This window comes from Lycorma delicatula, chromosome 5 (assembly GCF_047948215.1).
Source record: "Lycorma delicatula isolate Av1 chromosome 5, ASM4794821v1, whole genome shotgun sequence".
Taxonomy (NCBI): Eukaryota; Metazoa; Arthropoda; class Insecta; order Hemiptera; family Fulgoridae; genus Lycorma; species Lycorma delicatula.
In genome coordinates this window covers 83,837,522-84,125,879 of record NC_134459.1, presented here as the reverse complement: position 1 = coordinate 84,125,879, position 288,358 = coordinate 83,837,522, and the positions used below count along the sequence as shown (strand labels likewise).

The window sequence follows — 288,358 nt, the reverse complement described above, 5'->3', positions numbered from 1 at the left end:
AGTATTTAGTATAGGGTGTGCATTTCAATTAGTATAATGCTGCATTAATTTGAGTTTGTTCTGTGATTTCTTGTGAATTTCATTATGGCTTTGAACGCAACATTGTTTTATTTTGTTCTGAAAACAATGAGAATTTATGTTTGGTTGAATTAACTTATGAGAATAAACTTAACGACAGACAGTTCACAAATCAGCTAATTTTGAAGTCAAGAGTTCCAATGTTCAAATCCTAATAAAGGCAGTTATTTTTGTATGGATTTGAATACTAGGTTGTGGATACCAATGTTCTTTGTTGGTTGGGTTTCAGTTAACCACACAGCTCAGAAATGGTCGACCTGAGACTGTACAAGACTACACTTCATTTACATTCATACATATATACCTCATTCATCCTCTGAAGTAATACCTAACAATGATTCCTGGAGGCTAAACAAGAAAAAAAGTGTACACCCTGACTATAGAAATTATTTTAAAATTACCTTAGTCGTATAACACTGCTATGAAAAGGAAAAATTTATTTATAACCGTTGAATAACTTTGGAAATCTAGAGGAACTGGTTTATTAAACTTATATACATGAGCTATCTTACTTTATACCTATTTTCACAATACTAGTTTCTGACATTTGTTCGATTGTATTCAAGTATCTGTAAATGGATGCAACTTATCATCTAGCTTTGTTACCTTACATCAAACAATAGTGATATAACATGAGATGAGTAATTTTTTATACAAATAAATAATTAATCATAAAGCTAAATATATATAATATATATGTATATGTATAAAATTATTTAAAAGTTTTAATTAATTTATAACATCAGATAATAATTTTAAATTATTATTCTAGGCTGAGCAGCTTGTGAACAGCATTTTGATAATAAACAGGTATTGATTGTCAAATTTGATTTTAATTAATTTTTTTAATATAATTATTGTTAAATTTTTCTACACTGTGAATTAATTTTAATTATTAGATTAAGCTTTTATACTTACTTGAACATTCAGTCTTTGCCTTAAATTGATCATAACTTAATATATTTCCCGTAATTTCTTCAAAACACAAAATTTGTCTAGAAAGAGTAAGCTGAAAATTAGATGATTTATTTTCAGATAGACAAATTAGTTGTCTAAGATTATGACTGCAAACTAATGGGTTCTTGCTTATATCTAAATTTCTTAGATTCTTGAAATCATTTATCATTTCAGCAGTTATGATTGTTAATTTATTGAAAGAGATATTTAATGATTTAAGGTTCTTATTTTCATCAAATACTTGATTTTTCCATGTTGCTATGTTGTTGTTTGATAAATCAAGTAATTCTAGGCTTTTTAAAAAGTAAAATTGTTCTTTCTTTAATGTTTCTACCTTGTTTTCTCTTAGATCTAAAGTATGAAGCTCTTGTAAATGTAGTGCAAATGTGTCATCTAGGTCAATGTTAATTAGATAGAGCTCTTTCAGCAGGTTTAAATTCTGAATTATTTTTAAATGTTCTGCAAAAATTATAGGATCTACTTTCATACTGTTTACATACAACACTTGCAGATTAGATAGATCAATTAACATTTGGCTGAGATTGATGAAATTTTGATTGATGAATAAATGTGTGGTTTTTTTTGGTAAGAAATGATGAAAAATAAAGTGTGAACATGATAGATCAACATATAATGGATTTTGTACGTAATTTTTGAATGTGAAAGTTGCCTTTTTCAAAGAACCTAAAAGTGAACTATGTTGATAATTAAGACTAATATCTATAAATAATAAATTATTTAAATTGGAAAAGGCATACTGATCTAATAATAAGTTATTGTGACCAATTGAAAGTTTTTTAAGTTTGGGTATGTTTTCAAATATCCCTTCAGGTAAAAATTTTAAACCACAATTTCTCAAATCCAGTTCAAGGAGTTCTGGTAAATCTGGAAATATTGATAGATTTATTTTTTCTGTTTTAAAATTATTAGATGCAATGCTGAATTGTTTTTGAAAATTATTATTGCTTAGTGATAAATACTGCAAAGTTTTTGACACATAAGAAAGTCCTTCTGGTATTGCATCCAAGTTTGTTCCAGCCAATCCTAAAACTCTAATTGAACATTTACTGAGCAATTTTAAGAGGTCATTTGCAACATATTTTAGATTTTGTCCAAAATCAATCATTGTCAGTGTTTCTGGTATGCTGCTGTTTAAAAATGACAGTAACTCTGAAACATAATTATTAAAAACTTTATTACTGATTTTCAAATTTATATTGTATAAAATTTTATTATTGCTTGCTAATAAAAATATTACTTATGTCAAGACTACTTCATGAATTAAAAAATAATCATTTTTTTATGTAAATATATAGGGAGCCCACAGATGCAAATTTTGTCACATACCATTCTTTGGATAATACACTATTTGATTATTAATAGTTAATAAGTACATATTGGTTGTGTTATATTCAGGAAAAGGAACTAGTCACTAATATAACTTTCAGCACACACACGCATGTGCACACACACACACACACACACACACCAGTAATTTATTTAGTTCTCAAACTGCCATTTATATTGGTATAATTTACACCCAGCTGATTTATTTATTTGTTTTTATTTACAAACAAGATTAACCTATGTTTCACCAGAAACTAACTACTTAACACAGCTAAAACGGTATTTATATTATTATAAACAATTTTCCCAATGAATTATAGATACAATTCAGTTTAATGTGCACCAAATATAATCTTACCTAATTTAAACATTAGGGGTTTAAATTCATCTGTTTTAAAATATACATTTTTTTAGTCATTCTTGTCAGTTGTAAAATATTTTATTGCCAGTCATGACTGAATGAGAAATGAATTAAATTTTTATGATATTTTCATAGAATATTAGTTATATCATTATGGATTTAAAAAAAATTGTCTGCTACTACTAAACTTTCTTCTCATTATTTAAGTAATGATTTCACTAGTCAACACAAAATTTGTGTCTAACATATTGTACAACTTTACTCACTGTAATTTGGGTGCTGATTTCAAATATGGTATTGAAATTGTGTTACCATGTAAGGGTTTTATGTAAATTATAAATTTGTAATAATCTTTTATAATAAACTCAATTTTGAACTTCTGGTTATAATTAAGAATAGTTTCTGTATTTTTATTTTTACACAATATTCATAAATGTTTAATAAAATATATATATATATATACTCTATCATGAGAAGTAGACACATACAAATATGTGTATATGATAACATCATACAGACATCTGTTGTTGCCTACTACAGAGCTTTAAATCTTATTCAGTCTATCTACACTTGTCTATACTGTAAGTTGTATTTTTCACAGAGGTATTAGTGTTTTGTTATTGATTCTTTATAATACAAAAATAATTTTTTTCATTGTTATTTGCTACAACATGGTTTCTGTGGATGTTCAAATCATCCAGACAATTTTTGTTATGTCTGGTAAATTTACACCATAATCTCAAAGAAAGACTATTTCTGAATTGTTAAAAACAGCTTATAAATTTTGTTTTAGTTGTGTACTTGGGGATCAAGATAAAATCTGGATGTCTCATGATATTTACATATCATGCTCAATAACTCTAACTGAATGGTTGAAGGGGAAATGATGAGCCATGCCATTACCTGCACTGAGGTTTGGCGTGAATGTAAGGACCGCTTCACCAACTGCTACTTTTGTATGACAAATATATTTGGATTTTCATTAAAAAATAAAAAGTTCATAAAATATGCAGATGTATTCTCAGCTCTAAAGCCAGTACCACACAGAGATGAGTTACCTATACCTGCACCACCATCTAATCCGACATTGCTAAAAGAACAATCTGATAATGAAGCAGATGATGTATAGGTGATAAAGAATTTCCTTGTATCTGAAGAGAAATCTCCTCATTTAATTCAACAACATGAACTTAGCGATTTAGTTCACAATTTAAAGTTATCTAAGCAGCAACCTGAACTTCTGGGATCTAGACTGCAACAGTGGAATCTTTAAGTGGAAAAAACAAAAGTTACTACATTTAAATCATAAAATAAAACTCTTTCAACTTTACTATGAACTCTTTATTTTACTATGAAAATTCATTGTGCATTTGTTCTGATGTCAATGGCATGAAAGAGATTGGAGTTCAGCTTATTCCTGAAGAATGGCATCTTTTTATTTACTCTTCTAAAGTTAGCATGAAAGCAGTTTCATTGCATAATGGTAACAAACAGCCATCCATTCCATTAGCTCATGCAGTCAACATGAAACATATGAAACTATGGCATCAATATTGGAAGCAATGAAATACAAAGAGCATATGTGGCAAGTTTGCATTGATGTGAAAGTTATTGCGTTACTTTTTGGTTTACAAGGTGGGTTTATGAAATATTGTTGATTTCTTTGTATCTGGGATGGTCATGATACAAAAAGTAATTTCCAAGTAAAGAACTGGCCATTGCAGCAGAACTTTGTGGCCATGAAAAAATATAAAGCATATATCACTAATTGAGAGTGGTAAAATCATATTGCTGTCACTTCACATAAAACCCGGACTCATGAAAAATTTTGTAAAGGCATTAGACAAAGATGGATCGAGTTTTAATCATTTAAAAATAAGTTTTCCTAAATTGAGTGATGGTCAGCTCAAGGAGGGTATATTTATCGGTCTGCAAATGAAGAAACTGCTTAAGGACTCAACTTTTGATGATAATCTTAGCAAATGTGAACTAGCTGCATGAAAATCCTTCAAAGATATTGTTGGTGGTTTTCTAGGCAACAGAAAGATGAGAATTATTTTTTTTGGTTAATAAGCTGTTGGAAAACTATGAATGGTTAGGTTGTAGGATGTCATTAAAAAGTTCATTTCCTATACTCCCACCTGACTTTCTCCTGAAAATTTGGGCTCTGTCAGTGATGAGCAAGAAGAGTGTTTTCAATAGGATATTCTATAGCATTGTTACCAAGGAAGATGGGATCTTGAAATGATGGGCGACTATTGTTGATTTTTGTTAGAGAAACTGATCAAACATGGTACAAGCGAAAAAGTTTGTTAACATATTTAAAAAATTAAAGGTAAGAATTCCAATTATTTAAACTTTTAAAAACTGTTATTTTAAAATTTTATTAATGTATTTAAATTTATCTGTGCTTGAATAAATAAAAATTTAGTTGATTTAAACAAATAAATGAATAATTTTTTAAAATATTGATTTCACAGTGATTATGCATTTATTGGTAAGTAATTGTATGTATCTAAAAACATGATGTATTAGACAAATTCTGATAACAACTTTGAATTCAGCATCCCAAAATTGGTTAAAATCACCATGTACGATTCCAGATACACGAAACAATTTTTTTTTTGTAGGCTAGTGTTAGTATTGAATTTATAAATGCAGTGCTTTTTTAAATTAAAACTTTTTTAATTCATGAAATGTTTCTACAGTTTGTTAATTATTTTAATTTTAAATTTTGTCTTATTTTTAACAAGATTTTTTTTTACCATTGAAAATTGACCTATTTCTTTTTAAATTTTAATTTAAATAGTCTCTTAAAATAAATATTCTACTGGTTATTCTATACAATTTCTCAGTTGTCACTCTTAGTTTCTATATTCCCCTTTAAGAGGAATTTTTATTAATTATAGAATTATTCTGGGAAACTATTTTCATCCTGACAAGCTGTGCACAAGCATTTTACATACCATACATAAATAAATAGAGTAATATACAAACTTTGGGTATAATGTTTTTATTCATTATTATTTTAATTGGTAGCCATTCTTTACACATCCCAGAAGTCAGTCATTTATGGCAATTGTTGACTCATTCCTCATCCAGATGGTTATGCAAGAGTGATTTTACTCAGTAAAAGGAACTACATATTATTGATAGAGCAATATATGATTAGTTGGTCATAATTATCTAAACCAGGAATGAGCTATGAATTGGTGAGTTCATCATTATACATCATAATCTCACGTATAAGTGCAAATGGCTGGCTACATTCTGTATTCAATAATTATCAATATCAATCTAATCCAATAATTATCATTATCAATCTAATTCTATGTTCAATATTATTTAATATTTTTTTTTTGTGACAGTTGATATTTTTTACCAGTTTTGCCAGTGTCAATGTCATACTTTAACCAAAATTCTAATTTATTATGACATATTACGTATTTATCAGTTAACTCTTGCCATATTATTTATTTATTGTTATGTAGGCCTTTGTCTGATAAAATTTTAATTTCTCAATTAATTAATTAAATTATATATATATATATATATATATATTGGTAGAAAATTTGCATTAATGTACTTGATACTAAATCCACTTATACTTTTTTCATTGTCTGGAAACATTTTAAATTTCATTGTGAAAAACACCAAGTTCTGTTTTTAAGCTCTTGTTTCAATTCCCTAAATCCAGTATAATTATAGACAAAAAAGAAATTCTGTCTATTGATGTGTAGGATTTTAACCAATTTTTTATGAAACATGTTGTTCAAATATAGCTTGAATTTTCAATACAAAAATGTTTAATTGCTTCATATTTTCACTTATAAAACTTTATATACTCATAGAAGCATTCTTGTCTGACATTGCAAAAGTTAGTTATGTGTTGTTTAACTTTTTTTTACAGATTACTTAAAATCTCCATAAAAGTAAAACTTAAGTGCAAGTATGGAAGGTCTTATGTGGGCATAAATATGGTGAATTTTATAAAAAAAATTTGATCTCTTTTATTATTAAATAATTACAGGAATAGGAACATTAGAAAATGTGACTGATTTGGGTTTAGGATATTATGTGCTATCATTATGATGAGATGTAACCATTTGATAATTATTTGATTAAAATATTTATATAGTTTGAATTGAAATGTTTGGCCCTAAAAACTATGTATGAATTCTTTTTCTCTCCCTATTTTGTCAGCTAATTACATTTGGGTTTTTGAAATTAATTATAGTGAGCTCAATAAAGATTGAACCTGACTAGAGTTTTCAGTTTTACCTCAGATCAAGATTAATTTAAGGTATTATTTTGCTCATACTTACATTGCATTAGCTCTGATACATAATTGTTAATTGAACACCAGTAACCAAAGTAATTGAAACACCAGCTATAAAGTCTTACTGTAAGTTACCCACTAGTTAGATTTGAACTTGGAATTTAAACAACAGTTTTTTTTTAACTGCTGATTTGTAATGCCGCTGACAATAATTCAACCTGTAAGCTTGTGAAATAGGAAGATATGAAAAACGTGTTTTAATTGCTCTTGTAAATTAAATCTAATTTACTTGATCTTGAAAATTAGTGTGTCTGATAAAAAGTTAAAAATAAAGATAATGAAATTCTCAGCAGCTGCAGCAACAGAAAACATCCATTTTTTAATTTCATGAGTGGTATTATTGACAGGCACATTTATAATAATATCAACTTATAAAAGAATGTCGTTCTTTCCTGTGAAGGATTTTTTAACAAATTTAATCTAGTGTATTAATTAAACTATGAATCACATTTACCTGTATCAGAGAGAAAAAGTGAACGTGTGTTAAGTGCTTTGATTGAAGTATTTTTTATCCATTGAAAATGAGTGATACTATTGTTTGTGTAATTGCCTGAAAAAAAAAATAGTTTTACTTTTATTACTTATCCTTTTCTTTTATTTATGTCACTAATGTTTATTGTTCAAATTATTTTACTCCCTAATAAGAGGTAATCAATATGTAGCTACCGTTAATGTGGTTTATCCGATGCTTTGAAACAGTATTCTGAAAAATTGAAATCTCTTTTGTTGATCAATTTTTTTTTACTGTAATTAATCTTTTCCATGTATTAAAATCATTGGAATGAACATAAGTAATACTTTTTACAGTATTTGATTTGCAGTAAATAAAAATTAAAAAGAAATAAGGTAAGTTTAAAACAATTTTTTAATCTTTTATGACTATCTGACAAAATGATGTAGAGTGAAGATAAGAAGAAAAAAGCTTGTTTTTGCTTGGTTAGCATTCATAATTATTTTACTGAAATTAAACTTTTTAAGGTTCTTATTATTCCTCTGCACAGTTAAATTATATTTTTAATTCTATTAATATGAACCACTTATTTATTCTATAAATAAGAAAACTGATCAGGATACCATGGAATCTCAAGGATATTGGCTCTTCTGGGAAGAGAGTGATGAAAAATGTCCCACAGTTTGGAACAGGCTTTTTAGTTAGCATCAAAATAATAAACTCTAGACAAGAATTCAAGTCACAATCCCCAAGAATCTCAACACCCACCCTCAAAGCATCTAATAAAATCTACACTGTAATAAATGCCCATGCCCAATAATAAAAATAACCCTCGATAAGACTATAAAGAAACAGAGAAGTTCTGGGATCTACTTGACCTGACTATAAATAACATCCCCAAAAACCATGTTAAACAATTAATCGGAAACTTCAATGCTCAACTAGGCAGAGAAAGAAGATACTGCGACATCATCGGAAAATGGCTTGCCCAAACAAAAATAAACAGAGGCTCATCAATTTCTGCAGAAACCACAATCTAATCTTGAAATGCTTCTATTTCAAGAGGAAAACGCAAAAAGATAAGCGAGGAAGTACCCGTGACCCGTTAAAAGCTGGTCACGTAGTACTCCACCTCTTCATGCCACCGCTCTGTCCACGGTCTGACCAGAGGGATAAGCCTTGTGGTCCATCGTCCCCGACGATGCGAGAAACGCATCTCCTTTCGTGCGAGTCCGCCAAAAGAGCAATGGATATGACGCCGGCGACCACCAATACGGCATGCTCAGAAACTGTCCAGAACCAACTTGCAAGGCCGTGGTGCGTTGCACCTGCGCGAGCCGCTTTCGGTTTCTTTCGAATCCTAATGCCTAGGCCCACACTTCCGCCCCGTATAACGGGACGGAATGCACCGTGGACGTCAGAAGTCGCCGTCTGCTGGACTTCGGTCCGTCGACATTCGCCATGAACCGGCTGAAAGCGGTTATGGCTCTCGCAGCTTGGCGGCGGCTTTCCAAAGCTGAGTTTTCGGTCAGTCATCATACCAAGGTACTTTGCGGCCGGCTTGATCTAGACAATCTCGTCCCCGACCCACAGGGGGAGGACGGTGTCGACACGCTTCTTCGTTAGAACCACGACCTCCGTTTTGCTGAGGATTAAATAGATACTGTGGCCATGAGTTTTATGTTTGTCCCGGATACGAGGCTGAACGTACCAGAGTTTTAGGAAGCTTAAGAGAGTAAACTCCTTTGTTCATCTGCAGGTCAACTGGAAGGCCCGCAGAGAATGGACTATAGTGGCTGGCTTCCTCCGTTTCATCGCACTAAGCAGAACAGCTGAGGGGGTATAAGTAGTGTAGTATCCCGCGTGGCTAGGGATCGCTTGGACTGTTGATTGGCCGGAGATAGGCGTGTTGGCATCGAGCCACGGTTAGTCAGAGATTGTAATGGTGATTTGTAGCATATTTTCTGTCAGCGGAACGGCGACTACACTGCCGAGGGTATGGTTATCTATGCAGCCGAGAGGTGTAGCGCCATCTCGACGATAGTAGTTTTATGTGATAAGGTAAATGTCACGCGGGACTCTGCGACGGAACTGAATTATAAAGTTGAGTTCACTAAGGGAACTATGTTGTTGCGAACAACATTTCTTGTGGTATGTTTATTTACTGAATTTGCCTCGATATATATGCGAGATTTACCCACTAATAGCTTGATTAAAAGTAAAACTAGGCGCGGGATTCGTGCTTCCGCAAACTTGGTTAGCTAGTTCAGAGGGCAACGAAGTAGGACAGTTAAGATATCCGAAAGAAGCCTACAGCGAAGGTGGTGGATGAATCATAATTTACTGATGTAAATGTCTACCAAGGCATTTACATCGGTGGCATCCCAACTAGGCCTGGCTTATCACTGTGAGATGTAAAACGTTAGAGGGTCAAAAGCCGACCTCCGTTAAAGCCCATCAGGGTTTTGAGCGGGGTGGGGGTGTTGTGTTTTTTCTCACTACTCCCCTGGGTCGGACATACAATGAAGTAAAACTCAGCCCAGGGGAGTGTCCTTCAAACTCAAACGAGCCTCCAGTTCGGCTCGCTGGTTGGATCTTTCGTGACCAACGCCTGCCTCAAATCATCAGGGAGGGGTTAACCAGGCCTGAATACGTCGTTCCTGCCCCCACAAGACCTCGATCTGTACATTTTCTCGTCTGCCTCTAATTGCTAGAGAGGGGGAATCGGGCCTTATGTCGAAGAAAGAACGCACACAGCATCGTATGAAAGTGTCCTATAACCCGTAACAACTCCTAATAATGCTCTCTGGTGGACCCTCCGAACCCTGTCGAGATTTCGCTGGATGTTAATTATCCTGCCCCAGGCCGGCGCCGCATACAGAAGAACTGAGGCTACGGCGACAAGATTATTCTTTGTTTGGCCGAGCCAGGAGCAGCCCGCGAATATATAAGTCTACTTAAGGTGTACACTGATCTTTCCGCCTTACAGACTTTGTGATGTGTTCACCGAATTTGTATGCTCTATTATTACGCCAAGGTATTCGACTTTACCCTTCCTATGTAACAGCTGGTCACCAATTCTCAGTTCTATTGGCCCCATCTTGCGTCTCCCCGTTAGGGTTATGAACTCACATCTGTTAACCGCCAGTTTCAGCCCATATGTTTGCATCGACTCGTCAATTAAAGATAATGCAGAATTGCTCCTTGCCTCTATTTCCTCTTCCATCCTTCCGCTGACAAGGACCGCTAGGTCATTGGAGTGTGCAATGGTCTCCATCCGGTCTGGCAGACGGAGGTTCAACACACCGTCATAAACCACGTTCCAAAGCAGGGACCCCAGCACCTACCCCTGCGAAACACCAAATAGCTGAAACCGGTAGCCACCTTGTGTAACAGCTGTGGCCCACCTATTCTTTAGATAATCTTCGACCTACCTGCACAGGTAGGTCGAAGGCACAAACGCCTTTTTCTCTCAATGACTCCATAATGGATCCCCACAGATGGAACCGAATGCATTCTTTATTTCTAGCAAAATCATTGTCGGCATATTCCTCGTTCTCCAGGTGACCTCTCTTTCTCTTGCAGCCGAGTTTTTCACTCTTGAGATCGCCGGGGTGGTCGAATTCCCCTTACAGAAGCCACATTGGTTTGGGTGAATACCCGCCCCAGTTTCTAGTTCATCAATTATTCTTATTGCGGGCATCCTTTCCACCGCTTTAGCCGTGGTATTTAACAGGCAAATAGGATGATACTCCGCTGACCGACCAGCTGGTCCACCCGTGGGAAGGAAGACCACCCGTGCCTCCTTCCAGCAAACCGGGAAGGAGCCACTCTCCAGACCCCTATTAACCACTTCCGTGATCTCCCACGGGATCTGTCTCACAAGGCTTTTGAAAATCAGTGCAGGAATCACATCAGGTCCAGGACTCCTTTTGTCACCTAGTCTACCAATTGCCCAAGTCACTTCATTCATCGTGAATCTGCGTGCCTCAAAGTCCTGTGGTCTATCTATGTCTTTTTTACGACAGGGAAAGAGTTTCTCGACCTCTCTTGCTGCACTCTCCTCCGTAAGTACGGGCAGGTGTCTTCCTAGCTTCTTTGTTACTATACGATACCTGCCCCCAGGGATTGCCATCCAGGTCTGCACATAAGTCCAACCATTTCCTGCGTTTCTCTGTCTTGATTTCATAATTGAGTATCTTTCTGCTCTCTTTGTAACGGTGTATTGCAATGAGGCACTCTTCCTCCCCTGATCTTCTGAAGCGCTGCATAGTTCATCTGTAACGCTGCATATCCTGGTGAAACTGGGCAATCCGCGGGGTGCACCAATAGGTAGACCTGTAGTCTCCCCGTTCAACAGGGATCTTGCTTATTTCTTGTCTTATAGTGGCTTGCAGAGCTTCAGGATTAAAATGAATTCCATCGTTGACAGCTCTGGCCACGTTTGTGGATACTGTTTCGACTTGTCTGTAAGACAGCTTTGGGAGCAGTCCCTGATCTCTTCTTCTGAAGGATCCGTCTCTAATCTCCAACCAGGTTGCCAGATGATTACTGGCAATGTCGTCCCGAAGTACACACCAATCACACTGGTGCAGGGCCCATCTGACGTCCAGGATAGTCAAACGTAGGACTGAAGCGTGACCCCTAGTCTCGAACGTGAGGATGGTGTCATTTACACAATTTAAACCATTGAATACTATTAAGTACGTCAGTAAGTCAGCCTTACGATTAGTGTATCCACTACCTGCTGCCACTGATTTACAATTGAAGTCTTCTTCAATTCAGCAGTATTGTATTCTTAGTAGATTTGGTTATTACCTCATGGAGATCGTCTGTGAAGGCTTGATACTCGGTCAGCGCACAGTTCGGGGAGACATAGGCTCCAATTACCACCGCATTTACCAATTCCAACGACACAATGCCACCCCTTCTTTCCAGGAATTGCCAAGCGATCCATCCATTGATGTATCGGTTAGCTACATCACCTCTTGTGTCTGCACACCAGTCGCTTCCTGCGACAACGTACGGACTCAGTTGCCAACGACGAAATCAGCCCCACGCCTGCCCGCTATAACACCATAAGTCGTGAGATAGAGAACTTCTAATGGAATTCATTAACAGGATTCTAATCATATTTGTTGTATTTGCACTCCAAGCCTCCAGTGCGATGATTCAACAGCCCGCAATCCAGGCATTTCAAGCCTGGATCCTTACAAGCTGCTATTTTGTGGCTACTTCCCCCACAGTTAAAACAAAGGTCCGTCCTGTTTGGACCCCGACACTCTGATCTACGGTGCCTTGGATGCCAACAGCGGTGGCATCTATCTGCCTCCTCACAAATGGGCTCGGCACTGGTGGACCCATCCTATTTGGATCCTCTCCTCGATTAGCTTATTGGCTGCTCAAAGCGATGTGATTACTGTGACACTCTTCTCGTACGCTGGCCTTATTGAGGAGATCTTGAATTCTTCATCATTACCTAGGGCCTGTGCTTTTATCGCGTCTTTTATCTCTTGTTCTGTGGCATCTGATTCCACGTCTTTAATATGTACCACAGTACGTCTCCCACTTCTTGTTTTGAAATCATTCTGTAATTCAGCAGCCTTGTTACGCGTAACGTTGCTGTAAGATTTTCCGCATTCTGTGCACCCTGAACCCGAATGTACAATTCATCATTATTGCCTTTCTTAAGCGATAATACTTCTCCCGCCTCCTCTCAGAAAATTGTACACATCATGGTCTTGATTAAGGTCGGCGTAAGTTCTCCATGCCGCTCTCACAACTACGATCCTACTCTTGATCACAGGAAGAGTGGGCCTATTTACACTACCATCTTGTTGTGGCCTAACCACCTTCACCGGTTCCTCTAGTCCTCTGTGCAAGTATATTAACATCTTTCTAATGTAGGAACCGACTCCACCACCAGGCAAAATAAAAACCAAAGACTTGGAGCTACGCATGACTATCCTAACTGAATTCAGGAGTAACAAAAGAGAACTTTTTTCCACGTCCGCTGAATTATAATATACGCGATACTTGCACTTCTGTATATCCATTTTGTCCGTTCCCAGTGTAGTTGACACGTTACGTTCAATGTCAGCTGACTTGATCGACGGGTTCACACCCTGAGCCCGGGCCAGGTTTCAAAAGGAACATATATCACCAGTTTCTGCTGCCAAGTCATTTATCTCCTCGACCCGATTGATAATCTCATCCGGCCATCTCTGAGGGATGAGGTTCATCTTCAGTTACTTCCTCTTGTAGAATGTGGTTGACATTGATATTTTTTACCTCCTCTCTATGTGTAGCCTGTGTTATTGTCGTTATCGGAGGTGATGTTTCCGTTATGCTTTAAGCCCATTAAATATATTTGACAAGGCTTTCTCGTGCTGCCCTATAAACCTGGGCAAGCCAGACCCAAGATTCTGTTTTAACTCCAGCATTGGCTCCCCAAGCTGGTGGGTAATGCCTCGCAAACTGTCTGGGGCTGAGTCCTCCTACTTCGAGAACACCGACCTAACTCGTTTTTTGCCCTTGAAGTCGGGCCGCTTCTCCGTTTACTGAGATTGCGCACTTCCAGACATAGTAGTACCTTCTCCGACTGATTGCTCCAACGGAGTGAGCGTCTTCTCTGCATTATGCGATTACGGGCCAAATCCCGCCTTGAACGAGACCCCATTCGATGGGTTTCGGGGTGGGGTCGGGTTTTTTTTGGGGAGTGAGGTAAAATGTATTCCTCGAAAACCCGAAAATCGAATAAAAATTTCGGGGGGGTAAGGAAGATGTCTCCCAAAAATAAATAAAAATTTTTGGGGTCAAAATTTTGAAGGGAGTCAAAGGATAGGGATGGGCGAGATTCACCCAGAACCGGGAGGATTTTGAAATCAGGAGATGTAAAACGTTGGAGGGTCAAAAGACGACCTCCGTTAAAGCCCATCAGGTGTAGAAACGAGGGGGATGGTGTGGCGACCGGAATCGTCACAAGGCGAGTGTCTTCCCCTACTGGGGTTAGGTAAGGGCTAGAGACTACCCATGGTCGTCAGCCAGGCACTGACTCTGTGCATGGTTCGGCTGAGCTTCAGTTGGGCGTGTTCCACGTCGTGGTCTGCGACAAGTAGCGCAACGTCGTCAGTGTACCCAACCAAGGCCGATTCTTTAGGCATTTCTAGCTTCAGCAAGCCGTCATAGACGGGGTTCCAATAATAACAATAGATCACTTAGTACAGAATATTGGGATTAGACGTATCTTACCTTAATTTTATCATAAAAGTACTTTCATGGGATCCCACATCCTATGTAATGCAACAATCATTACAGTATGAACACAGTTTATTTTAGTATTTTTAATATGCACTTTAATTAAATATTTGAATCATGACTGAGGGTGCGGGATCCTGCGAAAGTAATTTCATGATAAAATTAAGGTAAGATATGTCATATCTCAATATATTTGTATTAGGTGGTTTTTATTAATAGAATTAAAAATATAAAGAAGAAAAAATCGTGAATTATTTTTATCATTGCTGATGCAGTAGATTATGTTATGAAAATGCTTTTTCACAATATCAAATTCTGGTCGGCATTGTAAAGGTAATATTTTTAATTGTTATTAATCAATTTATTTTCCTTTTAGGATGCATTATAGTAAAATATTTATTAATCATAAATATTTAAACAAGTCAAAACGTGATCTTTTTTGTTAACATTTATTTACTCTTAACAATTATGGTGATTGTTCAGTTATGGTTACTTCTTTTTTATGATGAAGATGCAAAATGAATCTTGTAGGGTTTTAAAAATGTCTATCCTTATCTAGATTCAAAATCAGAACCTTGTAAGGTGGAAGGTGTTTATTTCTCTGCTACAAATGCCAACAGAGAAGTAAATGTAGAGTAAAGCAATAAAATGCAAAGAAAATATTATTAATTCTTTCTTTCTTTTTCTGTTTAGCCACCGGAACCACTGTAAGGTATTACTTCAGAGGATGATATGTATGGATGTAAAAGAAGTGTAGCCTTGTACAGTCTCAGGTTGACCATTCCTGAGATGGGTGATTAATTGAAACCCAACTATCAAAGAACATCAATATGCACGATTTAATATTCAAATCCGTATATAAGTAACTGCCTTTACTAGGATTTGAACTTTAGAACTCTCGACTTCAAAATCAGCTGATTTGTGATGACGAGTTCACCACTAGACCAACCCAGTGGCTTATTAATTCTTTCTGTATTTTTCCAATGAATAATGCATTTCTGTCAAATTATTCCATCTAACTGAATTGTATTTATCAGTAATTGTAATAAAAAGTTAAGCCAGTATATCTTTATGAATTATAAGGTTTATTATCCCTTTTCTGTTAATTTAAATAAAATATTCTACTTATTATATACTTATTCCACTTATTGTCTACTTGTGAAGGTATAATAATGCTTACAATATTGGCCGCACTGTTTATTTACTGACATTACATTACTGACATTTACTGATATTATAGGAATGGAATGCAAAGTTGGCAGGAGTCTATTACTCCCTACTTTATCGCAGAACCTGGACAGAGTCCCTTGCTGCTGGATCATTCTAATCGGGCTTGTTTTTAAAAGGGTTATTTTTTTTTAATCTCGGATCTAATTTTTCAAGTTTTGTCTATTATTATTTTAGTGAATTTAAGACGGATTTAATTGCATTCCAATCCGTTGTTAAACCAGCGTTATCGAACCCATTTCATGGGCCGACCGCGGAAGGCTAGGCTTATAAAGCCTGTCCTCCCGACGTAATTCCCCTTCAGACCGTCCACTGAAGTCCTTTCGGTGCTAACTCTTTAATAGGCTAGCAGGAATACGCCACAACGGGGCACTAGCTATAAGGAGGGAGCAATGCGTCCCCTTTTCCGGAGGAGTCGCAATTGCTGGGATAATTTGTCTTACTGTAAGTTTTTTTTTAAATTTAGACCGCGTTTTTGTTTTATGCGCGACTTACCGTGTTTGACGTCTTCAAACTATATAACTCGCGAAAACTTTTCACTCGCGACCCCGGAAACGCGTCTGACGCACTATTCCGTTTATGGCTCATGCGATATGGAGGCCCCTAAGCCTGGTTTGTCGATTTTCGGCTACCGCACCGCACCATCACGGTGGTTCGTCCAGTACGGCGTGAGGCCGCTTCCTTACAACTGTCGGAGTTGGGTCCTCTCGGCAGATGTCCCGAAGATGACTGTGTTCGGACACAGCCGCTCTCCCGAACAGTCTGCGCGCCTGCGCCACCCCCACCTCGGACACGGATTGAAATCTCGCATCAGATCGGAGAGTGGCGTTCCTGACGAACCACGGAGCTCCAAAGATCGTCCGCAACGCGATGTTTTGGACGGCCTCGATCTTCTTTTGAAGCGAGGAGCTCAACACTGCCCCCCATGCCGGGTAAGCATATGTTAGAATCGGCAGTACGTATAGCCGAAAAATGAGGAGCTTAGTTGCCAGTGGGTACGGGCTGGCACTGTTCAGCACTGGGTATAGCGAGGCTCTGGCGGCCTTAGCCCTCCGGGTCGCATAATTTACATGTTCGCCGAAGGTAAGCCGCCTGTCCAACACCACCCCCAGGTACTTAACTGTTTTCTCAAAAGGGATTTTCTCCCCTGAGATTTCCAGCTCTCTGGTCGGTTTTCGTGTCTTGCATGTGAACATCACGGCCACCGATTTTTCACCGTTGACCCTGATTCTCCACATGTCGAGCCACGGTTCCACTAAGTCCAGCTGCCTTTGGAGCCTCCGGACCGCGTAATCCACATTTGCGGATTCGTAGAAATATGCCGTGTCGTCTGCGTAAAGGGCCGTTTTGACCCCTTCCGACAGCGGCATATCGTTCACGTACAAGGTGTACAAGAACGGGGAAAGTACTGCTCCTTGGGGAACCCCAGCGGCTATTTCTCTGGTAGAGGAAATCGTTTCCCCTACGCGCACGACAAAATGTCGGTCTAGCAGATATGACCGCATCAGTCTGACATAGCGGTACGGGATCGCCGATCCGCTAGCTTATAAAGCAGCCCGCTATGCCAAACTTTGTCAAAGGCCTTGGCCACATCCAGAAAAACGGCTGCAGTCACCCGTTTCCTGTTCAGGCCTCCGACAAGGTCGTCTATTATTTTTACCAGTTGGAGGGTGGTTGAGTGACCCTCCCTGAACCCAAATTGCTCGGGCCGCACTTCTCCCTCCATGTATCGCCTCAGTTTTTCGAGAAAAATCCTCTCGAACAACTTAGACAATACCGGTAACAGGGAGATTGGCCTATAATTCCGTGGGAAAAGTAAACTTTTCCCCGGTTTGGGTAAACATACGACTTTGGCCGTTTTCCAACAATTCGGGAAATATCCAACGTACAAAATGGACGTGAATATCACCGAAATTGCTGTAATCACGGAGGCCGGTATGTTCCGGAATGCACGGGCGCTGATCCCGTCGACACCCGGGGCCTTGTCGGGGCTTGTGGCCTTAATGGCTGCGGAAACTTCCGCTTCAGTGACTTGGCCTGATATTATAATTACATGGAAGAATTTGATAAAGCTTTATTAAGTTAAAATTTGTATTTCTTGAAACACATAATTTAAAAAAATTATTGTTTTTCAAGAAGTTATTGATGCTGAGGGATCTTTAAAAGTGTGTTATTTATTGGATAAAAGTACAGAATGAATCAGTAAGGTATGAATGTCTATCATCAATAATAAATGAAATAAAAATATGACTTGCTGCTTATTTTTTAAAACATTCTTCTACGTTAGTGTATTTATGGTGCGCACTGATTCATTAGATGTATTTAGAAACTCACCAGGTTGTCTAGTAACCCACTGGGTTGGTCTAGTGGTGAATGCGTCTTTCCAAAACAGCTGATTTGGAAGTTGAGAGTTTCAGTGTTCAAGTCCTAGTAAAGTCATTTATTTTTACACGGATTTGAATACTAGATCGTGGATGCTGGTGTTCTTTGGTGGTTGCCACACATCTCAGGAATGGTCGAACTGAGACTGTACAAGACTACGCTTCATTTACACTCATACATAGTTTTACTGAAAATAACAAATATCTGCTACATATCTATTGGATGAATTTATAATTAATTATTTGAATTTGCAGAATCCATTCATCATATTCAAATTTCATTTTCTCATTTATAATATTAATATTTGTTTTTAATTTATTATTACTTATTTAATATTTACTTGAATTAATATAATTACTTACTTAATATAATTAATTTACTTTAATTTAATTACTTATTTAATATTTTTATACCCTATAAGTTTGAAAGTGTATCTTTATTGTATTTTATGTGATCTGCATAGTTGGATTTTTGTTTATTATGTTTAAATGGTTGTGCTACTTTAAACTTTTTTTAAACGTTCTATATGTTATACCTGTAAAGAATATATTACAGTCTTTATTAGCACCATTAATTATATATACACCTGGTTTAAATTTCGCTTGGATTATAGCTAAGGTGAAAGGAGGTCGTATTGAAATTTTTAGGACATTAATTAAGCAACAGAATTAATGATTTCTTACTTTTTTAACCTGAAAAGTAGAATAAAATAGGTCCCAGAACCGTACTTTCCGATTAAAGACGGTCTGCTTCACTTGGAGTTCTGCAACTGGTGGAATACAAATTGATAATCCTAAAAGTAAATTTTGTTTACCGACGAGGCAAATTTCAGTCGAGATGGCGTCAACAACTAATGAAGTAGACAGTTGATAAAAAACCCTGTTTATATATTGATGTACAATAACCTTGTTAGAAGGGTAATAAACAGTTAAAATCTGTAGAGAATTTTATTCAGAACAAAATGGTATAAGATAAGTAAAATAAAACAAACAAAAGTAGAAATTTGAATTTCACAGTAACAGTACACTGGACCATGTATGTCATGGGCAGAAGTAAATCCTCACGAAATGGTGGAAGGAAATTTTCAACAACAATTTAGCATTATTGTATGGTGCGGCCGTTTTCATAATCAGCTGTTTGGAGGGCATATGTTCATATTACCTGGCTGCTTAAATGCTAAAGTATACTTGCACTTTCTTCAAGAAGAATTGCTGCAGCTGCTTGAAAATATTTCTCAAGCGCCAACATGCAAAGTATACTTCCAGCATGATGGTACGCCTCCACACTTCTCTTATACCGTTTCCACTCATTTAAATCATCATTTCCCTAAAAAAAAATTGTTCATGGAGGTTCACATTCCTGGCCACCAAGATTGCCTGATCTTTTTGTTTCTGAGGATGGATGAAAAATATTATATACAAAACAAAATTCTTGTGAGAAATTGTCTGCATTATGGATGCGGCTGAGCAACTTAAGGACAGTGCTGAACAACTAAAAAGAGCCACAAAAGCTTGCTAAAAAATGTTGGAAATGGCAAGCTCATTTTTGAATATTTATTATAAACTGGTATGTATAATGCACTTTGGTCCAGTATACTGTTTCTAAAGTACTGTTGAAATTTTTCTAACCTTTGTTTGTTTTATTCAACTTATACCATTTTGTTCAGAATTAAATTCTCTACAAGTTTTATTTAAAAGTTCTATGTGTTTATTACCTTTTACAAGGTTATTGTACGTCAACATACGAGGGTACGTCAAACCCTCATATAAACAGGGTTTTTTACTCCAATTTATAGGTTTTCACCCCAGATTTCTCAGACTACTGCAGATATGGTTCTGGAACATATTTTATTCGATTTTTCAGGTCAAAAATCATAAGGAATCACTAATTCTATTGCTTAATTAAAGTACTAAAAATTTCAATACAACCTCTTTTCACTGGGGTAGCTGAAATCCAAGCGAAATCTTTCACTAGCCTTACTCTTTCACTAGCCAAATGAAATTTTTCACTAAAATGAAGCATTATAGGACATATGTTTTTATGAACTTTTTCCATTATTTTCATTACTAGAATAGGTTTTGAAAGTCCCAGGAGAATTTCATGATCCACCTGTAAATGTTGTTTTAATTATGATTAGATGAACTAAGCAAAAATTCTGAAAAAATCTTCTGGAAACATACTTCCTTGTTTTTTTCAAAAGTAAATAATTTTATTTTTTTATGAAAGTATATTTTTAACTTTTAAAACTATTTTTCAGGAATTATTCTGTTAAGGAACCTTAAATGTGTATTTTTTAAATCGTCTTTTTAAATAATCTATTCAATGTGCACTTAAATAATTTCTAATGTTTTTGGTTTTTCAGTTAGGAATAATGCCACTTTTGATTTTATCTAACTGTTAAGTCTGCATTTAAATCTATTCAATTAAAACATATTGTTTGATAGCTTATTTTTGTAAGATGAAAATCTGTTCCACAACATTCCAGTTCACGAGCTTAAACATATCATTCAAACCCATTTCTTACCTCCTAGCACAGTTAGGTCAAACTCTTCCTCCAAAGTAATGTCTTGAGATCAGTCCTTGTTGGTTAAAAAGTTAGATGTATAGGAATCTTTTAAAAAAATAATTTGTAAGGATCTACACTGAAACTGAATGTTAAACATACTTTAAGTTTGTAAATTGTGGCAGTAATTATTATTATACTACTTGTTATTATTATAACAAATGTTATAAAAATGCTCTCAACCTTTTTTGTCTTTCTGTAATAAAAACTTGCTATTATATATCATGTTAGGAATTGTCTCAAGTTGTCTATTTAATTTTACAATTAATGCTGATTAATAATTAGAATAGTGGAGTGGTATTGATGATAATTTTGCAGTATTAACTTATGTCAGCCATTTGGTCAAAAGAAAACAAGGATCCTGTAAGTATCAGTAAACTGAATTCATTTATTACTCGAATTTCATGTATTACTGTATTCCAGTGCAATACCTGAAACATCTTGAACAATAAATAATGTTCTGGACGTTACTAAAATCTGAACTTAAGATAAAAATAGAAAAATGATTGAAATCTGTACTTGCCTGTTATTGTAATATACTTCAGCTTGTTAGATTTGCTTGGCTTAGGATGCTGACTTACTTTATCACTTACAACAGTTACAAGAGACAAAGAGATTAGATTTTTTGCATGTAAAACCACATTGACAATGTTGTCAGTGTTTATGTGTTCGTCTGGGTAGATTGTTATATTTATGACACTTTCAAGAATATTGCTAAACTTTTTTTCAATCACATCATCTAAAGCGTTATCTCCCAACCATATCTCTGTGATACTGGTCAAGATTGATGAGTTTATAGATGTACTGTACTCATTTGTGTCCTGATTCTCTGGAATTGATTTATTTAATATCCTTTCAACACACATTGTAAAGTTTTGGTGGTCTATACAGTACAAAGTACTATTACATAAGCATGCTTCTTCTAAAGGTAAACAATCACAGAGAAAGTTATAATTACCTGTAACAAAATATAACAACTAAAAACAATACATTTCTTCTTTTGTACTAAATACTTGCTAGTTTTTTAAAATTATAAAAATTTGTGAATTTTTCATTTTCAAATTAATGGAACAATTCTGCCAAGGTATTTTGGGTCTTAATAGCATCTTTCTCATTGGGATTTACAGAAGCACGTTGTGCTGGCAATCAGTCTCTATTAATTTGAAAGTTTATAATTTTTAAGTGTTAATGATTTATTTCAATAAATTATTTTTGTTTCATAAACAAAACACAAGGTTTTGTTAAAACAAAAGTAAAACATGCTTGCTAGTTATTAGTTAAAAATCTTTTCATTAAAATATTTTTCCACCAAACAACATGATTTGCCTATTATTTGGTCACCATTAATCAAACTGGAAAAGATAGAGATCCTATATTTTTTTATTAGTTTTTGGCTATGTTATTAAAACTTCTATGTTAATTAGAACTTTTGACAAGATTAAAAATTTGTATTTTCATTTCTGTACGAAATGTTATCTACAGTAACAGATGTTTTAAATGTTCTACGAGACAAACAAAATTTCTAAATTAAGAAAATGTATATTTTCTGTAAGAGATGATCTTAACCAGAAAAAGCCCAGCCAGTCTGTAGGCATGCATATGACCAAACTCCTATAAAATAAAGTGTTTAATTGGTTTTATCTGTTTAACATCATGTTATGATCATGCCTTTCAGTGAAAAAAATGAGTATGTAGCTACATTCTGTGCATTTGGAACGTGAACTGTGCATATCAGAAATGTGATGTAAATTCAAGATATGAAATTAACTTAACCCTAAATGGAATACTGGTTAAACTCAAATTAATTAGACTCGCTGGTAAATATGGTGGCACAGGGACTGAAAGACTATGTACTAGCATTTTGCTTGCATTGGCCTCTGTTACAAGCAAACTAAAAACATTACCATTTTCTATATGTCTTTTGTGTATGGTATTATATAAAAAAACAGGTTTCATAAACTTAACCCATCGGGTTGGTCTAGTGGTTAACACGTCTTCCCAAATCAGCTGATTTGGAAAGTCGAGAGTTACAGTGTTCAAGTCCTAGTAAAGCCAGTTATTTTTACACGGATTTGAATAGTAGATCGTGGATACCGGTGTTCTTTGGTGGTTGGGTTTCAATTAACCACACATCTCAGGAATGGTCGAACTGAAGAATGTACAAGACTACACTCATATATATCATCCTCATTCATCCTCTGAAGAATTATCTAAACAGTAGTTACCGGAGGCTAAACAGGAAAAAAGAGAGAGAGAGAGGTTTCATAAACTTGCTGTAGCGTATGTAATTGTTCAGTTTTATTCTAAATTATATATTGATGTTGTGGTAATCATTCATGAATCATGCATGACTAATGTGCTATTTATGAATTGCTGTAACACAACATGCAATTCTAAGAATTTCATTTACTTATTTTTAATCTATCTAATCATTGCGCTGTGAAGAATCATTTGTCACACATAGCTTGTAATTATGTTCTAGAAGTGGTTATTATAAACGCTACATTGTGGTTATTATAGGTTATATATGCTACATTCCAAGGTAAATAACCTGTTGATGTCAGAACGAAAGCAGGAGATTGAAGACTGAGGCCTTGCGTCTTGGCAGGTCAGTTGGGACAAATCCCCCACAGGTTGCTACATGCATGGTGTATTTCCTATAGTGTCTAATTTAGGTGTGATTAGATGCGTCTCCCCCAATCGGTACATCACACAGTTTCTCTCCAGGCATAGTGCCTTTCGGGCGAGTTTGGCTAGGTTTCGTTTGGTCGATTAGAGTTAATGCCCGGATTGCGGGACTGATGATACAGTGGACCGCGTCCTCTACGTCTGCCCCCGATTCGACATCGAACGTTCACGAGTTGTTAGGGAACTTGAGAGAATACATTCCTTTCTGGATCTCTGTACCAACTGGATGATCCGCGAGGAATGGTCTATAGTGGCTGGTTTTCTTCGCGCCCTTGCGATGTGTAAGTCTGCAGAGGGAGTTTGATCGAGGTACTTGATCGTGGTAGGATCCCGGGTGGCTAGGGTTCCGGCTTAGGCATTGGATTGGTTGGAGGTAGGCGCATTGGCATCGTGCCACGGTTATATTGGTATTGTTTGTGATTCGATTTAGGGCTCCCACTGTTGGGGGTGGCGCGCTGCTGGGGTATGGTAGCCCGTGCGACCGGGGGCGTGGCTTCCCTCCGCCTATGGCGGTCCTGATCGTAACTTGGTAATGGCATGCGAGACACCATGATGGGACCTAGTGCGGGTGCGGTGTTTTCCCAGGCTCCTGCGCGGATCGGAATGAGGTTGCGTTCCCCTTGTTAGGTGACCTAAACTGGTCGATTTATTTGGGTGTAGGTCTGATTTTCTATGTTGCATAAAACACAATTTTGATCGGTATGACTGTAGCACTGATTTAACTTTAAACTCGTTTGTTTTCTGAGGCATTCACAGTCACAAACGGTGTTGTCAAATCTGTACTAGGCGCGGGGTCCGCGGTTACGTTTAGTTATTTTGAGGGAATCATGTTAAGCTGGATGTGAAGATGTCCGTTTGAGGACTACGTGAAGGCAAAATTTGATATGTATTTACTGATGCAAATGTCTGCCGAGGCATTTACATCGGTGGCATCCCAACCGAGGCCCAGCTGATGACGGTGAGATGTAATCAGTTAGTTGGTCTATAGATGACCTCCGATAAAGCACCTCAGAGCCTGGAACGTAGGGGATGGTGTGGCGACCGGTAACGTCACAAGGTGGGTGTCTTCCCTCTACGGTTGTAATTATGTTCTAAAAGTGGTTATTATAGAAACTTTTATTGTGGTGTATATTTTACTTATTGAAGTTAATAACTGTTAATGATTATTTTTACTATTTGTTGTATTGTTTTCACTCAAGACTTTGTCATAAATTCATTCATGTAAATTTTTAATATTTCAATACAGTTATCTTCTTTTAAAATGCCGAAGTTAGAAGGAAAAGGTACAGTAGTTCATAGTCAGGAGAGGGAAACTGTTCTTTTTATAAAACAATACCGGAACCGGAATAGTGAGAAAAACTGAAGTGCTGATACGGTTGTTCAAGCGAAAAAAGTATCAAAACTAACGGTCCAAAGAATTATATCAGAAGGGAAATCAAATGAAACTGAGAAGCCATCCGTGTTTGTTTCGCCGAGATAACGTGAAAATCCAGTACTATGCAGTTTTGATTCATTTGACACAGATGCTTCGAGGCGTTTAATAAATAAATTTTATGTAACCGAAAAATGTGTTCCTAAAGAAGATTATGTAGAAGAAGATTATGTAGAAAGCCCGTGAAAGTGAAATTAATTTGAAAGGGAGTGACAGATCTTTAAGGAGAATATTATGTAAAATGGGATTTAGATGGGAAAAACAAAAGACAAGCGAAAAATACTGATAAAACGACATGCCATTAAAATGCAAAGAATGAGATTTCTATGACAAATTTACTTGTTTCGCGAAGAAGGAAGACCGATTGTATACACTGATGAAACCTACATTCACAGCAGTCATGCGACACCAAATCGTAGCTAGACATATCTTCATGAAGGACTGAAAACACCAGTTCCAAATGCTCTCTATTAATAATTGTTCATGCCGGCTGTAATAAAGGATTCATTAACAATGCTTTATTTATGTATGAGTCAAATAAGAAAGGAGATTATCACAAATCGATGGATTCCGTAAAGTACATGAAATGGTTACAAGAAAAGTGTTTTCCCAACTTGCCACTTCGGTCGATCATTGTACTAAATAACTCATCATATCACAACGTTCTGCTACAAAAGCAGCCAAATTCTAACTCTTTAAAAAGTGTTATGATAAAATGGTTAGCCGAACAACAAATTAACTGTTCTCCTGCTATGACAAAGACTGAATTATATAATATTATAAAATTACACAAAGAAAATCAAAAGAAATTTCTAATAGATGACATTTTCGAAAATTATGGTCACACCCTTCCACGGTTGCCACCTTATCACCATGACTTAAATGCCACTAAAATGATTTGGAATCAAGTGAAAAGGCAAGTAGCTAAAAGAAATACAACTTTTTACATGTCGGATTGTTCTTAAGTTAGCTGAAGAGGAATTTCATAAAGTCTCTGTAGCTGGTGGGAGCAATGTCTGCGAGCATGTTGTCAATGTTAAAAAAAAAAATACATTGAAGATGAAAAACTATATGATGTGGACATTGAGAATTTTGTGATAAATGTGAATTCAGAATCGAATACGAGCTCTTTAGAGTCTACTGACAGCGAATTCGGAATTTGCGAGCTACAGCAATAAAGCGAGTAGAAAAAATAATTATTTAAAGTACTTTATAATAATATTAATTGGGATATTAAACTAGTTTTAATTAAATAGCATCATAAGTATTTTTAGTTATAAATATTATCTATATTAAACTGGCAATGTTTTCAGTCGGTCTAGTTCTGTGCCAAATGTTTGCTGAATGCTAGTAGTTTTTTGCGCCAACTTACGTGCCGATAGTTATAATAATTTAGTTATTCATTCCTATTGTTTTCTACTTCAATAATTTCTTCTGGCATTTTAGTACTTGTTTTTCATCTTTCACATATTCTAGGGTATTTGTTTCAGAGATTTTTAATATTTACTCTTGGATAATGACTAATGGTGGCTCCCATATATGCACTGTGGAACTGCAGCATCCTCTATTTACAATTGTTATTATTGATCATTTGTATTATGAGTCCTTTTTTTCTTTATACTTGTACAATATATAATCCTTAAGCTTAATGTCAGTAGCCATCCCCCAGTTTATGAAAAAGATACAAAAATCTTTGTATGGAATTTTGCACTTCACAGTTCCAGTGGCATGGTGTTTGGTTGTTGTGCGCATGTGCACATAGGAAGCTGCACGTAAGGGAGAACGAGCACTGTCTCTCCCGCAGTGCCGACCCTGGTATTCTGGTGCAAGGTAATTTTTTTTTTTTACTTTGCGCGTGTATGGAGCATTCCTTGTTCGTTCCCTTTTCTAGTTCAGTCAGTGGAAGGAATATGAAAGTGGTTTAGTTGTTTTTTCAGTAGTTATCAGAAGATGGCAGAAAGAAAAGGCTCTTTGATTGCCAAATCTTCTGAAAAACAGGCTGGAAGGGTGAAAGAGAAGGTAATTAGTAAAAACTAATTATGTATTTGTTTCTGTGTGCATAGAAATTTAGATTAAGCATCATTGCACTATAGTGTTTTAAAGCAGACATTTTATTAAGTTATTATCTAATAATATATTATTAGATAATAATTTAATAAAAATATAATAAATAAACATAATAAAAATTATAAAAATATATATATATATATATATATAATAAATACAATATAATAAAAATATTATCTGTATTGACATTTTATTATTTATTCGGTTAAACTGAATATGATTTTTAAGCACAAATATGGTAAAACCATGTACCATATTCTTGAATGTGATAAAGTGTAGAATTAGATTATTATCCTGCTTCCAGCTATTCTATTTGATTTTTTTTTTTTCTTTTATTTTACAGAAAACTTTAACCATGGTCTTGAAAAGGCCCAGAAAAAAATTGTCTGGAGCAGCACCCCCACTAATTTTAGCTATAAGCTACCACTGATAATGACTATAAAAAATTTCACCAAACAGATAAGGAGAAAAGTATATATTATTTTTTTTTTTTTTTTTATTTTATGCAGAAGGTATATGAGAAATTCAGCATCATACAGAGAAAAATGAGTACAAATCTATGTCAATGCTTGAAGAGATTATTTGGAGACTATAAAATAAAATTTATAAATATCACTTTGTTTAGACTTTTACATAAGCATTTTAATGATGAAAGTAAAATTATTGGTGGACATACAACAAATTGCTGTTATAAACTTAACCTGAACAAATTGAATAAAAAACATGTAGCATGGAATCAAGAATGTAGAAATGTTTCACTTCATAAGAATCACTCAGGTTTATTCTGAATGAGAGCCTGAGTTTGATTTATCTAATAGCTTGAAAGGCAATTAGTGGGTTCCATAGTAAAAAGATAATACCTCTACTCTGGGCATGATTGTAGATTATTCTGATCCTATTGGTGAAAGACTACTGGATAAAGTTTCTTTTTAAATTCTAAACTAATGCTGAAACTAAAAAACAATTGTTCTAAATGAAGTGAAAGTAGCTTTAAAACACATTAAAGAGTTTCACAGATTCAAAATTTGCAAATGCCAATACCAATTTAGACTAGTTATTATAATTGTGTTATGGGTATAATCTAGGTACCTGTTAACCAAAAAAGTAATGAATTGTGTGGAGTTCCCATAAATCACTATTTTATATTATCTATTAAAAACATAAATACTCAGTAAGGAAACTAACTTATTTATTTAAAAATAAAAACTAATCCTACATTTGTAAATAGGAATATGGCTTCATACTTTAAAACCTCTTATTCTGGTTTACTGTAGAATAAAAAAAAAAAATAGAATCCAAAGATAATGCAATTGATTTTTGTAATCAGTCTTTGACGTATCCAATAATTATATCTTTACTTGGCTTTGAACCTGGTTTCTGCTATTTAATGATAAATGCTATAGCAGGTGATTATTAAGCAATGATGTCAATCACCAAACATGACTGGTGGATTATATAAATATATAGTTTATGTCATGCTACACAATAGTTAAAATAATAATTACTCAGAATATTTTTCTTTTAAAAAAGTAAAATAAATTCACTTTTGTATTTTATGTAATATATTTTAAGATTTTTTTTTTTTATATAAAATTTACTTTAACTAAAGAAATGGTTTATCTTGTTTAATATTAAACTAAAAAAGTTTATATACATCTTAATGAAACAAAGTGCTTATATGTGATGTAAATAGCATTTTACTCTTTAAGAGCCTCATTCATTTGACTGTCTTTAAATCTGTTTATAGTTAACTTAGCAAATAATGGAGAAGAACTGCTCAATAATAAGGAAAAAGGATGTGTACCCATAGGGATAATTTACTTCATACCCAGGACCATATGCTTATGTTACTAAATGTTATATTAAATATTGTACTTACACGCATTATACTCTGAAAATGTAAGATATCCTAAGTAACTTGCAATCCACTTCATTGTTGAAGAAGGTGATCCCAAAATGATAGTAAAATATTCCTCACTGTTTTTACTTGCAATTAATGGTAGAATTAATAAATATATGACTAACTGCAATGCTATATTGACTTCATTTCTATTCATTTCTTAAGTTCAGTTGGTTGTAAACAACCTATATGTTAGAGAAAATTTAATTTAATAACCTGTTTTTTTCTCTACTTATTTTTTGTAAAAAATATCTTAGAGGAAGAAATATATCTATTAGAATGACTGCTCTGAATGGGTTAGTTTGGATGCTGAAATTTAGATTAATTTCTATTTATGGTTTATATTGTAACAAGACCAGTGTAGTGGACCTGAGTAAGGATTCCTGCCAATTAAGAAGAAAGTAGTAAGTAGTCAAAAATATAATAATGAGAGGAATCCAGAAAGGGGCTAAAAGAAACCCTTTTAGTAAAGGTAACAGGTCCATTTAACAATCATCTTTTGTAATACTGCTCACTGACACGCAATAAACACATGTTTTTCCTTCAGAAGAGTTAGTTACTGGATCAAGGTTTGGAATGCATGGGAATGAAAGGGCTCAGTTGATCATTCTTATGATTCGAGTTGGATCTGGACCAGCAGGTAAAGAGGATAGGAGTATAAATACTCTGGGGAAGACTAGTTAAAAATCAGTTCCACGAGGAGAGTCTGCAAGATGAGAGTCTGCACATGTGAGTTGGCAAGATGAAGTCTGCAGTGATGTGAGTTCTGTAAATCAGTCCACTAGACATCAGTCAACAAGAGTATTCTGCGAGGAGGTCAGTGAAGAGCGAATTTCAAAGTGAACTAAGTCAGTGCAACTAAGGTAATGTCACAAGTTATGGTTCAGTGAGTTACTGTAAGACTATAAGTGAAAGAGATAATGTACTAAATTTCATTCATAAACTGTTAGGGTAGTTTTATTTGTGAACAACAAATGTATTTGCGTGAAAGAACTTTATACTTGTCTTATCTATTGTACTATTGTTTTTAATACAAGACTAGTGGTTAAAAGTGTTAAGACTAGCAATCATGTAATGTCTTTTGTCAATGGAACTGAATTCTGGTTCTTATTATTTATCTACCTGAGAATAAATCCTGACGATTACTTAATCCTGCTTTATATGTAATCTCTGTTTACTATTATTATTATTATTATTGAATTTATTATGATTATTTATGTTATTGACATTTAATCTTATTATTGTTTACTGTTGCCATTAGTGTAATTATTTAAATTATTATTGTGTATTTTTTTTATTGTCTGTTATTATTATTTTTATTATTATTATTCTGATTATTATTGTGGTTGTGATTACTATACTTTTTTTTACTAGTTTTATGATTGTTGTTTACTATTATTATTACTAATTTGTCTTGTTTTACTTATGTTTTTAAACCAATAAATTGTAATTATATAAAAATTTTCAATTGTCAGTCTCTCAATACCCTGATCGAGCCGCGAACATTTGAAAATATTAATGACATCAGAATTGTTATAAAAATATTATGAAATTTATGATCTTTTGTCTTCTAAATTACAGTTGATTATTGATGTTAAAATATCATTAGAAATTATTTTAATTATTGATTGTTGTAATCTACAAGTTAATCTTAATTTTTTTTTATTTTGATCTAGAAATAATGACATGTTATTATACTTAAAGAAATATCTAATTAACATACTCTCAGTAAAGCAATGTTTGGGATTCAATTATTAGTATAAGACTAGTCTTAATAGAGGTAATAATATTAAACATTTTCTATTTATGCTGATTCTAAATTTATCATTCTTAATATCCTTGAATTACATTGTTAATCAGACAAAGAGATTATGAAAATTTACAAAGAGAAACGTAAATATTGTAGAAACTAGGGATCTATTAAAACACTACATATTTCTCTTGCAAGAAGTAAATTATTAACCTTTTAAATGTTTAAAGACCTACTATATGTTGGTTGAGTTGTTAGTCTGAATATAAGTACTTGTTATTAAGCAGTTGCATGCTCCTCTGGACGAAACATAATTAAACTGTACAAACGTAATTCAGTCCACCATTGCATTCAAGGGCATTAACATTTCTACCAGCACATATGAAACTCTAAAACTTTAATATATTGTTACTGAAAGGCCCATATGATAATAATAACATTTAACAAGATAACAAGCATTTAACAAGAATGAGCTCTAACTGACTAACCAAGAGTTTTTTGGTAGAGCAGCCTGTGACTAACATCAGTTGATTCAAACAAATCAAAGATTATCTCAAAATTGCAGATATAAAACATACAGACATAGAGAACAGAAGCATATTCAGAAAGAAGATACAAGGTTATGAAGGAATCCACAAAAGAAAGTGAGAATGTAGTAATAAGAAACAGTCAGAAAAGAGAAAGAAACAATACAGTTTTGAAGGAGTTTGAAAGTATAGACCAACCAGAAAATAATTATTAAATGTGATCCTGTAGTGTGATCAGTGATAGTAAAAAAAAATTATACTATAATTAACTTTTAATTATATTTTATTTATTCTACACTTAACGTTAGTATTCATTATATAATTCATTATTATTTACATTGTCATATGTAAACAAAGCTGTAACAAGAAGACATAAAATTAAAAAATTTTAAAAACCCATGATCAAAAAACCATTAGGTAAAACAATATAAGTCATATGTGATTTAGACTAGTGCAAATTATTTAATAATTCGCACAATAATGTACCCTTGCTGGAGTTAGAAGGACTTAGAAACATTCAAAAGCTGTTTTGAAGAAACATATCTACTGCAGCACCCCTTGGCAGCTTATAACTGTAAAACTAATCTAATAACCTGCTCTGAGGTGATACTTATGTAATGCAAAAACTGAATCGAAATTGGGTTAGTAGTTCTAGAGAAAAATGGTGAACACACACAAACTCTTACTCCAAATGCATACAGTCTCTGTTCCGTTGTGGGTAAAAATTATTAAGCGATTGAAAAAATATTCAAAAAAACTTTCTTAAAACTAGTTAATATTTACAAATTATACCGTTATGAACTATTATGTTGATACTATCACTTGCATATCAAATTTATACATTCAAACGAAATAAAGTACCTCTAGAATTGATAAAAAATCCATTTTTGTAATCAGTGAAGTAAAGTTAATATAATGTTTTGTCTTTATGGACATTCGATATGAGTATGAATGTTTGGTTTTTAATATAAAAACTTTACCAGTATAAAGTCTTTGATAAAATATACAGAAAAAATTCAGTTTTTCATTTAAAAATGGAATTCTAGTTGCATCACTGCAAGTTTGTCTGTTTAGTCTGTGGTATAAATCAGCATTTGAGTGACTGAGCTGTATAAATTCCAATCAGTGACTGAGGTGTGTAAATAATATACAGCAGTTTAGAAAAAAATTAAAATAAAATCATTAAGTGTATGGCATTAATCTCAGACAATCCTATCTAACTAGATGGATTAGGTAATAAATTTAAATTCTTAAATATTACACCTTTGTTAAAATTGAATAAAGCATAATGCCTATGCAAAATAGCATCTGACAAAATTAAGTGTCTTAATTTATTTCACAATCTTATATTAAATAATAATCTAGCTTATAAAAAGTTATGAGCTAGTTGTTACTGTATATTAAGATTAAAGTTGCCTTTGCATACTCAAGTGTATGTTTGTTGAGTTTTGTGTGCACAACTTTAATTTATTGAAAGAAACACTTTATATAGATGAAGTAGTTTGTTGGTAGTAAATTAATAATCTATAAACAAGTCTTGAATCGTTTTTATATGCAGTTAAAAATTGTATAAAAAGTTTTATTAAAGACTTGAGTAAACAAGTCTTGAAAATTTTTTATTTACAATTAAAAATTGTGTCTGATTTTATCATCAAAACAGATTTTAATTTTTTAACATATGTTTATTTTATAAATCTGATATTTTAATTTTAATTAGAATATATACCTAATCTTTTCTAATATGTTATATTATTGATTTTGTTAAGGGCACAGACTGTAAAAAAAATAAATAAATAACTTTTTTGTGTTTATATGTTTTGTTTTTTTAAATTTATTACTAAAGTTCTGTGAACTGTAAACCTTGTTTATTTTGTACTTAATTTAACAAGTTTTATTCAACAACAAAATTGAATTAAAAAAGTGAAAATTAAAATAATGCTTTCTCTTTTGATCATAACAGAATGAAGAAGGTTTGCATAGCACAAAGTATAATCTTATTCCATTAAGAACATATGCATAGCTTTCCCCAGATACCAGACAATGACTGATGACTGTCAAGGACAGTCTTCCACTGTATCTTCTTTGTTTTTTTCCTAATTACATTATGTATAATTATATATATATATATTATTAAAAATAATAAAACCCCTTTAGTATCTGATTTAATAATATATTTGATCTGTGCTGTGTTTGTTAATTTAATATATTTTTATTACCATAATGAGTTTATAAATTTCACATTACAAAATTGAGTTAATTGCTTTCCAAAAAAATCTTTGTAAAAAATATTATCACTGTATGAAAATGTTACATAAAAACCACATTAACCCCTTCAGACAATATGAATTTGACAAATATAATAATTTAAAAAAAGTAAGATACTAAATGAAAACATATTAAAATATACATATATCATATACTATAGATCAAATATTATGATTTAGCTATACACTAAAGGGATTTGCCAACCACTTCAAAAGAGGCATCATCATTATTCTTTATTAAATACCACTATTGACAAAAATGCTGAATAAAAGCTCTGAAATATCTTCTGTTTTTTGTTTTTGTTTAATCTCTGGGACCGCCATTAGATATTGCTTCAAAGGATGAGATGAATGATTTGTAGCATGTGTGAAAATGCCATGCCTGACTGGGATTTGAACCCAGAACCTCTGGATGAAAGATCGAGATGCTACCACTTGCGCCATGTACACCGGCAAAATCTTCTGGAAGCATTATTAGCAACAAACTTTGGAAGTATTTTTAAAAGACTTAAAAATCCTCCTTTATTTTTAAGTCTTCCTTTGAAAGACTTAAAACAAAAAAATACAAATGCCCAAAAAATAAAAAGTAATTCTATTAAACTCTTTTTTAAGTTTCCACTTCTTGAAGTTGGTCCAAAATTAAGGATTTGTAATTGTATGGTAGTTTGAATTAAATTCTATGCTTTTAGAAGTTTTTTTGTAAAAACTTAAAATTTAACTTACATTTTGTACCTTTATTTTTATTTAAAATATCTAATTTGGACTTGGTGTTGAGCATTCTCAAAGTTCTTTAAGAATACTAACAATTTTAATTTAAAGTGTGGACTTAAAACTAGTAAGTATAAATGGGAACTCAAGGAGAGTGATTATATAAAATTTTGTAATAGATGTAATAATTTTTATGTGTTTTATATTGGTGAAATACAACGTAAATAAATAAATTTTCCTTTAGTAAATATTTTAAATTAAATGCTATGTGAACATATTTGCTATTATAACATACTTTTTATTGACTTGTCAATTGTTAAATTAATATTTATTCTAAATTTAGAAATTACTATTAATGTATTAAAATAATATTAAAACTTTTAATGAGTAAGATAAAAACTGTGAAATATGTAACAACTGAACAATTACATAACTGACTAAATAAATAATATTTAGGTAAAATATATTCATAAAATTTATGTTTCTGTAAATATATCTTTTTTTTAGTGTTACTTTATACAGTTGATTTTCTAATGCTTATGTTATTACATTCGAAGTAAGGTTCCTGTAATTTTTTTTTGTTTTCATCAGTTACATCATTAGCTGATTTAATGCAGTTAGTTATTAATTTCTTTTTAATGTGATAAAATATTTGTTTTAATGTTGCAGCTATATTACTGATCATGTAAATAAACAAATATGGTAAATAAAAATTGAATAAAGAAAAAGGAATAGAACACTATTATCAATTTATTTTGTACTAGTTCACTGAATGAAGACAAGTACTTTCAATACAATTTTTAATGAACATAATTTAATTGTTAATAGTAAAAAATTAAATTTAAAAATGAAAAAAAACTTTTACCTGAATTTGTCACAAGCTGTTATTAAGTATGTAGCTGGTTCAATTTAAATTCATATACTACAAGTACATATTTCCAATAAAGGTTAAAAACAATTATGATAATGATATAATGTGTTGTGCTTGATAATAACTATGAAATATTACCAATTCCAATGAAAATACACTCAAAATGCCTAAAACAGAGATAGTCATTATCTTAACAATTACATTTCTTCAAGCCAGGGCAGAGTTTTATCAGTTACAAAAAAAAAAATGACTACTACATAATTAATAATAGTCAATTGTGATACAAATTGATCTGAATCAAACAAGTTAATAATAATACTTCAAATCTTCTTACATTTGGACAAGAAATTTGTGTACTGGATTGTTAAAACCTAATTAATCGATGACATTAATTCAAATGCTTTTCAATTGTTTTTTTTATTATTCAATTTGATTATTTACTTTAAATTACAGTTTTATTATATCTTTTGTTATTTTTAATATTTACATAATTTTTAATCATTCTTTTGTTTATTTTTGAGATAAAAGTTCTTCTAAGAGTGAACTGCAGGAGATATGCAAATAACATAACAGAACATTTTTAACATATAGCACAAAAAGCCAGCTGTTGGAGGAGTCCAAGTTACACATGCCTTCCCATAGTCCCAATAATAAAGACAGTTATTATAATTATTATTACTGTTGGTTTTCACAGTCAATGATTTGAGTTGATGACTAGGCTTTAGTCACATTTTAGCAGGCATTCTGCAAGAAATCATGAAGGTAACTTTTGTACTTTTCAGTTGTGTTGTATGATCACTAATCACATACCTAATTATGTCAATCACATTATGATTGATACCCAGTTTTGTAAGGCAGTTCTTGAGATTTACAGAGATTTCTCCCATAGCACTTGTCACTATTTGTATCATGCTAACCTCATTCTGATGCCACATATCTTTTATCTCATCTGTGAACAACATATATCTCTATCTTCTTGCTTTCTTGTTTTGTGAGATTGCGTACCAGGATTTGTAAGGAGTGTGATTTTTTCTTCTTATCCATTTATGTAATATCTGGCTTATTATAACTAATGGTCCTATCCATTCTTAGTATTCTATTCCAGTAAAGTTTGATATTTTCAGTTTCAATTATCTTTTTTTTTTAGGGCAAGAAATGTTTTTGCATTATCATTGCCAAGAACAAACATAATAGAATATTACAAAAAAAAACATAATTATTAAATAGTCAAATACAGATGCACGGTTGTAAGAAACAACAAGATTCAATAACATCATTATATTATTTCCTAGAATATCTCAGATATTAGCTCCTAATTTAAATCTACGACACAATGTCAGTTTCAATTATCTGTTCCATCTTATATACATAGTATGGCTTCAACAGATTTATTGTTCTGTTATTATACAATAGTTATTGATGAATCACTCCTACTATACAATCATGCCACCATATATGTGCAGATGTGTGCAAATGGTCCTAACCATCCATCCATCCTGACTCCATAGGGGAAGACACCCTGCTTTGTGATGATCCTGGTACCCACACCATCCCCTCTGTTCCTAGTCTTGATGAGCTTTATATTTCAGATACATATTTCAGTCATCAGTTTGGCCTCTATCAGGATGACACCAATGCAAATGCCTTGAAAGAAATTTCCATCAATGTTGAAACCCATCAACTAACAAAAGATATTTTTCAAACTCATCTAAACTGTATCAAAAAAAAAACTGACAGCCAATAAAAATTTACAAACTGAGCTGTAACAAAATATTAATCTCATATCCTCAAAAATTATTTCCATTGTCTGGTTCGGGGAGATCCATGAAGCGACTTCCAATGCCCTTATGTCTGGAAAGAGACTGTCCGTGGTAAACGCATGGCCTCTTTCTCATGGTGGGATAGACGGCAGATGGGCAGTATGCCCATCATGACATTCCGATGCAAGGACATCAATTGATTTAACACCTGCGATAACTAGAACTGCCACAAGTGAAATAGTTCTACAGCCTTATCGTCACAGTAAGTAACAGGAGACGCTTAGTCCAGAACAGAATATCGTGGTAGCTTTTATACTTCATTCTGTTTGCCCAAACAGGTGCTGCGTAAAGCATAATCACCTCACATTCACTTTTATACAGACTTTTCATTGTTTTAAAATTTAGAACCCAATCGGGATGGACCACCCTATGAATAGCAGAGAAGGTACTCTGAAAGTGCTTATTGAATCTGAAATTCTCATCAAGGATTACACCTAAATACTGTTGCAACGAAACATAACAATAGGATGCCGGTCATTGAAACAAGGGCTCATCGCGTAACAACCAAATGGCCATTCAGCAGCATCATAGTGGTCTTCTCAGGACTAAGTACTATTTTGTGTTGATTGTTCCTCACCTGTAATACTCTACATGCTTGAGTTGCCCGGAATTTGACCTTTTTCTGCAAATCTCCTTTGGCCAGCAAAAGCTCTCATCGGCATAAGCGATGACACGACATCCACTGGGCATCCTCAACCACATGAGAGAGTAGAACTCCACAATTCAAAGCAGAGGGCCCAGCACATTGCCTTGGAGACACCCCTTCGACAGTATCTTACTCACCTCAGTGCCACTATCATGAAGCACTGCATATCAGTTACAGAAATAACTTTGTAGTACCCCAATCTCATCATGCGTACGTCTAAAAATATACCCAGGACATACACAGAGTCAGAGTAGTAATGATCTCAATCACTTCTAAAATTTCATCCTCTTTACCTTTCCCCGGTCGAAAACCATTCTGGTCCTCCATCAAGAGATTTTGTGAGAGGAAACTCTTCCATTAATCTGCAAATACAGCAACTTTAGAAGAAGGTAGTCACTACCTTTAAAAGAAGATTAATCACACCTCTTTTCCAACAAAGCGGAAAATAACCAGCAGAAAGTATTCTATTCAGAACCTTCGTTTCTGTACATATTCTTATGCCCAATGAGCGAACAAGGGGTTTCCACAGTGATAGAATCATTGTAATAAGGATAAAATCAAAACATAAGTCGACAACAATCGTTGTCGGCTTAGGATTGTTGTCGGATTGATGATGTCTATATGCCTATAAGTGCCCATGATGGATGAGGTAGAGTATGTTTATGAAGCAATTAAACACATAAAAGAGGATGAAAATTTAATAACAGTTGTAGATTGGAATGGAAGCATTAAAAAAGGCAAGGAAGGAAATATTCAAAGCAACTATTCCAGGATGCCTTAATATGTGGTCTATAAGTCTGTCTCTTCTTTTAACTTTATCTTTTCCAAACACTTCTTTCTTCATCAATTTGCCACAACACGTTTTCATTTGTCACTTTATCCACGCATCTGATTTTTAACATTCTCCTAGCACCATATTTCAAAAGCTTCTAATCTTTTCTTCTCTGGTACTCCGATCACCCAAGTTTCACTTCCGTATAAAGCTACGCTCCAAACATATACTTTCAAAAATGTTTTCCTGACAATTAAATAATTTTTTATGTAAGGAAATTATATTTCTGACTGAAAGTACATTTCACCTTGGCTGTGTGGCATTTTATATCTCTCCTGCTTTGTCCATCTTTAGTAATTCTACTTCCCAAATAATAAAATCTTTCTACCTCCATAATCTTTTCTCTTCCTAATTTTATATTCAGTGTTCCATTTACATTATTTCAACTATATTTAATTACTTTCATTTTGTTCTTGTTTATTTTCATGCTGTAGTTCTTGCACAGAAATTCATTCATGCCATTCATTCTTTCTTTTAAATCTTTTTTACTCTCACCTAGAATTACTATATCATTAGCAAATCGTAGCATCTTTTTCACCTTGCACTGTTACTCCGGATCTAAGTTGTTCTTTAACAACATTATCTGCTTGTTCTATGTAAAGTTTAAAAAGTAACGGGGACAGGGAACATCTTTGTCAGACTCCCTTTTTTATTATGGCTTCTTTCTTATGTTCTTCAATTATTACTGTTGCAGTTTGGTTTCTGTAAATGTTAGTAATTATTTCTTCTATCTCTATACTTGAACCCTAAATTTTTTTAAATGCTGAACATTTTATTCAAGTCTATGTTATCAAATGCCTTTTCTAAGTCTATAAATGCCATGTATGTTGGTTCGTTTTTCTTTAATCTTCCTTCTACTATAATCTGAGTTCTAAAATTGCTCCCCTTGTCCCTATACTTTTTCTGAAACCAAATTGGTCTTCTCCTAAACTTCTTCCACTCTCCTCTCAATTCTTCTGGACAGAATTCTAGTTAAAACTTTTGATGCATGAATATTTAAGCTAATTGTTCTGTGTTCTTCACATTTATTTATCTTGCTTTCTTTGGTATCATGACAATAACACTCTTCTTGAAGTCTGATGGAACTTCTCCTTTTATTGGATAGGGAGATGGGAAAAATTGTGCAGGCAGGCAACATTTGGAATATGTAGAACAAATTGTTAGGGTTGTAGGATGAAGGATATGCTGGAATGAAATGACGGCACTAGATAGAGAATCTTGGAGAGCTGCATTAAACCAGTCAAATGACTGAAGACAAAAAAAGATCTTTGGTGTAATTAATAAAAGTGATAAAGTGGAATGATTATTGCGTGGTGATCTTTTCATTCCTAAGATCTGCCAACTGACAACATAGAGTTCACGGTAAGTACGAATTTATATATATTTTTTCAGATTAATTAGTAGTGGTGATAGCATAATGAACGAGGTAACGAGAAATAACGTCAGAAAATAAAGATATGTCTCGTCATTGGAATTAGTGATTGTGTGATAAAATAATCAATAGAGCGAAAATTAAATGTAATAGTTCAGATTCTCTCATCAAACTTATTCATATTAGTAGTTAGTATTCGGTCTACTCAACTTCCAAATCCGACCGAGTGACGAATTAAAAGTAGTTGTAAAATTCACTAATCATTCATAAGATTATCCTACTTCAGTAGTATTCCAAGCGATAACATTATTCGAGTGATGCAGTTGGTAATTCGAGATATATCGAGATAATTCAATAATCGAACTGTTACTAGTTTTCACTGATCTCTATATAACTGGATAAGAGACTTAAGGGTGTAAAACACAATTTAGTGTTCAATATTGAAGCATACTTCAGCGTGCAGAATGAGTGGTTGAAAACTAAATAAAACCATTGTACGCTTGCTCGACTATAATCGTGATGGTAGGGATGTTTATTTTACTAAAGTCAGATAACCAAAAGAACGGTCATTTTCGCAACACAAGTAGAAATTTACGGACAGTTTGTGAAAATTTATATAGAGATCACTATTCGAAATACAAAATCAGAACACTTCTATGCATCGGTTTAAAAGTGCTTTTATTCTTACCTCTGCGCATGCGCAGTTTCATTTTATTTAGTTCTACCACTTATTTAAGTAGCGCTAGTTTATACTTCAAATTTTACGTATTCCAATATAGTTCCATATCCAGTTATATAGCGATCAGTGGAGAGATCCCATTACTAAGATTAATGTTGGCAACATGTAATTTGGCATCCATCATGTAGGAGCTCTTTGTGACTGTTTAAGAAGTAGTTATTAAGTTATTGCAATGGTTATGTCAGATTGTTTATTTGATGTTTTAAATGATAAAACTGATTTCTCAGTTTTTATAAAATGGATATTGGGTGATTTAAATGAGGTATTTTGTAATGCATTATTTTAGTACATCATACTAACGTAGATTGTAAACTTTGAAACATAACCACATGATTTTTGTTTGTGTTGACCTGTTTAATTATGATGTCTGAATATCTGGCTTGCCAATGTGGTTATGTATTACGCTTTATTTTAATTAGTTTTTATCAGGCTTCTTTTTATTTAGGAAACGTATTAAAACATTACGGATGGTGTTGCGACTTATTTTTGAGCAGTTTTCAAACTATGAAGACGCAGTATGCGGCAAATTCCCTATTTATTTTATTACTAGCCCAGCACCTAAGTTGTGCTAGTTTATAATATGTAGTCATTCAGAACGGTTTGTACAGTGCTGACGTGAAGGTCGTTCTAAGCTGCCTGATGCCGCGAAATTTTTTTTATTTATGTTTGTATTTTGTATCAAAAATATGTTTTGAAATAGTACATTTCTTGTCTAGAGGTAGATTATTTCTGCTGCCTCCCAGAAATATACCTCTTTTATATGTATAAATATAAAGTGTATTAATATAATAAGAATAAAATATTTATTTATTCAAAAATGAATGATTCCCCTGTGCATTGCTTCTTAATCTTTATAGCTGTTTGTTTTTAATTGTTATATTATTGTAATTATAATGTCATTTACGTAATAAGTGAATTATCACAGTTGTGCACCGAAACTGATAATGCTGTTGTAAATATTATTTTGACAATTGAAAATTACATATACAACTTTATTCAGCATATTTATCCTTGACGCAGCTAGCAAAATAAGCCTTTAGAACCAGCTGTGAGTTAATATCATAACTGGATAATTATTAAATAGAACTGTATTATTAAAAATACAAATTTAACTAAATTAGCATACATGATTTTGTAACATGATACATAAAAATAAAAAATAAAACTTAGAAATTAAGTTAAATAAAATAGATTTAAAAGAAAAAGTTCTTAGAACCAGAATGTAAAATTATCTAAATTGACGTTGAAATCAAATAAAATACAATAAATTCATGATCCAAAGAAAAAGAAAAAAATAATTTCATAATGAAGAAATAAAACTTAATGCATTATAAGATAATATAATAAGACAAAAGAAATATTCATAATATAAGACAACTGAATATTATGAATCTATACATCCTTAGCATTCACTTAAACAGCCACAGTTTTATATATGTACATTTTTTAATGTTAAGTAGTATATTAATTTATTTTGTTTTATGCTATTCATTACAATGATATGTTAATTTATTTTTGTTAGTGTGGTTTATTTTTGTATTTTAATTGGTAATTTAAAATATGTAATGTGTTTCACCCATTCATATGTTTCTTTGATTAGATTACTTATTATTATGTGGGTGATAAAATGATTGGAGACTTTGTTAGAAAAAAAAAAATATATATATATATATACTGGAGTAATACGAAAATTAACATTTGCAAACAGTTAAATTTAAAAAGAATGTGGTATAAGTATTTGTTACTGCTGATCGAGTATTGCATGTTGTATTTTTAAATTCAAAGTTGTATGTATTTATTTATGTGTAGTATTATTTTCTTGACATATGTTTGCCTCAAAGTAGGTACTTTAAATTCTTCAAATAAATGTGTACAGGGATATAACCTTGGCCTACCAAGAGCTACTCTAATTAAATATTTCAGGAGAATAAATGTTTTATTAAAATGGGTATCATACGTTCCTCCCATATCTCAACTCCATACTGAAAAAGTGAATGAGCGTAGATGAATTATTCCAAGATCTTTAATTTTGTTTATTCTGTGAAAAGTATGTATAAGATATTTTAGTCTTTATATTAAATACTGTACATGAGTAGGTAAGTAATTAAATCTTTGGTTGTGTTGGTTCATAATCTTTAGTGCATTTGTTCTTTTTAGTATTTTCTTAAATCCTATTTTCAAAATAGAAGTATATATGAAAATTTATACTTCTAGTTTAGAATGTTCATTGATCTAGGTAGGATTGTTGTTTTTGATTAGATGCTAAACTATCCTGATAGAGAAAGACCTCTCTGTTCATAATCCTCATATATCCTTCATTCTTTTTTTTCTTTGGTAGATTGGTTAGGAATCATACAAGCCACTGGCCTGGCTTTATTCATTACCATGCTGGCATCGAGTATCTGGTATGGCAGTTACATTTTTATTCAGAGAGTAGTGACTGCCTGTGGGATTCCAGAGATCTGTTTTCTATCTGGAGATTTCACAAAATGACAGAGTACTGGCTGTGGTGATTGTCTGGGAAAGCTAGACCTCCTACTTCCAAAATTAAAGAAATCTTAACCTCAGGTAGCATTGAAACAAAGATTAGTTTTTTGTTGCTATTTTAAGGAAGTTTTAGTCCTTTTTCTTTAAAAAAGTTTATTCATCTGTGTTATCAACATTGCAGATCAATTTGGCAGCAAGCTGTCTCATTAAATTCATTGCTTGTTCTGTCTATGCTGTAGGCAAAACGTAGAAAAAACAACCTTATGAAAAGTAATGTTAGTACCCCCAGATCGTTGTGTATTTGTAAATGTAGCAAATAGTATATTAGAAGGAAATCATTTATTAGTTATTTATATTACAATGTTTGTTCATTCTTCTTACTAGCACATGTATAATTGAAGTTTGAAGTTTTAAAATTCACCATAATTAATTTATTACTAGCCTTTGACATCTGCAGGGCATGTTATGGCCATCCTTGACCCTTTGGGGTTTGGGCTAACTTTTCCCAAATTCATTTTGTTTACTAATAAAACACTCTGAAGCAAAAACAACTGTCCAGCCCAGAATTTCCCTCATAAACTCATTACCAATCAACACAGTACAAAATATTCCATAAACTCATTAACAATCAACAATATACAAAATATTCCATAAACTCCAATCAACTAAATCACACATTTGCCACATTGAGGAAAGCTTCTGAATTTACCCCCCACTCGGACACACAGTACAGGTCCCTAACCCAGGTCTAAAACATTCCTTTCACCTTGCACAAAAACTGTGCTTATAAAAATAAAACTGCAAAAATCTAAATTTACGAATAATTGACATCTAGTTGATCAAGAGTATACTTGTTGATCTGAGAGTTAGCCTTCAACCAACTAACGCATTCCCTGTTTGAAATGTGAAAATCAGATGAATGGTTGTGGATCCACTTTATAATATATATTATAAGAGCACCCCATTGCATCCCCCAAAACAGTACCTAATGGCTGAAAACAATTTCATCTTGAATGACATCCTCATCCCTAACTACCACAAAAATTCAGATCTCAATTCTTGTCGACAAACTCAGGAATTTTAATATAAGGTGGATAAAATGAAATAATAGATTTCAATACTTTGGAAATATTAGTTTGACTTATGATATGAAATAAAATATTTTTATTAATTTTAAGCAAAAAAAAAAATTAATTACTGACAATACTTGTTATTGAGAAGATTATTTGTGATATTAATTTATAGGGTTGTTAATGGAAACAGGACTTTTCTTGATTGTAGTGTTGTTTGCTTTCTTGTTTTTCTAATTTTTAACTACAAAAATGTTATGGATTCAACTTGTGCAAATATATATTTTTTTATGTTGTGCACGCTTTTTTCCTATTAATTTGATTGAAGTAGATCTTGTTGCAGTAGATGCAGCTGCTTCTTGTGGTGGCAATATGGTGTTGAAAAAACTTTTTAGACACAATCAGTTGGTCTGAAAATTGACAAAAAATATTTTTCACCATCTGGCAGGTGGATCGGTGAAGGAATTCTGATATTCTATGTTTGCGCCACATTACATGATTTTATGTGGTCTTTTGTAGGTAATGTGAGTTTCTGCAGAAGATATGTAGTACTGTTAATAAAATTTAAAAAATCAAGATATCTTGTTTTGATCCTTTTAGACCCTATATTCATTATATATAATATAGCATCGGTAGGGACAGTGGGAATCTTTTAATTCCATGTGCATACATCACATTACATGACCTTTTTATGTTGGTTCCATTTTTAAAAAAAATGATTATTATTAATTTTGTTGATTGCTATACATTTTGTTAATGTAGTTCTTTTATAACCAAATTTATTAAAGAACTAATTTCTGATAAATTATATCTTTTATTTTATTTTTTCAGGATGCATTGTCAGGTATCAAACGAAGTGATTTTGCTTTGTATTTTCTTAATTATCTACAAGAACAGACATCTAGGTATAGTTTTTAAATTCTTTCTTTCTTTAATTACTGCTGTTATAATTGTTGTTATATATAACAGTAATATTTTATATTATATTAAGTTTATGGTAAAGATGTTTGTGTTCATTAAAAATTTAATGATGGCTTATGAAAATTTGAGTTTGTGGATGGTAAAAAAAATTTGCACAATATTATTACTCAAAAAATGTTTACAAAAACTTTACTTATTACAATTTACCGTTGTTTTGATTTTTCTTTACCAGAATCATTGATAAAGCAGGATTGTTGATTAAATAAGAGGTTGTAGTGAATAGCTAGATAAGAACATCAGTGAACAATGCACTTAGTCACTTTAACTTTTTTTCATTTATTGAAGATATGTGAAAGTGATTTTGATTTTAGGAAGTTAATTTTAGTAATAAAAAGGAGCGGCAAAGAGTTGCATAACTTTCTTGGCTTTGTTCTTGACAAATTTTTATTTTAAACAGCTGTAGGGTTTTTAAATATTAATCACTTAATTATGCAGTATTTAGAGTATAATTGAAGGGGTCAGTGCAGTAGTGGTCTATTCAACAAAAAGACAATTTTAAGAAAATTAGCCTCAAAAGCTTAATAACTTTAAAAAAAACAGAAGACATATCCTAAATACATAAGGTTAATTTTCTCCTTTTTACTAATGAATTTTATTTTTTACTTTATATATACATATAAAATGAACTTTTTGTATATATATAAAATAACATTCAAATAATAATAATACTTACAAAGTGTAACCATGGCTACACACACTTTCATAATCGAGTGTTATTTTTCTCATAACACCACTTAATAAAACCTACTAAATTAAAAAACACTGTTATTAAAAAATCTTATGTGAACACCACATGACTTCCTTGTATGCCTATTAAATTACATATGCAAATTTTTTTTAAACTGAAAAGTATATAAAATTTTATTGCATTAATAACTTTTGATATTTTTCTTTTTTTTTGTTATTGAATTATTATTCATCGTAAACATTTTTTTAAAATAGAGGTTAATAATTATTAATAAATCAATATATTTAAATTAAAAAAAAGGAGATGAAATCTGATTTGAACTGATGTGCCTTGCCCTAAGATCCAAATATTTCATTAATTAAAATTTTATTAGGCTATAACTCTGGAACCAATGAAAATAAGTACCACTTATGATATATCATTGAAAAGCTCTCAGCGAGGACTTATTACTGCAGTTAGAAAAAGTCCAAAATCCAAATTTTTATTTTTTAGATTTTGGGCTTTTTTGGACACTTTGTTTAGTCGATTGAAATCAAGAGGAGAGGTGCACTACTAGATGTAACAGTCCTAAATCCAAAATTTCAACATCCTATGGTTAATCGTTTTTGGATGCGAGATATGTACAGATGTCACGCCAAAACTAGTCAAAATGGATATTTCTGTTGAAATCAGTAAACCAAAATTTTTTACGATCACAATATTTCCTTTATTTTATACAAGGAATTAAAAATTAGTTTAAAAAATGTAATACTGCAGTTTGATATATATTTCCTATTTATGCTGACAGTTATATCTTTTTTATTATTTAATACTTTCTGTTTATGTAGTATCATTAGGCAATGGTTCATCAGTCTTCCTATTAATCCTAGTCCAAAATATCATCATCACTACTGTATTGATTGTCATCATTGGTTTTATTTTCACATGTTTTGAAGGACTTCATAAAATGTGTGATACACAAGAGGTACAAATTTTAGGAGGTCCTAGGTAATAGCTGAACCGATTTAGATGTATAACACTGTTGGAATCCTTATGTTCTGGGACGTATCATAGGCTGTATAAATATACTCGTATATATGTGTAAATAAATTTAAAATATTTGAAAAATAAATACTCTATACATAATTGTCATCTGCATGATCTTTAATTATCCTACTAGTAATTATACTATATTAAGAGCAATTTTTGTCAGCAACGTTTTTTTTTTTTTTTTTGGCAATTGTGTTTTTTAACATTTATATCTTGTTTTGTTAGAACCTCTAGCAAAAATGAAATGAACATGCAACAGTCTGCCCCTTTTTTCTTTTGAAACATCAACTTCTTTTCAAGCTTCTAATAAATTTTGGCTCCATTTAATTTTGTACAAAAGTGGATGATGTTTTGTAAACACCATAGTCATAATTTAACAAAAATCAGTTTTTATATTTGTGGTAGACAGAATTTTTTTTAGACTTTTATCTATAATTTTGCACTGAAACAAAATCATCACATTTCATTAAGTAGGCAATGAATTGTGATCTCTTTGCTTTAATACTACATCTACATATTACTCTGGAACAAAGTATTTTGCCTTTGTCCTTTTTCTTGTTCAATAAGAACAGTAATTTGTGTTGTACCATTTCTAACCTATTAGTATGAATCAAATAAAGCCAAAATATTACGACAGCAAGACTTTTATTCTGGCCACTACTAGAATCCTAATATATAACTAGGTGGCAAACATGTTAGTGGCATCTAAAGTAGATGTGCAGCAATGCTTTTCTTAGATGGATCTCTTTTTCAGAAAAATACCTATTTTTATTTCTTCAGTTGTAGAACTATTTATTTGAATTTCAAGTTGATCACAAACCTTGCAGGTGTCTTTTTTAGCTATACCAAATAACTAATTGAAGTCTATATTAAAAATTTGCCGATAAAACAATTCACTAACAGGTTTATGATTTGCCTGAACTTGTTCCATGTACCGAACATACATTCGTTTGATATTTAGTTCAGAAGACATATAGGACCGATTGGGATTACATGAATGAGAATAGTGACTAGTTTGACATAGAAAGCTTGAAGTATGTGATTTCATTAATTCTAAAATTAAATCATCGATTTTTTTTGGTTGGACTGTTTTGTGCCCTCTGATCTACTCCAGGATTGCTTTATTCTAATTTTTTTTCTAAAACTACTAAGTCCTCCATTAGAAATTGTATGCACTGAAATAAATGCATTTTGCATATTCTTGTATCAATTATATTACAATTACATAATAATTCATGCTGTTATCTCCTTCTAGGACCATCTTTTTTATAAATTCATTTGAATCTTTTCCATTAAGTGGCTGCATTTGCATTTTGTTGGGAATAGTGTAAACATGTCTTGGAATGGAACAACATCATAGTTGTATGACTCATCATTGCCTCTGCCATCACACCATAATTAATCTTTTTACAATATTTCATTCCTCAGAAATCATTCATGTGAGTTGAATTCTTCATTCATTGTTGTCATTGTTAAATAAAGTTAAAAATACGTATTTGTAAATAATATAATTTTAAAAAAATTAAAGAAAACAACAACATTATAATCAATTGAATACTGAATCGTTATTGCTCTGACAATAATCTTCCGCCGCTGAGGCATCAGCAGGCCAGTCACGTTTTACCGTCAGTGTGCAACAACATCATTCCAGGCCATTCTGAGGCGCATTTACACTACTCCTAACAAAAAAGCAAATGCTACCATTTAATGGAGAAGGCCAGTAGTCATTTAATTATATAAATTTTAACACTCCCTGCAATGTAAATGTTTTGAGTCAAGAAATCTTTCATTGCGCAGAAGGTTTAGGAATATTTTCTTAATATTATTTATCCCAATTAAATCAGAACAATGCAGTGAACATTGACATGGTGATCCAAATCATGATTTTCGAGTTTTTCCAGAAACAGAAATTTATTCTTAATTTAAACAGAAATTATTTCTTTTAATTTACGTTTTATTTCTACCCCATTCACACTGTTCTTAATTCTACATTACCTTTGGTTTTTAAAAATGTATCATCATTGTCAAAATCATTGTGGGTTTGTGGGTTAGGATTGTACTCTGTATTAATACTACTTAATATATTCCCAACATCAGAACCCATGACTATTTTGGTATTTTAATCACTTCAACATTTACAGAATGTAAATATTTATAAATATTAAAAATAAAAGTTGGAGAATATGAAATATAACCATCAAAAATAGCAACTCGGTGACAACACAACATACAGAACAACACCACCAAACTGTCAGAACTATTAACAGAAATGTGAACTAACATCCCTGGTAGTTAGCACTGTTGCACTAAACAGACGTTGAGTAGACCAGTTTTGCACTTCATTTGCGCTGGCCTGTGTGGTAGCGTCTCGGCCTTTCATCCAGAGTTGTCCTGGGTTCAAATCCTGGTCAGGAAGGTATGTCTGAGGACATGACAAGGACAAGGAGGACAAAGGACAGGAAATAAGTAATGAACAAATAAACATTCTGATGTAATGTTTAACAATTTAAAATTGTTAAAATGAAGAATCAGAAGGATTAGTTTTCAAGAAACTTTATAACTGTTTGAGCGGGAGGGGCAAAACAAAAGAGGCCTTGGGGAGTGGGAGGAGTTTAACATTGCCATTTATTCAACAATTGTAATACAGGAAGACTCAGTGCTAAAAGTAATGTTGAGAATGGAGGTAATCCGAAACTCATCAATTACGAATGTTAGAGTGACATTGCTAGGAAGGGCAGAAAATGAACACTCAAGTCAATCGTGTTTAGTACTTTCACAGAGATGTCCACTTTAGAATTTTCTTTTAATTGAAATTTAATTAAAAAGTAACTTGACATTAAAACTGTGGAGAGGTCTGCTTTTTAAATTGATCATAAATGTAAAAAATATATAAGTTAATTAATGTTTTTTATGCATATAAATGAAATGTAGGTAACATAATTATTGTTTATATTTATTCTTCATACTGAAGAATAAAACCCTCCTAATTTTAGCTTAAATCTTTATATATACTCGTACATACTTAATGTATATAGGTTTAATAATTTAAAAAAAAACGTCAAAAATTATGTTTGTTTTCTGCAATGTATACTATTACAATTAAAATTATGCTACTCAAGAAATTCATTAATATTATATATACATTTACTTGTTATAAAATGTTTTATGACTTCTGAACAGAATATAGTAGTTTATACTTTTTATATTTTCTAGTAATTTATTCCACATCTTGATTCCTATTGTGTTCCTATTCCTATTGATTCCTATTGAATGGAATAATAATTTTAAATATAGATAGAAAAAATGTAATCTCTTTACCAATAAACTTATGCCAAAAGTATTACATGCAGTTTAACCTATAGTAATTGAGATCATTTTTGCAGCACAAACACCCATTTAAATCGTTTCTTAGCACATCGCAAATCTATTCTATTATTCTTTATTTTGTCACCGAATGGCTGTGATGGCATGTGGAACCTCAAAACCGTGTGGTAGCCCTGAAAAGTACTGTTTGATGTTTTTGGTATGATGGTCATGAAAAGGGCCATTTACGTTTAGTGAGGTAGTCCTGTGCAGGGCTCTTTGGTCCAGAAGCTGGTCTCCAGTGATGTTGGCTCGGCTGTACTCGGGAAGTTGCGGCTCATCTGTTGCAATCAGACCAAGCTTTTGTTCAGCAACAGTTGGGTCCCCTTTACAGCGTGGCAGTGGTGGCCCCTAGAGCCCTGTAGTGTTGGGTCGGCCGTTGGTGGAACACAGTTCTCAATTGATTCCATGCTGGGGCGGCTCCTGCTGATGGGTTTGTTGCTTAGCTTGAAGCCTGGCAAGCTGGGGCAGAAAAGTGGTATCTGCACCCAACGACTCCCCAGTGGGCCGGCCAGGGCTGCTACTCTGGGGGATGCTGGACATTCACCACAGGGTGTTCCACATTGGGTTGGCCAAGAAACTTCTATATTATTCTGTGTTGTCAACACGGACCTGACCAATTGGGATTTATGAAATTAGGTATGAATTAGTTGTTAATAGAGTTATTAGAAAATACTGAATTTGCTGAAAATGCTTATCAAAAACCATTTTGTTTTTAGAGACCTTCAAATTTGCTGGAAAATGGCAAATTTTGATTTGTGGTAGTAGTCTTAGGTCAACATAACCTTGTTGTTATTTATTAAGGTAGAATGATTAACGTGGTCTCATTTTAAAGCTTATTTGATGCACTTTCATATGATATACAAGAACAAGTCTGTGTTTCCATAAATTTTGATTTGAAGATCTGTATGACCTTTGACCGTGAATTTCAGAAAAAACAGGTCTTCAGGTTTTTAATAAAAAACATATTATTATACATTATACTATTCATTAGTCATACTATGAAGCAGTTGAGAAAATTTGAAACTGGGACTGCTTTGGAATCGGGAGATAAAAAATAATATGTGTCAATGTTTTAGTAAAATTTACTTTTTTAAAAATTTCTGATTAGTTTTATAACAAAACTGCAATGAATATTAAGTCAAAATGAGGTTGAAAATCATTACACATTATTCTTAAAAGTGAAATTAAATGAATAATTTAAAGTAAAGCAATAAATCTCATACATTTTTAAATGATCCAAAAATCTTGAAGTTTAAAACATAATATGTATAAAATATAATTCTCAAGTCCCACTTCTAATACAAGAAGCTACAATAATATAAATAATAATTGTATGACTAATAATTAAAATATAATAGTGCATGTCTTTAAATAATTACATTTATGGCATTTATGATTTGGACATTTGACCGTCTTAAAAAATCTTACACAGTATATAAAAAGTAAGCAAGTCAATAAAAATTTCAAATTAAAGTTTTTTACATTCTTAATTAACTTTCATTCCAGTAGCTGTTACTTTAAATAAATATTTTAATTTGTATTCATTTTATCAATATTTTGATAAAATACATCAAGCAGCACTTATGTATTGATTAATGCTAATGTACTGATTAATTTTTCAAAGTAATGTTTCTTAATAAAAATTAATTTTTTATAATAATGATTTAATAAATGTAATCTGATATTTTCATTGGCTTTCAATTATTGATATTTAAAAATTATACCAATAACATTAGTAAAGTTAAATTTTAAAAGAGTGTTTACTTGCTTATTTGAAATACCTGATTATTTCATGGTCAGTTTTTCATTTGCCTGAGTAATTTCCTTTTCAGATAATATATATGTATGTCCAGTAGCAGTTTTCGGATTAACTTTTGTTAGTACTTACTGTTGAGCTAGTATTAGAACATCACTGTGTGCTAGAAAAACATAAGAAGGAGATGGACCTTGAGGATGTAGAAAATTTACTTCCACTTCTGTTGATTCATTTGTACACTAGCCAACCCCACCAAGCACCATTATACATGAATGTGACAAAACCTTTTTTATATCAAAAATTTCAGGAAAACTAGCTTCTTTGTCATGCAAAACTTTTTGTTGTTCATATTTTTCTTTTTCAGAAATAGTTTTTGTTTTAAGATATCCTTTCCTGACTGGTAAAAAAGCATGCAATTTTTGAGTACCTGGGATCGCCACTGCTTTTGCTGAATCAGGTGCTGAATACCTTTTTCTTTCTGATATTCTTCATTTGAAATAAATATAAAATTCATATTTTTTATATTTGACTGACCTTATTCATAAAGCTGAGTTACTTGTTATTTGATCATGGTATGGGCATTGTAAACTTGCTTTTGATGGTAATCTCTTAAAGAGTACCACCAAGACCATCTCATGCACTCTTACCATGTGATATGGCAAAGAAATGCCATTCTGCCTTGACACCAAAGTCATTCTATGGTACATTAAATTAAAAAAAATTTACGATTTTTATGTTGTGCTACTGAACCATCTGAGAAGAAAATTAGTTTATTCACAATATTAATTATACTTTTCTTTTAAAAATTGAATTTTTTTTTTTTTTTAAAGGTGAACTGATATTGTGTCATACTTAAGGCAGTCAGACATAACTAAATTATCATTTAAAGTGTGCAAATTCTTGTCCATTAAAATAAATACCGAAAGGATGAATTGTAGCCTGTTATTGTTCCAGTGAAGCATTTGGGCTTCATCTTGTAGCACAAAAGAATAATTTTCAGCAAAGTCATACAATATGAAAAAGATTCTGGGTTCGATTATAGTTTTTACATTTTTTAAGAAGTTTGACTGCTGAGAAGCAACAAATGATTGCTTCACCAACATCAACACTTAGCAATCAATAAATGAATACTGAGTATTTTGACTGTAGGGCAGGTATATTTATTTAGTGTTCATGCTTTATAACATCTTGTTATTCCACAAATAAATTATTAAAATCAAATAATTTAAGTCATATTTAATATTGTTTACACTAAAACAAATTACTCAAACTATGACTAAACTGATGATATAGTAAGCTTCAATTCATTATGACTTTCAATTTGTAAATTACACTGAGTCATCGCATCATCATTGAACATCACTGAACATCATCATTGTTCATTTGATCGAGTTGAGGTATACTATTTCTTATTACTAGACAAAATGAGCAAAAACAAATGAACAACATATTACCTTATTACTGTTAGTTTCTTTTTGCAAGACATTTTATTTCATTTTGGAAGTTCAGCCAACAAAAATTTAAGTATTTACCACGTCAAAACCCATAAAAAAAGTTTTTTTCATAAAATATTGATAAATATTGTATTTTTTTCCTTGATCCCGATGTAGTCCCAGTTTCAAATTTGCACAGCTATTTTATAATATAATGTTAAATAAAAATTATTTTTCTTAAAAAATTGAAGATTGGTTTTTTCTGAAATTCAAGGTGGTGACCTTGTAATAAAGATTTATTTAGACATAGGCTTGTTGATATCATATGAAAGATCATCAAATAAGATTTAATATAAGTCAAAGTTTATCATTTACCTTAATAAATAACAAAGTTATGTCGACCTAGCACTATTGCCGCAAGTCAAAATTTGACATTTTCCAACAAATTTGAAGGGTTCTAAAAACAAAACAATTAATGATAGAGATCTGAAAGTCAGAATTTTCTCGTAACTCTATCAACAGTTAATTTATATAAAATTTCATGAAAATCCCAGTCGGTTGGATTATGAATGGCTATCTACCTTGTTAATTTGATATGGAATGACCCTTCTTCTTTCCCAAGTGTTGATTGGTGACAAATTAAAAATTGAGTCTGCCATTCGTTCTTTTATAGGCACCTGCAAGTGGTGGGGCTGCAGAGGTGGTAGAGTTGTGCATCAGCTAGATTGGTGGGGAGTGGCGCTTGTACAGGCGTGTAGGTATACTGTACTCCTGTTGACATATGAACAACTAGCATAATACTTGCTGATATAAAGCTCGGCATGTATGTGGCAATAATTTGTTGGTACAATGCTCCATAGATGTATGTACTCATCAGCACCTTAATGTTTCAAATCATTAATGATTTCAATATGGTGAAGGATAAGTTTTTACATATATAGTATATATAGTCCACCCATGTTAATTATCTACTACAAAGCCTTAAAATATTTTGTAGGGATGAATTTTTATTGCTAATTTCAATGTAGTCATCATTTTACTCCTTGTTATAATAGTTTTTTGTACTGATTAGTTTGTTATAAAAAAATATGATTAATATTGTGTTTTCAAAAATTTTCAGTTAACGTGAAAATTATACTTTACAGTGCTCTTAATTTTTAAATAATTTTTGTTTTACCTTAATATAATTGCTGCAGTATAGTTTCCATAAAGTTTAATAATGCCCTATTCTGTTGTTCACTTAATCATTTAACAAACAAAACTAGCACTAGAAATGACATTTGAGGTTCATACCTCAAATGTCATTTCACTTTAATTTAAACAAATCAGATATTTATAATAAAGTTGTTTGTTTTATATATAAATTCTATACAATTATTTCTACCCTTAATAAAATTTAATTGTAATCTTAGCCCTGTACACTTATACCATACCATACCTTACAGATTGAATTAAGAATATTATTTTTTTTGAATTTGGTTTAACAGATGAAAATATCAAATCTAAAATAAAATATAGATTTATAATGGTTTACCTTTGTTAAATCTTTTGGTAGAGTGGTAGTTTGCCTTAGGTCTTCACCATTTCCCTGGAAGGTTCTAGTTTAAAACTTGTATTGGTTGAACACTTGGAAAATTCAGATTGGTTGAACAAAAAAGTTGTAAAAGAAGAAAGTTTTTCATGAAATTAGTATCCTAGAAAACTAGTGGATTGTATTGATGAATTAGTAAACAAACTCTTACTCTGAATTGACATTTATTTTTTGTATTGATTCAGTTCATTCTGCTTTAAATGTTTTTTTTTCAATTTTGTTTTACAGTTTGATAGAAAACTGTCCAAATTACAAGAAAGAAAATTCAGAATGTAGAAATGTGCAAGATAAAAAATATAATTACATTAAACAAACACCTACAAAAAAGGCTAATTCTGGGCCTGTTAGAAAGATATTTACATCTCCATCAGAGAAAGCAACGTCTAGTTCAATATTAAGAGTGTTACCACAGCAAAATGAATCACAGCTACATGTAATAACAGGTTTAAGATATTTATCTATTTATTCTTATTTTACAATAATGTGATGTGATGTTTTACAATAATGAAAGTGTTCTATTTGCCTTTATTAATGTACTCACCACAGAATTTGCTAAATTATATATGTAAAGTGTTTTTTACAAAGAAACTACAATTTTGTTATGATGTCTGTAATTAGTAGTTATTGTTTATTATCATCATCATCAATATTATAGCAATATTTAAAGTTCGTTATTATATGCATTATGAATGTAAAATGCAATAAAATTGTTCGTGTAGCCTGTTTTACCTCATTTTATTGTTAACATGATTTTTCTATCATTGCAACTTTGAATGCTTATAACTTGATAATGAAGGCATTAACAGAAAAACAGGTTCCTTTCTGCCTCCAAATACCTCTTAGATATATAGTATAAAGCTGTTTCCATCTTAAATATCACCCTGTATATTTACTGTCAAGCAAGCTCTATAGTTAATGTAATGTTGAAAAGTTTAAAAAGCATACAAATATTAAATGTGGCAGTTCTAGTTGGTTGATTGTAATACTTATTACTTACTAAAATACCACCCAAGTATAACATTTTTAGTTATTGTCATACAAACTTATGTGTACTTTCTTTTATATATGAACACATTTTTTATTGTTTACACCGTCTTAAATAGCCATTAGGTCTGATGTAGTAGGACAATTAAAGTTGTACTGGTAACAAATGCCAGATCCTTATCAGAAATTTTAATATTTTATAGAGTTTCTTTGCAATTTTAGGTTTGGGGTTTCAATTATTAATTAGACTATATTGAATTTCTTTTTGTGTTTTGCATTTACTGACGTTAGAGTAGCCGTTCTGAAGCAGTTACTGCTAAAAGCAGTTTTACTTGGATTTGTATGCAAGAGACATTTTTTTGCTGCATTGCATAATTCTGATTTACTTCACATACAATATCTAGGACTACTGTTTCATCATTTTAGTATATTGTTGATGAAAAAGTTATCTGTGTTCTACTTATTCCTTTTTTTACCACATTCGAATGCAGTTGAATAACCTTGTATTTCTTTTCCTTGCATATCTACTTGTTTTTTAGCCTATTAAAAACTATTAATTGAAACTGAAATTTTTAAAAATGAATATTTTTGTAAGATTTGGTCAGCCTGGCTCATGATAATATCTTCATCTAAATTAGATCAATGTTTGTTAATTTTTAATCATTTAATTGTAAAGAAAATTGTTATATAATTTTATGCTTATTTAAATTTTATATAATCAAGCCATCATGTTATAATTTTCATACCGGTTGTCATGTTATGATTTTCATATAGGTTAAGTAACATCTATCTTAACAATAAATTGAAAATACAAATTTATTCAGTTGTTAGGAAGCATGTTATTTAGTATTCACTTATTAAAACTTTAGTATAAATTTGTATTTTAATTTATCATCTTTGAAAGCTATAAATATCTTTAGCTATGCCTGTAATGTAAATACACAGGCTGATATACTTTATTTATTTTACAGAGAATTTATAGGATCTCAAGGAAAACCTCAAAATGGCTTCCTTGGCAAAGTTGATTTTAGCCAAGTGGTATCACACACACAAAGTAATAAAAATATAACAAAGAAAATGTAAATGATAAATTAAACTACTCTGTGCACGCATGTGTATAATCCACTAAATTACGTATACCACTTATTAACATAATTTATAAAATGTTTGGGTTTAAGTGGAATAAATTTAACTGATGTGAAAGTTGGTTTAATAGTGATAACTTTCTGTTTTTTTTTTAATAAAACATATAGATCTTGGATAGACATAAACGTATAGGATCTAGGTAAATCTAAGATTAGAATAATGAAGTATGTTTATCTTAATTTAAGTAATAAATCTATATTTTGCAGAACGTAAATATTAAACTAAGATGTCAGAAAACTATATGTTGTAAACAAAACCAGCAAATCTGTCTTTTTTGTACTTTGATGATTCAACTCTAAGTAGGTACTTTAGAGTACTTACTATAAAATCAAAAGGATAAGCTTGGTTGAATTTTGTATAGTAACAAAATCTCAGCAAGTTTATTTTGCATTATCTCGCCCAGAGTTCACAGGTTTGTGTCTTAACACCTTACTTAAACAAGTTGCAAATCGGTATTTTTTAAAGGTACAAAAGAGCAGTCTCACTTTTAAACTGTGAGCATATTCTGAAAACTGAAGATCAGTTATTGACATGCTTATCAAGAATGCCGTCAACATGAGATTAAAATTTCACCTCTATGTCAAACAGTTGCTTGATTGCATCCTAATTCTGCTTATTTTGGTACCATTTATTTTAGGTTCATGGAGACATATGCATAGACCATTCTGTTCTATTTATATTATGTGGCTGTATTTATTAAAGCTAAAAATATTTTGTTTTAGAAGTTTATTCTTTTGTTGTTAAAATAATGTAATACTTTAAATTTATCATTTTATATTTTTAACCTCTTCATTTTTAAACTCATAAATTTTATAAAGTTATTATACTAATAATTTTTTATGCATTTTCAGCTTGATTTTATTGTTAAGATTTAGAACATTGCAATAAAAATATTTTAATGTTTTCTAAATCTTAACTACAAATATAGCCATTTTTGGTTATATTACACATGTTAGAGCTTGTGTATCTAAAAATATAGATAAACTAACTGTGATAATGATAATTGGCCATGAATTAGTTAATATAAATTAAATTTTTCTTTATAAATTGTACTATTTGAAAAAGATGGTATCTGTGTGATATGAACAACAGTTTTAATGAATAATTTAATATCTTAAAATTACGTAAATTTGTTTTAACCTAATAGAGTTTGGTGCTGACTTTTAAATTAATCTCCAGCCAAGTGTTATGTCTAAAGAATAGAGGTGCCTTCTGTAATCTGATAGAATTTGAAATGAAGAAATAAAAATCAAAATTTTATATTTATATAACTGATGGGCATTGTTAAACTATGCATATTTGAAGTGCTATGGTTTGATTGCGATAACACTTAAGATTATATGTGATAAAAAATATTATTGGATATAATATGCCTTAAAACAGACTTTTGATTTATTATAAAACAGTATCGATTTTTTGTTGAATTATTGTTCTGAGAGGATCTGATGGTCTGGATTGGGTAGTGATTATGAAAGAGAGAAAAAACAATAAAACAGCACATCAACATTATTTCAAGTTTGTTAAATTTATAATTATACCAGAAACGCAAGAAGAGTTTATGCATCAACTATAATAAAGGAAAACAATACGGTAAATAGCATTTATGCTACAAAAACAGAAGACTTAACTGAGAATAATTGAATAAACATTACATTCACAAAATAAAAAAAAAACAGGAATTCAAACATAATTAACTTACAGCACGAAAAAACATAGCACGACCAGTCTTACCGAGGACAACATTTCACTAATCTAATTCTAGCTTTTCCAACAATACAGAAACAGACGCGAGCAGAAAGTAAAAATTAAATAAAGTGTAGATAACTTAAATTTTGTAAAGAGCTTGACGCGACGATTTATTGACAACAAAAGAACAATGTACACAGCACCAAAGCAAATACATCCAACACACACAGAGAACTGACCGACAACAGCTGACATCAGCATTCACACACAGGACAGAATTGTAATAATAAACAACCTTGGGTTATGTTGTTTATAACTACACCATTCACTGATTTGTTGACAAACCCTAGCCCGTTATTGTGAAATCGGCAAAACCGTGGTTTCTCGAACAACGTTGTGTCTGCGACCTTGACCAAAAACTGAACAATTATTGTTTCATAAACCAAATTAGCTGCTGTTTTCCTGGGTACTTGTTCGAATCAGGATGGAAGGAAACCTTGACAAAAGGTTTCCTTCCATCCTAAAGGTTTCCTTCCTAAAGAATGTTTTTCGAGGAAATATTTTACAAAAGTATATCTCCTTACAAGTCAAAAATGTTCCTGCAAGAGGGGAATGAACCCTTTTGGAAATTTAAAAAAGTTTAATGAAAGTTTTTTAAAATCTTTTTTCGGATCATTCTTTTTACTTGAAATCATTCTTTTTTTTTTTAGTAAAAATTATACTGGAAGATACAAAATGCCTTGGTTGAACATACTGTTTAGGTAGTGTGCAGTAATATCATTTCAGCCAATTATAGAATTTTTTTGAGGTACTTACAGCTAATTCTTTCTCAAATTAATCTACAGAGTGTTCCAGGACGTATTCCCTGAACTTGTGGTACTGATTCAGGTCACCAAAATGAGCAAAACTTCATATTGACATAAGTCCTATTTTGCTTTTGGATGCCATTCTGTGATTTTCAACAAAAAAATTTTTTCTGAGAAATGGATAAACCTACTTTAATTAAATTTGGCAAATCTAAGACTAGTATCTTATTCTACAAAATAAAAAAATTTGGAATTGATCATTGTTATTAATTTTCTATTAATAGTTTATAATAGTTATTATTATATTAATGATAATAAAATAAAGGATGAAATAAAAACAGGCAAAGATGTATCAGGTTGTGTTACAGTGCGCAAGTTAATTATCTGCAGTAACTCTATTGTTTATCAACGGATTTTTACAAATGAAGTGTCATTTTGTTTAAAATAAAATGCTCAATAAATTTTGTAATAAGTAAAAATTTGATCAAACAATTAATTACGTACGATATTGAAGATAAAAAAATTAAGATGGCCGCCATTTTGTAATTTTTGGAGGTGACGTTTTCAAACTTTTTTATTATGTAGAATAAGGCACTAGTCTTAAGTCTGCCAAATTTAATTAAAGCTGGTTTACATGTCCCTGAGAAATAACTTTTTGTTGAAAATCACAAATTGTGTCCAGAAGGAAAACAAAGCAAAATAGGACTTATTTCAATATGAATATTTTTGCTTATTTTGGTGTCCTGAATCAGTACCTGAAGTTCGGAGAATACGTCCCACAGCACTCATTCAACACAAAAATAGAAAAAACAATGAAAGTAATAAAATAAAAAATTTGTTTTAAAAACTTGTATCATTGAATAAAAAAATTATCTTTAAATTTTATTCATGGGAATCTTGTAGTTTTATAGAAAGTGATTTAGTTAACAACTCAAAATATTATTACACAAACAATGATGCTTTGATACAACATGGGTTCTTTTTAAGTCCTACTTCTCACCCAGTTTGGCATTTTCTAGATAAATTTACTCCTAAACTTTCTTTAAATCTCTTTATCTGTATTGATGAAATAACCATTCTGAACAATCAAAACAGGTCCTCAGCATGAAAAAAATATTGTATTCAGTATTCTTATTTAGATTTAAAGATATAATAAACTAAAGGTATAATAAATGTATAATTTTACTCAGTTGTGTAGTACTGATGGAGAAATCTTGTATTACAGAATATGACTTAATATATTATTTGAGATTTATGGGAAATTTATGAATTATTTATTTTATTGGTCTCTTAAGTCCAAAAAAGACCTCTAGAAAATGCTTTAGGAAAAATCTGTTGATAAAACTAGCTTCAAAGATGTTATTGTTGATTTAAACATTTGCTGTGAAACTTCGTGGTTGCCATCCATGTCTGATATAGTTGTTTAAATAATCTGTAACATTCATTTTTTTTTTTTAGTTTTTAATAATTTTTGTTATGTCTGAAACTTTTGTTTATTATATTGTGTAGTACATTGTGCTTTTAATTTCCAAATTTTGTTTAGTTTTAATTTTATGTTGTTTAAAATATTTTTTTATTTTATCTTGCACACTGTTTTTTTTTTGGTTTTTTTTCAGAACAACTATCTAAGAAATGGAATATCATCTAATAACAGTTCACATGGGCCTGGGCCCTTTGTCCATTACACGTGCCTCCCTAATACGATTTATGACCCGTCACTTGGTCGTGTTGTGCCTTATAATTATAACTGCATAAATTATCAGCATCAGTTGAATCCTTCTGTATCATCAAGTAATACAATTCTATCTAATAATCGTGTGAATGGTAACCATGTGAATTTTTTTGATCAAAACACCTATCCTGCTTCACCTCAAAAGTTTTATAGCAGTGGTTATCCTCAAAATGTTGGCTGTAGTCCTGTGTTTAAGACTGATCAGGATTCATATCAAAGACTTAATAAAAATTCTAGTCCCCAAGGTAATTTTAAAGGTTATCAGACACCAAAATCTAACAAAGTTGAAAAAAAATTAACTCCAAATTCAAGTTCAAGTTGTTCTTCAGAAATTTCTGTGATGAGTCCAGATTCACCATTATATTCTGAAAACTTTCCAGCGATGATGAGTTCAAGCGAACGAAGAAATCATCGCGATTCTGGTCCTCGTTCAACTCCGGAACATAATAATAATCAGTCAAGAAAACATTTTAGTAAAAGAAGAATTAAACCTACACAATTGAATAAAACTGCAGAAACTTTTGGATATCAAGGTATTCCTTTTATTTTGTACATTTTTAATTTTTTAAGTTATTAAAAATAAAAATTTTTTATACCCGTTATTATAAAAAACATTTTGACATAAAGATGGTATTTCCTTACCTTATCCTAAAATTTGTTTTTCTTATTTATTAAACATTAGTTTCACTAATGTTTTCTTTTTTTTAATGTTTTGATTTTTCTTATGTATGTATTTTGTATACTGTGAATAAGCTAACCAATAGAACATTTTATATTCTGTTTTTATTATTATGGATGTTTTATATATATATATAATATGTATTAGGTTTTAGCTTATAGGAGAAAAGTGAGGTATATTTACCTAATATGTCAATGATAACTTACTGCATAAGGTCTTATTTTTTAATTTATTCATTTAATCAAAAAACATAATTTTCAGTTAGACAATTTTTTGGCCATTTTAATAAAAATATAGTCATTCTATCCTGCAGTAATAGTTACATTTTGAACTACCTTATATTGAAAGGCTCTGGTAGGTGACTGGTGTTGAGCATGAGATAAATGATTTAAATTTAACATAAAACCAATCCTGAAAGTAGAGGCATTCTTATAGAAAGGGATTGTTATATAAGGTTTTGATCGGAATTTGGTGACGTTACATAATTTTGGCGGGTTGAAGTTGTATGGCACTATGCTTTGATGTGATGGATGCTTCCAGCATGAGATGTGTAGAGGGTTGAGTTGGGCTGGAATTCAACAGGATAATGTACCTTGTCTATGACCTTCACTACTACTGTGTAAATCAATTGCTACTTTATTATTTTAGTTATTATCTTCTCTGACATTGCATTATTTATTGTTATGATGCTTTTAGAATGCCTTTCCCCTTGAGCCATAATATATCTTTAGTTTTTACAGTTTTTAGAGCCATGTAAAACTGATGAGTGAAACTATTAAAATCTTTGACCCCAAGCTTTCCAGAATAGTGATTTTCCTCCTATTGTTCTCTCAAGTTTGCTATCTCTATTTAAAAGTTGTTCAGAGTAATTTTCTTAATTTTACAGGGTTAATTACCAAAAATTCTGTGTGAAAGTATCAGAATGTGTCCCCCAGTAAAAATTTTTGTGAGTGAATAATATAATATCTATTTATATATATATATATATATATATATTCTACTCGTCCTTTGATCTGTGAACTACTGCATAAATTGAGTCATGTAATCAGTTGATTTGTTAAAAACAGTTCAAACACATCATGATAACATTTTCTTAGGATTAATTGTACACAGATTTCAAAAGGCATCAAAACTGGGATGTTTTATGAAATCTTTTAAGTCTGTCTATAAATGTATCTGGCACTGGATGCTGGGAAGTTTGTTACATACTTATACTGAATAAGATTTTTATAAACTGGAATCTATTTTTATAAGATTATTATCATCTGATGATGTATAAAGTAGACTAACAAGGGCAGGTGTCAGCTTACAGCTGAGTTTAATAGGCCTTTTTTTTTGCAGGGTAGTAGGTGAGGGAGCCCTTTAAATACAAAATATCCGCTTCCATCTTGGCCCGATTTTTAAGTAAACACCATTTAAAGATTATCTAGTGGTTCAAGTTGTCCATTTGTATATCCACAGTCACATCATTGGTAGCAACTGAATGGCAAGCATTCCAGTCTCATAATTGAGAAATATTGCGTTCAAGTCTCTATGTCTTTTTCTTTAACTTTTGTTTTCTTTTTACATTTACACAAATGCAGATGGGTTTTTATTATACAGTGTTTGTAATAATAATTTAAAAAACTACGAATCTGCTGATTATTATTTTATTTGAATATATCAGTTATTAATCTAAAAATCCTTATGAAGTGTGAGAATAGGAATCACATGGGGAATGAAGAATTAACAAATAGAAAACAACAAATTTTTTCTTTTTAAAACCTGAACAAATTTAGATTAATTTTCATTATGCCTTTTGTAGAATGCATTATGCCTTTTTCATTATGCCAATCTGAAGGATAATTAAAAGAAAAAAATCAGTTGCCTTTTCAGGCAAAGTGAAAATTAAAATAAATTAAACAGAATCTGTTTGTTAGGTTAATAATTGTGTAATTCAAATAAAGTAATAATCAAAAACGTGAAATTTATAGTTTTTTCTTGATTCTTATAAATATTGTTTAATAAAAAATTATCTGCATTAGTGCATATGTAAGAAAAAAATAAAAGTTAAAAAGAAAAATGACATGGAGACTTTGAACCTGAGACCTTCGACTGAAAAGACTGAAAAGTTTGGCATTCAGTTACTACCATGCTGTGACTATGGATATACAAATAAGCTATTTGAACCACTCTATAATGGTTAAAGGAGTTTACTTGGAAATGTGGCCAAATTGTAGAAGCTGCCATTTTGGATTTAAATCCAAAATATCCTTCTATCCTGCAAAAGAGCATCAATAAACATTTTTGTAATTTATTGTCTCACTGGTAAGCAGACAAGAGACAGTAGATATAATTAATGGATTACCATAAAAATGGAATAAAATATATCCTTGTGAGTTAGTATTCTTACTCATATATGCAGCTATAAAAATAACAATGAACATGTATATTCATTCTTTTGTATTTTAGTAAAAACTATGATTCAATGCATTGAGGTTTTATATATATATATATGTATGTGTGTGTGTGTGTGTGTGTGTGTGTGTGTGTGTGTGTGTGTGTGTGTGTATTATGATTTTGGTATTAACAATTTTAAATTTTATTTCAGATGAATTTGGGAAGGATTTAAAATCTAAAGAAAATTTATATGATAAAATTCCAAAAAAATTACCTGAGAGAAAGCAGAATTTTTTTGATAAAGAAAAACTTTTACCAAGTAATGCAAGTGTTAATGTTGATGATTTGTGTCAAGAAGTTGATCATTTGATGATAAAGTGTCAGAAAGATGATTTTACTACAATAGAATTGCAACAATCAAGAAATGAGGAACAATTAGTAGTTAATACACCTTTAGATGAGTGTGGTAGTGAATTGGATAAAAGTATATCAGAAATTGGTGATAAGTTTTTAAATTCCAGTTTTAAACAAGCAGATAATAATGGTGAAGCATCATGTAATCAACCTGTTAACAAAAATAAATGTAGTAAAGTAAAGAAAGATTCATCCATTAAACCAGATATGTTTAAAGTAAAGCATAAGAACCATTTAATTAGATTAGCTGATGTATATTGTGCCCTGTTAGATGCTAATTTAGTACCTAATATTACTGCTGAAATTTATTTTGTTTTTAGTCTTCTAACTGTTAACATTGATGAAAACGGACCAAATACTAAAAGAGCTAAATCAGCATCTATTGAAAGCTTCACTCCTACAAATAGTATTAATGATAAAACAGTGATTGCAGAATCTTGTGAGAAGAATGAATTATTTGGAAGTTCTGTAGTAGATGATGTAGTTAGCTGTTGTTTGTCTCTGGATGAACAAAAGTCTTCTCTACAGTTAATCGAGATAAAAACTGTTAAATCAGATGATGTAGATTTATTCTCTAAAACAAAAGTTGTTAAGGCAGATGCTAACTTAAAGCTGTTAAATAGTGTACATCAGTGTGTTTATTTTGCATGTGCTGTTTTATCTAAACAGAAACACTTCTTAGAAATGTTAGATAAAGTAACAATAAAATTTTTAATGGAAAACAGAAGGATAGCTTCATTTATTCCTGAGCTTCTTCAGTATTTAAAGAATTTATATGATAGGAAGGTAATTCTATTTTACTTTGTTGATTTTAAATGTAGATTCTTGTTAGTCAGATTTAGTGTTTGTACTCTACTGGAGAATATAAAAAGTTTGAAGTGGTTAACCTTAGTCACTACATTTTGAACAAGTCACTTGCATTTTAAAGTTTGAGTACACACTAGTTAATTGGTCTAAAATTAAAAAAAAAATTTCTGAATCATTTATTATATGGAAGTTATTTTAAGAATAAAACTGATATCATAAAAAAGTTATCAATTGATTATTTTCTTGAAAATTGATTAATATTAAATTAGTATGTAGAACTTGATTGTTCTTCCATTATCATTACAGTTTGTTAATAATAATGATTTTCCATTGTCGTTAATCATCACTATTGATCTTTGTACAGATTTACAATTTTATGTTACTGTTAATCCACTTATGGTAAAAGTTATATTGACAATGTGGAGGCAGTATAGCTCTATCGCATAGGATATCCAAGAGCATTGTGTTTTCAAAACTGGGACTGTTAAATTTTTTTTTTTACTGTTTTCTGATAGATGTTTGATACATTTTGTTAATGTTATAAGCAGAATTTATAGGAATAAGCATGTGTTTGATCTAATGCAAAGCAGCCCCCTGGGATGAATGGTATCATTTTTGGTCATCAGTATTCTTAATAGAAAACCTTAAAAAAAGGTACAGGATACTGCTTGGGTTAATAGAAGTACTGAATGTTAGAGTGAAAAAAAAATAGATGTACTCTGTGACAAGTGTAGTGCATGAGTGTGTTTAGTGCTTATATGGCAACCTGAATATAATTTTAAGATAGACAGGTACTGTGTAGATGGCATAACGTGTGCACTCATACATAATAAATTTTTCTTATGTTGCAATTCTGTAATATATTACAATTTAACTTCTGATGTGGCAAATTACCTGCCCCAATATTCAAATCTATCATTAAAATACCACACTAATTACATTTTGATTATATCAATCAATAGAAAATATGTTGTTATCATACTTTGATAAGGTAATTTATAAAAAATGCTATTGAAAAAAACTTGTGTAATAATAATTAATGATGTACGAGCACTGGAATGTACATTAACATCAAAAAGAGTTTTTTTTTTCATAAAATTATTAAAACACTTGTGTACAGAAATACATTAAGGAGATGTATTTTTAAAAGATCTTATATTAAATACACTCGTCCTGAATTGATGACAGTAAGTGGAAGATAGAAATTTTACTCCCATCTTAGAAAGTTAATGTGCGATTGACAACAGGTGTGTGATCAACTTTTGAAATCACTTTTTGATTTTGTGTTTATAAAGTAGCTAACATCATCATTCATGTTCTAGATGGATTAAAAATAAATTAAGAAAAATCTTACTACCAAACTTTACGTGGTTAATAAACCTGATGAAAAGAGAATAAACATAACATTTATATTCTAATTAGACATGAAATTATTCTTATGAAGTATTCTTTTATAACATGAAATATTCTTATAAACATGACTTTTTTGTTTTTATTAAGTATTTGCTGGCAAGCCTTATACCTGTGCATGTATGATTGCACAAAAATCAAATTAGTTGCATAGCAAACATATTAAGTTTGTATAAAAAGTAAGTTTGTGTAAACATTTTGATTATATAGGGTTCTTAGCCACTGGCTTAGCATTTCTAATGTTTTGCAATTTATGAAAATACTTCAATAATTTTTGTTTTCCAACTCTTATCATTAGCTTGGTCCTTAGTCTCCCTGAATTTTTACACACTATTCCCACACACATCTCATGCACCCTATTAGGTATTATTTTCTTCCCCTATCTCCTTTATTTGTCCATATAATCCAATTGTTAATTTTTTGGGTTGTAGGGGTTACTGTTTCATAAATTTTAATTGGCACCAGATCTAACTCTCAGAATTTTATTTCACAAGTCCCAATTTTATTATTTGTTGTGCCTTATTCACCCAAGTTTCTTCTTTTACTTATGTCTATTATTTTTTATAATATTTATCCAACATATCACTTATAAATTTATGAAATTGTACTTGTGCTCCAGATGAAACTTTTACGGAATCCCCTGTTTACTTCCCGGTTCAATTATCCCATTATCATTTCTTCTCCTTTTCTCTACTGTCCCACCAGCTACTTAATACTTCAAACATTTTCAGCCTTTCGTTATACCAGTTGTGGATATATCCTTCTTTCATATTATGATCATAGTTTCACCCTTCTTTGGATTTAATGTCTTACTGTATTATTCAACCATCGGTTTTTGAATCTCTTTTTACTTATTCCTCCACACTAAAATATTACTTGACTTGGAAACCATTATTTCATCCTCTCTACCAATACTACTTAAAGAAGAAGAATATTAATGTATTGGGTCAACTTATGTGATGAGTTATCTATGATATAATTACATTATGCATCACTTATTATTAGCAATGTGTGAAAGTGCATACCCAGTGCACAAACCCGTTCAGTTACGGTGTCTCTCATTTTAAAGTGCTATAACTGCACCCATTCATTTACTTTGGCCACTCCTCTACTTTCAAATTCTTTCAATATATACCATAGGAAGTTAGTAAACTATATTTGCCTCATTTTCCCTCCTTATTCACACCTTCTTTATGTGTATCATTTTAAAGTTGTAAATTAAATTATGCAGCTGTAGTAACAATGCAATGTTTTTAATAAAAAAAAAAGAAAAAAAGGGGTCATTAGTTACAAGTGTAAGTCAATTATTATCCGCAGTGTAGTTATAAATTTTATTGCAATACAAATAAGGAACTTACACGTACATCATTTTTCAACATAGTCCCCTTGCATTTTAATGCACTTGGTCCATCGTTGCACAAACTTCCTGATGTCCTCATAAAAGAAGGTTTTCGGCTGAGCTGTAAGCCAGGAATGCACTGCTTCTTTCACTATTTCATCCGAGGTAAATCGACAGCCCCTTAATGCTTCTTTGAGTGGACGAAACAAGTGGTAGTCAGAAGGGGCAAGATCAGGACTGTTCGGAGGATGAGCCAGTACTTCAAAGTTGAGTTTCTGGAGCGTTTCAGCAGTGTGGACAGCAGTATGTGGATGGGCATTGTCGTGCAGCAACACAACACCTTTTGACAGCAGTCCTCGGTGTTTGCTTCGAATTGCAGGCTTCAGCTTGGCAGTAAGCATCTCACTGTAACGCGCACTGTTTTATTGTAATGCCACTCTCCTCATTATGTTCCAGTACTGGGCCTTGTGAGTCCCAAAAAACCATAAGCATCAGTTTAGAATTTGGATTTTCCATTCCATACTCTGCCGTTTGCTCTCAGGCTATGTTCATCCAGAAATAAATGCCTACAGCATGCATGAAACTGCAGTTGGCATGCAGTTTTAACTTCTGTGATCTGTGAGAGTTTTCAATTAAATGTTGCTTCAATTGGCTTTTTTCTTATTTCATATTCTTTTCCAAGTTTTACAAAAGCATCTAGTTGTAAATGAAGTTTGCACGCTTACTGTGAACAAATAATGTTTTTAGATTTAATTACGATGTATTGATGATCATATATTTAAAAATTGATTATTTACAATTTTATAATAAATAAAAGATAATCAGTTCTTTATATACTTTTTTCAGGACAAGGAATTAAGGAATAGACGAGAAGTAGGTGTAACAAGTGATGTAATTGCCATAAATCCAGTTACATTTCAAATGGAGCTTGATAACAGAGATACATTTTCATCTGACGCAGGGTTTCATATGTTTCGTAAACAGCGTGATTCATTGTATGAAATTCTTCAAATTTGGAATGAAAAACATAACAAACCTGACTGGAATTTTACCCAGTTGTCATCAAGAATTGAGAAACTCTTTTTAATGTCTTCTGATCCAGTTAATATGAGACATCTGGCCAGGCACTTCTGTGATCTTTTGTTAAAGACTGCTACTGCAATGGTTTGTTGCGTTTAATTTTATTTGTGGAAATTAGAAATATCTCCTTTCAAACTCTCATGTGAACATGCACATGTGTTATATATAATTATATATGCAATGTAATTGGCAATGTGTTGGCTGGGGTGAAAAGTTCTGGGCCTGGATAAGAAAACAATATTTTTCTGAGTACATTTTGATTTATTTTTCAATGTAGTTACCATTAAAGTCTATAACCTAGCCCAATGTTCCACAAGAGCACTTATGCCAGTTCGGTACATCGATTTATCTAACACCTTACAGCATCTACGGTGGCAATAACTTCATTATTGGTCGAAAATCTCTTCCTGCCAAGGCATTTTATTAGGTTAGGGAACAATTGATCATCACTAGGAGTCAGTCAGATCAGTCTTATCAACCGTCACAAATCTTCATAAAATTCTTCTGGATTGCACCGAAAGAGCTTCAGACAATTGCTTGAAATGTTTTTTCAGCACTGTTTGTGGTTGGGCATGAGTAAATACAGCACTTTTCTAGTGCAAAGCCTGCTTATGCCCAAATGTTTGTGCAAAATATAGCATTTGTGTTCTGTTGACATGCTTACAGACTCTGCTAACATGGTCACTGTCACTTATCTGCCAAAACAATTTTATGGACTTTATCTATCATTTCTGGCATTTTCACTTAAAAAAGGGCATCCACTGCATGGTTCATCGCTAGTGTGTGCTTGATTGACCAATTTTAAACCCTGTGACCCAGTGCTTAACTGTTGTATTTGATGGGGAAAAGTCTCCCAATATCGTACCAAGCTGTTCTTTAATTTCCTTTGCACTTGCCTTTCAGAAAAAGTATTTAATCACTGCACAAATTTTCAATTTTTCCATTTTCTAAAAATGCCTAATTCTCATCTTTAAATGCACTTTAATTAACGTCCTAATTCTCTACTTCTTCATTAGTTTACTATAAGAGTTTCAAGTCGCTCTGAACTCGAAACTCTTATAGTAAACTAATGAAGGATGGAATCATGTGACCCTGCCAAGAAATTAAATGTACTAACACCATCTGTGTGTGAGTACAACTTTTCACCCCACCCTTGTATAACCAAATATACGTGTATCATGATATATATTAAATTAATGAATTTATTTAATTAGTAAAAAAAAAGAAGATATTCTACTCAAATGATACATTCTTATTTTATATTGAAAAACATCTTCAGAGGAGCTTCCATTAATTCCAAATCTTTTGTGTATTTACCAAATTTATTTTTGACATTAAACTAATTGCTGCTCAAACTTTACTCTTTGTAAGATTATTTATTTTAGCACTTATTTCACTTAGATTACGCATGGCAACTAATGCAAATATGACTGTAACAAATTTTTGTTGCAACAGAACTACCTGTTGTTGCCTTTAGATGAACTAAAGATATATGCTGAATGTACATACTATGATGCAAATGCATATCTTTCTAAAGTATAAATCTAGGTAAGGATAAAGCAGGCCTTATTTAAATGTATTACTTAAATATTGCATGATATAAAAATGACTTCACAATTGAAAATCATATAAAAATCTATTGAGATAACGTACTTATTCGGTTGCGGTCTCGTTTCATAGAAAAACACATCAAGTTTGTCATTCAACATTCACTTTGGTTCAATATGGTTTCTATTTGTAATGTGACATACATCCAACCTGAAGTCAGTTTCATTCTAGACTCTAGCCAGCAAGTCAGACATTACCTCTGCAGCTGCGGTGTTAATTCAAAATCTTAGCTCAACAAGATCAGCAGGCAAAGGTGATACATAAATCCGATCTTTAATGAAACTCCACTAGAAAAAATCGAATGGGGTCAAATCTAGGGAGTGAGTTGGCCATGCAGTTGGACCTTCACGACCAATCTGTCAATCAATCTTCGCGACCTGGGAATCAAATATCAAGAAAATCTTGGACTTCTATGCAGCAGTGAGATGGTGCCTTGTCTTGCTGATAGTGGCATCCATCTGTATATTCATTGTCTAACTGAGGAATTAGAAAATCCGTAAGCATGTCCAGATAAGTGGTACCATTTACATTGCCTTTTGGAAGAAGAATGGGCCATATAGTCTTTGTTTGCTTAGGTCACAAAAAGCATTGACCTTTAAGGCTATCACGAATGTGCTGCAGAAATCCATGAGGGTTTTCGCTACCCCATATTCAACAGTTACGGGTGCCACTGATATGAAATGTTGACTCATCACTTGAAATTATTGTCCAAATATGTATTACTATCTGCAGTTCCCATCATTTCCACACAAAACTGCAGTTGGGCAACTTTGTTGTCATCTTTAATGTGTTGAATCATGATTAGTTTATGTGGCTTCAAGTGCAATTGTTTACACCATACTCATTACGAAAATTATGTTGAATTGTAGTTGCTGACTGTAAACTGTGAAACCAAAACATATAACGAGCATGTTCTGCACCAGTAAATGTATCCATTTTTACTTTCCTGTGTAGGTACCACTGTAGCAGAGCTACAGTAATAAAGTATTGTAATCGGTCCAATTCTAATTACAATACTTTCAACATAATAATTATGTTTCAACATAATTATTATGTTGAAAGTATTGGACATATGCGGTTTATCCAGACCGCATATGGGGTTATATGCTTTGGGCATATACGGTTTTCACCAGATCTTTACATTTTGACACCTAAGGAACCCAAAAAATAAAATGGAGATTTTCCGGATGTAAATGTTCATATCTCTCTGTGTGTGTTTTTTTTTCAGTATTGACCTCTAAATCACCTTATATCTTCAGAACTACTGGACTGATTTTGACCAAATTAGGTCAGATTACTTCTATATATATATGGCATTGATTCCATTAAATTTTCAACTTAAAAGGTCAAGGAAGTGAGGCTGTTGAGCAAGGTCACTCTTAGTATTTCAAGATTTCACCTAATTAAGGTCATATTTTTCTTAGGCACATTTGTTAACAGTTAAAAAATAACAATATTTGCAAAATCACATCCCCACCCCCAAAATATGCTCTAAACTACTCTTATGTTGTTTTGTCACAGGTGAGTGGTAGAATTAAATAAATGAATAATATTTAAAGTGCAAAAAAGTAACTCGGTCTGGCTGGCTCTTGAACTCAATCGCCCGGCTTACTCGGTACCTGGTGTGCGTTAAGTTTCATGGCTACACCAGTCTGCCAACCGAAAAAGTGAAATTAGTTCTATGCAAGTTGTGAAATTAGTTTAGTTAGTGCCGACCGTCACCGCAGGTACCGCCACACCCATGCAAATTAAATGTATTATGTGCATGCGCTTTAGTTAGAATCATTAAATTAAATAAATGAAAAAATATTATTTTTAAATAAAATGATAAATATTTTAAATGAAGTTGTGTATGTAAGCTGTGCATCAGAAATAACCCAGAGTTGTAGGACTTTCCCGGAGCATGGCTTTAGTGAATGCGGTTTTAGCTGCTTGATGGGAAAGTCCAACAAATGTGTTGTGAGTTTGAACAACACTGGTGGCTGAATTTGGTACTAATGAACTACACAAGTTAAAACTTGACGCGTTTTGGTATGAAATGTGACCTCAACCGATTGTGTAAGTTATCTAAATAAATTTTTATTTGCCTTTAAAGTGTGATGATATATAAGCATGCCTTATAAGTAAGTGTAATATATTTATATACATCATATTTTATGTAATTTTTTCTCTTTAAAATTACTAAAATTATATTTATAAATAACTTTTTTCTTGAATTAAAAAGAAAAGGTATTATTTATGTAAAATTTAAGTTTATCGCTGAGAGAGTAAATTTTGAATTGTGTTTAGAAATTTATGCAAGTTTTTGCCAGCTTTTTTGGAGTTCTTTTGTGCTTTAATACCTTAGTCGTGTTCATTGGTATTCAGATTTTCTAGGTCATATTGTAACAAATTATTTCAGTTGTAACAAATAGGGATGTAATAATTATTCAAGCAAAAATTAATTTAACTTTTTTTTTTTTTCGTGTAATTGGTTTTATTTTTACTGACTGAAAAATAAAAACTGAGGTTTTTATAAATTAGATCTGTTTTAGTCTTTAATTTGATGTGTTTACTTGCAAATATAAGTGTTATTTTTAAATAAATTGTAAATATTTCACTGTGTTTTGAGAAAAAAATGTTCTTCCAGATTGTTATATAAACTATCATGTTGCCAACTGAATCTAAAAATGGTATTTTATATTTACATCTAGGCAGTAATGAAATCGTTGATTTTTTTTTTAAAGTAAGAAGGATTCAAAGGAATTTTTATATTGATGATGATTGAACAGGATTCAAATATTGCTTTTACAATGTCACTGAAACATGACACTCAAATCAGCTCAAACTTGTGGTTAAATCAGTGCTGAAAATTAACTGCAGCATTTAAAATGAGTTACTCAAGTTCAGCTTGTGCATAAATCCATAAGTGCTAAATGATGTGTGTATATATATATATATAAATAAAATTAAAGTAACTTAAACATTTTAATGTGGAATATTTATTTAATCTATTACATAGCTTAAAATAAAATACTTGACTAAGTTAAATCATGGAATTTTATGTTTTTTTATTTATCCAGGATAATGATACTAAAAATTATCCTATAAGTGGTATGCCAGAAATTGACAAAAGTAAATTGAGCCGCTTAACTGAAAGACTTATTCGTCCTTCATTGAGTGGTCAAAAGGATGTTAGACCTTCATCACATTTTCCTGATCTACAGGCATTTTATCATGATTTTCTTGTAATTCCTGCTGCAAATTACTCGTTTCATTCACATGTGATTAATTGTCTTGCTGAACGAATCCACAAACTTAATGAAACTTCATATCAGTTGGAAGAACCAGGTAATTTTTTTTCTAGTTTAGTATTGTTTCCTTTTTTTGTTCATAAATAATGTTTTGAGTTTTAGTTTGCTATTTTTATCTTAAGTATACTACTACCGTAGCATTATTATAATTCATTTAATCCTAATTACCTTGCTCTGTGTACCCCGTGTAATACTAATTTGTAATTAAATTATTACTCTAATTATTCCTAGATGCAGTCCATTATTCATTTGTCCGTCTTGCTACAGGTGCATTTTGCTCAAGCCGCTTGGTAAGTCTACTGGTGGACAGTGTTGAGCCGTCTCTTTGGAATAGATGAAAGCATATAATATGTTCCTGTGTGACTAGAATTAAATTGCAACCAAATCATCCAACCTTTGATGCAGTATTCTTCAACTAACATGTTAATTAATACCGAGATCAGCCGAAATGTAGTGCTTCGCTGGGCATCAGAGCTCAGTCCTTTTCTCAGCTTTAATTATACAATTACTTCCAATTCCTACTGTTGCTCCATGTTATTATTACCTCCCTCGGTGTCCTTGTTTTGTTAATTGCTGATTTGGTCTTTGTCGGTATCATAAAACCAGCACAACAAATTTTACAATGTAAATAGCATGAATCTTGATGCTATAGTTTATACGGACGGATGGTTCTAAAAACATTAATTCTGTTGGTTGTGCTTTTGTGGTTGGCAACAGATTATACATGTTTGACCTTCCCAGCTTCGTCAGTATCTTCATTGCAGAGCTGTATGCTATTAATAAGACCTTAAGTATAATTAGCCCAACATTTTGACATGTACTTATTTGCTCAGATTCCATGAGTGCCTTTCAGGCAATTTGTGTCATGTACTCTGGACACCCTGTTGTTTGTGAGATTCAGTGTGATATTTCGCAGATTACTCAACATAATAACAACTGTTGGATCCCCAGACATATTGGAATTTCATCCAATGAGTGCACTGATGGTGTGGCAAAAGAGGCTTGTTTTAAGCCTACTTTTACCATTGCGATGCTTTGAATGATCTTGTCCATTTCCTGAAGAGAGTGCAACGTATGTGGATTGTATCTGTTATGTGGTTTTGCATTGTAAGTTTAAACTAGGGGCTAGCATGTGAACTATTCTAGGGGATAATGAAATGTTATCTTATATTTTATGATTTTTTAGGGCTGTCCATTTATATTCAAATATCTGAATTACTGTAGTGTGTTTCAGCTGTGTATGCCATTTTCTGTAAGCAGACTGTAATTTTATTGTTTAAATTGAGATAAATATGTGATGTATCTTTGTGTTTTAATTTCGCTTTTAGCATACATACAGGCTTTTACCTTTTAAGATGCATTTTCAGGTTGCTGGGTTATAGTTTTTAATTAGTTTTTAATGTTTATTTATTTACAATAAATATATCATGTCCAGGCAATGATAATGTGAAAGCGTTTTTTGCTCCCCAAAAAACAATCTAATATTTGCTGTAATTAGCAGTTTTGTTTTTTATTTTATTTATTTTATTACATTAAATCCTTGCATAAATTTTATTCTCACATCTTATTACATTTTATTTCTGATTGAAAATTGTTATTAAAGTAAGCCTCATTATAGAAATAATAGCAGAATTATAATTCTGTATTCACTTAATCATTATAAAAACTAAATTAGTATGAGTTATTTTAATACATAACCAAGGTTTTGTTTTTTATTAAATCTTTTTGTTAATTATGTTTACTAACATAATTTGGTTTGATAATGTGGTTGTATATGAATATGCAGTTTCATCTACAACATCTCTCACGTCTCTTTAATAGAGACTATGGATGTTGGAAAAATAAAAACCTTAAAAAAGTAAAAATTAAGGAATAGATTGTGTAATGGAAGAAAAAAAGGGAAAATTAGTATTGAAAGAATTTTCTTCTAGAAGAAATGTGTGATACACTTAGGTAAATGATTAGTGGAAATGATTTAACTGATTTTAAGAGGTTAGTTTTTTAATCAAACTTAAATGTGAGAGCATGTTTTCTCTTTATATTAATTCAAATTCTGTTTTTTTTTTTTTTAATGTAAAGAACTTGAATTTTATGAAGCAGTAGTGTACATGAAAGTGTTAAAGTAAGTAAAAAATTACAGGGCTACAGCCCTTTTTTTTAAAAAAAAAGATGTAATTATATATTTTGCATTTTAAAAATTGAAAAGTCTGTTATAATTGATCAAAAATTATTTTTTTTACTGAGCTATGTTTATCAAATGAATTTGACTTAACTTAGTGTGATCAATTCATTTCTGAGAATAAAGATAGACCAACTTGCAGTAAAAGTTTTTTGTACTGTGACAGTTGTATTGAGTCACTTGATAAAGGGAGATGGACCCACAGGATGATGATGGATCCTGATCTCCAAAGATGGCAGGAATGCAAGCATGGGGAATTGGGGTATGAGTTCACCAAGATTCTTAGTCATGAGTGCTTCAAAGCATATCTTTGTGAGTAGATGTTGAGATCCTCTTCAGTATGCAACTATTGGATGACGGCTTAGCAGAACACAGTATTCATATGTTATCAGTTCCTGATGCTTCAGAAAGCATGCTGGATGGAATTTGGTGTACTTTCCCTAGATAACATCATGGGGCTATATTGTGCACTGAATGGAAGTGGTATGTGGTGTCCATGATGCAGATGAAGATTATTCGTATGAAGATGGCAGAGAAGAAGTGCAGGGGGTGAATAATTACCCCTGAGTCTCCTTTGGGGCTGATTTCATACTAAATTAGGTATGGCCCCAAGTTGGAATTACCAAGGAAAAAAGATGGTGATATTTGTACAAGGGTGAATCAAATATCTCTGAATTTTGTTGTTGTTGACGCATGGGTAATGGCGAGGAGTGCGGCTTCTCAGTGTTGTACCTAGGGATCTCCACGCATTCCTGGAATATTTTCTTAGAAGGCCATCTCACTACTTTTTTGTAGTCAGTATCACATCAGAACAGGAGGTATCATCGTGCATTGCCCAATGTATTATTAAATTTCTCATGGTGGAGGGTGTGAATCTGAAATTTTGAGAAGACTTCAGGCACAGTTGGGGACATCACACTTAAAAAGACTCAAGTGTATGATTGGCATAGGCAGTTCTCGGAAGGACAAAAGAGGAATGAATGTCATCAACATCGCTTAAGGGCAAGTGCTACTAATGAAAACTTTCTCATGGTTCGTTCCCTTATTGAGGACAACTGTCAATTAACAGTTGCAGAAATTGCTTCTGAGATCACAGTAAGCTACAGCAGTGTTCAGGTAATCATTACTGGCGATCTTAGATTTAAAAAAGTGGCAGCACAGTCGGCTAGAGGTGTGCTAGTAGTTGTTGAGTCGTTATCAAGCTGAAGGAGAATTTTTTTTGCATCAAATATGACCTGCAATGAAACTTGGGTACACGATTACACCCCAGAATCAAAACAGGCAAGTATGGAGTGGTGAAAAAAGGGAGAAACTGCACCTATTAAAACCAAAACTCGACAGTCAGCTGAAAAGGTTCTGGCAGCAGTATTTTTTGATTTCAAAGGAGTTTTACATGTTGATTTTCTCCATGAACATTGTACAGTGAATCCTGCATACTAATACCAATTTTTAGATGAAGAAAAACTCGCTTATTGTCAAAAAAGACATCAATTTCCAATCCAAGATCCATTCTGCTTCACAATGCTCAGCCCCATACTGTAGCTCAAACTCAAGAAAAAATTGCATCCTTATTCTGGACTACACTAGAGCACCATCCATACTGTCCAGATTTATTGCCCTGCGATTATCATTTGTTTGGGCCACTAAAAGAAGCACTTGGAGGACAGAAATTTGAAGACGATGTTGAGTTTATGTGTAAGTAGTTGATGTCATGCCCGCCTTTATTTTACAATAGTGGTTTCAAAAATCTACCTCTTTGTTAGGAAAAATGTGTTTCCAAAAGAGGAAATTATGTAGAAAAATAATATTGTATCTGTTTTTATTATCCTTCAATAAGTTATAAAACTAAAATTTCGGTTTATATTTGATTCAGTGTCATAGATACCACACCATTATTATTTTTCCCGTAGAATACATCTCGATGATTGCAGGATATTTGTCATTTATGATCTTTGAGGATTAAGTGATGCTTTTGAACTGTGATGATAAATAATCTGTATCATTTACTTGTTAATTCAGTTGAATCCTTATAATGATATAAACACAACTTTTTTATTCTTATTATTTTGTTACAACTAATAAACAGTAATTTAATTACAAATAATAACAGTAAGGGGACAATATTTTTATGTAAAATTTTCTATGAGAATCCTTTTTGTAAATTATTTTAGGTCAAAGTGTCTTCACATAACTATAGTATGTAAAAGGGACAAAATGAGAAAAATAAAGTGATATATACCAGGTGTGTAAATATGAAACTGGAATTTGCCCATAGATAGCCCTAGCTGTCAGTGTAGTTACCATCAAACCGGATCATTGGTGCCATTTTCTCTCTTTGACAGCTGTCAAAAATTTTCAACTCACAACAATACAAGTTTCATACAACAACATAGTTTTAATTAGCATTGAACACGTCAAGTTTTGTACCCACAAATTATGATTTGTGGACAGCATTGATTTTATGTTACCATTTAAAGAAAACTGCTGCAGAATCACATCGAATGCTTGTCAAGGCTTATGGTGAGCATGCTCTTTGTAAATCACAGTGCTTTGGGTGGTTTAAAAAATTCAAAAATGGTATTTTTGTTGTGAGAAATGAAGAACGTGGAAGACCACTGGAAAAGTTTGAAGACAGCGAATTGCAAGCATTGTTTGATGAGGATGATGCTCAAACGCAACAGCAACTCATGAATCAATTAAATGTAACACGAGAAGCCGCCTCCATACGTTTGAAAGCCACAGGAAAGATACAGAAGATGGGAAAATGGGTTCCACATGAACTGAATGAAAGATGGCAAGAAAACTGAAAAACCACCTCTGAAATGCTGCTTGCCAGGTACAAAAGAAAGTCATTTCTCCATCGAATTGAGACAGGTGATGAAAAGTGGATATATTTAGAGAATCCTAAGCGTAAAAGATCTTTGGTAACTCCAGGCAAACCATTGACATAGATTTCAAGGCCAAATTGCTGTAGAAAGAAGACATGATCTGTGTTTGGTGGGATCAGAAGGGTGTGATCTATTATGAACTGCTAAAACCTGGCGAAACAGTTAATACTGAATGCTACCAACAACAAATGATCGATTTGAATTAAGCATTGCGTGAAATATGACCAGAATATCAAGAAAGTCATAACAAAGTGATTTTACTTCATGATAATGCACCATCACAAACAGAAAAACTGGTCAAGGAAATGATTGAGGTGTTCAGTTGGGAAGTACATTCGTATGCGGCTTACTCACCAGTCTTGGCTCCATTTGATTACTATTTATTTGCATCAGTGCGGCACACATTTGCTGAGCAGCGCTTCACTTGTTATGAAAATGTACAAAAATGGTTTGATGACTGATTTGCTTCAAAAGAGCAACAGTTTTTTTGGTGTGGCATTTATAAATTGTCAGAGTAATGGTAAAAATGTATAGCTAGTGATGGGCAATATTTTGAATAAAATATTTTTTATCATTTTTATTCAATAAACTTTTATTTTCTATACAAAAATTCTGGTTTCATATTTACACACCTGGTATTTCCCATATAATGAATGGTTGCAGTGAAATTTTAAGTATTGTGACTGATGGTTAGAGAAATAGTTGTTTCAGGAGTGAGTTAGGTATTGAAGGGGTGGCTTGAGGACAGTTAAATCAATGTGTAGATGAATGTTAGGGAAATGGTATTAAAATATTTGATAGCATAAAGAATGTAGTTTTTAAGGAGAAAGTAGATGAAAAATGGTCAAACGGATGCTGTTGCAATCACGGCTATATGTTAGAAGAATGTAGAAAGTACTTTAATTTCTATAATTTAATTTTTTTATTCATTATATTTTCTCCCAAAAATTCTTACATTTCTTATTTTTAAACCTTTCTGGTTTTAAAAACAAATTATTTTTTTACATTATTTAAAGTCTGATATTTTATTAAAACATTTTTCTTTGTTTTTTAGATTTTAATGGTCAAATGGTACAGGAAGAAACTAAGCTAGCATTTTTGCAGTGCCTGCGTTCATTATGTGTATTGGCAAAATTTTTGGGATTAGTAGTATTTAATCCATATCGATCGTCAAGTGAATTGCCCCAAGCTGTGTTACAAGCTGAAATTGTTGCCAGAAATAAGGTGAATAATAATATTATGAAATTTATTAATAACCATTGTTAAAAATTTCAATTTAAGAAATTGCAGTAATATTATGTTGTACTGTTCTTAATTTTTTAAATAATTTCTTTAATGCACTTGATGTGGAGATTTGGTGCAGTAGTAACATTTCATTTGATGTCTTCTTTTAAAACTTGAACTTACTTTAGGTTTTATAAATTTCACTTATTTACATAGTCTTACATTTGGACATGTTTTTCTTTAGTAATTGTAAGAAGAAATTTCATTTTCCAAAGCAAATATATATTACTTTTTTCTTTTTTTTTTACAATTATTTAATTTATCTATAATTTAATAGAACATAAATATTGCCAAGAATGCTATTTATTTGCAATTTTTATTATGATAAAAATCTCTATTCTTTGTTAATGTAAAGGTGTTGTGCTCAGGTTTAACATTGCTTTTTCAATTGAAAAGTTGATTCTGGTCTTTTTTTTTAATTTTAATAGATCCTGTATTCTAGCCACCTTTTTTAGATAGTAATTAATATCCTGACATGATGACTGTTGTTACTCAGATAAGCTTCATATGAACTAGTGGTCCTCTATTTTACTTGTGGTTTGTTTTTTAATCTAATAAAAAAATAATAATTCTGGTTCAAATCTCTGTATTTTTTATTTTAAGTTGTTTTTTTGTCTAAAAAAAATAAGTTTCTGTTTTATGATTTTTCTTAGTTATTAAAATATGCTAAAATTACAATATAATATTGTCAAATATTATTATTTTCCACTTGGTTGAGTCAGATAAAATCCCTAAGATGTAATTCAGAATTTTCAACGTTTAGTGATAACATATTTTTCACCATGATTGAATATGAGGGTGTTTCAAATTTTTATGAACATTAAAAAATTATGCTTACAGCCACAAGGTTGTAAATACATGCCATTTGATAAACTACTGTAATGTCCTTTTTATCTTGCAGCATTTACAACATTTGTACTTTCTACTCATCTATTTGTAATATTTGTTTTGCTGTGTATATTTCCATTCTTTTATAATCAGATTTTGTTGATTAATTTTACAAATATATGGTAAAAGATTGTTTCAGTTTATTTCTTAAGGGTATTGAAGATGAGGATTTTGCTGTTGTGAGAAGTTATTTTTAGAAGATTTTTATCAAATTAATTTATTTTAATAAAATGTTGATTTCTTTTAACTTGAAAATGTTTAACTCTTCATTTGTTGTAAATTTGTGTTGGCATGATACACAAATTATAAAGTCATATTTATATTGTGAAATCTAATAACAATATAGACTTATATTATTTTTGTTACATTTAATTTTTTTTTACTCCGAAAATGGGAAAATGTAGCACAATATATACAGTAGTATGTTTTGAATCTTATCATTCAAAAAGATACTTCTTGCTACTAGTTAAATTTCTGGATATCTCATATTCTTCTAATTTCTAAGTCTGCAAGACTATCTTTATGACTATAAACCTTTGTAAATTTTCTAATTTATTTTTGTAATTATTACAATAAATTGGTCAGTTTATTCTTCTATTTTATCTAAAATAATTTCTGTTTTTCTTAATTATTTTTCAGATTCTTCAACCTCTAGATATACAACAGTATTTGGTCATTGCTGAAGATGAAGGACGATTGGTCCAGACAGTTCCTTGGATTGTTGAATATCTTGGGATGATGGATTCTGCTGCTCCGCACCTTAAATCATATCAGATTGTTCTTCACACTTTGTTTTCTCTGTACTTAAGTACTGCTCCTTATGCGTATTCAATTTTACTTCAGAATTATTCAAGTAGTAATATTTCTTTAATAAATTTACCATTTCATTCCTCAAATACAAGCAGTAATGGAAGTAAATCAGACAGTAGTTTAACAAAAAGTAAGACTAAGTTATCATGGCAGACTGCAGTACTTCTTCGTCTTTCAATTGGTTGGCTTTTTGATACATCAAATTTTCCACAGTCTTTATTTTTTAATATGGCTTCATTATGTAAAAAAAATCATCAACCAAAAGGTATTGTTTATTATGATTTAATCTTTTATATTTATATATATTTTAGTTCCATTGTTTTGTATTAACTCTAAAAGTGTTTGTAATAAATAAATGGCAATAAGTAGCAGTCTGGACAAAACAGATGAGAATTATCTCTTCTCCAAAACATTTTACATATTTTTCACTAATCTGCTATATTAACTATGTTTGTTTTTTCTTTATTAATTTTAAAACCCAACATTTTCTATAGAAAATGAATAATTCAGTCACTGTATAATTTATATTGCTTATTGCTTAATTGAAGTCACTTTGAAAGGAAGAGAAAAAAATATCACATGGTATATCATATTATATAGAAAAAATATCATTGTGTTCAGTTTATTTCCATTAAAAATTAACTTTATTATATCACTGGAATAATTTTTAACATAAATTAAAGATTTCAAAATTTTTACTATTCATGTTTTAACTTCTATTCGCTTATTTTTTAACTTATCTCTTATGAATATTTTGGAAACCTCCAGATATCCTATGCAGCAATAAAAACAATTACCTTTATTAAGTTATCAACCTTTTTTTCTCTATTTAGCCTCTGGGAATCACTGTCAGGTATTACTTCAGAGGATGAATGAGGATGATATGTATGAGTGCAAGTGAAGTGTAGTCTTGTAGTCACAGGTCGACCATTTCTGAGATGTGTAGTTAATTGAAACCCAACTACCAAAGAATACCTGTATCCACAATCTAGTATTCAAATCTGTATAAAAGTAACTGCCTTTACTAGGATTTGAAGGTTGGAACTCTTGACTTCCAAATTAGCTGATTTGGGAAGACGCGTTCACCACTAGACCAACTCAGTGGGTTAAGTTATGAATCTGAGAATCCTCAACTTCGAAATCAGCTGATTTATGATGATGAGTTTAACCACTTTTAATCACTTAAAGGTCACCTTTATTCATTTAGAAATTAGATGACAAGTTTAACCACTTTTATTCAATTCGTTATTTTATGAGAGTGCAGACGTATATAACTAGCTGCTACCTGGTGAACTTAGAATCAACTATTTATTCTATATGAACTAAGTTCATGTAGACCCAGTAAAGTTTCTATTAAGAAAGAATTATAGATTAAATAGAGTTGTTGAAAACAGCATGTGCTTTGTATGTTACAGGTTACTGCCTAAGCTGTACCCTCATCATACACCCAACACCTTAAGAAAGGCTTAAAATTTGGTTATGTAAATTTAAAAAAGGTTTTAATCTTTGTTTAGTGAATTTTCAGAAACCTATTGGACATAGGAGTATCACTAACTTTACAAAATTTTGTGGACAGAATCATTTACATCTGTATCTTAGCTCTTATTCTTATTTTAGTTTGTTAATACACAATTTTTATGAGTTAAACTAGCATTAATTAAATATTGAAGTTAAGCGTTAGTTTTTAAAGCTTTTAATAACAAATTTTGAAGATGTTCTACATGCGTTTTCAATAATGGTTTCAGAATATTGTATTGATTTTTTTCAAATGGAAGGGTGTACCTGTCCAGCAGCCTAAATTAAAGTATATTATCTCAGATTTATGTTCTTTTCTGGGTGATATTGAAGTTGTAAAACTATAATTGTGTATTGTAAGAGGAAAAGGAATTTTCTGTTATTTTTCTTTTAAAACCATTTTTATTTTTTTATGTTATATATTTCACTTTTCGTTTGTTATTAACCATAACTGACCTAACAGCCCATGGATTTATCAACCTCTGGCCAATCACCTTGTACTATATTTTAGTCCTTATGCCACCCAGGTTAGCAGGACTAATTTTACTATCATGATTTGATTTTAAAGAAGTATGACCTAAACGAAAAGCAGCTAGTTTTTTGTGACATTACATTGAAAACACTTACTCTTAACAGTAGATATATTTTATTCTTTAAGTTGTAGCATTATTACTGCTACATTATCCATTATTTCATATGCTATGATAGTTAATATAGGTCCTAAAATTCATGCAAAAATGTAATTGAATAATTTTATTTTGATTTCTTACAACTTCATTAAACTAATCAGAATTTTAATATGTCAAATCATTCATTGGAATGTTCTCCTTATACTTAATAAAATTTTTAAAATAATTACTCAGAAAAAGTTTACAATAAAGGAATGTATAAAGTTCATAGTGTTTAGTAAAACATTCATTCTGAAATTTAACGTGTTTTGGTTGAAAAAGTTATCACTTAGTTTATCACGCACTATAACTAGATTTTTTAATAATACACATACATTTTTTTTTATGAAACCTGCAGGAGACATATCTTATCAAATCTCATATAATTTACTTGATTGCTTCTGAAAATCTGCAGTACACTGAGTAGCACTTTATGAGGAATAAAGTAAAAGTATAGTATATTATTTTCAAGGAAAATGAGTCTTTCTTTATGCTGTTACAGGTACATTCATAATTTTCAGTAATTAATGAGCATTAATTCTTTTCATGTAGCTGGCAGCTGTATTTTGCCACTGTAATTACCAGTCATCTATAAAACTGTACCCTGTTGCCACACATAAACTTTTATAATTTTATTATTAAGTAGTATTTATTCAAATTTAAGTTATTTGTTTTGAAAAAAATTGTTTGAATTTTACATCAATTTTATATGTATATTTTTATATTTTTTATGTTTTTATATTTTTTAATGTAATTGTGCTGTAGATTTGAAACTGTACACCCTGTTATTGCTTAGTAAAGTTTTTTGCTGTGTGTAAGAAAACTCCATAATAAGTGGTCATTTTATTTTAAAAACAATTTTAATGATTTAATATCTTTACCTAAATATCATAAGATAAAATATGTACTTGTGCATCTCCACAAATTGAGTAATGTTGTCTTATACAATTAAGAGGTAGTAGGAACAAAAGTATTTAAAATAGAGATAAATATTAATTGTCTAATGATTAGAATACTATTATAAAACTTTGCCTTTAGAATAACAGTATGTAAAGGTTATGTAATATATCACTGTAGGATTCATTACGCTGCCAGTTTTGTTTTAAGTCGAATTTTCTTAATTCTTCTTTACGTATAGTTGATGTTACTCATGTAGATTTTTTCAGTATGAAATTTTCTATAATTTTTTTACAAAATTTTATTTGTTTACTGGCAATTTAACAAAGTTATTTTATGTCAAACTTAAAAAATTGTTTTGCATATCAGTATTTTGTGTTTTTCAATAATTTTTTTGTTAAAGATTGTTCGATACAGTTTTCAGACCTGTTTTATTCAGTTTTTCAGGTCAAAGACCACCAAATTAACTTGTTAATTTAAGTTTCAAGAATTTCAGTATGACATCATTTTATTACCCTTGGAGCAGAAATCAGATCAGACCTTTTTATTCAAGCTATATTTTGAAATGAAATGTTTCCTGACCCTTGTTTATAAGCAAAATTATTCTTTATATTTACTTATAGAACCTATACTGAAATTTTTTGTTAGATCCCCCCCCCCACACACACACACACACATACAATGTGTGTGTGTGTATGCAGGCATGAGCGTTTGTGTGTGACATTGATGACTTCATTCAGTGAACTGATTATTTAATTCTAAACTAAATGAAAAGTACTAAGTAAAATGTATTTTCTATTCTTTACTGTATTGTGTCTTCTTTTATTTTGTAAATAAAGTTCATGTTATTATTACTCACCTTATTATTGGTATTTGTACGTATGTTACATGCACTTCTTCCTGTGTAGAACAAACTGGTGAAAAATGGCACAACATGACTGTTGACAATTCTGATATTGTAGATGAAAAATTATTGCAGGAGTTTTGTCCGTATTTGGTTAATCTAAGAATTCTTCTTGTTGAAAGTTCAAATGTTAAACAAAAACCTGTACGTCATGTTACACCAGTTCCTACTCACCACATTTCATCTTCTGCTGAGACTAATGCTACTACATTAGAGGTAAAGAAGTTGTGCAATTTTAATATCTAAAAACTATTAATGAATATTTGCATTCTGGTAACAAAGTAGTAATTGCTGGTAACAAAGTTAGTTGTCTCGAGATCAAACAACTCATATTTAAAAAAACATAAACATTAAAAAAAATTTTTTGAAGCAATTACATTGGTCAACAAAATTTAATTTTTTGTACTTAATTAATTTTTGTACTTGTTTGAATGGCTGATTCTTATAGTAATTCTTATGCTGATTTCATATATGTTAATAGAATTTTTCTATCGGGCTCAGTTTTCTTTGTAATTGAAATTTCTATTGAAACAAAAAATGCATGGTGAACATAATATGTCAATACACATTACATGGATTTTGTACTCACCCAAAATCTATTTTGTTTGGATTTTGTGCTGTAATTTGCTGTAGGTTGATCCCTCTTTAGATTTCAACAGTAGTCAGCTAACATTTTTGGGTTCCATTTTTCCTGGTATCGTGTTTCCATTGTAGATATTTCCTAGCGAAAGTGTTCTCCATGTTCATCACTGATAGCACCGAGTTTGTTAGGAAAAAAATGCAAATGAAAATGTAAGAAATAGATTTCTAGTAACATGTTTCACCCAAGTTCTTTCTAGTTTTGAAGGAGTTCATTAACAAGTTCTCTGTAGTTACTTCTCTGTAGTATGCAACAACTTCCAAGTCATTCAAATATTCTTCAAATGCCGAATTACTCATTAGTTTTCTTATTTGTGGTCCAACAAATATACCTTTCCTTATTTTAGCATCGGTTATATTAGGGAATTTGCTTTTTAGAAACTGAAACCCTGTACCATTACGATCCATTACTTTAACAAAAGTTTTGAATAAAACCTAGTTTAATGTGTAGGCGGAAGATAAGCTTTTTCTGGTTTTAATGCCTGACTAATAACATTCTTCTCTCCTACAGTCGGTACCTCTCTCTTTGGCCACTGAACAGAACTTAGTGTATCCAAGTTGCATTCCAAGTAAAAGCGCTATTATTTACATTATACGCATTATTATACATTATACTATTATTTACATTGTACCTAAACAAGATTTAGGCTTTGCTTTCAAGTGATGCAATTTTTTGTATTTGCTATTTCAGTTTCATACATCCAGATCTGTATTTATGATTGATGGTTGAGAATTCTCATATCAGTCTGTTTGAAGTTGTTTTATATTAATTAAGTTAAAACATGTTTTTAATTTATGTGGAAGTTAGTATTGTATTTTAAATTTTCAAAAATGTAGTTAAATTATTTGACAAATGTTATGATTCTTTACAGCTGCAACTAGAAGAAAACTTTTTTATGGGACAGCCAGATTCATTAAGAAGAACTGTTGATTTTGTAGCTGAAAGAGTGGCTTCTGCTTGTATAAAACATATCTGTAGTGATGTTATAGTTAATTTAAAAAACGAAGTTTTGAAAGTGAAAATTAAAAGAAATAAAGTGGTATGTTAGTTTAATTTTTTTGATTTTTTTTTTTTTTTTGTTTTTATTTTGTAATTGAAATATTCAGATATAGATGTGATATGAAAATATGTGTTATTAATGAGTATTGCTGTATTATTGCATTTTTTGCAAAAATGATTTTTTATACGATCTTGCCAAAAACTGTTAATTACCTTTTTTTATCAATATTTTTTTGTGTCTTGTTAAATTAAATTTTAATCTCCTTTGTATTTCATCGACTACCATGTATTCACAAAAAAAATTGTTAAGTTACACGATTTGTGAAATTTGAGATTATAATTCAATCAGCTTATTGGAATTTAATTCAATTCTTCTAACTTAATCTACAATTAAAAATTATTATTTTTTCTGAAATTTGAATACATTTCTGCCAAGATGCACAAGCTAGTTAAGTAAATTTAGTGTGATAAAAAATTAACCCTTTGATTACTGGTCAAAGAATATGACATCAGGTTAAGACTTAAAGGTTCAACTCTGTGAAATATTGTTAATGAAAAATAATGCAAAAAGTATTCTCAATAAAATATTGTCAGCTGCTTGGAATATTTGCAGCTAAAATTTAAGTTTCAGAATGTAGTACTTTAAAATACATTGTTTTGAATTACAAAAAAATCAAATTTATTTTCTAGAAATAAAAATATAATTTCTATTGTCATATATTGGTGTTATTTTTTAACCATTTGTAATAAATCAGTGGAGTGCTGTTGACCTTGTTTCAGTTGGGCTTTCTTGTATGTGGTTATGGAATATAACTTCATCATCCCAACAAATATTTTGTGAAATAAATTTGCATCTTTAATTCAGTTTTTTAATTTTGATGCAAAAGCAGTTATAATATGCATCTATTTTACTTGAAAGTAAATGACCTTCTTATCTTTTACAATAGAAGTTCTTCATGAACTTAATAGTGTGCTTTTGATTTTAAATGAAATTACAAAATATATAATAGTGTTGGTGGTAGTGATTTATTAGGAAAATCAAATTTAAACCTTATTTGTCCAGCATTAATGCAAAAGCACTAATTTGTTTAGAAAAATGTTTGCACAGTTCAGTTTTAAACTAATTCAATTCTCAGTTTTTTTCTTCATATTTTAGTTAACAAGTTTTCAAAAGGTAAATCAACGATATCACCCTTATCAGAAATTTCAATTTTATTAGGCAACACTAATAATTATTCCATACACTTTTATATTCTTCATAAATAAATTTCAAGCTGTGAAACCCTACAGGGACAAAAACCATTCCCTGTAGTTGTTAGCTGACAAGTAAACAGTATAAGCGATGCATTAGATTCTAGGTGTTTGTAATTTATTCTCTTATAAAATATTGTTCGTTTTTCTGCTGTAAAAAATCAGTCTGTAGATGACAAATATAAAAGCAAAGTATGTAAGTTTTTTACCTGACTCCCATTAGCACATTTTTACTAAAGTAAAATATTCTTTATTAATACTGAGAGAAGGAAAGTTCTGTTCACATTCAAAGAAAAATTTTCTCTTACTAGTAAAGTATGTTTTGAAAAGAATAGTTCAGTTAAAATGAACTATAGAGAAAGAAAAGATTCAACACTCAACATGTCAATACTTTTAATCACAAATCTGATTCAGGAATGTAGAACTAAAGACGTGGAAGACAAGGTTTAAATTTTTGAAGATCCACATATTATTGGTGATAAGAATATGGGTGTGATTGGCCATTTTGATATGATTTGTTGTTACCTGGATAAAATGCTGGAAGAAAGTTGATTTTAACGTTTTTTTACATGAATGGTTTTGAATTCATATATCTTGTTCAAAGAAAATCAAACTAACAATTATTTTATAATATAATTCTGATATCAATTTAGTTTTCATTATATATGATAATTCTGAAAGGTGGGTTCAGGAGCATAAAGCTAAAAATAGTAAAAGGTAAAAGTTCAGGAGAATGGACAGGCTTACCCAATGGTCAGGCTTATCACAGTAGAATCCTAATAATCAGCCCTGGTGATTTAGTGTCATTACCACTGAAACAAGAGAATACAGATTCAGCTAGGGGATTGAATGGATTGGTAAGAGATCTTTAATGCTACATATAATAAATATATTGAAAGGGTTGTATGGCATATCTGCCTATCAAAACATATATGTAAATAAAAGAATTATTTGTCGATGGAGGTGGCATGTAAATATTTTGTAAATAATTTTTAGTATTTAATGACATAAATAGGAGTAATTTTAATTAATTTTTATGACTACTTGATTGAAAATGAGGCATATAAATATTACCATAATTTTATTGCTAGGTTAATATAAATAGTATTTTACTATGTACTTGTAGTGACATTAAAAGCCATTAAATTATTCTTATTTTATCCTGTTTTTTGTTTATTTAAGCTTTAAAATAATCTAATTATTTTTTAAAATTTGCGTTCAAATTTCCAATACAAATTTTACAATGAGAAACCATTGTTTCTCATTGAAGAATATTTGATATTTTACAGACATTCAAATTAAGATTTTTAAATATCTAAAAAAAAAATAAAAATCTCAAATACTTTCCAATTAAAAATTAATTGATAATAAATTTTACAGGTATAAAGAAAAAATAATGAGTAGTAGTTGTTTCTGCACAATTTAATGAAAATATATGTATAAAAAAGTATATTAACAAAGGTATGATTTTTTTTCATTGAACTGTTTGTAATCATGTGTCTCAAAGTTTGTCAGCTTTGGGTCCAAACCATTGTAATATAGTTGGTAAGGCTTATGATATTTAAAAAAAAAAATTCATGTTCTCAAAAGGGTAAAAAAGCAAATGCTGGTTTATTGCTTGTCTAGGTTTTTTTTGTGGATTCATAATATAGATTTTGTATAACTGGAAATTAAATTATTTTTGTACAGGTTGATTTATTTCCATACATTGAAATGTATCACAAAAGTGTTGAAGAGGAGATTAAAAGAGGTAAGAATCAAAGATTAAATGTTGCTTTATCTGCGCTGTTAGGCCCAGATATTATGGAGCCATCTATTAATAATATTTGTCAGCAAATAGCAGCCAGAAAGTTACAGGAACGGGTGGTTAATTGGCTTCAAAGTCACATTAACATTTCAGGTAAAATAATAAATTATTTCATCTTTGTTGGTGATTAAAATAATCTATTTTATTTTAATTGTTGTCTGTATTCATTTCTTATTAAGCTGCTAGTTGTTGTTATGCCTGACATGCATACTTATATTATCTGTAATTTATCGTATGGTACATAGATGTGCTGTGTCCTAAATATTAAAACCAAATATTCAAACAATTATAATAGAGTATATATAATATTTATGTATAATTACAAATCTCAGTGTAGCTACAAATTGACATCCATTTTTTCAGCCATTCAACTCTCAATTAGGGTAGCATGATATACATCTTTTGGCTTTCCCTTGTATACTTGCTGTGGACAGTACTTAATCAAATGTTCAGCAGTTTGTAGTGACTCACTACAGTTACAACTACCCATAAGTGACAACCCCATTTGTTCAAAATGTAATTACATCTACATTTTGCAGTTCTTATGTAATTAAGTCTGCGCCACAATTATCTTTGTAGACTAAATCCTGGCACTTGTGCAGAATCACCTCTATCCATTGGCAACTGTAGTTTTGATCCCGTGAGATCTGTTATTGTTGTTTGATATTAAAATATCCTCTACAAGCTTTTGGGCCAGTTCCCATGCAGGTTTTTGGATCTTAAGCACCGATTAGTTAAGCCACTGATGGCCATGTTGATTGGTGTCACCGCATTTGCAATCTTTTTCCAGAGTAGTTTGAGAGCATTCTGTTGCCTGAGATGCGGTGGGGGTATCTTAGTTAGTTCTGGAAGCCATCTCATTGAAGTATTATTATTGTAATATTCCACTTTGTATCTGCAGATTAAAAGTTCTAAGATCTACTATGATAATTGAAAATATGGATAGAAATTAAAAAAAAGTATATGTATATATATATATATTGTAGTTTGTTAAACTAAGAAAAAAATAAACATCAATTAAAAAATAAACCAAAGTAATGTGATGTGAACTGAAATGATGTTTATTTATATAGGTTATGTATATGTTTCTGAAAGCTGGGGCTGATAAATGTGAAGAATAGAGAACAATTAGTTTAACTAGTCATGCATCAAAAATCTTAACTAGAATTCTATACAGAAGAATTGAGAGAAGATTGGAAGTGTTAGGAGAAGACCAATTTGGTTTCAGGAAAAGTATAGGGACAAGGGAAGCAATCTTAGGCCTCAGATCAATAGTAGAAGGAAGATTAAAGAAAAACAAACCAACAAACATGGCGTTTATAGACCTAGAAAAGGCATTCGATAACATAGACTGGAATAAAATGTTCAGCGTTTTAAAAAAATTGGGGTTCAAATACAGAGACAGAAGAACAATTGCTAACATGTACAGGAACCAAACAGCAACAGTAATAATCGAAGAACATAAGAAAGAAGCCGTAATAAGAAAGGGAGTCCGACAAGGATGTTCCCTATCTCCGTTACTTTTTAATCTTTACATGGAACTAGCAGTTAATGATGTTAAAGAACAATTTAGATTCGGAGTAACAGTACAAGGTGAAAAGATAAAGATGCTACGATTTGCTGATGATATAGTAATTCTAGCTGAGAGTAAAAAGGATTTAGATGAAGTCCTACGCAAGAACTATTGCATGAAAATAAACAAATACAAAACAAAAGTAATGAAATGTATTAGAAATAACAAAGATGGACCAATGAATGTGAAAATAGGAGGAGAAAAGATTATGGAGGTAGAAGAATTTTGTTATTAGGGAAGTAGAATTACTAAAGATGGATGAAGCAGGAGCGATATAAAATGCCAAATAGTACAAGCAAAACGAGCCTTCAGTCAGAAATATAATTTGTTAACATCAAAAATTAATTTAAATGTCAGGAAAAAATTTTTGAAAGTATATGTTTGGAGTGTCGCTTTATATGGAAGTGAAGCTTGGACAATCGGAGTATCTGAGAAGAAAAGATTAGAAGCTTTTGAAATGTGGTGCTATAAGAGAATGTTAAGAATCAGATGGGTGGATAAAGTGACAAATGAAGAGGTATTGCGGCAAATAGATGAAGAAAGAAACATTTGGAAAAATATAGTTAAAAGAAGAGACAGACTTATAGGCCACATACTAAGGCATCCTGGAATAGTCGCTTTAATATTGGAAGGACAGGTAAGGAAAAAATTGTGTAGGCAGGCCACGTTTGGAATATGTAAAACAAATTGTTAGGGATGTAGGATGTAGGGGGTATACTGAAATGAAACAACTAGCACTAGATAGGGAATCTTGGAGAGCTGCTTCAAACCAGTCAAATGACTGAAGACAAAAAAAAATATGTTTATATATATACTGTTATATAAATAGGAAGAGGTGTTTTTTAGTGTTTGGGATAAGCAAAAAAACTACCCGACCTATCGCTACTAAATTTTTATCCCTGTTTCTTGGCATAACTGAGAAGGTTTTTGTATATATTTCATCTTGAAAAAAATATATATATACATAATAGTGGATGTTTGCTGGTTGAAGCAAAAACTTTAATGAACGTTCATGTCAATAAACCAATTTCTAGATTTTTGAAATTCTATCTTGAAAGGTAATGAAGAAAGGTAAAAAAAATGTTTAACACTAAATTTTCTCAATCCCGACTAGTAAAGGAGATATTCATTAGATTTAGGCGTGCAAATACTCTTCAGATAAATATTTAAAAATCATTATCGGGTTTAGTTCATTTCGACTTTTTTAAGGGATGTGAAGGTATATGATGACATGGCTCAACCGACACAGCCATTGCCACTGTTACTGTATGTGTGACTGGCTGCATCTGCCTCTGGTTACTTGACTAAAAGTATGGAGATTTGCCGGTTGAATTACAAACTTTTAATGAACTGCGAGTCTCTATCACTGTGTGAGCTGGGTTTCAACTGAATGATTCGAATCAATTGAATGAATAATATTACAAAAATAATAGAATTAAATTTACTAGGACATGTCAAAAATTAATATATTTATTTGTACTTATATAAATTACTCATGCATTATTTTTCAACATAATCCCCTCCTACTTCTATGCTTTTAGTTCAACTTTTAACGAGCTTTTGAATTTCTTGTGTGGAAGAAATTTTTCGGTCTGGTGTGCAGAATATTTCACCGCTTCTATGGCCTCTTCATCAGAGCGATAATGATTCCTTTGCAACTCTTTTTTTAATGAACCAAAAAGATGAAAATCGCTTGGAGCGAGGTCTGGACTGTAAGGAGTGGTCGAGCAGCTCAAAGAGATCTTGAAGGCAGAGGACTATTTATTTTGGCTATATGAGGTCAAACATTATCCTGAAGCAAAATCGCACCTTTAGAAAGTTTACTGTGTCTTTTGAATTTGATTTTTTGCTTCAGTAAACTCAGTAGCTCACAGTAGTTGTCATTGTTTACCGATTGACCTTTAGGTGTGAAAAAAGCAAAAGTGAACCTTCCATATCCCAGAGAATATCATCATCACCTTTCCTGCAGACATCTGAGTTTTAAACTTTTTTGATGAAGGATGTTTTCACATTAAACTTTGTTGCTTACTCTTGGGTTCAAAGTGATGGACCCATGTCTCATCAACTTAATTATTTGCTTAAGAAATGAGTCTCCTTCATCTTTGTAACGTTTTAAAAGCTTCTGGGAAATTTTTAAACTATTCTCTTTGTGGATGCTGGTCAATTGATGTGGAACCCAGCGAGCACAGACTTTTCAAAAGTTTAAAGAATGCTGGTTACACCCTTTTGGACTGAGGAAACATCACTGTTCACATTTTTTCCTTGGTGCAATCAAACAAAGGAACACTCATTTTTAACAGACTTTTAAACACAGCCACTAATAGCTAACAATGAAACAATACTTTCAATGAATAGCTGAGAAATTATGAGTTGTAACAGAACAATCATTGCTGCCATACATGTGATTGGGAGGAAATCAAAATTTCCCTTTACTTTTTAACTTATCCTCCTCGTGTGTTTAATAAAATATTGAACAAATAAAAAAAATTGGTTTAATAATAATGGGCTTCCTGTGGGAACTGTGTGTCAGGCTAGAGTGGTGAGGTATGCAAGCACCTCATGGGGAGGTTAGACCAATCATCACCATCAACTGGTAACAAACAGGGTGCCCCTGTGGTGTTGCTTTGGCAGGTGCAGTGGAGTGCTCTTATAATATCTCTGCTAACAATCGTTCAATTTTCAAAATTCAAATGGGGTATTTGTTAGTAGGTTAAAGGCTAACTGTTGCATCATCAGGTAGACTCACGATCTAACTGAACACGGTTACTCGGGAATGTATATTTTATATATATATCTAAAGTTTTTCTGTTTGTTTGTTTGTTTGTTATTGCATCACGTGAGAACCAACTGACTGATTACTTTCAAATTTGCAGGATACATTTGAATTATCCCAGGGAAGGTTTTAAGCTATCAATTGAAGTCCTAGCTCCCTTGAAGTTTAAGATATTAAAAATATTCATTAGTTCTTCGTCCCCAAGGAGGGTGAAGTTGCAAAATAAAGATATTCATTAAGGAAAAAATAGATTACTATTTTTACTTTATTATATTTCTGCCACCGTAGCAAAGAAATTAGTTATGAATTTTCCGTCATCAAAGGTGTATGTATTTTAGTTGCCATAGTTACTAGTATTCCATCTTTTGTTATTTAGTTTCTTTTTCAGGTTTCTATAAATCCTGAATACTGTAATTATTATATATCAGTATAATTCTCACAGCCATAAGGATAATGTACAGTGTGGAGGTCTGGGGGGTGGAGCCCTCTAGGTAGATGGGTATGGTGACCAAAGCGAGCTCTGCTGCCATGGGGTAGGCCCGTAGAGCCTCCCATACTTATCTGAGGAGTTTTAACACATACTTATCAGTTTAAAAAGCTCTAGAATTCATGGACTCACCAACACTTATAAAATATTACTTCAAGTAATGCATTACCATTGTTAACTGTACAAGTAAAAGATGTTTGTGATCAGAGAACTGAGAAAACTGTTATAAATGTGAAATAAAACAAACATTGCAGTTTCTTGGGTTTGTAAACAATAAAATTCAAACTTGCTTATTATTTTACATTTTCCTAAGTTTCTAGAATGCAAAATGCTTTTGTTTCTAATAAATTGGTCCAAGTTGCTGCATTTGGGCCAGTTTATTTCAATTGCTTTATTTCTGTGACTGATATTGACAAGTAAGATGCACAAGTTGTATATTTATTAGCTTTTAACTTATATGTGTAGCTATTTTAACCTTATAACATTTTTACCTTTTATTTCAGTACAATGTAAGTGTGATTTAACAGAAAGTCATTGCATGATTAATTAATTTTAATAAGCATTAATTTTATCAGTTTTAATTAGGATTATTTTTGTTCAAGACTGAGATTAAGTTTCTAAATTCACTGTTATGAAAGGCTAGGGATGGTCATGCAAACCCTGGTTGCCTTTAGTTAGACCTACAACAGCCTTTTAAACATTTCGTTAATTGTAGCAATAGAACATTTGTTCTTAAACTTTATCATTTGTAAAAGTTAGCTAATTAATTTTGTTAACGAAATCAATTGATCAATATCTAATGCAAAAATACTAATTTATTAATAAACATTCCTGCAATCTGAATATTTCGTATTTATCCATTGGATGATCTTTCATGCTTTTATGTTTATTTTTCATGTAAAACAGTCTAAATAAGAAAAATTTATTTGGCATCTAAATGTAAAAAAGAAGAACTCAGAGTAATTGTGTTTAGTAACCAAAATGATTTTTTGGCTTTCTTTTTTTTTTTTTGAAACAAAAAACCTCTCTTATTGTTGATTTAAAAATATCTAATCTTAAAATTCAGAGTTAAAGAGTGTCAGAAAGTCATTTATCCTAACTAAACGTGATCTGCTACGCCATACATTTCAGCCAAGAACTGTCTGATCTCCCGCAACAGGTGAAATGACTTAATGCATAAGAGATTTTTGAATTTCTGTTAAGAGTATTATCCTCTTTGTTCTTATTTATATTCCTGTTATTTTAAATCTATTTGCAACGATTAAATACTAAATTCATTTCTTCCCGAAATTATAATTGTAAGTGCAGGTTACAAGTTGGAAAGTTGTGAAATATGATTCTGATAAGAAATTGTGAAAGAATATTGTAATGTTTATTTTCCTCACCCTCAAGTAGATTATCAACATTAAGCATTCATATGTATCCACATTATTAATAGGGCTTATGCTGTATGTCAGGATCCCTGCTGCTGCTAGTTGCTGATCTTTACCCGATTGTTTATATAACAGTAAAAATGAAAGATATTCAGTAAAACTATCTATTACTGTGCATGTAGCAGCATACACCTTCATCAGCAGTTGAATGCATTGAAATTTATGAGCTGTTTATTTCTAAAAATTTTATGTCTAAATAAATTATGAAAGTTAGTGTACAGGTTTGGAGGGGTTGAACTGTATGTATCATAATAAAATTTATTATAGTGTCGTGTACTCACAGTTCAACAAGGTTATTGAGAAACTAACAAATCTAAAAATTTCTTACAAATACAATTTATTACCTTAAAAACATTTGAACAAAATAAATAATAATAATAATAATGAATGCATGATGTACAAAATAGTAATTTAAATAAGGACAAGGTTTGTTTAAAGTCTGTTAAATTATAAAAACCAGAATTCGATCTAATTTTCTAAAAACATTTTAATGACTGCTAGAACATGATATTGCATTAAAAACAAGGTGAGCAAGAGAAGTCTAAAGTTCATACATTTTTTGCAAATATTTTTACTTTTACTGTTTACAATAGAACTATCCTACACTTTATGAATTAGTAGAGTACTGTCACTTTCGCTGCTGTTTACCAATAACTCACCAAACAACTTCCTACGTTCACCAACTGTCCACAATAGAACACTCATGATGTTACATTACTCTTCACTTGTTACCACACGCTTACTGATATCATCATCACTGCAACTGTGTTGAACTTGCACTTGCGAAACTACTCTGTTATTGCTTGCTATCATAACTGCACCGAACACGATCGTGCAGAACTATTCCCTTTCTGCTGGTACCTGGCAGTATTTATATACCCTGGCCCAGAATCAGTACCCACCTCATCCCTTTTATTGTTGAAGCGTAATAATTTTCATCATCTGTACCCTTATGTTTTTCTGTAAATTCTTATTTTGTTCCGGTAACCCTTCTGGCTGAACAACTGCTTTTGGAAGTAGCACCTCCAAACAGAACAGATTGTTAAACGGATCCATTACTGTAAGAAAAGGATCCCTTTTAGTTTTGTCTGGATTCTACCTTTCATCATTATTTTCTCTTTCTTTCTTCTTAATTGGAAGAAATCCATTACTCTGGTCAGTTATACTGGTCCTGTTATAATAGTTTAGTTATTCGATTTTACAAGTGTTCAAACGTAAGAAGGAATAATTTCATGGTTTGTTCTGCAGACAAAATGTAAAGAAAAAAGTTTATGTAAATAAAGATTTATAAGCAAAAATGCTTAGTTTTCTAGTTGAGGTTAGCAAAAAAATCTTCCTTGATTTCTTCTCTTAACAGTAAATTGAGGCCATGCTGTCTGTAATTCTTGAAACAAAATTGGTGGTTTTTTTGTTCTGAAAATCAAGAAAAAAAGTCTCAAAACTTCCGAGCTTCTAAAAAAATTGTTCTAAACCTAAACATACACTTTTCTAAAAATTGTTCTAAAATACACTTTTTTAGGTTTGACATCAATTGTTTAATTGACAAAAACAGATAAATTTTTAACATGAACAAAATTGTAATTTTCAGAAAATTGATGCAAGTCAACTGAAGGTAATATAAAACTTAGAAATTTGATGTAATTTAAAATGAAACCAAAAATCTGTGTGATAATGTAAACAATTTTAGTGTCATCTAGTCAGCTGATATCTGTGATATCAGTATATGTATTTCAATGATGGCAATATTCTGATTTTTTATGGTGTTAGGTAAAAATGTGTGTGAGTAAATTTGTATGATTTATTTGTCTATTTCAGAATTATTAACAAAGTTACAGACTGATGTAAATATACAAAATGATATGAGTAATTCTAGTCATAGTCAAAGTAACAATGTATCTGATGATTGTCTCTCTCCATCTGAAGCATTAATTCTCATGCAGGTATGTTTTTATTTATAATAGGTAGTTTACATCTATTATTTATAAAGTTGCTAGTGGATGAAATAGATTTATTTTCATTATATATACATATATCCTAAGACTGTTACTCCAGAAGGAGTTCTCAAGGCTTGAGAATAAATAAAAAGTTTATTAGAAGAGACGTTCTACCTTACTTTGCTATATGTCTTGTTGCATTTTTATATTAAAAAAATATATATGTATGTATTTTAACTTTTTATTTTTTTATATATTTTAATGACTTGAAATGTCTGTATGCTTCAGTCAGTGTGAAAGGACAATATTAATTTTCAGCAAACATGAAATAAATGTGGTACAAATAAATATCCCTATTCTTTGAAAACTTTTTGTTTTGGATTAATTATGTTAAAAATTGGATTTTATTTAATTTTCTCATAATGGAAGATGTAATTAATTATGAATATTAGATATTATCTCCTCTTTTACATTTAAAATTCCTGTTGTACTTGTAAAGAAATAAAAAAATCTTAACATTGTAAGCATAAGTAGACTACTTGTAGTTAAGTATGCAACTTAAAATTGTATAAAATAGTATATATCAAGAGAAACATTTTTAACTAATTTGAACTATAGCTGCTTACAGTGAATGACTATCAGTTGAATTTTTTGAAGAAGATTTAAATTCTGAAGTTATATTTTTATTGACTGACATGATAATCTTGATATAGGTTATATTCTAAAAATATAATTATTGAACTTAAAAGTGTGTGTCTATATGTATAGTTTTTTAATAGTGTTTTTTTTAATAACCTGATCCAAAAAATTGAAAACAAATTGGTCCTAGAACTGTATTTTTTTGTAGTTTTTGAGAAATCTGGGGTAAAAGACAAAATATTGGGGGTAAAAAACACTATTTATGTTTGGTAAAATAACTTTATTAAATGAGGTATAAACACATAAAAGTTTTAAAGAAATCTTGTAAAGAGTTTGTTTCTTAGTAAAATTGTTTGAATAAAGTCTGCTGAAATTAAATACAAGTGTAAGAATTTCAAAGTTTATTAAAAACAAAACTTATCAAAATGTGAAACATTTTATTTTAGTATTAAATGAAACAAAATTTTCAGTATTAAAAACAAAAGGATAAATGTTTTAGAAAAACAAGTAATCAAAATTAAAAAAAGAAAAATCAAATAAAACATTTATAAATTAAAACAATTTAATTAATAAAGCAAATTAAAAATTAATTTTATCTAAATTTGTGTGAAATAATGTATTTTATAATTTGTCAATACTGACAGCTGATTCCAACCATTAAGTACCTTGTATTGGATTTGAACAGCAATAAACATTTAAATAAATGAATGGAAAAGTGTGTGTTGACATATATGCCATGTTATGTTTAAATATAACATGTGCAGTATGTCATATATATATTTTTTTCTTTTTTTTTAAAATTGATCCTTTTGGGAATCATATTCCTCTGCACTATACAAATTATATTAATCTGATCAACCCAAGTACAAAATCTGTAATTGGGTTGATTAGATTAATATAATATATCAATATTATATATATTTCATGTATATTTAATTGTAAATGTTTAGTCATAGCTGATACAAAAATTGTGTTTATGTAAGCATTGTGTTGTATGTGTACTGGGCGGGTATAACAACAAAAGTTGTTATACAGTTGTACTTTTAAAAAGTCATATCATAAGATTATTTATTTATTATATTTAAATATATTTATTTATTTATTATTTCAATAACAATAACAAGTTTCAGCTAAAATTTTCAGTTTCTTAAAAACACTTAATCTTATTTTTAATTTTCAGTTATATTAATGTTATTTTTGTATAATATTTTCTTTATAATTGGTTTTATTATCTTAATTTTAATTGAAATGATTAATTTACTAAATTTTATATTACAGGATTTATTAAATGATGTATTTGATAGCAGAGGTAATGAAGGTGTCAAAAGTTCTTCTGAAATAGTTACTTTGTTTAGCAAGTTAACTGGTACTATCAAACTGCTCTCTGATAATTCAGCAATTATTAAGTTATTGTTGTCATTAGTTCTTGATTATATTTTATTAATAGGTATGTACTGAAATTAAAATAAAATTTTTAATATAATATTTAAATAACATTAAAATAATTTGTTGGTAAAATTATTTTGTGTTATAAATCATGGAGGAATAATTTGAACATCCACAGCAAAAAAAAGTGAAGAATTCAGAATGTTTATTGTAAATTTATATGATAAATGTCCTGCATAATCTGTTTAATATCTTTAAAAATGAAGTCATATGTATGTATTGATACTGGAAAGTAATGATTTAATTTTCTCTTTAGAGTAATTATCAATAGATTTCATTAATTCTGAGTAAAACATTAATGAAAATAAATAATGAATGAACATTAATGATTTTGAAATTAAAAGATTATATTTAATAAGTTTAGAAAGTTCCCTTTATTGTACTAATTCATTAATTATCATTTGTGAAAGATATTAATTTTCGATGAAATGACAAGTAACTCAACTAACGAGGTGTAAATACGTAACATAACATTTTAATTTTTCAATCAGCATGCCTTTTTTTTTACTCAGCTAATTTCTGGACATAAATATTTTGTTAGTAGATTTTTACAAATGTTTAACCCTGTGCAGTTACCTCCAAAATGTAACCAAAGTGAATCGAATACAAGGCCCTGATAAACATTACTAATTAATATATATACTACTTTCTGCTAATTCCTAATCCTTTCTACTAATTGTGTTCCTAATTTTTTTTAAATGAATTTAAGCATAATTATAATTCATTGAAGTTTTTTTCTTTAGCCATATTGGAAGAATAAATCTGATATAATTTGATACTATTCTTCACATATCTCCCGTTACAGGTGGAAGTATGCATATCTCTTGTATAATTATTATATATTCTTTCCCCAAAAATGGAATAAATTCTAATATTAATACAAGTAATGTTGGCGATCAAGTTAATCTTGATCTTAAAATATCAAACTCTGATTCCTCAAAAAAAATAAAAGAATTATATATACATTCAGATTTCCTTCATAAATATTCAATGTTTAAGAAATGAAATCAAAGAAGTGAAATATTTCTTTCCAGTGAGTCACCAGATTTTACATGTTTTTCAGAACATTAGCAAACCAACCAGAAGCAATTTGTAAAATTTGCAATTTCACTTACTGAAGCTTTTTATAGAACTGTGTACAAATATGTTAAGAGTCTTACACAACATTGAAGTTGGAAAATTACTGTAACTTTGCGTAAGAAATCATTTTAAATTCTAGAATTCAGTGCCTAATCTAAAGTTATATTATTGATAATTTATAGATTCCTGTTTTTTTTTAAACTTTCTACAGAAATTTTAAAATTCATAACTAATTCAGTGTCATAGCTTACGGCAATTTTAATGTAAACTTTGTAGACAATTCTAGTTTTATATTATCAAATGAACTCTTAAACTGTTGAACAGTTTGTGATGCAGAACAAAATATTTATCTCCCAGCCAACAGGAATTACAAATATCTTTGACACCTGTATTGACAGTATCTTTTTCTAAAGATAGTTTTTGATTTTTTTGTACAGCTTATGTTCTTTCAGATCATAACTGTCAAATTGCAATAACATTATTTCTTAATGAAAACGTGCCATCAAGACAGTGAGTGATTCTTTTAAAAGGGTAATCAATAAAGATTCAGTTGGAAATTTAAGAACCTTAATCTCAGAAACAATTGGGAAATAAAAATAAAAAACAAGGCTTGTTATAATTATGACACATATCTAAAAACATATACACAATCATAAACAATGAAGTATTTACATTTCTAATTGATTACAATAAAATCTTTTTATCTATTTCCTTGTTTTTATTGTAATTACAGATGGCTACTCTGAAAGTAGCTAGCTGATTATTTGATTCCAGTATACAAATGAAATAGCTAATTGCTTTACTTAATGGTTTTAAATTTATATGGCAGATGCTCATTTCTTACTCGTGGGTTACTAATTTAATATAATGTAAATTCTCAGTGTACCTGAAAACAACGTTTTGGAACTGTTAAAAAAAAAACAGTTCAGACTTGTTCATAATAGTTACTGATTCTTCCTAACTGTCAGAATGGTTTGGATATTCAGTGATTCCTACCATGCCAGTAAAACTCAGTTTTCCTTTTCATTAAACAGGATTTCTAAAATTTGAATGGCATTTCTTCTGAAATATCTGTTTTTAACATTAAATTTTCAGCACACTGCTACAAAATATAGAAAATGTTATAATTGATTTCATTCATAAAAACTAAATATATTTAAAATTAATAAAATAAAACTAGGTATATGTATGATTAGTTAGTTATTTAATTGTGGTATTACAAAAAAATACAAATTGCTCCATGTTTTATTTATTATTGATTTTTTTTCCCTTGTCTAAAAGTTGTTTTTTTTTTGAGTAAATGAATAATTTCTCAAATCAGTGAAATTGCTAGGCTAAACTTTCTTTTATTTATTTACAAATTGTAACCTATGCTAGTTTAGGTCAAGTAATCTGATAAAATAAGTTACAAGGATAACAGTAATGGGAAGTTTATGAAGTTTATTGCAACACCCAAGAATTTTTATATTATTTCTGAGAGCTCTCAACGTACTTCTCTTATGGATTAATATTGTTAATATTAACATATTTGTGTTCAAGAAAGACATTGCAGTGGAATGTTGCTGAAAATTGTAAGTACTTAATTTGTTTGCGCTTACGTCATGTGAATTATGAATTGGGTTTTATAAAGGCTTCCTCCATCTTTGTGATAATTTTGGACTTATGAAAAGTATAAAATGTATTATATATTTTTTATAACAGAATTACAAATTTTTAGTGACTGTCAATAATGAAAGTAAACTGTTATTCAAAATAGTTAAAACAAGAATTTATTTAATAGGTTTAATGTTAAAATTATTATAATTCTTATTTTTAAGCTCCAGGTAATTGTATTGATATAGATTAACTCTATTCAGAGGCAACATTATATTCATATACAAAAACTAGTTCATTGATGATGAACGGGATTAAAGTGTGTTGGGAAACACTATTAAGTGTTTTTATTAGTGAATGTGGAAAATACATAGAAATACTTGGTTATAGTATATATAAGCACATGACATCTGTAGTGTCATGTTTATGTTACTGCCAAAAGTTATGTTAATTAGTAGAAGTTCATTTTGATATCTTAAATTGGAAAACAAAAATAACACTGAATTGTTTTACAATTTTTTTTTGTTGATAAAATGGAAAACAATACAAAAAAATAGGATCACAATTTTGTAAATTGTTTTTGAGCTTAATTTTATTTTTTTAATATATTTTAACAGCAGTTTAGCATAACTATTTGTGTTACGTTACTTTGTGTATATTGAATTATGTTTTTGGTTTTTTCTTCTTTAGTGACATATCATCCTGAAACAGTGACTGATGATGTTTTGAATGCACTTTGTAAATTATGGAAGCACTGGAATTATACTGGGCCTCTGTCAAGATTATTATCGCAGAGAAATATTATGTTGTTAATTCAAGGTGGTATATCTAATTCAAAAGTTTGGGAAAAATTTGGTCGTGTTATTGTTTCAGTTCTTACTCATGATATACTTACAATAACTAATCTTGAATCACAAGCTGTTGCCTTTTTCCGTTACAACTGGCCTGAGGTAAGTAAATAAAACCATAGACTTCTTATTGCTTTTATGATATTTTTCTTTATAGAAAAATAGAATCACTATTTGATTGTTATTGTTGTTGGAACATGTATTTCCCCTTAGATATTTCATTTCTGTTATTCTGATTTCTTCAAAGGAAGAGCAGTGTATTAGGCAGGTTATCTAGTCACAGATTTTTAATAGCATAACCTCTTCATCTTTTGTTATGTTTTGTTAAATTGATCTTAATGGAAAAAGTGAAATGCAGCTTTGTGTAAGTAGGTTCGTTTAATTGATCCTAGATTTTTTTTAGTCACTTAACCTTAATTTAGAAAGTTTTTAAAAATATTTTCTTACCTTTATATTTTAGTGACATTTTAAAAATTATATTGCTCAGAAGAGAATAAAAGAATGCCTATTTTTTCAGAATAGAATTTTCTGCTTTATTGAAGGAAAAAATTGTTTATAAGAGGCAGTAAGTTTTTACTCTAAACTAGTAAAACATAGTACAGAGTGAAAACACTGTGAAGCTGCAGATTATTGGAAGTTTCAGAGCAAACAAATCGGAAATTTTTCAATGAAAATTGAAACAGCTGCAGAAGGTTTTTAAAAGTAGTGTCCCTGAAATTTGAGATGTAAATGAATCCAAATGACTAAATTATTAACTAATTTTAGGACATTAATATCAAGAAAGATCAATAGATAAAATTAATAGTTTTCTGGAAGAGAGATTAACTTCATTTCTTTACAAGTTGATTGTTCTGTAACAGTGAAAATGTTTCACAGAATGGCATCTTATTAAAGGTAAAAGATTAAAAGTAAGGATAAAATTACAGTAGTCATAGCCACAAACAATTAAACAGTTCCCTTACATCATCTAATTTAAATGACTGGATATAATGATATCTCTTTTTAGATGCATAACAGTATGATATTAATATTCAGCATTTAGCAGCAACATAGTCTCCAGCAACATTTAGACGTTCCACTGTTCTGTGAGCTTTCTGATTCTGCAGCGTAGATTCTTTACCTTGCTGTTTGAACCATTTGTGTACTGCTTTTTTGACAACTTCATTGTCTTTGAACTTTTTGCCACATAAAAAGTCTGAGTGGGCCGAACAAATGAAAATCAGACAGGGTGAGGTCTGGGCTGTAACAAGGATATGGCAACACCCCCCAACTGAACGAGAGTATCTATGGGTTTGAGTCAGCTGTCTCGAACACGTTTTGCAATAATTCAGCACATTCTGAATGATTGAATGCTCAGTTCCAACACTAATATTACATAAACCAGCAATTTCAGAAATTTTGAATCACCCGTCTTTGTGAATAAGATCATTAGTGTGATTTTGCAGCATAGTAGTTGAAACTTCAACTGTTTTTCCAGAGCGATGGAGATTAATCACACTTGTTCTGCCCAAATTAAATTGACCCACCCACTTATACATTTTATTGCGGTTTAAACCCTTTTCACCATACTGTTTCAACATTCTTGAGTAAATTTCCACCAGTTTCACAACTTTTGATAGCAAAATTCGTATCATTGAGAGTTACTCTTCAGGCATACACGTTTCAAGCGAACCTTGCATTCTGAAATCAACAAGAGAGGTTTTGTTTAGATTAATTGTGATTGAACAGCTGATTAAATGTTTCTCAAGGTTGCCAACTTGACCCTCAAAAAGTTTCATGTCATTGAATGAATCATATTTTCTCTACATCAATTTGTTTCATTAATTATTGAATGTCCCTTGTTTATCTATATCCTATTCAAAAATAGGTCAGTGTTAGTACATTTTTATATTGTTACAACATAACATAAAATCATTTGTACTGATGCTCTGAATTGGTATCAAGTTATCAGTAAATTCTAACTGAATAAAATCCTTATTTTTAAATAATATGTTGTCTTTGTCAAGTAATGTATTTTTACAGTACAATGATAGAAAAATAATTTTTAAATATTTACTGCATAATAGGGACTTGGCAGTATAATGTAGTTAACCATAGAGCGATTCCTTCTTTGAGGCTATTGTAAGACTCAGATTTGGTCAAGAAACATATAGAAGATAAATCTGAAATAATTTTATAAAGATTCTATTCTCAATACAGTTTTTGACATCCCTCTGACGTGGAAAAATTAAAATTTATTAACCAGTCAAGTTGAAAAATTTATCTGATAACAGTGAAGATGATTGTATGTGAATGATGATATTGAAAAGAGATCAACATTTGTATTAATTTGTTGCCAATAGTAAACTATTAAATACAATAGCAGATGGAATATCTGTCTGATAAATAAGTGAACTGAAAATATGTCCAAAAAACTTTGTCACAGAAGTATGTCAGAAGGGTGATTTCCAGTTTTAGTAAACCTTGAAAACTTACCAAAACCCAGTTTTTTGTCTCTAATTCCAGTTCCTGTGAATTGATTCACTTGAAAATCAGTAGTCTTCTATTTCTATCAGGTTTACTTTATCTTACCAAATTTCTCAAAATCTTTTAAAAATTGAGTAGTAGAATGAAAAAAACTGAAAATGTACCCAAAAACCTTGGCTTTAACTCTGTATTCTGTAAATTGATTCATTTGAATATCAGTAGGGCTTTATTTCCAGTAGGTTTACATCATCCCAATTACTTGGTGCCACATACCATGATGCGTATGGTGTTACTACTTACGTTAGGCGCTATATAGAAAACTCTACTCTCATCTCCACCTCCATGGACAATGAAATTCATAGTGTTGTAGCTAAAATCGAAAGTATAACAGTGTCCAATTTCTATAAACCACCAACTGTTTCATGGCCAACGTCAGTAATCCAAATACAACCTCATCCTGCGGTCTACTTGGGTGATTTTAATAGCCACCATGAGCAATGGAAATATAAGGATTGTGATGCGAACGGTGAGGCTCTGGTGAGATGGGCTGAGGATGAGAATCTTAGTCTTGTCTTTGATTCCAAAGAATGATTTACTTTTAAATCAGTGGCTTGGAGGCGAGAGTATAACCCGGATCTATGTTTCACCTCAACTGACAGCAAAAGTCGACCGCTGCTAGTCACCCAAAAAGTTCTCTGCGACTTTTCCCACAGCCAGCACCCTCCAGTTATTATAGAGGCATGTAGCCGAATTTCTCTCATGACCTCTGTACCCCGCCCTAGATGGAACTTCAAAAAGGCTAATTGGGAAAATTTTTCTAGGGATCTGGATAAATGCCTAGGCTGGATACCACCAATCAGCAAAAGCTGTAGCAGATTTATTAGAGCGTAACAAGTACCGCTAAGAAGTGCATCCCTAGAGGGTTTCGCAGAGAATATATCCCAGGGTGGTCCCAAAATAGCGAAGTTCTCTACTGAAGCTTCCTCGAGACGGGCGATCAAGAGGTGGTAGACGAGCTTCTCCATAGCCTCGATGCTGCAAGACAACAGAAATGGATAGGAACGGTGGGAAGCCTGAACTTTCAAACCTCGAGTTATCATGCATGGACTCTGCTAAGAAAATTAGATCTCCTATTCAGAGACCAAAAGCAGGTGTCTCCCCAAACACTGTGGCATCCCACGTAGTGGCAACATCCAGAGCACCAAGAGACAGGGCGCACACAATTGAGATAAAATTCTAACTAAGAAACTTGAAGAGAAGGCAGGAGAGACTGAGTACGCTCACCCTTTTACACTTAAAGAGATTGAGTCGGCGCTCAAAGATGTTGCTCCAGGGAAAGCACCAGGGTTCGATGGTATCATCTGGAATTTTTATTAAACTGCAAAAAATATGCAAAACTTTGGCTGACCAGATTCTTCACTGACATAATGCAGACCGGTAGCGTGCCTAGAGAGTTCAAGCGATCGAAGGTAGTAGCCATTTAAAAACCAGCAAACTTACCTAAAAGCTACAGGCCTATAGCATTGCTAACAGTGACATATAAATTACTAGAATGGCTTATCTACAACAGAATCTGTCAGAGGATATATGATGTTATACCAATTGAACAAGCAGGCTTTAGGCCAAAATGAAGTTGCACCGACCAGGTTCTCTCGCTCACAACGTACATTGAAGCGGGGTTCCAAAGAAATCTTAAAATCTCTGCTGCATTCGTTGATTTATCAGCCGCTTATGACACTATCTGGAGAGAAGGCATGTTTGGAAGGTCCTCTGTGTAATCACATACAAAGTAACAGCTTGCCTCCTTAATAACATGTTGAACAACAGAATGTTCCAAGTTATCATGGGATCCGATACAAGCTCACCGAGGAAACTCAATAACGGCCTGATTACCGTTATCAAATGATTGCCGGGATTATCAGGTCTACTCCCATGGAATGGCTCCCGGTATTGAGCCACTTATCACCCTCGAGCCTGTGCCATATGAATGCTCTTGTAATGGAGTACAAGAAGATTATGGACAAGTGAAACCTGTCAATACATGAGGACATTGAGGATGCCAGTCGTGGTCGCCTTCGATCTAGAAAGCCACCTATCAAAACAGCAATTGCTGCCACAGAGGAGGATTTAACCTAACTGACACCTGGCGTCGAGAATGGACCACAAAGCAGAATAACTAAATCACATGTATTACTCAAAGGCCGCCGGGTTTTGACTTGCCACGAAAGACATGGTCAACGCTAAACAGAATATGAACTCAGCATGGTAGGTGCACATATTTTCTATATAAATGTGGTAAAAACCGACGCCCCTTTGTGAGTGTGGTGAAAATCAAACAGTCAGACACATTACAGAAGTTTGCCCTGAACAGTTTATGAAGGGAATCCTGAAGATTTCCTGATAGCGACTCCAGAATCAGTAGCATATATTAGTTTGTTAAATCTTAGTTTGTAATTTTGACTGTAATTGGTGTTATGTTTTGGTGCCATATGCTAAATAAATACATCATTCCACCAGGTTTTGTCAAAATCTGTTAATATTTGTGTTCAGTAGAATAGACCTTCTATCTTTTATATACATTTTTTTTTTTTTTTGATCTTTTATATACATATGTATATAAACATCACTAAGCATATTAGCAATTTCCAATTTTTTTTGAAAATCCCCTAAAAATATTTGTGAATGGTTTAAATGTGGCAATGGTGGTATACCTGTAATCCCCATTATGAGTTTATAATAATTTATTAAAAGAAGAGAGAAGAAATTGTTAGCAAGGTCCACATTGGGGACAAATCAATTTAAAGTAATGGTGATAGGCAATAATAACTGTCTCATGGTTTTACTCTAAAAAGCAAAGGAATTATGCTAAAAAAAAAAAAAAAAAAATTATTAAGAAATTTTTTAGCATCACTACTGAAAGTGACTTTTCATAAAACATGAAAAGTTAATAAATTTGAAAATATTATAGTGTAGAAAAGAAAAATCTGATAGAAGGAAACAAAAAAATTAGCCAATTATTTTTAAAAAAATTAATTTTAATGTCTATATTTATTCTACTAAATCTATTTTAAAACAACAGCCTTGTTAGACTAATTTGTTAATCACTATGTGATGTTAATAATTCTTTCATTTAATTTATTACTTTACAATCCCTTCAAATTGCAATTTTTTTTTTAAATGAATTTAAATTAACTTAATAAATATTATGTAAAGGTAAGTAACATGACAAAAATTATGTAAAAGGTAAAAGATACAGGCCTCTCCAACAATATTTAAACTAATTGCTGTGGAGTTGAGACGAGCAACAGCGTTCATTCAACTACTCTTTTTAGCATATCATTAGGTTGGTTGAGCAAAATTTTGTATTACTTGATTGCTTTTAACTTTGTCCTTTTAACAAAATTTGATTTCTTCATTTGTTTTTCGTCTTAATTGCTTTTTTTAAAACATGAAAATATTTCAACATTTTAAAGATATAATAATTTTGTAAAATGATTTTATAAATTAAAATTATATATATATCTTATTAAGTGGTATTCCATTATGGATCTTCTTCATTTTATGATTTCATTGATGGAGAGTCATTAAAGTATATTTAAATAACAGTAATATTTATTTGTTTCAGAAAACTTGAAGAATTAACAAACATAAATTATTAATAAATGAAAATAATTTATATGCAAATTATGTTGGCCTTGCCTTCCAGAATTACTATCATTGTCATTTTCACTATTATTGTTATCTCTTAAAGAAATTATGAAATTCTCTATAGTTTTGTCCTCCTTGTATTGCTTTCATGAATAATTTTGTATTCTTTTAACTTCACAATAAGGCTTCCAGTTGGATTAGTCTATTTCTGCTACTTTTTTAATCTTTGTATAACATTTGAAAATTCGTGATGTCAAAAGTTACAGTATGACTATCTACATATCCTTTTATTTCAGAGCGAGACATTTCATTAGGATTTGTATCTAGGTGATGTAATGGTATCTCACCATCATGTATCATGTGGTAGAACATCATACTCTTCTTCTTTTAAAAGTCTATCAAACAAGTATACCTTCTCTATTTACTTTAATTAATTTTTTAAAGGTTTTACTATGTCTGTGTCTGAAAGAAATGAAATATAAGGGTAAGGTGAAAAGTTCCGAGCTTCACACAAAGATGGCATTAGTATGCTTAATTTCTTGACGAGTTTGCGTGATTCCATTCTTCATTATTATACTATTAGAGTTTCAAGTTGCTGCATTGCATAGTACAGTATTTACAGTCCTTCAACACGGAAGATACTTTTTGGATAATGAAAAAACTGGAAATTCATGCAATGATTAAATACTTTTTTCTGAAAGCATTAAGTGCAAGGGAAATGAAAGAAGAGCTAAATATGATGTTGATAGACTTTGCTCCATCAAATACAACAGTTAAACGCCGGGTCGCAGGGTTTAAAATGGGTTGAACATGCACTAGTGATGAATCACACAGCGGATGTTCTGAAGTGATTATGCTATAAATGATAGAAAAATTGCATAAAATTGTGTGACATCGACGAGTTAGCAGTGTCTGTAGGCATGTCAACAGAATGCATGCACAATATTTTGCATGAAAATTTGGGCATGAACAAGCTGTGCGCTAGTTGGGTGTCGCATTTGCTCATGCCTGGCCAAAAACAGTGCCGAAAAAAAACATTTCAAATGATTGACTTCGACTCTTTCGGCGCAATCAGAGGAATTTTTACATCAATTTGTGATGGTTGATAAGACTGACTGGCTCCCAGTGACTTATCACTTGTTTCCTAACCTAAAAATATGGCTTGGAGGGAAGAAATTTTACCACCGTACATGGTTATTTCAAGAATCGAATAAATTGATGTACTGAACTGGCATAAGCGCTCTTGTGGAATGCTGGGCTAAGTGTATATTTCTGAAAGTCATAGACTTTGTTAAGAAATAAATCAAATGTATCCAGAAAAATGTTGTTTTCTTACCTAGGCCCTGAACGTCTCACCCCACTCTTTTAGAATGCTTCCTTAATCAGTCTTTTTTTTTTATCTTTAGCATGTTTTAAGTAATTTATGTATTCATTTGATAATTTTAATCACCACTTTTTGAACATGATTTCCATATTAATAAAGCATTTCTTTTAAAATCAATTTTTAGGCTGCATTCATAATCACCTTAGGATTTATTGAAGGAATGTGTAGATAAAACATATGACTCTGTAATAATATCAGTCTTTTCTCATCGCTAAAGTTTTTAATTGAATTTAAGTATTTTATTTGTTTGAATCTTATATTGTGAAAGTAAAGCTTTTTCTTTTCTCATTCTTCTCAACATAAATCCCAAGTCTTTTAGTACTCTTATTACACTTGTTTCACTCCCAGAGAAATTAATCAAATCCTAAAGTCCTGATTGCAATTTTTTCACTCTGTAGTTTTTTATATACTTGATGAAATTGATATATATTGGAGTACTAAATGAAGGGGGAACCTGCAACAAATTTTTGGCTGATTTTTTTCTCCTTTCTCACATACTGAATTCGCAACTCCACACACAATAATTGCTGTTTTTTTCCTTATACTTTGTCAAATTAATAAGTTGATCGTCCATTTATGTTTTTTTGAAATTCGTAAACATGGTTGATTATCTGATCCCCGATTGGTCTCAGTTTATTGTTTTTTACTACATTTTTTATTTTACTCATTTTATTAAGACAAGATATTTTAAGTGGAAGTTATTTAGTTCTATAAAGAAAAGCTGAAATAAATTGAAACAAGTGCACCTGCAAGCTAGATCAACAGAAAACTGACTTTGCACTGTTTAATAATAATAAATTTTACAGTATTGTTTAGAGATCCTATGTTTGTTAGTTTGTATTCTGAAAAGGATGACTTTTTATAGAATTATACTTAATTTGTTTTACTTTTAGTATACCTAGATTATAATATAATTTTTTTTTTTTAATTATTCATAAATCATTTCATGTAAATAAATTTTTGTGCGTTTCTTCTGAGCAACATTCATAAATATGATCTACATTATTTTTCAATATTTCATTTCTAATAATTTTATATTAATATGACTTAGTAATCCTTAAGACAACAATATAACATGGTAATGCAATCACTGAACATTTTATTTAATTTTGCAATAAAATACTTTTCTCTTTATGTTATGTAATTTAGTTATAATAAAATATATAAATATATTTAAAATGAAAAAAGCTAATCTCTGAGGAGTTTTTTTTATGGAGAACCCCTATTTGGTTTAGTGGAACAAACATGAGGGAATTTTTTTGTTTTGGATTATAGCCACCTTAACAGCCTTCTTACAGCAAGTTTAAATATTGGTAATATAATCCTTAAATATGTTGTAGTTATTTCTTTTTATACATTTTATGCATTATCCATGGCTCTCACCTAACCATTCCTCTAGGTAATTGGGTATTTATTGAGAACACATCTGTGCATACACATACACATGCATTATCATATACATGGTTCTTAAAAATGATTCTCTGAAGAAAATTTTTTTTTATTGACCACTGTTATGAAATAATTAGTTACTAAATAATCATTGTATTGTTTTAATTGCAGGATGTATTACAGTTTATGTCAAAATGTTTAAATGGAATTTTGGAAGATGTTCGTAAACATCATTCATGTATTAATGATCCAAAATTTGTCCTTATGCTGGAGTTGTGTTCAGAAATGGCTGCTGATATGAATGAAGGCTTAGATGAGTTAGATATTTAATCTATAATAACTTGTGGGTGTATATGTATGCAGTTATACATACACAATTATTAATTTTAGTTTTAATATTATTTTTATAATTATAGTTATTTTTTACCAGATTTTACTCTAAAATTAGAACTTTTAATTATATAATTTTTTTATGACATGCATGCTCAAAAATGTGTGCACATTTATGTGCATACACATATTCACATCCATTGACAGACTGCATGTAAACATGTATCTCATGTTTTTATATTCTATTTTAAGAATAGTTTTTATGTATTGTTATATTTATATTATATATATTTTATCATATAATCACTTATCTCATTGTTAAGTGAGCAGAATGAAATTGAAAATATTTTAGAACAGGGTAAGATTTTATTAAGGTTTTTAAATGGATTATGATTGTTATTTGTATTCTTTGTTAATTAATTTTTATTATTTTATACATTCTTTGTGTTTTCATGTAGCTTTTGCGTCAGTAATCATTGTTTTTCTTCTTTTTTTTTCATACTGTTTAACAGTTTTTAAGTTTTATATTCTAAATAACATTCATTTTCATCAATATTTTTAACATCTTAAATGTAGAATTTATAAATTTTGGAATTAACTGTATTGTATGCTATTGATATTTGCATGGAATAATTTTTATTAAATATTTGAATTTATTCTTGAAACAATACTTTTATAATATAAATTTGCTCATATTCTGTTGGTTGATTTTGATTTTATGTTATTTATTAATCTGATTACTTTTTGTAACGGTTTTCATTCTCATTACCAACTAGAAGCAGCAAGCAATAGTTTAGCTCTATCAGAAAATGTTTTCTAATTTATAAAATTATTATGGAATTACTGACATTCTAAGAAACGTTTTGGGTTTTTTATTTTCCGTGATTCTTTCTTTCAAAAAACCATCATTCTGTTATTTTAAGAATAAAATCTGACATTCTTTTATTATTAGTGATATATTTGTGGTATTATTTTTACAAAAATTCTTAATCAGTTCTTGTTTTTTTATTTAAAAATATCTTATTTATAAAATTACTATTTTTTGTGTTCTGTGTTCATTATTTCATTAAATTATAATTTCTATGTTCATTTGAATGTAGAAGCTTACCCAGTAAACTATTGTCAGACACGATTGGAATGTGGCAATAAAACCAGGAATGTACTAAAATTTTATAAAATTAATTTTCAATTTTTTTAGTACTATGTTGAATTGTTATAATTGATCATACTCCATAGTTATATTAGTTTAAGGTGTGATTCCATCAGTCGTTTTATCATTAAAATCTATTTTAAAAAAACATGTTTTATTCATAGATTCGTCAAAAGTTTTTCTGTGCTTGCTAATTTGTATTCTTTAATTCATAGTTTATATTGATTCATCAAGGGATATATCCTCTTGTTTCATTAATGAAATATCCTATGAATATCCTTTTATTTCATTAATGTATACAGAAGATAAATTTACAGTACAAAAATCTAAACTGTGTATTCACCTTAAATTTTTTCATCATATTTCTTTACAGCTTTTTTTTTAATCTAGATAACCTTACTTACTTTTTATCTTTACTTATTATAAATACATAAAGTTAATTCAAATTAAATACTTGTGAATTGTAAACATTAAAATCTTGGTCAGTTTATTCATTTTGATCAGTAAGAGTAAGAAAAAGTAACTAACAGGATCAAATAAAATTTGCAAAAAATACAATAATGAGGCAAAACATTTCCTCTTTAACTACTAACTTGTGCCAGACTAATGGAGTTGTACTGTACATTTTATGCTTACTCATAAGTTGTTAATATCTCATTTTTATCCACAAAGATATTTTGCAGTTTATAGTTTATACTTTTGGAATGAATACGTGAATTTCTATGTTGACAGGTTTGCCTAATTAATATTATATGTTTGGCCATCTACAACTGTAACAGTTTTGTTACCTAATGAACAGTGTTAAATAAACTGTACATTGTAATGACTGTTATTCAGTATACATTAAACACTACTCCTGTTTCTTCATATAGTGATGTAATAGAGTATTAGTTTGTCATTTCATTATTTATGACTAATACTTAATAAACTTACTATTGGTTAATAATTTAAATCTGTTACATGTATGAATTAAAATTATATTTCTTATACTGTGAGCATAGAATTACATATTGCAGTTATGTACTAATTTATTCAGTACAAAAAATGATATTATGAAAAAAGTGAACAGATTCAACAGAAATCTTGCTGCAGATATTCCTTTAATTATTTTATAAATGTAGTGTTTGTTTTTTAATTATTTCATCATATCTTGATCAATGATGTAAAGCATTTTCCCCTCTCTATTTTTAATGTGTGTTTTTAATTATCTGCCTATTAACTCACCAACAACCTACCTGTAATCAAAATCCACAGTTCATTTCTATTCTACAAAACCTTGGTTTATAACCTTCCAGATAAACTCCTGTGTAAGGTTGTTTTTTTAATTCTGATTAATCCAATCTTTTTTTTAATACTTTTGCATATTTAATTTTTTTTTATCCTATCATAGTTATTTTTTATCAGATTAGTTTATTTTGTGAAAATTTTTGTCCTTGTAATTTTACTGATGGTATGAAAAACAACTGATAAGTTTGGTATTAACTACTTTGTTCTTACCCTGTTCTTGTAGTAATACAAATATTAACTTGTTAGGTTTTTAAATTTAGTTTGTATAATGAAGAAGTTTTTATATATAAATTTTAACAACTTTTATTAATAAATGCTTATAATTTATTGTTTTCAAGTATTGCTTTTCTTTTTAATATTACCTCATTCTTAGATTATGAGACCTTGTTAGTGTGCAAATTGAGAGCCCTCTGGTAAGCATACTACATATATATATATATATGGATATCTTGAAACTACACAGCAGAAAATGTTAATGTAAAACCATAGGTTTTCTCTTGCAAGAGTGAAAAATTCTAATCCTCAAGTTACCTTAGATACAGTTGCACCTTGCTGATATAGAGCTGTAATCTTGTTCCATATGAGGCACAAAATAATGCAGTGTTATTTTTTACAATTTTATCAAGTAATTACTTTATTTTATAAAAAAAGTAGTATAAACAATTTTATTCTACCTGTTAAGTTTTTAGTACTAGTATGGTTGAGTATTATAGTATTTTGAAATGATGGTTGAGATGATGAAATGAACTAAAACATGTTCTTGAATAGTTAAATTTTAATTTGTCATATTAGACATTTTTTGAATATCGAAAATACAAGTCACATTAGACTGATGAATAAATGACACATTAGTCAAAATTATACAATTAACATTATCAATAAACACTAAAGTCACATTGGACTTTAGACTACAAGATAAAACTATTCTGCACTAGAATGAAATGTTACATTAAACAAATCATGACCACTTCAAGCGTGATCCGACTCTCGAATGGTCACATTAGACCTGTTAGTCACCTTAGGCTAAATTTACATGACTGCACTCAGTGGGATTCTTGACTGGAATGGTCTTACCAGACTAACTCACTGGCCAGTGCTAGTAGATGCTAGAGTGCAGCACCAACTGACTCAACATGGAACGGAACACACCCCCCACCAAGTATAATTTCATTAAATTATAATTTTAAGATACATTATCATGAGATGAAATTTAATATACAAAAATGAAAATTAATATATTTAAAAAGAATTACATAAACCTTGATAGAACGTAAAAAATTGAAGTACCTTTATACAATGTTGCCAAAGGCAAAAAAAGACTACAATACAAATCGCTTTAAATTAAATAAATACATGAAAATGATGTTAAAGAAATTTTGTTAATTACATTAGGCATCACTGAGATCATCACAAACATCTGAATTTGGAAGAAGAAATAATTTATTAATAGTTCTTTTTATTATTGTATTATTAGTTTTTATATCAACTAATCTAATTAATCCATCATTACCTGAATATACTTTCACAATTCCCAATTTCCACATCAGTGGACGGAAATTAATTTCTTTTATTATAACTACATTGCCAACACAAATATTGTTATTAAAGATCTTACATTTATTCCTCTGCTGCAAGGAATGTAAATAGTAATTCGACCATGTTTTCCAAGTCTTTCAATAATTTTTGTATAAGCAGCCACCTATTAAGTCTATTTACATTAATGACTAAGAAATTAGCATCAGATGTGGAAGTTAATGGAGCAAAGGTTAAAAAATGTCCAGGAGTAAGTGAAGCAGGATCAGATATACGCCGCCCACCATGAAAGATAAGTATTTCCAACGTGGAATAGATTTCTTCTAGTGACAGATCTGACAATATACAATTATTTTTATTTTTTAAATTATAAATTAAACGACAATATGAAAACACATTAGTTTTGCTAGACTTCTTCTCTTACTTGAGCGAATCTGGTGGAATCATAGAAACGACAGGCTGATTGGATGGCCAGGTGTTCTTATCTTGTTTCAGAAACGATGGACCATTCCTTTAAAGTTTGTAACAAGGTTAATACATCTGGTATACAACCATCCGACAAGACATCTGCAGGGTTATCCCTTGAAGGAACGTGCTTCCATAAGCTTTCCTTAGTTAACTCTTGTATTTTACAAACTCTATTTGCGACAAATATCTTTCATCTATTAGGAAGCGAAGATATTTGCAAAGTAGTACTTTACTGGTTTAAACCAGTAAAGTACTAATTTAGAATCACCAAAAATGGATTGAATCAAATCTTATACCTAAAATACATCTAACCGTTTCGAATAAACGAGATAACAGAAGAGCAGCATTCAACTCAAGTTTTAGGAGTAGAGATTTGTTTTGACAGGTGCAACTCTAGATTTGAACACAGCAGGTGGCTTTCAACGTGTTCATTTCTATCAACCGATCTGATGAAAAGACAAGCACCCTATGCGCTGCTACTTGCATCACAAAATCCATGCAACTGATAACTCTTGCTTAAACTACTGATTTTAACTAATCTAGGAATCCTAAAATTACTTGATGATTTGAGCTGAGAATACAGAGAATTCTATTTTTCCACAATGTTTTACCACAATGAAGGAGAATATTTTTTTAACAAAATTGTCACAGGGGACGACCTTCTACCTGTCACCTGGACGACCAGGGGACATGCCTTCTCAGACAGAACCTTCTCCAACAGAAAGTGTATGGTTACTGTGTTCTGGGAACGGAATGGAGTTCTCTTGGTGGAATTCATGGAACGTGGCACAACCATCACTGCAGCCTCATACTGCGCGACTCTTCAACGTCTACGAAGGGCAATTCAGAATAAGCAGAGAGGATTGTTGTCATCAGGCATTGTCTTTTTCCATGACATTGCTTGGTCGCACACTGCAGCTGTACAAAGAAGCTCCTGCAGCGTTTTCGTTGGGAAGTGTTTGATCACCCACCATACAGCCCGGACATGGCTCCATCCAATTTTCACCTCTTTTCTCACATGAAACACAGACACCGAGCTGCAGACCAGCGTAGAAACATGGCTGAAAACACAGGCGGCCCCGTTCTATGATGAGGGTATTGGAAAGTTGGTACCATGCTACGGCAAATGTCTAAATCGGAGTGGTGACTATTTAGAGAAATAGCGTAACTATATAAGTACTTGCTACAAATAAAAAATTTTTTATTTTCACTGTGGTTTTAATTTCATGACCGATTGGACGTTGAAAAAAAATAACTCTCTTATAATAAATTCTAAATAATTAATATTTAGATTCTTTAACGCATTAATATTTGAATTAATTTTATCAATGAATTTGGATAAATTTTCAGAATTATCCTTTTTTAATGGTTTTAGATTAATAATTTCTATAGCATGTTTAGCTGCAATTAGTCGTTTGTTTTCATAACAAGCTTTAAGTAATTTTATTGCAGTTTCATAATTTTCAGATGTTACCGATAAATTTTTAATTACATCTAGAGCATTACCCCTTAAGAAATTTGTAAGGTAGTAAAATCTTTCAATATCTGAAAATGTTTTGCGGTTATGGAATAAATTATTAAAAAGATCAAAAAACTTATGCCAAAAACTCACATCACCATGAAAGTGCTCAATTTGTGTAGGTTTTAATGTAATTTTATTGGGTTTGTTAATTATTTTATTTGAATCAGTTGCATCTGAATTTTTGAAACGATTTTCTAGTTTTTTATGTTTTAATTTAAGTTTATCAAAAATGTTATATATGTCCCTAACCTCTAAGTCTTTATCTGTTGCATCTTTGTGCTATTCTATTTCAGACTGAACTTCAACAAAATTTTTTTCATATTCTAATAGCTTATTGAATTTAATAGTGAATAGATCATAATCATCTGATTTGGACTTGAAATCATCAATGAATGCTTTTAATTTTGCTCTGCAGTTTTTCATAATATCTCGTTTCTTAATTAAATCTTTAAATTCCATTTTTACTGGAATTACAATATTGACAGAGAAAATATTAAATTTATAAGAAATTAGATTATTATAAAATAATTCTAGTAAAAGTAGATAAGGTTGAATACAAAGTAATATTGTTAGATTATTATCTGTAACTAAAAGTTGAATGAACAAGTTAGCTTGAACATATATTCGATATGATGTCATCAGCTGGTGTAAGCTCCACTGCAGGTCAAGACGGAACAATATGTAACATGAACTGTGAACATGAGTGCATGTATGCAGTACAGCTCTAACAAATGAAGCTTACAAAACCGGTATTATTGAAGGTCCACAACATATACCTGCTATCGTTATAGCCTTAAACTTAACTGTATGTTACAAACTATTTGAAATATGTTTTAATTTTAAATATTTCACCAATGCTAATTGTACTCATGAGTGTATACTGTTTATGAATAAAATTTTAAATACCACAAATCCGACGACTTAATGATCTGGCCACAAACTAATGTTAAACTATCCGGTCTCTTGATCTGGAATGTTAGATCCCTCATCCAGCGACTGAGGACCATAAAACAGGCTGTGTTAAGTTTTTAGAGCGAGTAGGGACTGTATTTTGAAATGTTCTTCCTAGTTAGATTTAGAATAGTTAAATTTTAATTTGTCACAGTAGACATTTTTTGAATATTAAAAATACATGTCACATTAGACTGATGAATAAATGACACATTAGTCAAAATTATACAATTGAACATTATCAATAAACACTATAAGCCACATTAGACTTTAGACTACAAGATAAAACTATTCTGCACTAGAATGAATGAAATGTTGCATTAAAGAAATCATGACCACTCCAAGCGGGATCCAACTCTTGAATAGTCACCTTAGACTAAATGTACATGACCGCACCTGGCAGGATTCTCAACTGGAATGATCATGCGAGACTAACTTGCCAGCCAGCACTAGTAGATGCTAGAGTGCAGCACCAATCGGCTCAACATAGAACAGAACACTACCTGTATTTGCTTTATTAGTTATACCCAGCTCTTGTGCAACGTGCAGCTCATTGTATCTAACACCTTTTACAGGTGCTCCAAATATATAAACCAAACTGATTTTACATTAACTTTTTTATAACTATTGTTACATAATAAGAAAAGCAAGGTAGACATAATAATTGAGTTGTTGAATTGTAGGTTAAATATTTATGAATGCCATTTTTGATCAGTTCAATTCATCACAATAATTTTCTTGTATTGTACAATTTAAAGTCCTTTATTTAGTGGTACTGTTTTATCTTGAGTGTAACTTTTATTTAACCTTCATTTGAACAAACATCAAAAAATATTTAGTGCTACTGCAATTAAAATAGGTAGTGTGTTCAGAAAGTTGCTGTGCAGTATGCTTTAGAATTATATGGTGTATTCTGTTCTTTTGGTATTAGGTTGGTTGCCCTGTGGGTTTGTGGGCATTGCTTAATAATAAACATTGCTTGTTTTGTTTATTGGAATCAATAGTTACGAGACACATAATGGTTCTTTTTGCAGAGGAATGCGTTTTTCTCATTGAATACATCTTTCATGAAGGTGACAAGGGTACTGATTTAGTGAAGCACAAGTTTTCTAAAAAATCTCCAAATACTCCTGTTCTCACCACAATACAGTTTGAACCCTATTGAAAAATTTCAGGTAATAGGCTCCATTGAAGACACTGATTGAAGTGGAAGCTACGTAAAATAAATGAACAGTAGCTGCTTAATATTTCCGATGCTATGGCAGAAAGTCCATCAAAGTCAAAGAATAAGGTAGCACAGCAACAAGATATCAGATTGGCTACTGCATGTAAGGCTGTAAAAAAAGAACTGAACTTTTCCCCTGCGAAGTAATGTGTGTTCAAGAACTGAAATCTATAGATCACGCCAAAATACTAAATTATTGTCAGTGGTTTAAACGCTTTATTGACCAAAATTCTGTAGGTATCTTCAACATTACATTTTTTGTAGATGAACTATGGTTTCATCTGGGAGGGTATATTAATTCACAGAATATATGACTGGGGTAGTCAACAACTAACCCCCATGAATTACTTGAACAATCTTTACACCAAGTGAAAATTGGAGTTTGGGTTGATGTGAGTAGAATGCGCATTGCAGGTCTAATCTTTTTTGAAAATATAGTTAATAGCGATCGTTATTGTGCTCTTTTAACAAATATCATTAGTCAGTTAATAGAAGTGGAGATCAATCACAGTTGGTAACTGCAAGATGGTGCCGCAGCACACACAGCTAACAGGTCAATGACTTTTATATGTCTTTTGTGAACATATTTCGAGGGGTTTGTGGTCTGCAAAATTGCCTGACTCCCCCAGATTACTTTCTGTGGGGGGGGGGAGGATCAAAACAAGTAATGTATTGCAACAGACCACACACAATTGATTGAACTAAAAATCACAATAATACCATATGTTCGAGAGATTCCAGTATATCAGCTGATTAAAGTGTTTGAATACAAATTGAAATGTGTGCAGTGTTATATTGATGTTGGAGGAGGTCATTTTCAACACCTTTTATAAACTATTCCAGTTATTGTAACTACCATTTCTATAAAATAATGAAATAAAAATACAATGTAATAATTAAAAAAGTTCCATAATTCTAGTGCACAGCAACTTCCCAAACACTCAGTAAATGAGATTTTGTTAATTGTACTCTTAAAAATAGATGAGATTTTAGCTATGTCAGACATCCCTGTGAAGTGTTTTCATGTAATAAATAAAAAACTCTTAAACCGTTCCCTATATGAAATTATATGGAATTTCCATATATACATATATGGAATATACACATATTGAATTATATGTTATATATACACATGAATTATGAAAATATACTCATATGGAATCGTATATTCCATATTTGGAATTCTCTATATGCTCATGGAATAAGCCAGATGATACTGCAAGGTATCAGATAGATTATATCATGGTTAAGCAAAGATTTAGAAATCAACTCATCGACTGCAAACCTTACCCTGGAACAGACATTAATAGCAACCATAATTTAGTGATAATGAAATGTAGATTGGGGTTTAAAATCCTGAAGAAAAGGTGTCAGATGAATTGGTGGAATTTAGAGAAGCTTGAGGAAGAGGTAAAAAAGATTTTTGAGGAGGACATCGCAAGAGGTCTGAGTAAAAGAGATAAGGTAGAAAATGTAGAAGAAGAATGGGAGAATGTTAAAAAGAAAATTCTTAAATCAGCAGAAGTGAACTTAGGCCGAACAAAGAGAACTAGTAGAAAACCTTGGATGTCAGAGTATATATTGCAGCTGATGGATGAACATAGAAAATATAAGAATGCTAGGGATGAAGAAAGTAAAAGGAACTATCGGCAATTAAGAAATACGATTAACAGGAAGTACAAATTAACAAAAGAAGAGTGGATTAAAGAAAAGTGTTCAGAAATGGAAAGAGAAATGAACATTGGTAAAAATAGACGGAGCATACAGGAAAGTTAAGGAAAATTTTGTGGTATATAAATTAAAATCTAATAATGTGTTAAAGATGGTACACCGATTTATAATACGAAAGGAAAGGTCGATAGGTGGTGGAATATATTGAAGAGTTACATGGAGGAAGTCAACTAGAAAATGGTGTTATAGAAGAAGAAGAGGATGAAAGGGGAGAAACAATACTGAGATCTGAATTTAAGAGAGCATTAAAAGATTTGAATGGCAGAGAGGCTCCTGGAATAGATGAAATACCTGCAGAATTACTGCTCAGTGCAGGTGAGGAAGCAATAGATAGATTTTACAAACTGAAGTATTATAATATTTACAAAAAAGGGGAAGTTCCATCAGAGTTCAAAAAGAGTGTTATAGTCATGATACCAAAGAAAGCAGGAGCAGATAAATGTGAAGCATACAGAACAGTTAGCTTAACTAGCTCATGCATCAAAAATCTTAACTAGAATTCTGTACAGAAGAATTGAGGGGAGAGTGGAAGAAGTGTTAGGAGAAGACCAATTTGGTTTCAGGAAAAGTATAGGGACAAGGGAAGCAATTTTAGTCCTCAGATTAATAGAAGAAAGATTAAAGAAACCAATATAGATGGCATTTACCTAGAAAAGGAATTTGATAATATAGACTGGAATAAATTGTAAAAAAATTAGGGTTCAAGTACAGATAGAAGAATTGCTAACATTTACAGGAACCTAACAGCAACAGTAATAATTGAAGAACATAAGAGAGAAGCCATAATAAAAAAGGGAGTCCGACAAGGATGTTCCCTATCCCCGTTACTTTTTAATCTATACATAGAACTATTAGTTATTGATGTTTGAAGAACAATTTAGATCCGTTGTAGCAGTAGAAGGTGAAAAGATAAAGATGCCACGATTTGCTGATTATATAGTAAATCTAGCTGAGAGTAAAAAAGATTTAGAAGAAACAATGAACAGCATCATGGATGAAGTCCTACGCAAGAACTACCGCATGAAAATAAGCAAGAACAAAATGAAATGTAGTAGAAATAATGAAGATGGCCCACTGAATGTAAAAATAGGAAGAGAAAAGATTATGGAAATAGAAGAATTTTGTTATTTGGGAAGAAGAATTACTAATGATGGACGAAGCAGGAGTGATACAAAATGCTGAACAGCACAGGCGAAATGAGCCTTCAATCAGACATATAATTTATTTACATCAAAAATTAATTTAAATGTCAGGAAAACATGTTTAAAGTATATCTTTGGAGTACAGCTTTATGTGGAAGTTTCACTTCTATATAAATGAAATGTGGTGCTATAGAAGAATGTTAAAATCAGATGAGTGGATAAAGTGACAAATGAAAAGGAGTTGTGGCAAATTGATGATGAAAGAAATATTTTGAAAAATATAGTTAAAAGAAGAGACAGACTTATAGGCCACATATTAAGGCATCCTGGAATAGTTGCTTTAATATTGAAGGGACAGGTAGAAGAGAAAACTTGTGCAAGCAGGCAATGTTTGGAATATCTAAAACAAATTTTTGGGGATGTAGGGGGTATACCGAAATAAAATGACTAGCACTAGATAGGGATTCTTGGAGAGCTGCATCAAACCAGTTAAATGACTGAAGACAAAAAAAAATATGGAAATAATTTGAAGTTGAGTAATTTTACTTTTAATAACTGAGAAATGCTTGCAAAGATACATTATTTTCTTTTCAACTTGTGTTGGTCAAAAAGTGCTACATGTATTTTTCTTTGATTCTCCAACTGAAAGTGCTGAATGGAAATCAACCAACTTTACCAAAAAAAAGGAAAAGTGTGTTTTCAAAATTGAAAGATAACAGTAATTCTTTTGAGTTTCTTTTTCAGCACTAAAGAAATTATTTTAGAAAGTTACTGTTCAAAGGATGTCTTTTTATTGAAATTGAAGACATGTAATAACAGGATTTCCATTTTCCTACTATTTTTTTTTTCTGGGATATAAAATCAATTTAACTCTTACTTGTGCAGGGGGCTTCCATTAAAACAATATGCAGATGAAAAGAACTTTGTCAATCTATAGATGGGTGGTACACATGTTTCAATGGTATGCAAATAAAAAGTAAAATTGGTGTATCACAATTACAAAATATATGTTTTTTTATAATTTTATTCAAATAAATGTTTGAAATACATAAAAAAAATTTCAAACATAAAAGAAAAAAGCAATTTGTTAAAAATGATGTAAAATTACAAAATATAAAATTATGAATGGTATGGCACAAACAACTTTTGCATAGTGAAAATTCATGATGTGCAAATTGTGCACATATGGTACATTTTTGTTTCATATTGGTTTCTTTTGATAAATGATTACCTTAATTAGCCAATAGTGTTGCAATTTTTTAAGGTTGACCAATTTGATATTTGAATTTTATTTTTGTTTCAAAAGATATCAGTTCAGCCAATGGATCTAGAAACTATAGTAGTGGAACATCGTTTTATGTTTCAATTTATTGAATAGAATCCAAGCATTTACTACACTAACCATTAACAATTTGTGGAAGACACTCTTCCACCATTTAGTTGACTTTCTGTTGTCATGCAAACTTTCTGGTTGTAGAGATCTACCCCTCCAACTATTTGTTGTAAAATGCTAACAATATAGGACAATCCATCATTTTAATTATCTCTGAACACTCTACTTGGAATAATGGAATAAACGAGAATACTTGATATTTTTTAAGCTGCGAGGGTCTACATATGTGTGAGTACAAATTTTTGTAGTTATTTTATAATTTTGTTGTTGAACCCCGGTGAGTGGGATAAAAATAAAATTTTACCAATATTTTCTTTCATTTTCCTCATTTCTTGAAAAAAATCGTAAACAAACTGAAGTAAAGATACAGTTGGAAAGTAACGCATGAAAATAATTTTGAAGTTTTAATAAATCAATTTATTGTCGTACATACTGAAAACATACATTTTTCCGCTGCTGTCGCCATAGAGTTAGACTGACTACGAAAATAACGGCCTGTGCTTGATAGTAGTTTATAAATTTTGACGAAAAGCGTTCTTCCGATTGTAACGTAAAACATTAAATTGTAAAACATAACACATTACATTTTTTCCACGGTTCTTTTTAAACTCTCTCTCTCTCTCTCTCTCTTAATTGCCGATCTCCGTGTTGAAAGAATTAGTTATTCCTTAACGAAAACATCTCGTATAGCTTCTTATACTTACATAAGGTAATGGCACCTATAGATGACACATTAAGGATTTTTTTCTACATCTTGCACCGTGGAAACCACAAATTACAGAATTTTTCATGACTGTTAGTGCTCAAACAGGCTTTGAGTATTTGTCTATCAGCTAGAAAGTTTTCAGCGCCCTACGTTTACATAGATGTAATGGAACTAATTTTTTTTTAATCACTCAATTGGCCCCTATAGATGACATTCAAAATTCGTTCGGTTCATAGAGATGACATAGGTTTCTGTGTAAATTAAAAAGCCAAATTAGCAAAAATAATAACACATTTATTTTAATTATAATAAAGAAATTAAAGATTTGCAACTTGGGGCACATCATAAATCTCCCTAGTTGAACTAAATTTGGTGGGCATTTTTATTTTGCCCACAACATCGTCCCAAGCATAAAATAACCGATCCTCCCTTTGAGGCCATTTCCACAGTCGCCCATGACACACCATGGCAGTCACGACGACTCCATCTTCTTTGACAACGATTATCCTACCAGGAAAAATATTATTTTCGTATCTTACGGCAACATACTCCCCAACCTCCTTCCTTGGGGCTTGCAGCTCATTATCGGAGGATCCTGAGCCTTTTTCATCCCATTCACCTCCAGACGACGATTTCAAACTCCCAGCTTCGTCATTTGATGAAGCATCTGAATCTTCACTTTCTTTAGTTTTTCTAGAATGGGTCAAGAGGCGCCTCGCGGCTTTTTTGCACTTCTCGTCCTCTTTTTCTTGCCTCTTTGTAAGCCTAGCCGCCAATCGTTTTTGTTTCTCCTCATCTTTCTGTTTCTTCAGATCTAACTTTTTCTGGTGATACTCCTGCCACTGAGAGGATGAAATCACCGAAAGGATTTTTTCCTTCGACCTTCTCTTTTTCGGTACCGTACTTTCCTTTGGCCAGAAAAGGCATCTTTTAAAAGGCAACGGGATATAAGATGATGTAGAAGGAATAGGAGTTTCTACAGGAGAAGAAGCTTCTAAAGGAACAGAAACTTCTAAAGAACCCGAAGCCTCTAAAGGAGCAGAAACTTCCAAAGGGACAGGAATTTCCATTCCGTCTTCAACAGAATCTAAAGGAGCAGAAATTTCCATTCCGTCTTCAACAGGATCTAAAGGAGCAGAATTTTCCATTCAGTCTTCAACAGCATTTGCTAAAGGGGCTTCCAAAATAGTCACAGTATTTTTTTCTAATCCTGTTGTCACCTTCTTCCATAGCTCGTACAGGGAATGGTCGGTAACAGGGATGGAATCTTTATCCCCACTAAAAGAAGCAATTTTTTCTGCCCCGATTACTGTCTTCAGCCACGGAATACAATTAGGACAGCACAAATTAGTTTCTGTATTGGGTTCAGTTGCCTTCGGTGGCGCACCAGGCCTAACAGTGACTTCCAAAGGGTTCCAGGGTACTAACCCACATTTTTTGAACCCATTTGTCAAAATTTCTGACCGATACACATCCAATAAAAGTTGATTAAGTAAGGCGCAAAAATTACTTTTTGACACTTCACCACCGCTTAATCGATGTTGTAAAGCTTTCTCCTTCCACGAAGCTTTCAGCGTATGAAATACGGAGACGTCCATCGGTTGCAGCAAATGGGTGGCGTTGGGGTATAACGCCACTAAAACGATGTCATTTTGGCTGCAAAGCTGACTAACCTCCATAGATAGATGGGAGACGTGGCCATCGACAAAAAATAGTACTGGCCGCACTATCTTTTCTTTTTCCAGCCATGGAATGAACTGGTTTCCAATGTACTCATAAAAAATTGCGCAGGTCATCCATCTTTGCTCACTTTTTCCTATAGCCCATGATGTGGGCACATTTACGGTGATATGGAGCGGAATACGCGTATAACGGAAGACTACCAAGGGTGGTGCAAGATCTCCATTAGCATTGCCCGTAAAGAGAACTGTAATGCACTCTTTCTCGTCATTACCAACCGCTTGATAAATATTTTTACAACCGCGTTCAGCCATAACTTTTCCGGCTTTTGGTTGCAAGAAAAATGCTGTCTCATCAGCGTTAAATACGCGTTTGGGGTCATCAAAGACGCTCGCCAATCCGTTTCCCTCTAAATACGTATAAACGTCATTCTTCCAGCCGTCTAATTGCTCGTTTGTTATTGAGCTCCTGCTCTTTGTTAAATTTTGGGCAACGCGATTAGAAATCCGAGGGTGTCTACTCATAAAACTGCCATACCACTTTTTGGATGGAACCTTATCACGGAAAATGTCCTTCCCTAATTGAGCGGCTAATCTTTGCATGCTTATTAAAAAGGTTTCTTTCGAAACGGGAAATCCTTTTCTCGCTAATTCAAGGACCCATTCCTCAATTTTCAGTTCCTCATCGGCCGTAAAAGCCGTACGGGCTCCCATTTTTCTTGATATTGGGTTGATCCCTTTGACCTTGCTCCGAAGTGTAGAGCGGGGTATTTTGTACTTCTTAGCAGCCGCGTACACAGGTACCCCACGCATCACGTCATCCAAGGCTTTTGTCATAACTTCCTCATCATACTGCAGAATTTTTGTGGGAGGCATCGTCTTCATTCACAAAAAAAAATAAAAAGTTAATTAGGGATCGTATGCATAACCTAAAGATGACACGCTAAGAACCTAAGGATGACATAGCTGTCAGCTTAAGGTTCCTGGACAACTATTGCACCGAAATAAAAATCCCACATATTCTTTTTATTTTTTAACTTCTATAGCACTGAAGCATCAATCGGGGCTAAAAAACTTTAAGATGACAATACGATCATCTTTAGGAAACTGCGCCTTTTAAGGAACCTAAACATGACACCGCCTTTGCAACCCCAACCCATAACCAAAATGACTGTGCAAAGCGCTTTGTTGTGAAATTAAGTCTAACAATGACAAAAACTTATTTAGGTATATCTTTGCGATAAATATCGAGATTAAAAAACTTAAATAGTAAATACACTTACCTTAACCAAATCACTAGAATTGAAGCGAAAAACAGCAAATGATACAACCACAAACATAAACAAGACCGTATTATGGAAACCAAAATGGCGTTTGATTGTTTTGTTATGTTGTCTCCAGGGAGAAGAATCAGTGTTGTCAATGCAATAAATAAAATTCCCGCTACTTTTTTAAAACTCTTGTTTTTTGAAAGGTTATGAGACACTGTCATCTTTAGGTGGTATGTCATCTATAGGTGCCATTACCATAGTATGAGTTACGCACAACAGCAATACGCCGCTCGGAACGCAAGGATGTCGGAGGGTGCAATACCCTCCTACTTTTCGCAGTATACGGACTAGCGTCCTTTGCTGCTGGGTGATTCTAAAAGACTGACGGTTATTATAGTGGCTGACGTTTATTCGTTTTGTGAAGTTTGGATTGCGTTCCGATCCGATGGAGAGTTTGTCGGTAGGGGCCCGACGGAACGATGTGCTAATAAGCTTTTCTTCCGTGACGCGGTCCATTTCAGCCTGGAGTGGGCTGAAATCCTTCATTTAAGGGGGCGTCCTCTCATAAGGAAAGGACGTCGGAGGCGATTTTTGGACCTACACTTTATCATTTATTTAATTCAATTCAATTTAACTTGGTTTGAATTAAGGAAATGTGGTTGGATGGATTGCTCTGAGGCGTTGCGCCCCAGAGCTATCTCAGTCAGTAGGAGTATGGATTCGGGATGATTTGGATATTTGTTTTCATGTCTGCCTCTCTAATCTTCTTGTTACCCTTGTTAGTAACCAGTATGTTCCAGAGGGAACTATACTGGCGAGAGACAGACTGTTGTCTTCTTTCTTCTTCTTTTCTTCTTAATTCGCTTCTTTCTTCAAGGATGAATGGGAAGCGAAAAGGTTATGTGGGATCATGGTACCAGCGGTTTTGGCGCGGTCGTTATTGTTAGGATTTACTAGTCTGAGCGCGAAGTACGCTGCTCGCTAAATATATGAATGTAAATGAAGTGTGCAGTCTTGTACAGTCTCAGGTCGACAATACTGAGATGTGTGGTTAATTGAAACCCAACCGCCAAATAACATCGCACAATCTAGTATTCAAAAAACTGATAAACTTGCATTTTCTTAAGTGTTTTTTCAATTTACCCATTTTATACCAAATATATTTATACCTTCAAAAGCATAAACAATCTGTAGAGTTTATGCGCGATTATGAGAAACAGTCTCCGAATTTATAGTCACGTACAATTATTATAAAATAAATATACACTGAATAAAAGTATAAAAGCTGCTAATAATTATTCATATTCATTCTTTGTCTGTATGTCTGAAGAATGTAATATCTTCATTTTGAAATTATTTTATGAGCAGAATGGAAGAGAATTAAATGAAATGACATAATGAAATACAAGTGGCAGTGTGATGCCAATGAAATGTTTGTGGGTACGTGTTGGGTGTCGTCAGTTCGATACTATTTAGTCTGTGAAGTGTTTTGAATCGTGATAAGCTAATAAAGTTGTTGCCTTTTGATAAAATAAAGTAAATAAGTGCAATTAGATGCTTAGTACAGTATGATGGAAAATATTGTAGAATTGGATGCTGATGCCTGTTTAATGGATGCAATAATTTCTTTATAATAGTATTTTATAAAAAGGTTATGTTTTTGATTTCTGAACGTCGTAACTATTGTTTAGGAATTTTTGTCTGATAACTTTATATGCAGGTACTTCTGTTTTTATATTTGAAATGAATTGATATTTATATATAATCTTTAGTATGTATGTTGTCCGTGTTCAATTAGAAATTGTATTTTATGTTGGTCTTCTTACAGCAGCAAAATCGTAATTATACATCGAAACCCTTCCTCAAAGAAAAATATTTATTTATTTTATACATTTGTATTATTTTTCTTTATTATCAAGTCTTTCAGATTTTAAATTCTAAATATAAATTCTTAATTGCTTATCATATTTTTAGCTTATTATTTATGATTAGTTAGTTTGCTTATTTACTAATTAGTATAATGATATTTTCTTATGTTTTAGGGATGTAATTGTTTGTAGAAATTTGTATAATATCTAGTATGGTAAAATGGCAGTCAAACTAAAATGCCCTTGTTTTGCTTTAGTTTTTAAAGCATATATATTATTTGATTTAAAGTGTGTTGTTTATGGCTTAGTTATTTCTTTTTTTTTGGAAGGGGGATTAGCTGGCCTTAATTCATTATAGTTTGTCTAAAATAGGGATTGTGTTTTATTATAGTTGAAAGTTTGTTACTACTTTGTATTTGCAAGTGCAGTTGCGTTCTATTGTCATACTTATAAATAGTTATTGTCATTGTGCTTGGTAATTGTTTTCTGCTTGTAATGATTGCTTTGTTTGTAATCTGAAGGCTGCATTATATCTTATTGTATCAAGATAATGGACAATCGTGTGAAAAACTATTAATGAATACACAAAATACACCACAAATTAATCATTATTGCTGAATAATAAATACTTCTGGACGTAATAAATAAGTTTTCTTGACCTTGCCTTTACAACAAAAAAAAAAACAGTTAATATAAACACACTTAAAGAAGTGCAGAAAACCTGCAAAAGACATTTACATTTCAAATCACCCAACTTCTCAAAAACCATCAGCTTCTAGAGATATTATCTATCTACATTCAACAACAAACCCATATCATCTGCATCACATAGAAGAATACAACACTGTGAAATGTATAGCATACACCAATGGATGTAACAACAAATTTTTAAATGGAATAATACAATAATAATGCATTACATTAAATTACTTTACCAAAAACTCAGAGAAAATAAATCACAAATTTATAAAAAGACGTATCCTTCAGAACAACAAACTAATCATTTCGTACAACATAAACAGCAAACAAAATAATGTTCGTCGAACCTGTAAACTTAATTATTCTAATTGCACAATGGTCTACATTGGTGAAATGGAACCTAATTTCAAAGATTACAATGAACACTTAAAACCCCTTAATAACAACTTATTCAGTGAACATGTTGAACAATTGTGAATCTATAGACATTGTCAACAACAAACTTGATATTTGTTAGATAGACAAAAAGGAAGCACATTTTAATGTAGTTGAACATTATGACAGAATTTTTGAGATAAGATTAAAAAAATCAGTCAATAAAGGACTTTGAGCTTTGAGAGCTACCAGAATATATGATCCAATTGATTTTTTACTGATGCAGTATTTATCCTGTAGTGTCCAAAGTAGTACCATACAATTTACCAATTATTACATTTTATTTACAATATTCTTAAAGTTTTAGAGGTTTCAGTGTATTTTCTGGTAGCAGTTACTATTTTTGTCATTTTTAGCCACTGCAATGATTGTAACAGTTAACTATACATTTTTTTATTTACATCTAATTTAAGGAGTTTTATTCAATAATTAAATGTGGGTTTATTTGTAAATTTATATCTTGTTTTCTTCTGGCTAGTTTGTTTAATACAAGTCACTTCTTTTACTGATAATATTGTACTAAAACTAATCATTGCTCTATGGTACCAGTATGTGTAATAATCTATTTTAATTGCAAAATACATCACCAGCATTAAGTCTCTATTCTAAGGACACTTATAAATGTTATGTTATGTGCGGTTTTAGCACAGTTGATCACATCCAGGTTGTTCAGCAACTCATATATGAGAATATCATGCCCCTAATGTATGGTTTTTATTGGCTATGAAAAGGCATTTGATTCAGTAACAATGCAGGGTGCAAACATGATGTATATATACTTGCTACAATCTATATACAAAGAAGCAAAAGCTACCGTGTCAACAAACAAAGTAGAAAAAGGTCTGAAAAGGTAACATTATATCACCCATGCTCTTCTCCCTGACTTGAGGAAGAACCAACAACATAAAAACATGTACAGAATCTGCAGGTAGCTTGGGAACACTATGGTCTAAGGATGAACCTTAAAAAGACAGGTCATGTTGAACAAGTTATATCAAGGAAAGAAAGATTTATACTCCGGAAAAGAACTCAAACAGGTAGATCATTACATACAGGGTCTTTCATAACCTATTCTTCTTGTGAAAATAATGGAAAAATTTTATATAAACATGTCCTAAAATGGTTTGTTTGTGAGTTACAGCTAGTAAAATATTTCGCTCAGATTTCAGCAGCCTCTTTGAAATGAGGTTGTACTGAAATTTTTAGGATGTTAATTAATGGACAGAATTAGTGATTTCTTTTGGTTTTTGACCTGAAAAAATGAATAAAGTAGGTTCCAGAATTGTATTTGCAATACTTTTTGAGAAATCTGGGATAAAAACCCCTGTTTTTTTATGTTTGATGTACAATAACTTTGTTAAATGGGTAATAAACACATAATTTTTTTTATCAAAACATAGAGAATTAATTCTGAATAGAATGGTGTAAGATAAGTTGAATAAAACAAAGAAAAGTTAGAAAATTTCAAATTTTATTTAGGAACAGTACTCTAGACCATTTGCACCATTTCATGAGGATTTACTTCTGCCCATGTACGCTCATTGTGTAAGTTGTTGACACCATCTCGAGTGAAATTTGCCTCATCAGTAAACAAAATATACAGAGTTGTTGATTTGTATTCCACCAGTTAAAGAACTCAAGAGAAGTGGACCTCTCCTGGATAGATCTTGTGTAGATGTAGAGCTTGCTGTTTATGATGAGGATAAAACTTGTTTTGTTTAAGTGTTTTCCAAACCATCGAGTGCGAAACTCAATCTGCCTGGAAAGATGTGTACTGTCAGCTGGACTGTGCTGAATTGCATTGATAATAATTTCATCGACAGCATCGTGTTGGACAGATCGTTCATAGTTGGACGAATAGTAAGTAGTGAACCTGTTTCCTGAAAATTGAGAAAAGTTGTGCTAATTCTTTTGGGATCTGGAATCTTACGATTTTGAAAATGTATTTCATATTCTGTTATAGCAGCTGTAGCAATACCATTTTAACATATTTCTTTATTGTAAGAAAGTTTGGCATTACTTCAGAGGCAAACCGATCATGTTTAAACTAAAATTTACAGAAAACCTTTGCAAACGACCATACAGTTCACAGTACCCGATATACTTAATATATCTTACAGAATAATTTAACCACTAAATATAGATTGCTCATTTCTGATCAGCTGTTTTTATTTTATTGCTAACTGCGAAATAATAATTTTTCAAATAATTTATACTTTTGTCATTTAAAGAAATATTATCTAAGTAATTTTTATTTGTTTATTTTTATTTTACAATTGTGTAATTTCCAGTTCTTACAAAAGAATTTATCAGTAAATTTTGTTTTTACAAATTTTTCACATCATCAAAAAAAGTTTCATTTTTGTTTACATTTTAATAAGTACTTTTCTGACAGATGTAGTAATATATTGTTTCTAAATAAAATTTGAATCTTTCTAACTTTTTTTGTTTTATTCAACTTATCTTAAAGTGTTTTGTTCAAAATTAAATTCTCTAAAAGTTTTATTTGTTTATTACCCATTTTACAAAGTTATTGTATGTCATCCATAAAAACCCAGGTTTTTTTCTCAGTTTATTGATTTTCACCCAGATTTTTCAAAAAGTACTGAAGATACGTTTCTGGGACCTATTTTATTTGTTTTTTCATGTCAAAAACCATAAGAAATCACTAATTCTGCCCATTAATTACCGTCCTAAAAATTTCAGTATGATCTCATTTCACTGGGGTAGCTAAAATTCGAGCAAAATCTTCCACTAATCATAACTTGCAAACAAAGCATTTTAGAACATATATTTATATGAACTTTTTCTATTATTTTCATGAGTAGAATAGGTTATGAAAGTCCCAGGAGAACTTTGTGATATATCTGTACATCTTGGTCAACGAATTTCAACTGAAGGTGATACAATCAAAGAAGTTGAATGATGAGTTAAGTTTGGATGGTAGGCATTCAGGAGACTTAACAGCATTTTCAAGAACAAACTCCCCTTTGCCTTAAAAAGAAAGTTTTCAATAATGCGACCTGCCAGTCCTTATCTTGGAAGCGAAACTTGGACATTACAGATGCTTTGGGTAGCACAATGAAATATGGAACAATGTTGCCAAACAGGATGATAGAAAGACCTGTAAATGAATCAGAGAACAGACAAAAGTACATCATGAAAGTTACAGAATTAAAATGGCAGTGGGCAGGCCATATGGCAAGAAGTGCTGATGGCAGATGGATTAAATTAGCCCTTGAATGGCTACCAATAGATGTACCATGAAAAAGACCAAAGGCTCGTTGGATTGATGATATTGTACATTGGACCGAATTGGCAGAAGTTTTCACAAGCTATATTAGTTGGAAACATGCTGAAAAGTCATTCTTCATGCAGTGGATTGACAATGGCTGAAATGATGATGACGGATGAATTATTATTTTTTTATATTTATATTTAGTTTCCTCTGTCTTAGTTTTCTTAAGCTGAGATAATCCATTCAACCGAAATTATTTAATTATTATTAAATTTTTTTATATTTGGTTTGTGTGTTCAAGTGAATATTGCAGTGAATTTGAAAAGTAACCATACACCTGCCATGTGCTAGTACAATAATACTAATATCAACTTACCTTACAGTAACTGTTGGAAATGGTCCCCATGGAGACATATCTGCATGCAATTCTTCTTGAAGACTCACATGTTGTTCATGTATGGAATGTTCTTTGTAAAAACATAAAATAGGAATTTGAAGTTCCTGGAGGCTTAGGAGGTTTCTTCGAGAAACATTACTTTTTGCATAATTCCAGAAGTAAAAATAAGATTGGTTTAAGTCCAGAGAAAAAGGTAGCCACAAGTCTTGGAGAAAAAACCTCTTGCTTAATTTCATGGATTGCCTGGCTATAAGTGTGATCGCACTGTTTTTGTTGAATCCAAGCGTTATTGATCTCCATCTTCAGTTAGCCCTTCTGTGAATTGTGAATGATTTAACAATAACGAGCAGAATTTATTGTTTCTCTGAAGAATGTTGGGTAGACAGGTCTCCTGAATTTTGCAATCCACACCCCAATCTTCTGGTTCTGTAGAAGAAATTCATATATGGCATGTGGATTGTTGGTACTATAAACATGACTTCTGTGTGTGAACATACCATGATAAGTGGAACTGTGCCTCATCAGCATAGAAAACATAGCCTAAAATATTATCAGAATCATCTTCTAGAAACTGTGGAGACTATTCACAGTATTGAATTTGATGTCTATGGCTAATAATTTTTGAATCACTTTCATTTTTTATGGGGTGAGACTGAGTTTCTTACTTTGTGTGCAATTGCAACACCAATATTTTTCTGTCAACCACTTCACTCATACTCCTTTACTGATCTTGTCTCCTTAAATCTCTTAATTAGTAGCCCTACACTATGTTGATTAGCAGCTGGGGTTCCTAGAAATGTAATAGTAAACTGGCTTTCACTGTCCGTGTGTACACACTGAGCTCACAGATGCTCCAATAACAAATCTAAAGTTAAAACCATTCTGTATGCTTACAGAAAGACTCTGGCTCAGTTATTCAAATGCAACGAATAACAAAGAATAGACACATTTTCTCATCCCAAGGACACCATCCTGACTGGCTTATGGAAGCAAACTGCAAACACATGATTACCAACTTTTGCAGAAAACATACTTGCAGAGCATGGAATACAATCCCTCAACATATAATCGTATTTATGTAGGTGTATAGTTAGTTATTTTTCAAACACACTGGTACATTGTTTTTATTCATCAGATGCATGTATATATATATATATATATATAAATAAATAAATAAATAAATAATTTCCTGATTAGTCTGTGTTACGTATTAAAGTATTAAATAAATATTTTTTTTTTAAAGGAATAAAATATTCTTTTATATCATATTTATTTCAATTTGCAGTGTCTATGAATTGATTGTTTAATTACTTTTATATGAAAAAAAAGAATATGAGTTTTTGTCCTTATATAATGCTGATTACAACAACCATTATAATGATCGCCATGGGGGATTGGTAGTGCCTGTGATCATGTCCTGGTCTATGCCAGACCAGGACATACCATGCCGGCATTTTTCACACAAGTTCATTATCATCCATCATAGTTTTTATTATTGGGCATCACCCTGTTTTTAAATATTGTATGAAAAATACATGAACAACTATATAGTTAAGAGTAGTTATTTATTATGATGATGTTAAAATAAACTTGTAAGTAAAGTTTTGAGAAACTTCCCAAATGAAATGAATTTTTCCTGAAAATGTAATTTGTTTTTCATTGTAAAATAATTTATGTAACTATAATATTTAACTTACTTTTTGTACTCTACATTTAGTTATAAGTTTTGGTTTTTATTTTTTAAAAGTTTAACATTATTACAGTAAATTAATGAGACATCATTTGCTAAAGTGGGAGTTTTGCTAAAATTCAATCTTCTGATTTTTATTGATTTCAATTTCTTATAACTCTGGTAATATTCATCAAATATTTTATTTAATTTCGTCAAATTATTCACTAATAAAGCTATTCACTAAAATATTCTTTTTTATAGTTTTAAACTGATAAAGTTAACTATTCAATTAGATATATGCACTATCATCAGACATACTATCATAAATACACTGTAATTTTTTAATTATTTTAAAGTAAAACCACTGAAGAAGCACATTTTTTCAGTTTAATCTAAATTCATTGATTGGTTCTGAAAACCTTTTATGTGTGGGTGATGCTACCAATTCTAACTAAGTTAGAATTTTTTTTTACTAATTCTAACAATTGGTACTGCATTAGGGGGAAAATAATGCTAACACTTGAAAATAGTTATAATGTACTAAGATTGTACATCAATGTTTCATTGAATTTGTTATCTATTCTGAGTGGTGAACTTTTTTTTTAAAATTGCCAGTCTTTTGTTTTATTTTACTGTAGGTTTATTTTGTTGCTCTAAAAGGGGTATTTTATATTATTGAAATATGGATAAAGGAAAATGCAACATTTAAAAAAATTAAATATTATGATGTTGGATAATGTTAAAAATTATCACGTCAGTCTGATAATTCAGAAAATAAATTTTAAAATTGAATCTGGTAGAAAGTGTGCAGTGAAACCACATCAATAAATTAGATTGAAAGGATTTATTCAGTCTGTTGACTTACAAAGCCAGTTATTTCAGGTAAGATCTAATGAATAAGGATGAGGTTATATGTGGCACCAATCACTGCAAAATAGACTTTTATAAAACTCATTGGTGATGACAAAAGAATATGGTCTGTTTTTGGCGTGTATAAACATTTTTTTTTATTCTTTTTTCAGATAGGAATATGGAATTGCCTCCAGGACAATCATATGGTTATCAAAGAGAGTGTATGACTTTTAATTATCCAGTGAAACCTGACCCATCGGAAAAATGTAGCGAAATAGATGAGGTGATGTTCATATGTTTAGTTATTTGTAATATTTTATTCTTTTGATTTTGTTTACTGTTACTTTGTGTTTATTAGTTTGAATTTTTTTTATACGGTACTTTCTTATAGTAATTAGTGTTTGTAACAGAATGTTTATTGGTTTTAAGGTTGTTATGTATTTGTATTTTTTTCTTATTTCAAAATCATGCATTTTGGTTGGATGACAGAAATTATATGAAGCTTTCCAACTCTAGTGTATACCTTTACATTTTGCTGATACAGAATAACTTAGTAAAGTGTTTGGAGATTGTTACCTAATGAAGGTCAGAGACAGGATCATGAATGAACAATGTAAGGTTCATTAGTTTGTTAACTCCACTTTTTGCTGCTAGATATTATTTCATATTAATATTGTGATAACAGTAAATAATACCCCAGGTGCAAGTTCATGTTCATGTTCTGAAGTAAAAAAAAAAAACCTGATCTGTTAAAAACAATGTACTTAAGTTATGTGTTGAATTTCAGGCCAGATTTTATGATTTATAACAAGGTACTAACTCATTGTCTTAAATTTAAAGGTGATTAAATGTTATGGGTTAGGTATGAGTATACATTTTCAGTGAATATATGATGGGTTTATTTTCATATTTAAACAATTTCATTCTTTATTTGTTAAAACAAATATAAAAATGAACTGAAAAATTCATAGATTACTGTCATACAACTGTATAATCTATGACTTTATGATGTAAAAATATTATAATGATATAAAGCAGAATTTCTCAACCTTTCAGTATTTGCAACCCAATTTTCAATCATAATCTTCATCGCACCCCCCTCTCGTACAATAACAATATATACAATAATAACATATTTTGACACTAAAGTTACACTATGACCTTAATTACAAACCTTACAAATTACCAAGAATAAGTAAATTTATTATTTGGCAACATCAATCTGCTGCATTGACAAAACCAGAATTGATGCCTCTCTGTTGGTCTCTGTCTTATGTCCACCATATCACACATTCTCACAGCTTCACGAGAAGTTCCAATTTGTTTAGAACATTCTGAAACATCTGTGCAAACATATAAATGCTGCACCTTGTTCAATTCCAACTAATCAGTCAAATCGATCTTTCTATCGCTGTCAAATCTATTGTGAACATGTATGTTGTAATTTGCGTGTTGATTGCAGTTCAGAGTATTAAATAGTAATGGCAGTAGATTTATATAGAATCATGGCTAAATTTTTAAGTGGGCATAAGTGAGGATTACACGGTGGTGAAGCATCAAGTGCACAGACAAGCATGGTTCCGAAAATGAAATTAAGAAAATATTCTCAAGAATACTTAAATTTTGGGTTACCAGTACTGAAGTAAATGAAGAAGAAAGGCCTCTTTGTGTTATTTGCTCAAAAGTTTTGGCAGCAGACAGCATGAAACTTTAATAAACTTAACAACATTTGGAAACACTTCATAGTGAGTACATTAACATATCCCAAGAATTCTTCTCAAATTAAAATTAAAATCATATGAAAAGCAAACACAATTTTTAAAAAAACTTTGTGAATGAAAAAGCTTTACTTGCCTCTTACAAAGTTTTGTATAAAATAGCCAGATGTAAAAAGCCTCACACCATTGGTGAAGAACTTATTATGCCAGCTGCAATTGAGATTGTAGAAACTATGTTTGGAGATAACTTTGCCAAACAATTGCAGTCCATACCTCTATCAAATGTTACTGTTACCTGCTGAATTGATGATATAGCTGAAGATGTTTAGCATCATCAGCTTTTCAGGAAGTTGTATGACAAATTGTTTTCAATTCAGCTTGATGAGGCAACAAGTAGTAATAAAGATGCTCATTTTATTGCCTATTTTTGATTTTGTGATGATATGTCAGCAGTAGAAGAACTACTTTTCTGCAAGCCAATTGAACTCAAAGCAACAGCACTTGCATTATTTGCTATCTTAAATGGTTTTATAAACAAGGCAAACATAGAGTGAAAAAATTGTGTCGGCATATGCATCAATGGTGTTTGTTCAATGTTTGGAAGATTCCAAAGTATACAAGCACTTGTGAAACAAAAATATTCACAGTGCGTCTGTCTGGAAACATTGCATGATCCACAGAGAAGTTCTGGCTTCCGAAGAAATGAGTCCTGGTCTGAATATTATTGTGCTAACGATGGTTGTAACCGTTGTAAATTATGTAAAAATGAGACCTCTAAAATCAAGAATCTTCTGCACTTTGTAAAGACATGGGTGCAGTACGTTGTATTACTATTTTATTGCAAGGCAAGATGGTTACCACTTGGGAAAAATTTTTGCAACATGTTTATGAATTAAGAAATAAAATTGCCATTTTTCTGGAAGAGGAAAACCAACCAGAAGCTGAGAAGTTTTGAGATAGTTTATTTATGATGGAATTGAGCTACTTTGTCAACATATTTGAGAAATTAAAAAATTAAAAAACCTTGAATCTTCAAATCCAAGGAAAAAATACTCATATGTTGGATACAAGTGATAAAGTTAATGCTTGTTGTAGAAAATTGGAGTTGTGGAGCAGAAATTTAAAGCAAAATAAATTCTAGGTTTGCAAATGTAGATGAATGTGTTAAAACTTACAAGGCTGAAGAAAAACATGTGAAAGTTCTTTATGTAACCACGGAAAATAATTTTAAAAAGTAGTTTGTTGGTGACTACAACTTGGTAAAAGTTACGAGTGACTTAGGTATCCATTTCAAAATAGTCCCAAAGGACTCTCAACTGATGAAGAAGAAATCTTCTTAGACTTCATAGCAAGTGGCAAAATCAAGATACTATTTAGCAATAAATCATTCTTTGAATTTTGGGCAGAGCTGGATGATGAGTTTTTTGCAATGAAAACAAGAGCATTTCTTATATATTACCATTTTTAACATACTACCTTTGCGAAACTGGACTTTCTATGGTGGCTGCTTTGAAGACAAAATATAGATCTCAGCTAAATATAGAAAATGAACTCACCACGTGTGCGCAGAGTGTCTATTTCTAATATTAAACCTTCCTTTGAAAAACTTTACTCTGCAAGACAGGCCCAAGGGAGTCACTAATAGTTATTAAACTAGTTTTTAATTTAGTGTTAAGTTAATTGTTAAATACATTATGCAGTACTGATACAATCCTATTTATAAGTGTATTATATCAGTGTAAATGTGTTTTTTATTATTTATTGTCAGAATGTATTTTGTTTTGCTTTCCTTTCAGTAAATTAATGCATTTTTTTAGTAATATTTTCTTTTTTGATATGCTTATGCTCCCCCATTTAGTGATATTGCGTTCCCCTATGGGGGCCTGCCGCACAGGTTGAGAAACATTGGTATAAAGAACAGTTCCAGGAAAAAAAAGCTGAAAAGTTTAATTGATACACAGAAGAAGGTATATTTAATACATTCATTTTTGTAGTCCTTTTAAAATGGTTGTTCTTGTCATCACATTCCTGGAGATAGACTTGAATTCTCTTGTCTAGTCCAATCAGCTATTGTAGTTACAGCATGATTCTCCTTAAAAAAAAGTAGGTCTCATCAAGTATCTGAAAAAATCATACTACTGTCTTGTGGGAGAAATATAAGTTTTATTTGTTTTTTTTTTTTATTATGTGGAAATATATTTGATACTCAGTGATTTGTTAATAGACTGAAGAAACTTTCATGTGCCATCCAGAAAAAAAAACATTAATTATTTTTGGTAGGATTGTTCTTTCACAAGACATTGTTCAACCTACACTACAGCTTGAACTAATGCAAGAATTTCAGTGGGACATATTTTAAACTCTATCCTTAGTTCTCATCTCACATAAAGAAACTATGACTGTTAAAAAAAGACTAGTGTTTTCCAACCAAAAATTTATTAGTTACAAAACTTTATTAACATTTGCCCTCTTCAAATTGGTACTTTCCGCTGACAATGCACTACTCCCAGGTATTTTTTTATTTTTCGGAATATTTTCTGGGATGCCATGTAAGCCATCCATATTTTTCTTAATCTCCTCTATAGTTTGAAAATCATGCTTTTGAAAGTTTATTTAGTCTTGGAAAACTGGAAGTCTGCTGGCTGGGTTCATGTTTGTAATGAAGGGTGAGAAATGGCAGAACTTTTGTCTTATGTTTTGTGAAATAATTGTGTATAAGACATCTTATGTAGAACTGCTTTTGTTTTCTGACCACATTGAACGAATTCATAAGGACAGAGCCTTTCTAGTTAAAAGAAAAGAAAACCAGTGTCATGTTGATATTTGATTGACTCATGTGGACTTTTTTTATTGGTTAGGGACAATCCTTTCCCAAGCTTTGTAATAATGACATTTTGGTTTCAACATCATAGCCGTAAATTCATGTCATTTCTCCTGCTATTACATTTTTCAGAATTTTTCATTGATGTTGACAAAATCAAGTAGTTCTTGACTGATGCTAATACGGTTCTTTTAATGATCAATAAACAAGGCATAAATTTTGTAGCAGTGTAATGCATCACGAATTTTTCTTTTAAAATCATATGCCACAATCATATACTGATGTCCATTTTCTCAGCAGCTTCTTGGACAGTTAAATTGGGATCTTGGCTCAATGTGAACCACTTTTGTGTAATCATTGTTTAATCACCTGGAAGTTCATCCAGAACTGGGATTTTTGTAGATTCATTTTCTGATTGGTTCAAATATGTAATAAATGATGTATTTAAATCATCATCATTGTGGTACTGCATTTACGAGGGTAAGTAAATTATTATCCACAATGTAGTTATAAATTTTATTGCAATACAAATAGGAAACTTACATGTACATCATTTTTCAACATAGTCCCCTTGTATTTCAACGCACTTGGTCCATCGTTACACAAGCTTCCTGATGCCCTCATAAAAGAAGGTTTTCGTTTGAGCTGTGAGCCAGGAATGCATTGCTTCTTTTACTGTTTCATCTGAGGTAAATTGATGGCTCCTTAATGCCTCTTTGAGTGGACCAAAAAGTGGTAGTCAGAAGGGGCAAGATCAGGACTATACGGAAGATTAGCCAGTACTTCAAAGTTGAGTTTCTGGGCGTTTCAGCATTGTGGGCAGCAGTATGTGGAGACGGGTATTGTCGTGCAGCAACACAACACCTTTTGACAGCAGACCTCGGCATTTGCTTCAAATTGCAGGCTTCAGCTTGGCAGTAAGTATCTCACTGTAACACGCACTGTTTATTGCCTTGCCCCTTTCCTCATAATGTTCCAGTACTGGGCCTTGTGAGTCCCAAAAAAACCGTAAGCATCAGTTTTCCTGCGGATGGGGGGTGGGTCTTGAATTTTTTTTTCAGGCTGAATTTGGATGTTTCCATTCCATATTCTGCCGTTTATTCTCTGACTCGTAATGATGGATCCATGTTTTGTCACCAGTGATGATGTTCATTGCCATAGCGATCCAATTGTTTTTGGCAGATGTCCAAGTATGTTTGTTTATGAAACTGAGTTGTGTGAACCCATCTTGTGCACAGACTTTATGAAACTCAAGTCTGTTCTGGATGTTTTCGTAGTCAGAACCGTGACTTATTTGCAGCTAATATGCCACTTCATCAATAGTTGTTATTCATCTGTCTAAGAAAACCATCTTACATGCACGCTCAATGTTTTCCTCATTTGTGGTAGTAAATGATTGTCTGGCTCCTTCGTCGTGTGTAACATTTGTGTGACCATTTTTGAGTTTTTCAATCCATTTGTAGACACTCCGTTGCGGCAACACCCTGTTCCCGTCGTAATGTACCGAAAGTCTTCATTAAATTTCGGCCTCTGATACACCTTCTGACGACAAAAAACAGATCACTGAACTTTGCTCTTCTTTGGTGCAAACAGAAATCAGAGAAGCCATGGTTAACGGCAGGGCAGCAATAATGGAACTATCATAGCAGCATCAAACCTGCATAGACATAACAACAATTAAACCATGCATGCGTCGTCTACGCAACCTGACAGCACTACCAACATAAACAAAAAATATAACTAACTAAATTGCAGATAATAATTGACTCACCCTCGTTTGGTTTTCTCTGTATGCAGCATTTGGAATATTTCTGTAAGTTGTGTGGGGCTTATTTAGATATTTCTAAATTCTATTTATTGTTGCAGCAAACAATATAACTATTCTTTTTGATGTACACTGATAATATAAATAATCTGTAACTGTTTATCTCAGTTCTGATGTGGAAATTTTAATTTTGTAGGAATCGTGCTTTAAAACCCACATACGACTGACCACTGATCACACTCAAATCTGTTAAGATGTTGTATATGTTATCAATAAGCTAAGCACTATTTCTTTTTTGCTTGTCAAACAAGATAGCAAAAAGTTTTTTGTAATAATGGAAGTGATAAAAATCTTCATCATTTTGTACGAATTTCTAAGAGATAAAGGCACATGACTTACTTATCTTTTCTGGGTTTTCCTATAGGGGTTGCAATATTCTCATTAGTTAGTTGAGGTAAAATGTAGTATTCCTAAATTGTTTTGTACAGTTCTAATAAAAGAAGAATTTAATCTAGAATTTTGGAAAATGGATGAATACTATTATTTTCAAGAGCAGTGTTATGTGAGCAATTAATTGTTTAAATTGGAAAAAGCCATTGCACATTGTAATTCCTGTAAAGTAAATGGAATGTTCAGAGTACTGGTGATAGCAGCTGATTTGCTGTTACACGATTTTCTTGATAATCCAACTTACACCAAGTCTGACTGTTTTTTACTTTCTGTGTTATCAGTCATATAGTTGGAATTAATGTAATATTTTGTTGTTATTTTAGAATAAAAGAAAAGAGCACACTTCAGAAGATGGGGAAGTTATGTATGTAAAAGTTGATCCTAAATGTTTTGATGGTACTGATGATGGTGGTGTATCAGCAAATCATCAGACTACTATTAAACATGAAACAGAACCTGAGAAAGTCAATGTACGTGTTTTTTTACAATGAATATTATTATAAATGTCATATTTTCTTTTAGATTATCTTGATTTAGTACAATAATTGTAATAAAATGTAAATATTTGTTTTGATATTTGATAGTGGTAGTGTTAGGGATGTATGTTTTTGAAAATCATAAGCTTGCATGTTATTTATTTATTCCCATCCAGCATCCAGGAAGAATATCTGATTTAGTAAAACAAATTATGATGTTAAATTAAGACATCCCACTGGGATCATTTATTAACCATTTAGAAAACTTTCATGCTTTTATAGGAGCTGTATTAAATAGTGTAGGTACATATAATATATATATATGTGTGGAGTTGAACTTCAGTTCTGGCAATAAATAATGCATTTTTATTTACCTTCTATTGTAATGACCTCTTGAAACTGTTTTATCCCATGCTGGTATTGCTTGATTGCATTACCATATTGTTTTTAAAAAAAATTAATTTTTTATTTAGATCTCTTATGTGAGAAATAAATGAATTGTTTTTATTTATTCTACTCTCATAAAAATATTTATACATCATTGCTTTCATAAAAGTTTCAAGAATGAAATGTATCTCAAGCCTTAACAAAAATAAATTTGCTTTTATTGTAGATTTCATTAGGATCACTTTATTAAGTGTTCTTAATAACCTATTGTTTATGTAAGCAGTTAGCATTATTGCCAACCAGCTATTATTATATCTGTTGCTGGTACAAATCCAATTAGAATGTTCAGTCTTCTTTTAACTTGAAAATCATGTTATTGAGCAAGGCTTTGGATGCCTTGTTCAGTTAACACATTGTGTAAAGATTATTAATTGACTGATTATTAAAGTTTACGTTATTTATATTATATGCATGTAGAGAGATTTCACTTATCTTCCTAATTAAAATTATCCAAGTATTTAAGACAAATTACTGAAACAAAATAAAGTCTAATAATTATAGATCTACTGTAACTAATATAGGCTGTTTAAATTGTTATTCAGCATTTTTGTTTACATTGTGTAATTTGAGTGCTATTGATATCAAGGAGAGTTGAAATAATCCCAGATAGATTAAGATTTTTCAGAGTAAATAATAAAAAACCAAGAAGTTTTGGATTTGGATTTTACTTTTGGCTACCTTGCATAATTTTGACTTCTACTAAAGTTATACACTACCTTTGAAGCATTGAGGCCATCTTATAATGATATAGGTTTTGTATTACTACTTGATTCTAAAATATTCTTGAATAATATATGCTGTTGGAAGACAGTTTGCTTGGTATTTATTGTAAGTGCTCTAGTTGGCATGAATGCCAGCATTAGTACAGTATTGAGTCTGATGTTTTATATTTGTATATTATATACAGAACTGCATATATGACTTATAATATATTCTTGATTTTTATTTGTTTTTCATTTTTCTTGGTTATATTATCCATGAAAGAAAGTGTGGTATTGTAAAAAAAATATACAGAAAAATTGATAGAAACATAAATATTATCTCAGTTTGTGTAAAGTATTAACTTAATTTTTTTTTAATTTATGGATCATGCTAATGATTTTTATGAGATTCTTTGTTTGTCTGTTTTTCTTGTCATTTTTTTCATCTTATTTCACTGTAGATTAAATATCTCTTCTTTTAATAATTTTTATCTAGTATGCAGAAATAGGGTAATATTTGTCAGTCTTCTAGTATATGTTTGTATGTGTAACACTATAACATCAAATCATGTCATGGTTTTCATGAAGTAAGTGTAAAAAAAAAATTATTTTAATTGTGTGAATGACTCTAGAATGTAAATGATAGTTTAAAAAACTGTAATGAGGTGATAGATTGAATTTTTTATTTATTTATACTACAGGATATTCCTTACAAAATTAATTAGAAAAAAATTAGGTCATTTATAATAAAGAAAACAATATTGCATTTAATATTTTAAATATTATTAAATTAAATATTTTAATATTTTTAATTGCAAAATATTAACAGTAATTATTAAAATAAATTTTAAAATAATCTAATAAATTTATTATTACTTAATAAATAATTTTATTATTTATTATTTATTTACTAAATTTAAATTTATGGTATTATATATTACATAATACTATTTTTATGTTATATATTTTCATTATATATTATTTTTCATGTCATTAATATGACTTCAAGGCTTGTGCATTATAATTAATGCACAAGCCTTGAAGTTATGTAATTAATCACCTAATGCAAAAAGAACAAAATTTATTTAATAAAATAAATTTTGTAAAATTATTTTACAATAAATGTAAATGGAATCATTAGATGCTTAAGAAAATATTTTTAAGTAAGTTATGAAAAATAATAATAAATAAATGAAGAATTAAATAAAATATGTCAAACATGTTTACTTTGGTAATCATGAAGCTCCTTAAGTTACTTCTACTGTGGGCAATATTCACCTTCAGAAATCGTATGATGTTCTTATATAAAAAAAATGTTTCTTTTGTTCTTTTAGTAGATTTAGTAAAGATAGGATGCATTGCTTTCAAGGTATTTACTATTCACAAAATCTGATTAATTTATTGGTTTGAGTGTTATTTCATGCCCTTCATAACATCTATAGTAGACATGTTTCAGAGTACTTTCATTCTCATAACTACTTTTAACACTCCACTCAAGGAGTTTAATGACTTTACCACAAGGAGTTTAATGACTTTACCACTCAAGGATTGTGGAGAGTAGTTTTGAAAATGGAGGTACTCCGAAACATATCAAGTATGAACATTAGAGTGACAGAGCTAGGAAGGGCAAAATAACACTAAATCAGTTATGATAATCCCAAAAGAAATATTAAATATTGTGAAATTCTAATTAATTTTGTTTTTAAAATATTATTCTCTAATATTAAATATTAAGATATGTGACAATAATTAGATATTACGGTCATGTGAATAAGAGTATCAGAAATACAATAATTTGGTACCATCTGTAATGTATTATTTTTATGGAACTAGTGATTTCCTATTTATTCTAATGACTTCTTTTTATATTACAGAATTATGAAATGGAGGAACCTGGATTGTCTAGTCAAGTAACTCGGCAAGATCAACACTCTTATGCAAAAATTGAAATACTACGTGGGAAAACTCCGACTGAAATTCATGGTCAACTGAAGGAAGTTTGTGGCAACAGTGCCGTTGATCGCAGTACAGTGTCCAGGTGGGCACAACGCCTTCGAGAAAGCTGTCGGAGTGTTACAGATGATTCAAGAACAGAAAGACCAAAAATTACTACAGAGAACATGTCTGCTGATATTATTGCCACTATTTTAGATGAAGACCGAAGAATTACTGCAGAAGAAATTTCTGTTGAGTCCCGTTATGGAAATCATCGCTTTTCAAGGAGCAGCGTTCATCGGATCCTGACTGATGTTCTTGGGAAGCGAAAGGTCAGTTCCACATGGGTACCTCATCCACCTCAACTTTGACAATGTTGCCATAAACTTCCTTCAGTTTATAATGAATTTCAGTTGGTCTTTTTTTATTTTTTAAAATTGCAATACTAATTAAATTTTTGTTTTAATTATTGACCTGTTACATGATTTGACAAATTAGTTTTCTCCATGTCACAAATAAGTTTGTTCACAAACAGAATATTTAAAGGTTAGTGTTATGAGTTTGATGTATGGTGTGAAGCGTTTACATTTAGAAATATTATGTATTCAACATATTTCCTTCTTCAGTTTTATATGAATTTTATTTACTTATCTTATTCGCCTTTTTACTTTCTTTTTATTATTTTTGTTTATGTGAAACCAATTTGATTTTGTAATTTCTTATTTTTCCTTTGTTGGTAAGTATTTGATTGTGAAATGTGATTAGATTGTTCAGACTATGTTTGTAATGGATTTTCAAAAGTTTTATATTTATATAATGTTGTGTTTTTTTATGAAGTTTAGACTTTGTAAAACTATTATAAGAAATTCTGTCTATTGTTTAAATGTTTGGCTTTCCTGTTTTTAAAATTTTTCATTCAGAAATATGGCTGTGTGTAATGTATTAAAAAGAAATTTTAAAGTCATGTATATTATATTTTAAGCCTGTAAAAGTGTCATCTCTCTCTTCTCCCCCTTTTCACACCATCAGTAGTGATTTCACATTATTCCTGATTATAAACTATTTTTAGGTTACAAGCAATCATTGAAAAAACTTGTTTTCCGTTTTCTCCACTAAATGTATTAAAGATTTTTTCTTCACTGTGATTGATCTATATGTAATTATTCCTATCTAGATCATGATCTAAATAGAAAGGGTGGTACTACCTTTGTCTCATTAATTTTATTTAAGTAAGGTCTAATAATTGTTATCAGTATATTTATTTTATTAATATTAGATATTTTATATTTTGAAAATTAACACATGCTTTATTTTGAATGCTATTATTTTCTAATGTTTCTGTTTCAATGATAGTAAAACGTTACTTTACAGGAAGGATTGATACCTCAAGAATTACCAACCGGAAGTTGTAAGTCACCAACACATTCACAGCATCCACCTCCTCAGCCACGTCCACCATCTTCAATGGAGCCTAGTCAGAGTAATGTAGCTGTGGATAAGGATTCTGATAGAAAATTAATACCACAGGTATTAATAGTGAGTTAAATTTTTATTATATGTTAGTTAACTTAGGTAATTGGCTGCAGTTTGTAAGTATATCAGTTCAATTCCTGGTACTTTTTTTAGATTTGATTGGATATTTATTTTAACTATATGAATGTTGGGCAGTTTTTTTTAATTTGTAATGCAAACATATTGTTACAGAAAATTGTAACAATTGACATTTTGTTATGATTTAGTAAGTTTGAGAAAGCAGATATCTTTGTACATTACCATTGCTTTTTACATGTAGAAAATGTGAGTCGTCGTTTCACACTTTCCCTCTCATTTCAGTTGTACAACATAGGGTCATTCACTCATTTTAGTTGTAAAAAAAAACACTTTTTTTCAAATAAAAACTTTGAAGTAGTGGTCCAAAGATTGTCAGTTGTCCCCTAACATTCTTGACTTAATTTTTTCCCATTAATTTTCTATAGCCATATAAAATCATAATATGGATAGAAAAAAATGTTTTTAGATTATCTTACCTGTTGGGCTGCTTATTCAAGTTTCTTAAATTTTTTAGATGGATAAAATCTGTTGAAATGTTCTGATAACATTTCATGGCAGCATTTTAAAAACTAAATTAAAAGTGCAAACATAACTTTTTCATGTAATTGCCACCATGAGGTATCTCCTAGACTTCTGTTTTCTCTTTGCTACAAATTTTTTACTTCCATTTTTCTTTACATATTTTATTAACAGAGAACACTAATTTCAATTTGTATACACATTAATTAAAAATCGCCAAAATGTACAGTATAAAATACTTACAACTTTGGACACGGCGATCTGACAGAACAAATACACTATCAGTTTCCCTAAAAATGGCCGGCGACACACTGAACCACACACTGCCTCCCTCTTAACGAGTGTTAAGGAAGGTAGATGGGAGGGGAGAATAATGGTGCCAGACATTTAGGTATAGGCAGCATGAATATCCCTTTGCGATCTATTAGATCAACCACGTCTAATGGAGGGTTAAGAAGAAAAAATAGTAATGAGTATGGAACCATATTTTCAGTTTCAGGCTGTTTAGTTTGGCTTAACCAAGGGTTTGATTTATCTCAAAAAGACTTGATATGTATAGCAGTCTAGAGTTTGTCTACTACTGTTATCTAATTTAGTAACTTATAATTAATTTTTAAATTTTACAATAATTTTATAATGAATTTTCTTCATTTTTCAACAAAAAATCCTAAATATTTAATTAAAATTGTATAAATATAGGATAAAGCTTTGTTCAAATTCACCCCAAGTGACATATTTTCATTTGAGAGGTAATAACTAAAAAAGTAAATGATTTTAAAAAAACTTTCTCGGTGAGTTGGTCCTTTCCTTCACATTTTTGTTTTTGAGAAGTTCCTTCTTGTTCATTGGTTAGACCATTCAGTATGAAGAGTTGCTTCTTGCTGTAAAGTTCTAGCTATTGTAGTTTTTGATGCTACTAGTAGTTCTGCAAATTTACGCTGACTAGTATGTGGTGGATAATTTTTTATTTTGTCTAACAAAGCAGTTCTTTCTGCCAATCTCATATCTCTACGCGGCATGGTGACAAATCGGATAAATTATGAACACCGACTTTTAATTAAACTAACACTTCAGAGTAAAAAGATAAAAGTGATTAAAAAGATTAAATGATAAATGAAAGTAAAAGGATAAGCAAAAGTGATTCAAAATAAATATGGAAAAATGATAACAGCACCGCACACAATCAACAATGGACTCTCAACATTTGCTTCATCATAACTGCATGATGTCATCTGTGTCACCACGCACTACCAAACTGTGGAGACCAGTGATAGAAGGAAGACCTTCCTCAATACAACATTCAACGACAGTCAAGTGATTTAAATCACTAACAAAATAGTGGTATTTTAGAAGTAAAAGAAAAACAAACGAGCTAATGAGTCTTATAAACAGCATTTTGGACCATTAAACTGGTGTAATGTTACATGAATTATACCAATATGTTTCTGTTTTAACAAAAATGTTCCAATTAAATGGCTGTCCTGAATAACCGGTGGTCCTCTTAACCGGAATCCACTATATTTTTTTTCAGTGATATTCCTTTCCTTTTATGATTATTGCTATATTTCTTATACTTCTACAGCACTTTTTTTTACTGTTTTTGCTGAATTAATTTATTATGCTTTGTGATTCCAACTCGGAGGGGCAGTGAGTTCAATGCCAAGGAACCATTCAAGGCATACAGCCATTATTACTAAAGTAATAGCTGTATATTGATGATATACTAATTTACATTTATTAATTTTCTGCAGTGGTAATATTTTACTCTAGGTTTTGTGTCGAGTACAAAACTTTAGGCTGCCCATTGAGTGGTAGATCTACTCTACTTCTTGCACACTTAATAAGTCCAATAAAAGGATCATTTGAGGAATAGGTTCTTTGGCACTTGGCCTCCAATAGGTCTGTGGGGGATGCAGTTGATGCCTCTGTTCCTTTTTGAATTGTTTTTAAAATTTCAGAGTCTTTACTTGCTTGTATTTTGAAATACTATATAAAATAAAAAGTCTTTATCTTATTTATTTTAGTTTATCAGTTGTAAGAATGGTTTTATATGTTTTTACAAGAAATTAGGCTTGTATATTTGGAACTTGGCTTATTAAGAACTATTGTATAATATTCATAGAAATGATGGTTATTTTATTTTAGTTCCACAATTGTATTCATAATTTTAAATTAACAATTTGTTGAGTGTAATATCAATAAGCCTTTTTTTTACAGATACTTTAGATATTTCACAAGTTTACAAAATTTTACAGTTCAGATACATAAATAACAAAAGTTAAAATAAAAAATGCCCTCATTATACAGATTTTTTTTAATGATGTTAATTGCTGTAAGGTATATTTTTTTAGCAGGAAACAGAGTGGTGTCAGAAGATAGATGCTGATGAAATCGCCCATTTTTTAGATGTTGATATTGCTATGAAGGAATCTGAAATGAAGTACAACACAGCTTTGGTTAGTTATCTTTCAGTATATATAATTTTTTGAAAATTCAAACATTTCATCGATATATTGACTACTGCTAATAAAATTAAAAAAAAAAAAAACAAATTAACCACCATAAACAGTAACAGAAAAGACTAAAAAACTAATACCAATAGTCGACTTTTGCGGGATCCCACTTCCGTTGGTCTGTATGCAATTCAATTCTATAATTACATCAATAAAACAGATAACAAAAACGAAATAAAAACTTAAAAAACATAGACATTCCAAAAATTACAAAATTTGTAATAACATAATTCTATTACCATTACTGGAATGATGTAAATTTAAAATGTCACACACATATGTTCATAAACATTGTTGCCAACTGCTACAACCCACTATATCTCTAATTAAAACATATCTTCAAATGCGATCTGTTGGTTCATCATTTAATACTTTGTTTAAATTTCTAAATGTAATATTTTTTAAGTATATTCATTTTTTATTGTTATTACAAATTTACAAAATTTCTAAATTATTTTTACGATTGGGAATACTATGCATATATTGCAATAAATGGTCTCTCTTTCTGTTGCTATAAGTACTCCCATGTTTCATAAACCTTTTTTAAAAGATTAGTTTTACCAATATAAATTTTATTACAATTAATTTTGTATATTCCCCTTAAATCTTGTCCTTCGTTTTTATTATTATTATTTCTGATTATTCCCTTTCAGGAGAGCTTGTAAACTTGAGCCAGTCATGGCTTTATTTCCTCTCTTTTTTTTCTTCTCAAAACCTCTTCATCCATTCACTTTGTTTCTTCTTCCTATGTTTCTTCTCCTCTGTTCATCTTCCTATTGTTTCTCTTTTTCACTCTTGTTCACTTTTCTTATTTCTAATTTCATCCCTATACTTCTTTCTGTCCATAATTTCTTCTTCTGAGATGTTCAGTCATTCCTGGTAATTTTGTGTTTCTTTCATCCAAATGGACCGTAACTTATGTGCCTTAACAATGTTGAAAAATTTCTTAGCCAGTCTATGCTCGCCCATCCTGCATAAGTGTCTGTAGAATTGTAGGTGCCTTTTGCTATACTTGTTGGTGATGGAGTCTGTTTTCATTTAATTCCTTTTTAACTTGCTTGAGCCAGGTTCTGTCTCTGAGGACTGTACTGTGATTTTCCTTAGGATTTTCCGTTGCTTCTCGATTTCATGAATTTGGTCATTCCTCTGGTTACTGTGGTTTCTGCTGCATACAAGGCCTTCGGCAAGATAACTGTGTCATAATGTCATAGTTTCGCTTTCAAGACACTGCCCTTTTGTTATAATGATTCCATGTAAGCCTTTAAGCCATGCAAGTCTTTTGCAGTTTGAGTATTCTTTCTGTGTTGAATAATGAATTCAGTCCCGTGGGTTGGATGGTTTCTCCCAAGTACTTGAAGTGGGATGTTTGTGAGATTATTCCATACTGTGTTTGCAGTGCAAATATTCCAGTTGATTTGGTGTTCATATAGTGTCGTCTCATAAGGAATTTGGAATCTGGTTTTACAGGATATTTTATGCAATTTCTCCATTCGGAAAATGGCTTCATCTTTGTTGTTTGTTGATATAGCTAGGTCATCTGCAAAGGCCAAGCATTTGATGGTGATTCTATTTCCTTTCTGGTTTACGATTTGGATGCCTTTGACTTGCTTCTCCCATTCTCTGATTACCTGTTCTAAGACAATACTGAACAAAAGTGGTGATAAGCCGTCCCCTTGTTGGACTCTTGTGTGAGCTTTGAATGGGTTTGAGATTTCTTCCATGAATTTGACCTTTCAGGTGGTTCCTGATAATGTTTCCTGGATGATGGCTCTGGTCTTTCTATTGACTCTAAATTCTTGTAGGAAATTAAACAATGTTCATCTGTCAGCAGAGTTGTAGGCCTTTTTAAAGCCAACAAATGTGACTGTGGTGTTTTGAGATTGTCTGATGTGTAGTATGGTCTTGAGGTTCCAGATTTGTTTGATACAGGACCGTCCTTTTCTGAATCCTACCTGATACTCATCATCTACGGGTCCATTTGGAGTTTGAGTCGGTTCAGTAAGGCTCTAGAGAGGATCTTATAGATGACTGGGAGAAGTGAGATTCCTCTGTAATTGTTCGGATCTGTCCTGTCTCCTTTCTTATGGAGTGGGTGTGTCAAGGCACATCTATTCTTTCAGGATTTTCTCTGTTCTCCACACTTCCAATATTATTCTGTGAATTATAGGCATTAGCATTTTGTGGTCCAATTTCCAGAATTCGCCGGCCTCCGTGGCATGAGTGGTAGCATCTCAGCCTTTCATTCGGAGGTCCCAGGTTTGAATCCCAGTCAGGCATGGCACTTTCACACATGCTACAAATCATTCATCTCATCCTCTGAAGCAATACTTAATTGTGTTCCAAGAGGTTAAACAAAAAAAAGAAAAAATTTCCAGAATTCCGCGATACTTCCACCTGTGCCAGGAGCCTTGTTGTTTTTCAACAGTTTGATTATGTTCACAATTTCTTCATGTGTGAGAGGAAGTGAATCAGGATTTATTGTAGGTTTTACAAACCTTAATTGTTCCAAGAACGCTTTGCAGATAAATATTTGGCTAGAGTTTCACAGTTATTTTTCGTGTTAGTTTCCAGGAACCCGTCGGGTCTTTGGAAGCACAGGCTAGGAGTCTGGTAGCCGGCAAGATTTTCTCTGAACATCTAGAAATTCCAGGTGTTGTTCTTGTTAAAGTTTTGTTCTATTTCTTTTAGCTGATTATTGTCATAATTGCTGTTTTCTCACTGAATAACTTTGGAATACTTTTTCCTTATCTCTACAAATTCTTGCCACTTTCCTGTTGAAATTATTCCAGGCTCTAATCCTATCCTCAACAGCTTTATCACGTGTGATATTCCACCACCTGTGTTTCCTCTTTATCAAAGGTTGCCCTAATTTTATGGTTTCTTTCAGTTTCTCTGCGAGTTCAGACCAGTTCATGGTATCCAATCTTAAGTGGAGTCAGCGTGGAAAGTCTAAGTTATTCTTGTCCGTTTTCTATTTAGCTGAAATTTTACTTTGATTTGGAGTAGGTGGTGGACAGACTTGAAGAATCCTTTTCTTGTTTTTACATTGAGCACTTCTCTGGTGTTTTCCCTAGAGATGGCAACATGGTCAATCTGGAATTGTCGGAGCATTTTATTGTGGGGGGGGTTTCCATGTTTTTAGTTAATATGTGGGTTTCAGGAATTGCGTTGACATAATTTTGAGATTGAAGTTATAACAGAAGTTTATAAGCCATTCCCCATTTTTATGGGTCCTGTTGTGGGCAGTGTTTGGTCCTGTGATTTCCCTATATTTCTTCTCTTTCCCTAATTGCCCATTAAAGTCGCCTAGTAGAAACTTGATGTGATGTTTGGGAATGTTGTTCATGGTTTCTTCCAAAAGTTCCCAGAAGTTTTCTATCACCTGCAGGTTTTTTCTGTTATAATCGTTTGTTAGTGTGTGCATATTAATCAGTGTGTATGCCTTGTTTCCTGATTTTACTGATAGCGTCAAAATTCTTGATGGTGAGATGTCAATGACAGTATCTGTGATTGACTTGTGTACCACAAAACCTGTATCAAACTGGGTCCTGTGTTTATCTGCACTGCGGGTTTCCCTTATAAATCCTGTAGTTTTCTGAGTCAAAGACTACTTTGTTTTTATTATTGTTATTCCTTAAATGTTTTATAATATGGTTATTTGTTTTATATGCCTTTTTACATTTATTTTTATCATCATATTACATAATTATAAATTTACTACTTTCCAATAATGGTAGTGGAGTTATGTTACAATGTGGTTTTTGGATTGTTTATGTTTTCTAAATTTCTAAGTTTTTATTTCTTTTTTGTTATTTGATGATGTAATTAAAGAATTGTGTACTGAAATAAAAACGAATGATGTGGGATCCCATGGAACTGGACTTTAGTTTAGTCGTATTATTTTTTTTTTATGCTTTTCTGTTACTGTGTTTGGTGGTATATATTTATAAACCTACTGGTTTTTTTTCCATTGTTTTACCAGAAAAACTTTTTTTTATTTTAGTAGTTTATTATGAATGTGATAAAGTAAGTTTTTGCTTGTAAAATTTTTATTAACATTGTTAAATTCAACTTTAAAGGAGTTTCCATTTCCATCAACTTTAAAGGAGTAGAGCAAGTTTTGAACATTTTTTTTTTTACCATGCAGTTGCAGTTGACTTTTTTTAAGCAAGGAATTTGTGTTCAGACAAGTGTTTTTTCTGCATTTAAAAAGACTACCTAGGAATTATATTTAATGTGTTTATGTTACTAAACCTTTTTAGTAGAAGTTTGATTTTTTTCATAAAGGAAATATTAGTCTTGCATATTACTATTAGGCTATTAAATTTTCATTTTAAATTTTTTCACATTTGACTGAAAAATATTTACTTAAACTTTTTGCTTGGTCGATGACAGGTGTTGCCTTAACTTTATTTACTCTGATATATATGTACATTTTTTTTTTATATACAGGTGTCCATAAAGTCTCTATAATTACAAAAATTTATTACAAAAAAATATTACAGTTACAGCTGTGCAGCTTATGGTAAAAGAAAGAAAAATTATCAAGTTTTTTTTATATTGTTTAGTTGCAGGTAGTGGCAGAGTAGAAGGTACTGTGATCAGTTTTTTATAAAATGGTGTCAATCCAAGAGAAAGCACAATGTGTGTTGTGGTATCACGAGTCAGAATTACCCGATTACTTTGCAGTGAAATTTTAGAAGGGAATACGAATGACTAGCACCTGATAGCAAGAGTATCATTACGTGGTATGCAAGTTTAAGGAGAGTGGAAGAATAGTCAACCTTCCGTGAACAGGGCAGCTAACCGTTAATGAAGAGAAGGATGAGGTTGTGTAGCATGCATTTCTACATAGCCCTTCCAAATCTACTTGCCGTGCATTTCATGAACTAGGGATTCCCTAGTTAACAGTGCACAAAATTTTTCACAAGAAACTAAGGTTGCACGTGTATAAAGTTCATATATTGCTACATCTGTAGCCTTTGCAACTCGTGCTGCCTTTGCAACTTTGATTTTGCAGCGGATTGATAATGACAATGAGTACCTGCAGCATGTGCATCCATTAGTGAAGTGAAGGATGAGGTTGTACAGCGAGCATTTCTACATAGCCCTTCTAAATATACCCGTCGTGCATCTTGTGAATTAAGTGATTACCTGTCACAACCCCGTAGGGGAAAGACACCCATCTTGTGACGTTACCGGTCCCCACACCACACCCTCCGTTCTGAGCCCTGAGGGGCTTTACCGGAGATCGTCTTTAGATCCTCTAACTAATTACATCTCACAGTCATCAGCCAGGCCTTGGTTGGGATGCCAACGATGTAATGCCTCGGCAGACATTTGCATCAGTAAAATACAAATCAAATTTTGCCTTTATGTAGGCCTTAGATGGACATCTTCACATCCAACCTAACATGATTCCCTCAAACTTGCTAACCGAAACCGCAGAAGTGCGGACCCTGCGCCTAGTCCAAATTTGACAACACCGTTCGTGACTGTGAATGTCTTGGAAAACGAATGAGTTGAAAGTTAAATCAGTGCTACACTCATACCAATCAAAATTATGTTTTATGCAACATAGAAATTCAGACCTACACCCAAATAAGTCGACCAAAATAAATCACCTAACATGTGGAACGTAACCTCATTCTGGTCCGTGCAGGAACCAGGGAAAAATCCTGCACCCCCATCCCTTCCTTCCCATCATGGGGTCTCGTGTGGCATTACCAAGTCACAATCAGGACTACCACCAGCATAATGAAGCCATGCCCCCGGTCGCACGGCTACCATACCCCAGCAGCATGGCCACCTGCACCAGTGGGAGCCCCCAAATCAAATCATAAAAAATACCAATATAACCATGACATGATGCCAATGTGTTAACCTCCAACCAATCCAATGACTAGGCCAGAACCCTAGCCACCCCGGATCCTGCCACGATCAAATACCTTGACTAAACTCCCTCTGCAGACCTACACACCACAAGGGTGCAAAGAAAACCAGCCACTATAGACCACTCCTTGCCGATCATCTAAATATGGAGATCCAGAAAGGAATAGGGATTTCCCGGTCAACAGTGCACAGAATTATACACAAGAAACTTAAAGTTTCATACATATAAAGTTCAGATATTGATATCTACAGCCAGATGACGGCCCTCATCATGCATGCTGCCTTCAGAGATTTTGCAACGGATTGATAATGACAATGAGTACCAGCAGCGTGTGTTTTTTCAGATGAGGCTACTTTCCACACCTCAGAGAAAGTAAACAGGCATAATGCAAGAATATGGGGCTCAGAAAGTCCATATTTTACCAGGGAAAAATTAAGAAATTCCCCTAAAGAGTGAATGTGATACACAACAGAATCATTGGTCCCTTCTCTTTCATTGAGCAATCAGTAACAGCTAACATTTACCTGGATATGCTGCAGCACTTTGCTATACCTCAACTGAATGACTTGCAACCTAGTATGGTTTACCAGCAGTATGGCCCACCACCACATTGGGGATGTGGTGGTAGCTCGAGATTTTCTGAATAAATCATTTCATGGCAGATGGATTGGGTATGACAGTCCCACTCCCTGGCCACTACAATCACTAGACATAACTCTCTTACACCTTTTTCCTGTGGTTATTTTAAGGACAGAGTCTGTGTAACACCGGTACCTGATCTGGACACCTTGAGATGGAGAATAAGCTGAAGAATGAGCTGTTACTAGTGTTACCAAAGAAATTTTGATCCACACATGGCATGAAATTGGAAATTGATTATCGGTTGGATATTCTACGAGCAACAAAAGGCGCACATGTTGAAGTTTATTGACATGGTAAAAAAACTTAATCATTTTTTTCTTTCTTTTGCCACAAACCGTACAGCTGTAATAGTTTCTTTGTGATAAATTTTTGTAATCATGGAAAGACTTTATGGACACTTTTATTATTTTTAGGAAAAAGTCATTTTATGTATATTTCTTGATTTATAAAATAATGATTTGGTAATAAAAAAATAGTGTAATTCAAATAAAAATTAAATAAAAATTAGTTTATTACAAATAGTATATATTTTACACAGTGGTGTAAAAAGTACTTACTCATTAATGAAAAACCACTTTTATGCATAATTAAAATTTTATAACTCTTGTAATCTGCTTTTTATTATAATATAAATGGAATTTTCTGATATTTCTTTGAAACATAAGGTTGGAAATGGTAGCAGTAAACTGTTCTCTTGTTGCAAATTCAACAATATAAGTTGAAAATAGTGTAAACTAGTAATGCTAATGAATAATATTTGTACAGAAGTACACAGAAGAATGAAATAATGAGTATTAAATGTAATTAAAAATATAAATTTACTGACATGATTTAGGATGTCCCAAACTTTCTCCTGTATTTACTTTAAAGAAGGGTTAAATTCACATCCTTTCAGTTCACAGTGACTCCTGATTTTTGTATAATATTAAGTTGTTTGAAAGAAAATTATTATAAATTATTTTGTGTTTATGTTAAAGGGAACGATCGATCAAAAGGTACTTAGTTGTCTTCGGCAGAAAACTTCACCTGCTTGTAAGGAAAATAATTATTCAACTGGTGAGCCGCGTAGACTATATACACAACATGCATATGTCCAAACAACGAATTCAGAAAAACCATTCACATGTAGCGTATGCGGTAAATATTTTAATCAGGCAAGTCATTTGCAACAGCATATGCGCACACATACTGGAGAGCGTCCATTCACATGTTCATTGTGTAGTGGTACATTTACACGTATGAGTGATCTTAAGAGACATATGAGGACTCACACAGGGGAGAAGCCTTATAAATGTTCTGTTTGTAGCAATATGTTCGGTGATGTCAGTCATCTCAAAACTCATATGAGAACACATACAGGTGAGAAACCATACTCCTGTACTATTTGTTCAAAAGCATTTGCCAGACAGAGTAGTCTGAAAAGACATATGAGGGTACATAACAGGGACTAATAGTTTTGCTATTTATATAATAATTACACAATTGAATTGATATTGTGAGTATATTGTCTATGCGTAATATTATTTATGTAATATAGGTATCTCTTGCTTTGGCTTGGTTAATTTATTTTCATTCTCTTGTAAATTTATGCCCTGAAGATTTATGGTTAATTGTTATTGTTCATATTTCATGAATAAAAATTTAGGATACTTGTTTGTTATTGCACCACCACTTTTTCTTTATACAACTTCTTCAGATTTCATGAGAAAATGAATAATAACCTTTATTAAAGGTGGAAAAACTACATTCTTTAATGAAAAATAAAAATTACATAACACTATAGATTATGTCGACTTTGTGTACTGATAAATTATATTTAAATCAACATAACGTATTTTGCTTTGCTTGCTAACCTCGTCTAATTAACGTCAAATACGCACACTATATGTTATATAGTGTGCTAAACAAACAACCTATGCTTGCTTACAGACATATTTTTGGTTTAATAAATTGTTATAATATGTTTAATACGTTGTTTTTTGGTAAAGAAGTTGCATCAAAAAACGTGGTGGTTCGATAACAAACAAGTACCAAAATTAGTTATTTTTTTTGTACCAGATTCACAATGATACAAATCCAGGGCACAATCTTGTCCTATTACCTTACTATTATGAATGCCATCATCAAAAATTCTTAAGCCAACCAAATATGTAAACGTAATAAAACTTGTAGAGGTTATTAATTAAAAGATGTAATTTTAAAAGACAACCAGAAAATAGAGAAAATAAAAGCTTTTTTCTTTTCATTCTGTCTCCTAATGGCTCAATGTGTGTAGGAATAATGAATGTTAAATTTTAATAATATAATCTAATGTTAAACCTGTTGACATATAACTTAGTTATGATTAGAGGATGGTGAATGTTGCATGTTTGGTCACTAGTTTCACCACTTGTAATACTAACAAAAAATTAATTAAAATATTAAACCGCTATTGACTTGATGGAGTAAGAAAGTGATTTAGTTTCTGTCTGTTTATACCACCATTTGATTACATACAAAGAAATAAAATTGAACTTTTAACAATGAAAAAATGACATGAGTGTTTTTCTGACACAATTCCCGAGCACTTCATGTACATGAAAGAATAATAACCCCCTCCACCAGCAATCACAATACATGAATGTGCATACACACACAGCTACACACACTTGAAGGATCACTCTTAACAGTCATGTTAACAAAAAGTAGCAAAATATGAAATTGATAATCTAATGTGTTACTATCTTAAAGATAATAAATTAATAAATAACTTCAAGTTATAAATGAATTATAACTTCAAATTAAAATGTATTATTCTGAAATTGGTAATAATCCAAGTTTTGTTATTAATCTATTAATAACACCATTGGAAGAGTAACCACTTGAGTTCTGTTGACCTATCCTAGGTGGATCTCAATGACTCAAGCATTTTTCCACTGCAAGAGTGGAAGGTTGTCCTTCTTGATTAAAACCATGTTGCCATTCTGCAGATTAAGTGATGAAGTTAACTTGTTAACTTCATTTTGTACTTGTTAACTTTCATGTATTTATTAATTTGTTTTTTGCTGAAGGGAATTTAAGTAATCATGAGACCACTGTAACCAGAAATTTTGAAGAATCTGTAGATCCTGTTGCCAATGATTTAATCTATTTAGAGGAAGTTCAGTTATGAATGGTTTGGAGTTTGTTGTCAGGATGTGAGACTTTTGATGTTTAAATGTATCTACCGTAACCCACCGGCTTGGTCTAGTGGTGAACGCATCTTCCCAAATCAGCTGATTTGGAAGTTGCGAGTTCCAGCATTCAAGTCCTAGTAAAGTCAGTTATTTTTACATGGATTTGAATACTAGGTCGTGGATACCGGTGTTCTTTGATGGTTGGGTTTCAATTAACCACACACCTCAGGAATGGTCGAACTGAGACTGTACAAGAGTATACTTCATTTACACTCGTACATATCATCCTCATTCATCCTCTGAAGTATTATCTGAAAGGTAATTACTGGAGGCTCAACAGAAAAAAGAAAGAAAGATGTATCTACCGTATTAGGTAATTTACTTATGATGGATTTGGACAGTAATGAATCATTAGGGGGAGGGGGATAGAGTTGAATGATTTTTTTTACTTTATTTTTTGTATTTTTTTGTAACTGCTTTTTATTGTTTCCAATAAGTAACAATAAAAAGATTAGGTGCACACCTAACCTTTTTAGGTTTCTATTACTATAATTTTCAAAGAATTGTGATATTATTTGATTTGTTAAAAAAAATTTTTTTCTCAATTCTTACAAAGTGTTCAAATTCCTTCTGGGCTGCATTTGAACAAGGCTGGGGGAGTTTTGAATATGTGTCGTTTTCAGACTAAATAACACAAAAATATAAGATACTGGCTTATTTAAAGTTTAAAGATGTTAAAATTAACATTACTTACATACAGTCTAAGATCTAAAAAATAATCAAAGCATATTTAACATTATAAATATGTCTGCTTTCTATCATTTAAATCTCAAAATTTAAATCAAACTATTGACAATGCATTTCTTTAACAAAAATCAACAGATGGAACTACTTCTACATACTTATGAAATTAGTATGTATATTATACTGTAACAGTATGTTTATACTGTATAGTACATATACTGTATACAGTATTTTTAGTGTATAGTGTGAAATACTTCTACATACTTAATGTTCAGTTTATTTTTTCTATTCTTAAGACTTCTATATTTAAGCATTAGCATCCTTCTCTTGTAACAGCCCATGTAAAATGGGCAATTTCCCATCAAATTAATAGATCCATTAAAGATATATGTGTTCTGAATAATTTCTACATCATCATGCTTAGGTTATTCATAACTAACCCCCTAGAGTCTAGGGTCTAGACCTTGTTTAAGAAATTTTATTTTAGTAAATCCTTCATCAGGAAAATCAGTTACCCTTCCTAGGTTCCAGTTTGTCATAGAAACTGTAAAGTACAATACATATCGTTTATAGTAACCTTAAAGGAGCTGGCCAGTTAAGGTTTCTATAACCAATAGTTACTGTAACTGATACAATTTTACAATCATTAAAGTACTGTGTACTATGTACATTCTAATGTACAGAAATAGTAACATACATACCTTTATTGAAGTGTTGGAATAGCGAACTGGAATTTTACAAGATTTTGTAATTATCTTCTTAGCAACAGTATATATATATATATATATATACATTATATTTTATAATTCTAAACACAAAAACACTGCAATTAAGAAACAGTTATAAAAATCAAAACAACATCCTACCAACCTTTTTATAAAAAAAATATGAAAACAAAATATTTAATGCACTATTCATTATTACTTTCAGCGCTCTATAACATGAACTAAAAAAAATTAATTAAAAATAAAGCATTTAATTTAAAAAGTAATCCATAATCTTTGTTTCTTATACTTAGAGTCATAGTACAATTTCTGAATTGTATTATCTAAATTCAAAACTGTTAACTTTGATTTTCCGAAGCAATATCTGTGACATTTAGAAAAGTACAGATATTTTTTTCATGGCTTTACACACTTCAAGAAGAGACATCATCAGAGAGTTCACTTCATCAGTGTCATCATCTTTGTTGTTTTCATCCTCACCACTAAGATTGTTCTCTTGTCTTTTCACAGCAGCCCTGCTATAGTTTCATCATCTGGCATTTCGCAAATGTGTATGTTATTGTCAACTTCTTCATAATCATTCAATAATTCTTGAGATACTGCAGCATTTTCCAAATTTTTTCCCCATTTGTGTAGTGATTTCTCGTCATTTATTACTTGTAGTGGTGTAACTTCAATTAAAAATCCAGCATGTCTGAAGCATTTTTTAATTGTCGAAGAAGAGACTTCATTCCATGCCTGATTAATCATTCTTGTTGCATCCAGTACATTAACTTCTGTTTGGGCTCCTTCCTCGGTATCTTATATCATTCGCAATATAAGACATTTGCAGTAGTTGACTTTTAATGTCTTAATCGCACCTTGATTTAATGGTAGCAAAATTGAAGTTGTGTTGCCAGCTTAAAAATTACCTTTATTCAAGACAAATTGCCTATGTTTGGATGTGCTGGGCAATTGTCAATCAATAAGAGAATTTCGTTTCTGTTTACTTTTAACGTCCCATTTTCATAACCACGAAGTAAAAATGTCCCCTATCATCCAGGTTTTTTTGTTGCTTTCATAAACAACTGGTAAAGTTGTAATATTTTTAAAACATTGTGGTTTAGCACTCCTCCCTACAACTAAAAGCTTCCTTTTGTTGCTGACAGTCATATTAGCTGCTACTAACACAGTTATTCAAACTTTGACAATTTTCCCCCCTGTACATTTGTCATCCTTAAATGTTAATGTTTTATCTGGTGTTATTTAAAAAAAAAACAGGCCTGCTTCATTGACATTAAATATTTGTTCATCTGAATAGTCTTCACATGATTTTGGCCACATATTCTCTAGCCAATTTTCAGATATAGCTGCAGGAGTGCTAGCACATTCACCACTAATTTCCCTGCTTGTGATGTTGTGCTGCTGCCGGGAGCATTAAATTCATGCTGATGTAATTATTTGTTGTTGAAATTGTCTGGCAAAAAAACTTGCTTTAACAAGTAGCCCACTTATCAGAATGTTGTTGGCTCATTGTAGGGTGAACCATTTGAGCAGAGCTTCTTTTTCTTGCTTTTGACTAGGCTGAAGTCTCTTCAATTGGACGTTGTTTCCCTCAAAACTCTTTTGCATCTCACTTTTTTTCCAAATTGTGGATGTAATAAAGTGAGAAACGTTTAATTCTTTAGCGATCGCCCCATTTGTTTCTCGTCTTCTAACCACCAAATAATATGGGCTTCTTCCATCAATGTAACATTTTTCTGTGTCGCCATAAGTTTAGTGCACTAAAGATTACTATTAAACATTAAATTTAATCAACAGTAAACACAGATTTGAACTGATTTACATACCACGCTTGAACACATGCAACTAATCTTAACTGAAAAACACAATATATAGTAGGCTATGAGAGTGGAAAAGAATTTGATAAACATCATGGATACAGTGGACTGACAATCTTATCGGTTACAACAGTGCTGATTCATATCCTGTTAGTATAATTATTTTATCCTGCTTCTTCATCTTTATTACTCATCGTCACTCTGAATATAGTGACGATTTTCTTTAATATAGAGAGATAAATATGGTTACTATAATCGATATGTTGTTGTAAGCAGTGTTAGAATAAATGATATTTTACTATACATATAGCAGGTCAAACTTTAGATAGCTACATGGTTACTGTAACTGATATGTCGTTTTATTCAGTGTTACTGTATGCGATTTCTACTGTAGTTGTCTAACATCAGATTGATCTTTGTCTTGTTTCCAATGGGAATGGTTTCATCTTCATATCAGAAAAGGGGGTCAACATTCCAGTGATTCAGTGTCTGAATCACATGCATCCTTGGCTTCTTACTGTTCAGCTTTAAATTGGTTATTTCTAGTTTCTTCTTGGTTTTGATTTCTCTCATTTTCTTCCTTTCTTCTGCTTCTCTTCATGCTTTCTTTTTATTTCATCTTCTAGCCTGTTTTCCTCTGGCATGTTTATCCATATTCTGCTTTTATTTTTTTATTTCCTGAGATTGCTACAAAAGTAATCCCAGGAATAACTTTAGGATAAGATCTCACTGTCTCTGAGCCAGATGATTTTTCAACAGGCTTAGTGCATGAGGTTCTAATGGGACTTTTAACAACCTGAGCTGTACCTTGGCATTCCATTTCAGATGAAGAGCATAATGGTGACTATTCATTTGTAGGGTTTGGTCTTTCATCTAAAGCAGTAGGTTGCTGATCTAGGCTTGTTATTATGAAATCCTCATCTCTGAATACTGACCTAAGTGAATGGCCGTACACAACACCCTTTGAACCCAAAAATGATGTTCTTTTTAGTAAGGTCAAATCAAAAGCTGTTGCTGCTACAGCAATCACTATCATTTTCCTTGGCTTACTCAATAACCAGTTATTTTTAGCTATTGTAAGGTGCATTTTGAAGGGGCTGAGAATGCAAGTGTACAGTGGCTGGAGGGGATGTTTGTAGTGGGGAGGTATTGTTACAATAATAATACCTTTTACTCTAGCAAACAAAATTGCTTTCAAATGACAATGTGTTTCATGGCTATCCATGATTAAAAGAATGGGTGATTCCTGTGAATAATTTGTATATTTAACTAAATGTTCAAGAATTTTGATGAACAATTTGCTGGTCATCCAGCCAGGGCGACGTGGTAGCTGCAGGTGTCCGTTGTCTTCTTCTCAAGGCATAAACACAAAAACTATCTCGAGGTGAATTTTACCGATGCAGATGTCCCTCGGGGCATCTCTGCGGGGCCTGAACTGAAAGCTGTGGTGCGCAATCAGTTTGAGGGCGAAAAGATGTCCTCCGTTAAAGCCACTACTGGCTAGGAACGGAGGGGGTGGTGTAGCGACCGGACACGCTACGAGGTGGGATCTTCTCCCCTCAGGGGGGAATCGAGATGGTCATCCAGCCACTAGATGGACAATTCACTAAACCTAGGCTGCCTGGAACAGCATTATTTGTGAAAGTACCAGTTATACCAGTTAAATTAGTAAGCATAACTGAAAAATAACATCAATTTTATCTAAATAAAAGTGGTTAAGTTTATACTAAGTTTTAAAAATGGATTTTGCCTTTTGCTGTAGATCTAAACTTCCCTAAATAGCATAATGTTAGGGTAAGTTAGGCCTATAGCACATTCCCAATCAATTAAAAATTTAATGTAGATGCCTTTATCTGGATAAAAACTATGAAAACAATAATTCTAAGTTTGTCACGTCACTATTATTAAAATATTTTATACAGTAGGCCTAGCTTGGAGCTCTTGACTGGATAGCTAATGGTTTTTGATATCTCCTATCCAAATGCATCTATCCATTAGGCTGTTTAAAAAATGTCCAGTAGATTTCGAAACTAACCTTAACATTTCTTTAATTCTACTTTAACCCTCCATTAGACACGGCTCTTTGGCGTACTAGATAGTCACGGCAATCTAATAGATCATTGTAATTTAATTGCTTATGAAAGTTCCTAAATGCGTTTTATGCTGAAACACTTATGTGAATTTTATGTAAATTTACATACATAAAAAGAAGGTAAATGAATGAAGTATTAGTAGGTTAGCTAAAAACCTCAATAACAAAAATTTTACAAAATTATTTTAAAAGAAACTAGTTTTTTTATTCTTATAATAAAATGTAAATGCTGCAATAACTTTGTAACAAAAAAGTAAATTTCAAAATGAAATATAAACATTAAAATAGAATTAAAGTAAACTCTGATATAAATAGTTGACAAAATCGCATTTCACTTACAAGAAATAAATTCTAGGATAAAAAAATATCTAAAAACAAATGGTAATGATATCACAGTCCGTTGGGCATCTCATTCTGCAGTGCTCAAGGTATGGGTATACATTGCAGATATGACATGTGCCATCTTGTCAGTCTTCTTTTATTTTGTGTTTGACATGGCTCACAAGCCTTTCTTTTTCTGCTTTCAGAATGCCCCTCAGCGTTGCTTTCAGAAGTGGAAGTTGAAGCCGAAGTGTTATTTTGCCTGATTCGTCGATCCATTGCCAATGATATAGCTTGTGGAAATCCCATATTGTTGCGATGCCTTCTTTCAATTTGTTCCATCACTAATCCATTGACAAGTTTTTGCAGGAAATCTCTTCTGCTTTTCACCTTATTTTTATTTCCTGTGTTTATTATTTGACTGTTAATTCCAGCAATATTCAAGATTACAAAAGATATGGTCATTGGCCATTGTTTTGTAGCCCGTGATACACTGTAATTGCCACACATTTGGTCAACACAGTCCACTCCCCTTTTAGTGTTATTGTAGAGTGTAATTATTTCAGGTTTTTTCTGTAAACCTGTACCTTCATCAGTCTTTTCATCACTGTGCACATGTGAAAGAAGAACAACATTTTTCCCTTTTGTCAGGACATATGATTGAAGCACATTTGAAACCAAATATCCAGGAATATTGAGATTATTTGTTGTCAAGAAATGGCTTTGGTATTTGTGGTTTATTTTTCTCCATCATTGCAACCATAGATTGCTTCAAATTTTTTAATTCAGAAATGAGTGTATAATCACAAAACCAATTGTCAAATGTTATGTTTCGACCTAAACCGGAAACTGGCTCGACTAGTCGAACGACATCTACTGGTCTGTTGCTGACCACGTAAAGCCCTTCAGGTTGAGATCCTGCATACATCTCTAGGTTCATGGTATAATTATTCTTGCATCCACTAAGGAAAAGATCTTAATTCCATATCGTGCAGGCTTCCGTGGATTATACTGATGAAACTTACATCTCCCACAAAAAGTAATAACATCTTGTCCAAAGTTAAACATTCACCTGGAGTGTAGTTTTTCTGACAGTTAGATATAAAACGTTCAAAAACATCTCTGATTGGAGCTATATTATCTGTTTTTCTCCTTTCCTGTCTTGTGTCTTGGTTATCAAAACGCAAGGAACGAATAAGAAATCAAAATCTTCTCAAACCCATGACCAATTTAAGTAAATCTATATTTTGCCATAACTCTTCTAGATTAATATGATTGCACTTGTAAATACCTGCTAAATATAAAAGTCCGATAAAATTTTTTATCTCTATAAAATTGGTATCTCAAGCACCACTTTCTCTCTGGAATTTCACCTGTACTTTTGCAATGTATTGATTGTTATATAGAACAATTATATTCCATGTGTCATTATTTACAAGAAGATTCTAGATATTAAACATAGCATTTTCATTTTTGCTAGTGCCTTTCACACCTGGAAGATGAAGTAATATGTTTTGTTTACCTTGCCTCCTGGCCTGATTGAAAGGAGTCCTTTTCCAATCCCAAGTATTCACAATTTTCCCACTCCTGATTTGTTGTGCTAGGAAAAAATTTTGTTGTCTGCTCTTTGTCACGACAGTCGATATCATCTAGTAACTCCTCATCGGAGAGATAGTGTTCATTTTCATCTAACAACTCATGATTTTGTGCGTCTTCACCACTTTCAACTTTTGTGTTCATCTTCTCTTCACTCTGAATATCGGTCATCGTATTTCTTGTTGCAAGCATGGACAATATTTCTTGCACATCATCTTCATTTTTTTTTAAATTTCCTTTCAGAAGCCATTGAAAAGCTGAAGCATAGAAAAAATTCTAATTCGTTGCAGTGATCGGACAGATAAAACTCTACCAGAGAAGAATGGACTTAAGATAACTGCAAAATCTTTTTCACATAGAACACTAATTTTAATTTGTATACTCATTAATTAAAAATCACCAAACTATACAGTATAAAATACCTACAACTTTGGACATGGCGATCTGACAGAACAAATACTCTATCAGTTTCCCTAAAAATGGCCGGCAACAGACTGAACCACACTGTCTCCCTCTTAACGAGCGGTTAGGAAGGTAGACAGGAGGGGAGAGTAACCGTGCCAGTCATTTAGGTGTAGACAGCATGAATATCCCTTTACAATCTATTAGATTAGCCCCATGTAATGGAGGGTTAAGAAGAAAAAATAGTTCTGAATATGGATCCATATTTTTAGTTTCAGGCTGTTTAGTTTGGCTTAACCAAGGGTTTGATTTATCTCAAAAAGACTTGATATGTACAGCAGTCTAGAGTTTGTCTACTACTGTTATCTAGTTTAGTAACTTATAATGAATTTTCTTCATTTTTCAACAAAAAATCCTAAATATTTAATTAAAATTCTATAAAAATAAAATAAAGCTATGTTCAAATGCACCCCAAGTGACATATTTTCATTTGAGAGGTAATAACTAAAAAGTATAATGATTTAAAAAAAACGCTTTGACAACAAAATAAAGCCAAAAGAGTATACTTACCTATTATAGTAATAAAATTAATATTCAATCCTGCAAACAGTTTTCTTGTAAAAATCTTACAATTTATGAGAAAAAACTTCCAAACATAGGTTAGAACCCAACACTTTAGAACTGTTCAGAAAATAAGCTGTGGAAATGGAGGGAAACAGTTGTTGTTTGATTGTATAGTAAATTAGTACCAACAGTATAAAACTAAATTTCTCCTTTGTGAGTAATGAAATAGTGGGAGATTTAAAACTGTTCACATCCATCTCATGTTCAAATGTGATTCATCACTACACAAAAGAACAGCATCTTCTGGGACACTTTGCAGGATATTCTTACATGACTGTTGACATCTTAAAAATCTGCTAATTTATTTCTTGGACAGTCATTTTATAAGGGTGAAAGTGCAGGTCTTCATATAAAATTCTTTCTAGGAAGTTCAACAGCTGCAGCATGCTTCCTTGCTTCGGGACTGCAAAATGGCCCAAAACATATTCTCAAGAATACGAGCACTTTTAGGTCAGCCAGATTTTTTCAACGCTGAACCCACTATTCTGAAACTCTTGACCTACTGCAAGATAAGTCTTCCGATCAAGAACATGTTTATTACGTGGAATAGCAAACTGTAAGCAAAAAGCTCTTTGCCCTGTAATCATAGAACTGCTGCCTTTGAAAAACATTTTGACTGTGTATGTGTGATGAGCTCCTGATCAAAAAACCATAATGACGACTGAAAACAGCAGGAGAATGGTGAGTGGAAGTGACAAAAGGAATAGGGGTTATTCCTTTTGTCCCTCCACTGACAGCGCTACAGCCAATCAAAATATTGGAGGTTTGTTGATCACCTTGTATAGTTATAGATTTTACTACAATAAATACCTCTGGTATATAAGCTTTACTACAATAAATACCTCTGGTACATAAGCCTTTATAATATAATTTAGATCTACTATCAATGGAGTCTTGCCCTGACATATTTATCAGCTCCTCCAAATTTGAACGAATGAGAAGATCTAGAGATTATAGGAGGCAACTCAGTTTCACTTATATTTGTATTATTTAGATGGATCGATTCATATGTTTGAAAATCTAATTCTTTAACATTAATCAGAGTTTATATAATCTTAATTAATAATCTTTTACTGCAATGTTTGTGTCTAATTATCGGTAATAATCGTTTTGTAGTAATTAATTTATAGTGCAATCTTTGAATAAGAGGAGTTAATGAATGATTGTCATTGGTTTTTTATTTGAATGGACTATTTTTTTTTGTTGAGATTTCAGAGTCTTGCGTGAGAGATCATTGGAATATCTGCCTTGGAGTGGTGAGTTTATGTAAGGGTGGGCTGATTGTCTATAGGAATGTTTGGGTGTTCAAGATGGTATGATGACTTTTCTTCAATAATCACACTACATACATGGTAGGGTCATCAACTAATTCTAAATAAAGTGCCTTTCTAGTTGAACATAAAAACAATGCAGTGAAGTATTTTGTTGATAGAATTTATCTTCTCTTTGATATTTTAATGGGAAAGAGTCAGCAATAGTCCATGCCAGTAGTTTGAAAAGGATGTAGAGTTGTCTGAACTCTTGACTTTGGTAAATTGCTTATTATGTTTGAGTTTGAGATTTTGGATGTGTTTTAAAACATGTAATGCATTGATGAAAAATCTTGCAGGCTAAATTCCTACCATTAAAAGACCAATATTTTTGGCCAATGATGTTTAATAGCGATAGATGTCCAGCATTTAGTGTTTTGATGTGAAAATGTTTTGCAATTAATTCTGTTAGTATATGGTTTTTACAATTAATGCTCTAGAAATGCAGTGCATTAATTGGAGTTTTTCATCGTTGTGAAAGCAACAAAGCTTTGCACAATTCGATGTGATTAGATTAACTGTAATGTTCCGCTCAACATCGACAAATTTAAGATTTTGTTGTTTAGATACAATAGCTCTTGTAACACAAATATCTGATAGTAGATGTAGATTCCATTGATGAAGCAATTCATTCAGTAACTTTGTCCCATCCAATCTGATGGGACTACAGCCTTTGCTTAATTAATTTAGATACTAAAATTAATAAGCGTATAAAGTCAAGAGAATAAAAAATTCACTTTATTGCTGATAAAATGGTGCGATGGATCATTTTGGTAGTCATGCTCTGTTTATAGAAGGAGAATTGAAATACATCAATACTGAATTCTAGATAGGTTAAGTGTTTTGATGGTTATGTCTTGATCGATCTCAAAACATCATTCCCAATATCTTGAAGAGGAATACTAGAAAGAATGTCTGGATGATAACTTTTCTTGATGTCATCTGCATAAAAATCATTGATCACTATCTTAGCCCCAGGAAGGAAAGAATCCAGAATCTTCTGAATTCTGTCTGTCCTGTGCTGTAGTTTTAGGTTAAAGAGTGTCTCTGCTTCATTGTTAATTATTATTATTATACTGCACTGTCAAAAAAAGTACCAGGAATTGTTAAATAAAATGCACAATTTTTATTTATTTGAAGGAGATAAAATATTCAAAGTAAGGCCCCACATTTGCCAGCAGTTTTTCCAGTCTTTGAAACACTTTTATAGGTGCTTACTGATATGGCCTTCAGCTCCTTCCATGAATTTTGCTTTTTGGCTTAAATCGAGTTAAAATGGGTACTCCAGAGCGGCAATTTTAGCTTCAGGAACAGATAGAAGTCACTCGGAGCCAGATCTGGTGAATACAGTGGTTGATCAATGGTATTTATTGCATTAAATTTGGTTACAATTGTCGCTCTGTGCGATGGCACATTATCATCCTATAAAATCCATAAATTTGCCGTTTCTGATGATTTTCTCACACAAACGCTTCAATACGGCCAAATAGTATTCTTTCCATCTGTATTGAATTCGTGATGCACCAAACCATGAATATTGAAGAAAACAATGAGCATCACCTTGAGTTTTGAGCAACATTGATGTGGCTTTTTCAGTTTCTTCTCGTTTTTTGTCTTTCATTCTGATGACTGTCGACTGGTTGCATGTCAAACTTGTAGATCCATTTCTCAACACCATTTATGATGCGTTCCATGAATGTGGGATCAGAATTGGTACGATCCAGCATGTCTAAAGACCTGCTCACAGTACTGTTTTTGAAGAAAATTGAGCTCTTTTGGCACAAGCCATGTGCCAACACGTCTCATGCCCAAAATATCCACTAAAATCGAATGAAAAGACTTGAGATATTAAGGTCACGAGCTATCTCTCTTAAGCTGGATTGGTAATTATCAGCACAATTTCCTTTTTTTATGTTTCATTGGTTGAAGAGATTGAAAGTTGCCCAGAATGAGGCATGTCTTCGATGATCTTTCGGCCCTCCTTGAACACTTTGTACTGTACTCATAAGCATGTGTTTTTGATAAAACTAATTCACCATAAGCCTTTTGTAATATTCCTAGTGAGTCAATACACGAAATTCCATTCGCAACACAAAATTTAAGGAAAATTCTTAGTTCAGTAATTTTGTTCATTGTAAAAATCGTGCTGCACTTCTGAAGTGGACTGATTCAACCAGCTGCTGTAAACAAACTGGTAGACAGATCATGGTCATTTTGAGCATAGTAATTAAGTACAGTGCTATCATCTTACAGAAAAACCAATTTTTTTAAAAATCATTAGCGCTGGCCTTTTAAAATCAAATGCCTGATACTTTTTTGACTGAATGTATAACAATGAAAATTCCTTTTTTATTTAAAATAAATCTAGTTCATGACTAACATCTATCTTTCAATAACAATACATACAGTAGTGATATGGTTTAAAATAGTGTTCATTTTGAGTTAGTTTAACACTTAAGATTAGTCATTTTAAGACTTATTTTTTGAATAAGTGTTTGTTGACTATCCTTTTAATTTTTCAGTCAGTATATTTCCATTAAATTCAAGAGCTAATTACACAACAGCTCACTAACTATAAATAACTAAGTGAAACAAACCGAATGTTTAATTCATGCTATATTTTGGGCACATCTTCCGCTCTGCAAAAACATTAGAGCGATAGAGACATCTGCATCATTTTTTAGCGTTAGTTATGAATCTATTTTGTGAATTCTGGAACTTTTTTAGGACTTCTGTGTCTTACAATTTTATTAAACTAGTAGTAATAATTTCAATCAAAAAACTTTTATATCAACAAGAATGAAAAAAAATAGACTTTACAACTTATTTTAAAGACTGAATTCTGAAAACTTATCTTTTAACTATTTCTTAATTTATCAAGCTCCCATTTGGAAGTCTTTGCTAAAAAACAACAGTGAAAAAAAAAAACACAAGAAATCAGCAATTGGGTGTTATTCATCCATTCTTATGAAAGGGTCATGACATTTTATGTTCACTAAAAATACATACACTAACATGATGACTGGCAATAGCACTTAGTTACACATCTTTCTTCACATAAAAGATATTTTCCCTATTAGATAATCATTAAGCGACACGTTTTACATGTTTTTAATATTCTAATTGTGCAAAATGAATCTGACAGTTTATTCACAGACAGCAAGCTAAATCTATGTTGCTGTATGTATGTTGGCTTAACTGTATGTTTCGTCTATATTTAGTCAGATGATGTTTTACTCAGTCATATGCTTTACTCTTTTCTCATTAACCTGCTATTGGTCGATCCTCTCCAGAGTCATGCGGATGGTCAATGGGTGTGTGTGGTGCTCACCCATGATATTTTACAGTTTTTGACCTATTTTAGTAAATCTTTTCTTATTTTGGTTTTGTTGTTTTCTGATTTTTATTTGTTTGACAAAAATAAAATATATTACAGTAAATTAAAAAAATTATGTAAAAATATAATACAGTAAAATATTTGCATACCTATGTTTTTAAACATAAAAATTAATTTTTTTTTTAGATTAACTTATAGTTTTAGAATTTCATTAAAAAAACACAATATAATAAAAAAACAAACTATTTTTAATTATTTCTCTCTTGTTCCATTTCATTTTTTCCACTGCACTGTACACACATTGTTTTTGTGTGCACACCACAGATGGGTACTTCATACACTTTTTGCACATCTGGCTGTGGTAAACTTTTTCTTTTTAGGACAAAACCCACATTTGACTCTCTGTATTCAAACAGGCTGATATCTGATCTTCAGGTTCCATGCCAAGGAATCTTGATGTCTTAAATCATTTTGAAGATTGTTGGATGTAACTCTAATTGTCATATGAGGCTTGATCAGATGAAGAGCAAGAATCTTGAGAAACTTTCATCGTGACAATTTTTCTTCATTGTTACCATTTAGAATAATTTGGGTGTTCATCCCACCAATGTTGAGCAGTGACAAAAACAAATGAAAAGGCCATTGGAAGCTTAGTCATGCTGTAGAATATTCTTATTTTATGCCATCAAGTACATCAACCCTTCCTTGGTGCAATTATAAAACATCACCACCAAGTTTTCATGAGGTCAGCAGTTCCTTCATTTATATCATCGGAATAATTGTGCATACTCAAGATGAGAATGATGAGAATTACATTTAGATATTTTTTTAGAACATATGACACTATCATTGCTTTATCTCCAAAAGCAAAAAAGGCTACTGAAAATGGGTTTGGCCCTTGTATTCATTACTTCAGGAGACAACTCTCTTTTGTTTTTTTTCGCTGTTGCTATAACAGTAATCCTTTTCCCAGTTACTAGCTGATTCACAACCAGAGGTCAGTTAGTTACTAGCTGACCTCTGGTAAAGCCCATAAGGGCTAGGTGTGGAGGGAGTGGCATGGTGACTGGAACTGCCACTTGAAGGGTGTCTTCCTCTACGGAGTGTTTTGATTTTCACTGTCAACATTTCTGATGGTTACATAATCGTTTTCAGAAACAGAAGAGTTGATACTTTCGTTACCATCACTAAACATATCTTCTAACCACTTCATTATTTGCTGATCGCGGTACATGTTATCGCACCTAATATGAAAAATTAAAATATGACAAAACTTAAAATCAAAAGTTTACTCAAAAAACAAAATTATCTAAAGACAAAAATAGTAGTGTGGATGGTCAATGGGTGAGCATGGTGCTCACTGACTTGCTATAATGTTCAACTTGGAGGCACTGAGCCAACTGAAGGTTTATATAGAGTCTTATACTTATAGAGTATTCATCATCATCCCCCTCCTTACATCCCAACTGACAGCTACTGAGGAGATGGGACAGATAGAAACAAAACTCAGGTTTTTACAACAAATCAAAAATTAAACTCAGTGCTGCACTCATCCCTCGACCAATTGAGGGTTAAAAAGAATTGAAACCTTCATATTTCCATGTATATTCAGTTTGATGGTGTTAGCTATCAGGGTTCAGAAAATACTAGGATGTATCAGATGTTTTTATGAAAAAAATCTTTAATAAATTATACATATAATAGAATTTGAATTAAAAATTATTAAAAAAATTAAGTGTAAAATGAAATATAATTAATATTAAATTAATAAATAGTTACTATTAATTATTAAAAATATTAATAAAGGTATTTACTTTTTTGTGTATTTTAATGATGATGGGTAAACACAGTAAAATTGCAGCTGAATTACGATTGGCTGGTCTAGGATAAGGTAATTATCAGTTAAATGAAAATATGATATTTATTATTATAAATAATAAATAGTAAAAATTAATAAACAATACATACATATGACAAGTGATTTTGCTGGGAAAATTGACGACTATAACAAATGGAATATTCCATTTGTTTTTTATTTATTTTATGTCATCATGCACATCATGATGAAAGTGAAAAGTATTCTAACCAAAATAACTGATATCACAACCACAAAAAACTAACCATTTCATTGTAAAATTGCTAGTGAATTTCTTTATTACAAAAACGTTATGAAATCAATAAAAAATGGTGAATAATACAAACTCCTTCACACTTAGTGTGAAGGTATTCCTCAAAAAGCAACTGTTTGTCCCGAATCTAAAAAATTGATATTTTAAAAAATTGCAAAGGTTCATTCATTCACCATGGATCTTTTTCAAAATATAACAACTGGTTTAGAAAATAAAAAAAAAAACAAGCATGCTATTCAATTGTTAAGAGCAACACCTACTTAGAGTAACATTATTTTTTAAAATGTCAATTTTTTCAGATTTGGGGAAAATAATTGTTTTACATTGTAAGTATTTTTCAGGGTTTGTATTTACCATTTTTTTAAATTTTTTTTTATTTCATAATGTTTTTGACATAGGAGATCCACTGTCACTATGAAATTGTTTTTTTTTTTTTTGGTGGCTGTGATTTATATTATTACTCTACTTGTTTTATTAAAATTATTTTAAGAAAAGCAATTTTATGGCATCTTTTAACCATGCAAAGTAATGGATACCACTATTATATTAACTATTTTTTATATGTGATGTATGACATCATAATTTATTCAGACCCCACCTATTTATTTATGTTTTATAATTAATTTTAATTGTTTTTTTCTTTCACTGATTCTGATACTTGTGATATTATTTTATGAATATTTTCTATAAATTATTATATTCGGTACAAATAAAAAATATTAGTTATACAGCTGAAGCTCAGTATATCAGAACTCAAGGTTCCATTTAATATATTTGATACAGAGTAATTTTGTACTGGGAAAGTTAGTATGTATATCTATTATCTTAATGTACCAGGAAAAGAAAATAAAATAAAGAAAGCGAAATAGGGAAAATTTTCTATTTTTTATATAATAAAAATAATAACAGTGAAAGTAGAGTAAATAGACTTACAGGACTGTTCAGAAGATCTTTGGAGAATACACACAAAAACTCTGTAGTACTGTAATTCCAATCAATTTATTTAATAAAATTTAAAAACATTTCTTTCTTATTCTGAATTGTAAAAAGGTTTTACTCACTTTGAAGAAATGTGTGATTTTTTATTGTTTGTCTTGTAATAATCATCTTCTTTTGTGCTATTTTGTATATTTATTACGTGTTGATACAGTGAAGTGTCGATACTGTGGCATGTTAAGTAGATTGGTACCAGCCTTTTTGTGTCTAGGATTTCTTTTGAAGTAGGGGATAGGAATTCTTGATCCATTTCTCTTTTTCACTTTATTAAGAATATTTTCATCACTGTCATCATACTAATTGCTGCTGCAGTGGTTACTTTGTTATCAACATTTGGTAATCATTTTTATTAAATAAAGACGAGCATTGATGGATTATTGAACTGTTTCATCCTTTTGCTTAGAGGTAGATCATCTTCTTTGTCATATTTGTCGTCAGAAAAACTCCTTTGTTGTACAAGTTAGGAATGCTTAAACATATGTTTTGACTAAAGACACATTGTACCATATAAATTAAATTTAATATGTTATTTTCTTTCTTCACTATCGAGGCACTATTTTCTTTCTTTAGAAGTCTTAGGCATTTGATGACTCATTGATTCATCAGGTGGAGGCTACTAGTTGTATTTGCCAGTAAAAAACCAATTTTAATTTGCTTGAGTCCTTCAATATCTACAATTGCTATATAGTTATCCACTAATAAAAAAAAAACTTCCTACTTTTTTTAGTTAATTCAGCATTCCATGTCCGTATTTCTTCTTTGAATATTACAGCAGTTATTCGTGCAGTTTTGTTGTTTCAATATTTTACAAGTGAAGATTTCATGTTATTAAAACATTAGGTTTTTTAAATTTTCCAACTGGTAACTGCTTTTATTCAGTCCCTGCCATAGTGCAAACAAGAACAGTCATTCATTCTTTTGCTAATTTCTCACCCTTACATTTTAAAAGTCTTATCTGGATACATTTTAAAAAAGTCCCATTTCATTGATGAAATTATATCTTTTATGAAGAAGTTGGCCTCTCAGCAACCTCACTTATTTTTGGCCGCTTCTTTTAAATCTAGTTACTTGTAAACTGAGAAATACTTGCAAACTGTTACTTGTATGTGGAGATTAATCTCAACATCTTTGCCTTCCCCACAAATTTTACCAAAAGCAATTGATTTTGTTTAAATTTATGCAGCTAACCATTAGAAGCTTTGAATGCTATTATTCTTAATTTATTTGCAAAGAATTCAACCTTTGTTTTCAGTATCAGTCTGTTGATTAGGAATAGCAGGGTTTCGTTGATTTCAGAACCACTGTAGTACTGCTTTGTCTAGTTCATAGACTGGTCCTCAAATTTTTGTACTAGTAAGTTCCTAATCGTGCACCTTCAATAATTTTATTCAGTTGCTTCCGTCGATAAGGCCAGCTTAAAGTCAAGGCAGATATTGACTAGCTTACTACTCTTCTTCAGCAGTTAAATAATTTTAACTTTCTCTTCCACTGAAAATATTTTATGTTTGCTGGCCATCGATGAAGTAAGATTTGTACTGCAATATACAATTAAAATACAGCTAATTAAAACACTCTGGCCCTGAATTTACTTTTTCATTGTACTTTAAGCTAAGAAAAATACTACATAGAAACTGTTTCAGTATTTTACGTAACCATAAAGAATAATAAACATATAGCTTCCTAAGACTGAATAAACTTTTTTGTGTTCGGTAGTATATACAGTAAATGGAAATTGCAAAGAGTAAGAATAGTAGTACTGAACACGTGATCTAATGAGGTGTTCCAGAAATACAGTAAAACTATAGAAATAGATTTTGCGTAGCCTGTTAAATGAGCCCAAGAATGTACATTATACATTAGTTTTGGTAACTGCAGTGCAAAGATAACTGTAATTTAAGGCTGAAGAAATGAATGGCATATGTCAAGTTAATTAAATTACGATCTAAATTAACAAGTTATTTAAAAAAATATAGAATCATTGTGTCCAACAGGTCTTCTATTCAGAGAAACTCCATTCTTTTCACAAAATTCAGTACCTGTACTATATAACTCAGAAATTTCCGTTTTAATCTTATAAAGTTGCCATTTTTCTTTTGTTATAGTGAAAGTTCAAAGGCTTTTTTTCATTACAAAAGGCTTAAATTACATTGGTTAGTATAGAGTTGTGAAGTGACCAGTCAATATTTTCGTTATAATAGAGGCATTTTCATTACAGAGAGTTTTGTTATGGATTGCATTGACTGTATTAGTAATACTTGTGAAATTAATGCAATATGGTCTTAGTAATCTAAACTATTATGCTGTGTGACTGCATTAGTGTCCTGAAAACTGATACTATTGAAAATTCTATTATGAAAGAAAAGTTTTATAATATGTATGACATATTATGGTAATTCCTATTTATAACAATTTTAAAATGAAATTTAGTACCTTGACGTAAATCACTGATGGTGTCAACGACTATATCAATCATTAGATCTTCATATTCAGTCTTTCCAGCTAATCCAGCTTTCTTACAGAGATATCTTGCAATTGCAATAGACTGATGCAACTGTTTTCCATCTACTTCAAGAACAGGAACTTTACCAAATGGCATATCTAAAAAAGCAGAAAAAATAGCACTTAAGGCCTGTAAAACGTACATATTTGTGCTTCTATGACTACATACATACATAAACACACTTACATCTATCACAGATCACAATGGATGCTTAAATTCATTATTTACTTACTTTTTTTGATGGAAGGCCATTGGTCAAATTCAAATCTGTTGTCTTCAAAATTAATTTCTAAGTGTGAAAGCAAGAATCTAATAGGTTCTGCCAGAGCTTTTGCGTTAAAATATGTCAGTTTGTAAGATGGAGCCATTTTCTTTAAAAAAAATTGTAACCTAAAAAAAAAAAATTACATGTCACAAATATATGAACAATATTAATTAATACATAAATGTATTGTGAATTTCAGTTGTTAAATAATCATCATCAGTATATAAAAGGAAATTATATAAATTAAAAAAAGAAGGACCAAAAAGTTAATAAATACATTACCAAATATTACAAGAATATTTCTACCTTTATTTATAAAATAAATTATGATAAAATAAAACAATAATTTACTAAGTGAAAACTATTATTCTACTACATACAACATGATCTTAATTATAAGTTATAAAGTTATAAATGGTTATATAGTTATAAAGTGTCAATTGGGCCTAGATTACTAGGATTTCATTCAAGAAATGACATAAAAAATAATAGAGCACAATAGAAGTGATTAATTGTAGCATGAGTTTAAAATGAAAGAATTGATAAGTTGTTAAATACATTGAATAAACTGTATTTAAATAATAATTACACTAGATAACACAGGATTTGTGTTTAACATGTTACATAACTTTTCTTACTGTAATATGCTGCTGATTTCAATATGCTATTGAAATTGTGTTATTATGTAAAAGGTTTACGTAATCATAAATTTGTTAACTTTTTATAATAAACTCATTTTGATCAACTACTAGTTACAATTAAGAATAGTTTTTTGTATTTTTACTTTTAAACAATAAATGGTTAATAAAGAAAAAATAAATAAAAATATACACTGTATCATGAGAAGTAGACATGTACAAACATGTCTGTATGATGGCAAACGGACATCTGTTGCTGCCTACTAAAGAGCTTAAAATCTTATACAGTTTAGCTTCACTTGCCTATACTATGTGTTGTTTTTCACACAGTTATTAGTGTTTTGATATATTTTCATCAATTCATTATAATACAAAAGTGATTTTTCTCGTTTTTATTTGCTACAACATGACTTCTGTAAAAGTTCATGGATGTTCAAATTATCCAGATAATTTTTGTTATGTCTGTGGTAAATTTAGGCCTAAATCTCAGAGAAAGACTATTTCTGAATTGATAAAAACAGCTTATAAATTTTATTTTAATTATGCGCTCGAAGATCAAGAAAAAATCCAGGCACCTCATGTTATTTGCATATCTTGCCCAGCAACTTACTGAATGGTTGAAGGAGAAACGACGAGCCATGTATTTTCTATACTGATGGTTTGGCATGAACCTAAGGATGACTTCACCAACTGCTTCTTTTGTATGGCAAATATATATATGGATTTTCATTCAAAAATAGAAAGCTTATAAAATATGCAGATGTATCCTCAGTTCCAAAGCTGGTACCACACAAAGAGGAGTTACCTGTACTACTATCTAATTTGATATTGCTAGAAGAACAATCTGAAAATTAAGGAGATGATGTTGAAGAATGATGAAAAGTTTCTTCCTGCATCTGATGAAAAATCTCCTCATTTAATTAAACAACATGAACTTAATGATTTGGTTCGCAATTTAAAGTTATCAAAGCAGCAAGCTGAACTTCTGGAGTCTAGACTGCAACAGTGGAATCTTTTAGCGGAAAAAACAAGATTATGTTTAGAACACAAAATAAAACTCTATGAAAAATTATTGTGTGCTTGTACTGATGTCAATGGTCTGATGAAAGAGCTTGGAGTTCAGCATTCTCCTGAAGAATGGCGTCTTTTTATTGACTCTTCTAAAGTTAGCATGAAAGAGTTTTACTGCATAGTGATAAAAACCAATCATTTTATTAACTCATGCAGTTAACATGAAAGAAACATAGTATGAAACTATGGCATCAATATTAGAAGCAATAAAATACAAAGAGCATATATGGCAAGTTTGCATTGATCCGAGAGTTGTTGCTTTATTTTCTTGTTTACAAGCTGGGTTTATGAAATATTCTTGTTTTCTTTGTCTTCGGGATAGTCATGATACATAAGTCATTACCAAGTAAAGAACTGGCCAATGCGGCACAACTTTGTGGTTGATAAAAACAATGTAAATCATTTATCATTAATTGAGAGTGGTAAAATCATACTTCCACTCCTTCACATAAAACTTGGACTCATGAAAAATTTTGTAAAGTCACTAGACAAAGATGGACCAGGATTTAATCATTTAAAATCAAGTTATCCTAAATTGAGTGATGGTAAGCTCAAGCAGGGTATATTTATTGGTCTGCAAATCAAGAGATTGCTTAAGGACTGATCTTTTGGCGATAAAGTTAGCGATTGTGAACTAGTTGCATGGAAGTCCTTCAAGGATGTTGTTGGTGGTGTTTTAGGATACAGGAAAGTTGAAAACTATGTTTTTGTGGTTAATAAGCTGTTAGAAAACTACAAATATTTAGGGTGTAGGATGTCATTAAAATTCATTTCCTACACATCCACCTACATTTTTTTCCTGATATTTGGACTCTGTTAGTGATGAGCAAGGAGAGCGTTTCCCTCAGGATATTCTGACCATGAAGTATTGGTACCAAGGAAGATGGGATCCTGGAATGATGAGTGACTATTACTGGTTTTTGTTTAGAGAAATTGATCAAACATCATACACGAAAAAAATTTTTCAACATATTTTAAAAATTAAAGTTAAAACAGTTCCAATCATTTAAAATTTTAAAAACTGTTATTTTAAAATATTTCCAATGATTCACACTTTTAGAAACTGTTATTTTAAAGTTATATTGATGTATTTCAATTTATCTGTCTTTGAATAAATAAAAATTTGGTGTATTTAAATACATTTTAAATGAATACACATAAATAATAATTTTTTTTTAAATATTGATTTCACAGTGATTATGCATTTATTAAACAAATCATATGTATCTAAAAAAAAAAAAACATGACATGTTACACAAATTCTGATAATGGTTTTGAATTCAGCAATCCAAAATTAGTTAAAATCACCATGTACAATTCCAAATACACGAAACAAAATTTTTTTGTTGACTAGTGTAATAATCTGAATGGTACTTATAAATTTGAGTTTACAGATAGAAATTATTGAAAAACAGATGAAGAATAATAAATAAAAGTAAAATAAATTAATTTATTTTTAAAAAACCTGATAGCTGTTACATAATTATGAACAAGATTATTTTATTTTAAAAAATAACTGTTAACAGAAATAAATTCTTCAACATTTCACTCCCATATTAAATAATCATGTAAAATAATAAAAACATAAAATGTTAAATGATTTAAAAATTTACCTAATTCTATGTTGCTGTGCAATTAAGTTACGAACCAAATTTCTCAGATTTAATATATGAAACCACTGTCTTTTGTTATCACATTTTATATTTTTTATCTGAATGACTAAACAAACATAATTTTTGAAATATTTTATTTACTAAAAAATAAATAGAATCAACCATTATGTAAAGTGTGTTATTACTATTTTCAGAGTGTTATTACTATTACAACTGAAATAACTATGTAAGAGCTTTCTTTTTTTTCTTAAAAAAAGGATTAAAAGTCATGCTCATTTTTAAAAAAATAACATAATATTTGAAATGAGTTTAATTCCTACTCATATTTTTATTTTTTTACTCTCAGAAACCTTGAGTTAAAAACTGTAATGAAAAAAGTAGATCATTTTTTATCTGCTCAGACTTTACTCAAAACCAAATAGACCAATTTCAATGATTTTTTTTTTTTTTTTTAGTTTGTAGAGGAAGTTCCCTTAGTGGTCTCATATCAAGTTTATTCAGGTAGTATCAATGAATGATTGTTTAAATGAAAAATTGTATGTTGCAAAAATGATTTGATGTTAGTTTGTCATCATCATTATTTACTCATAACAGGTCAGAAACATCAAGAAAATTAGTTACAAAACTTAATGTAAAAAGATAATAAATAATCCAAAATTCCAGAAAGCCTTTACCTTGTGCTCAACAGCAGTTCCATCATTTCTCCCCACTCTGTTTCATATTTTTATTAAAACAGTAAACTACTGATGGGTAGATTGACCTTTTACATCACCTACCCCTTATATTTTTTTTTATTATTCCTTATTCCCCATAATTAGTTCAATGGGTCAGGTCTGAGTTTGCTTGTTTTCCATGCTGAAAAGCCAGTAAATATCACTACTATCTGTAGGGCAGGCTGCCTATGGACTGACTGACTTAAAGACTATCTAGTAGGTGAGTGTCTGAAGCCTAATGACTGAAGTGCTTACTGGGTAATACTAAATTCACTAATCACTTTCCTCCCCCCCAAAAAAAAACCATGATATCTTGCCTTTCTATTTCTTGGATATTTATAGCTATTTTTATAGCTATCCATTTTTTAAATAAATAAAGATAAAACTAAAAAATTGTAATATAAAATAAAAACCATCTTAAAAAATCTTGAGCTAAAGAATAAAAAATAATACTTTTTCATTTTTACTTCCTTGTATGAAGTAAAGGAAGTATTCTGATTGTCATGAAAACTTTTGGTTTTCAGATTTCAACAGAAATATCCATTTTGATCATCCTTAAATCCATTTTAACTAGTTTTGGCAGTGCATTCTCAGTAGTATATTTCCAATTACATCAGCATTCTATTATTTGATCCCTCATGATAGTGAGTAATGATGATAGCAATAATAAACAGTCTTGGCCATAGTGAAGTACTTGTAATTTTATTTCTCAGTGGGAAATACCTTATAATGAGCAAATTCTTCATTAACTGGGTAAAATTTATGGACTTACACTAGAATGAATGAAGGAAAATTTAGACTATAGCATTATGAACTTATTAACGACATCTTAGATGTTTATCCTTCTTTAACGAGTAAATGTAAAGGTTTAAGAAAACCAAAGTTCACTATTAGTACTGTTGCCTTGGAATTCACAGACATTCCAATGAGTACATTGCCCAGAACTGTTACTGAAAAAAACTAATGTAGAATGAGTCCTGAAAATGTTGACTGACATCTGTAAAATCAAAAGTTACCATTACTGAACTTTTTGTCTGCTTTTAAACAGAAGATAATTATTTTTCTCATTTCATAACTGATGATACATGGATTTCTTCTATCATATCATATTAAATAATTAAAATAATAAACCATATTGTGGAACATCTAAATTAACCAAAGGCTAAAAAATTCATAAAAATGGTTCATCCATTTAAAAGTTGTTAAGCTTCAAACACGCCAACACAGTTACATAGATATGTATGAACATTCCCCCCTTTTTTATTTTTTATATTTCTGGGCCCAGAACTGTTACTGAAAAAAAACTAATGTAGAATGAGTCCTGAAAATGTTGACTGACATCTGTAAAATCAAAAGTTACCATTACTGAACTTTTTGTCTGCTTTTAAACAGAAGATAATTATTTTTCTCATTTCATAACTGATGATACATGGATTTCTTCTATCATATCATATTAAATAATTAAAATAATAAACCATATTGTGGAACATCTAAATTAACCAAAGGCTAAAAAATTCATAGAAATGGTTCATCCATTTAAAAGTTGTTAAGCTTCAAACACGCCAACACAGTTACATAGATATGTATGAACATTCCCCCCTTTTTTATTTTTTATATTTCTGGGTCGTGAAATGCTGAGAAATACATGCATGCCCAGTTTATTTATTTTGTATAATTAAGGATTGTCAGTTTATTATAGATTAATCAATGCACTTTTTTAAATAGAACAAATTAATTTAACACAAGAACAGTTTTTTTAATCATTCATTATTATTATGAATTTTAAATATAATAATGTATAAAATTTTAATAAGATAATGCCAGAAAACTCTTTCAACATTTAAGAAACATAAATAGCATTGAAAAGAAAGTAAATAAGTTTCGTTGAATGAGAAATGCAGTGATGTATAAAAGAAAATAATAACTGGAAACATATGTTTACTATTTATACAGACAAATAAAATAAGATCATAATAATATCACAGGATTGGGTGGATGTCTTCTATTTATGAAAGAAGAGAGAATATATAACAAAGTAAATACAAGGAAATAAAAAGAACAGCAGAGAGGAAAAATTATCTGATGAAGAGTTAGAAGAGGAAAAACAAATTAGTTATTATTTTAGAAGAGAATATACTATTTACAGGAGGTTGAGTTTCTAACCTGATAGAGAACGGATCATAATGTGAATTTTGTGTTTTTCAGTTGTATGCAAGTGATTTTCTTAGCTGTTTTTTGTTACAATGTGTAAAATCTTTGTTTACGAGAACTAATTAAGTCAGGTAAGTTGTATTTTTACAAAAATACAAATTTTTTGGTTAGTTAATGAGAATCAATATTACAAAATATAACAGGTGATTCAAAAAGGACTTCACAAATTTAAAAACATATAAAAATTTATTTTACGTAACTTACAGATTTGGTTGAGGTCTCAATTCAATTCCCAAGTCGATGGATTGGTCGTGAAGGTCCAGTTGCACGGCCACCTTGTTCCCCAGATTTGTCCCCACTAGATTTTTTCTTGTGGTGTTTCATTAAATATTGGATTTATGTACTACCTTTGCCTGCTGATCTTGTTGAGCTAAGACTTGGAATTAACACCATAGCTGCAGAGGTAATTCCCGATTTCCTGGCTACAGTCTGGAATTAAATCGACTTCAGGTGGGATGTATCTCGTATTGCAAATGGAAGCCACATCGAACCAAAGTGAATGTTAGATAACAAACTTCCTTTAAAAGTTGTGTAGTCATTTTTGAATCACCCGGTACATGTAGTTGGAGCTGGTATGAACTAGTTGGGATGAGTATGAGAATTATATACTAGTAAGAGAACTGTTGTTTATTCTTTGCATTGTTTGTTTACTTTTTTTGGCGTCTCTGCATAACTGCTTGTACGTGATAAACTGATTATCTTTGTGGTTAACTTTCAGTACTGTAAAATTCTATTGCTCTGTTTTATTAATATTTTTTATTATTATATTTTTCTCACTGTACAACTGGTTCGTTATCATACTTCAAAATGTAAGTAGATCTTTCACAGTTATAATTATTTCTAGAAAAATTAAAAGGGGAAATCAATGCGAATTCGCAGCAGGCAATTAAGCAGTAGATTGTTAGTTTAAATACTGCCTCTCTGCTCCAGGAGCACAGCAAACAGATAGATGACTTAAGCTAGGAAAACGAAAGTCTCCGGGTACAATTATCTAAACAAAATAAAATGATTGTTTCAATAAGGAGGGAAAACAATTTAACATTTTACGGCGTTTCTGAAAATGGGATAAGACAATGGGAAGTTAAAGTAAAGAATTTTTAATTTCTGAAACAGAGTAATGGTGGTCAGCTTACTATATTTTGAAATAAATTTTGTGAGAAGATTGAGGTATTGTACCTGATAAAAACAGCCCTGTTTTATTGAGCTTTGTATTCAGTTTAAATAAAGCTGCAATTACGAAGAATTGTGTGGCTCAAGGGTAGTAAAATATTTATTTCTGTGGATATCACCAAGAAACGAGAATCATTCAAAAAGCTTTGCCTGAAAAGAAGAATTCCTTACAGAAATCAGGTCATACTGAATTTATTAGAAAACATCTGATGTGGACCCACATGACTTCCTTGTATGCCTATTAAATTACATATACATATATTTTTTTTTTTTTAAATGAAAAGTACACAAAATTCTATTTCATTAATAACTTCTGATATTCTTTCAATTTTTTGTTGTTATTATTATTGAATTATTATTTATCATAAAAACCTTTTTACAATCAGAGGTTAATAATTATTAATAAATCAGTATATTTAAATTACAAAAAAAAAGTTTAAAAAAAAAGGAGATGAAGTCTGATTCGAACCGATGTGCCTTTCCCTTCTAAGATTCAAATATTTCATTAATTAAAATTTGATTTTGCTATAACTCTGGAATCAATGAAAATAAGTACCACTTATGATATCTCGTTGAAAATCTCTCATTGAGGGTTTATTACTGCAGTTAAGAAAAAGGCTTTAAATGGGTCATGGGTACTTCTGCGCTTATCTCCATGCTATAAGGAAAGCACCATCCCTCAACTGCCTCTATTGCCCTGGTGTACAGGATGACACCTTTAGAATTATTTCTCTAAAAAGTTACTTTTAGTAATAATTAATATCGTGATTTTTAGTAGTTTTTAACTTGAAGAATACCATTTTAGGAATAAAACTAGACATCTTAATCCTTCCTTCTTTATTCATAATACATTTATACCTCTTATCATAGGCTATACCTATGTCATGTATTCATAACATGTTGCATCATGAAAAATCAACATCTACCTAATCATATTTCATGATTCAACCATGGCTTTACATATTGTATGTTTAATAGATATGTCAACATATTTATTTATTTTATATTTTATCTCATATAAAATGCACCAGAATTTTTAAGTAATTATAAAGATCCATTTTTATGGTTCTAATTTTGATTTTATTAATTTTAAGAACATTTCCTTAATCATTCATTTTCAGATTTATCAAATTTTAAATAAACGATTAACAGTATTAAATAGAATAAATAACATGAGTTATTATACGATTGTTTGTAATAAAATGATAGGCAATTTTATTTTTTATTCATAATTCAATATTTTTATCACCCTTCATAATTTTTTTATATGTAATATGATAACAGTTTAAAACCAATAAAAAAAGAGAATGGTAAGTTAAATAAAATGAACTAAGAATAGTTCTGTAATCAGTACAAGGAATTCAAAGAAACTTCAGAAAGCACTTCACTTAAAGAGAAAAATCTGAAAATAATAAAAAGTGTGGATTAAAATTAATAAAAAAATAATTTTATACTTTTAGAATAAACAACTAATGATAATAATTACATTTAGTTATTTAATCATTTACAAACTGAAATAAATATTTCTGGGTAACTGTGTGGACACTTTAGGGAAAAATAAATAAAAAGAAGTGCAAAACAACAAAGATAATTAAACATATTAAGTAGAGTAAAATAAGATTAGTAAAAAATTGTTGCAACATACAAAAAAAAATTAGAGAAAAGTTTTGGAAAAATAAATCAAAGTGTGCTTATACAAGAAGTACAGATGGAAATCCATTATTAGGGAGACTAAGAAAGACCCAAGAGATAAAGAAATATGCAGAGGGCTCTATTCTGAAAAGATTAGTCATATATTCTTAAAAATTAATATTCATACCTCTATCAAAAGATACAACAGAACTTTTTTTCAAATAATTCCAACACAATTTTTCAACTTACAAGAAAGAGCCTTATTATTTTTTCATTACATTTTTAATAATTTATCAAACCATTTAAAAAATCTTCCCACCAATTTATTTAAAATACAATTATAAAATTTTCTTTTATAGAAACAATGAATTTTTAATTTATACTAATTTAAACCCTTATTTTCTGCATTTCGTTGAGTATATATATGTATTCAAAGAATTTTCATTAATGCTTTCTGAATTGTGAGTTATTATATAATTGTGAGTTATCTTCATGTATTTACCTTAACATTATTATTTCATGTGTCTATATTTTAAAAAACTAATGTAGGCTTTAATTATACCTATTTTTTATTTTACAATTAACTGTGTATTCTGCGATGCTACTCTGATCAAATTTTTCATCATATTTTCCCTTGATCCATCCATGCAAATGCTGAGGCTCTTCCTTTTTCATCCATGAAGTAACATATTCCATTCCTGATGTGCTCTACTCATATATGTTATTATGTACTGAATAAATTAAAAGATCTATTTATTTATTAAGGGTAAAATAATAAAATGTGATGTTGGAGATGGAAAAAGCAGTTAATAATGAAATTAGAGGAAACTTTATTTTAAAATTGGAGTTTAATAGAAGTTTAAAAAACTAAAACAAAAATATTGCCAAAGAAAAAGATAATATACCATTAGAATTACTGTCTTCTTTAGGAAAAAAGGGTTAAATGATTTATATATCATTAAATAGAGTTTATGAGACTGAGAAAGTATAAGATTTGATTTCCAATTTGAGACTGGAGAGCCTACATGGCTGGTCTAGTGGTTAATTCATCATCACAAATCAGCTGATTTCAAAGTCAAGAGCTCTAAGGTTCAAATCCTCATAAAGGCAGTTACTTTTATACGGATTTGAATATTAGATCGTGGATACCAGTGTTCTTTGGTGGTTGGATTTCAATTAACCATACATCTCAGGGATGGTTGAACTGAGACTGTACAAGACTACACTTCACTTACACTCATACATATCATCCTCATTCATCTTCTGAAGTAATACCTGGTGATTCCCAGAGGCTAAACAGGAAAAAATGAAAGAAAAGTTCTTTGTGTCAATGACATGTTTAGTGGTGTTCTACTAGGTAAGCTACTCAGGTCCATGTAAAATCTCAACCTGAGGTTGACAAGTTCTTTTTGTTGCTTTTCAGTCTATCTGAAACTAATTTTATAGAACATTTACTCTAATCTGCAAATAACATAAACAATTATTCTTCGGTCTAAATGTTATTCAAGTGTTTCTGCTTGTCTTACCTGTGAGTTATACAAACATATTACCCATTTATATCTTTATACCTTGATTATTGTTCCAGCTGACAGTGTTAAAAAAAAATGTATTCTTGTTATATTCATAAAATATTCCGTTTCATAAAAAAAAAATTTTGAAAAAATAATATAAAAAAACAGGTCAAGAAATGCAGAATTATAAACATAACTAAATATTTTACATCATTTGTTCTCAAAGTGGGCAATAATGCTCCCTTGTGGGCACTGGAGGCCGTCAGAGCAGACAGTAGAAGCCCCACATAAAATTGGAGGCATTCAGGCAATCTAGGAAGCGATAGCTTATTAAAAAAATGCCAAAAATGATGTTTTCCTGATATTAAAACTAAAATTAAATACCTACTACACTAGTACAAATAATTAAAGGGACACTTATATTATATGATAAAAAATGATTGTATCCAAACTACTGTAACTTTGCAATGAAGAGGCTTAGAGGGATGAATAAAAAAAAATTAAAGCTTGAATACTTTACTTATTGACAGAACACAGAACTTCAGATTTCAATTTTAATAAAAATACTTTCAAATATGATTAAATACGCGTTTTAATTACTCTCATTTAAAACGTAAATTTCAACTCAGAAATAGGATATGCCACGTTTTAAAACTATAATTAGAATTGTTGTTTTTAAGAGTGTACCTTAAAAACAGCAATTGCAGTTATTTTTTTTAACAGATGGTAAGTTAAAAATTTTGAGGGCGCCAGAAAAGTTTTGATTCTCACTGCGAGTGGTGGGCAAAAAGGTTTGAGAATCAATGTTTTACATGATTATAAGTATTATTCTACATATCACTTAACAACCTCTTTTTTTTGTAGTGTTTTGTATACATTTATATTCATACAAATACTTAGTATACATAAAACACTTGCAAATAAGTTGAGAAATAATGAACACAGTTTTACTTCAACTGTCATGCATTACATAACAAAAATGTTAAAATAGTAATTGAAATGAATGAGTTCATAAGTTTATAGTAAAACTTATTTTATTTTAAAATTTATTTGTTATTATCAATATATGTGTATGATTTGTTACTTTCGTTATTGCATTCATAATATAGTTATGAATAATATTGCACCATAATATAGTTAATGGTGTTTAATATTATTGTTAATTGTCACAGAATTCTAAATTCTTAGAAAGATCTATGCTAAACGGTAATTGAGATTAATTTGTAATTAGAAACAGAATTTTTTTTTTTTAATTTAAAGCTAGATGCATATTTAAATATATAATAAATTATTATCATTTATTAGACACAGGAGTACTAGAAAATGTAAATGTACAAAAAAAATAATTAATTTTAAAAAAATGTCTATAGTGAGCCTGAGCCTTCCAGGGCCTAGCTGTAAGGCATGTTTGAAAATGGCAATGTTCAGTAATGCAGAACAGTTAATAAAACCTTGGTATGCTAACTATATTGTATGTATATAAACACATATCATATAGTTATATCATATGTAATATGTGTAATATGGTTATATGTAAATATAAATTTTCATTTAAAAAATGTGTCATTAAAAGATAAGGTAAAAAATTCTATGTCAACTTGTAAACCTATATTTATCTTTTCATTTCCTAACTTACTTATTGTTACGTCAAAATTTAAATAAAACTGTTCCCATGACAAGAAAAGTTAACAAAAATCTTAAATATTCTTTAAATTTAATTAAATTGTATCTTTAGTAATATACATGATCTTGATAGCTGATAGCAACTGCGATCTATATATATAAAAATGTTAAGTTCGTTTGTGTACGGCTTCAAAAACTCAAAATGTTCTGCACCGATTGAGCTCAATTTTTAGCACGATATATAACCCGCATCAAAGATTGTTTTCATCTATTTTTAATAAATCTTTTAATTTGGAAATGTAAACAAAGGAAAACCAATCAGATCAATGCAAGAGGGCCGCTGTCAAACACAACGACCAAATTTCTTTGAATTATATTTAACAGCTAAAACATTGTATTTTTTTTTTTTAAACACGATAAAAAAAAATTTTAGCACGATATATAACCCACATCAAAGATTGTTTTCATCTATTTTTAATAAATCTATCTACGTATTTTTAATTAGTACAGTTTTTTAATAAATAAGAGGCTAATAAATCAGATGGAAATGTAAATAAAGGAAAACCAATCAGATCAATGCAAGATGGCCGCTGTCAAACACAACGACCAATCACAAAGAGCCCGTATGGCCGTTGCCAATGTAAACAAAATCACAACTGATTAAGTAACAAATTTCTTTGAATTAAATTTAACACCAAAACAAAAAGAAAAGCCACCAAGAAGGATGATTACAGTAAATAAATTAAAACACCCAACTTTCGTATAGCCCAGATAGACTTAAGACTATGCAAACAAAAAAAGTCGAAATAACCAAATACACAGAAAATAATATCCCTACATAATGACCAAAAAATCCTTTGTTAGGTTATTTTTTTTACATATATATGACCAAACAATCGTTTTTTGGTCATTTAGCGTTCTTTGCTATGTAAACGCAAATAACAAAATTCACAAATAGTAACACTGAAACCACACAACTAAGTATTCGTTTTTTTTTTTCTAACCTCCGAAACCACAGTTATGCATTGCTTCAGATGATGATATGAATGATTTATAGCGTATGAAAATGCCATGCCTGACCGGGATTCCAACTCGGAACCACCGGATTAAAGACCGAGACGTTACCACTCGCGCTACGGAGGCCGGCAAACATAATCGTTAGGAACCGAATAAAAACACGACTTACCCATATGGCGTTGTGTGTCAAACCAATTTTATACGGACTATAATTACTTTTAATACGCGAAACCCTTTGCAATGATTGAACATTAACTTAAACCTCTTCAAAAATTATTCCTTTTGAACTAAGCCACATTTTGATATCATTGTTTTTCTATAACACGGCTGGAATTCTTTTCGTTTAATGATAAGAAGCGTTGTCGAAGACAATAACCGAATTCTCTTCCAAAGGACATAATACACCGCTAAACTATTTCTAAATAATTCAAATTCGTGTAATTTTTTTACGAATCGCGTTTTTATCAAAATCTTACCTTTTTCTCAATTGACCTGCGGGGTTTTGTTTTCTTTAGAGACCGTAATTCATTAGTAGATTCATACTCGAGAATCACGTTGTACACTGAAGCAGTACAACTTCTACTTACGTTAACAGTTTATTAACATCTGAAATCAACGCAGTTTGATTATTCTGTAATTTGTAAGCATTATTCGGCTTTTGTAAGCATTTAAAATGATGTGTTTTTTCGCACGACTAAAGGGATTTTTTTCGCAGTCCACAAATCTTTTATATATAAAAATGTTAAGTTCGTTTGTGTACGCTTCAAATACTCAAAATGTTCTGCACCGATTGAGCTCAAATTTTAGCACGATATATAACCCGCATCAAAGATTGTTTTCATCTATTTTTCGCATCAGTCACATACCCGCGACCGCGAGAAAACAGTTTTTTTAACGGTCAGCTGTGTACCAGTGACCGCGCCATCTGCCGGAAGCGAGGGGAACACTCGCCATACTAGCTAACGATAACCGCAGTCACATGTGAAACAATACCTGTTCCCAATTACATTGTTTATTAACAACAAAAAAAAAACGTATCCACTTGTATCTGATTCAGATTATTATACAATCTGAATTAAATATTCACTTTAATCGAGGTACTTTTGTGTGATCGTGTCGTGATTGAGCTGCGCCTTTCACCAAGCCCTGAATTTATTAGAAAACGACCAACAGTGGGATATATGTATTAATGGCGCGTGCAACACTGCACATCCAAACCAAATTCGCGCATTATTCGCAATTATATTGACCGCTTGCTTCCCTTCATCTCCCACAGAGTTATGGGAAAGATATCGATCGCATATGGCTGAGGATATTTTACATAGTGTACGCCTAGAAAATACCAATATGACCATGGAATTTACAGAAGGCATTTACAACGAAGCATTGATAAATATTGAAGACAAGTGCTTAGCTATTGCAAATAAAGTTCTTAGTCAATTGGGAATGCCAGCACCCACCCGAGCTGCGATTGCTTCATTTGATGTGGATTTACGCCGTGAACAGAGTTACAACATTGGTGATCTTCAGTCATATGTCCCATCAAACATTCCCAAATTAACGCGTGAACAGAAAGGCATTTATGATCGCATAATGCAAATGATAAATGACGGAGTTTGGGGCCCTTCTTCTTGGATGCGCCAGGGAACTGGGAAAACATTCCTCATTAGATTGATTCTAGCAACGGTTCGATCAAAAAATGACAATTATCCTGTTGCGGAATATTAATCAGCCAAAACTCTGCAACGGCACGCGACTTGCAGTTAAGAAATTGATGAATAACGTAGTGGAAGCAACGATTTTAACGGGGCCTTTCAAAGATGAAGATCTCCTCATTCCTCGAATACCCATAATCCCGACCGATACACCATTTTAATTTAAAAGATTGCAATTCCCAATTCGATTGGCATTTGCAATCACAATCAATAAAGCTCAAGGTCAATCTTTCGAATTGTGTGGTTTACATTTAGATGCGGATTGCTTCTCACATGGGCAACTGTATGTTGCGTGTTCCCGAGTCGGCAAACCAGATAGCCTTTATATCTACGCAGACAGTGGAAAAACAAAAAATATTGTATATCCACAAGTATTGCAAAATTAAACTTCTATGAAACGTATGCTTTGTTTTGTTTCTCATTTCTCATCCATGCAACCACAATGTACCACAGCGAAGCGTGGCGGGTAGAGCTAGTATATATATATATATATATATATATTGTTTAACCGATTAATAAAAAGTAATATAAAACTAACTTGATATATATTAATACTACAAATTCTAGCCCCCTCTTTTATAACACAAAGATAGCCATTACTTCTTGTATATGTTTACAGTGATTAATTTATTTAAAATTTAAAAAACACGTTTTACAAATAACTGGATCTACTGTTCATTACTATCATGTAAACACAGACTTTTTTATGTGCATGTAGCATCTACAAATCATTTGCTACATAAAAAATAATCCTGAATTTTTTTTGCATCTCCATTTAATATGTGCTCAAATAATTTCCATTATCGGCTTTTGAATTGCGATTTATTTTCCAGATTTTTTATATATTTACTATCTTCATGCATTTATTTTAGTATTATTTCATATGTTTATATTTTAAATAACTAATATGTGTATTTAACTACATCTATTTATACTTTATATAATTATTGTGTACTTTGTGCTGATGCTCTGATCAAGGATTTACAACAGTTTTCCTTGAGGCATCCAAGTAAAGGCTTGGGTTTCTTTTTCCGAAGAGTAGCTAGCAACTGATGTGATGAGATTAATGTATTACATTCCGATCAGAACAAAGAACTTATTTCTTTACAGTACCGTATGCCAAATTAAAAGAACTGGTTTAATTCGTACTGCGGGTATCGTGCAGAGAGTCATTGCTGTAACATAACCAGATTATAAATAGTATTAACGTATCAAAATACTTCATACTTTTTTCAGTAAAGTCATACCTCATCAATTATATAAACCATTACGAATTTTTATTTCGAAAACGATCTATTATAAATCATATAAGGCAAGATTTAGTTTAGAAGGGGAAATAGGTCATCAACCGGCCGCGGTAACTAACCGCCGTCAACTAACTTTTTTGTTGTAAATATATATCAATTGGAAAATTGACTATGATACTATGATTAGCATATTATACAACTAAAAACCATTAAAACGGGTAACCAAACGATGAATAGCTGTTTGGTCAAGCCTGCAACTACTTTATTTTTATACCTGTAATTTATATTGAACAGAGTTGATGGTTGGTGATCATTGTTTTGTAGGGTCGGATTATCGCCTTAGGGTCACTAAGCCGACTTTTCGAACTGAACTCTATAACTACAACAAAAAAGAGAAAGTTGGAATAGTTACATTTTTTGTTATAATGAAATCTTAAAAGTCGGTCGCTTGTCGGTTAGTGTTAATTTTGCTACATTTATGGTAACAGCTGCACAGGTTTGTTTAAGGTTTTATATTTTTTTACGTTTTTACAACCAGTAAAACCAATCACTTACTGGAAAAAATTATTTTGAACACAAAACTTAAGTTTTTATTAGTGCTAATTCTCCACGCTTCTGTACGGAAACCATTTTTTTTCTTAGTGGTTATTTTTATATATCTAAGTTATTCTTATGAAATGATTCATATTAAATATAAAAAAATTACATTTTTTTTGCATAAAAATAATAGAAAAAAAAAATGAATTTAAATCAATAACTCATCAAAAAGAAATCCTAACTGTTTTATCTATTATTTTTATACAACTTTTTCTATTTTAGGATTCTCCAAATTTTTATCTACTAGATTATCCCAAGATAACTTGTTATTACTGTTGACTATTGAAATGACATTAATGTTACTTCTGATCCCCTTAACTAGCTAACCAAAAATTACTTAATTTTTCCCCTTCTTTTTGCAATGTTTTATCATTGCAATTATTATGGCACAAAACATTTACTTTTATATTTTCTCAGTTTTCTTATCAATATTTCTGTAAAAGTCTATTATTTGTTATCAGAATGAATTTTTATCATTTACTAACTCTAAATTTGTTTAATGTTCTACATTATTTATTTATATGTTTAAATTTTTTTGTCTAATTTTTATTGAAATATTGAGGGTTTCTGGCATCTACAATTAAAATGGTTTGTTTTTCTTTCTAATTTTAGGCTTAAGAATAAAAAATATAATTTATTTTCTGCTTTTCATTTTGTAAAATTAAAAAATTAGATAGAATTTAATTTTTACATGATAGATACATGCTCAATTGAAGGTAATAAGTCTAAAATCCAACAAACAGAAAATTATTTCAGGTAGATAATGCATATTTTAAAATGCAAAGAAATTTACCTCTTAAGCTGCACAGACCTTAGTGGTTATACACAATACTGTTATGTTAAATTAATGATTAATTATGTTTGTTGGGAGCTAGGGTTTCCATATATTCGAGTTTCTTGCAGCATGCTTGGATTTTTAAATTTCTTTTGACTCTAACCTGGTGTCCTGAAGAATGGATGGGGTTTTGATTACAATTTAATTTGATTCACAACTTTTTGCCCCTATATTGTTTTGTAATAATTTTAAATTTATTATGGCCAGTTTTTTTTAGTAAAAGTAGTGAGAACTGATCAGATATAATTTATTACATCAAAAATAAATAATCTTGAGTACAGAACAGTTTTGTTCCATTTTGTACACAAATGTTACCTCAGAAGTCTGAAATGACAAATAAATTATTATAGAAGAATTTTTGCTTTTTTATTCAAATTCAGCAGAGTAATTCTTGGGCAGATTATATTACATATTTTATTTATATATATATATATATATACACACATAAATCATTGATCATTGGGCTTATAACTAATTCTGGTTGGAATTGAGGTATCACATACCCTAATTTACCTTTCTAACTGTTTTAACTGCATTTAAAATGGTATAGAGATATTTTATTTACGTGTTACAATTATTTTTATTCCCTTTAATAAATTTTAGTTGAGTTTCAAGCAATAAAACTAAATATTTCTACACTTCTGTGAAATTTATTTTATTGTTTCTAGACTCTTGATGCATATGGGTTAATTAGCAAATACATAAATCATTGAAATAACAAAAATATAAGAAAGACATTCTTACCTTTATTATTTTTTTATTTCATGTTGTGTAATGTTATTTTAGAGGTACTATTATTATTTTTGTTGTTGTTTTTTTATTTATATGAAGCAGTATTATGAAATAAAAAGGAATGAATTTTCAAGATACAAAAAAGTGCTGCCAAATCATGTTTGTGGTCCAGTCCATAAGTATAAATCATGTAGACTGATATTTAAAAAAATTTCAATGTTAATTTATCGTTTAAAACTTATCCTTATGTTTATATTTATGAATGTGCAATCTTGTTAAAAGAATAGTTACCTATTCTCAAAGAATAAGAATATCCACCAATAATTTAATCCAATACAAAGCAGACAACAGAACGTTTTTCATGTAACTCAACACATTATTTCATTTTATGAAAAAGGCTTTACATGCCTCTATTATCATTTTTATTTAATTACTCACCCATTTAAAAAAAATCTTTCCACCAATTAATTAAAAAATAAAAATAACAGATTTTTTTTCACAGAATTAATATTACTCTGACAATGAATTTTTAAATAATGTTAATTAAAAAATGTTTAAAGAAACCATGATTTTTCCACATATCCGTTCAGTGTGTACATAATTTTCAATTTTGCTCAAATAATTTCAATATCCATACACTTTCAAAACTTTTAATGCTCAAATAATTTCAATATCCATACACTTTCAAAACTTTTAATGCTCAAATAATATTCATTAACATTTTCAGAATTGTGACTTATTTTTTAATTATGTTTTATATTTCTTATCTTCAGATATTAACTACAATGTTATTTCATGATTCTATATTTAAAAATTCTGATGTGGACACCACATGGACTTCCTTGTTTGACTATTAAATTACATATACACATTTTTTTCTGCACTTCCTTTAAACTGATTTCATTTCAAAGTGAGATATGATCCTTCCATTCTTTAATAAAGAATTTTTTTTTCATATTTTTTTGTTATTATTAAATTATTATTTGTTGTAAAAATTTGTTTACAATTACAGGTAAATAATTATTAATAAATCAATATTAAATTAAAAAAAGAGTTAAAAAAAAGAAAAGGAAATGAAGTCGGATTAGAACTTTTCCCTTGTAAGATCTAAATTTTTCATTAATTAAAATTCTATTTGGCTATAACTCTGGAACTATTGAAAATAAGTGTCACTTATGATATATTGTTGAAAAGTTCTCAATGAGACCTTATTGCTGCAGTTAAGAAAAAGTCCAAAATCCAATTTCTTTTTGAATTTTGGGCTTTTTTGGCACTTTTGGTCCAGTAATTGCAATGAAAAGGGGAGGTACACAACTAGATGTTATAACAGTCCTAAATCCAAAATTTCAACATTCTACATCTAATCGTTTTTGAGTTATGTGAGATACGTACGTACAGACGTAACGCCGAAACTAGTCAAAATGGATATTTTCATTTATATCTAAAAACCGAAATTTTTCGCTATCACAATACTTCCTTTACTTCGAACTTCGAAGTAAAAAATTAATATTGACTTTAATCACATCTATTACTTCCTTGTATGAAGTAAAGTAAGCATTGCGATCGATTAGCCGTAGTATGTTGAAATTTTGGATTTAGGACTGTTGTAGTAACATCTAGTTGCGCACCTCCCCTTTTGATTGCAATCAACTGAACCAAAAGTGCCCAAAATCCAAAAAAAAAAAATGGATTTTGAACTTTTTCTTAACTGCAGTATGCTTTCATTGAGAGCTTTTCAACAATATATCATAAGTGGTAGTTATTTTCATTGGTTTCAGATTTATGGCTAAATAAAATTTTAATTAATGAAATATTTGGATCTTACAAGGGAAGGCTTGTAAGTCAAATCAGACTTAATCTCCTTTTTTCTTAATTTTTTTTTTAATTTAAATATATAGATTTAATAATTATTAACATGTGACTGTAAAAAAATTTTGCAATAAATAATAATTCAGTAATAAAAAGAAAAAAATTATGAAGAAAAATCAGAAGTTATTAGTAAAATAAAATTTTATCTACTTTTAAAAATGTATATATGTAATTTAATAAGCATTATTACATATGTGTATATGTAATAGATTTGGTAAAACATTGATTATTTAATATTAATTGAAAACTATAATTTTGAATGTTATTATTTTTGGACTTTAGTTTAATTTTATTTAATTATTCTAGAATTTTTGTTTAACTTTATCTACATTAAAGTTAACTACAGAGTGACTGAAAAACAACATATCCTCACAAGAACAACATATACACTAAGGCATACATGCCCGATCTTTAATAAACTGCAAAAAATTCTTATCTTTTAGTTCATTACTCCTCGATAGTGTCAGACAATATTCTCCCTAAGCCAAGAGTTGATCAGTTCGTTTATTATTTTTTTTGTTGCCAAATCATTTAATCACTCTTTGGTTTGATACAGTTCTTCTGATCTTAATTTGTGTACACATTCTCTAGTTTTCAAATTTTCTTTCTATTTATATTCATCATCCTCTTTTTATTTTTTCATCATTCATCTTTATATTCTTTCCTTGGTCTTAATATTTTCTTCCTCTTTATATTTATCATCTCTTAATTTTTTTATTCTTCCCTTGATCTTAACATTTTCTTCCCCTTCATATTTATCTTCTTGTCATTTTTTTGAGATACATTTCTTCATATTATCTTTCTTTTTCTGGTATGATTGTTTCTTTTTCATTTTTAATTATTCACCAAATAATCCAATAATAAAAACTGTATTTTACAACGTAAGGTCGAAATTAACATTTGTAACCAGTATACAGGAGTTCACTTAACAGAATAGTTTAATTATTAATTTTTATTTATACAACACACCAGAATTCTAAAACTTTTGTTTATCAGCAACTCATGAAGGTACGAATAATACTGATCTAGAAATACAAGTAATAAAGGGACTTTTACTCTATCCTAATATTTCATGTAAGATCGTTAGAATTAATAATTTCATAAATATTTGTTGTTAATAAAAAATATATTTCAGCAATTTTGTAACTTTCTACTTTATTAAAGAACTGGAGGATCATATCTAACTTTCAAATGAAATAAGTTTAAATGAAGTGCAGCAAAAAATGTGTATATGTAATTTAATAGGTGTGCAACGGAAGTCATGTAATTTCAACATCAGATTTTTTTATGATCTGCTCTCATTAAGGTTTTACTACGGTTTCCTTTGATCCAACCAGGCTAATGTTAGGATAGTTCCTTTTGTTATCTTTAGAGTAGGATATCTGCTCAGAATATTTAATTGTAAATATCATAGCATTAAAAAAAGAAAATAATTTGAAATTAATGGAAACTAATAATAATATTAACAAAATAAATTTATAAATATAGAACTAATTAATAGAAAGGGAAATTTCAGAATGACGTATTTTGCCTGTAAACTGGCAGAACTGATAATATAGTAGATAAGATTAGCCACTCTAATCTACCACAGTAGACAAAAGAATTTAAAAATTTGACAATATAAAGTTACTTTTGCTTGTTTATGTAATTTAATTATATAAATTTTTAAATATTTGTCTACATACATCATAAACTGAAAAGTTAGTTTGTTCTTAAACTTATAATATCATACATATTACCCATTTATATTTATGCACTTTGATTGTGATTTAAACAAACATTTTTTACTAATGGTTTTTTTTTTAACTTACTCAGTAATTGTTTTATTTTATCATTTATTTATTTTATAATCACAGATAGAAATACTCATGTAATAGTTTTTGTAATTATTTATAAAATTTTTGTCAATTTTTTTTATTAATTTTAAATTTTGTTTTTTTTTTAAATATTTATATTTAAGTAATTTCTTATTATATACTGATAATGATTGTTTAACAATTGAAATTCACATCTAGTTTCAGAATTTATCTTTTGTAAACAGTTTTTAATTGTTCTGTATTTATTAATTTATTAGATATTTTTATAAATAATTTCTTGATGATTATTTAATGAAATACAATATTGATTGGTTGGCAAAAAAAATCACATACATTAATCATTTTTGTTTTATTTGTGACCATGACATTTTTTTTTTTTAGATTACAATTTCTGTTAATGAAAATGGCTCCAACATACAAACTAACATATTTTAACATAACTGCTCTAGGAGAACCAATCAGATTCCTACTATCATATTTAGGAATTAATTTTGAAGACAACAGACTTGAAGATGAGCAATGGCCTTCCATTAAAAAGAGTAAGTAAATAATAATAATTTTAAGCTTACATTGTGAAAAATGTGTGTGTGTGTGTGTGTGTGTGTGCATGCACAGAGAGAGAGAGTGAGTGTGTGTGTGTGTGTGTGTGTGTGTGTGTGTGTGTGTGTGTGTATGAGGGGCATGTTAGTGATACAAGTGCATTCATGTGCTTTTTACAAGGCATAATATTATTTTTTCTATTTTTTTAGCTGTGCCATTTGGTAAAGTTCCTGTTCTTGAAATTGATGGAAAACAGTTGCACCAATCTGTTGCAATTGCAAGATATCTCGGTAAGAAAGCTGGATTAGCTGGAAAGACTGAATATGAAGATCTAATGATCGATATCGCTGTCGATACTACTGCTGACTTCCGTCAAGGTACTGAATTTCTGAGATTCGTTTGGCTAGTATATAATAAAAAAAATCTGCCAATAAAAAATTAGTAGTTTTAGGATGATAATTGCATCATTGCAGTAATTTTTTTTTCTTATCAACTGATTGTAAAAAGTGTAAAATTTCCTGTGTATTTATCTATTGGTTTTGAATGATAATAATCGCATAGATAATAATTAAATGAAAATTGATTTAAACATAAGATTATAAATTTCAATAAAACAAAAATAAATTTTAAACAATTTTACACATCTGAACACTAGGAAAAATTTTTTTTTTTAATTATAAAAAAGGTTTACTATTTTATGAAATTAAAAAAAAAATAGATAAATAAATAACTGATTATTATATTCAAGTAAAATATTAAATAAAGAAAAGGAAATTCCTTTGCCTACTTTTATTAGTTTTATTTAAGGTATTATGTCAGTGAATTAAACTGCATTGCATTTCCTCTTAAGTATACTTTAGTCTTAGTAATTCAGAAGGTTTTGTAACAAATTTTATGCAGTATTTGTTATGGTCATTATTCACCAATATTGCCAATGCCACATATTGAAGGTGCAATTTACTTAGAAAAAATATTTATTGATAAAAATGATTTGAATTAAATTCTATTATATTTATTTTGTATAAATTTAGTACAGATTATTTTATAAACTTTTTAAAATAAGAATGCTTGACATCCTCATTCATTTCTGAGGTTGATATTACTACTGTTTAAACCACTCAGCAACTAATTGTTTTTAACTTCTTATTTTTAATGAAAAAAGCTATGCTAAAAAATGACGCATTTATTATTAATTGTACAAAATATATAAGAAACAAAATGTTTTTTTTTTTTAATATTAAAAGCCATGATTCACTTTCTAAATAACTGGAAATATGATTCTATATTTTTAAACTAGAGTCCAGTTTCTATCCCAGCAGTATGGCAGATGGCATTATTAATGGCATTCATCTTATAATGATTAGAGGTCATTGACAAGGTGGTAAACTACAATACCACATATTACAAAAAAGGGGTGAAATCACCCTTTTCCTTATCCTAGATACTTTCTTTCCATTATTGGTTTTGTAGGTGCAGGTCTGACCCTATTATAATATTCTCCAAGTCAAAAATGCAAGAACTAAAGAGCCAGTATATCCATGGTATCTGATAGTGCTGATGCACTGTAGACCACCTCAGGGACTCTGTTTCTAGTCCAGCGCTGCACAACAACCCTAATCATTGAAATACTTATCAAGTTAATATTATCTAGTGTTTATCATTGCTAACATAAATCTATTTACAATAATTTACTATCTAGTTAACAATAAGTTATAGTTATTAGTTATTGTTATTATCTAGTTAACAATAATCTATTTCATTTCTAAATTATTTATTCTTACATGTGACACATGTAAAGAGCCATCTATAATTCAAGTGACATAATATCAAAAAGCTAATTATGACATTAGTCAACATTTCTTGTTCTGTATATTGTTTACTTTACAATCAATCCCTGTGGTAAGTAGAATGAAGCTGTAAGGGAAAATACATTTATAGAGGCTCACTTCTTGATAAATACAGATTGGGTGAGTAGTCAACTGTCAATTATGTCAGTTGGCCAAACATAAAATGTTTATTAAAAATTCCTTTTTTACAGCAATTGCTAGCTGGCATTATGATGAAGATGAGAATTCTAAAGCAAAGAAATATGAACCTTTGATGAAAGATACTGTACCATTTTATTTGGAAAAAATCGATAATCTTATAAAAGAAAATGGTGGATACCTCGCAAATGGAAAAGTAAGTAATTACCTTAATTATTATTATCCTTTACTTCCTTTATTATTATTATCCTAACTTCCTATACTTCCTTTATTATCCTTTCCTTTATTATTATTACTATTATTTTTTTTTTGTATTCATTTCACACAAATTGACAACAATCACTTCATCTGATAAAAATTTTTTTTTTTGTTTTTTTTTAATTTCCATTTACTTGACTTTGATTTACTTTTCATTTTATGAGGCTTCTGTACTTTCTACTCCAAAGAATATTAAGAGTTTGGAAAATTATTAAGAAAAAAAGCTTGTACAGAATATTCACAGTAATTACTTCCCTTAAACAAATTTGATCTTATTTTTGGTTCTGAGATTAGAGTACACAACAATTAAATTCTATCTACCTAAATCATGGTTTTCTGAACATCTAGATGATTTTCTGAATTGTGTTTGATGGTTTTTTGAGTGATTAAAAATACTTTTCAATTCTTTTTTATGTCTCAAACTCTTAGTCTGAATTTGCATTCTACATCCTCAATTACAGTTTATGTTATCTAAGAAAGTATGTTGACTCTCTCTCTTACCACATTCAACATTACCATATTACAAAAGCATTTCTGTACATTTTTTCCTTGTATAACTATTGTGTTGTTTTATTACTGTAGAGTACTTCTACTCCATACAAATATTTTAAAGAATTCTTTTCCAATTCCTTAATTTTAGTTTGATACCAGTAAATATTATTCGTGCATAAAAGCTTTCTTGGCTTATGTCACTCTGCATTTGATATTTTGTTTAATTCATCCATTTTTTTGTAATACTACTGCCTAAAAAGCCAAACTACAACTTTTGTTTTTCAGAACTCAAATTGTGTACTTCTGACTTAATTTTTAATTCATTACTCTACCTTTTGTTTCTTTTTGTTACTTTGATCTGGAAGTTAATACTCAGCACTCCATGTATAATGATTATATAAAAAAGACTTCTACTCTTCTGAGTTGCATTACAACTGATTTGTGTTATGTTTATACTTACATATTATAGTAAATAATGTACATTTTACATACAAAATGTGTAAAATTAAGAAACAAAAATAAACTTAAAATTTATTTTGTTAAGAATTCTCTATCATAACTTTAACCTACGAAAAAATCTTAGATAATATAATTAATCTCAGTTGTACTAAAAATAAAATGTAGGCTAACTCAAACTTAAATCATTAAGTATATTTAATTTACATTATTCCATTTTATTTTATTTATTTAAGCATAATTTAACTTATTTTGAATCCTGTTCAACACTTATGTCCAGAATAATGTTCAATAGCATTACACCTATATTATAATTAGTGAATAAATAATCCCCAATATTTAAAAGATTTTATTTTAACGACTTATATTTTAAAGATTTTATTTTATTTTAATGAAATGCTCAGTTTCATGCAGCTTGCTATATCTTTGTTTTATTCTTGTTTATCTTTAAAATGGAATTCCCCATCAATCGATTTCTATAATATTTTAGACATATAATTTATACAACTATTCATAAAATTTTATGCACCAAAGACACAAAGGCAAGGCTCTGTAAGCGAGTGCCTTGTGTCATCCCCCACTACTCCTTATAAAATTAGAGCATTTTTACTCAAATGAGAGTAGCCACAACTGTGATCAATGATATTCTAGAGCCTGTAGAAGTAAGAAGGATTCTCCTAAAAGTATAGATGGAAACGAAACACTAAAGATACAACCATGCTGAAATCCTACAGTAGTTTTCCAAAGAAGAAGGAATAAAGAGAAGTAAAGGTTTAGGGAGAGGAAAGGCACAATCAATCCACACAGAGACTTCCTCTGATCAAAACATTAGAGGTAGTTTGCCCAAAACTATCTTCAATATTCCAGGAGGAAAATAAAACCTTTACCACTCTGTAATTATGTAGTGTATCAGTGGTTCAGAAGAACTCGGACAAAATGGAAAAAGTAGTAGTCTTTTATTTTAAAAATAAACATTGTGTTTAAAATTATTATATTATTGTAAGATTTAATCAAAAATTTATTTTTATAGCTTTCTTGGGGTGACTTATACTTTGTTGCCACCATTGATTACTTGAATTTCATGCTCAAGTTTAATATTACTGAAAAATATCTGAATATCAAAGCTTTGCATAATAAAGTTGTCAACATCCCACAGATTAAAGCATGGATTGAGAAGCGTCCAAAAACTGTATAAATATATATTGGTAATGCATAAAATTGAGTATCATATAAATATATCTCAATATTTCTGTTTGGTGAAGTGTTTTAATTTGCATAGTAATATCTTATTAAATTTTGTGATTCATATATTTAAGTTTTATTAAAATAATTATAGTTTCATATTTTGTATTGTGTGTTAATTGTTACTCATATCAGTATTAGGTTACTAATGTGAAATAAAACAGTTGTATAATTTATTTGTTCATTTTAATTAAATATGGAATAAAATTCAATTAATCTGATTTGATATTGATACTTTAAATGTTTTATTTGATACTTTGAGTGAGACATACTTGTGAACATTAAAAAATAATTGCAATATTTATTCAAAATGTTGTTTACCATCTATGATATGTATTTTTTGAATGAAATAAACATAATTTCCTATGTGATTTTTGTTTTACATTTCTTTTTCCATTACTATTTTATAATTCCAGTTTTCAGAAAATTCTTCATTTATGGTAACCAAAACATATTAAAAAATAAGCAATTTTTCCATACCCTTTTTTTGTCTGCCTTGTTATTTTTATTTGTCACCAGGACTAGTATTATTTTATTATTCTATCAGTCAGATACAAAAGAACCAATTTGATGTAGTTTTTATTCAATTGTTAAAATATTGGAGAATTATCTAGAAGAGCTAAAACAGGAAGTAGAAAGTGATGACAAATAAATCTCAAAAATATTGATTTTAGAAGAAGCATTAATGTAATGCGAATATATATCGTAATGCGATATATATATATACATATATAATTATGTTTGTAAAATATATTTATATTTATGAATGTCCAATCTTCATTAAAACTGATTGTCACTTATTCTTAAAAAACTGAAATAGCAATATTCACTTCTATCAAGCACACAACTAATTTTAATAAGCTACCATTTTTTGTAAGTTATGAAACCATTTGAAAAACTTTCCAAGAATTTACTTAAAATGGAATTAAACAATTTTCCTTTACAGAAGCAATTTTACTCTTTAATGAATTTTAAGATAATAGTAATTTATAAAAAAAGAACCTGAATTTTCTGCATCCCATTCAATGTGCATATAAATATGTGTTTTAATAATTTTCATTAATATCTGAATTGTGAATTATTTTGTAGTTATTTTTAAAATATTTTATCTTGATGATTTATCTTAACATATTCATGTGCTTATATTTTAAGTAATTAATATGTATTTTAATCAAAACTATTTTTTGTGTTATAATTAATTAATTTTTTTTTACATACAGATATTATATTATTTTATTCTGATCAAGATTTTACTGCGGTTTCTCTTGATCCATCCAGACAGATGCTGAGACAATACCTTTTCTTTATCCATGGAACAATATATCTACCCATTGCTGTCATGGTCTTAATAATATATTATTACGTATCAATCAAAATGAAAGATTTATTTTATTTAAAGCTAGTATAATTCTCGGCAATTTGGTGTTTTTTTACCCTGTACAATTAAAAATATATTTTTTTTAAATTTAATCACTAAGTGATTAAATTTTTAAAAAATTCAATCTTTTTTGATCTCCCAATCCAAAGCCCAAGATTGCTTTTTCTGTTAATTGTCACAGTTCACTTGAAAAGTAAACATCTAATAAAATAAATACAGAAACTGTTTCAAAGAAATTATTATATGATATTCTGGAAGGGTTAACAACAAGAAGCAAGAAGGGTTCTCCTAAAGGTAAACCCACTACAGATGGAAACAAAGCACTAAAGATACAACCATGTTGAAATCCTACATTAGTTTTCCAAGGAAGAAGGAATAAAGGGAAGTAAAGGGAAAAAGAATTTTCTCGCCTCTGAATTTTACTTTTGACTTAGTGTTTGTGAGGATCAGTTTTATCGTGTTTATTAAATTAGGATGTAGTTAGAGCTGTCTTAAAATTTTTAGTAGGGATTTTCTGTGGATGCAATCATATGCTGAAATCTACAAATGTTATTACCATTTCTCCGCTTCTTTTTCTGTTGTAACCCATTATTAGCTTCAGACTCATGATCTGGTTTGGACAGCTGTTCCAGGGTCTGAAAGTTAGCCCACCGTCTAGTGGGTCTAGTGGTTAACTCGTCATCACAAATCAGTTGATTTTGAAGTCGAGAGTTTTAAGGTTAAAATCCTAGTAAAGGCAGTTACTTTTATATGGATTTGAATACTAGATCATGGATACTGGTGTTCTTTGGTGGTTGGGTCTCAATTAACCACACATCTCAGGAAACAAAGCACTAAAGATACAACCATGTTGAAATCCTACATTAGTTTTCCAAGGAAGAAGGAATAAAGGGAAGTAAAGGGAAAAAGAATTTTCTCGCCTCTGAATTTTACTTTTGACTTAGTGTTTGTGAGGATCAGTTTTATCGTGTTTATTAAATTAGTATGTAGTTAGAGCTGTCTTAAAATTTTTAGTAGGGATTTTCTGTGGATGCAATCATATGCTGAAATCTACAAATGTTATCACCATTTCTCCGCTTCTTTTTCTGTTGTAACCCATTATTAGCTTCAGACTCATGATCTGGTTTGGACAGCTGTTCCAGGGTCTGAAAGTTAGCCCACCGTCTAGTGGGTCTAGTGGTTAACTCGTCATCACAAATCAGTTGATTTTGAAGTCGAGAGTTTTAAGGTTAAAATCCTAGTAAAGGCAGTTACTTTTATATGGATTTGAATACTAGATCATGGATACTGGTGTTCTTTGGTGGTTGGGTCTCAATTAACCACACATCTCAGGAAACAAAGCACTAAAGATACAACCATGTTGAAATCCTACATTAGTTTTCCAAGGAAGAAGGAATAAAGGGAAGTAAAGGGAAAAAGAATTTTCTCGCCTCTGAATTTTACTTTTGACTTAGTGTTTGTGAGGATCAGTTTTATCGTGTTTATTAAATTAGTATGTAGTTAGAGCTGTCTTAAAATTTTTAGTAGGGATTTTCTGTGGATGCAATCATATGCTGAAATCTACAAATGTTATCACCATTTCTCCGCTTCTTTTTCTGTTGTAACCCATTATTAGCTTCAGACTCATGATCTGGTTTGGACAGCTGTTCCAGGGTCTGAAAGTTAGCCCACCGTCTAGTGGGTCTAGTGGTTAACTCGTCATCACAAATCAGTTGATTTTGAAGTCGAGAGTTTTAAGGTTAAAATCCTAGTAAAGGCAGTTACTTTTATATGGATTTGAATACTAGATCATGGATACTGGTGTTCTTTGGTGGTTGGGTCTCAATTAACCACACATCTCAGGAAACAAAGCACTAAAGATACAACCATGTTGAAATCCTACATTAGTTTTCCAAGGAAGAAGGAATAAAGGGAAGTAAAGGGAAAAAGAATTTTCTCGCCTCTGAATTTTACTTTTGACTTAGTGTTTGTGAGGATCAGTTTTATCGTGTTTATTAAATTAGTATGTAGTTAGAGCTGTCTTAAAATTTTTAGTAGGGATTTTCTGTGGATGCAATCATATGCTGAAATCTACAAATGTTATCACCATTTCTCCGCTTCTTTTTCTGTTGTAACCCATTATTAGCTTCAGACTCATGATCTGGTTTGGACAGCTGTTCCAGGGTCTGAAAGTTAGCCCACCGTCTAGTGGGTCTAGTGGTTAACTCGTCATCACAAATCAGTTGATTTTGAAGTCGAGAGTTTTAAGGTTAAAATCCTAGTAAAGGCAGTTACTTTTATATGGATTTGAATACTAGATCATGGATACTGGTGTTCTTTGGTGGTTGGGTCTCAATTAACCACACATCTCAGGAAACAAAGCACTAAAGATACAACCATGTTGAAATCCTACATTAGTTTTCCAAGGAAGAAGGAATAAAGGGAAGTAAAGGGAAAAAGAATTTTCTCGCCTCTGAATTTTACTTTTGACTTAGTGTTTGTGAGGATCAGTTTTATCGTGTTTATTAAATTAGTATGTAGTTAGAGCTGTCTTAAAATTTTTAGTAGGGATTTTCTGTGGATGCAATCATATGCTGAAATCTACAAATGTTATCACCATTTCTCCGCTTCTTTTTCTGTTGTAACCCATTATTAGCTTCAGACTCATGATCTGGTTTGGACAGCTGTTCCAGGGTCTGAAAGTTAGCCCACCGTCTAGTGGGTCTAGTGGTTAACTCGTCATCACAAATCAGTTGATTTTGAAGTCGAGAGTTTTAAGGTTAAAATCCTAGTAAAGGCAGTTACTTTTATATGGATTTGAATACTAGATCATGGATACTGGTGTTCTTTGGTGGTTGGGTCTCAATTAACCACACATCTCAGGAAACAAAGCACTAAAGATACAACCATGTTGAAATCCTACATTAGTTTTCCAAGGAAGAAGGAATAAAGGGAAGTAAAGGGAAAAAGAATTTTCTCGCCTCTGAATTTTACTTTTGACTTAGTGTTTGTGAGGATCAGTTTTATCGTGTTTATTAAATTAGTATGTAGTTAGAGCTGTCTTAAAATTTTTAGTAGGGATTTTCTGTGGATGCAATCATATGCTGAAATCTACAAATGTTATCACCATTTCTCCGCTTCTTTTTCTGTTGTAACCCATTATTAGCTTCAGACTCATGATCTGGTTTGGACAGCTGTTCCAGGGTCTGAAAGTTAGCCCACCGTCTAGTGGGTCTAGTGGTTAACTCGTCATCACAAATCAGTTGATTTTGAAGTCGAGAGTTTTAAGGTTAAAATCCTAGTAAAGGCAGTTACTTTTATATGGATTTGAATACTAGATCATGGATACTGGTGTTCTTTGGTGGTTGGGTCTCAATTAACCACACATCTCAGGAATGGTTGACCTGAGCCTGTACAAGACTACACTACACTTACATTCCTACACTTACATAATACCTTATTGTGGTTCCACATGCTAAACAGAAAAAAGCGTCTGAAACCTTCCTGGTATTCTTTTAGCTCTTCTTGAGTTGTAACTGATTCTGCTGAGGATGATTCTTGAAAGAATTTTTTAGGTCATGTCTAGAGGTGAGATTCCCCTGTAGTTGTTAGGGTCATTTTTGTCTGCTTTTTGTGTACAGGGAGGATGAGGGCTATTGTCCAGTGTTCTGGTAGTTCTTCTTTGAATCAGATGTTGACAAGCCATAGATGAAGAGATTTCTGTTGTTCTTCCTGCATTTTTCAAGATTTCTACAAAGGTCTGATATTCTCCCACCGCTTTGTAATTCATCTCACCCAGTGTTTGGTAGACTTCTATTATTGTGAGAGAGTTGATGGTTTCTAGTGGTGTTGTTATTGGGGTACTGATGTCAAAGTTTGGAATTCTGTCAGTTCTTTGCAATTTTCATGTTTTTATACATAACAAAAAACGTTTACGGAAGAAAGTAGTCTTTTCTCTCATCTTTAAGCTTTAAGAAATATAACAATAATGTATTAAATTTGCTCAGTTATTGCCATGAACAATATATTATATCTTGATTTTATTGTTAATAAGAAATGACTATTTCTTTTTAATTGAATGAATATTAAGTTAATGAGCAATTGTTATACTTACAATTAGTATTTGTAATTTTATATTTTCAATTAAAAACATAGTTTTATATTCAGTTTTTATGTTCTTCATTTGTATTTTGTATATAGTTTTGGGACTCGTAAAATATTTATATGCTGTTTATATATATATATGTATATGTATACAAAAGAGATGTAACTAAAAAGTATCCCACCTTGACTCATAGAAATAAAAAATTAAACATATCTAAATGACTTTCCCCCTATTTACTTCAAAGACTTGTCCCATCAAAGTAAGCCCTTTCTGATGTAACACACTTATGCTAGAGATGTTTCCATTGTTGAAACCACTGATGTTTCCATTATTTCAGTCATTTTTAGTAAAGCACTATAAATCCTTTTGTTGCATTTCTTTGATGTCTTCCCTATCTTCAAATTGCTTTCCTTAAAGAGGAAAACCACTGGAAAAATAAAAATTGCAGGTAGCTATGCCTGGCGATTAAGAAGTCTGCTGAAGTTGTTCAATCCCATGCTTTGCCAAGAATCTCCGGATAAGTTGTAATGGATGAGCTGGAGTGTTGTCATGATGAATTTTACAACAGCCATTTTCCCAAAGTTATGGTCTTGCGCATCAAGCAGTGTCTCTTAGCAGATGAAGAACATTATATAGTACTCTTTACAGTTTGTCCTTGTGAGGAATTTTCGTGATGAACCATGCCTCGATAATCAAAAATGTCTGCCAGCATGACCTTGAGTTTACTTTGAGATTGCTTGGCTTTCTTTTCCCATAGAGAACTTGTTATTTTCAAATGGCATGATTGTGCCTTTGTCTCAGAATCATAGTCATAGACCCAAGTTTCATCTCCAGTTATTTTTTCATAAAATCAGGATCACTATTAATACATTCCAGCATATTTTTCACAACTTTCAGTCAGTTTTCCTTTTGTTCATGAGTGAGAAGTTTTGGGACAATTTTATTGCTATGCGCCACATCCTGAGATCTGTTAAAATCAATTGCAACAAGTCAAATGAAAAATTTATTTCATCTTTAAGCTCTCTAATTGATATTCAACAATCATTCACAACATCTGTCAAACTTGTTTGATTTTTCAGGATTTTTGCTGATGCAGCAAGGTCTGCCAGATTGTTCATCACTTTCAAAAGATGTTTGGCCTTCTTGGAAATGGTGAGGTCACTTTGTGTAACACCCACAGCTTGACCATCAAAATCTGTTTGAAACTTCCTTATTGTCTCTACTTGTGTGTCACCAAGTTTCTGACAAAATTTAAATCTGAATCTCTACTTAAACAGTTGTCATTTTGAACAGCAAGGAAAACATAACGAGGACTACCCACATGTTTTACTTTTATAGTTACTAAACAGCAACTGGTAGCAATGGCAGAAAAACAGTGAATCACACACAACCAATCCAATTCAAGATTAGATTCCACAACAGCTCCTTTCCTGCAATACAACTGGTTACCACAGTAAAAAATAAGGTTGTATAATGTTTGATTATGCTGTAGATATACACCGAGTGTTTCTAAAATGCTGGGCTGGCTATACTTTTTCGGATTCTACTTGTAAAACAAAACAAAAAATATCCTTAGGAAAAATGGCAATTTCTCCTTCATTCTCCCACTGTCCACCATTTTGTTATTTTTAAAAATAACAAAATTTTTAAAATTTGTTAAATTTAAAACTTGAGATATTAAATTTATATCTCAAGTTCAGATAAAGGAATACCATTAATATTTTTTAAGCATCTTTGGAATAAAGTTTTAAAATATGCAAAAATCAGGACTTAAATACGTTTGAAAATTACAAAATGGCGGCAATTTTTACTTTTCAATCCTTATATCTCCATAAATATAACATTTATCAAAATGTATGTTATTGCTAAAATATTAAGCAGTTTATTTTTAACAAGATGGCATTTTATATTTTTAAATCGGTTAACAAATAGCCGAGTTATGGCAGAAAATTGATGTTGTAATTTTGTGTCTGTTTTCGGGTCTTCCACTTTACATTCAACTCAATTAAATGTTAATTGTTATTATTTATTGTTAAATATAATATTATAAATTAGTTTCAAATTTTAGTAATTTTCTCACAATAAAATTTAACATTGCATAATAATAAAACAATTGATAATTTATACTTTTGAATAATTTTACACAGCGACTATTACTACTGCTCATCATGTTAGCAATGTAAAAATCAAGCTTCTTTCAACAGGGATGGTGTTCAAAACTATCACAACCAGTGAATTTGGAGTCATGGTATGTTCTAAAGTAGCCATCAACAAAAGTTTTTCCTGAACATACGGGCAGGTATTTTTAATGACTATCTTTTGGATTTTGTCATTCTACCAAATCATTTAAATGGAGAAAATTATCTTGCTCATTTGCCGAAAATCTTCTACAGTTTTTGGAATCTCTAAAATTAAGAGAAAGTACGTGCTTCACCACAATGCAGCGCCAGCACATTTCAGTTAGTTAGTATTAGATTTCTTGCATGAAACTTTCCATGAAAAAATGGATAGGCCGCAGAGGTCCAGTGCCCTGACCTGCCCGATCACCTAACTTAAACCCTCTTGATTTCTACCTGTGAGATCATTTGAAACATACTGTTTATTCAGCCCCAATACTCAACATTGAGGATCTTCAACAAAGAGTCCAAAATAGATTTCAAGAAATTAGGAATAGTCACGGAATTTTTGAACGGTCAAGACAATCTCTCAGAAACAAATTGGAGACGTGTAATCTCTAATGGTGGACATTTTGAACCTTATTCCATTTTGAATCTCTTATAACTTTTAACAATTATTAACTGTTTATTTTTTTTTAAATATGCCTAATGTTCTACAACAATTAACTTAAGATTATTCACACGTACATGTTTTATTTTTTTAATTATGAGGTCTATTATTGTGAGAAAATTATTACTTAATCTGTTACTAATTTACAATATTAGAATTAACAATTAATATTTAATCGAATTGAACGTAAAGTGGAGGACATGAAAACAGACACAAAATTACATCATCATTTTTCTGCCATAACTCGGCTACTTGTTAACCAATTCCAAAAACTAAAATGTCATTTTGTTCAAAATAAAAGGCTTAATATTTTAGCAGTAACATACATTTTGATAAAAGTTATATTTTATCCGTTATGGATATAACGGATTGAAAAATAAAAATTGCCGCCATTTTGTAATTTTCTCGTATTAATTGCAAAATAAAATAAAAAAATTTAAAACATTTTTAAAAACATTTAAAATAAATTTAGAACAAATATTTATTCAGTCAAAAATTAAAAAAGAATGAACGAGAAGAATGTAATAATTTTTTATTCTTGACTGAACAAATAATTGTTCTAAATTTATTTTAAACGTTTTTAAAAATCTTTTAAGTTTAAAAAATTTTCTATTTTAAACAAACAATTTTACAAAATGTAAATAGCTAATAATTTTATTGTGTGAATGTAAACAGTTTAAGAGTTTATAAAAAATATCGATGAGGATGGGCTTAGTTCCGAAACTGCTTTGCTGCAGTAAAATATTAATGGTATGACTGTTTCTCTAATTCTGTGCTTTGTGAAGGCTGAAATAATATTATATTATATATATAGATATTTACGTACAGAGGAAAGAAAAAGTATATTTTGTAGAAAATTGTTGTATATATATATAAATAAAACTACAATTTTTAATCTCTATTATTTATATTAAGGATTGCAGTATTATTTTAGGTAGATTGCATAAGAAAGCTATCTATTGTAATGGGTACTATGATTCGACATTCGGAAAAATTCGACATATCTTCACGTTTCACATCCCCCAGACACCAAAACCACCGTCAGCTAAAACGTTTATGTATACATATATATATTTTACTTTCTTGTGGACACGATAACTGCCGTAATTTTGTGCCGTAACTTTCTTATTAAGTAAAATATCGAATTCGTTTAAAATTCCTACTATTCTTTTGATAAGGTCCTAAAACTTATTATATAAAGTTTTTTGATATCACCAACCATTGGCTCGGGGGGGGGGGGGTATAGGGATTTCATGACAAAAAAATCATACCTCCCTTAATAGGCACAGAATCGAATAGATTTAAAGTGATCGTTAGTCCTCTAAACATTACCTAAAACATTTCTTTGAATCAATTTTTCATACGACCAAACCTTACGTCAAGGAATGACCAACACAAAAAAAAAATCGCTATAACTTTCTTATTAAATAAAATATCAAATTTGATTAAAGTTCCTCCTACTATTCTTTGGATATGGGCCTAAAACTTACCTACGTAAATTTTTTTTATATCACCAAACATTGGCCCAGGAGTTTGAAAAAATTGGGTTTTTAAGACAAAAAAGAATCATACCTCCCTTAATAGGCACAGTATCAAATCAGTTTAAAGTGGTCATTAGTCCTCTAAACATTACCTAACACTTTTGTCTGAAACAGTTTTACATATAACCTACCGTTACAGCAAGGGATGACCAAAATGTTGCTGAAATTGAAAGATGATTCTCGTATGCTAAACATGTGAAACTTTTTTCACATGCAACCATTGTCGTATTAAGTAAATTTGACGTTTTTATTAACTTTAAGATGGAATCTTTTTAATCCCCTACTTAGCACCGGTGAAATCTACCGCCGCCTTCTAATGTGCCAAAAGGGATCTTTTTTCTTCTCCATTTTATTACAAGAATTTTTACTTTTTATATCTATTAATTTAGAAGTAGTTTATATATCTCTGTTTGCTTTGGCATTGTTTAGTATTATAAAATAAAATTCTACATGTTAACAATATGTTGAAAGAAAATAATGTAGGTGACAGAAACTTTCTGACAATAGAAAGGGAGGGTAGATATCCATTTGACTTCACTTTGTGAAAATATGTCCTTAAAAAATTGGTTAATATCATCGTTTCTTTAAAAGAAAGCAACTTTGACTCAGGCCTCTTCAATCGCAGCTGTTTTATATTATAACATATAAAAAATAGGAACAAATATTTTAAAGCAAAAAATTTAATGGGCTTTATACAGTAACTATTTTCATAAAACATATGTTTTTATACAAAGATAAAAATGAGAGTTATCTCATTACAAATATTGTAATTTATGAACACATGAAAGAATGACAATGATTCAATTATTTCATGTTAATATGATACTTCATTAATTATTTTTAGTCATTCAGATAAGAAATTTGAAAAGGTTGATAATATTATTATATTATTAGTAACCAGGAAGTGAGTACTACTGTATAAACAGGTAGTGACAATCCAACATTGTTAAGTATCAGTATAAAGTAATTGATAGTTTAAGCTTTCGATTTACCAAGTAAATCTAAAGTTAATTAATTTAATGTAAGATAAATTTTAATAATATTTAAAGGTTTTATATTTTTTATATTTGTGTTTATTGCACGTATTATGAATTAGGTCAATTTAAAGAATTGATTTTTGTTTCATCTTTTGATCTTAAAAACCCCATTTAAAAAACTATAGATATAGGCATATATATAATGTTTTATGTATACATAAAGAAACAAGCAGTTAAAACAGGAATTTAAAAATAATTTCATTAAAAGAAAAAACTAAAAAAGTGTAAATAATACATATACCTAATTATTAAACCCAGGAACTACTACAAATATAAATTATAAACATATAATTTGGAAGAGTAAATAAAATTAGATAGCATCAGTGAGATGTAACTTATTAAAAAAGAGTTGTCTAGCTAAACATAGTAAAGACTTACAAGTATTAATTTGCTAAATCTTCCTAAGAAGTACACAAAAGCAAATGTAATTTTATGAGGTTAGTATGTTTGAATCCATTCACTCACAACTGTTAACAAATGCCAAGTTTTTTATTTAAAACTTTTTAAAAACTAACTACAGTACATTTTCAAACACATAAAATTTGCAGAAATATTTACTTCCAAGACAGCTTTTTATCTTTTTAAAAATATTTCAGTTTTTAAAATATACTAAATCATGGATATCAAATTTAAACTTCTAACACTTTGTAATGTCAGTTAACAATGAACACCTAAATTTTTTAAAAATTGTAATGAAAAGTTATAATTTACTTACAAAACTGAAAATCAGCAGGCAGTTAATTGTTTAAACTAAAAAAAAATTGTTATTTATAGAGAACATTTTAAAATATAATTAATACAAATTCTAATCATAAAAGAGAAAATAATCATTCTGCTGTTACATCCATGTTTTACTAAAATATCTCAAACTGGAATGGAAAGAATTTAATAACAAAATATTCAATGAATTTAATCATGAAATGATTGTGTACCAGGTGAATATAAAGGAAGTTTGTCTATTCTGCAATTGTTAATTTATAGAATCCTGACCAATGCCATATCTACTTTGTATATAAATACTATTTTTTAATCTGTTCTAGAATTTTGGCTACCCTTCTTGGACTCATGTTTATTTTTTTAACTTGGACAAAAATACGACAAATAAAAGATTTGATTTCAGAATAAACATCAAGAAAACTAAAAACATGGCCTTACAAATAAGAATACAAGAACAAAACAAATAAAACAGCAATAGCTCTATTAAAGAGAATGAGTGAGTAATTTCAAATATTTCGATAGCAAGGTTACTAAAATTTCTTATTGTAGTCAGGAAATTCAAACAAGAATTGAAAAGATAAAATAGATTTTTAATATGAAAAAAGCACTGCTTTATGATTAGCTGGGTACAGATCTAAGAAAAATATTGTCAAATGTTTTATCAGGAGCAAGATACTCTAAGAGCAGAAACATGAACACTGGAAAAAAATGTAAAAGACTAGAAGCAAGATGGACAGATAAAGAGAGAAATGAACAAGGACTGAATGAAGCAAAATTATTGAAGTAATAAAGAACAGAAAAAGAAATTTGATTGGGTACCAGGTAAGACAATGTAATCTAATGAAGTCTCTAGATGTTGACACAGCTTGAGGAAGAAGGTGATTTCAACTGACTGATATTGTCAAAATGGAAAGAAGTATGAGCAAATTGAAAGTACTAGTAGTGGTCTGGTTGGGTGAAAATTGGCTGTGTGCTGAGGCTTCCAAACAACATAACATTCATCACTGTCTACTTGAAAATAAAAATATTATGAGAAAATTCATTTTTTTTTTTAATTATAAATAAATATTTGTTTAATTATTCATACTAGTAGTAATAGTTTTCACACAGACTTTAAGTTTGAAAATTTTACAGTGAAAAATAAAATGCTATTAAAATAAAAATAAAATTTTATTAGGAATAAAGCAAAATAACAAACCATTTAAATTACAGAATAAACTCAATGATTTTTCATCATTTTTTTGGAACCTCATTTGAACATGTAATTAAATGCTAAATATACTTTAGTAAGTAAATGAATGCTTGCAGACTGATATTTTATTTATTACCTTTATGTATTTGAATAAATATTACTTCATTTATTATTTTTATTTAGTGTTAAAGACTTTAACCAATTCTATTGTTTATTTATTTAATTTTTTGATGCAAGCTAATAAATTTTCTCAACCTGGCAAACACCTGATTGTATCTTTTCATTCAAAAGATGAAGTAGTTCCTTTAGTTATTCTATGAGAAGCATATTTATCCACCTTGATATTATTCATAAAATGTGTATTATGTACTGATCTGAATAAAACATTTATTTAAAATAAAACTGATATGGTGTAGAAGAAACTCATTATTAGATGACTACAATTGTTCATATAATAGTTAAGTATTTTAGCAATAATGTTTAAAGCCTGATAGTTAATTCCAGATTTTTATTAACTTATGGCTTATCTGAAAACAGTATTATTATTATAATTAATGTCAGTAATGCAATCCAACCTTAATAAATAATTCAATTTCTTTAACATTATGAAATTGCACGCATAAATTTATGTTACAGATTTAATTTAACATTAAACAATAATTTATTTTATATTCTAAATCTTCATAATTCATTGATAAACGCAAGAATTTTCGTACATACATTTTGATTTAAAAAATAAATAAAATACGCAAAGTATTGCGAAGTATACATACGGCATGGTATAAGATACAATTATTGTAGTTCACTTTTTTTTATATACACTGTATGTGTCAGCACCTTTATTACATAATAGGGATGTGGTAATTTGAACATCCTTTCCTCTTCCACTAGTGTGACGTCTTCGTGAATAGTACAAACTGATACACAACAGTCTACGTGACTTCAAACATTCCGCAAGACTGCGCTTTGATAGTTTTAAGTTAGTTGCGTCGGATTCTTGTGTTAATTATTTTATCCTTCGGTTGGTGAGGAATTAAGTGACTGGAAAAACTTGGTAAGATTGTTTCTCTTATATAAAGATGAGTTATTTAACGTATTTATTTCTTTATATTATTTAACTTCAATTTTGTATTTCATTTTATTTATCTGGTTTTCTACTTATCGTTACCGGCATCAGTGTTGGCGTTCAAATGTTTGTTTGTAAACGTCATATTTGTTAATTCATGTTTATTTACGTTGTTATTATTCATTCTAATTTGATACTTGCTGCTTAGCATTTAAATCTATATTTATTATTACGTAACCTTTTTAAATGCTTAATAAAATGTAATTGAAGGCTATAACCTTATTTACTGTATTTTTAAAACAATATTTCATGTATGTTCAGTATTTTGTAATTCGTTTTAACCAAACCGTTTTGATGACGTTCAAAACGGTTTGTAAAATCTACAGAAACATTGCCGGATTGTACGAATATCCATACTTCTTTGTACGGGATTGTCCCAAAACAAAGATAACGCTGATATAAATATTAGTCTGTAATATGTTGTACATGAATTCAATCATTTTTTCATGAAAATAATTTTGAAGTTTGAGTTTTTACTCAACCTTCCATTTTGGAATTGATATTAATCCTATACTAGTTGGTAGGCATTGTGCAATTGTAAATGATTATCAATTTTTGTTTTATTTTAATTTAAATTTGGCCATTTTTTCAATAAAAATTGTGCCTTTAAGTTTTCCGAAGTAGATCTATTAATAATATAACATTTCTTTCTCAGTTGTAACAAATGCCCTTCTTACCAATTAGTTATATTGTTAATATGAAAGCAGCATATAAAATTTATTTTGACTAAATAAATTATATTTGCTTAGTGTTTGCTGATTAGAAAGTAATAACTTTTATCAGATATGTAACTAAGATTTAAAAATTATTTTGTTTCTAAATTGGGAATCATAAATTTGGATCAACATTTTATAGAAAAAGTGAAAAAATATTGGGAAATTGATCCAGGATTAAAGATAAACTTAATGAGGACACACCAACATACATCAGAAAAAAAATATTTTACTAGCCTGAACATATAATAAAATATATTGTTTCCCAAATTGATATGACACATTAATTTGTTGTTGTAGAGGTCCTTGCAGCTTGTGATGCTTGTTTTTGATTTTTAACATTTTATCCGGTTACCGACAGAGTTCTGCAAACTTTTTATGAGAAATTTCCATTGTTGCAGCTGTCATAAAGTGTACATTTTTGGCTGCGATCTGGTTTGTCACCCATGCCCATATCATCTCGATGGGATTCAAGTCGGGATGATATGGGGATAGGCATAAAATGTAACCTGCCCTCCTCCAATATCTTATCTATCTTATATGTTTTCAGATCTTTATTTTTTTTTAATTGTCTCATACACAGTACTTTCATCAAATTTTCATGGAATGGTAAGTTGTTATTCTGCAGCCAGTCGATCATTGATTCTTTTGTTGATGCTGAATTTGGTGCTTGTCTATCGTTTGCATTGTGATAAGAAGCATCTAAAATGACACTGTTTACTGGCAAGTTAGTCATTAATTTTTCTCTTATCCACTTTAAAAACATGTTGCAGTTCATCTGAGAATATCACCTGTGGAAGATTTGGCTTTCCATACTGTCAAGCAGTTTGGAATGAATCCTATTTTAAACCAGGATGGATTATTATTAACCTTTCTCCTTTTGAAATTGGCACAGAAAAACACTCAAATGCATTTGAAGGTTGCCAACATTTCTGTTGGCATTTAGAACTTAAAATATAAGGCTCATTAAATACCCCATTAAATTTTAGTTTTGTAGTAAGTTTCCATGGAGAAGGCAAGCAGTCTTCTGTTAAATAAAATTTTTTAACACTTTACATTGTACGAGCATTCCGATAAAAACACTCATATAGCATTCCGATAAAAACTGTCCAGGTTTGTTACTTCCTTTTTGTGTTTTATTCCTTTGTGAGGAAAACTGAATTTTTTTTCCGAAGCTACTTCACCAGTAATTTAATAAACCGTTTCCTTTGAGATTCCTGTGGCACATGCAACACATTCTACAACTTTTTGGGGGTCACTAACAGACATTCCAACTGCAGCTTCTCCTGTTATGTAATTAAAAATGTTGTGTATAATTTCTTTCTCTTGGCGGTGAATGTCTTTTCCATGTAAATTAGACATAATATGCAAAATAATAAAATCAATTCACTACCATAAGAATAGAGCCCATAATAATTTACTAATTTAACGCAGATAAATTACTTTTAGAATTTCACTTAAGATTTCAACTACTTTCAAGAGTTGAAACTCAAAGAACGCTATAATCAGACAGTAACAGTAACCTTACTGTTCGGACACACACAATTAACACAAGTACTGGCTGGTACTAGATTGACCATTCACATTAGAAAAATGCATTAAATAAGAGTAACAAAAAAAGTGAGAATTTATTTAAAAAAATTTAAATTTTAAAAAGAAACCTGAGTGTTAATATAACTACCCCCCCCAAAAATCATATGATTCATGTTATTGTTTGTAATAATTTAATTTATAATATAAAAAAATATATATATCATGCAACTGCAAATGCAGTATAAATTAGAATGGAATCATTTACAAAAACAACTTAGTCTCTGAATGAATCAGGAACAGTTTGTATAAATAGAGATTTAATGTTTCATTTGAATTTTTAGAACGACACATCGTTTGGTTATTTGTAGTCCAGTGTTTGATGGTAAAAATAGAGTATTACCTCAGAATTCTTTCGCACATCGATTTTCATAAAAATTGTAATTAAGCTTATCTAACCCTCTGCTTCAAAAGTTATATGTTCCTGATGTGTGCTTTTTGTTTTTTGGGGGTGAAAACTACCCCTTGTTAAAAAAAATTCAAAAACCATAGGTTGAAATTATGTTTAAATATGTAGAATAAAAACATTCTTTTATGTTGTGGAATATAATTTATCATGTTTTACTCTGTTTCAACCCTTAGAAACCACCCCTTATCATGAAATTAAAAAAAAAATTAGTTGTCAACAGTTTGAGAAGTTTTTTTAATGGTCCATTTATAATGAATTAAAATCCCTTTACTGATTATAATATAATTTATGATTTATTGCAATAATTCAACCGTTAACCATTTATGAAAAAAAAGTTAAAATTATAGATGTAAGTTTTGTAGCTCGAAATCATTTAAATATTTAAATGTGTAGAATAAACATTGTTCCATTTTCTGAAACATAATTTATGTGTTACAATTTTCAATCCTTAGAATCTACCCTAATGATGAAAAAAAAAACTTTGTTTTCAACATCTTAAAATGTTTTAATAGTGCATTTATAATGAATTATAAACTTTTTACAGTTGTTAATGTAATTTATAATTTATTGTAACATCCCAAAACTTGCAAACTGGCCTCATGATTAAAATTGACCATCATATTTACTTAAAAATAAAAACTACCACCACGTGTTTATTCTTTTGGTTTTGGAAATGCACCGACCAATCCATATAAAAGAAATATACATTCACATGTATAATATATCATTCTTTTTCCTGTTTAGCCTCCGGTAATTACCTTTCAGATAATACTTCAGAGGATGAATGAGGATGATATGTATGAGCATAAATGATTACATTTTAAGGGTTCTTTCTTTTCCTGTTTATCCTTCGGTAACTACCATTTAGATAATACTTCAGAGGATGATATGTATGAGTGTAAATGAAGTGTAATCTTGTACAGTCTCAGTTCGATCATTCCTGAGATGGTAGGTTAATTGAAACCCAACCACCAAAGAACACCAGTATCCACGATCTAGTATTCAAATCCATGTAAAAATAACTGACTTTCCTAGGACTTGAATGCTGGAACTCTCGACTTAAAAATCAGCTGGTTTGGGAAGACGTGTTCACCACTAGACCAACCTGGTGGGTATGTATAATATACCTATATACATCTATGCACACAAAGTTCTATCATCCATCAGCAGGTGTTCGCCTATGATATGCTCTGTTAGTTTTCTTCTCCTACGTATACTTTTATCTATATATAAATATGGTGTGTGTGTGTACACAGTTATGAGGGTATGAATGTATATTTGTATATATGTAGATACTATCATATGTGTTCACACATATTCACAAATGCTCCAAAACTCATACTCTGAAAATTTCACCGAAAAAATACAATTGGTTTTTCAACGAGATGGGATTAACTTCCTTAATTTTTAACCTATCCAATCGCTCAAAAAACCATTTTGCAGGGAATTTCAAGGACTACAAGGCATGAAAAGTTCAGATTCCTTGAACCCTTTGTTTTTTTAATTTTCGAGTTAAAATGGCTTGGGAAAGGTAATCCTCGCACTCAAGTGCAAACTTCTAACTTTTAAACTGATAACAACTGTTATCACAATCAATTTTTATTTTACAGAAATAAAAAAAACTAATTTTTTGTACTCTAGCATTTTTTACGTTAGTTTTTGAATTGTGAAAAAATAAACTTTTTTAAGAAATTTCAAAAAAATTTCAAATTTGAATCAACCTTTTTTCAAATCTAGTCATTCTAAACCGGTCAAACTTATAGAAAATGTTGTTAGTATTTAAATAAAGTAAATTGTAAAAGGAATTCATTTAATTCTAATTCTTGTTGAAAAGTCATTTGTTTCATTGCTGAAATTTTTCTCCGAAAAAGTGAGACAACCATCTTATTTTCATCATAACTCCATTAGTTATCATGCTAATAACTTTTACCAAAGCTAATTTTAAAGGTTTTTTCAAGTACTTTGAAAAATATCCTATAAGTTTTCCTTGAGAAATTTTCTATTATTTATCTTGAAAGATTCAACTTCAGTTTTCTGTGAACAAAAAGTTACCTTCAACAAGGCATAATTTGGTTCGTATTGCATCTACAGAAATAAATTAAAAAAATCATTTTCTTCATTATTTTATAAGGTTCATCTTAGCTAATAATAATTTTTTGATAAGGTTTTTGAGTTATTCGTGAAAATTCATTCAATGGTTGATTGAAAAATCAACATTTTCAATTACAAATAACTCAGAAAGTATTGACATTTTTTGCTTAGAATTTACTACTCCATCGAGTTCTGCATCCACCCCAGGGTAAAAGCATACATCGACACTACATAACCTTTTTTCCTTAAATTATTCCATAATTATTGTCTAAATTTCACATCAATCAGTTATGTCCAAAAGAGTTCTGAGCAAAAAACTGTCAAACACTGGACTGTTAGACAAACCTGAACAAACAAATTTTTTTATTTATGACTCATTGCTTAGGCTAGTGTACAGTTGTTTGCCACTCCCAGAACAAAGGACGAAGAGTGTAGAATAAACAGCAGACATCAATCTTGTGCTTGTTTGGCTTTGATATTATATGCAGTTACTAAACTATTAACTGTAATAATTTGGCCTAAACACTAATCAGTAACAGTTGATTACTCTGCATAATATTTCATAACATATCTATTTCAGTATCTAAAAAAAATTAAGTTATTAATTTAATAATATATAAACTTAGGATTAAATAAGTAACTAATAAATATAATACATGAATTTGTTTATTGATTGGAATAAATAATAGTCATATGATATGCATACTGTCTTTAATCGAATAATATTATATACTCAGCTTGGACAAGCTACACCTGGTGTAGAAAAATGTTAGGCACATGTATCAGATGTGATATTTTTATTTTCAGCTTTATACATACTTTTGTTGGGAATAAAGCAGAGGTTTTAAATTTGTGGAGACACATGGATTATTGAATTTGAAGACAGAGCGGAAAATGTGATAAAGGCTTAAAAATAAAGAAATGGAGGAACAGTTATATATTTTGATGCAAACTCCATGTTAATGGAGTGAAGTGTTATTGGCAGAAGTCTGCTGTGAAGGGAACTTTTTTCGAAAAAACCAAGCTGTCCATGGAAAAAGTGGTACTATTTGTAGTGTACTGGTGTAAAATTCAAAAGGATAGGGAGATTTTATTGTGTCATGAGTTGAAATTTAGCCGAAACACAGTAGTGGATTTGAACAACTATTACAGAAAGGTATGCATCGAATGGGTGTTCAGAAATTCTGGACAAATAAGTGGAGTGGGCGAAGCAGTCAAAATTGATAAAGTTTGGGAAAAGGAAATATATAATAAAGGTCAAAGAGTGGAGGGACAATAGGTGTTCAGCACAGTAACAGCTCAAAGTTTTTCCTAGTGCCTGTTAATGAAAGAAGCAATGATTCTCTGTCAAGAATTATTAAGAAAACATTTTGGTGGGAACAATAATAATAATTTCAGATTGCTGAAAGGTGTACAACTGCTTGAATGATGAAGGTTTTTAAAAATCTTTGTGTGAATCATTCAGTAAAATTTGCGTGTATGGAGGAGAATGGAGAGGTTTTCCATAAAAAATCAACAAATATTAAATTGTGAAAAACTTTCTGTGCATTTATAAACAATAGGGAGCAGGTGGCGTAATGCGAAGTATTTTGTACCAGCGTTTGGCAAGAAGAAGGAGCATATGGAAGGCTATGTGGCAGAGTACCTATTTAGACGGTCAGTGAAAGATGAGAATGTGATACTCAATTTTTGAAGGCAGTGTCAGATTTGTACAAACTGTAAAGGTAAGTGATTGGTTCTAAACATACCCTGTTATGCAAAGCTAACCTAACCCCTAGGGTTCACAGCATCATCAGAAAGTATCTACAGAAGTAATACAGTAAGAAGTAATACAGAAAGATCTACTTAGTAGATCAGGATCTACTCAGCTTTACAAAGGCCTTTTTTTTTAATGTGGGTGATAAAAAAACTGTTAAATAAAAGATCACATCAACAAAAACTTTGTAAAACCTATATAATATTATAATTACTCTAAAATATGTTGTTCATAATTATTGTGATTGGTTTTTATATTATTTTATTTCAGTTAAATATCTAATAATAATAATAAATATTTAAAAAAGGATTATGTCTAATTACCAAAGTAATATAGTTCATAATCCTTTAATGTCTATTTAAATTAAAAATGAGAAATCAATCTATTCTTCTATTACGTAAGTTATAATAGTTTTATCTAATCAATTTTATTGTTGTGTAATTATGTAACTTTATATAACATTCATTAAAGAAGCGTAATTGAAAAACACACTTTTTTATTACTGTCTACAATTTTGGTTTTAAATAAAAAATATGTATTATAAATTGTTGATCTTGTTATTATACCTAATATCTTTTCAAACAGCAGAAATGGCTTCAAAGTGTAAACTGACTTACTTCCCTGTAAAGGCTTTGGCTGAACAAATTAGATGGCTGCTTTCCTACTTGGACATTGAATTTGAGGATTACAGATTTGAGAGAGAACAGTGGCCTTCTATTAAACCATGTAAGTTAGTTCAATATTTTATCAAGCATTGTATTTAATTAGAATTATATATAAGGATAATTAACTTGCAAATATCTTCAAATTGAAATTGATTTTTTGAAATCAATTAAACATTTCTTTTAAAACATGCCTTTCAGTAATATGTAATTAAATGTTACATGTATTTCTATTAAATAATGTAAAGTATACCCTTAATTTAAAATGAATAAGTTTGATAATTAATGCTGTAGTCATCCTGATTATGCTGATAAGTCTTGAATTGTTATGAAGAATTACACTTAAAACTAAAATTATTTTCTCTCTTTTCATATGTAAAATGGCCTTAACTTTAATAAAGCACAACAAATCTGATCACTGAATTTTATTAGATATTTTTAGCAAATAAGCATGTATATCATTATTTAACTATGCCTATATCTGAGTTCAGCAGTAATGCTTCTCAGAACTATTATATACACAAATTATATGTAGTTTGTAATCAATAATGTACATAATTTTTCAAATCCCAAACTTTTTTCTAAGTACTAAAAGATTATCTTTTTACATCCTTGTACAAAGTAAAGGAAGTGTTGTGATAGTGAAAAATTTTAGTCTTCCGATCTTAACGGAAATATCTGTTTTGACCATCCCTGAATCCATTTTGATTAGTTCGGCATGACATCTGTACGTACGTATATATATGTGCATAACTCAAAATCGATTAGCTGTAGTATGTTGAAATTTTGGATTTAGGACTGTTGTAACATCTAGTTGTGCACCTCCCCTTTTGGGGAGTCAAAATTTGGATTTTGGACTTTTTCTTAACTGCAGTAATAAGTTCTCATTAACAGCTTTTCAACAATATATCATAAGTGGTACTTATTTTCATTGGTTCCAGAGTTACTATAGTCAAATAAAATTTTAATTAATGAAATATTTGGATATTACAAAGGGAAAGCACATCGGTTTGAACCCGACTTCATCTCCTTTTTTTTTAATTTAAATATATTTATATTAATAATTATTAATCCCTGATTGTAAAAAAAAATTGTAATAAATAATAATTATTCAATAATAACAATAAAAAAAAAAGAAAAAATATCAGAATAAAATTTTATTTACTTTTCATTTTAAAAAGATGTGTATATGTAATTTAATTGGCATAAAAGGAAGACATGTGGTGTGCACATCAGGTTTTTATAGTTTTAGTAACCCAATATTAAAAGTCTTGTTATGTCTTTGATATTCATTTATTTTCAAATAATAATAAAATTGGTATACTCACAACTTGAAATTTTCTAAGCACATAATTACCATTAAATTTATTTTATTATTATATTACTAATAGCAAGTGAATTTTAAAATTGTACAATTTACTCAATTATTGGCAACTAATTACAACAGAAGTACTATTTATGATCTAACAATCTTGATCTTTTGTAAATATAGATTTCATAACAAATATAATAAATTGTTCTCATTCTAAACCCTTTGATTATCCATTCTTTTTAGATAAACTTGTTTATGAGATTTATTGTAGCTATTTTTTATTTTAATGAATTTTAGCGTTCTGTTGCAAGTTAATGATAATTTTATAATTTTTTTTTTTTTTTTTTTGATTACTTTCTATATATTTATAAATTGTTTTCAAGTATTATTAAGTTTACAGTAAATTATTCTAGTCCTTGGTACCCACAAACTTGCATTACAAGGCAAAATTTTATGGCACTCACACACTTAAGATTTAAGAAATTTTTTGTTAAATTTTCAACAACAAAAAAATTAGTTAAATGCTCATTTCAACAGTACTAGCAGATGTCATCAAACCTTCATCGTCTATCAAAATATGATTACTGTTCCTGCTATATTTTTACTACACAAAATAATGAAACTATTATTGCAACTTCTGTTTTCTGTGAAAAACTGAATTCAATTCTCATCCCTCTGGTTTGAGTTATTTATGGTTTACCTCTATCTGAAAATCATTAATAAAATTTATCAGTTCATAAGTTTCAGGTGAAATTATTGTTAGAATATATGTATTGATAACCTTTTCAGTGATCTTAAGACTATTCTTTCGGGCTAATTCATGTGTTATATATATACATATATATGTATACACACATATACATATATATTTGGCACGTATACTTTTGCGGTCGGATATTTTAAGTGAAAACTTTGTTTTTTACAAAATTTATTTGCAAATTTTTCTACTTGCATAAATGGTGATACTATCATTTATCTTTAGAGAGTTTAATTTATTTTTTAAATACTCTTTTGTGACTCATAAAATGTAATAAAATATAGCCTATTTCATAACCTCAATCTTACTGATAAGTCGAGGATTTTATGTTTCTCTTAGTATCTGCTATACATATTGCTTATATTAATATTAAAATACTATTATTGTTATAATGAATCCTGGCCCTGATTTTGGCTGTTGTTTTATTTCTGTGACGGGTGACACATTTACTTGTGTCAAATGTAGCATTAAATATCATTCCAGTTGTGGTAATAGATTCAAACTAAAAAATGGAAGTTTTACTAAATGTTGTGGTATCATACCTACCTATTTTCCATAAAATCACTCGTATGTTACTAAAGAGAAAGTGATTCAAATGAACGTAATGAACGTTCATCTATAAGGGAGGATTTTAAGCAAATAAAAACTCTAACAACATTATTAGGTATTAAATCTACCATTAAAAATGTTGCTTCCCTTATTGATAGATTGAGATTTAAAATTACAAATACTGATAAGCATTTATTGAAATGAAGTGGACAAACATACCTTAAAATACAGGTGATCCAAGAGGAAAGGAAAATAATTTGGTAACTGATTTTAGAGTTTGAAGTATGGAAAAATATTCATACAAAAAATATTTCTGAAAACGCTTTGTTATAGAGATGGCTAGTAAAGAATTTCACCTGGAATCAGTTCCCCCACTGAAATGGGGTCATACTGGAATTTTTAAGGTGTTACATAAACTTGATCTTTCTTATGTTTTATAACTTGAAAAATCAAATAAAACATGTCCCAGAGCTGTATCTCCCATAGTTTTCATAATATCGAATGTAAAAAAGAGAAATTTGGTAATGAAAAACATGTTTTTTTAGATTTGAAGTATAATAATTTTGTGAAATGTTGAATAAAAGTATACAAATTTTGTTACCAAAGCTTGCTGAGATTTAATTCTGAGAAAATTGATGTTATAAAGTCTATGAAAAACAAAAATTAACAGACTGTTATGAATTTGTAAAAATTAAAAACAGATGTTTTTAATACAATAAAATTAGACCTTTGAAAAATTAAAATACTTAATGTACTTAAAAAATAAATAAGTACTCTCTGGTTTATACTGTATTAATTTACAATAAATGTTTAAAAATTCCATCAGTGATATCAATGGACTTTTCAACTCATTACCTTTCATGTTCTGTTGTCATCCTACAGTATTTTCGTGATCCTTGATGAGCGCAGCAGCATTGAGAATGTAAGTGATCAGTTGATTACGTGTGGATATTTTTTGCTTGTATACCTCACATTTCATCCGCTTGTGAGGATATAAACAGTAATCTAAGGAAGTAAGGTCCAATGAGCTAGGTGACAATTTACCGCCCCTCTACATCCAATCCATTTACCAGTAAATTTTTCATTTAAGAATACTTCATTCATTAAATGTGTTGGTAGTACATCCATCAAGTTGATATTATATTTCAGTTCATTTCACCTATGAGAAATTTCCAAGTACTGAAAGAAATTCATTGTTTAAAAATTTCAGATAATTTCTTCCCATGACAAGTTGTTCTAGTATGAAATTGCATATTAATTGGTTATCAATCATGCCTCACCAATCGTTTACTAAAAATTGTTGCTGGAAATTTGATTCAACTTGCAGCACGTGGGTTTCCTTCAGACCACTGATGTGAATTCTGAGTATTGTTTATATCATAACAGGTAAAAGTAGCTTCATCTGAAAATAGTATGAATAGGATATAGTGGTAATTATTTTTAATCCATTGAAAAAACTGCAGTCGTCTGGCATGGTTACCAAGCTAGAAGTATTGGATTTTCTGAACATTGTAAGGATGCAGTTCATGAGCATGTAATAAAGGCTTCCATACTGTACATTGTACATACTGTGGAATGTTGAGTCACGTAGAGATTCTTCAGGTGCTTGTAGGACTATGCTGTACCACTGAAGAATGTTTATTCCTTCATTACCATGTACCGGTTGACATTCAGATGAAACTTGAGTGCTGGGAAGTGTACCATTCTCACAAAGATTATTAAAAATTCTACAAATGCTTTATGGCTTAGAACTGCTCGTCCAGGATACCTATGTCTGTAATCTTTAATTGCAGAAGCTGTACACAACAATTGTAGCATATTCTGTATGGGTGTATTTTTCAAAACAGAATTTCACCTTTTTTTGTAGATTTAATTAGAAAAATGTAGATACAGTGTAGAGTACAACAAATACAAAAACATTACCTAATTTGTTTATCAAAAACAACTAAATTACCTTGTTATTATTAACACATAAGCAGTTTTATGACGACAGCAAGTAGTATTCAAATTAATTTTGAAGCTTGCAGTTGGTGTTGCCAACCTAATTTTTCAGAGGTCTAAATTTGTTTTGCTAAAAACAGCACCTGTTTTTAATTTTTACAGATTAAGTTTAAGTTTTGATTTTTAATGGTTAAAAAACCAAAAATTAATTTTTTGTTTTTCATAGTTTTTTACTTCAATCTTCTCGAAATTAAATTTTTTACTAGTTGATAATAAAATTTATACTTTTATTAATCAACAAAGTAACAAAAGTTACAAACGAAGTTATTGTAGTTCAAACCTAAAAAAAAATTATTTTTTTGTCACCAAATTTTTCTGTTTTAGGTTGGATATCATGAAAACTGCAAGAGATACAATTTTGGGGTATATTTTATTCAGTTTTGCATGTCAAAAAAACAGAAGATATTAACAAATTTACACATATTATACCTTAAAAATGTTAATATGACCTCATTTAAGCAGAGAAACTGAAATCCTGGCAAAATCTTTCACTAGCCATAACTACAAAACGTTTTTGGACATATGTTTATTTGAATTTTTTTCCTTGTTTCAAGTTCTAAAATCTGTTCTCAAATTATTTTCCTTTGAATCATCGTATAGAAGATGACATGCATCAACCTAACATCCACAAAATTTTGAAAAGGAAAAATTTTTGTGGATTTCATCCACAAAATGCATGAAATTAAAGATGTGCATATGAGATCCATGAATTAGATCATATGCAGTCTACTAGATAATTATTCAAATGTTGAAGAAAAGGATAAACTTAAACCTTTCCTAGATAATGTACCTGTTCATATCATCAAACTGTGTCAAATGAATCGTAAGAACCCTAGATCAACCAAACTTATTATATTCATTAGCACTAAGGATGTCAAATCAGTTCTCTTGAATAAAAACAGAATTATTAATAAAAATTGTTTTATTAGAAAGTATAAGAGCTGCGAAGATAATATTTTAGCAATGTCAAGAGTGAATTGAACTCTCTCATTAGTATTGGGGAAAAGAATTTGGCTATCAGATACATAAAAGGTATACCAACAATAATAAATAATAATAAAAATGCATTACTAATACTAGCATGTAAAAAACTCAATCATCATTTATCTGTTTACTACTAAAATACAAGTATATGTTCTAAATTAATTGATTTTCATAAAGCTGTATTAACTAGTCTTATTAAATATCATTATTATCATATAAATATTGCTGAATGATTCTATTTCTTTGAATGAGCTACAGTTGAATAATTATGTTATCTACAGATGTGAAGGAGGTTTTCAGCAAGTCCTTTTCAAGAGAAGGATTACTTACTATGGTAACCAAAAAATTTGAAGCTCTCCTACTACTTTATCCATATCTAAGGTTGAACAAATATCCATATTAATTGGTGTGTCATTTGGTAAACACTTCTTGGGCACTGTTTGCTTTCCTCTTACGTCTAAAATTGAGGTCTTAATTGATAAAATTATGTTGGTTGATTGGGAAGCTACACATTAATTTTAAATAAATAGATCAATGTGCCTTTCCTTCATTATAACTTATAAATTTAATCATATTGTTTGTTTGTTTAACACTTCGCCAGCCTAGTAGTATTAGGCTGGTATACATTAAAAATTTTGGTGTATTATATAAATATATGATGTTTAAAAGAGTTCACTACTGTTTGCTAAATTTATTATATAATATATACCGTAAAAGTGAGAGGTAATGATATTTAATTATACTTAACTATAAAAAATAATTAACATAATTATTTAACTATTATTTACTTGAATTTTTTAAAATAAAAATTATTTCCTTGTAACAGGATACCTAGAATAATTTTTGTATGTTTTTCTTAGCAGGAAAAGTATTAAACCACATATTTATACAAATTCTTAGGAATTGTTAAAGGCTATTTGTGAAATGTTGTAATCAAATTCATTATTTTTTCTAATATATCATCGTAAATAATGATAAATCGTTATGTATCAAGGTCAACCATTGTCCTGTTGTTTTTCATACACTTTATAAGGAAGGATAACAGTAAGAATTAATCTTATCAAATATATAGCATGCTTTATCTTACTGGTTAAATGCCCTTCCTCCCTTATTTGGTACATATAAAAGTAAATTTTTTGTAAAGTTGAGCCTGCAAGTGATTAGAGTGTATACATACTAAATAGAAAGCTCTCTTAATTATAGAAGCTACAGTAATAAAGTTCTGTATAATATGCAGTTATGTTTATTGAATTTAGCAGAATTTTTTTAACTATCTTTGTTATTTTGGATGTTAAACCCACGTTAGTAATATATTGTACAACAATTGGATAAATTATTATGCACACTCTCATAACTTGCAAATGAAATGAATATGCCTTGAAAGTACATTTTATTTGCTACAAAAGATTTCTTTTTTTTCTATGTAGTCATAGTTCACAGATAAGCATCTTCCATTTGTGAACTGGTTCACTCGTTTTGTCAATAAGAATCCTGATGATCTTTCCTTGATTCACGACCCCACTGCAACTTCTTTGCATTTTGAATTTCACTGTATTTGTTGTCAAAATGATGATTGTTGCTTTCAGTTTAATTAGGGAATACTCATATTCTTATTTCTACTTCAAAGAGATTGATTGATGCAAAACAGAAGTGTCCCTAATAATAATAAAAAATCATTATTAGTGCACATTTTAAAGACCCATTTTTTTCAACTTTCAGAAAAATGTTCATTAAATATTATAAAAATTCTTAAATCAGATAGCATGTTTCAAACCAATAATTACTATGTAAAATAGTGATCACCTCACATCTGTGAGGCAATGGCTGAAAAAGGTTGTAAAAAACATATATATGAAAAGTATTAACAGTTATTATATAAAGAAAATGCAGTATGTTAGTGGTGATTCTTAAAACTTACGCTAACTTTTATCTTAGGAAATGTTTGGTGTGGTAATTAAAACCTTGTCATAAGTTGCTGCCTATCTAAAATTTGCAATATTGTGTATTACATACTTGAAACTGAAACACAAAAATTTTTATGAGATTAAATTTTTTGTAGCTAAGTAGAATCAGATAAACTTAACTATCACAAACTTCTCAGCAGAAATTAAACTATTGTCGGAGTAAATTGTTGAATTTGTAACAGATGTAACTTGCTTGGAACAGATTTATAACCTTAAAGAAATGAATATTTTTTTTATTATGACTTTTATTTTTGTAGCCACACCATTTGGAAAGGTCCCAGTTCTTGAAGTAGATGGAAAGAAGTTGCACCAGTCTGTTGCACTTTCAAGATATTACGGTAAGAAAGCTGGTTTAGCTGGAAAAGATGAATGACCTTATGATTGATATAGCTGTCGATACTCTCAATGACTTTCGTCAAGGTATTATGTCATAACAAAATTTAAAAATATTAGTGTTTAAATATATTGTACTAAACATATTTTTTAAAGAATATTCTTAATGTGGAAAAGTCTAGCTAATTCAAAATCCAGGGAGTTAAATTTTTGAATTTTCAGTACTCATTATAATAAATAATGCAAAAGTTAAATAATAATATAAAGAAAAACAATGATAAGCACTTTAAAATAAATCAAATCATATTTTATATTTACAGATTGTTTTACTACTTGTTTTACAACTATACATTATAAAAGGTCAACATAGTGTTTCTTTCCCAGGAAAGCTGGAAAATATCAGTAAAAATAAATTTCTCAACAAAATATTGGAATCAATAATTGAAGAAGTAGATGCAATCAAATAAGAGGAGGCAATAATTGAAGATTGCCTGATAATTAAACAGAACAGAATTATATTAATATGTTATTAGTATGTTCTTTTTTAGAAAAAAAAAATCACAGTTAATAATAATAATGCATTTAATACATAATCAAAGTGAAGCTAATGTAATGGAGTCGTCTAATAGACATTGTGTTTAGAAACTATAAAAAAGAAAGAAGTAAAGGGGCATTAATACCGATCTCTGTGGTGGAGTGGTAGCAAATTGGTCTTTCATCCAGAAGTCCTGGATTTGAAGTCTGGCATGTCATTTTTCACACTACAAAAAATTCATTATCATCCATCCGTAAGTGTAAGTTGGTATCCAAATTAGTTGATTCAGTCTGGAGATATCAGCAAAAAACAGGCCATCAAATATATATATATATATATATGTAATAAATTCTTCTGAAATTTTTCCATGCTAAAACTTTTTTGCAGTATTATATACGTTGACCAAATATATATATTTATATTTCATGCAATATTTGATAAAATTACATACTTTCCCTTACATTGTATTCTGTACTGATTAGCTATAAAATATGAGCACATAGCCAGGAAAGTAAAAATTAAAAGCAAAGAATGTTATTTACTTTTATCTCAATTATTGATAAGTCTTTCGATTCCTTCCATTCTTCACACATTCGATATATCTGCTTTGTTATTCAGAATTAATGAAGACAAATTAAACTTAAAAGTTCATTCTTTTCAAATAATTGCCAATCCATTGGTATTTTTTTTTTTTAATAGATCAAACAGTTCAGAATCTACACATTACATAATTTTGATCTTTTAACAATTTTGCAAAATTTAAAAAAAAGATTTAACACAAAATTATTTTGAACATTTTATAATTTGTAGAAATATGAAAATGATGTTTTTGATATTATTGAAAACAATAGAATTGTATTATTCAAAATGCTGTATTCAATATGAAACGTAATAAAAATCATGAAAAAATTTGAAATATTTATATAAATATTGTGGTACTTCCTGATTAAATGGAGGCCACTTGTTTTCAGAAGGAAGAATGATGTTTTTAAAAAACTAAAACATTTGATTTGATTTTATTAATCTAACCAAACTTAACCTATGCTCACTTCGTTCGCTAGTTAAGGTTAGCAAGCATAGGTTAAGTTTGGTTAGATTATATGTATAATTATATTTATGTATTTAAAAAAAAAAAAACATTGGGGCACAGCTCATCACTATTTAGATTCATATCTCACTGAATATGTGTGGCGATCAGCGGCCGGTGGCAACATATTCACAAGGCTCGTCGGTGACACCATCAAGTTTTGGAACTCTGTTCAAGCACAAATGTAGTTTGTAAATTTTCAGAAATTTTTTATCATATAAATAAAGGCCTATACTGTGTGAAAATGTTTGAGTTTTTTTCAGAATATAATGAAAGTAACCTGAAATACATTTACACACCTAAAACGTTATTAATACATGATTGATGTTTTAACAAGTTATGCATTTTGTTTATCTCTGGTAAACTTGAAAATTATACAAAATTAGATTAATATGTGTTAGGAAATGTAGGTAGACTCCTTGATATTTAATTTTAATGAACAAAAACATTTTGTAATTTCATTTAAATTACTAATTAAAACACAAAATTCAGATGTGTATTCACATAAAAAGACTATTACAACTTTTTTTTATTATGAACATGCAAGTTAAAAAAATGAATATAGAAGTATGTTACATAGAACACAAAGTACAATTCATGAGAGAATTCAATAATATGCTATAAGTAATGACTGTATTCACAAAAATCGTTCACTTTACTTTTTTGAGGGGTGTTATTAAATAATATTTTTTATTGAAATTTTGCATATCTAAAAATGTACTTTATTCATAAAGTAGTAGTAAAATAAAAGCATTTCTGTCATTTTCTAGAGTTTTAATTTTTTGTACTGGAGGGGTGAGTGAGATTTGTTTAACAAATCAAAATGTGGTTACCTTCACACTCTTATAAATATGTTTATGCATATGATTTTTATAACATATGTCTTCAATCAAAGAACTGTAAATTATAATTAAAATTTTGTTTACTACTGCCTTTAGAATTCATTGTAGATTAATTTGATCTTTTTCATTTTGCTCTATGTTCAATTTTAACCATTTTCAAATTTTATAGTATGATAAAGAAATTTATTTTTTAATTGGGTAAAAATATTATGAACTATATTTTTATTTACATATCAATGTTTAAGTAATTACTAGATGTGTCAGTTGAAGTTCTTGTAGTGAGGATTTTATTCTTTATTATTAATATTAAGTTTTATCCTGGTCCACCATCAGTGAATTGCATCATCAAAAAAGGGAATTTTTCTATAAAAAAAAGTTTGGTAAGTTCATTTCTGCCCTACACCTGTTTGTACAATGTAATTTTTATTTCTAATATGATAATTAGTATTTATTGTACTTACCTAATATTTTTACTAATTCTGCAGTTTTGTGGTCCTTTGTCCAGTGTTCTGCTCCATATGTGGCTTCCGTTTTATAACTGTGTTGTAATGTCTTATTTATGGATAGGCATTTTTACTGTAGGTGTACCAGGTTAACTTTTGTCCTTTAGTTACTTTGTTCTTGTTTGGATTGAGGTGTTTTTTCGTTTCTATTGAGGCGTTACTATTTCTAAGAAGTACTTAAATTTGGTTTCTATTTTGACTACTATTGTTCATGTTTACTTCTCTTAATTGCATACATTTTTGGGCATAATTTCTGTCTTTTCAAATGATATTTTGAGGCCAATTTTATTTGCAATGTTTTATCAGTGTTTTACCTCCAATCTATGTCATTTGCTAACAGTGCCTAGTTCTTGGCGAAAATAAGGCAGTTTGTTTTAATTTTTTGGCCTGTTTTTGTTTTTGAGCCATTCCCACATTACCATTTCCTGAATGCACTTGAATAGTAGTGGTGAGAGTCCATCATCTTGACGCAGCCCTGTTTTGGTCTCAAATGGTTCAGTGTTCACCTCTGAATTTCACTTTTGACTTAGTGTTTATGAAGGTCAGTTTTATCATGTTTATCAGTTTGGAATGTAGTCCAAGGTGTCTGATAATTTTTAATAGGGTTTATCTGTGGATGCAATTGTATGCTTTCTTGAAGACCATAAATGTTATCACCATGTCTCTCCTTCTTCTTCTGAAAGGAAAGGTCTGAAACCTCTGTGGTATTCTCCTAGGTTTTTTCTCGAGTTGTAAATTGGTCCTGATGAGGATGATTCTTGAAAGAATTTTGTATGTTCTGTCTAGTAGTAAGATTTCCCTGCAGTTGTTAGGGTCCATTTTGTCTGTGTTTTTGTGTAGTAGGTAGATGAGAGCTGTCATTCAGTGTTCTGGTAGTTCCTTGATCCAGATGTGTTGTCAAGCTGTTGATGAAGGGCAATTTTTACTGGTCTTTCTGCATGTTTCTGGATCTCTACAAAGGTCTGATCTTCTTCCAGTACTTCGTAATTTTTCATTGCACCCAGAACTTGGTCTTCTTTTATTGTGGGAGGTTTGATGTCTTCCGGTGATGTTATTGGGATCCTAGTGTCGAAGTTTAGGAGTTCTGTTGGTTTTTTGCAATTTAGGAGTTCGTCCTATCCTATGTAAATATTTCACATAGGATTTCCATACTGTTTTCATTGTTGTGGGCCAGATTTTGATTTTTATCAGTCATTAGTAAAGTTGGGGGTTCGTATTTTTGGAGTTGTTTTTTTGAAGGTTTTGTGGTAGTCTCTTGACTGCATTTTGTTGAATTCTTCTTTTATTGATTTCAGTGTGTCTTTATGGTGTTGTCTTTTAATTTTCCTTAGGGTTTGGGTGGTGCTTTTCTTTGTTTTACTACATTTGGAAGGATGTTTCTGATTTTTTTGATGTCACTTCTCCACTGTTTTGTCACATTTGCTGATCCACCATTCATGTTTTTTATAAGGTTTTATTGAGGTCAGTTCTTCTGTGGTTTGTTTAAGCTTGTTGACAGTTTTCAAGTTTATCCTTGATTGTTATTTTTTTTGGTTGCGTTTTGGTAATTTTCATTCTTGATTAGTTGGTTAGGGCCCATTTTTCTTTTAGTTTTATGGGCTTGGCTTATTTGCTTTCTTTGGAAAGTGAATTTAATTTTAATTTTGACTATGTAGTGATCTGAACCTGTGTCCATTCCTCAGAGGACTTTTACATTGTAGATCTTGTAATAGTGTCTGTCCATGAAGATATGATTTAGTTGCCATTCTCCTTTAGTGTAGTCAGGGTGTTTCTAGGTTTTGAGTTTTTGAGGTTTCCTCTTGAGATATGTGGATTTTGAGATGAGGTTGTGGTTTCTGCAGATATTGATGGGTCTCTGTCTGTTTTCATTTGCTCTCTTTTGGGAAGGCTATTTTCCGATGATGTTGCAGTATCTTCTTTCTCTGCCTAGTTGAGCATTGAAGTCTCCAATTAGGTAATATTATTATTTCTGGTCTGCTTTATTATTGTGGAGCCATGGGCATTTATCATGGTACAGATTTTATTAGATGCTTTAAGATGAGTTTTGAGATGCTTTAGGATTGTGACTTGAATTCTTGTATGGAATTTATTATTTTGTGACTGTCAAAAAGCCTGTTTCAAACTGTGGAACGCTTTTTATCACTTGTCTTCCCAGATATACCTTTGCAGTCAATATCCTTGAGATTCCATGGCATCCTGGTCGGTGTTTCTTATTTCCTGCAGTCTCATGATGAGAATTTTGTATTAGTCCATTAGGTCAGTTATTTTTAGTACACCGGTCTGCATGAGTGAGTTTACATTGTGTGTGTGTTTGTGTGTGGAAATATAAGTGATTTGCTTCGGTTTGATTTTGTATTCTTGTTTGTGTATGCAGTGTTAAGGCATTCCAGTATTTCTGGTCACATTATCTTCTAATTGGCAGTCCAACGTATCAGAGTGCTGCTTCTCTGAACTCAAGTGTTGCTTCGTTGAGTCGGTGGAGTATTTCTTAAAAGACCTTTCCTGATTGGCTGTGAGGCGGGTCATTTTTGGTGGAACTAGGTCCCAATTTACAATTAAGATGTGATCTAATGAGATGATAGTGGGATATGTCTCAATAGATAAAGTTCTGAAGTTTGTTTAGATTCAGTTTACTGGGCAAATTTTTCCTATTTTTTCCGGATGTATTCAGATGCACCTCATGGAGGCTTGATCGGACTTTTGTTGACGTAATTTAAAAAAAAGTGATTCTAAACATTACATCTGGATAGTTTTTTATTAACTAAATAAATTTTTTATTAAAAAAAAAAATGTTATAAATTAACAAAATTTATTTTTTTAAACATTAAATAACTTTTCCTTTTTTTATATTAGTTCCTATGCTTGTCTTATTACTAGGAGCCTTAAAAAATGAACCCCATGTCCTTTCAGAATTAAAACAAACATAATAATTCTTGGGGGGGGGGGGAACATAGGGAGCACTAAATACTTTTCAAAGTATAAGAGAGAATGCTACCAGCTCAGTTATTCATTAAAATATACTCCAATGCTGCAAGATCCTGAATTAAATCAAAACAAATTTATATTAGACGCTTTTAATCAATAAATTTCTTTGTTACCAATGTATTGGTTGTTGGGAATACTGTCGAATGAATAAATCTAAAGATTATTCAGTCATGTGCTGGAAAAGATACTATTTATTAAAAAACTATTTCATTTCTAATTTTTTTTTTTTTTTTAGCTGTTGCTAGCTGGTTTTATGATCCAATTGATGATTCAAAATTAAGTAAATATGAACCTTTGATGAAAGAGACTGTACCATATTACTTAAACAAGTTTGAAGAACACATAAAGGAAAATGGTGGTTACCTTGCAAATGGAAAAGTAAGTAATTATATTTTATAAGTAAGTTTATAAATGAAAATTAATAGTTAATAATTTAACTGTAAATTATTACATAATATAGGCGATTCATAAACCACCTATGAACACACCAAAATACCAAGCTTAATATAAACTTAATTATAAACACAATTTATATAATAATAAGCTTTTCAAGTTCATCATCAGTTATAAAATTAAAAAAAAAATAGTGTAAATTCTATTACTTATAAATAGCAATAATATATGGTCTTTCACTTTCAGCACAAAAAGTGAAATTGCAGTAAAACAAACAGTATTTGTAATATCAACCAAAAATGTTTTTTTATTTTGAAGCTTATAATGAAAAACAATATCATTCATATAGCCTCCAAGACTTTATTTGTCAGCTGAGTCTTATCAACAAAATTTTACGTGACTTTCACACAGATTGGCTTGAATTTTACTAATCCATCAAATTTTGCTTTCAAGTCATCAGTCGTCAGTGATTTGTTGTTATAGACTTGTGTCTTAACATAACCCAGAGAAAAAAGTTAAAGGGAATCAAATTATATGATCTTGGTGGAAAATTGACATTATATCTTGAAATTATCAAATCACCAAACTTTTGACACAGTTACTGAATTATTTCAGCAACTGTGTGGCATTTGGCACCATCCTTTTGATACCACATTTCATTCAAATCAAAATTTTCTAAATTTGCAAACAAAAATTTCACGATTTATCGCTTGATAGCATTCATCTTGCTGCTTCTAGTTCATTTTCAAAAAAAGGTGGCCAGTGATGCCACAAGAGCCCGTAATTCACACCAAACAATGATTTTTTTTCAGATGTAATGGTCATTGTTGAATCATTTGTAAATTGGAAACATCCCAATAATGAGTCTCATCTGAAATAATGATTTTTTTTTTAATGAAAATTATAATCCACTTCAAGGTGCCTTAGAGTCCAATCAGCAAACTGTCTATGCAAAGAATGGCTTTAATTCTTGAGTTAGTTTAATCTTAGATGGGTGTAGATCAAGAAGATCTTGATGCAAAATTCACCATGTTGTAGTTGAAGAAAGGCCCAATTCTTGTGAATGATGAGAAACCGATAAATTTGATTTTCATTAACATTTGCACTTGCAACAACAATATTCTCTTGACTCCTTGGATTTCTTTTGTGAATTGGTGTTTCAACATCATGTAGAAAAAATGTTCTCTGAATTTTTTAATCAAACAATGAATTGTGCTTTTTTTGGCCAATTATGCGCAGTATAAATATCACCAAGTGCACAATTTGTAAACATTGTTTAGGTGTCTATGAATTTGAAAGACCCCTAATGTTAGTAACAGTTATGATTTGTTCTTGTAAAGAAGTCATCTGTGCAAACCCGTATGTGTGAGGTCTGTTCAAAAAATAACTTCTTCTAAAAAAAAAAAAAAGGTTTTATTGAATATTTGTAGCAATGTATAATTAGTCTACTTCAAAGTACTCTTATTACTTTTGTACCCACTTTTCCAACATTCCTTCAATTTTGAGATTCATTTCTAGAGTATACTGTTCAAAAAAGCTGTCAAGAGTGTTCTGTGAATTTTCTTGTATGGATTCTATTTTATCACATCTTTGTCCTTTTAATGGCAATTCTAATATTAGTAATAGAAAAAGCAGTAGAGGCTAGATGGAGGGTGAGGAATAACATTTATTAAATTTTTTTTTATAAAACTTGCAAATAAGCAGTGATAAGCATGTTGTTAGCACACATTGTCATGGTGAAGGAAGGGATTGTCATGCCAAACTACTGATCTCTTTCTACTTTCAGCTCACTACTTATTTCTAGTCAGTATCATAGTGTCAGAGCAGGAGGTATCATCATGCATTGCACAAAGTATTATTAAATTTCTCATGGCAGAGGGTGTGAAACCATCCAAAATTTTTAGAAGACTTCAAGGACAGTTCGGGGACCATACACTTGAATTTTACTAATGCATCAAATTTTACTTTCAAGTCATCAGTCGTTAGCGATTTGTTGCTACAGACTTGTGTCTTAACATAACCCAGAGAAAAAAGTTCAAGAAAAAAGACTCAAGTGTATGATTGGCATAAGCAGTTTTCAGAAGAACGAGAACTAGTTGAAAATGAAAGTTACTAACGTCACCCAAGGACAAGTGCTGCTGCTGAAAACATTCTCATTGTTGGTCGTCTTAACGAGGACAACCATTGATTAACAGTTGCAGAAACTGCTTCTGAGATTGAAATAAGCTACGGCAGTGCTGAGGCAATCATTATTAGTGATCTTGGATTTAAAAAAGTGGCAGCACAATGGGTCCCTCATCTTCTCACCGAAGGTCAGAAGCTCTATTGGCTAGAAGTGTGCCAGCAGTTGTTGAGTCATTACCAAGCTGAAGGATAATTTTTTTTTGCATCAGAGCTATGAAACTTGGGTGCATCATTACACACTATTTTAATCAACTGTTTTAATCAAAACGGGCAAGTATGTAGTAGCGAAAAAAGAGAAAAACTGCACCTATTAAAGCCAAAACTCGACTGTCAGCTGGAAAGGATCTGGCTACAATGTCTTTTGATATCAAAAGAGTTTTGCTGTTGATTTTCTACATAAACATCATGCAATGAATTCTGTGTACTACTGCCACCATTTAGATGAAACAAAACTCATATATCGTCAAAAAAGATGTCAATTTCCAATCCGAAATGTCATTCTGCTTCACAACAACGCTCAGCCCCATTCCACGACTCAACTCAAGAAAAAATTGCATCCTTATTCTGGACTACACTGGAGCATTCTCTAAACAATCCACATATATCGCCCTGCGATATCATTTTTTTGGCCCACTAAAAGAAGCACTTGGAGGACAGAAATTTGAAGACAATGCTGCTGTTGAAGCATTAGTGCGCAATTGGTTGACGTCATGCCCACATTCATTTTACGATAGTGGGATCAAAAAGCTATTTATTTGTCGGGGAAAAATGTTTCCAAAAGAGGATATTATGTAAAAAAATAATATTCTGAGTATGTATTGTTACAATCCTTCAATAAATTATAAAACAAAAATTCCGGTTTATATTTAATTTACTCTCGTACATCTTCATTAATTTTATTATTGAAATCATAAATATAATAATATTTTTCTGAGCATTCAGTGTTTTGTAGTGAAAGAATATTTTTATATTTTTTGAATTTGTTATTTTATAATTGTTTTTAATGTGTATTAATTTACTGATATCCCCATTGCATCAGGTTTATTCTGGAATTTCTCTTGATTTATAGCATCAAACTCTTCCCTAAGGTCTCATTATTGAATGTAATATACTAATAAAATAGAATATATTATAATTCTTGTTCAACTGCCTGTTCTTGAGGCCTCCCACGAGGTTTGCAAATCAGCTAATAAAAGTCTTCTAGCCATGTTCTTGGCCATTCCATTTTAAATCCTCTGCAGTATTTGTGCCGGGATTTAACAGGAGACACCCCTGATATAACCTCTATTGCATTTCTTGAAACTGTTTTGTAAGATGATACTATACTGGTAGCGACTTTTCATTGTAACTCCGGGATGCTGGCCTTCCTCTTTATTTCAAAGGCGTCTGCCCATGTTGGCATCGTATAATATATGATAGATGTTGCAACTGATGATATAAGCCTTCTTTTTGATGAGTGCAGCCCTCTATGATTATTCATTAACCTACCTAGCCTATTCATCATGATTTCCACTCTATCAATGACTTTGTTTAAATGTACATTAGACCATCTATTGGTTTGTAATCACACATCCAGGTATTTTACACATCTGGACGTGGGGATATTGTAGACTCTGATATCTCTGATTCCCCTTCTTCTAGTGAAAGTGATTGCCGATGTCTTGTTACGGGCCAGACAAGCCTCTATCCTCCATCCAACCCTCTGCTTTGTCAAATTGCCGCAGCAGCCAATTCCTCAACATCGTGTTCTGTTTTACCACATAGTCATTCACAATGCCCCTCGGGTAGCCACTAACATTCCTCTCAGAAAGCACCTCATTGATCATTGGCCAAGGAAGACTTCCAAAAGCGTTCCTGACGTCTAAGAGGACCATAAGTGGGATTCTCCTGTGACACTAGGAACCACTGGCCCACTCGAGGACATGTCTCAGGGTGTCGACAGTGGACCTCCCCCCTCACAAATTAATATTGCTTGGAAGAGAGTCCACCCTTCATCTCTATTTCTGCCCACAATCTATTTACAAGCAATCTCTCAAATAACTTTCCTATCATGTTAAGGAGACAGATAGGTCAGTAAGTGACTCTGTCCTGCTTCAGTTCACTTATTTTAGGGATGAGAACTATACTTGACTCTTCCAGCAATCTGTGAATCTTGAGCCCTCCAGAGCCTGATTAAATGTATCCAGTATTAGCCACCAGTGTTCTTACTATCGCACCATGAACCTGATCCAGGTCTGGGCTTTCAGGATGCAGCCTAGTAGTGGCACCCATAAGTTCGTCAATTGAAAACATTGTATTGTGTTCTACCTGAATCTCATGCCAGTCGATTTCAGTTACCAGGGTTATTCTGTAACTGCTTGTAACACATCCTCATGGGGAGAGGGGGAAAGGTTGTCCAAACCTATCCATTACTATTTTATACGCACCCAGACTTGGTCGTCGTCCAGACTAAAAATTAACTCAACCCAAGCCTTGGCCTTAGCAGCCTTGGTCACACATTTAAGTCCATTCCTTGCAGTGCGGTATGCCTCTCATCTGTTCTTCTGTTCCATCTAGTATCACACTGGGGTCTGCCTACAGGATAGTGTGGCAGTTCGTTTCTCAGCTATGTCTGGTGACTACCAATACACTCGATGTTTTCCCACTCCATCTTGCAATCTTTCTCTTCTACACATATCACTCAAGACCGACAACCTTTCAGCTGTGATCGGGTTAGTCCTATCAAACATGCCTGAAACTTTATCAGCTACAGTTTTGGCCTGTCTTTCGCTAGGCTTCCAGCAAGGTATGCGTGCGTATCCTGACCAGACACTTTCAACTGTGAATGTTATAGCTCTATGATCAGTGGCCAACTCATCATGCTTTACCTTTCAATCACCAATCGTCACCATGATCCTGTCAGATACTGCCATCACATCCACCACCGAGCTCCTCCCCCTGCCAATGTATGTGGTGACAAGGTCCGTGTTACACACAAGTCCAACCACTGAAAACATGGTCGCCATTACATATGCTCTTGCAGTAAATATTCTGTCACCCAGCTCGTGATTCCAAGTTAAAGTTGCCCATCAACACAATGGGTTTTCTGCAACGTCTGATCCAGCTCGATTCCTGAAATAGTTCCATCCCTGAGTTGGGCGAGATATAGCCTCCGATCAGTACATGGTCTGTCAACTCAACCGCTACAATTCCATTACCTCTTGTAACAGGTCTGTGTATATCGACTGGAGACATTGAAGATAGTCGCACCCGCGTTCCAGTTTACCTCCCGTGTGTGGGCTTCCTCTCTCCTCTTGTTTGGCTTCGCAATGGTCAGGAAACCAATTTCCTTACCTAGAGCCATTCTCCAGATGAGGTCATGCACCACTGCACTTCAGTTGGCATTGACCTGCATGTTCTTCATTGTCCACACTGTTCACAGACCCACTATTTGTCCGATGGCCAACTATCCTGCACTTAATACACTTGAGGGCTCAGTTCAAGCCCTCTTTTTGTGGCCCAAACCACCACATTTATAACACCTGCCAGTTCTATCCGTTCCGTTGCACTGGGAGGAGATGTGTCTGTTCTCCCACCATCTAAAACAATGTGTGTCGGATCTAATCTGCAGAAAAGTTTCATTGTCGTCCTCTAATTTCTGATTATAAATACATTCTGGATGTCCCCATAGGCAGGGCAGTTTGAGGAGACCCTGAACTCGTCTTGGTCCCCTACAACCTGAGTAACCGTATCCCTGACCTTCGCCTTCATCATTTCCTTGTCCAAATCTTTCAAATGGACCACTGTCCTTTGGCTGTCTTTCATTTTTAAGTTGATTTGCAAGTCTGCACCTCTATCACATAGCACTGTTGTCAGTCCTTCAGCATATTCATGTCCTTTGGTTCGTATACAAAATTCATCATTGCTACCCTTTCTCATTGACAAAACCTCGCCAGCCTCCTCTCTGGTAACAGACTTTTTAATTGTTCTGAGGAGATCCGCATATGTTTTCGTAGATAATTTCACAACAAGAGTACTACTTTCTGCTAGTGCTGGTATTGTCAATTTGACCACCGGGACTACTTAACCTAGGGTCTTTACTGCTGCTGGTGGCATCTCCATCTTGATTTTATCGAATCTGCTCCTCAAGGTGTACAGTAAGGCATTATGCTCTCCCTCCACCGCGTTGAACAATATCTTGTATTACCTTGTATAATACTTGCTTTACTCCTTCCCATGATTATTGATTCATTCTTTATAATGTCTCCCGATCTTATCTTAGGAACCTGTGTTGCTGCTCCAACAGATCTCCATCAGCGTTCAATACCCTAAACTGACAACTGTCATTCTCTGCCTGCGCAGTGCTAGCCACCTGCTGAACATACTGTGTCATGTCTATGGGCCATCTCTTGTTTGCCAAGCCAATAAGCTCATCAACTGTCAGCTATTCATCCAGTATTTTCTTCATGTCAAACAATTGGTTCATCAGTTTGCATTGCTGGCGTTATTAGATTTAATGGCGTTGATATTTCTGTCAAGTCCAACAACTTGTTGAGTATGGCCTGCAGTTCTTTTTCATGTGTATTGATGTAATCCTTCAATTATGTTTCATAATTTTGCCTTGAACATATATGGCTAAGCCCAGTCTGTCAAAACTTTAAGGTCCTGAGGCAGGGCTTCTTCTTCCTCAGTTGACCACTGCTTTGGTCTCTTCCTGCCTTCGTCTTTCTTGCTTGTTTTTGCTTGGTTGGACCCAGCTGAAGTCGTGGGAGCCGATGCCTCTTCTTCCATATGTGTTTATGTGTTTTTTCCGTGCCATGGTGGTAAGAGGAATTGAAATCGAATTCAATTCCTATTACCACCAGGGTGTTGTATGCCCAATTCTGAGTCCTCCAACACCACACACAATGGGGTTCGGGTGAGTTGGGGTGAAAGGGAAAGGAGAAAATTAGGAAAAGGTGTTCCCCTTAAATCTGTCTCGGGACTTAAGAAAATTTCACTAACCTGTGTAAAGACAAAATATTTTCCAAGTTCTTGTTTATGTGTACACTCTGCTTGTAGAAACTTGCAACACAAAGAAACATTCAATTAAAGATTTATTGAATATACCAATAATGTTGATATCACAAAAACCAATAAAAAAATAAGTGCATCATCCAAAATTCTTACCAATCACTACTAAAACACATCCACTAATATTTAAGCCAACAGTTCCAGTTGTCCAAATTACAAAAAAGTCCAAAAAATCAAAAGTTGCAGAGCAGATCAACACAGTACCAGTACAGTGGTGGAGTACCAGTGTAGACAGTTCACAGTACCAGAGTTCTTACTCAACTTCCCAATATGAAAATGCAGGTGATATTCACTCTACCTGTTTCGTTCATTTTGTTCATCATAAGGTCGGACTACATAATCAACATTATTTTCAGAAAAACTATTTCTGACCTATTGCTTAAACTTCAGATACTAAATATGTGTTTACAGTCAAAAAAAAAAAGCCAGTTACAAAACTGATTAACATACCTCTTTGTATAGGAAAGTGCACTGTAGAAAACGTATAGTGCTCTATGGAAAGTGCACTGTGTCCACTCAATCTACAAATTAGTATTTATAATATAATTATTTAATTATATTGAATTCAAGTTTTGGTACTTGAAATTGTTTTAATTCATTTTATAATTGATCATGTGATAATTTTTTGTGCCATGAATAATTTTTGGATGGTTATATTTTCATAACTGAGGTTTCCTATTAAATCCTAATTATAAATTATAGAATTATTAATTTTCATGTTTTTCCCTTAATTTTAGTTTTTTATTAAAATAGTATTTATGTTACATGTTCTTATACTGTGGTTTAAAATCGCCATCATAGCAATCATTTTAAAAAAAATGATAGAATAGCTGCAAAAATTAATTAAACATTAGTGAAATCCCCCTATGAGTATCAGTTTTTGATGTATATAAATAACTCCTTTAAGGGAGAAACCCTTGAAGAGTTTCATCTTAAAGACTTCAAATACTTGGATGAAATAGCTAATCCTACACCTTGGAAGCATAATTGTTTTCTGAAAATAATTATGTTTCATTTATAAAAGATTGGTAGAAATAAGACTGTCGAAGCTGCAGCAGTCTACACCTTAAAAGTATAATTGCTTTGCAGTAGCCATGTTACGTTATTAATAGCCATATGTTCTTCAATTTTTATATAAATTGATTATGAATTTGTTTGTAGTATTTTTTGTCTGTTTTATTAGCAGATGGCATCAAAAAGTTCTCAGAATAAGTCTAAAAAAATTTAAGCCTGCCAGTATTATTTAAAAATGGTCACCTTATGAACAGTCTCAGAAAATGTATACTGTCTTCCCTATATTTCTTCCACTATCAAAAACACTGGCAAAATCACTGTTGTTGAAGTCAATTTAGTAATACTTGAGATTGTATTGTATAAAATTTTTCTGTATATCAAATCTTTTAGTTTTAATTCATTCTGTGGAACAAGATAAAATTTTTTCATTTAGTTTACTTTATTTTAAGCGATTAAAATATTTTATGTTGTACAATCATATTTACTAATTCCTCTTGTTACACTTAAAGCCTCAATAAATGTTTTTTCCAATTAAAAACAAAGTTTAACACACTGTTATACAATTTTTAATTTTCATATAATTTTTTCAGCTTTCATGGGGAGATATCTATTTTGTTGCCATCATAGATTATTTGAATTTCATGCTTCAGTTGGACATCACTGAAAAACACCAATATATGACAGCTTTACGTGATAAAGTCGTCAATATTCCAAAGATTAAGGCGTGGATTGCAAAGCGTCCAGAAACTGATTGTTAAAGCAGATTTTCTCCTATTCTTCACAAACCATTTTATTATTTATTTTTGCACATACAAATATTAAATTTAAATCAGTGTACTTTGTAATGTGTAAGTTTTTTATTATTTGTAATGTGCCTTAATCATTTTATGGTAATTTTTTTTTTTTTTTTCATTAATAAAGTTAGTTCATAAATTTAGTTTTGTTTTATCCATTAAATTACATTCTTATTACCCAATTGCATTCCTATTAAATTAAATGTCTTTACATTGCACCCTTTAATTTTCAACATTTAATCTGAGTAATCTAACTTGAAAAAACTTGTCACACCTGAGATATTGTCAGATCCAAGAGAAGATCTTGCATCTAAAGTCTTTAATTTAAACTTTGAAATCTTATTACTTTTTATTCTTCTTTGCAGAAGAATAGTAATTATTAACATTTAAATTATTTTCTGATGATGGCATATTTAAACTAATACTATCCTTATTAAAATTACTAAAGAAAAACATATTAAACAAATTTGCACATTCCTTTAAATTATTTGTTGGCAAGATTTAACTTGCATGTACCTTCCTGAGTGAATGGACATACTTCCATGAGTTTTTAGGATCCAGAATAAAATCTGATTCTATATTTTTTATGTGATCACCATAACATAGTATTGGTAATCTTTTACATGAGATAAACATAATCTGCTTAATTTTAATTAATTATTATTATTTCAAAGCTTTGTAGTTAACCATCTAAATCCACATGCCCATCCAATAAAATGCTTACACTATTGTCAAGTAAGGCTCAACATTTAAAGCTGCAGATTTTGTTAGGAGCAGACCTGGTATAGGGCTCACTAATGAGTACAGGTGTGGTAGATTCTACACTGGAGCAGTTAACCCACTCCAGCTGACTCATTGTACAAAACAGAACTACTTCACTAATGAACAACTAACCACAGAAATCTGATCCAGTTGAGGTCACTAGCTAGCTAGCTGCATGGCATGGTACCAGGTCTGGCCGGTGCAGGACAATACCACAAAATTAACGAAGAAAATCCAGCCGTAAGGTCGAATTTGCAACATTTCTGCCTGCCCTAAGTGATAAAGCCACCACTACTACTCCTGCAAGTCAAAATTTCAGTCGGCTGGCATAGAGAACATTTCAACATTGTCTCTAAAATCACTGAGGTCAAACAACTGCATATGATACCAAAAATTCTAATTGCCTCTGACAGAATCAAGTCTTATCAGTTTCATGCTCACAATCACTAAGATTGCCTCCCATGAAATTCTACAGCAGCCATCTGCTAGCATTAAAAGTATAAGATATTGAGCCCTCAACAGTATGTCCCAATAGCTTTTAAACTTTAGCCTATCTGTCCAAACAGGTGCCACATATACATAATTGCCATGCAGACGCCCTTATACAGGATACTCATGGTCTTAAAATTAAGCCCCCAGTCAGGATTGACCACATGTCGAATACCAAAGAAGGCACTACAGAGACAGGATCAGTAAAAGACCATGAACATTGAGAGAAAGCTGTAAGATATATCAGCTAGCTACTATATGACATAGTCCTGATAAGTCCATGCAAAAGTCAGCCTGACAAAACCATTAGTTTTGCAACTTCCCAGTAAGCAGTTAATAAGAAGCTCTTCTCATATAAATTATAAGCAGTTCAGAAGTTATCAGCCACAAACTGTGGAAAGTAAATTCAATACTGACTGGTTTCAACAGTTTCTAGCTGACAATTCTGATGATATTTTGTACTGTTTTCTATACTGAAGAGACATGATTCCATTTATCAGGATATGTGTGTCTACAGAACATTTTGTCTGCCAATGGCCCACAAGTCATACATGACCAGAAGATTGCAATATTCAAGAGAATACTTGGCCAATATTCTCAGCTTGTGGAATCATTCTTAGATTCATGGAAGAGGTAAGAAGAACAAAATTAATGATGCTTGGATTCAACAAAACACCACTACCAAACTGGCAGTCCTTGAAGTGACTTCAAGAAATTGAATTATTTCTTAATCACAGTTTGTGATTTCACCAAGAATATTCCACAAGATCAACTTATGAGATTCTTTGAGAATAAGTAGAAATGCATCCAAATATATTTAGTTATTCTTAGGGTCTATTTCTATTGTAAGGTAAGTCAATGTTACGTATTGTTATACTAAGGGCCTCACGATACCCAGTAGTGAACACTGCCAGCCCATATCCACTGGCGACCAAATTTCTCATTTTTCGGCTATACGTCCTGCCAATCCTAACATAAGCTTACCCGGCATGGGGGGCTTTGTTGAACTCCACGCTTCAAAAGAAATTAGAAGCCGCCCAAAACATAGCGTTGCAGACGATATTTGGAGCACCATGGTTCATCAGAAACATCACTCCTTGCTAAGATGCAGGAGTACACACTATATCCGAGGTGGGAGTTGGTACAGGCATACAGACTGTTCAGGGGACATCTGGCGAGAGGACCGTACTCCACAGGATATAAGAAAATGACCTCATGCCATATTAAATGAAACACCATGAAGAGGTGGTATGAGAGTAAAAAAAAAGACAAACCAGGCTTAGGACCCTCTATATTGCGTAACCTATAAATGGAAACTGCACAAAAATTCTGGCCGCGAAAGTGACCATTTTCGCAATTAAATTTTGTTAAAACTATAAAAAGCTAGACATCACCCCACACTGTCCCATGAAGAGACCACAATTTCATTTAGTCAGCAAATGCGACTCCCTCCGGAGAACGGGATGCATTTCTCCCTCCAAATAACTAGAGCTTCGGTAGGCGCACTCCTGCTAGCCGATAGGTGCTGGTACCGAAGTACTTCAGCGGATGGACTGAAGGGGAATCACGCTGGGATTACTAGGCTCAAAAGCTTAGTCTATCACGGTCAGAACCAGTAAATAAATTACACCGTGGTCCATATGGATAGGAACACAAATTACCCAAGGCATTCATAAATAAAACTTTATTTATAACTGCCACTAAATAACCGATGAAATCCGCCCGATAATAGAAAGATACAGCAGCAAGGAACATTGTCCAGGCTCTGCGATCTGTAGGGATAAATATTGAAACTCCCGCCATTCTTGTGTTCCGTTGTTATACTAATCTATATTTACTTTTCAAATGTACTAAATATAGAGTCATTTGTAAATGAATGCAAGTATATATAATAAGAGTAGAAAGTGAAGAAAGGAAAGTACAATACAGAAAAAATAAACTGTGACAAGAACATAGAACTAACCTATTAAGAAACTTATTTGTTACTCTGCACAGTAAAATTGAGCAAATTAATAAAAGTTTTTAGTTTAACTTTATTATTTTGGTAAAAACTAGGAATGAGTAATATGAATTCTTTGTTAGAGAAGAAATTCAATTTAGATATATAAATGTGTAAGTAAAATAAAATGTGATAAATAATGATTAGGAGTTAAAAGGGAGGGTAACAGAAGTTTTGTTAGGTAATAAAATTATAAAGATAATACTGAAAAGAGGGTAGTGGTATATGCCAGTGAGGCTTTTATGGAGTAAAGAAATTGCTTTTTCCAAATTTAGATTTAAAAATTAGACAAATTATTTTAAATATTCATGTGGTATGCACATGAATGAAACATTTTGATTTCAGGAAAGAAAAACAAAGAATAAAAGGTTTTTACTGTGTGGCTTATGGGAGAATATTCAATATTAGGTTGATTCAGCATGAAATGAGAGATTATAATACAGATTGGAGACAAAGCTTGTGACAGAATATTTTAAAAAGAAAGATAAAGTTGGTAGGCCATGCATTAAAAAATACAGGATTAGTAAATTCGGTTCTTAAAGGAATTGTAGAGGATAAAAACAATAAGGTAGACAAAGATCACCGTCCATGAAATAAAAATTAGGTTGAGGATTGAAGAAATTAATGTTTACATATACATTTTTTATCTACAGTACTGTGAACATAAACTTACAACTGAAAACCTGTCATTGGTTTATATATATATATATGTACATTTTTACAGTAAGCACATTCGTTAATAACTTAAACTCCAGTATGCCAATGAAGAACCAAATTATGATCTAAGACTATGAACAAATTCTTTGGAAGATCATCAGTTTCATAACTGGTTGTGCGATTGAAAAAAACAAAAATCTTATCTAAAATAATGCCAGCAATAAATAAATTTTTTATCCTGATTGGTGTATAATAATACATTATATAAATCATATCAGGAATCTGTAGATATGCCCATATATAAAAAAGGAACTTCTCTAGCACTTATTTGGATAAAAGGAGCACTACAGAATACACAGTTAAAAGATAAACAATACATGTGATCAGTCCATATTAATTATTTAAAATAATAATACTTGAAATATCTTTAAGGTAAATATATGAAAATACTAAATATAAAAGATAAGTAAACAATAATCCTGAAAGCATTAATGAAAATTATTTGTGTACACCTTTAAAAGAATGAAGAAAGTTTAATATTTTTTATAGAATGTTTAATTAGTATTATTTTAAAATTCATGACAGAGTAATATTGTTTCCATAATAGAAATTCTTTTATTGTAGTATATTTTAAATAGATTGGTGAAAAGAATTTTTAAATTGTTCGGCAAAAACTACAACTGAAGCATAATACGGCCTTCTCATAACCTGAAATACTATTTTGAGTTATACAAAAACTGTTTTGTTGGCTGGCTTGATAGAGGTCTGGATATTGTTATTTTTTAAGCATAAGTGGCATACTATTTTAGCAAAGATTGCATATTCATAAATATAAAGTGAAGACAAGAGGATATTTTTAATTTTCTAAATATCAGTCTACACTACTCATGTTTGTGGATGCCAAACAGCGATCTTATAGTACATTTTTGAATCTTGAAAACTCAACCTGAATTTGAGGGAGCCACTCTTAATGCTTATGTTATACTGTAGATAAGAAGTAATATAATATATTTAATGATGACAAATTTTGTTAAGGAGTTTCAAAGTAAAACAGTTTGGTTTGATTTTTTTTTGCCAACTAAATCAATTTGATCATCTCAAGAGAATATGTGATTAAGAAATTTCACTTTTGGACAGTAAAAATACTATCATTATAATTAATGAGAATTCTCTCCACCTCATCAACAATGTTATGTCTATCCTGAGAAGCACAATGCCACAGTTTTATCCATACTTGAAGTTAGATGGTTGCAGTCCTTTCAATAAATAACATTTTGAATTGTTTTTAAAAATGTTTTTCAGATATAGTAACAGTTGTGTCATCAGGCAAAGAGGTTAACAATGAATGGTTCAATGAGTGAAATTTTTAATGTACGAGGGTAAGTCATTATTATCTGCAATGTAGTTGTAAATTTTATTGCAATACAAATAGGAAACTTACATGTACATCATTTTTCAACATAGTCCCCTTGCATTTCAACACACTTGGTCCATCATTGCACAAGCTTCCTGATACCCTCATAAAAGAAGGTTTTTAGTTGAGCTGCGAGCCAGGAATACTGTTTCTTCCGAGGTAAATCGACAGCTCCTTAATGCCTCTTTGAGTGGACCAAATAAGTGGTAGTCAGAAGGGGCAAGATCAGGACTATGCGGAGGATGAGCCAGTACTTCAAAGTTGAGTTTCAGCAGTATGTGGACAGGCATTGTCGTACAACAACACAACACCTTTTGACAGCAGTGCTCGCGTTTGCTTCGAATTGCAGGCTTCAGTTTGGCAGTAAACATCTCACTGTAATGCGCACTGTTTATTATCGTGCCCCTTTCCTCATAATGTTCCAGTACTGGGCCTTGTGAGTCCCAAAAAACCATAAGCATCAGTTTTCCTGCGGACGGTTGGGTCTTGAGCATTTTTTTGCAGGGTGAATTTGGATGTTTCCATTCCATACTCTGCCGTTTACTCGCTGGCTCATAATGATAGATCCATGTTTCGTCACTAGTGATGATTCTGTCTAAGTAGATGTCCTGTTCGTTACCATAGCGATCCAAATGTTTTTGGCAGATGTCGGAGCACGTTTGTTAATGCAACTGTGTGAGTTGTTTTGGGACCCATTTTGCACAGACTTATGAAACCCAAGTCTGTTGTGGATGATTTTGTAGGCAGAACCAGGACTAATTTGCAGACGATGTGCCACTTCATCAATAGTTACTTGTCTGTCTAAGAAAACCATGTCATGTGTACGCTCAATGTTTTCCTCATTTGTGGCGGTAAATAGTTGTCCAGCTCCTTCGTTGTGCGTAACACTTGTGCGACCATTTTGGAATTTTTCAATCCATTTGTAGACACTCCGTTGTGTCAACACATTGTTCCCTTACAGTACCGAAAGTCTTCAATGAATTTCATCCCCTGATACACCTTCCGACCACAAAACACGGATCACTGAATGTTGCTCTTCTTTGGAGCAAACAGAAGTGGAGCATCCATGGTTAACGGCATGGCAGCGATAATGGAACTAACCTAGCAGCATCAAACCTGCACAGAGATAACGACAATTAAACCACGCATGCATCATCTACGCAACACGATAGTACTACCAACATAAACAAAAATATAACTAAATTGCAGATAATAATTGACTTACCCTCATATCACCATAAAATTTTATGTAACTAAGTCGATTTAAAGAATATGATTGATTACATTCAGTTCTTACCTTTCGTATATATAAAAGGAGCATTTGCAATAAACGTCGTCAGATACACTGTGATTCTTTTTGTTTTCATTTAAAAGTTTTTTATTGTAACTGCTGATTTAACTTTTTATAATAGATAAATATCATAACATGTTACTGTATATAGTATCAAGACGGCAAAATAACCGTACTTCAGAGAAGAAGGATCAGATAATGTATAACCAAAAATTGCACATTGCCCTCTACAAAACAGCAAGGTATCATAAAAAGTAATAAGAATAATGTTTCTTTGGTTGTATCTAGTACATTGACCTCTGTCCTTGGAAACTTTAATTGCACGATACAAATTTTGAAAAAAATGGGCATACATAAATTCATTTATTTTTGTTAAAATTAATTTCTTTCACTCACTACTTTTTTTATTATCCTATTATTTAACTGAATCAAGACTGTAAACATATATCGTTATAATTTACTTTTTTAAATTACATTTTATAAAAAGAATTTCTAAAGAAGCAGATATCTCTGTAAAAGAACTGAACAAATGCAGCAAGTGAAAAATTAATAAAGTAGTTGTAATCTGCTTCAAGATTCAATATATAAAACTATAAATTTTAAGCTAACAATAGTTACAATGCAAGAGTACAAAACTAAAAGAAAGACTGAAATTAACATTTTTGAAATTAATTTGGAAAATGAGTTTGGAATAAAGAAAAATTTGACACATTTTAAACATAAAACCAGAGAAATCGGCTGTACTCCTACATATGCCTGGAAATTAATAGAAAAACTGGTTTATTAGAAACCAAATATTTAGAAATTGTTCATAATAAATAAAAATTAGATAGTTGAGCATGAGTTGTTGAAGACTGTTATTTGGTTAACTTTGATTAGCATTGTCTAAAATGTTACTCCAACAGTCAGTAGCACAGTAAAGTAGCCAGCAGTTATTCCGATTTTATGAACACAAAAAGAAAATACTCTTTTAAAAATACTTTACATATGTTTTTTTATTTAGATGTTAATTATTATTCTAACACTGGCATTTTCTTTTTTATTTTAATCTTAATATTTAATCCCAATGATAAATAAAAATAATCACTATCAATAACAGAAGGGATTAATTAAAGTGATTAAAAATTTATGTACAGATTGCAAGCATCATTCAACAAACCATTTTTTTTCATTTCTGTTTAATAACATCATGCATCTTCTTTTTTTATAGTTAGCTGTTACTTTATGGTATAGTTGTGTTTATTGGAGTGCTAATATTTATTTGATTTTTGTAAAAAAATTGTATATCAGATTATTATGAATTAGGAGAGAGAAATTATATTTCTTGTAAGGTATTCATCATTTATTTATATATCATTTTAGTGCCTATTTTTAACATTAGTGAGGCAAACCCATAGGCTGTAGAGGAATTTAAACATGAGTCGGTTGTCAGCTGATCTTAATGACGATGAAAATATTACTTGTGGGAACTATCTACTAACCTCTTGAAAATGTGAATCCCTGGCATCATCAAGCAGAGACTGAAGTAAACTATTTTGCAGGAAGTTAATTAGAGATGACAGTGCTGCCAATTTAACCAGTGGTACAAGTAGCAATAGCAAGGGTGAAATTACAGACTCTCAACCAGGAAGGCCTCATAAGACAGTGGACTATCCAAGAAAAGAAGAAGCACACCAGCTATTTGTGCTCTGTGTTAGTCAGAGCACCCGCCAACTACAAGGGTTGCAGAGTATAAAGGGGAATCCTAGAGAGGAAACAATGGACTAAGAGTAAGAATCATAGTTTTTCATATAATGCTCAAATCAAACCTAGGACTGGCAGTTGTCTGGTTTTGATTCAATGTATGCCCAATTTGCCATTCCTGAGGAGAGGAATGGCTAGGAATTTGGGTACCAATTCCAGTACTCTCCCTGGATCATATGCTTCGGCAGTTAGGTGTAGCTGCGGTGACATGAACAAACTGGAAAAGCTGTCCTCCAATAGAGACTTGCTAGTCAAACAAATAGCAAGCTTAAAAAACTTACTCACCTAAGTGATCGCGAAACTCTGCTAATGGCTAGGTTTCTAAAGATCATTACATGAAACATGAATGGACTAGTTAGTCAATGGGAAGAATTAGAATTTCTGGCACTGCCAAATTGTTAGATGTCATTCGTATATCAGAAATGTATTTCACTAACTGGAATTACCTACAAATTTGTGGTTCCTCCATAATATATGACAAATCATCTGATGGCAAGGCATATGGAGGTTCTCTGGTGTTAATTAAAAGTGCATGAAGCAATATCAATTACCTGCATTCAGCACCATTCAGATTCAGGCAACCAGGTTGAAATCATGGACTGGGTGGGACTCATCAGATTATTTGCGATGTACAGTCCTTCTCGCCATGTGTTAACAAGTGAATTGTTTTTGGAATTATTTGCTACCTCAGGTTCCCGGTTTATCACAATGGGACTAAAACACAAAGCATTCTGTATGGGTGTTCTGGCTTGCAACCACTCGAGGTAGAACATTAAGGAATTAAAGGAACGGATGGAACTCTTATCGGAGCTGGATGGAAGAGGAGGTATGGAACCAGTTCCATTGAAATGTTCTAACGACGTCAATTATGCTAGAGAGAGTCTGGCGATCAACACCTGAGGAGATATATGAGGGGAGGAAAGGCACAGACTGTTCAAGAGAGATTATGGATCTTATTAATACAATGAGGTGACCTTCCTGCCAATACTATAGGAGACTCAAGGACTGATCATCCCTAAACATGCTGTGCACAGGTTGAAAAGACTGCTGAAGACAATTAGAAATGAGACTTTCAAACATTATATGAAGAATCTTTCACACTGTGATAGAGATGGAAGCACTGTGTAGAAAGATACGAGAGATCTGCAATGATCTAAATCATCACTCTCCATTGAAAGTATTTTATGGGTCACGTATCAGGAGCAACAGAGAAAAAGTGAACCTGTTTGCTGCTGACATTTCGCTCACACAATGGAGGGAGTCCTGATAAGGAAATAGTTAACTTCTTGGATAGTCTGATACCGTTAAGCTTTTCAATTAAGCCCATCTCAACTAAGGAGGTGTTACGAGTAATCAAACAGGGGGAGTGCTCAAGGAAAGCTCTAGGTTTTGACCTAGTAACTCAAAAAGTTGTTAGTCATGCTTACATTCAAGGCCATTACTGACCTTGCCAATGATATCCTTCGAACAACATACTTCCCATCAGAATGGAAAGTGTCTCAAGTAATCATGATTGTGAAGCAATAAACTTGTGCACAAGGTGTCTTCCTTCAGACCAATAAACCTCCTGATAATTCTGTCAAAGTTATTTGGGAAACTGTTTCCTCAAAGGCTGTGGCGGACGTTGGAACAGGAAAAAGTTATTTCAGATCATCAGTTTGGATTCAGAGGGAGTCATTGAGCAATTGCACAGAGCTTAATTTCATTACATAGTGTCTGGAAAGAAGGAGATTCTACTTGGCAGCCTTCTTGAATATGCAACAAGGTCTGGCTGCCAGGTCTGCTTCATAAGTTGAAATTCAGCCTTCCTCAACCATTCTACTCATTGTACAATATTGATGGCACTTCTCCCAGGTCAGATGCTACAGTGAGTTATCTGGATTCTTTGATATCAACTCTGGGGTTCCATAGGCTCTTAGAACCAGTCTGTAAAAAATTTTTACTTCTGACCCAGTTCCAGATGATATTACTGTTGCCTTGTTTATTGATGATACAGAGATTCTGACCGTTGACCAAGGACCCACACTTGGCCTCAACAAAGCTACAATCAATAGCTACAAAGCTATAATCAATGTTGGATCTGATGGGCGAGTGGCTAGCAGAATGGAGGATAGAAGTAAATCTGAATAAGTTTTATTACATTTGCATTGAGTCATATTGCATCAGGTCATATTACGTTTGCATTGAAAAGGGATGATTGAAAGTTCATGTGGGCGGGGTCATCATTCAGTATCTTGGGTTCCCCTTGATTGTTGTTTAACATGTAAGTACCATATGAAATAATAAATGAAGCAACTTAAGATGAAGGACAATAGGCTTTATTGGTGTTAGGTAGAGGAACTCACACCTATTGTTGTCCAGTAAACCTTTGTAAGATACAGTGATTCTGCAACTAGTTTGGATGTATGGCACACAGCTGTGGGGCATGATGTGCAGAAATAATGTTGAGATTACACAGTGTTTTCAGAACAAGTTAGCTAGGTCCATTACAGAGGCACTGTGGTTTGCTCGGAATAAGGAAATTCGCAACTATCGTAGATTGTCTTATGTTTGTGACGAGATCAAATGGTATGGTTTAAGTTACAGACAGTGATTAGACAGTCTTGTGAACATTCTAGCAGTTAATCTCCTAGATAACAGTGATGATGTTTGGCAACTGAAATGCCAATACATGCTGGACTTGGAATATCTGAGTGACAGTTGAACTGGTTCGATATCAGAACCAGTGATAAACTTCTTTACTGAGCCTTAGTGAATCCTTTTGTTTAATAATGTTGAGGATTTTTTTCCGGTATAATTTTCATTAGACTGTTGTGATCTCTTGAATGTTTATGATCCCAATTAATGCAAGTGTGTTTGTTTATATAAACCTTTTATGATGTAGTTTATATTCACTTTATTTTGGATGTTCACTAGAAATCCTTCTTCACATGCTTTTTTAATCCAGTTTACTTGTGGTTCCTTAACTGGTGTTAAATAGATTACATACTCAGGTCTACTAACACTTCATTAAAAAGGCCTCCTTTTACATTTCATTTCCTTTTTATAGTTTCTTTCACTTGAGAGTAGTCTACTGCACACCGCCTATACCGAAGTGCAATTCTCAGTTGATCTATTTTTTCAGTCCCAAGATTTTTTTTTTGTCTTCAGTCATTTGACTGGTTTGATGCAGCTCTCCAAGATTCCCTATCTAGTGCTAGTCGTTTCATTTCAGTATACCCCTTACATCCTACATACCTAACAATTTGTTTTACATATTCCAAACGTGGCCTGCCTACACAATTTTTTCCTTCTACCTGTCCTTCCAATATTAAAGCGACTATTCCAGGATGCCTTAGTATGTGACCTATAAGTATGTCTCTTCTTTTAACTATATTTTTCCAAATGCTTCTTTCTTCATCTATTTGCCGCAATACCTCTTCATTTGTCACTTTATCCACCCATCTGATTTTTAACATTCTCCTATAGCACCACATTTCAAAAGCTTCTAATCTTTTCTTCTCAGATACTCCGATTGTCCAAGCTTCACTTCCATATAAAGTGACACTCCAAACATATACTTTCAAAATTTTTTTCCTGACATTTAAATTAATTTTTGATGTAAACAAATTATGTTTCTGACTGAAGGCTCGTTTCGCTTGTGCTATTTGGCATTTTATATCGCTCCTGCTTCGTCCATCTTTAGTAATTCTACTTCCCAAATAACAAAATTCTTCTACCTCCATAATCTTTTCTCCTCCTATTTTCATATTCAGTGGTCCATCTTTGTTATTTCTACTACATTTCATTACTTTTGTTTTGTTCTTGTTTATTTTCATGCGATAATTCTTGCGTAGGACTTCATCTATGCCATTCATTGTTTCTTCTAAATCCTTTTTACTCTCGGCTAGAATTACTATATCATAGCATCTTTATCTTTACCTTGTACTGTTACTCCGAATCTAAATTGTTCTTTAACATCATTAACTGCTAGTTCCATGTAAAGATTAAAAAGTAACGGGGATAGGGAACATCCTTGTCGGACTCCCTTTCTTATTACGGCTTCTTTCTTATGTTCTTCAATTTTTACTGTTGCTGTTTGGTTCCTGTACGTGTTAGCAATTGTTCTTCTATCTCTGTATTTGAACCCTAATTTTTTTAAAATGCTGAACATTTTATTCCAGTCTACGTTATCGAAAGCCTTTTCTAGGTCTATAAACGCCAAGTATGTTGGTTTGTTTTTCTTTAATCTTCCTTCTACTATTAATCTGAGGGCAAAAATTGCTTCCCTTGTCCCTATACTTTTCCTGAAAACAAATTGGTCTTCTCCTAACACTTCTTCCACTCTCCTCTCAATTCTTCTGTATAGAATTCTAGTTAAGATTTTTGATGCATGACTAGTTAAACTAATTGTTCTGTATTCTTCACATTTATCTGCCCCTGCTTTCTTTGGTATCATGACTATAACATTGAAGTCTGACTGAACTTCCCCTTTTTCATAAATGTTACACACCAGTTTGTATAATCTATCAGTCGCTTCCTCACCTGCACGGTGCAGTAATTCTACAGGTATTCCGTCTATTCTAGGAGCCTTTCTCCCATTAAATCTTTTAATGCTCTCTTAAATTCAGATCTCAGTATTGTTTCTCCCATTTCATCCTCCTCAACTTCCTCTTCTTCCTCTATAACACCATTTTCTAATTCATTTCCTCCGTATAACTGTTCAATATATTCCACCCATCTATCGACTTCACCTTTCGTATTATATATTGGTGTACCATCTTTGTTTAACACATTATTAGATTTTAATTTATGTATCCCAAAATTTTCCTTAACTTTCCTGTATGCTCCGTCTATTTTACCAATGTTCATTTCTCTTTCCACTTCTGAACACTTTCCTTTAATCTACTCTTCATTCGCTAGTTAGCACTTCCTTTTTATAGCATTTCTTAATTTTCGATAGTTCCTTTTACTTTCTTCATCACTAGCATTCTTATATTTTGTACGTTCATCCATCTGCTGCAATATATCGTCTGAAATCCAAGGTTTTCTACCAGTTCTCTTTCTTCTGCCTAAGTTCACTTCTGCTGATTTAAGAATTTCCTTTTTAACATTCTCCCATTCTTCTTTTACATTTTCTACCTTATCTTTTTTACTCAGACCTCTTGCGAGATGTCCTCCTCAAATATCTTCTTTACCTCCTCTTCCTCAAGCTTCTCTAAATTGCACAGATTCATCTGACACCTTTTCTTCAGGTTTGGTTTTAAACCCCAATATACATTTCATTATCACTAAATATGGTCGCTATCAATGTCTGCTCCAGGGTAAGTTTTGCAGTCAACTAGTTGATTTCTAAATATTTGCTTAACCATGATATAATCTATCTGATACCTTGCAGTATCGCCTGGCTTTTTCTAAGTGTATATTCTTCTATTATGATTTTTAAATTGTTTGTTGGCAATTACTAAATTATACTTCGTGTAAAACTCTATGAGACTGTCCCCTCTTTCATTCCTTTTGCCCAGCTTGTATTCACCCACTATATTTCATCCTTGCCGTTTCCAATGCTTGCATTCCAATCTCCCAACTATTATTAAATTTTCATCTCCTTTTATGTGTTTAATTGCTTCATCAATCTCTTTGTATACACACTCTACCTCATCATCATAATGGGCGATAGACGTTAACAATCGTTGTCGGTTTAGGTAGTGATTTTATCCTTATTACAGTAATTCTATTGCTATGTGTTTTGAAATACTCTACTCCTCTCTTCCCTATCTTCTTGTTCATTATGAAACCTACTCCTGCCTTCTCATTATTTGAAGCTGAGTTAATTATTCTAAAATCACTTGACCAAAAGTCGCCTTCCTTTATCCTATCCATTTCCCTTTTTAAATTTTCTAGCCTACCAACTTTTTTTAAACGCCCAACATTCCACGCTCCGACTCGTAGAATGTTATTTTTTAATTTTCTGGTGATCCCTTCCTTAGTAGTCCCCACCCGGAGACGTGGGGACGTAGTCCCAAGATATACAGTTTATAGACAGACTCCCAACACCATTTTCAATATATCACTACAAAAACTGAGTATGACCTCCCGTTTGCCATCAAATGCAGTAGAAATTTCATTGTATCCACTTTCTTCAATAGCTTCAGCAACAGCCTGCTTCATTCAAATTTGAGCAACACTTTCTATGGCTGGACCCATAATTTCAGGAGGTGCTAAACCAATCATACAACATTCTACTTGCAGAGTTACTACTCTGCTAATAATATGCAGGGCATATGCTAATTGTAGTTTTATAATATTTTTGAACTCTCAGAATTACAAAACAGTTTGTGTACCACAATTTTTGCACAAAATGTTAAATGAAACAGCTAGGCCAAATCAAATAGTAAATTCGCTTAGGCAATATTTACAAACAAGAATTAAACATTGCTCTAAGCGAACTATCTCGTTAGTTGGTTTCACATCTTTAGGATCGAAACAGAATATCTTTTTTCTCTGAATATCTTCATCTCTGTTCAATCAAAGATAAACCAGTGAACGTCATGACAAACTATGAACATTTTCTTCTGCCTGCTGCAGTAATGAGTATGAGGCATTTTACTTTTCATAATCTAGCTAATCCTAATCTGTCGAGGATATTTGCTTCATTAAACTCAGAACCCAAATGAAATGAGTGTTTTTAATAAAAAAAAATTAAAATTGTTCATAACCTAAAATTTCAGTAGTAAATTGAAAGTTTCTGAGTATGTATTCCGAAACAATCCGTCACGATTAACTTACACCTCTTAAATTTGTTTCATTGTTCGTGGAACAAATAATACAAGTTAGTACATCTGTATATTTGATACACAAGTTGAATGTCATTTCATGCTAAGCCAGACATGTATGTCGGAGTCAATAAATAATTCAAAACTAATGGACAGAACAACTCTTGTTAATTTTAAGTTTGTGTGTGTTTTAAGTAGTGAAGTATTCAGTAGCGGTTTTGAGGTTATGATGAAATGAAAGTAAGTAATCCAAGCGACCAGTTAGGCTGCTTGACCCGGGAAATTTTCCTACAAACATTATATATGTAGTTTTACCTTCTTTATGAAGTTTATATAAATTACAAATTATCCTTGATGAATTTTATAACTTATATAAAATAACTTAATTCAGTTACATGGTATTATAGTTATGATATTTTTTTTTGCCCGTGTTAAAATTTGGCTGATACCACAGGCAATTTTTTGTTCATAGGCCTTGTTCATGGGCCTTCACACAGTAACCAAATTCAGAAACTATTGGAACAAAAAATGATGATCCATGTGAATTATTAAAAATATATGAATTAAAAAAATCAAACAAAAACAAATCCACACTTAATACAAACTTATTTTTTCTTCTAACACGATCAAAATGTTTACCTGGCGAAAGGCATGTTCTTCCAGAGAAAGTTATATTTTCAACTAAAATCTTCAGATTTATTTTTAATTTTCTGCGTTCCAGAAGTAATCTGTATTACTATTGGAAGTATTGGAATTAATACAGAAAATTTAAAGTATAACCATACAATTTCCACCCAGTAATATTTTGCTGTAGAGATGAATATTTTCCCATATATGATGCATCTTTTTTTATCAGTTTTTTTACATTATTTAAATAAGTTGCATTAATTAATATTACTTAATCTAATTATTATTTTATAAAAAGGTAAATATTTGAATTCTTTATTTATTTGTTAATTAAAAAGTCAGGATTATTAAGCTTTACGTATAAGTTAATATATGTTTTGCAAATCATTTATTAATGAAGAATATTTGTAGAATTCGTGTCAATATTTTGAAATCAGTCTGAACCTTACAAGTAACATAATAACAAGTGTTTTGGTGTAGTAATATATTTTGACATAAGGTTGGTTACAATTGTTAAAATAATATAATATTAAAATGATTAATGATTTCAATTTGCACTCGATCAGAAATTGAAGTTTATAGACATTTGTTAAATGATCATTACTATATTTTATTGAATATATATATATATATCAATATATATATTTAATTAAGAACTACAATATAAGGTAGAGATGTTACAGCGAAAGAACAACAGACCAATAACACCAAACGTTAAAACACTGTTCATAATCACTTCTTTGTTACGTAGAAGAATTTTATTTCTATTCTAATGCATTGAGATTGTAAATTTTTTTGTTACATAGGGTATTTTTATTTCTGTCCTTATGCACTGATCATAAATTTGGGATGATAACCATGATTACAGTCGCAAACTGATAAATGAAAATGACATCTGACATATTCAAAATTTCGCGACTTTTACACAATAACATTTGAAATAGAATGAAAAATTCATGTCTTGAAGGTAAATCATTTGGTGTAAGTATTGTACTAGCTATATTTTTATTAATAATACTCTAGTGAACTTTGCAACCTAACTTAAAGTTGCACTTAGTTCCCTTATAAGTACAATGAATTTGCATGATACCTTGCTGAGCATTTTGGATTTCAAATAATTTACTCGATCATTTAATGATTTCTGGTGGCCTTGTAGTTTTTCTTATATATATATTTATTTATACCTAAAACAATTCTAGTTGGCTTGAATTTGTTAAGGGAGTTTAAGATTACAGCATGAAGGAATTCATAATTCCAGTTTGTTGAACAGATTTCAAATTAAACATATGGGTATTAAACTTTAATCAAATGGAAATTATCATTTTTCTGCATTTTTGATACAGTCCATAATACCAATCATTTGTTGGTTCAAGTTATATTTATTCATGGCTAATTGGGATTTAAATGATAACAGAACAGAATGGTTTTCTCCCCCTCAATTCTTTATGTGTTAGCAGTGATTTCACATCAATCAAAACTTATTACTGTACTTATAATTATATTTCTCACTGAAGAGATTCTTCAGTGAGAAATGTCTTCTAATAAAAAAATCTTCCTCCCAATTTATTTAAAATGTTATTAAAAGATTTTTTTTACGTTAACAATCTTATTCTGTCAATGAATTTATTCAAACATTAAATAAGAATACTAATTAATTAAAATATTTAAAAAAAGAAGATTTATCTGCATCCTGTACATTGTTTACGTAGATGTGTATTGAAAATAATTTTCAGTAGCATCTTCTGAATTGTGAATTATTTTCTAGTAATTTTATATATTTAATGAATGTCCTTAATATTATTTCATTTAAATAATTAATGTGAATTTTTAATCTCATCAGTTTTTTATCTTATAATTTTATATTAAACATAATAATAATAATTTATCTTATAATGTACTATTATGTACTAACCAGGATAAAAGATTTATTTATTTATTGGTCTGCCTCAGAACCAGATTACAACAATTTTCTCCATACATTAAGCTAGGATAGTTATAATTCATCTGGTAATTGATTTTTTTTTTGTAGTGCTGAGAGAATTTTCAAATTGTGAAAAGTAATTATGTATCTTCATATACAGATTCAGTGATATCATTGGCAAAGAATAAAACAATGAATTGTCTGAAATTTTGAGTGAGATTTTTATAAAATGTGAAGAAGTTTAAGTGTGTTGCATTGAATTGTAATATAAAATAAAATTTAATTCTGCCGTTAGAAATATATTTATATGAAATGAAGTTGACAATGTAGTGGAAAAATTAATTTTTTATCACCTGCTTAACTAATGCCCTATATCATAAAGAGGCTTAACGATTTCAATAGAAAAGATACATCACCTAGGGAGAAATTATTCTGAATGCTTGTTTATGATGATACAGAATCAGTTGTTGTACACAATTTAATTATCATTTCAAAATAAATTTAATAATTTAACTGGCACAACTATTATGTGTTGCAACTAATAGTTTGTAGAACATAGATGCATTCATAAAAGTAAAAGTACAGGCTCCCAAAAACAGTGATGCAACAGTGGAACAAGTGCTCATTCACAAGTACATTTATACATCTAATAAATTTTATGATATTTAACATTTCATTTGAAACCTCTCTTCATTTAGTCAATAATAAACTTACAAAAATAAAAATCACTAAAATTTATTATTGCATATTATGAATTATCCCTCATAATCATTTCATTTATACAGGAAAAGTAGTTAAGTCTCTCAAAAAAACTTTAATAAAGGTAAATTTAATAGGCATTAATTTAATTAATTTTTTTCTTGGATTATTCTGTGGAGGAATGCACAACATTTTTAGATATGTTCAACAGCATGGAAAAATGTGAAAACACTTTTAATGAGTGAATTAAAAAAATAAATTGTAGACAATCGTAAAACAAACTATGTTTCATAAATTTGAAGAAAGTAATAAGTACATATTACAAATAGATAAATAGAAATAACTTGCATTATAATATAATTTTCTTTTATTTGTGTGTTTACCCATCTATGATCAACTGAAACCTTGGAGTATCACCATCATAATAAGTTTCATAACTATCAACAGATGACAGGTATCATTCCAACTTCACTGCAATCAGCATTTTAGAATACACAGAATATAAGAGAAGAGCACACATTGATAAACACAGCAACAAAATATTTATAAATAAAATACCGTAAAAATTATATCACATTTTTGTTCTACAGCACATCAGTAGGAGCTGATAATTATTCCAGGAGGTCTTTGGAAGACTAATTTCGTTGAAGTTTGAAAATTAATCGTCAAGTTATTTTTAGTATCTTTAAAGCTATAAATTTTTAGACAGTGTTTTAAGATATAAAATTCTTGAAACGTATTTATAATCAGTGAATTGATAAAATTCAAATTAAGAGATTTTAATGTGACTTCCTTGTACGCCTGTTAATTACATATATTTTTTATATATTGGTATTTTTTTATTAGATATTCTTTTTTTTCATATTTTTTTTTGTTATTGAATTATTTATTGTAAATTTTTTTTACAATCAGAGGTTAATAATTATTAATAAATAAATGTATTTAAATTAAAAAAAAAAGAAAAGTAAATGAAGTCATTGGATTTGAACCGATGTTCCTTCCCCTTTTCCTTTTCCCAAATATTTCATTAATTAAAATTTTATTGGGATATAACTCTGGAACTAATGAAAATAAGTGCCACTTATGATACATCATTGAAAATTACTGCAATTGAGAAAAAGTTCAAAATCCAAATGTTTTGAATTTTGAGCTTATTTTGGACACTTTTAGTCTAGTTGATTGCAATCAAAAGCGAGGGGAGGTGCACAACTACATGTACAACACTCCTAAATCCAAAATTTCAACATTCTCGTGTAACTAAAAAACGATTAGCGAGATAATCGTACATACATATGTCATGCCGAAACTAGTCAAAATGGACTCAGGGATGGTAAAATGGATACTTCTGTTGAAATCTGAAAACTGAAATTTTTTGCCAGTACAATACTTCCTTGTACTTCATACAAGGACGTAAAAACAAAATAAATAAGATAAGGCATTTATATTTCTGTAAGTAGTAAGTCACAATTCCTGTTTAAACCGATTTCTAACATCACTCAGGAATTACTATATGTCTTATATTTTCTTTTATCTTAGAGTAAAATTATTACAGAATACTCTTTTGTTCTAAATAGAAGTTAAAAACTAAGTAGGAAATTTGACTCATAGTAATGTTAAAACAGTGGTAGAAATATTAGCAAAATAAAAGGTTTTCATTGAATACCTCCTCATCTCTTTATTATAAAGATTGATAAAAGGAATAAATTGAAGAGTAAACATCAAATACAGATTTAAAATGGAGTGAAGAAAGTAAGCAGATGCACTTAGAAATATTGGGAAGAAAGGAAAAACAAAACACATCAGTAGAAGAAATTGTAACTGCAAGCTTATGCAAAAATGTATGAGACTAGAATAAATTAAAAAAGACTTTCATTGCTGTTAAGTAGGAATAATGGTTACAAAAATGGCTCTTGCATCGCAAAAAATGGATGAATTGTAGTGAAAGTTGATGTGGACAAAATTATTTATGATGGTTTAAAAATAAACATGTTTATTATAATAATGAAGAATTGTGATATTTCATGCAAACTACTGTGTTTTCATTGCTACAATATAAGAAAATCTGTTATTTGTAAAGTAGAAAAGGGAGTAACTGGGAGAAATAGGAAACTAAAGAAATATTGAAATTGGAGCACCATAAAAATTTGGGGTTTACTTAGGAAAATTATAATAAATGTTGGGTTTAATGAATGATAGGATTATACCGTTTAGGTAGAAAATTTATGTTGATTTGCAGGTAGTGCCAATCCCATGAACCGGTATGTGAATGAAGATAATTGATATGTAAGGTAACTGATATTTAATGACACTGTTCACTAAACTATAAGACATAATAAATATAAATATATTTTTATGATACACTGGTGGAGTGGAGCCATGTTATTTACAACAAATACTAATCACGACAACTTGCGGAGCCGAGGATGTTGTCCTGACAAGTGCTAAACACGACAGGATTAAAGACTCTAGGATAAGTTTCATTTTTACAAGCAGACACTCAACCTTTTGTAAAGGAAACAACAGCCCTTAAGCACTATCTCAGTAAGCTTAAGAACAATTTAGGAAAGATGGAATGGTAAATTAAATTCAGATACTTTATTGCAAGTTCACTAGGGCTAAAACATAGACTTCTTGTGATTTTGAGCATATTTATGTTACAGTAATGTAAACTTAATGTTATTAAATAAATATTTTGTTGTACTTATAAATACATATACAGGAATAGGTAGACAACATACTAACATATATATATATAGTTTGGTCTGCAACAGCATCAGTTGAGAACCAAGTGACTGATTGCTTTCAAATTTGTATGGTAGATACGTGTTATCCTGGGGAAGGTTCTTAGCCATAGATCAAGGCCCTAGCTCCTTTGGGAGTGAAATTTTGATTTGAAGGTATTCATTAAAGAAACAAAAATTAATCCTTTTACGTAAAATAACTCATTCTTTTTTTTTTAATGAATATCTGTAAAATATTTACTTTTCTTGCATCCATTTGGATAGTGAACACACAGTGAGTCCAGGGGGGGAGCCTTCTGGCTAGATGGTCAAACGAACACAGGCATCTCTGACCAGCTGGAGTATATATAAATGTGTATATATTTAAATAACAGGCCGGCCTCTGTGGCGCGAGTGGTAGCGTCTTGGCCTTTCACCCGGAGGTCCTGGGTTTGAATCCCGGTCAGGCATGGCATTTTTCACACATGCTACAAAACATTCATCTCATCCTCTGCGGAATGAATTGCTTGAGTGCTGACCCGGAGGTAAAACAAACCAAAAATAAAAAAAAATATTTAAATAACAAACATGTTTATAAAAATAGTAAATTAACATAGCTAAATGTTATAATAAAATATATAGTTATAGTGAATATAAAACTGATAACTAAGTTATTTTACAGGTTTGTAGTAATAGAATGCATTAATTAAGATAGAATCATAAAAAGCAATAGGTAAGAGAATATCAAACAGATACATATATAATCCATACTAAATAATTTGTTGGAAGTACAATAAATAACAATGGTTTGTTTCCGTCATAAATTCAATAATTGAATTAAAACTGACAACGCAGGCTATCAGTTTGTAAATAATGAAAGGATATTCCAAGAAAATTATACAAACTGTGATTGTAAATAGAAAAAAGATAATGAATTGGTGTGAATAAATAATGTAAGTATAATATTGTTATTTAATTTGTCTTCTTTATTAGGTTTTGATAAGTTCCAGAATAATATTATTTATAACACTAACTTGATTTGTTTCCCGCGTAGATTTTAAAAATCGCATAAAAATGGCGGCAGATTAAGATGGTTGTTTGTAAGCAACGCGAGAACGCGTAAAATTCATTACCTAACATGGATGTGCTCATTAGCGTCCTTTCTAACGTACTCTTAACGGTTAATATTTAATTTAACGATGTAGATTGATTTGTTAGTTGTAATAATCTTATTTGAATGCTTACTGTTTCTGCGAATAATGAAATACTATTTTGCTCGGAGGTTTTCTACTAAAAGTATGTAATGAACGACATATAGTTAATTTTCTTAATTGTACACAATATGAATGTGATTTTTGAAACCCGTTTTACATTAATTATTTTCAGTTGTACCAAATACTAATTGTGTTATCTAAATAATATAAAACTGTAAGTAACTTTTAAGACGTCATGTTTATAGTCAATTTAGATGTATTTTTTATTTGAAACTTTAATATTATTTTTTGTGCCCGTGGACATATTTTCGTTTTATTATTCATGCCTGTTGTTAGCTCTACTTTCCGTGTTAATAATTATTTTTAATATTAAGGCATACTGGTTATTGTTGCAGAAATTATTTACCCATCCCAGCTATCTATTTTAATGGTTTGTTTAAAGGGTTTAATATTTGTACTTTAAGAAATGCTTGTACATTTACTTCCTCACACAAATGATATAAATGTAACCCTCAAAATCTTTATTTATAAATTCAAATTTGTAATAATGCTTTTTGTGAAATGCATAATGCATTTATTCATCGAAGGGCATGACAAAAATAACATAAAACTAAAGTTATTAATAATTGAGTTTCAGATTAATGTAATTTTTCTTCCAAGTCATTTGTATTGGCTCCTTCCAATAATAAATAGGAATGAGATAGTAATAGCTGCAATAGGCATTTTGAAATTTTTTACCTACCGCCCATATTGAGAATCATAAAGTTTCTAGCGCTCTAAAAATATTTAAACTTAATCATCTGTTAAAAATAATTGCATTTGCAGTTTTTAAGAAGCTCTCTTAAATACAACAATTGCAATTATTGTTTTCAAACGTGGCATATCCTATTTCTTAGTTGAAACTTACATTTTAAATGAGAGCAATTAAAACTCATTAAATCATATTTAAAGTATTTTTATTACATTTTCTTATCTATATAGTTATATAACAACAATATTGCTACCATATTCACTATAACAATACAATAATTAAAATAAAGCTTTCAATTGAACAATTTTTTGTCTAGTGTAGTAGGTATTTAATTTTAGTTTGAAATATCAGGAAAACATATTTTTGCCTTTTTTTTAATCAGCCATCGCCTTCCTAGCCTGCCTGAACGTTCCCAATTTTCTGTGGGCCTTTCACTGTCATCCTGAATGTCTGCAGTGCTCACAAGGGGGCATTTTAGCCCATTTTGAGAACGAATATTTAAACTTTTTTTTTTTTTTTTTTTCAATTGGGTATAAAATCTACATTAATTTGTAACATTGAAAAACAATTTCTAAACTTCCTGTTGCTAAAATTTTAGGATTTCTTATTTTGTTTTTAATGTCAAAAAGTGTAATGTGCTCTATATACATATTTGTATATTTACAACTTTTATAAGGTTTTTTGCAAAAAAATTTTGTAGGTCTTTGGAACAGTGTAAGACTTTAAGGCAAAACTACTGTTTTTTAAAGTCAAATTCACATTTTTGAGTGAATGTAATATTTATTGAACACTTCCTTGATGTTTTTATAATAAATTTTCATAGAATTATATAATCTAACAGAAGTAAATGAAACATAAATGGGTGTGTACATAGGTGGTTCTGTTACTTAAGTGGCTTAAATTAATGTTTAGCATTAAGTGTCTTCAAAATAACTGTTTTAAAATATAAGGCAATCATTAGTTCAAAAAAATACTTATCAATGTTTATACACTGTAATGAAATGTTCTTAAATGAAATTATTTTCATGAAGACACTTGGACATAAAACATTGTCACAGTAAGTTAAAAAAAAGTTACAGTTTTAAAAATGTATAAGTCTTAGGAATTATTGAGAAAAATTTGCGATCAGTCTTTGTGAGGATCACCCATGCATAGTGTGCCGAGTTCTTTCTTTTCCAAATTACTTCATTTTTCCTAAACTTTTTTTTTCTTTCTTTGATCCATTCACTGTGTTTCCTTTCATCAAAGATTTCATCAAAAATTATTTATTTAATAATTAGAAATCAATTCTTTTGAACTAGCTTATTGGTTTTCTTTTTTTTTAAACAAAGTTAAATATTTGTTTTATTTATTTAGATTCAACAATTCCATTGAAGTGACCATATAAAATTTGAGTTTTTCTAATTGTATAACTTTTCAAAATGTTGGTAAATTTCATCAAGAGTTGCTTATAAGTATTATCTTTGAGTTTTCTTAAAATAATTATTTCAACAATTTCTAGATTTTCCTAAGAAATTTAGTAGGCCTTCCATACTATACAACACTTCTGGTAAAACCTGGGGTTTTATAGTGTTCTTTTTATTTTGTTTCTTTAAGATGAAAGCCACTTTCAATTATTGTGTTGTCATTTATTTCTTTTTTTTTTCTAAAACATTCAGGGTAATTATTTTACCTTAATATTGAAACGTTTTTACTCTTGAAATTTTCAAGGTTTGGATTTTATAAAATTTGTAGCTTAATTTTATTTGCACATTTTTTTAATTCTTGAATTTTCATTCCTCTCTATCGAAAGTCTTCCAAAATTACCAGATCATCAGCTAATAGTAAAATGTTTACATTTAAATATTTAGATGTTGTGTCCCCATTTTTATATTTTCATTTTTATTAAGTATTTGTATTCTCCTATTCTATTCTGCAATTAATTTTTTCCAGAGCGCAATTGAACAATTTTGTGAGAGATCATCACTTTGTCTCGCTGCAGTTTTTATTTGAAAGGATTTGGAAATTCCACCCAAAAATTAACAATTTTGAGTATGTTTATTTTATAATGTTTTAGTGTTATTGACATAAATTCTCTCAATATTTTAACCAGAGATTCTCTATTGAATCGTATGCTTTAGGAATTTTAGAAAAATAAATATTAATTCCGGATCTCTAATTTTTTTGTACGATTATTATTTTGGTAGAATTTAGAGCTAGTGTGTACTGTAATTTTGATGAGATAGTAGATGATGAATGAAGCAACGCTGTGTTCTTCTTGAATCATTATAGTTAATTTCCTGTCACTCTTGTCATTTTGATTGAATTACAATATTTACATGAAAGTTAAGAACGTATGACACTTTAGTCATAATTGAACTTGAACATTATCAAGAAACTATGAGTCCCTTTGGACTGAAGTGAAAACACGACCGCACTGTGCGAGATTCTGATGTAGAATGATCTTACGGCTTAACTTGCCAGAGAGTGTTAACACCCATTACATCACAGCACCGGACGGCTCAACATGGAACGGAACAATCTTATAATTATTTTTTTTGCAAACAAAAAATGTTTGAGATTTTTATTTTATTTATTTTCAAACCATCTATGGTGGAAATATGTAGATCTTTTAAAGGTCAACTCTATCAAACCAGCTGATATTTTAAATTTAACATGGGTTTTCAATTTTTATATTTACTAAAGAACTGTTTTCAATAGGCTTTTAAAATTAACCCACACTGAATAACAAGTGGTTTACTTTTTTATCTAAAAAAAACTGGATTTTTCGATTTACTAATTTTTTACAACCGCACATAAAGTACCAATCGCTTGTGAAAACTAATTTTTTTTTTAAAACAAAAATATTCCGTGTAAGTATATTGCAACTAGTATTTCAATTACAATAAATGAAGTTAAATTAAGAATTATTTAGACAGATTTAAATAAAATTTGTGAAAAACTTATATTTATACATTACCTATAATTTTTTTCATAAATATTCACTTTATTAAAAAATTGTTAATCATTAATACATAATTACACACCATAATTTTATGTCAGGCTTTAATTTGGTTTTATTTTAAATTATTGTAAGATTTTATTTTCAATATTTTCCAGACAGAAATGATGGGACAACAAAGATTAAAATAATGCCCAGGTATGTAACTGTAAAAAGGTTATAGGTAAGAAGAACACTACTTATTAATTGCATAAGTAAAATTACTAAGATATTTTTAAAATTTACCAGAGAATTCTTAGTTTTACTCAATAAAATTCTTTGACTGCTGTTGGTTCTCTGAGTCGAGGTGGGAATGAGTTGGCATAGAATGTCATTGTTTTGGTGGCATCCAGAAGTGGAGGTCACGATGTCTCAGTGATCCAGAAGGGACCCCGATGGGTGCTTGTCCGCTGGGAGGACACTGCTGATGGGGGATGGCTAGACATCGCCGCGTCACATTAGGCCAACCGATGCAACGTCTTACAGGCGGTTACCGGTTGCCCTAGTGTGGTTAAAAAAGGATAAAAAAAAAATGTCATTATTTAGTTAATGTTTGAAAAATTGTTTAATCAATTTGATATTTGTAAGAATCATACAAAAAAACAGATTAATTAAATTAATTCTGTAAAACACACGAATATCACTGAAAGCAAAAAAAGAAAAAAAGAGTTGTAGAAGTGATTCTAGAGAAAGTCCTATTAAAAGCAGAACATTATTCAAGCCTCCGTCACGGTGATTGTCATACCCCTCACAAGCGCATAGCTTTTCTTTACTCCAATTGTCTGCATGATGAACAGTTAATACTTTGATGTAATATATCCTTCGTTTAGATTTACATAATTAAATATAGTATACTGCTTACTAAGAATAAAGCATTTTTACTACTTATTTTACAATTGTCTGTCGACTTTTTAAAAATTCAGTTGGGCAGCAGCAGCAATCACAAATACACAATAAAATTTAGTTGAGTTTGTTTTGTGCATTAACAGAAACAAAATAATTAGTAATCATCACCATCATAAATCAGCTGTCAATGATGAGATCACGATCACCATTATTCATTGAACACCGATCAGGTCATAAATCGCCGTTCATTGTGCACTTGATCTCTGTTCAATGAGCACCGATTAGATCAGATCGTTCAATGAGTACCGATTGGGTCATAGATCATTGTTCAGCGATCATCAATCATCACCATTATCAAAATGTATTAAAAACCATTACCATCTACTGTAAACCACATGAATATCGTGAAAAAAAACAGTTGTAGAAGGGATTCTAGAGAAAGTCCTATAAAAAGCAGAACATTATTCTAGCCACTCCCACAGTGTGTATCATACCCCCTCACAAACTCTAGTATGTCTTTACTCCAGTTGTCTACATAATGTAACATTTAATTTGATATAAATCTATCATTGGTATAGATATACATTTTAAATTAAAATATAGTATACTGCCTACTAAGAAGTCAAGCACTTTTATAACCTATTTTACAGATGGTCTGTCAACTTTTTAATGACTCACTTGTAGCAGCAGGAATCATAAAACTCTGTTGAGTTTGTTTTGCGCATTAACAGAAAAAAAAAAGAGTAATCACCACCATCATAAATCAGCTGTCAATGATGAGATCACGATCACCATTACTCATTGAACACCGATCAGGTTATAAATCACCGTTCATTGTGCACTTGATCCCTGTTCAATGAACACCGATTAGATCAGATCGTTCAATAAGTACCGATTGGGTCATAGATCATTGTTCAGCGATCATCAGTCATCACCATTATCAAAATGTATTAAAAACCATTACCATTTACTGTAAACCATATGAATATTGCGGAAAAAGAACAGTTGTAGAAGGGATTCTATAGAAAGTCCTATAAAAAGCAGAACATTATTCTAGCCACTCCCACAGTGTGTGTCATACCCCCTTACAAACTCATAGTATGTCTTTACTCCAGTTGTCTGCATAATGTAGCATTTAATTTGATGTAAATCTATCCTTCGTATAGATTTACATTTAAAATAAAATATAATATGTGGTATACTAAGAATCAAGCATCTTTACAACTTATTTTACAAATCGTATGTCAACTTTTTAACAATTCACCTGTAGTAGCAAGAATCACAAATACACAATAAAACATAGTTGGGTTTGTTTTGTGCATTAACATAACAGAAACATAATAATTAGTAATCATCACCATCATAAATCAGCTGTCATTGATCAGATCACGATCACCATTATTCATTGAGCACCAATCTGGTCATAAATCACGTTCATTGTGCACTTGATCCCTGTTCAATGAGCACCGATTAGATCAGATCGTTCAGTGAGTACCGATTGGGTCACAGATCATTGTTCAGCGATCATCAGTCATCACCATTATTACAAATCCTGTTTATCCTATAATATGGCAGTATATGATGATAGGTAATTAAGGAAAGAATTGCTGTAAGATTACATTAATTATTTGATGACAAAATTTTATTTCTGACTTCAAAAAGCTGAGAGCATAGTTGTGGACTTTCCCACCCATGGTTTTTTTTCTGATACACAGGTTACACACACAGCTTGATTTAAAATATTTTTTGTTTATTTAATTTAATGAATCTAACCAAAGCGCGCGCACAAACTGTATTTCATTGTGTGGGTGTGTTAGTGTTAGCAGCCACTTTAAATACTTTTTACTGTTTAAATATTTATTTAATTTTTTCGCCCACTTCTGACATTACAACATGCAGATGACTACAGCAGTTGTACGTCAGTAGTACACTTGTGCTCCTTGTGGTGTTGGTGGGTACTAATGAGTCGCTATATCTGCTTAGCTACTAGTTCATTTAGACAATTTTTTTGGGGTGGGGTGAGATTTTGCAAAAAGATTTTTAGAAATAGTTTTAATTAACAAATGTGCCCTAAGAAAAATAAGACCTTAATTAGACAAAATGTCGAGATACTGAGGGTCAACTGGCTCTACAGCTTCACCCTCTTGACCTTTTAAATTGAAAATTTAATGGCAGCAATGCCCCATATATAGAAGAAGTAGATCCTGTTTGGTCAAAATTGGTTGAGTAGTCTTGGAGATAAAATATGATTTAGGGTGCGACACTGAACACACACGCATACATACAAATACTGGAAAATTTCCCCTCGGTTTTTTGGGTTCCTTAGGTGTCAGAACAGAAAGATCTGGTGTCTACCACATATGCCCAAATTGATTGATTACCATAATTTCCTTCTACTGCTGTAGCACTAGGCGGGGAAAGTAAAAAGCAGCAAGAACACATGAAATAATTTACATTATCAAATAAATTGAAATAAACTTATAATGTTAATATTTACCTACATTTTAACCATTACTATAATATCATCATTGATTATGATTTCATCTAATATTTGATGATAAAAAAGATTTGTGACCTTAAAAAGCAGCAATAGCACATGTATTCTTCAGATCTACAGCTAAGCATAAGAATAATTAAAAAGGGAAGCTGGACATATGATTGAATGATTAATCAGAAGTGCATTTGCAGGTTTGTTTCTATTGTATTAACATAACATAAAAGTTAACATAATTTTCCAAACATATTGTAGTATATAACTGTAGTATTACATATATTGTAGTATAACATTATTTGTATCCCTTACCGGTGGTTAAAAAGCTACTTTATACTAATTATTTATTGAAGGGATGTTCATGCAATAATCAATAAGGCCATTATCAAAGTGGCATACATGATGGAAAAGAATTTTAGAGAATTCAATCTAATAATGATTTTTGATGCTATCCTTCTAGGCCCAGACCCACAGTGGAAGCACACTTGGTCGTAGGGGTGCCATTGCCTCTAACCTTCTGGGCAACCATGCTGGAGTCGGCTATGCTGTTCCGATATGGGGTACCACCCAAGGTCCTCTCAATTGCCAGTCTCAAATCAGAGGTACCCGAAACAGGGGACTTCTGGGACTTGGTCTTTACACTTTCCCTTCCTACTCACCGCAAGAGTTCTCGTTCACTCACTTGAAGTGCGACACCTCAGCATCACACTCCTCATGAACGGGGTTATCCAGCCGCACCCTACTCTACCCCACTAGGTTCCATCCTCTTCAACTTCCTCCTTCGCCTTCCCTTTCTAAATGTTGCCCACCATTCTAACAATTAGATTCCAGCTTGTAGGGCTATGCAACATTGTCTCTATCACATTGTGTGGTGTTATGGCACCAACAGTTAAACACTGTGTTCAACCGTATCGCATTGCCCACAATACTTACACTCCAGCGACCTCCTCCTCTTCCTATCACAGAGGAACTTGTTAAAGCAGCGAAGGCCAGTCAAGAATTGCGTCAATTCATAGTTTACTTCACCATTTTTCTTGACAGCCAATTCATAGTTACCCACCTGACTCCTTGACCATCTCTGCTGCCACTTATCCAATATTTCTCCTTTTGCCTGACTCTTAGGTTACCCTTCTGCTCTTCCCACCATTTCGTTTGCTACACGATCCCACGGCGGCATCCCAGCTGTGGGAACCAATGCCGCCTCGTTTAGACTGTACAATACGCCCTAACTGCCCCAATAGCCAAGGGCCTCTGAAGACTTAACAATTGGTTCCGGGCCTTCTTCTTCAACACTCATTTCCATGCTGGAACTGCATACATGACGACGGACCGAGCCACCGATGCAAATAGCCTCTGTACGCCAATCCTGCTCATTAGCCTGCACACCGGAATCACTGTTCATTTACTTTTCTGTACAGCCTCAACCACATGAGGCTGAAAAGATCTGTTATTATCGAGCCAGGCTCCAAGGTACTTTGCCCTGGCTACTGGCACAATCTCCACATCTCCTACTACTAAACTTATTGGAGCCAACCGCCTCCTTCCTGCCATAACCAACACTTGAGTCTTCTGTAAGGCCAAATGGACCTCTCTCAAACAACCAGGCATTTACCATCTGCATGGCTTCATTGACCTTCCTCACCAATCAATCTTCTGTTTTACAACCACAGACAAACCGTCGGGTACTCACACTGGATAATCCATGCGGAGCACCCATCATAGGCTACATTCCACAATGTAGGCCTCAACACTGAAACCTCGGGTACTTTGGCCTGCATCTCAATCTGAATCTGGGCCTTCTCAGCACAGCCTACCATGAATCGTCCACTTAAGTAATCTTGAATAAGGCATTGCAAGTATGGGCTGACTTCTCTTCTCTTAAGTTCACTCAGGATCCACCCAAATGGCAGTGAGTTAAACGCATTATTCATGTCCAACAACACCACCGCCGGGTTGGACCTGGTTCTCCATGTCCGAGACGCAGCTTAATCAACGATCTTCATGATTTTATTTATTGCTGCTGTAGTTGTATATCCCTTCCTAAATCCAAATTTGTTCAGGCTAAAACCGTCCCCTCGCTCAATCTCTTATAAAAGCCTCATGACATTCATCCACTCAGCAAGTTTCCCCATACAGCTGAGGAGACACAGTAGTCTATAACCATTCGGGTTACAGCAATGCAACTTTTACAGTTTTCCAATCTCGCGGAAAAACATCCAATAAAACCTTATTGAACGCAAACAATACTTGTATCGGGAACTTTGTTGCCGTCACCTCCACAACCTCATCTAGAATGTCTTCAAGCCCCAACTTTTCCTTTAGTTCATTTTCATTATGGCACACAACATCTCCTTGTGTAAAAAGAGGAATTTTTACAGCTGCAATTTCCTCTATCCCTCCCTGTTGCCTACTCTGAAACAATTTCATCAAACACCTCTCCATCACATCACTTGATAGCACTGGTAGCTTCTGTCCAAACTTCTCCACTAACAATGCGAAAGGCATCTCCTCGCACATCTTTATCTAACTGATCGCATAGAGCTCTCCACTCTTCTCTTTCTATTCATTGTGTCATCTTTATACCGCCTTTTCATTAACTTAGGTACTATCTGTGCTTCCTCAATCTCCTCAGCCCTTCCCCTTCAGTTAGCACGCTGGAATTTCCTACAAGCCCTTATGCACTTCAGCCTGGCCACAGCTACCTGGGGAGACCACCAATTGACAGCTTTTCTACAGGGCCTCTTCCTCTGCAAAGTGTCATCACAGGTCTTCACCACTACCTCCGTAAGGAACAACGGAGTAATCTCTTCCATATGTCCAATTCTTTCATTTATAAGACCTATTACTTTCAGGAGACTCCGCTCACTTATAGTTCTCCTAGCGGACTTTACTTCACCCAGCGACCACGAGGCACCAACTTCAAAATATATCGCCTTGTGGTCACTAAGTGACCACAAGGTCATCTTCCTTCAACACCTAGCTGTACTCGCAAGTCCCAGTGAAACAAAAGACATTCCATTTACTCGGAATAGGGTTTGTAACTCACCATCATCGAGACAGATGAGTCCCAACCCTACCATCACCTCTTCTAAAAGTAGACTCCATCTATCTGTTACACCGCATATAACTGCATCCTTACACACAGCATTTCTCAGCCTACTCAATTCATCCACAGTCTTCAAAAACGCCAATTATTAACAGCCTTTTGTAACAGTTAAATGTAGTATGTGGCTTACTAAGTAGTCATTTTTATAACTAATATTGCAGTTATTTATCGAATAAGATGTTTAATTTTTTAAAACATACATATAATTTTTCAATGTTTTATTGAAAACGGCTAGAACATGTGCATTCTTCAGATCTAAGATCAATTGTAAGTATCAAATCAGAAAGCATCATAAGGTGTAAAATATTAATTATAAGTAGATTTGTTTCTATTGTTACAAATCTTTAGAATTCTTGTTGATGCCCTGGTTCTCTTTAGGCTACAAGACTCCCTAGAGACAATATGTGAACTTCCTTAACATAATTTGTATTTTTTTTTTTAGAAGGCAGATAGTATTTTGGAAAAACAAAGCTATAACACAGCAATACTCTGATTTTTATTAAGGGAAGGAGGCTATAGACTTAATGGAGCTTAATTCACCGGGTTGGTCTAGTGGTAAATATGTTTTCCAAAATTAGCTACTTTGGAAGTTAAGCATTGAAAGTTAAGTTCCAGCATTGAAACTCTAGTAAATGCAGTTACTTTTATACGGCTTGAATACTTGATCGTGGATACCAGTGTTCTTTGGTGGTTGGGTTTCAATTAACCACACAGCTTCGAAATGGTCAAACTGAGACCATACATAGACTACACTAATATGTCATCGTAGGAAGTAATATCTGAATGGTGATTTCCAGATGCTAAACAAGAATAAAAAAATAAAAAGACTTAATGGATCAATAAAGGATTAGAATCTCCCTCTACTTTATGATATATTTCTGAAAGTAAAAAGTCCGTTTTGAGAAAGAACAATGAATATTGGTGTATCTCAATTTTTACACTAATGAAAAAGGAGTGTAATTTATATAGGATCCATGTATGTTTGTTCCACTGTAGCAGCTGAAAAATTGAACCAATTTAGACGTATGACCCAAAGTTGGAATCATAGATTATATATGCACATTTCAAAAAATTATACTATATACAAAATTATCATTCACACGCTCTTTAATTAACCTATATTAAAGAACTGTTTGTTGTTTTTATTTGGGCAATCATCTTATTTAATATTCTTGGTACTGCAAATAATTGAGAGAAAGTTTATTTTTAACCACCGTTAGGTATTGCCAATGTATCCTTCCAAATTTATCTTATGCTTCGTAATTGATAGTAGTTTAAGGGGTGGTGGTATGCAAATTTAGTAATTTATTTTAATTTTTTTTCCAAATTCAAGTATAATTTTTCAGATAAAACCTAAATTACAGCTTTGGGATCACAGTTTCTGATTTTTTGGAATGGAATGCAAAGTTGGCAGGAGTTTATTACTCCCTACTTTATCGCAGAACCTGGACAGAGTCCCTTGCTGCTGGATGATTCTAATCGGGCTTGGTTTTTAAAAGGGTTATTTTATATCTCGGATCTAATTTTTCAAGTTTTGTGTATTATTATTTTAGTGAATTTAAGACGGATTTAATTGCATTCCAATACGTTGTTGAACCAGCGTTATCGAACCCATTTCATGGGCCGACCGCGGAAGGCTAGGCTTATAAAGCCTGTCCTCCCGACGTAATTCCCCTTCAGACCGTCCACTGAAGTCCTTTCGGTGCTAACTCTTAATAGGCTAGCAGGAATACGCCACAACGGGGCACTAGCTATAAGGAAAGAGCAATGCGTCCC

At 31.2% G+C, this 288,358-nt stretch overlaps 4 protein-coding genes and 1 pseudogene across 15 annotated transcripts in view; 3 read left to right on the top strand and 2 right to left on the bottom strand.

Moving 5' to 3' along the window:
- The window catches only part of Toll-9 (toll-like receptor 9), a 38,474-nt gene extending 3,186 nt beyond the window's left edge, over positions 1 to 35,288 (bottom strand). Inside the window, exons 1-5 of the mRNA XM_075366549.1 lie at positions 35,164 to 35,288; positions 29,029 to 29,234; positions 21,486 to 21,920; positions 7,537 to 7,632; positions 997 to 2,205 (exon numbers count right to left, since the gene is read on the bottom strand). Coding sequence (XP_075222664.1) covers positions 997 to 2,205; positions 7,537 to 7,632; positions 21,486 to 21,920; positions 29,029 to 29,206 — 1,918 coding nt within the window. The 5' untranslated portion in view covers positions 29,207 to 29,234; positions 35,164 to 35,288. The remainder of the gene's footprint in view (positions 1 to 996; positions 2,206 to 7,536; positions 7,633 to 21,485; positions 21,921 to 29,028; positions 29,235 to 35,163) is intronic.
- Positions 35,289 to 40,663: 5,375 nt separating this feature from the next.
- On the top strand, positions 40,664 to 116,869 carry dlt (codanin-1 like protein dlt). Its single transcript, XM_075366548.1, has 16 exons — positions 40,664 to 40,840; positions 44,967 to 45,040; positions 55,208 to 55,412; positions 61,218 to 61,866; positions 64,603 to 65,591; positions 69,208 to 69,525; positions 74,112 to 74,379; positions 80,464 to 80,633; positions 82,221 to 82,656; positions 86,380 to 86,591; positions 87,887 to 88,054; positions 90,955 to 91,165; positions 99,154 to 99,278; positions 101,190 to 101,358; positions 104,721 to 104,980; positions 113,937 to 116,869. Exons 1-16 carry the CDS (start codon positions 40,751 to 40,753, stop codon positions 114,093 to 114,095), a joined length of 4,503 nt encoding a protein of 1,500 aa, XP_075222663.1. The 5' UTR covers positions 40,664 to 40,750; the 3' UTR covers positions 114,096 to 116,869.
- A 14,711-nt stretch (positions 116,870 to 131,580) lies between these two features.
- Positions 131,581 to 186,603, top strand: LOC142325147 (uncharacterized). 11 transcript variants are annotated; one of them, XM_075366535.1, is made up of 9 exons: positions 131,581 to 131,873; positions 137,687 to 137,868; positions 139,485 to 139,597; positions 146,392 to 146,538; positions 149,567 to 149,959; positions 150,999 to 151,163; positions 154,049 to 154,153; positions 161,723 to 162,104; positions 169,809 to 173,423. In XM_075366535.1, exons 3-9 carry the CDS (start codon positions 139,493 to 139,495, stop codon positions 170,021 to 170,023), a joined length of 1,512 nt encoding a protein of 503 aa, XP_075222650.1. In that variant the 5' UTR covers positions 131,581 to 131,873; positions 137,687 to 137,868; positions 139,485 to 139,492; the 3' UTR covers positions 170,024 to 173,423. The 11 variants fall into 11 exon arrangements, with proteins under 11 accessions (XP_075222650.1, XP_075222658.1, XP_075222659.1 ...); XM_075366543.1 differs by lacking the exons at positions 137,687 to 137,868; positions 169,809 to 173,423 and adding an exon at positions 186,539 to 186,603; XM_075366544.1 differs by lacking the exons at positions 137,687 to 137,868; positions 169,809 to 173,423 and adding an exon at positions 182,961 to 183,331.
- On the bottom strand, positions 179,873 to 223,022 carry LOC142325148 (glutathione S-transferase-like). 2 transcript variants are annotated; one of them, XM_075366547.1, is made up of 4 exons: positions 222,618 to 223,022; positions 182,729 to 182,886; positions 182,427 to 182,594; positions 179,873 to 181,531 (listed from the first exon to the last, which is right to left on the bottom strand). In XM_075366547.1, the coding sequence occupies exons 2-4, from the start codon at positions 182,862 to 182,864 to the stop codon at positions 181,452 to 181,454; spliced, it is 384 nt and encodes a 127-aa protein (XP_075222662.1). In that variant the 5' UTR covers positions 182,865 to 182,886; positions 222,618 to 223,022; the 3' UTR covers positions 179,873 to 181,451. The 2 variants fall into 2 exon arrangements, with proteins under 2 accessions (XP_075222662.1, XP_075222661.1); XM_075366546.1 differs by lacking the exon at positions 222,618 to 223,022 and adding an exon at positions 186,084 to 186,125.
- Positions 204,527 to 254,260, top strand: LOC142325696 (uncharacterized; annotated as a pseudogene).
- Positions 254,261 to 288,358: the final 34,098 nt, after the last annotated feature.

Coding starts and splice junctions, on each gene's coding strand:
- dlt (XM_075366548.1), top strand. CDS start 40,751: ATGGTTATGTCAGATTGTTTATTTGATGTTTTAAATGATAAAACTGAT. Junction 65,592..69,207: donor AGAATTTATATGATAGGAAG/GTAATTCTATTT, acceptor TACTTTTTTCAG/GACAAGGAATTAAGGAATAG. Junction 104,981..113,936: donor TCCGTTACAACTGGCCTGAG/GTAAGTAAATAA, acceptor TTTTAATTGCAG/GATGTATTACAGTTTATGTC.
- LOC142325147 (XM_075366534.1), top strand. CDS start 139,493: ATGGAATTGCCTCCAGGACAATCATATGGTTATCAAAGAGAGTGTATG. Junction 139,598..146,391: donor AATGTAGCGAAATAGATGAG/GTGATGTTCATA, acceptor TTGTTATTTTAG/AATAAAAGAAAAGAGCACAC. Junction 146,539..149,566: donor CAGAACCTGAGAAAGTCAAT/GTACGTGTTTTT, acceptor TTTATATTACAG/AATTATGAAATGGAGGAACC.
- LOC142325148 (XM_075366547.1), bottom strand. CDS start 182,864: ATGGCTCCATCTTACAAACTGACATATTTTAACGCAAAAGCTCTGGCA. Junction 182,595..182,728: donor ATGGCCTTCCATCAAAAAAA/GTAAGTAAATAA, acceptor CTGCTTTTTTAG/ATATGCCATTTGGTAAAGTT. Junction 181,532..182,426: donor CATCAGTGATTTACGTCAAG/GTACTAAATTTC, acceptor TGTATATTGCAG/TACAAATCTTACTTCATCGA.